This window comes from Oncorhynchus keta, unplaced genomic scaffold, assembly GCF_023373465.1.
Source record: "Oncorhynchus keta strain PuntledgeMale-10-30-2019 unplaced genomic scaffold, Oket_V2 Un_contig_5916_pilon_pilon, whole genome shotgun sequence".
Taxonomy (NCBI): domain Eukaryota; kingdom Metazoa; phylum Chordata; class Actinopteri; order Salmoniformes; family Salmonidae; genus Oncorhynchus; species Oncorhynchus keta.
The window spans coordinates 1,032,960-1,321,317 of record NW_026288583.1 but is presented as its reverse complement, the minus strand read 5'-3'; the positions used below and the strand labels follow the sequence as shown (position 1 = coordinate 1,321,317).

The window sequence follows — 288,358 nt, the reverse complement described above, 5'->3', positions numbered from 1 at the left end:
CAGATACCTTTTCAAAGTCGTATTGTATTCTCTTACCGCCGGAACATTTTGGAAACAGATGCCTTCATCATTGTTCACTTGTGTGGTCTCTCTTAGGTCATCAGTGCCAAATCAACTGCCATTATTAAATTGCTATGGAGCCGTATAGGAACGTCAGTACTCACTATGCAGTATGAGGCCTCTGGAGGGTCTGGTCTGTCTGGGTGGAACAGATACAACAGATGTGCACATTACATCAATTATGGTGTGGCCTGCCCTCTACCACTGTCTGACTGGCAATGCCAAGTTGGGAGAATATTGGCCAAAATGAAAATACTAAAATGGTTGACTCATGTTCTGGGGACGTAAGAAAGGAAGTCAATTGGTAGAACGACAAAAAAAACACAAACGCTCTCAGACATGACATTACATAAATTATGGCGTAGTCTGCCCTCTGCCACTGTCTGACTGACACAAATACGCACAGACACACATTCCCACATAAACGCTGTGAGAAAAGCTTCTGGTGGACTGGACTAAACAAAAAGCCATCTTTTGTTTTTCTCCCACAAAATAAACATGTTCTCAATTAAATGCTTTTCAATCTAGTTTACTTGGACCCACATCTAATCTGGCTGTAATGACGGTTGGCGAAAGGTCACCAACTCTACCTTTTCACCGGTGTGCCAGCGTCATGTTACCAGGTCGGGTTGCTAGGGCCACCAGAAAGGCTCACCTCTACCCTTTCCTGGTAGGAAACTGACACCTTGAACCCAATATCCTTCAGTACCTCAGGGTAGGGTAAGGATGTATCCTTCATTTAACCTCTGGCCTTTACCTCTCATCCCTAAACTATCTTCCTCCCCTCTCTCCTCTCCTTCATTTTTCCCCCCCTCTCTCCCTCTCTCTTCTCTCTCTCAATAACAGGTAGGGTTCAGCTGTGTATATCACCGTGCCCTCATACTGCTCTGAATATGTCAGGATTAGACTGTCATAGCAGGGGTTCGTTGTCTTAGTGAGCTCACACATGCCGACACACACGCTAACACACACACAGCACGTTGACACACTCACTCTCACACACATGCACACACTCTCGCTTTCTCCCTATTTCACAAATATACACACACACACTCTCTCTCTCTGAACAGTAGTGAGTGTATTCTTGCCGTGTATCTTCTTCTACCAGCACAGTGCGGAGCGGAGCTCATGCATTTTTAACAACACACACATTATTACATTTCTGTCCTACATGCACTCTGCAGACAGGAAAGCCACACTGGAGCAACAGGAGAGAGACAGGAGAGGGGGAGACAGGAGGAGAGGAGGGGAGGGGCGAGAAGAGGAGAGGTAGATGATATAGGGTATTCTACAGACCCGTATTTCTACAGGATGATTGCTGATATTATACCAGTTAGAGAAACAGTTGCCCCATATAAACATGTGTAATTGAATTTGAGGTCAGAATAAACAACAACCAACCCAAGTTCAGCACTGTGCTTCACACACACACACACACACACACACACACACACACACACACACACACACACACACACACACACACACACACACACACACACACACACACACACACACACCACTGGAGGCTGCTGAGGGGTGGACGTAATATTGCCTGGAATGGAGTCAATGGAGTGGCATCAACCATCTTTAATGTGTTTGATACCATTCCATTGACTCCATTCCAGCTATTATTGTGAGCCGTCCTCCCCTCAGCAGCCTCCACTGACACGCTAGAGAACGACCAACAATCAGTGTCTTTATAGCACGAGCACACCTTCCTTTTTGTTGTGCTGCAAGCTACAGCCTGCGCTATTCACTCATTGTTAGCTAACATGTCCTGAAGAACCTCTGAGTTGCATCGCTTGGTAGCTCACAACTCGTGCTGTATATCATTTAACACACTTGAAAATGCGACATGGCTATTTTGAAACTATTAATTGCTTCACTGTTCAGCAAAACAATGCCCAGGGTTACACTTTATTAAGAAAAAAAGATGCCGGTTGCTTGCTAGCTAGTTAGCTAACAGAAGTTAGCTTAGAGCTGAAGCTAACTTTGCTAGCTAGCAAGCTTAGAGCTGAAGCTAACATCGGTTCACTACCCTATTCATTTATTTGTAATAATATGCAAACCATTATGCGATATATGCTGAATTCAAAGCTGATTGTGACTTGTCTTTCCCTGCCGTGCTGCATGGCTGCATCATTCAAGGTGTGAATACGCCAAGTAGCACAGTGGTCTTCAGTGCAAAAATGTCATAAAAAGCATCTGGCAGAGGCAAATTCATCCACAAACACAAACATAATTGTATATACAGTATATCTTATATGACTGCGTTCATGAAGCCCATTCAACAGACCAGGGTATGAACACGGAAGTGTAACAGAAGGAGCATATCACTTGCACACGGTATCAGGAGGGGCTGGCTGTTATCTTATTGAAGATACAATGCACGCTTTTATGAAAGAAAATAATAGGCTCCAAATGTTGCTGATCAGTAGGCTAATATAAGTCCCAAATGTAAGGGAAACAGATTTTTTGTCATCTGTAGCCCCATAGACTCGATTGAAATCAGTTGAAACAACCTCAATAACTCAATGCATGGACACTCCTATTGAATATGTATTCAACTGTATTGTGAGGAGGCCTATGCCATCTTGATTTACAGAGTTTATCAAGAGTTACCACCATTCGGATAAAATCATTACCATTATGTTGTTTTGTAGTTAGATTGGTAAAAACAACTACAAAATGCTGTATAAAATGCGGCATAAAATATCAGCCATCGGCCTTCTTGAACACCAGACAATCGGTATTGGCCCTAAAAAAAACATATCGATAATTCTCTAAAACACACACAAACACACATACAGCAGCATGCCAATGATCCTGCCATCGCAATCCGGGATCTGAGTTACCATGATGGCAGCCATGTGCCGCTTGAGAGGAGTATCGACTATGCATAAGAGCAAGCATTCACTCGCTCTCACACACTGAGACGCACACACTGAGACACACACACTGAGACACACACACTGAGACACAGACACACACGTGGCTACATACACACCCACCCACGCACGCACGCACAAACATATCAATACTTTTCAATAGAGCATGATCAGGCTTGGCAATGCCATTTCATGCAAATCTGACTATCTGGCATCTTTGAAGTCTTCCCATTGCCCTTCATAATATTTGATTGTGCACCTCTAGGCATGGAAACTATATTACCCATCATGCACTACCACTGCCCGGGCCCTGTGTGAACATAGAGATGATCAGAGAGATGTTCAAAGGAAATCAATACTTATTAGATGCTGATCTAAGGTCAGTTTTCCTCCCAATGAATAAAGTAAGGACTAGCAGAGAGTAAACTGATCCTAGATCTGTGCCTAGGACAGTGATCAAAAAGATGCTCGGGGGGAACCAATGCTCATTAGAGAGGCTAACTAGGCTCCAGCCATGCATGGCAGAGGTAGACAATGGCTATAGAGATGGAGCTAGCACTGCTGTCACACACACAAACACATATACACTGCTGTCTGATCGCTGACCAGTGTAATGAGGATCCATCAGAGTATTCCCTACTGCCACCTGGCCCTAGCACTGCTCCAGCACAACACACACGCGCCATCACAACAGCCCTCATGCACACACACATTTAGGTATAACATGCACACACTTTTAGGTATAAAGTCAAGGTGGAAATATCTGCACACACACGCACACACACACACACGTGTGCTGTTTACGTGTGTGGATTAGAAGCCATACAGCCCAGAGGGGTTGAGCTGTAGAGAACTTTAAAAAGGCCATCAGAGATGTAAGTGATCTAAGTAAACATCCTCGGGCCAAACTACTCATAATATTCTTCTGTCTCATTAGCATACAAACGTTACCAGACCATCTCCTCATACTGCTAAACAGACCAACACATGCACCTGCGCACTCACACGCATGCCCACACACAAAAAAACATACCAGAATCACACACAAGCTACCTAAAACGAAGCAACAGCTCCCAAGCCCCTACGGAATACAATTCCATTGTTTCTGAATAATGTGCCACTTCCATTTTGTATGGAGTCTGTCAAAAACACACCACCGTCAACGTGACAACAGCAAAACAGCACTTGATGACAGGTGAATTGAATGAAGTGTGTGACCTAAGCAGTGGGTGGACTTCCTGATTCAATCAGTCTCGTTGTGTTACTTTTTCTCTTTGTAGATGTTCTCGGAGATTCGGCCAACATCAGATCAACTTTAAAGCGGCAATCTGCAGTTCCAACAATACAAAAAGCGGTCACATACATGTCTTCAGAAAGTGTTCACACCCCTTGACTTTTTGCACATTTGGTTGTGTTAAAAGATGGGATTAAAATTGATTTACTTATCTTCACAAAATATTCTGTAATGTCAAAGTGGAAGAAAAATTCAAACATTTGCACACAAAAAAAGGAAAAATAAAACACTAACATATCTTGATTACATTAGTATTCACACCCCTGAGTCAATACATGTTAAAATCACCTTTGGCAGTGATTACAGCTGTGAGTCTTTCTGGATAAGTCTGTAAGAGCTTTGCATACCCGGATTGTACAATATTTGCACATTATTCATTTAAAAATTATGTCAAGTAGGTTGTTGGTCTTATCTAGACAGCCATTTTTAAGTGTTGCCATAGATTTTCAAGCAGATTTAAGTCAAAACTGTAACTAGGCCACTCAGGAGCATTCAATGTCATCTTGGTAATCACCTCCAGTGTATATTTGGCCTTGTGTTTTAGGTCACTGTCCTGCTGAAAGGTGGATTTGATAGAACTTCTAGAATTTTGCCTGTTCACAGCTCTATTCCGTTTCTTTTAATATAAAACAAAAACTCCCTTGTCCTTGCCGATACCAATAACATGACGCAACTGCCACCATGCTTGAAAATATGACGATGTGTTGTGTTGGATTTGCCCTCAAACATAACAGTTAGTTAGCAGTACATAAAGTTCCATAACGCTTTGTTATCAGGACATAACGTTTATTTCTTTGCCACAGAATGTATGTAACGCAACAAAATGTGGAGTGTGTCAAGGAATGTGAATACTTTCTGAAGGCACTGTAGCTATAGATACGTGTACTGACCATCCATTATTTAAAAATGATAGTTTTCATCATTTTTAGAGGCTCTTGAGTGTTTGTTTACAATTACATTGTGTACAGTGGAGTAAAACAAGCTTATATTTTTGGTAATGCTGAGCGATCCGTGCTTTTTGAGGTAGGTTCGGTTTCGGTGTGATTTTTTTTAATCAAAATGTTGAATTTCATTTCGATACTTTTTTTGTGGACATTACATGCACTGTATGCATTATGTGGGTTGAATACTGTAACGACACAGACTAAAACAATGAATACAAGTCCCATGAAGGAAGTGACTGCCCATTAGGCCTACTACTAGGCCCAGAATTGATTCACTTTAATAAAATATTTCAGTTGTTGTGTATATTACGTTTGTTTTATTTGATGACGTTCATTTCATTTCAAGTCATCAACTCATCTCTATAGAGCTACTGCCAATGCTGTCTGGCAAAATTACTATTTTAGTAGTTGTTCGAAGTAAATAAGGCATACATTTAGGAGTACTGACGTCCAACTGTCTATCAATCACTTAAAGTATGTATTTTCGGTTAAAAATACCTTGCGAAGCAACTGCACTATGTAAATCGCGCATTTTCTGGTCTCTTAGCAATCGTAAACGAAACACAGACCGCACACGTAGTCGCACAATGGATTATGGTCATTGTAGTTAATTATCACGTTTTCTGCGCTAAACTATGTAGAACACTGGCCTGTTGGAAACTCCCTATTACATCGCACAGTTCGGCATGATCTGATTTATCTATCGAGAAACTGCAGCGCAATCTGCGCATTGAGCTCACAGAAAAAAAACGAACGAAGTGCAATTCAAATAATTGAACCGATCTCAGTCAACTAGTTGTTTCAAAAACGAAAAATAACCGACATTTCGTTTAATCGCTCAGCACAACTTTTTGGTTCTGATGGGATACGACAGTTAAACTAAACTCATGAGGCATCTATAAATTACATTCTACAAGAATCAATGGGTATATGTCAAATGTAAATATACTGTATATATCATTCATTTAAAAATCTAAACATGGATGTAGCAATTGCAGATCATCCCTCTAAGTTAAGATTTCATTTTCTGTGCTTTAGGATATACAGATCAGCAAAATGGTGCAGGAAAATCAACATGAGAGAATACACCCTGGGGGATTTTTTATTGATTCAGTTCATCAATGAAGAAATCAACAAATGTATAAAGTGAGGCCAAGAGATACAGGGTGGCACGCACACACACACACACACACACACACACAAGTCTGAGGCCACCACCCCCCAGGGGGTGTGTTGTCTGCCTGTCGGTTGGCTGACAGAGAGACAGCTACTGAGGGATTATGGGAGCAAATGGAATTACCTACCGTCCAAACGCCAAGATAACCATTTCATTATCAGTGTCTCACACACACCAGCAGAGTGGCATCAAACAACCTCCAGAGGGACAACACACACACACACACACACACACACACACACACACACACACACACACACACACACACACACACACACACACACACACACACACACACACACACACACACACTGCACCAGACGGGGGCAAAGGAACAGCTGACAAACGCTCTGTGGAAAAGATTCAAATATTTGAAGAATCAAAGAGTTAGCAAAGGAGGAAGGTGGGAAAGGAACATGTAATCCCCAAAACTATGTTCTGAGTGACAAGTTAAAGCTTCCTCTCCCTGAATCAAGGAAAGAATCCCATGTAAAGTCCCTGAGAAATAAGTCCAGCTTAATATTAAAGGAGTCAATATGAGATGATTGACCTTTTCCCTTCCCCTGGGTCCAGTCTGTATGTCCAGCTCAAACATAGAGCACTCTTTGACAAATATTCCACTGGCCTATGACACTGTAATACTCACACACCTGTTTTACTAAGACCTGAGAACCCCCCTAACACACACACGCATACACACATACGCACACACACAAACATGCTGACACACACATACTAACCCTTTCACATCACTAACTCTTCTGTTTTTTTCTCCCTTTTAGTGTGTGTGTGTGAGAGAGAGAGAGTGAGAGAGTGGGAGGGAGAGAGAGAGTCCCATTCTCAGTCCCAGCGCTGATCAGCATTTGATTATCAATGTCTCCTCAAGGTTAGCAAGAGTAGACACCTCCTTAATGCAATCAAACCTGATTAGATAATTAGCATACTATTTGCATAATTTTTCTGCAATTCATTATCCAGCTAGTGAGTTCATCTATGTCCCCTGAGATGATCTCTCTCTCTCCTCCCCTCACCCCACAAACTACACACACACAAGACAAATTGGAGCCTTGGAAAGAGAGGAGCGTAAATGGCTGTCCCTGCAATTCTCTGTGTCCCCTCTAAAACCCGCTTATGTTTTCGTGGCTGTTTGTCGGCATATGCCTGCTGCCAACATGAGGCATGGCAACCGAGCTAAGCCTCAGTGTGTGTGTGTGTGTGTGTGTGTGTGTGTGTGTGTGTGTGTGTGTGTGTGTGTGTGTGTGTGTGTGTGTGTGTGTGTGTGTGTGTGTGTGTGTGTGTGTGTGTGTGTGTGTGTGTGTGTGTGTGTGAGAGAGAGAAGTTCAGGGGTGTGCCATTTGAAATCCAAACTGTTCTGGGGTCTCTCTTACTACCCTCACTCTGTGTGTGTCTCTGTCTCTCACTCTCTCTCCAGCTGGTGTCTGCAATCTCTCACCCTCTCATGGCTGCATTAGAGCATCAGTCAGTCAACCATAGAAAAGACAACTGTCTACCATTACTCAATGACACCACTGATATCCTTGAGTTACCACCGTTTTCACAGTGCAGAAATATTGCCTTTACATCACCATAATAACTGTTACAAAGATGTCAATGATAGAGAATGAAACTGTAAATTATACATTGATTTGGTTAAGTAAGTGATAGCAAATGAGAACCTTTGCTACATCATGAATTAAAAGGCTAATTAAGGGGTATCTAAGGCAAGGCACCATCATTTGGAAACCAATGAGATATAATATCACCAGCCAGGTCACCCATGATACAAGTCACTATTCAACGTCCATCCATGTCTGAGGACATCGGGAGATGAAGTGGAAACCGGCCACTAGGGGAAACAGAGAGCGCTGTTTCCTTCAAGTAGGTTTTGGTTTTACTGAAGGTTTAATGAACAGGGTTGGCGGATGGGTGTAAGCAACTGCCTCCGATTCCAAAGGTTGCGAGTTTGAATCCAGTGATAGAAAGTTTGATCCCAAACCTTAACCCTTACCTTAACCATTCAGAGTTAATGCCTAACCTTAAAAAATAGGAGTTAACTTTGAAATCTGACTTTTGAAACAACTTCTAAATTTGACGTTTGAGAAACATGGATGAACGTCTAATTTTGACATGAGACCGTGAGAGCTGGTAGAATATCACATGCACTCACTGGACCCCTTTTCTAAAAAACACTAAAAAACATTAACATGGGCCACAACCTCTGCTGTTTGAGGCTTTACAGGATAAATATGATATTTTTGCTTTGTTTATAAATGTATAAGCTTCATATGATATCAGAAGGAGATGGAGAGGTCTGGGCCAAAACAACAAAACTTCTGATTTGGCCAAATACAGACCATAAGTGCTAGCACAGTCTTTATCATACTATAAACTAAGGTATTATCTATTATTCATTGCAACATTGAGCGCCATTCCTTTTTGCATTGTTGGCCTAAGTGGCAATCGAACCCACGACCCTGTCAATGCTAATGCCATGCTCTTAATAACTGAGGCACACAGGAAAAGTCCCAGTGTACTTATGACATACAGTAGCTATAGCATGCCATCGAGAGGAGGGTAGAAGTGTAACCTCTACGTGAAACCAGCTGAATGTAAGCACCACCTGCCCTCAGCAGTGTTAGAACAGCTAGCCCACAGTGACTTCTAGAGAATTACCATCATGAATTCCACCACATCAAAGCCTGCTAGTGTTGGGAAACACTGTCAGGAGAGGGGAGAGGGAGAGAGAGCTGGAAAGTAGGAGAGAGGAGGGAAAGAGACCGAAAGGAGAATAAAGAAACAATGAGATAGAGAGAGCAAGGCAATATGCGTGACTCGACGGCTACAAACTCTTCTATTACACCCCCCCCCTCCCCATCTTCCTCTGTGAGTCCCTCTGTCTTCTTGTCTACGCAGCTGCGACTGGATGCAAATAAAGCCGTAATGGAGGTCCTGTCTGCTTAACAGGAGCCGACAGGGGGGCTGATGGGAAATAATGTATGCCGTCTCCCGGAGGGATTAAACACAGGAAGCAGGAAGTGAGACAGACAGGAGGAGCAGGGAAGGAGAGAGGGAACAAGTTCAGCACTAGAGGAGGATATTGATACAACACAGGGGTTTACAGTATAGCTCTCTGGGTTACATTTTGAATGGGGAAAGAAGAGGATTGCTCTGTATTTCATTTAAGGTAAGGTAGGAACACACACACACAATATCCCTGTAGTTCGGCCAATCCTTGTCCTACACCTAGAGGGCCTCTGTGTGTGCAGGCTTTGGTTCTGAACCAGCCCTAACACACCTGGCCTACTACCAAACTGACTTTACAGTCTGGTTTTCCTTACTAAAGACGGTGACTTTGCCTTTTAACTGATACTGTGACAGCTGGGCATTTCTCTGCTTTCATGCTAATTGTATCCCTTCTTAATGTCCAGGGAGCTCTGGGTTATTACAGTAAAGTCGGTCAGAGCGGAAGAGGCAGCTAATGCTTCACGTTTCTCTACATCATCAGTCTCTCACTTTAAAGCAGTCATTGTGATAAGCAGAGTCAGCATCAGCGGTGGTTTGAAAACTACAAAACCTTTTTTTCAGGCTACACACATCTTACTGGTGTGTGCTCATATCATTTTTCCAAAAGGCCCATTGGTCAGAGTCAGCCAGCATGTGCCCCAATGGGCTTCTCTTTGTGTGTGTGTGTGTGTGTGTGTCTGTCAACACAGTACAAACCAGTGACAAACTTAAAAACGACCACATCTATCAAAGTCTCGCTCTCTCCTCATTCATCTTTCCCCCACTCCATCTCACACTCTCTCCCCCTCACCTACAGTATTTCTCTCTCTCTCTCCTCATTCATCTTTCCCCCACTCCATCTCACACTCACTCCCCCTCACCTACAGTATTTCTCTCTCTCTCTCTCCTCATTCATCTTTCCCCCACTCCATCTCACACTCTCCCCCCTCACCTACAGTATTTCTCTCTCTCTCCTCATTCATCTTTCCCCCACTCCATCTCACACTCTCTCCCCCTCACATACAGTATTTCTCTCTCTCTCTCCTCATTCATCTTTCCCCTACTCCATCTCACACTCTCTCCCCCTCACCTACAGTATTTCTCTCTCTCTCCTCATTCATCTTTCCCCCACTCCATCTCACACTCTTTCCCCCTCACCTACAGTGTTTCTCTCTCCGCTCCCTTTCCTCTCTATCTCACAAAAGGAGTGCATTTGAAAGATATTGCAGCGTCACGTCATATCTTGTAATTGCATCATTCACCCAAGGACATGTCATCACGGAGACAGTTCAAATGTCAGTCCGACATTACATTGTACTTTCGATATGAAAAGCAGATTATCATGTCCTAATCCATGGACTCCACCGCAGACAATGGAGGGAGAGAGTGGAAAACATCACTCCTGAACATCCTTGCAAATCTCTCCCAGCCTATAGTCATCAAACTGAGAGACTTTCTCCCCAATCTCATTCCGTCGATAATCCAGTACTCAAAACATCTATAGCAGATCATTCCTGAATTCCATTTCCTCTTAGTACACTTACGATATATTCCTAACGACAGCGCCACACACTCCCTCCCTCACTCAGACTCAGTGAGCACTCTGTTTTCCTGCTTCAATTAAGGATAATTTAATTAATTTGCCTAATCCAAGCACCCTTGGTGAGCTGCCATTAGGCAGGAAACGCTAAACAGAGAGAGGTAAACACAATACAGCAACACACAGAGACACACGTCACACCAGGGGAGTGTCTTATGTTGCACTCACGCCCGCTGTTATCACACACATCAAGGAATTAGACAATAGCGTAAATACCCTTGTCTTTGCACACAGAGGAACACATTTGAAAGAGCACACGGTATTTGACATGACACTCACTCAATCGAGCCCAGGGTTTCTTAAAGCGAGGGTAAGAGAAAGACTGATCTGTACCTTTGCTTTTAGCTAGGGAGAGGCGAGGAGGAGAGAGGGCGTAGAAGACAGAAGGTGGTGTGTCCACAGCGGAAGAGGAGGAGAGAAAAACCAACAGTGAATAAGTTTGACACGGGAGAGTGCTTGATGAGTGGAGAACACAAATTAATATGTGTATATTAATATCTGCATGTCATTCATATCAATACACAGTAGCACATTGGCACTGTAGTATTGTCAGACTACACGACGCTTCAAACTCAGTCCTTCACGCACACGCACACACACACACACACACACACACCAGGCAGTACCGTAAGCCTATGTTAGTCAGTGCATGCAAAAACACACATTTCTTAGATTGCAAAAATACTTAATCTACTGTTTTTTATGTACTACTGTAACACTGTTATTAACACCACATATAGAGGAAAAAGTGCATTTGTCATCGGAAGAGAAAATCTTCAAAACATCACAACAAACATGCACACAGCACACAACCACACAGCACACAACCACACGGAAATGATGGCGATTAGAAAGAAGAGAGGCATACCTTGCTCCGCCATCATCATATGTGAAAATCCTTGAGGGAAGGAACGAATGACAGAAAGAAGGGGGAAAAAGAGAAAGAGAGAAAGAGAGAGCACTTCAGAACCTATATTCCAATACTTTGTCAGTACAGTATTGCGATGTCCCATATTTTCCCGTGAAAGAAAGCATGGCATCAGACTCACAGACAAACAAGCTTCCCACAGCTAAGGGAAAGCTTCCATAGTAGGACTAGAGTAGTTGAACTAAAGAAGTAGCAGGGCTGACATCTTTGTAGGAACATTTTGGTTATGAAGACATGACTGACCCAAAAAAACGTAAATACAGTTTCCATCCCAATTTTTTTTTAGTGTGTTTTTATTTCTATCCTGGATAACAAGTGTCCAATGAGCCTAAATGATTTTGCGTTATTTCTAAGGTGATATGGTTTTCCTCAGAACACTTACCTGGAATATTATTGTTGACCTCTGGATTCACCGGGACAGAAAATTAGAAGCAAAATAACAAAAAGGAAAAGAGGGAGGGAACGAGTTCCACAATTAGAAACACTCTTTTTGCATTTGCATGTAACCTATCATGCAAACCTAACACACCTGACACCATACACAGACACTACACTGTGCATGTACAGTGCCTTCGGAAAGTATTCAGACCCCTTGACTTTTTCCACACTTCGTTACGTTACAGCCTTATTCTAAACAGGTGCATCCTGTTTCCATTGATCATCCTTGAGATGTTTCTACAACTTGATTGGAGTCCACCTGTGGTAAATTCAATTGATTGGACATGATTTGGAAAGGCACACACCTGTCTATATAAGGTCCCATAGTTGGCAATGCAAAAACCGAGCCATAAGTTCAAAGGAATTGTCTGTCGACCTCCGAGACACGATTGGGGGAAAGGTACCAAAACATTTCTGCAGCATTGAAGTTTCCCAAGAACACAGTGGCCAACACCATTCTTCAATAGAAGAAGTTTGGAACCACAAAGACTCTTCCTTGAGCTGGCCGCCCGGCCAAACTGAGCAATCGGGGGAGAAGGGCCTTGGTCAGGGAGGTGACCAGGAACCCAATGGTCAGTCTGACAGAGCTCCAGAGTTCCTCTGTGGAAATGGGAGAGCCTTCAAGAAGGACAACCATCTCTGCAGCACTCCACCAATTAGGCCTTTATGGTAGAGTGGCCAGACGGAAAGCACTCCTCAATAAAAGGCACATGACAGCCCGCTTGGAGTTTGCCAAAAGGCACCTAAAGACTCTCAGACAATGAGAAACTAGATTCTCTGGTCTGTTGAAACCAAGATTGAACTCTTTGGTCTGAATGCCAAGCGTCACTTCTAGAGGAAACCTGGCACCATCCTTACGGTGAAGCATGGTAGTGGCAGCATCATGCTGTGGGGATCTTTTTCAGTGGCAGGGACTGGGAGTCTAGTCAGGATCGAGGTAAATATGAACAGAGCAACGTACAGAGGGATCCTTGACAAAAACCTGCTCCAGAGCACTCGGGGACCTCAGACTGGGGTGAAGGTTCACCTTCCAACAGGACAATGACCCTAAGCACACAGCTAAGACAACGCAGGAGTTTCCTTGAGTGGCCCAGCCAGAGTCCGGACTTGAACGCGATCGAACATCTGTGGAGAGACCTGAAAATAGCTGTGGAGCAACACTCCCCATCCAACCTGACAGAGCTTGAGAGGATCTGCAGAGATGAATGGGAGAAACTCCCCAAATACAGATGTACCTAAGCTTGTAGCATCATACCCAAGAAGACGTGAGGCTGTTGTAGCTGCCAAAGGTAGCTGCCATTTCCTTAGATATTAGCAACATGTTCTATAATCCTGTTTTTGCTTTGTCATTATGGGTGCAGAGTGATGAAGAAAAAAACAATTTTATTCATTTTAGAATAAGGCTGTAACGTAACAAAATGTGGACAAGGTCAAGGGGTCTGAATACTTTCCGTAGGCACTGTATATAGTGAGAGTATAGCACAGTCAAATATATTACATTGAAGTGAATATATTGTTGTAAGAGAACATCATTGTCATCATCTCATCTGAACACCACTTGATCCCCAAAAACACATTCTGAAAAACATTGAGGAAGCATGATATATCTTCATTCAGCTTCAGTCACACAAACAGGTAAACACACACACACACACAAACTTAGCTGGGACATAAATCCAAGCTGGTAGAAGCCCCAGTTCCCTGTAAGCAGGTTGTGAATTTATGATGTAAGCGATTAGAGCAGTAGTAGAGGGGAGGCTGTGTCCATACTCTTTGTCCCAGCCCTTTGGTTCTCTCTCACTGCAAACACAAACGTACCAAACAGAGGGTTTCCTATTAGAAGACCTCTTCCTGGGGAAGGCTTATAACGTTCAGAGAGTTCTTTTCTTTTAAACACATCTGTCTGTGCATGTCATGACGAACCTTTGCCAGGCATACGTACGCTACACGATGTTGGCCTCGATTTAGCTGTCCCAGACAGGTTTTTGAGATCAAAAACAAAACAAAACAAACAGAATCCCAAGTCATAGCCTACTCGAGGCGCACGGCCGTCACCGATGCTCGTTTAATATGAGCGGGTCAGTGATGCAATCTGAGGGCTACAAATCCTGTCTTGGAGCCATCCCAGACGTCCGGATATTTTCAAGCATGTTTGATTTTATTGACACACAATCTGCAATGCTTTCGTAGTGTGAGATGTGCGATGACAAGGTTGGAGAATGGTGATCAGCAATAGCCAATGAGAGCTCACCAGAGAAGCCAATGAGATCACCCAGAATGTGTGTAGGCTCTTGAGCAAGCGTCAAATCTACCTCTGAAATTGACAAGAATGTTATTCCATTCTAAATGTATTGGCTACTCTGCATGGCAAGTGTGAATGTCTGACTGAAGAGTGGGAATATCTGACTGTGGCTGTTTTGAGCCGCAGACAGCTCGTTCTAACCTACGTTAGCAATCTAACCACATCATTTTGCGAGACAGCGTCATATTGAGAATCCTCACGACCGATTGAAGAATATTGTAGTGTGTTGCACCACGGCCTGGGCATGACAAAAAATGACGGGAAAGACGTTTGTTTAATGATTCCAAAAGCCATCCAAATGTAGCACACGTCGGTCAAAAAATCGCAAAATCGAAAATTTTTGCAAAATCGCAGTTTTTGCTCATATTGCATTCTACAGTACCTTCGGAAAATACCTCTAATCTTTTGTGACAACTCTGGTGTGTCCTCACATTCAGTGTCGAACTGCATGTAACTGTGTTGATAGTCATAGATTTACAAGTTATTTTGCATGCAGAACAACCCCAGGCAATAATCTGTAGCCTAGTCAAACTGGCATTGTGTTCAGCTTCGCATGGTAACCAACTCGAGGGAGGCAGCCTGTTCCTGATCTTCCACATCAAATACTACAGTGGCTTTTATGATCTTACGCTTTATTAGTTAAGCGAAATCCTATGTAAATTGCTAGGTTATTGTTATCTATATGCTGCTGAACACGGTGTTTTACTGGAATAAAAGTAAGCTACAGGAGACAACTTTCATCTGGCTATATACATATTTTTTATGTTCAGTTTCACCATCAGCAATTGTTTTGATAGTTTTGCTTTAAACAATCAGTGTGTGAGGCCAGACGCTGGGAGACGAGAAGCAAGTATAGGGAGTGAGTATTTAATAAATAACCGGCATGAAACAAAACAAGGACAGCATCTGGACAGGGGAAACAAAACATAATTAATGCTGACATGGGGATGAAACTGAGGAATAGACAGATATAGGGGAGGCAATCAATAACTGATGGAGTCCAGGTGAGACCAATGAAGCGCTGATGCGCGTAACGATGGTGACATGTGTGCGTAATGATGGGCCACCAGGCGCCCTCGAGCACCAGAGAGGTGGAGCGGGAGCAGGCGTGACACAGTGTATATGGTCACGTTGATCATTTCATAACGAGGAAAGCAATCCCTTTTGCAAGGCGCACTGCATGGCCGAAGCGAGAGGAGATCAGTCCGTGAAAACTTCAGAACAGTCAAAACCATTTGATTTGGAAATGAGGGTGAAATCCAAGGTTGTGCTATATATATTAAATGGCTATGCAATAGCTCATTTGTAAACAATAAATGGTGATACATTACTAGCTCAAACAATTAATCAGCAAAAATTACAAGTTAATTAGTGGGTGATGGTCATTTCAGATCCAAAGTGGGGGACAAAAAAAAACCCTGTCTACATTGCCCCTCCCCCTAATCTGATAGTGGTAGTGGGGCAGTAGATGCCTAGTCTCCCTCGTGGCTCAGCTCAGGCTCAGCACATAGTACAAACACCATAGATGTCCCTCATTTACACACACTCATTTACACACACTCATTTACACACACACACACACACACACACACACACACACACACACACACACACACACACACACACACACACACACACACACACACACACACACACACACACACACACACACACACACACACACACACAGGCCCAGCTCAGAGAGGCCCAGCTCAGAGAGGCCCAGCTCAGAGAGGCCCAGCTCAGAGAGGCCCAGCTCAGAGAGGCCCAGCTCAGAGAGGCCCAGCTCAGAGAGGCCCAGCTCAGAGAGGCCCAGCTCAGAGAGGCCCAGCTCATGAGCTCCATCAGCAGCACATTTGAATTTAGAATTGAAAATCAGTGTTTAAGCAACAAAAATGAGTGCATCGAATCGTATCAAACCGAATCGCAATCAATTCAAACTAAAACGCACATGGCCCTTGTTTTAAATGATTTTGACTGTTGTCATATTGTTTTTAAAAATCCCTACTCATGGGCCCAGAGAACCCTCACCCAGGTAGGGTTTTAAAGCTTGGGCATCGGGTTGGGCATGGGTTGGTATCCTGGCACTAAATCCAGACTCAAGCCAGGACCAATAAAACAGAACTGGGGTATGAGCAGAGACAACAGCAGCAGGAACATGGTTTCACTTTAGCATGTCGAGGGCAAAATAGAAACCAAGGGACTGTTCGTGTACTTCTGCCATCGCTGACATATCTTTTTCCATTGTCTCCTAATTGAAACCTTAAAAAATATAATACTTACAAAACTATTAAGATTAAATGGAAGCCTTGGTTCTTTCCCACCAATGTGCCCCAGTGTAAGTCTCCTGATTAGCCCGACCACAGGCAGTGATTAGGGAAGGAAATGAACACCAGTCTAATTGAGTTGGTCGCCATTAAAGGCTTTCAGTGGGCAGCAATCAGAGATCTATTAAACATTAATTTAAACGATTTCACTAGCCAGTTATTAGATATCTATTAGAGATGTAAAAGTTCAATTCAAGCGATTTTACCGGACAGTTATTAGATATGTATTAGGTATTAATTTAGTCACCGAGCAAATTCCATCTGCCTGAACATAAGACAAGCTGTTCAAACGGTGTGTGTGTGTGTGTGTGTGTGTGTGTGTGTGTGTGTGTGTGTGTGTGTGTGTGTGTGTGTGTGTGTGTGTGTGTGTGTGTGTGTGTGTGTGTGTGTGTGTGTGTGTGTGTGTGTGTGTGCGCGCGTGCATTTGTATTTGTGCATGTGTGCATGTTCAATGTAATCTCCTTTAAATCTCCTCTTCAGATGGGGTCCTCCAGTATTGTCTTGTATCAATAGAGTGTTGAAGCCCACAATGTGACCTCCTGGCAGTGGCATTTAAATGGCTCAGTCCCAAGAGAGGACACGGGGGAATTGAGGAATTAGCCAGATTAGTAAGAAGAAGGGTATGTGGACGGTGTGATAATGTGGTCTGTGTGTGTGTGTGTGTGTGTGTGTGTGTGTGTGTCTCCCTCTTCATTTAGCTTTTCTTCATTTAAAAAAAATCTGACCTGCTTTTACGCTGACAGACTATTTACACTGTATTGCTTTGTTTTTTTCCACCAGTGAACACACACACACACTGTATATGCATACAAACACACACACACACATATCTGTCTAGTGAACAGGTCTAGTGTATACTACGAAAATATCTCTTTACTTTTCATTATTTATTGAACTATAACCTGGCAGTTGCTTTAACATAAGCCTCTACATTTAAACAGATGCCTTGTGGGAAAGCCAAACATCTGAAAACAGATTGATGTTCTCACTACTGCAGCTCAGCAGGGCTTTAACAAACGTGTATCTATTTACTTATCACTCTTCAAATTAAGTAAATAGCCTCATCATTTCCCTCAACTGGAAAAGTCAATACCTGAGGTGAAGGGCTATTTTTTATACAGTAGGATTCTTAAAGGAAAGAGATAGAGCTATACTTTACTCTTTAGGCCTACAGTAAAAAAAAAATTAAGGGATGGCTCTCCATACAGTATAGTATTTATTATTTCAGAAAGACGCAAACCTCTGCCACTATCTGATTATTGCCTGAATTCAGTTCAAATTAGGAACAAACTAAGCAGTAAACAGCTGGCAAACACACACACACACAAATACACCATCCCACACAACACCATCCAAATTAGATGACAGATTGAGTGTTGGTGTTGCCAAACTCTTATTATTATTATTATTACTAGGATGGTAATCCCAGATTACTGTACTAGTGTACGCTAGGTACTTCAGCAAACCATGTTACAAGCAGACAGACTACAGTACGGCCGTTGCAGAGCTGAACATACGCTGCGGCCATGGCAATGGTCATTTGAGCCATCTGCCCCGCCTGGGGAAGTGTCAGGTGTCTGTTGCCGTGCCTACGGCAGTCACCAGACTGTGTGTACAGTACATCACACACAGCAGGTCTGTCCACACGTTAGCTCCTTTTTTTTATTTGAGGAAAAAGGCCTACAGTGTACAAAACTTTGGTTTTAGCGACAAGTTTTACTAGCTTACCAGTCGTTTATTAACCATATAACATGTACTTATTATATTGTGAAAGCAGTGCATCTATGTAGGCCTACCGCAAAGCTGTTAAGCGTAAGAAAGTGGGTGAGTGTGTGTGTAGACTGTATTTATGTTTTGTCTGAGTGTAGATTCCGTATTTTGACGATCCAGCGGCTGTATATTTTAAGCGGCAGTACATTGGCGTGCCGTCCACACAAATACAGCTCGACCCCAGTAAACAGCGTTATTTATTGTAGGATTGTTTGAACTCACGGCCCAACACATTACAGGGCTGGTCGACACACACGCACACAAACACAGGTCCAACCCCTGACTCAGCCCCCTATCAGAATGCGTCTATAGAGTCTCTAGCTAGCGATAGCTCTATGGGTCTTTCTGATAGAGACGCAAAACTCAGACATGCTCCTGGGGTTTTTAACATTGTCGATTACATATAGGCCAGCCATTTTCTTTTCTTGCTCCCTTTGGTGAGGATGTGTTCACAGTGAGAGAGAACCAGTCGCCAGGGCTTGACACACACACGCTGTCACACACACGTTGTCACACACGCTTCCTCACCCAGTCGACTGAATAGCTTCAATTCAACTGAAGCAGCTTAATGCTCATCCAAGACAAGATAGAGGAAAAAGAGGCCACTCCCTTTTAAAAACATGTCCTGACATAAAAACAGCGTAATCTTTACATTCCAGATTCACTGCCGTTTTCTCTGTTGGTTAATGTTTGGGCTTGATGCCAAAGCAGATGCAAATTGCCTTTATGCTCTGTAAACCTAACCTACTAAAGTGGCAGGCGAAGAAACAAGAGAATACTAGAAACAGTAGTATCCTTCTATACTTTAGGAAAAGGAGTTCCTATAGCTGCAATATCAGGATTGTTGTAAGAGGACAGATTCAATTCCAATTTAGTTTAAAACAGCTCAAAATGTATATTTTATTTCAGCAGAAAGAAACAGCAAGTGAACTGACATTACCTCAGTATATTATAAGTGCATGACCACATTGCACACAGTATCTAACAATTGAAAGAAAGAAAACCCTCTACCCAAAACCCTCTGCAATAAAGCAGATAACATTCACTCTCCCTTTACAAATAAAAAAGGCCTTTCTTACGCTCCTTCTAAGAAATCGTAAGAATAAAAAAACCTAACCAAAAGGTTTTTTTTTTTATAAAAAATCAATTTGGGGTCTAACCAATACCAGCTGTGGAGGAAGAAGAGAGAGATGGAGGTTGTGATTGAATCAAAGCAGTTCCAGAATGCTCTGCAACACAAAGGGATGTGATTTTAACACCTGTCATCGCATGATTGGTAAAGAAAAGGGCTCAGGAGGCCCCCGTTCTCTCTATAGGCGTCCTTATCAGTCCCTGCAGGGAGGTCCCATTAACCTGCACCTTGGTGGCTAACCGTGTCGCTAACCACGCTTAGATTAGCACACACACAGGGACAACATACACTGAGTCTGAGAGAGACGACTTAGTAAACAACAAAGCAGAAATGCTTCAAATGAGGTCAGTGAAGCCTCTGGAATAACATGAAAATGATCTATGGATTAGGACTGATGAAGGAAAGACAAAAGGGTGAAATTAAATGGGTAAAATCTGTGTGGCTAAAAGTGAACATAAGGCTATGCACAAACGTAGACATTCATGAACAGTAAAGGAAATACAAAATGTATAAGATCTTACCTTCATTGCAGAAGCGGCCCTTGTATTCTGTTTTGGAGCAGTCGCACATGGGTTCCCCATCCACCACGGTGCAGCTCCCACTGTTCTCGCACGGGTTCTCGGTACAGCGCCCCTCCGACTCCAGACGAACCCTCAAGCTGCTGAGGAGAACCGGTTCTGTGTTCCCGTACTTCAGATCTGAGATAGTTCCTCTGAAGGGTGGGGCATCACGTGCCGTGGGCAGCGTGAGCGCTGACGTACGGATGTCCAGCGGCACGCCACCCAGGAACAGATCGCTAACAATTTTCATGTGCTGGCGGCTACCTCCGGTGGGCCGCACCTCGTCCGCCTTGACCTGGCCGTCCAGCCCCAGCACCGTCCGCAGGCCGTAGCGGCTCAGTGTGGCAAAGTGCCAGCTGCTGTCGTTGACCCGCTTGTCGGACACCACGGCAGTCTCGGCGCAGTCGATGCTGAAGCGCAGCTGCAACTTGCCCTCCACGACCATCAGCTGCAGGAAGTCGCAGTAGCCACTGTCGTCGAAGTAGAGCAGCAGTGCCGTGGACACGTCTGTCTTGAACTGGAAGCTGAGGTCGCTACGCGTGCTGGCGTCCCAGCGGAGGTAGCGGGCCCACTGGCCGGGGGCCCCTGTGAACTCCAGGCTCAGACACACACCCAGGAAGGCCGAGAGCAGCAGCTGCAGCCTCGCAGACAAGCCCAGCACATCCATGGTCAACAAGGAGGAGGAAGAGGACGAATGAGTTTATATTCCTGAAAGCTTAGATAGCATTGGATTTGATTTAAAAGTATTAGAGTAAGTATCCAATTCTAGAGGGAGTATCCACAGTTGTATCCAAAAGTGTACTCAGATATGTTTGACACTGCTGAGAGATTTAATACAAAATCAGCAGGGAGTTGGGTGGTAGTTGGGATAACAGTCGTAGGTAGGCTAAGTAACAGTCGTAGGCCATGCACATGAGTAAACTATCCAATCGCTGACAAGCTATGGACAGTAGGTAGAATTGCAGATGCCTTTCCTCCTAGTTAAAGAAAGGAGGAGGGAGAGAGAGGAAAAGGGGAGAAGAGTCTAAACTAGTTTCTCCTTCTGTTGCGAAGGAAAGTTTGACCTTTGTAATCCTTTAAAGTCCAAAGAGATTGCTATGGGTAATCATGGCGTAAGGTCCGATTGGACTTGCTCTTCTGGTTGTCAGGGTGATCGGGACGTCCTTCTTCATGTTGCCTGCTTGAATTTGTAGTTCACATGGGAGCCTCTGGATCTCCTCAGTTCCATCACTGTCAGAAACAGGAAGCATAGGATTTACACACAGCACACACAACATTGATATTCAGACCATCTGAAAAAAAACGGTGGTTTTCAGACACAGATTGATATTTTACAACAGGCCTTTTTTCCCCTCACTACTATTTCAGCAAGAGGACCCATCTTTATTGATTCCACATTTGTCCAAACTGCTAGTGATGGTCATTCCGAGTCTTTTTGGTGAGCAGGATCATGTAGCTATGTTCAAGTAAAAAAAAATGTTTATTTGACTCCCAAACGGTTCTTCATTCAAAATGTTTGAGAATCGACCAAAAAAACATGAAAAAAATTGCAAATCTCTAATGTAAAGCCTAGTGATTAGTGCTTTTTGAGTTCGGTTCGGTTTTGATTATAAACAAGTATCACCGTTTTTTAGACATTAAATGCACTATGCATTACAGATGTCGAATTTTAACTTGAACACTTTTTTTGTAGCAGATCATTTTCCTGATGCATCAGGAAATTCAAATGAGCCTCGGGAATGGCTAAGATTAGCAGTTAATTTTCTCTTCATGTGGGGGGCAATCGAGTCATTGGGATTAGGGCTGCTATCTTCAAATAATATTCTCTCTCGCACGCTCTCTCTCAAACGATATAGGCCTAGGTCCCATTACTACAACATTCAAATGTACAGAAATATCTGAAATGCAGCCATACACATCAACAACCGTCATTTTATATATCTTAATAACACAAGATAGATACTGGTCTCCACTAAGCTACGACATACAAAGGTTGAGTGTATCGTAAGGTTTACGAATGAACTGTCAAAATTGAGTTCAATCATGGCCCGGGGTGGGCTAGCGGTTAGGGTCGCTTCCTTCAGTGTGCACATAGGCCTATGGTGTCCGCGTGGGTTTGATGATTTCGCCCCAAGCCCTTTTGGCACAAATAACACAGTCTCCCAAATGACTTGATGTAGTTACACATTTCAAATATGGACAGTCCAGGATTATTTAAACTCTTGATCTTGATAAGCTTAAAGGATGCATGGCTTCACCCAGGTGGGTGCTACAAGTTTGTTTCAGAGGAAGTTTACCAAGGAGTCTACAACAGAGGAGGGCAAGAGGTGACGTGACCTCGGACCATCTGACCATCATTTACCCCCTGCTCAACCCTTCAGCCGGGCTCAGTCGGACGAGATGTGGACTGCACAGGTGAGGAAGGTACGCATGGAGAGCGGATCGGACACAACGGCGTGACCTGTTGGACTTGCACCTGCTTCTGTGTATGACCGTGGAAGATTTTCCACCCAGAACTGTCAATAGGCTAACAAATGTTTTGTTTTGTTGTTTTAAGGGCGTCTTTGAGATTATTACTATATTGAAAAGTGCTATAAAAATGTAATCTATTCATATTATTATTATATAACATTAATAATAAATGACCATACCAGACACTTTTGGATAACATAAATAGTGAACAAATAAAATATTAACACAGCAACATTAGTTTCCATTCATACAAAGTGTCAGGTAAATTGCCACAGTAGATTTGCAATGGTAAATGAGGGAATTATTTATTTATATTGTACAGAATGCGTGTTAAATAGATACATCGGACTATGTTGTTCCGATGACAATGCCAACCAGAGGGCAAACATATGGGGCGGCAGGTAGCCTGTAGTTAGAGCGATGGACTAGTAACCGAAAGGTTGCAAGATCGAATCCCTGAGCTGACAAGGTAAAAATCTGTCGTTCTGCCCCTGAACAAGGCAGTTAACCCACTGTTCCTAGGGCATCATTGAAAATAAGAATAACTGACTTGACAAGTTAAATAAAGGTTTAAAAAAATCTTGAATGAGTTTGGTTACAAGCAGGACTGAGGGAGAGGTATAGTGATTGGGCTCACTCTTGCCAAAATAAGCTCAATGGGCTTAATATGCGGCAACCTTCCTGCCTGTGGGTCGACTCCCATTGTTAGGGCGGAGACATGAGCATCTTGTCATTATATACAGATCTCTGACTAAGGAAGCACAACATAATCTTTTAGGGAGCAGTATAGGTGACCAGTAATGGTTCCAATGGAGATCAGCTGTGCAGGTGAATTCAGCGCATATTAATGGTTTAACGAGACAACAATTGGCGGTAATCTAGTGCCATCATTGCAATAGGCCCCTTGTTATTTGATTATATTCCAATATTATTAACCAATATTATTAACCTTTCAATAATCACATAATAATAGGTGTGAAAACCAATAATCTACTGTTTGTGTTGCCCTGGCTAAATTGATGAGTTGATTTGATAACCAATCAACTTTCCTCCAGAGTCGATGATCGCCAACGTTTTATAGTTAGGCTATGTATAATTTGCAGAGGTGGGTAGAGTACTGAAAACCTGTATTTAAGTTAAAGTACTGTTACTTATATTGTAATTTACTCAAGTTAAATTAGCCTCAAGTACATAAGTAAGAGGAACAAAGTATCCAGTAAGAAAACTACTCCAGTACTAGTTACACATTTAGTTTGTTTGTTATTTTACAATTTATGGCAAACTGTGACAGCAAACAAAAAGGACAACAACTTAGTGTAATTGATTTGACGTGAATTTAATATTAAAGCCTGCCAGCACTATCTTGCAGATGTCCCCCAGCACAGGTACTCACCAATGAAGACTGACGTCAAACAAGGTACGTGGGCTGTACAATTTCAACTACGTTCATTCAATGTTGACTTAATATCAATGTGAACAATGTCATAAAAAGGTATATGGTACTTGAGATATTGGAATTATTTTACAATTTCAATACTATTAATGAAAACGTATTTCACAATATCATTTCAAGTGCATGTGATGTTGAATGCATATTATACTGAACAAATATAAAAACGCAACATTCAACAATTTCAAAGATTTTACTGAGTTTACTGACTGGATCAGAAAACCAGTCAGTATCTGGTGTGACCACTATTTGACTCATGCAGCGTGAGTTGATCAGGCTGTTGATTGTGGTCTGTGGCATGTTGTCCCGCTCCTCTTAAATGGCTTTGCGAAGTTGCTGGATATTGGCGGGAACTGGAACACGCTGTTTTACACGTCAATCCAGAGCATTCCAAACATGCTCAACTGGTGACATGTCTGGTGAGTATGCATGCCATGGAAGAACTGGGACATTATCAGCTTCCAGGAATTGGGTACAGATCCTTGTGACATGGGGCCATACATTATCATGCTGAAACATGACAGCAGGTGAATGGCACGTCAATGAGCCTCAGGATCTCGTCATGGTATTTATGTGCTTTCAAATGCAATTGCGTTCGTTGATAAATCTAGATAAGATAAATCTATGTAACTGAGGTGATTTGGTCAAATGTAACGGAGTAAAAAATCAGTTACTTCCTTCAGAAATTACTTGAGTAAGAATACAAGTAAAATACTAGTTTCTCCGAAAACTCAAAGGGCAGTAGTAGACCAGATTCAAACCCATGCCTGGTCTTGCACATGTGTGCCGTTCTCAGCGCTTGTACTGGCTGGACCACGAAGGCACTGATATAACCATGAATGTATGTCACCGATTGGTGACCTTGAACATATAATAAAACAATTGATGTAATAAATATGGATTTTCCTTAACAAAAATGACATCTAACCCCTACAAATAGGGTCCATTTAATCCCCATAAGAATTCACACGAGACGAGCTTTAACCTGCAAGTAGCTTACACAGGCTACTTGAACTAACCCCAGTGGACCTGAAGTCTAAGTTATTGTAGCCTACAAACACCGCTTCCATTTGCCCCCTGGCGACAATTCTAATTATTTCTTGCTCACCAAGCAAGGAGTTTTTGTACGGAGTTCAATAAGAGTGTCGATTTTGGTTAACAAAAAAATGTAATGGCTTATTTGATGGAATAGACGTTTTGTAATGGTTAGGTTGTTAGGAGTATACTTGATATAACTAGAACGAGTGACATCCCGGCAACCTTTTGAAAAACGACTTTATATCGAAGTTGTGCCTGGTCGTCACTAGTTGCCATAAAGTCATAAACCTGCATATTTCTACAATTTATCTTCTTAAAATGGGATTTTAAACCTTATCCTAAAGTTAGTTTAGACTTTGTGGCTGTGGAAAGCGTTGTGCCTGTTGTTCACACGCGTATCTGCCCTCTCGTTGGTTAGAATGGTTCAACCTGATCTTGCCTCCTCCTGACTGCCTTCCATTTTTGATGATATGTATTTTCATTGTTATAGGGCCACTAGAGTATCTGGTCAATATAATCAAAGATTATGGATTTACTGACAAGAGACATGTCTCTCCGTACAAACAAAGGGAGTCGTTGTGTCACGCCCTGGCCATAGAGAGGTTTTTATTCTCTATTTTGGTTAGGCTAGGGTGTGACTAGGGTGGGCATTCTATGTTCATTTTCTATGTTTGGGATTTCTGTGTTTGGCCGGGTGTGGTTCTCAATCAGAGTCTATCGTTGTCTCTGATTGAGAACCATACTTAGATAGCCTTTTCCCACCTGTGTGGTGTGGGTAGTTAATTTCTGTTTTGTGTGTTTTGCACCTGACGGAGCTGTTTCGGTTGTTCTTTTGTTGCTTGTTTTAGCTTTACCATTAAAATGACGAACACGGACCACGCTGCGCTTTGGTCCTCACCTTCTTCCACCAACGGCCGTTATACGTTGTCCACACAGCAGCATGGTGGGCTGTCTGGCTGCCACCTATCCTTTATTTGGATTGGTGGATGTATCTCATTATTGTAATCCTTTTTTGAATATTCAATGAGAGTTGTTGACATCAAGCAACTGTATTAAATGGAGGAACCAGTACGAAGAAAGTATGAAAATGTATGCACTCACTACTGTAAGTGGCTCTGGATAAGAGTGGCTGCTAAAGGACTAATGTTTAAAAAAAAAAAAAAAAAAATACTAGCCTCATGCTATGAATATGCATGGCCAAGTGTTTTTTCTCAAAGATGCTGGGATGTCACATGTCCTACTTATATCAGTATACTCCTAACTTTAGCATTATGAAACTTCTATTTGATCCAATTAACCAAATAAACCATTCATTTTTTTTCACCATACAAAATCTCCTTTGGTGGGCGAAACAACCTGCTGAGCTGGGCCTCACTTCCTCTCTCTCTCTCTCTCTCTGATATAATGGATAATCTGTGGTTCTCTGTCTCCGGACAAGTAGGCACGCTAAACTATGTAGAATGTTGGCCTGTTGGAAACTACATCACACAGTTCGGACTTGATTTATGTGATTTATCTCTATAGAAACTGCAGTCAGAAAATGCGCATTGAGCTCCCTGAAAAAAAAATGGAATTCAAATACCTGAACCGACATCCGTCAATTAGGCTATTTGTTTGAAACCCCAAAAATAACAGACATTTCGGTTAATCGCTAAGCAAACGTAGGCTACCATGCATTATGTCCGATTTTTAAGATTGTGATATGCGTGTTCAAATAAGATATATTTTTTTACAAACTGCAAACATTTTCGTGGACCAGAATGAAACGCTCTCCTCACTTTTGTTTCTGTAGTAAGGATCCATCACCTTCAGAGAATGACTGTTACTTCTATGCAGATAATCGTTGTTTGAAGCTAAAAAAAAAAAGCAGTTAAGTAGCACTATGCAAACCAGGGAGCCAAATAAACGGCTCTTTTACCGATGCAATTCTCGTTGTTCACCAAAAAGAGACTTACGTACGTTTGCAAACGAGCCATCACTAAAAACTGCTACGGACATGTGAAGACATGCCAATTTGGAAACACAGACAAATACTGTACTATTGAACCATAACAAATAAAATAGCAGGATCTGTGTGCATAATTCATTGTATCTGATGTTAGAGATACAATTACCAGTCACCAAACCTAATTAAAAGTGGCAGGTTTTTTTCTCTCGGTAAAGGTCTAGGCCCTATCTATCATCTGCTAGGAAAATTAGCACCATTATTCTGCTGGCAGCCCCCGACTATCAATCAGGCCAGCAGAGATGGCCCTTATCTGATGGCCAGGGGAATGAACGGGGCTTTCTGCTGACTGCACCATATAGATGGACAGAGAGAAACCACAAAACAAAGGAAGGAGAGACACTAGAATACTAGAGACCTAAATACGCAGGGCCAGAGACAAGAGAGACCCCAATGCCTAAACAGGTACAACGTCTAGAGAGACCATGTGTTGGACAATTCTCTCCATTTCTCCCCAGTGAACTTATTCTTTGCGTCAAGATTGTTGCTAACATGTTTCCTAACCTAACTATCCGATTGTTAGTCCCATCAAACATTGAGTTTTGTAATATTAAACACAAGATTCAGGGTCTGGTTGATGTAATTTCTTTAGAAATGTTTGTGTTTCATTCTATCTCCAAGCTGTTCTAGGCTAACCTACTGAAAATGCATTTTTACGGGCCAGATTTCTGTATTTTGGGACGATATCAACAATTGACTAATTAAACAAATACCAAAACATAGGGTGGAGTTCTCCTATAAATGAGATGTAACAGTTTATGCCAGGTCCTTTTAGGATTCATTCATGAGAGCTGTCCTCGAGGTAACAAAATACACACTAAGTTGACCCACATTTCCATCTATCTTGAGACACAGATAAGGTTCTCGATAACCATAGGCTTGCACTACTACAAAATGCAGAGATAGAGAAACCAAAAAGACAGAGAAATTGAGATCGATGGGCAAGCGAGTGAGAGAACCACCCAGTTCAACACTGTCTCCACTGCTCCCCAACCCAAATAGAAGCCAGGGTGTACAGTACGCCAGCGCTACTCTCAGACACACAGTCAAATCCCTGCTGACATATCAGCTTGATGTGTGTCATCGCTGGGATATGCTGCTCTGTGACACTGTAGTGATGTAATGACAAGCCAGCGTCTGGCCATCAGCAGCCTGCCCCACGACCAGAGATATCTACAGTAGCCTACACTCACCAGGAACACACACATAGAAAGTTTGGCTTCTACCCAGTATGGTTTAGTATACCTATCCAGGCCAGTTAAACGCAGCTATAGTTCTCCCCCATGTTGAGAGGGACTTCAAGTATTACGATAACAATAAGCAGGGTTAAGTTCCACCGCCCCATACAGAGGGTAACCGAATAGGCATCTAACCTAATAGGCACCCTGTGTCCCTGCCAACAGTCTCAGCCCTCGGCTCGGTACCACAGGACGAAGGCCCCAGCAGTCAGCATGGGCCCACTGGACCGGAACACACTGGGCGGGTTGTGTGTGTGTGTGTGTGTGTGTGTGTGTGTGTGTGTGTGTGTGTGTGTGTGTGTGTGTGTGTGTGTGTGTGTGTGTGTGTGTGTGTGTGTGTTCTTTTGTTGCAGGTGGATGGGCAGGGGTTAAAAGGCTAAACTGCATGGACCATTGTTCCCATTGATAGGAGTCCGCCGCTCCTCACAGGGAAGACACACACAGGGACAAAAGCAGCCGGGGTTTGGCCTCCCATTAGAAAACAATAAGCGGAGGGATGGAAGGCAGGGGAGGGAATCTGAGAGGGCCATGTTAATAAGAGCAGTCTCTTCATTGGCCCTGACTGTCAAACAGACACACCTCACTGATGTGTCTAGTACCACTGCAGGTGCATTGAGTACACACACTGCCGTGGCTTCACACACACTCTGGATGCTGGAACAAAATGTCCTCTGTGGCAGTCAGCTGATATAACGGAAGAGGAGGATGCGTTCTCTCTCTCTCTCTCTCTCTCACACACACACATTTTACTGTGAGATTCTCCAATTTCCCAGTCCTCCACCAAACATCTTGTCCTCCACGCAGACTTTACACACACACACCCTATAAACAGTGAGTCACCTATATCCCTGCTGCCAACCTACACACACAAATATACACACACCTTCGCTTCCCTGCAGTACACACACTTTCTCTCTCTCTCTTTGATATGGAGGGGGTACACAGTCCTGGAACGGTGTGTGGATGACATCACCACCAATACGGCAAGCCAGAACTAAACCAGTCATGTGTGTGGTGTTGGGGGCGGGGGAGGGGGGGTATGAGAGAGCAAGAGAGAGACTAATAGAGGGGAGGATGTATTTTCTGGTGAACAGATACAGTCTAAATCATTATTGTCTAATGACTAATCTAAGAGCATTGGGGGAAAGCAATGCTCCCCCTAAATTGTTCTCACCTATCCAATTTAGTTTCAGTGATGAGCAAAGGAAGGGATGGGGAGAAAGAAAGGAGGAGAGGGAGGATTTGTCTATTCGTACAGACTGGCTGGCACAGACTAAAAAACACACTTTACTCAATTGTGTCCGACATCAGCAATTACAATAAATAAGACCAGATACAGACCAAATAATACACATACTATGTTTTGTTACATCATTACTATTAAGAAAGAATGGGATGAGAAAGTAGCGACGGAAAGATTGGGAAGGGGGAGAGAGGTAGGAAGGAAATGTAGTTGTAACAGTATTTACACAGCCACACAGACAGGTACAGACAAACAGGCACAGCCTAAATAATCATTCATGCTACAGCATTGAGTGGGTGGAGGCAATGTTCCCCACCATGTTGCTTACACCTATCCAATTTCGTCACACTTGTGATCTAACAAAATGGAGGGGGGGATCCATTTGTTAATATATCCCACCAGCTACAGACAGACAGGCAGAGACATAGGTGCAGACTGGTGCACAGCCTGGGTAGAAGAAGGGAAAATTGACAGATTGGTCCATTTTAGAATATGATCAAACGGGCATGATTTCACCAGTTTCACCATAAAAAAAGGGAGTATAGGGAGAAAAATACTCCCCCCCCCCCTCTTAAGTATTCTAGTATTTCAGTGGGTACAAGTGGCCACAGCCAAACGGGCAGAGCCATGAGTCCAGCCCGGTGCCCAGCATGGGTAGAGAGAGTGGGCATTCAGCTCTCTGCAGGAAGAGAGACAGAGACACACCTCCTCTGGGTGACGGGGGACGGAAGGGAGGGGAGAGCCGTTCTGCTGCAGCACCTCTCTCCTGCATTACATCACCCCCACACTGCTACACACACACACACACACACACACACACACACACACACACACACACACACACACACACACACACACACACACACACACACACACACACACACACACACACACACACACAGCTACATTCACACCCACCCACCCACCCACGCACGCACACACAAACACTGGTAGCAATATACTGCTGCCACACACACACACACACACACACACACTGCAACGATGCTACCAACACTAAGCAATCAACCGAGGTCTGCATCCAAGAAAAACCCTGTTTGATTTATCTATCGTTCTAAACGATTAATAACACCCCGTCTCCGGCATTACATCACTCTACTGCAACACTTGCTCAGCCAAACACACACACACACACAGTTAATGCATATGCTGGGCCAGTCCTCACACCACAGAGAAAATCCCTGTTTAAATGTATCTAGTTGATCTTTATCTTCATTTATCTAATTCAAATAATCCTTAACCTGCATTACATCACTCTGCAGCAACACACACACACACACACACACACACACAACCAATGCCATGTCTACATGCATGTATAGACATACTATGAATAATAATGCTGGTGATATTCTTAATCATTTCACTACTCTACTTCTACCATACATCATTCTGTAGCAACATCTGCATAGTAGGGCAAGACTCAGCATGCACCCCAGAGAACATATAGTAAACACCTTTCATTTGACAAAAGTAAAAAAAAATATTTTATATTTGTTATAAATGGTGCAATAGAAATTGTGTTTTCATTATAATTGTTAGTATGTTACTTTACATTTACTATATAATCTCTTGCACCCTCAATTTTGTTTCGGTCATTTGACACCTATGTGTAATTCGTCCTTGTGTGTGTGTGTGTGTGTGTGTGTGTGTGTGTGTGTGTGTGTGTGTGTGTGTGTGTGTGTGTAGTTTTACGCACACATACGCACACGCACACCAACAAGTATATGCACGCGAGCGCGCGCGCGCGCACACACACGCACACAACAAATAGGCCTATACAAAATGAATTAGATGAAATTGCAGGGCCTTTCTCAGAAGCATGAAATTACTGTGAGCTGTTGAACGTCGTTTTATTTAGGAAGACATGACGCAATTTCTACAACTGGAGATTATTTTTCCTCCCTCCGCATCTTTAATCACGCCCGTTAAATATTGTATTATTTGAACTACATTACATTTCGTGTGAAATAGGCCTACGCATTCAGACAAACATAATAGGACATTTTTCATCTGCGTCAAAAATATGTTATAATCATCATACAATTTTTTAAAAAACGTTGAAACACTGTTTTGTATTTATTTATATGGAAAAGGGAGCATCCTCAATGATATTGTGAGGAGTAGCCTATTATGTGAGTAATATTGTGCCCCCTCTCCCGCCCATACGGATTAACGTTACCTTGAGAGCCCTTGGCCGTTTTCGGTTGATTTGTCAAAGCAGTTAATCGCCTGCCAACCAGCGCCCAGAAAGCAGGACAGCCAAATTAAACCACGCACCAACCACCGCCCGGCACCCCGCAGACAGTACAGCCAAATCACACAACCGCACAATAACCACAGGAGCAGGGCAGGGAATGCGCATAGCACGACCGCATAGCCTACACCACTTAAATATTGAATTAATCTTTCTTGTGTCTTTCTGTGTTGGCCTAAATGGGAGAAATGTCGATTAGCCTAGGCCTACTTTCATGAAATTATTTAATAATACAAATATGTATTTTTATAGCGGCTATCGTGTTTTATTTAACGGGCATTTAGGCCTAATAGTTGGGTGTAATAATATCCGTGGCAAACATTCACGTAAAACAAAAAAGTGTATATTTTGTGGGGGACGACGACCACATTTTATCTAGATAAAATATTGTTTACTTATTAAATGGTGAATCGTGTTTTTTTAATGTACAAATAAAATAAAAACATTGATAGAATCTCTATTTCAACTATAATTTTCTAGTAGTGCATTGGACTGCTGCTACCTTTTTAGGCCTTGCTTGCTGTGTGAGAAAAGAGACGCATTTCACAGGGGTCACGCCCATTTCTGAGGCATTTCTGCCCGTTGAAAAAGCCTGATAAGGAGTTTTCCCTGCATTCTGATGTATTCACTAAGCCTATTACATTGTAAATCCCAAACATCGAACGTGTGCCACAATGATAAATTAACTTCAAACGTCACCAATTCTGCTGGCAAATTGCAGTAGATTTTATTACTATTTCATCACGAGTGGCGAAGGTGCTGATCAGACCTTTATTGGAGAAAAATCATGAGGTCAAAACGTGACAATTTTAACCATTTTGTGATCTCTTACATGATTTTCCTACAGTAATTTATCTATTCCTGATTGAAGACAAAAACATGAAACTATAAATGGTGTTGTGTTCAAATGCATGATTTAAAACAAAGATGCAGGGAGTTAATAGTGGCGTTATATTTCTACTGCAAAATTGTTGTCTGTTTTTGTGAGCTGTTAGATATTGATAATCTCAAATCCAACATGCATTCTTCTAAAATGTGAGAGATTGGCTGCATTACATGGTTCATTTCAAAGAAAAAAAAATCCACCAGCGTGTTCATACATGTCAGATTTCATGGAGATCACCAGCACCCTAAAAACATCCCCCCCCCCTCGACGTTCTGCAGAGCTCACGAGCTCATTTGATTCCGTAGGGAACGAATTCTACCCGCCGTCTAAAAAAAACATCACGTTTCCTGCGTTATTTTTACAATCCAAATACAGACTCATCTGATGATAAATATTTGACTCTAACGTGTTATATGTTTCCGGTTGTATGGTAGGTTTTATCTGCTACAAATGAACAACCCATGACTGTGGGAAAAAAAATGTCCATACGAAGACAACAATGCTTTCTTCTCCACGATATTCTAAATGGAGATGGGTCTATTTCGTTAAAATGAGCATACACGAATTCATCTGTAAAATAATATAATTTTAGAGGGAAAGGGGGGCAAATGTCTGGTCTCCATCATGGTGTCTGCAGTGTAGGGGCAATCAATGGGAACATAGAAGGTCATGTCCCCATATCAAATTCAAAGCAGCATTCCCATGTCTGAATTGTCTTTTATCTCACAGTATCAAAACAGACAACATTGTCTGTCTGTCTTTAGACATAACCCATCGGTTGTTTTCCCTGACTATGCAGAACCGGAATTTGAAATGAATTTGTTTACTCTGAACCGTCATTGACATTTAAAAATAGCCCCGTGCACGCTGGCGGTCGTAAGACACTGGACACCCCTGTATCCATTATTCAAAGCTACTTTTCGGGCGAGAACTAAATGCGTGGTTTGGAAGAGAGTCGTAGCCTCAGCAAGCATTTATTTAGCGTCATTTTTGCTTGTTATGATGCCTGTAAATGCTCTGTGTTTTATAAAATATGAATAATTCCGATTATAAATATTGCCTGTGGCCACGAGCTGAGCGATGTGACCGTAATTCTGTCATTCCCGCGGGGCTTGTCCATGCCTGTCACCTTGGCCGGGGAATGGGCAGAGAATCACCCGAGCCGTCATGACCGGAATGCCCCATTTGTAGGCCTACCCGTAAACCACCCTGCAGCAAAAGCGACCTTATTCGTCGATATCATTATGTTTCCAGTCAATTACTAGTATAGTGCAATGCTTAGTCTATGATTAGGTAGTATTGACCACATGTCGACGTTCTCAACGTCCCAACTTGTTCCAGACTGTCGACAGCCGAAACTACAAACATGTTCAAAATGTCTACTTTAACATCCCAATTCCAATCCAAATGTGTTCCGAAGGAACGATTAGAACTATATTTTGGATGTTTTGCTAGTCATGACAAGAGGAGCCATTTGGCAAGTAGAAAATAGAGCACGACTGACCTTAGTTATGGGATAATATCCAATGCATAATAATCCGACATTAAACTCCGGTAATGTTTAAATCCAGGTTCGTAAAAAAAAAAAAAAAAACGAGTAGAATGAATAAACTCGGTGCCGATTAAAGCGAGACTTCTGACACAGTACCAGACGTTAAATCGGGGCTATTGGGCTGTTCTTTCCTCTGTCGCTCTCCAGTCGGTCTCCGCTACAGTGCATCACAAGAGCCGCGCGCTCGATCCGTGCGACTGGCGACCGATCTCGGGATGTTCACACTCACTTCGCACGGGTCCGCCCTCTCCTGGTCTCTCCTCAGCACCACCTCCGCGCGCGCCCCATTTAAAGGCGTAGTCTGGGAGAGACACAGCAGTGAAGGCATGATTTTCACAGAGCATGCCGTGGCGTGTGTGTCTGGAATAGGCTATAGTTTAAAAAATCGGTAGAGACGGTAATATTTGCATAGCTGTGTTGCACAAACCGAGTCATGTGAAAAAGTTGCATAATTACTCATTTCTTCCTTAAATGACAATTATATGGTTTACAAAGTGATGCGCAAACCCAAAACGCACCTCCAGATAGGTCTACATAGCCTATTTGTATTAAAACGTTGAAAAATAAATGTTTTGTATAAAACTGAGACACTTGGATCAGACTGCCAGCGCCTGGCGCTGCGCTTTTTCATATTCCAGACACGTGGGTGAATCTCAATAGACTGTGGAATATTTCTCCCCTGGCCCCTTTTTCCTTCAACTGATCTCATAGAACGGGACAGGTGAGTAAAATAATAATAGGCTACCTACCTCCATAGCCGGCCTCCGCCATATTACTTTCACCTATCCTGCCTTTATTTCAGTGCAGATCAGTGCTCTGACAATGTCTCATAAATGGATGAATGAAGTAATTCAGATTAAAATAATTGAATAGATGTTAATTTCATTGAATTATATTGATGAAGTAGAGCAGAGTGAAAGCCACTTCAGACTACGGAGAGGCACGCTTTTAGCGTGAGGCAGGCCTACAACCTCAGAGCTGAACTCAAAAGAACACCACGTGGAGCAGGACCACGGAAAGCACAGGCCTTGTCACAATCGACAAGATAATAGCTATTCTAAAACGGAGAGTGACACAGACAAACATATTTAAAAAAAGGCCCAGTCACACACATTTCCTAGGTGGCAAAGGTCCGGATGGATAATGTAATTTATCCGTTTGCGACTCCAAACGGTTCACACCCCTCTTGTTGGCGGGGAGAACATTTTGCGGTTTTCAATCGAATTTCCTGCAGTTCTATACGTTCTTCCATGTCGTATGTTTGTTTATATAATACCGGGGGTCGAAGCCTGGGTGAGTAAAAAAAATAATCTGTGGTCCAGTTGAGTATGGAGGTCATAGGCTAATACCAAGCACGAGTTCAGCATCTAGACCTACTCTTAGCCCAACCATAATATCTCGAACAACAGGTGTTAAACATGACATAGACCCATAGCCCAAATGATCCATCACAAACCTGGCGGATTATTTAATTGAACCTCGGCCCCAGCCATGGATCGAACTCTGCTGGCCGGCAGAGCAAAGCCGCTCCAAAGCTCCATGGCCATGATGGATGGATCTGCTGAGCGGCTGCGCCGGTTCACAAACACTCTCACAGTAAGCATGTTAGCTTAGCAGCATCTCCCCTCTTTGGCAAATATTGTGCAGCATGGGGCCCAGGTACTGTATATTTGATTTTGTTGTCAATTAACCATTTCTTTATGGATTTGGATTAGTGTTTGATGTTATTGTCTTGGGGGCAAGAGTCAGCCTCCTGGCAGAGGTAACCAGGCTTTTGGCTAAAATGTTCATAATGATGTTGCCCTTAAAGGTCATGAACATTCCAAATCATGTTTTTAATTCAATTGGATGATATTTGGATGAATCCAGATTTTAAAAAACTACGATGACCAAAGTATGAAAAAATACTGTTGCTTCTATATTGATCAAATTTGATCAGAAAGTTACAGGTCCCCACCCCCCATGTTAAACAATTGGATTCAGGGGGCAGAATTATTAAGGGGATAGGATTGCTTCACCCTAACTCTAATGATAATATACCAATGGTAACATGATATTCTCTTACATAATTTAAATAAGTACTGCCTTGTAACCAACATCAGAGAAGGCATGCTTGCAGAGGGATGTGGTTTATATACTGTAGTTAGATAGCTACTCTACTGGGTCCAAAATTTAACTGTAGGGCGTCAGCACATTTAATTAAAAGTTTACATCTATGGCAAAGACATTTATATGTCTACCCTTTCATCTGTGTCTGCTGTTAGCAAGTTACTGGCAAGCTTGGTCTTCAGACAGCATGGAACAAAAGGGGGGAAAGGGTCACTCAAAACTCTGATACAGTTGTCATGTCAACACATCTATCAGTGCTGCTGTGAACTGCAAGAGTCATGCCAAAACAAGAGATTCATTTTTTTTTAATTCAATGTTGTTTAGGTTGCTTTGCGTGTCACCAAATTTGCGTGACATGATTTTACTGCAACACTGCCTCCAACTTTCTTGACATAGGCGTTTCAATGAGCTGTCAGTCAAGGCGAGCTCATGAATATAAGCTCCCCGTCAACTCAGCCTGTCTTTTCAAACTTCCTAGTATTTAGTCATGAAAGAAAAACATAATTTTTTAAAATGTTGAGCATTTCTATCACCTCAAAAATATTATGGATGATATTTTAATACCCCAAAAGGCTATTTTAAATGGGAATCAGAATGACTGGTCGAGACCACAGGACTTAGTGGAAGCAACAATATTGCTCAGTATTTGCATAATTTATTTATACAGTCTTTTTTTGCTGATCTTTATCAAGGCTGCCAATAATTATGGACCTGCCTCTATATGTTTGGATATGTATTACCATGTATTTGATTTGAAATTTTAGGACCCCTGTAGGTATCAAAAAAATCATAATAATATGATAAAATATTGAATTTGACCTTTACTTCTATCGCCCATAGAAACACATTGAATAACACATTGATAAATGGCAAAACAGAGTCAACAAATAAAACATGAGGTATAAGGTTTTGAAGTGTCTGTCTTAATCTAGGAGATATAAGAAAGCTCAGAAAATATTTCGTTTTTTTGGATTCAAATTTGACACCTTTTTTCTGTTGGCACAAAACTACCTCCATTCTTAAATATTTTTTTTCAACCAGTACCTTGTTACTTTTAGATGCTTATGGGGGTCGTAGAGCAAAACAGAGAACACCATTGTGTTCGTGTGAGAATTATCTTTCCATAGGGTAGATTTTTGTAGGCCAAACCATTCGGTCACAACAGACTTTTTAGTGACTAGACCGATTTTGGGGAATGTCTCATGGTCTGACAAACACTGCTGTAGCTCATACACCTTCCACCACAGATGCAGAAGGCCGCCATTGGCAGATGCGGTAGATTGAGACAGAGCTCATGCCCCATATCTCTACTTTAAATTGATGGATTACGATGGGTATTTTTTTATTATGTTACTTAGATTGCTTGGGTGCATCAATAGACTTATTAAACAACACAATTTGGCCTACGTTTTTAAACCAAACCAATTCAATGTTCAATGATTGATAGTAATATGTTTCTTAAAATCAATTTAAAAACATCCCACGTGTCTGTGCGTGCGTGTGCATGTGTCTGGGTGGGTTAGAAGGTGGGTGGGTGGGTGTGTTCTGGCACAAAGGGACTGACCATGCCCACGCCTCCAGATTGTGTGCCCTTACTGCAGGACCCAGGGGGCAGCATGACACTGCCCTCGACCAGCACAAAAACATCCTGTGGCGGACTGCAATAGCATCGAATAGCCCCCGTGATATGCAACTGTTCAGGGAAGTCAGGAACCAATACACGCAGTCAGTCAGGAAAGCTAAGGCCAGCTTCTTCAGGCAAAAGTTTGCATCCTGTAGCTCCAACTCCAAAAAGTTCTGGGACACTGTGAAGTCCATGGAGAACAAGAGCACCTCCTCCCAGCTGCCCACTGCACTGAGGCTAGGAAACACGGTCTCCACCGATAAATCCATGATTATCGAAAACTTCAATAAGCACTTCTCAACGGCTGGCCATGCCTTCCGCCTGGCTACTCCAACCTCGGCCAACAGCTCCGCCCCCCGTAGTTCCTCACCCAAGCCTCTCCGGGTTCTCCTTTACCCAAATCCAGATAGCAGATGTTCTGAAAGAGCTGCAAAACCTGGACCCGTACAAATCAGCTGGGCTTGACAATCTGGACCCGCTATTTCTGAAACTATCTGCCGCCATTGTCGCAACCCCTATCACCAGCCTGTTCAACCTCTCTTTCATATCGTCTGAGATCCCCAAGGATTGAAAGCTGCCGCAGTCATCCCCCTCTTCAAAGGAGGAGACACCCTGGACCCAAACTGCTATAGACCTATATCCATCCTGCCCTGCCTATCTAAGGTCTTCGAAAGCCAAGTCAACAAACAGGTCACTGACCATCTCGAATCCCACCGTACCTTCTCCGCTGTGCAATCTGGTTTCCGAGCCGGTCACGGGTGCACCTCAGCCACACTCAAGGTACTAAATGATATCATAACCGCCATCGATAAAAGACAGTACTGTGCAGCCGTCTTCATCGACCTCGCCAAGGCTTTCGACTCTGTCAATCACCAAATTCTTATCGGCAGACTCAACAGCCTCGGTTTTTCGGATGACTGCCTTGCCTGGTTCACCAATTACTTTGCAGACAGAGTTCAGTGTGTCAAATCAGAGGGCATGCTGTCCGGTCCTCTGGCAGTCTCTATGGGGGTGCCACAGGGTTCAATTCTCGGGCCGACTCTTTTCTCTGTATATATCAATGATGTTGCTCTTGCTGCGGGCGATTCCCTGATCCACCTCTACGCAGACGACACCATTCTATATACTTTCGGCCCGTCATTGGACACTGTGCTATCAAACCTCCAAACGAGCTTCAATGCCATACAGCACTCCTTCCGTGGCCTCCAACTGCTCTTAAACGCGAGTAAAACCAAATGCATGCTTTTCAACCGATCGCTGCCTGCACCCGCATGCCCGACTAGCATCACCACCCTGGATGGTTCCAACCTTGAATATGTGGACATCTATAAGTACCTAGGTGTCTGGCTAGACTGCAAACTCTCCTTCCAGACTCACATCAAACATCTCCAATCAAAAATCAAATCCAGAGTCGGCTTTCTATTCCGCAACAAAGCCTCCTTCACTCACGCTGCCAAGCTTACCCTAGTAAAACTGACTATCCTACCGATCCTCGACTTCGGCGATGTCATCTACAAAATGGCTTCCAACACTCTACTCAGCAAACTGGATGCAGTCTATCACAGTGCCATCCGTTTTGTCACTAAAGCACCTTATACCACCCACCACTGCGACTTGTATGCTCTAGTCGGCTGGCCCTCACTACATATTCGTCGCCAGACCCACTGGCTCCAGGTCATTTACAAGTCCATGCTAGGTAAAGCTCCGCCTTATCTCAGTTCACTGGTCACGATGGCAACACCCATCCGTAGCACGCGCTCCAGCAGGTGTATCTCACTGATCATCCCTAAAGCCAACACCTCATTTGGCCGCCTTTCGTTCCAGTACTCTGCTGCCTGTGACTGGAACGAATTGCAAAATCGCTGAAGTTGGAGACTTTTATCTCCCTCACCAACTTCAAACATCAGCTATCCGAGCAGCTAACCGATCGCTGCAGCTGTACATAGTCTATAGGTAAATAGCTCACCCTTTTTCACCTGCCTCATTCCCATACTGTTTTTATACTGTTTTTATTTATTTACTTTTCTGCTCTTTTGCACACCAATATCACCAATATCTCTACCTGTACATGCCCATCTGATCATTTATCACTCCAGTGTTAATCTGCAAAATTGTATTATTCGCCTACCTCCTCATGCCTTTTGCACACATTGTATATAGATTGCCCATTTTTTTCTACTGTGTTATTGACTTGCTAATTGTTTACTCCATGTGTAACTCTGTTGTCTGTTCACACTGCTATGCTTTATCTTGGCCAGGTCGCAGTTGCAAATGAGAACTTGTTCTCAACTAGCCTACCTGGTTAAATAAAGGTGAAATAAAAAAAAATAAAAAAATTGCCCTCTACTTTTGCTTAGGGCTGTAATTTAATTTTTTATTTATTTTATTTATTTAACCTTTATTTTATCAGGGAGTGATACTGAGACCAAGGTCCTTTTTACAGATGAGCCCCGAATTACATACATTACAGAATATACACACATCAAAATATAACTACAATATACAATACAAGTTATTATTATTATTATTATTATATATAAATAACAAGGTGCACGAAAGTGAAAAGCTGATTTACCTAACTCAGTAGAGACCAAAGGAATTTCGAAAGTTAGCCATCCCTGAGACCACGTGTGGTAACTTGTATGTCTAAAGTTTGGCAAAGATGTTAGGTACAGTGTGACTATTTGTAAAAGTGCTTTTTAAATGAAAACATAGCAATGTATCAACCTATGTGACATCAAAGAGGGTCCACCAACTTTCTGGTAGAGATGGCAGTTATGAGTACTAAAATTGTCACCCATAATAAAGTGTAGTGTGCTATAATAAACTGCATCTAACAGCTTTAATGAAGTGGCAGCTGCGTTTAAATAGATTATGTCGCCATAGTCTAGGAGCGTTGACTGAATAATCTGCATTCTACTATTTAGCTTAAAAGTATTAAATATTTTTTTCCCCTCATCAATCTACACATAATAGATTGATGTCTGCAAATAAAAAATAATAACGGAATATCACATTTACATAAGTACTCAGACCATTTACACCTTTGGCAGTGATTACAGCATCAAGTATTTTTGGGTATGACGCTACAAGCTTGGCACACCTGTATTTGGGGAGTTTCACCCATTCTTCTCTGCAGATCCTCTCAAGCTCTGTCAGGTTGGATGGGGAGCATCGCCGCATATCTATTTTCAGGTCTCTCCAGAGATGTTCTATCGGGTTCAAGTCCGGGCTCTGGCTGGGCCACTCAAGGACATTCAGAGACTTGTCCCAGGTCGTTGTCCTGTTGGAAGGTTGAACCTTCGCTCCAGTCTGAGGTCCTGAGCAGGTTTTCATCAAGGATCTCTCTGTACTTTGCTCTGTTCATCTTTCCTTCGATCCTGACTAGTCTCCTAGTCCCTGCCGCCGAAAAACATCCCCACAGCATGATGAGGATGATGCCACCACTACCTTCACCATTAGGGATGGTGCCAGGTTTCCTCCAGACGTGACGATTGGCATTCAGGCCTAAGAGTTCAATCTTAGTTTCATCAGACCAGAGAATCTTGTTTCTCATGGTTTGATAGTCCTTTTAGGTGCTTTTTGGCAAACTCCAAGCGGGCTGTCATGTGCCTGTCGTGGCTTCCATATGGCCACTGTACCATAAAGGCCTGATTGGTGGAGAACTGCAGAGATGGTTGTCCTTCTGAAAGGTTCTCTCATCTCCACAGAGGAACTCTAGAGCTCTGTCAGAGTGACCATCATGTTCTTGGTCACCTCCCTGACCAAGGCCCTTCTCCCTGATTGCTCAGTTTGGCAGCTCTAGGAAGAGTCTCGGTGGTTCTAAACTTCTTCCATTTATTAAGAGTGATGGATGCCACTGTGTTCTTGAGGAACTTTAATGCTGCATACATTTTTTGTTACCCTTCCCCAGATCTGTGCCTCGACACAATCCTGTCTCGGAGCCCTACTGTCAATTCCTTTGACCTCGTGGCTTGGTTTTTGCTCTGACATGCACTGTCAACTGTGGAATCTTATATTGACAGGTGTGTGCCTTTCCAAATCATGTCAAATCAATTGAATTTACCACAGGTGGACTCCAATCAAGTTGTAGAAACATCTCAAGGATGATTAATGGAAACAGGATGAACCTGAGCTCAATTTCGAGTCTCATAGCAAAGTATCTGAATACTTATGTAAAAAAGGTAATTTGTTTTTCAATTTTTTTATACATTTGCTAACATTTCTAAAAACCTGGTTTTGCTTTGTATTTATTCGGTATTGTGTGTAGATTGATGAGGAAAATGTGTTATTTAATCCCTTTTAGAATAAGGCTGTAATGTATACAAAATTCAAGGGGTCTGAATTCTTCCCGAATGCACTTTATCATTATTTTAGTTAGTTATTCGTTAGTTATTTTTATGCACTTTAGAGAACAACGTACACTTAGTTTTACCTGCGTTCAATATACATTTAAGATCAACAATGTTGTCACGACTTGTTCGGGCGATGTTCGGCAGTCGACGTTACTGGCTTTCTAGCCACCGCCGATCCACTTTTCATTTTCCATTTGTTCTGCCTTTGTCTTATCACACCTGGCTTCACTCAACCAATTACTTGTTTATTATTTAACCCTCTGTTCCCCATGTTGTGTTCGTGAGTGATTGTTTATTGTAATTCGATCCATGTTTGTGGGCTATCATTTGTTGCCTTGTATATTTGTATTTTTTGAGTAAAGTACTTTGATTACTCATATCTGCTGTCCTACGCCTGACTCCCTACACCAGCTACACATAGGACCACTACAAATGTTTTTCTGTAATATCACAAAGGCAGACTGTAGTTTGAATCGAGGCTGGTCAACTGTGGGGGCAATAGCATACACAACAGTATCATCAGCATACAAGTGCAGGTTACAATTTTTCAATATAGGTAATTGTTACCAATTGTTACTCTAACTTCCATGACGCGCCCTCCTTTGGAAAATCTGATCATGACTCCATTTTGTTGCTCCCAGCTTATAAACAGAAACTAAAACAGGAAACGCCCGTGCTCAGGTCTGTTCAACGCTGGTCCGACCAATCTGATTCCACGCTTCAAGATTGCTTCGATCACATGGACTGGGATATGTTCAGGATAGCGTCGAACAACAACATTGATGTATACGCTGATTCGGTGAGCGAGTTTATTAGCAAGTGCATCAGTGATGTTGTACCAACAGCAACTATTAAAACCTTCCCCAACCAGAAACCGTGGCAGAATTCGTGCAAAACTGAAAGTGCGAAACACTGCTTTTAAATCAGGGCAAGGCGACTGGAAACATGCATGTATAGAGACAAAGTAGAGTCGCAATTCAACGGCTCAGACACGAGAGGAATGTGACAGGGTCTACAGTCAATCCCGGACTGCAAAAAGAAAACCAGCCCCGCCGTGGACCCAGATGTCTTGCTCCCAGACAAACTAAACAACTTCTTTGCTCACTTTGAGGACAATACAGTACCACCGACACGGCCCGTTAACAAAACCTACGGGCTCTCCTTCACTGCAGCTAACGCGAGTAAAACATTTAAACGTGTTAACCCTCGCAAGGCTGCCGGCCCAGACGGCATCCCTAGCCGTGTCTTCAGAGCATGTGCAGACCAGCTGGCTGGTGTGTTTATGAACAAAATCAATCAATCCCTATCCCAGTCCGCTTTTCCCACATGCTTCAAGAGGGCCACCATTGTTCCTGTTCCCAAGAAAGCTAAGGTAACTGAGCTAAACGACTATCGCCTTGGAGCACTCACCTCTGTCATCATGAAGTGCTTAGTGAGACTACCTATTGGAGAGTCTATAGATCACAGTGTTGATCTCCAGGCTTTTACGCCATTTGACGTCATTTCCGGTCACAACTTGCTGGCTTGTTTTCGAGTTGCTGTGCGTTTTGTTGCCAACCTATTTTGCTACCTGACAACTTTACGGTTTTCACTTTTTAATTACCGTTCATATATTTATTTATTTTTTTCCTCAACTTTTTCACTCTGGAAGCTTTATCTGGACACGATTCGTCAGGACATCCAACAGCCGAAGCTAAGTAGTAACATTAACATGATGACTTCTAATTGTAGTCGCTGTACTCGCCTTACGGCGAGGATAGCTGTGCTACAAGCCCAGCTTCAGACGCAATCGTTAGGCAAGGGTAATTTCAGTGTAGGAAAGGATGAAACAGCGTCTTTGCCACCAGTAATTACAGATAGTAGTATAAATCCCCTGGCACAGTCCCCGCAGCCGGACAACTTTCTCACGGTTTCTGGAAGGAAATGCTGTAGGAAATCTCAACCGGTGTCGCTCATTCAGCCGACAGAAACTTTCAACCGGTTTTCCCCATTAAGCAGCGGGTCGGAGTCAGAGGCCGAGTCTTCTCTGGTCTCTTCTCCTCCCGTTACGGGGTCTGAGACGCCGAAGCTTCCCACCATTAGCTCTGACAAATTGAAAACTCTAGTCATTGGCGACTCCATTACCCGCAGTATTAGACTTAAAATGAATCATCCAGCGATCATACACTGTTTACCAGGGGGCAGGGCTACCGACGTTAAGGCTAATCTGAAGATGGTGCTGGCTAAAGCTAAAACTGGCGAGTGTAGAGAGTATAGAGATATTGTTATCCACGTCGGCACCAACGATGTTAGGATGAAACAGTCAGAGATCACCAAGCGCAACATAGCTTCTGCATGCATATCAGCTAGAAAGATGTGTCGGCATCGAGTAATTGTCTCTGGCCCCCTCCCAGTTAGGGGGAGTGATGTAGTGATGTAGTGATGTAGTCATAGCAGATAATAGTCTAATCTTTGGTGACTTTAATATTCACATGGAAAAGTCCACAGACCCACTCCAAAAGGCTTTCGGAGCCATCATCGACTCAGTGGGTTTTGTCCAACATGTCTCTGGACCCACTCACTGTCACAGTCATACGCTGGACCTAGTTTTGTCCCATGGAATAAATGTTGTGGATCTTAATGTTTTTCCTCATAATCCTGGACTATCGGACCACCATTTTATTACGTTTGCAATTGCAACAAATAATCTGCTCAGACCCCAACCAAGGACCATCAAAAGTCGTGCTATAAATTCACAGACAACACAAAGATTCCTTGATGCCCTTCCAGACTCCCTCTGCCTACCCAAGGACGCCAGAGGACAAAAATCAGTTAACCACCTAACTAAGGATCTCGATTTAACCTTGCGCAATACCCTAGATGCAGTTGCATCCCTAAAAACTAAAAACATTTCTCATAAGAAACTAGCTCCCTGGTACACAGAAAATACCCGAGCTCTGAAGCAAGCTTCCAGAAAATTGGAACGGAAATGGCGCCACACCAAACTGGAAGTCTTCCGACTAGCTTGGAAAGACGGTACCGTGCAGTACCGAAGAGCCCTTACTGCTGCTCGATCATCCTATTTTTCTAACTTAATTGAGGAAAATAAGAACAATCCGAAATTCCTTTTTGATACTGTCGCAAAGCTAACTAAAAAGTAGCATTCCCCAAGAGAGGATGACTTTCACTTTAGCAGTGATAAATTCATGAACTTCTTTGAGGAAAAGATTATGATTATTAGAAAGCAAATTACGGACTCCTCTTTAAACCTGCGTATTCCTCCAAACCTCACTTGTCCTGAGTCTGCACAACTCTGCCAGGACCTAGGATCAAGAGAGACGCTCAAGTGTTTTAGTACTATATCTCTTGACACAATGATGAAAATTATCATGGCCTCTAAACCTTCAAGCTGCATACTGGACATTTACATTTACATTTAAGTCATTTAGCAGACGCTCTTATCCAGAGCGACTTACAAATTGGTGCATTCACCTTATGACATCCAGTGGAACAGCCACTTTACAATAGTGCATCTAAATCTTTTAAGGGGGGTGAGAAGGATTACTTTATCCTATCCTAGGTATTCCTTAAAGAGGTGGGGTTTCAGGTGTCTCCGGAAGGTGGTGATTGACTCCGCTGTCCTGGCGTCGTGAGGGAGTTTGTTCCACCATTGGGGGCCAGAGCAGCGAACAGTTTTGACTGGGCTGAGCGGGAACTGTACTTCCTCAGTGGTAGGGAGGCGAGCAGGCCAGAGGTGGATGAACGCAGTGCCCTTGTTTGGGTGTAGGGCCTGATCAGAGCCTGGAGGTACTGAGGTGCCATTCCCCTCACAGCTCCGTAGGCAAGCACCATGGTCTTGTAGCGGATGCGAGCTTCAACTGGAAGCCAGTGGAGAGAGCGGAGGAGCGGGGTGACGTGAGAGAACTTGGGAAGGTTGAACACCAGACGGGCTGCGGCGTTCTGGATGAGTTGTAGGGGTTTAATGGCACAGGCAGGGAGCCCAGCCAACAGCGAGTTGCAGTAATCCAGACGGGAGATGACAAGTGCCTGGATTAGGACCTGCGCCGCTTCCTGTGTGAGGCAGGGTCGTACTCTGCGGATGTTGTAGAGCATGAACCTACAGGAACGGGCCACCGCCTTGATGTTAGTTGAGAACGACAGGGTGTTGTCCAGGATCACGCCAAGGTTCTTAGCGCTCTGGGAGGAGGACACAATGGAGTTGTCAACCGTGATGGCGAGATCATGGAACGGGCAGCCCTTCCCCGGGAGGAAGAGCAGCTCCGTCTTGCCGAGGTTCAGCTTGAGGTGGTGATCCGTCATCCACACTGATATGTCTGCCAGACATGCAGAGATGCGATTCGCCACCTGGTCATCAGAAGGGGGAAAGGAGAAGATGAATTGTGTGTCGTCTGCATAGCAATGATAGGAGAGACCATGTGAGGTTATGACAGAGCCAAGTGACTTGGTGTATAGCGAGAATAGGAGAGGGCCTAGAACAGAGCCCTGGGGACACCAGTGGTGAGAGCGCGTGGTGAGGAGACAGATTCTCGCCACGCCACCTGGTAGGAGCGACCTGTCAGGTAGGACGCAATCCAAGCGTGGGCCGCGCCGGAGATGCCCAACTCGGAGAGGGTGGAGAGGAGGATCTGATGGTTCACAGTATCGAAGGCAGCCGATAGGTCTAGAAGGATGAGAGCAGAGGAGAGAGAGTTAGCTTTAGCAGTGCGGAGCGCCTCCGTGATACAGAGAAGAGCAGTCTCAGTTGAATGACTAGTCTTGAACCTGACTGATTTGGATCAAGAATGTCATTCTGAGAGAGATAGCGGGAGAGCTGGCCAAGGACGGCACGTTCAAGAGTTTTGGAGAGAAAAGAAATAAGGGATACTGGTCTGTAGTTGTTGACATCGGAGGGATCGAGTGTAGGTTTTTTCAGAAGGGGTGCAACTCTCGCTCTCTTGAAGACGGAAGGGACGTAGCCAGCGGTCAGGGATGAGTTGATGAGCGAGGTGAGGTAAGGGAGAAGGTCTCCGGAAATCGTCTGGAGAAGAGGGGAGGGGATAGGGTCAAGCGGGCAGGTTGTTGGGCGGCCGGCCGTCACAAGACGCGAGATTTCATCTGGAGAGAGAGGGGAGAAAGAGGTCAGAGCACAGGGTAGGTCAGTGTGAGCAGAACCAGCGGTGTCGTTTGACTTAGCAAACGAGGATCGGATGTCGTCGACCTTCTTTTCAAAATGGTTGACGAAGTCATCTGCAGAGAGGGAGGAGGGGGGGAGGGGGAGGAGGATTCAGGAGGGAGGAGAAGGTGGCAAAGAGCTTCCTAGGGTTAGAGGCAGATGCTTGGAATTTAGAGTGGTAGAAAGTGGCTTTAGCAGCAGAGACAGAGGAGGAAAATGTAGAGAGGAGGGAGTGAAAGGATGCCAGGTCCGCAGGGAGGCGAGTTTTCCTCCATTTCCGCTCGGCTGCCCGGAGCCCTGTTCTGTGAGCTCGCAATGAGTCGTCGAGCAACAGAGCGGGAGGGGAGAACCGAGCCGGCCTGGAGGATAGGGGACATAGAGAGTCAAAGGATGCAGAAAGGGAGGAGAGGAGGGTTGAGGAGGCAGAATCAGGAGATAGGTTGGAGAAGGTTTGAGCAGAGGGAAGAGATGATAGGATGGAAGAGGAGAGAGTAGCGGGGGAGAGAGAGCGAAGATTGGGACGGCGCGATACCATCCGAGTAGGGGCAGTGTGGGAAGTGTTGGATGAGAGCGAGAGGGAAAAGGATACAAGGTAGTGGTCGGAGACTTGGAGGGGAGTTGCAATGAGGTTAGTGGAAGAACAGCATCTAGTAAAGATGAGGTCGAGCGTATTGCCTGCTTTGTGAGTAGGGGGAAGGTGAGAGGGTGAGGTCAAAAGAGGAGAGGAGTGGAAAGAAGGAGGCAGAGAGGAATGAGTCAAAGGTAGACGTGGGGAGGTTAAAGTCGCCCAGAACTGTGAGAGGTGAGCCGTCCTCAGGAAAGGAGCTTATCAAGGCATCAAGCTCATTGATGAACTCTCCGAGGGGACCTGGAGGGCGATAAATGATAAGGATGTTAAGCTTGAAAGGGCTGGTAACTGTGACAGCATGGAATTCAAAGGAGGCGATAGACAGATGGGTAAGGGGAGAAAGAGAGAATGACCACTTGGGAGAGATGAGGATCCCGGTGCCACCACCCCGCTGACCAGAAGCTCTCGGGGTGTACAAGAACACGTGGGCGGACGAAGAGAGAGCAGTAGGAGTAGCAGTGTTATCTGTGGTGATCCATGTTTCAGTCAGTGCCAAGAAGTCGAAGGGACTGGAGGGAGGCATAGGCTGAGATGAACTCTGACTTGTTGGCCGCAGATCGGCAGTTCCAGAGGCTACCGGAGACCTGGAACTCCACGTGGGTCGTGCGCGCTGGGATCACCAGATTAGGGTGGCCGCGGCCACGCGGTGTGGAGCGTTTGTATGGTCTGTGCAGAGAGGAGAGAACAGGGATAGACAGACACATAGTTGACAGGCTACAGAAGAGGCTACGCTAATGCAAGGAGATTGGAATGACAAGTGGACTACATGTCTCGAATGTTCAGAAAGTTAAGCTTACGTAGCAAGAATCTTATTGACTAAAATGATTAAAATGATACAGTACTGCTGAAGTAGGCTAGCTGGCAGTGGCTGCGTTGTTGACTTTGTAGGCTAGCTGGCAGTGGCTGCGTTGTTGACACTACACTAATCAAGTCGTTCTGTTGAGTGTAATAGTTTCTACAGTGCTGCTATTCGGGGGCTAGCTGGCTAGCTGGCTAGCTAGCAGTGTTGATTACGTTACGTTGCGTTAAAAGAACGACAATAGCTGGCTAGCTAACCTAGAAAATCGCTCTAGACTACACAATTATCTTAGATACAAAGACGGCTATGTAGCTAGCTATGTAGCTAGCTACGATCAAACAAATCAAACCGTTGTTCCAACTAAACTACTGAAAGAGCTGCTTCCTGTGCTTGGCCCTCCTATGTTGAACATAATAAACGGCTCTCTATCCACTGGATGTGTACCAAACTCACTAAAAGTGGCAGTAATAAAGCCTCTCTTGAAAAAGCCAAACCTTGACCCAGAAAATATAAAAAACTATCGGCCTATATCGAATCTTCCATTCCTCTCAACTCACTGCCTTCCTGAAGACAAAACAATGTATACGAAATGCTTCAGTCTGGTTTTAGACCCCATCATAGCACTGATACGGCACTTGTGAAGGTGGTAAATGACATTTTAATGGCATCGGACCGAGGCTCTGCATCTGTCCTCGTGCTCCTAGACCTTAGTGCTGCTTTTGATACCATCGATCACCACATTCTTTTGGAGAGATTGGAAACCCAAATTGGTCTACACGGACATGTTCTGGCCTGGTTTAGATCTTATCTGTCGGAAAGATATCAGTTTGTCTCTGTGAATGGTTTGTCCTCTGACAAATCAACTGTACATTTCGGTGTTCCTCAAGGTTCTGTTTTAGGACCACTATTGTTTTCACTATACATTTTACCTCTTGGGGATGTTATTCGAAAACATAATGTTAACTTTCACTGCTATGCGGATGACACACAGCTGTACATTTCAATGAAACATGGTGAAGCCCCAAAATTGCCCTCGCTAGAAGCATGTGTTTCAGACATAAGGAAGTGGATGACTGCTAACTTTCTACTATTAAACTCGGACAAAACAGGGATGCTTGTTCTAGGTCCCAAGAAACAAAGAGATCTTCTGTTGAATCTGACAATTATTCTTAATGGTTGTACAGTCGTCTCAAATAAAACTGTGAAGGACCTCGGCGTTACTCTGGACCCTGATCTTTCTTTTGAAGAACATATCAAGACCATTTCGAGGACAGCTTTTTTCCATCTACGTAATATTGCAAAAATCAGAAACTTTCTGTCCAAAAATGATGCAGAAAAAAAATTAATCCATGCTTTTGTCACTTCTCGGTTAGACTACTGCAATGCTCTACTTTCCGGCTACCCGGATAAAGCACTAAATAAACTTCAGTTAGTGCTAAATACGGCTGCTAGAATCCTGACTAGAACCAAAAAATTTGATCATATTACTCCAGTGCTAGCCTCTCTACACTGGCTTCCTGTCAAAGCAAGGGCTGATTTCAAGGTTTTACTGCTAACCTACAAAGCATTACATGGGCTTGCTCCTACCTATCTCTCTGATTTGGTCCTGCCGAACATACCTACACGTACGCTACGGTCACAAGACGCAGGCCTCCTAATTGTCCCTAGAATTTCTAAGCAAACAGCTGGAGGCAGGGCTTTCTCCTATAGAGCTCCATTTTTATGGAACGGTCTGCCTACCCATGTCAGAGACGCAAACTCGGTCTCAACCTTTAAGTCTTTACTGAAGACTCATCTCTTCAGTGGGTCATATGATTGAGTGTAGTCTGGCCCAGGAGTGGGAAGGTGAACGGAAAGGCTCTGGAGCAACGAACCGCCCTTGCTGTCTCTGCCTGGCCTGTTCCCCTCTTTCCACTGGGATTCTCTGCCTCTAACCCTATTACAGGGGCTGAGTCACTGGCTTACTGGGGCTCTCTCATGCTGTCCCTGCAGGGGGTGCGTCACCTGAGTGGGTTGATTCACTGTTGTGGTCATCCTGTCTGGGTTGGCGCCCCCCTTGGGTTGTGCAGTGACGGAGATCTTTGTGGGCTATACTCAGCCTTGTCTCAGGATGGTAAGTTGGTGGTTGAAGATATCCCTCTAGTGGTGTGGGGGCTGTGCTTTGGCAAAGTGGGTGGGGTTATATCCTTCCTATTTGGCCCTGTCCGGGGGTGTCCTCGGATGGGGCCACAGTGTCTCCTGACCCCTCCTGTCTCAGCCTCCAGTATTTATGCTGCAGTAGTTTGTGTCGGGGGGCTAGGGTCAGTTTGTTATATCTGGAGTACTTCTCCTGTCCTATTCGGTGTCCTGTGTGAATCTAAGTGTGCGTTCTCTAATTCTCTCCTTCTTTCTTTCTCTCTCTCTCTGAGGACCTGAGCCCTAGGACCATGCCTCAGGACTACCTGACATGATGACTCCTTGCTGTCCCCAGTCCACCTGGCCATGCTGCTGCTCCAGTTTCAAATGACCTGAGCCCTAGGACCACGCCCCAGGACTACCTGACATGATGACTCCTTGCTGTCCCCAGTCCACCTGGCCATGCTGCTGCTCCAGTTTCAACTGTTCTGACTTACTATTATTTCACCATGCTGGTCATTTATGAACATTTGAACATCTTGGCCATGTTCTGTTATAATCTCCACCCAGCACAGCCAGAAGAGGACTGGCCACCCCACATATGCTCTCTCTAATTCTCTCTTTCTTCCTCTCTCTCGGAGGACCTGAGCCCAAGGACCGTGCCCCAGGACGACCTGACATGATGACTCCTTGCTGTCCCCAGTCCACCTGACTGTGCTGCTGCTCCAGTTTCAACTGTTCTGCCTTGTTATTATTCGACCATGCTGGTCATTTATGAACATTTGAACATCTTGGCCATGTTCTGTTATAATCTCCACCCGGCACAGCCAGAAGAGGACTGGCTACCCCACATAGCCTGGTTCCTCTCTAGGTTTCTTCCTAGGTTTTGGCCTTTCTAGGGAGTTTTTCCTAGCCACTGTGCTTCTACACCTGCATTGCTTGCTGTTTGGGGTTTTAGGCTGGGTTTCTGTACAGCACTTTGAGATATCAGCTGATGTACGAAGGGCTATATAAATACAATTTGATTTGATTTGATTTTAGTCAAGGATCATATCACCTCCACCCTACCTGACACCCTAGACCCACTCCAAATTGCTTACCGCCCTATTAGGTCCACAGACGACGCAATCGCAATCACACTGCCCTAACCCATTTGGACAAGAGGAATACCTATGTAAGAATGCTGTTCATTGGTTACAGCTCAGCATTTAACACCATAGTGCCCTCCAAACTTGTCATTAAACTCGAGACCCTGGGTCTCGACCCCGCCCTGTGCAACTGGATCCTGGACTTTCTGACAGGCCACCCCCAGGTGGTGAGGGTAGGTAACAACCTCTTCACCCCGCTGAGCCTCAACACTGGGGCCCCACAAGGGTGCGTTCTGAGCCCTCTCCTGTACTCCCTGTTCACCCATGACTACGTGGCCATGCACGCCTCCAACTCAATCATCAAGTTTGCAGATGACACTACAGTGGAAGGCTTGATTACAATCAACGACGAGAGGGCCTACAGGGAGGAGGTGAGAGCCCTCGGAGTGTGGTGTCAAGAAAACAACCTCACACTCAACATCAACAAAACAAAGGAGATGGTCGTGGACATTAGGAAACAGCAGAGGGAGCACCCCCCTATCCACATCGACGGGACAGTAGTGGAGAAGAGGGAAAGTTTTAAGTTCCTCGGCGTACACATCATGGACAAACTGAAATGGTCCACCCACACAGACAGCGTGGTGAAGAATGCGCAACAGCGCCACTTCAACCTCAGGCGGCTGAAGAAATTTGGCTTGTCACCAAAAACACTCACAAACTTTTACAGATGTTCAATCGAGAGCATCCTGCAGGGCTGTATCACCGCCTGGTACAGAGAGTAGTGAGGTCTGCACAACGCATCACCGGGGGCAAACTACCTGCCCTCCAGGACACCGACAGCACCTGATGTCACAGGAAGGCCAAAAAAGATCATCGACAACAACCACCCGAGCCACTGCCTGTTCACCCCGCTATCATCCAGAAGGCAAGGTCATTACAGGTGCATCAAAGCTGGGACCGAGAGACTGAATAACAGCTTCTATCTCAAGGTCATCAGACTGTTAAACAGCCATCACTAACATTGAGTGGCTGCTGCCAACATACTGAATACAATCTTTAGCCTCTTTAATAATAAAAATATTGGATGTAATAAATGTATCACTAGTCACTTTTAATAATGCCACTTTATGTCATATTTACATACCCTACATTACTCATCTCATATGTATTATACTGTACTCTATACCGTCTACTGCACCCTGCCTAAGCCGTTCGGCCATGGCTCATCCATATATTTACATGTACATATTTTTATTCATTCCTTTACACTTGTGTGCAAGGTAATTGTGAAATTGTTAGATTACTTGTTAGATATTACTGCATGTTCTGAACTAGAAGCACAAGCATTTCGCTACACTCACATTAACATCTGCTAAACATGTGTATGTGACCAATAACATTTGATTTGATTTGAGGATTTGAGGAAACACTGAAAACACTGAAATAGAAGTGAATTATAAACAGTATAGAAAGCCTTTGACAGGCCAATGAAGACCTTTGTTGCCTTGCCTGAAGGCACATTGTTGCCTTTTATCCGTATAGTGACGCACATCATTCATAACTAACATGCTGACTAACACGCAAAATACACTGCTCAAAAAAAAGGAACACTAAAATAATACATCCTAGATCTGAATGAATGAAATATTCTTATTAAATACTTTTTTCTTTACATACTTGAATGTGCTGACAACAAAATCACACAAAAGTTATCAATGGAAATCAAATGTATCAACCGATGGAGGTCTGGATTTGGAGTCACCCTCAAAATTAAAGTGGAAAACCACACTACAGGCTGATCCAACTTTGATGTAATGTCCTTAAAACAAGTCAAAAAGAGGCTCAGTTGTGTGTGTGGCCTCCACGTGCCTGTATGACCTCCCTACAACGCCTGGGCATGCTCCTGATTACGTGGAGGATGGTCTCCTGATGGTCTCCTCCCAGACCTGGACTAAAGCATCCGCCAACTCCTGGACAGTCTGTGTTGGATGGAGCGAGACATGATGTCCCAGATGTGCTCAATTGGATTCAGGTCTGGGGAACGGGCGGGCCAGTCCATAGCATCAATGCCTTCCTCTTGCAGAAACTGCTGACACACTCCAGCCACATGAGGTCTAGCATCGTCTTGCATTAGGAGGAACCCAGGGCCAACCGCACCAGCATATGGTCTCACAAGGGGTCTGAAGATCTCATCTCGGTACCTAATGGCAGTCAGGCTACCTCTGGCGAGCACATGGAGGGCTGTGTGCAACCCCCCCAAAGAAATGCCACCCCACACCATGACTGACCCACCGCCAAACCGGTCATGCTGGAGGATGTTGCAGGCAGCAGAACGTTCTCCACGGCGTCTCCAGACTCTGTCACGTCTGTCACGTGCTCAGTGTGAACCTGCTTTCATCTGTTAAGAGCACAGGGCGCCAGTGGCGAATTTGCCAATCTTGGTGATATCTGGCAAATGGCAAACGTCCTGCACGGTGTTGGGCTGTAAGCACAACCCCCACCTGTGGACATCGGGCCCTCATACCACCCTCATGGAGTCTTTCTGACCGTTTGAGCAGACACATGCACATGCTCTGGCAGTGCTCCTCCTGCTCCTCCTTGCACAAAGGCGGAGGTAGCGGTCCTGCTGCTGGGTTGTTGCCCTCCTACGGCCTCCTCCACATCTCCTGATGTACTGGCCTGTCACCTGGTAGCACCTCCATGCTCTGGACACTACACTGACAGACACAGCAAACCTTCTTGCCACAGCTCGCATTGATGTGCCATCCTGGATGAGCTGCACTACCTGAGCCACTTGTGTGGGTTGTAGACTCATGCTACCACTAGAGTGAAAGCACCACCAGCATTCAAAAGTGACCAAAACATCAGCCAGGAACCATAGGAACTGAGAAGTGGTCTGTGGTTACCACCTGCAGAACCACTCCTTTATTGGGAGTGTCTTGCTAATTGGCTATAATTTCCACCTGTTGTCTATTCCATTTGCACAACAGCATGTGAAATTTATTGTCAATCAGTGTTGCTTCCTAAGTGGACAGTTTGATTTCACAGAAGTGTGATTGACTTGGAGTTACATTGTGTTGTTTAAGTTTTCCCTTTATTTTTTGAGCAGTGTACATTTACACATACATATTATTAAATAATTGCACCCACAGTGCTTGCGTGCGTCTGCGTAGCCAGGCGTTAAAATATAACTTGGTTCCTGCGTCTCCCATCTCCTCATTGGTTTTTAGGAGCATATACCCACGATGGTCCACACTCCTGTCCAGTCAGTTGTGGTAATGCACCTTAAAGTTGGTTGTCAACTGCCATATAAAGTCCAATGAAGAAGAAGCCTGAAGGACGAGAGATTACTAGAAAACAAACTTTTACCCTTTTATCTGTGGATTAATTGTCATAGTAGAGGACCTTGTGCATTTCAGGTTAAATAACAACCCGATGTTTATATCCCAGGACAAATTACCTAGCAGCAGCAAGCTAGCTAGCTAAATTTCCATAAATGTTTAATGCTTTTAGACCTGTCCCCAAATTAATATAGTTGGTTCAGAGTTTGTTTTGATATTTCAAATCGCGTCTGGTGTGGGGGGACAAAATCAACATGTGTGCGATGGCAGACGCACGTGCGGTCTGGTCAGCATGTAAGGATGCAGCATGCAGCAGAGAAAGTGCTATGAGCTGGTATAAAACCTGAATGATTTACATTTAGAATACGTTTCAAAGACAAGAAAGATCATAGCTGAGAACTAATCAAGGATTCTAATATTTTAGTTAGGCAAGAAAGATTAGGGCATTAATTATTTAAGTCAGGAGGGTCATTACCTTTGTGAAAGGGGAGTACATGGGCCACCTTCCAAATCTTGGGGATAGTACCAGATATAATAATCAGGTTACAAATATGGGTTAATGATTCAGCCATCAGGGTGGCAGAGAGCTGCAACAAAAATGGATCAAGCATATCAGCCCCAGTGGATTTTATTTACATTAATCTTAAGCAAGACATCTAGCACATTATAGTAAATTGTTGAAATGAAAACAAAGTTGACGGGTCAACCGTAGAGTCATCTAGAGGTTGGCAGAGGGAAGAGCAGTGTATTGACAGACCAGGGTCAATTAAATCCGTTTCTCTCAAATAAAAATCCTGTCGAGATAAAATGATGATTAAAAGCATCACATCTCATTATTCTTTATTTTTTAACCTTTATTTAACTAGGCAAGTCAGTTAAGAACAAATTCTTATTTACAATGACGGCCTACCCCAGCCAAACCCTAAAGACACTGGGCCAATTGTGTACCGCACTATAGGGACTCCCAATCAAGAACGGTTGTGATGCAGCCTGGAATTGAACAAGGGTCTGTAGTGACACCTCTAGCACTGATATATGCAGTGCCTTAGACCGCTGTGCCACTCAGATGCCAATGACAGGCAGAACTTCCTTAGGCAGGAAGATGCAGAATTTTTAAGCTTCATTGCATTGACTGTTTTCCAAAATGTAGAAGGATCACCAGCAGAGTCAGAGATAGAGCTTAAAAAGTAGCTTGATTTAGCTTTCTTAAATCGAGATGGTGAATCTGTTTCTCCATGTCATGTAAAAACACTTGAGAATAAAACTTTTAAAAATTTCTCTTCTTAATTAAACAAATTTAGTATGTTGCGGTTTCGTATCTCTTCACTCTATACTTTTCATATTTAGCCGTGTGGGGTTTGAGATCAATTGAGTCAGATTAAAATCAATGCATATACTCTTAAATTGATCTGAGGCCAGGGATAGCCAATCCAGATTCAAATACCCTAAAATGACCAACTCAAAGGACAGAAAAGGGATTAAACACTCAGATATAGCACCACTGACGTCCACCATGGCAGGAGGGGGTGGGGGGGGGGGGGGGTAAATCCCAACAACAAATAAATAGGTATTCTGGTTTATGGACACATCTACAACCAGGAGCTAAAAATTCCAATAAATAAATATTTAAATATATTTGACATATATGGCCACTCCTCCCCCTTTCGGTAATCTGCCACAATTTACTTCAAAGTCTTTATCGGAGATAGAACCATTTAACCATGTTTCCAAAGGAATCAGAATGTCAGGACACAAGTCCTGTACCCAAATGTCAATTGTGCCCATTTTTGAAGTCACACTTCGCACATTTAGTTAGGTGCATTATAGACCAAGCCCCTGAAGAGTTTTAAAGTCAGAGGAGGTATTCAGCTCATTCCCATAAGAGCTAACAGGCATAGGGTCATCTGCAGCTATTTGTTGAATGAGCTGAGACTTTGCCAATGTCCCTGGCTAACCACGTGACAGCAGAGCAGACAGAGCATTTGACAGACTTCCTTCAAGTTGCTGAATGCAGGAACTGGGAGAGCAGTGTTGGCAGAGCTCAGTCCACCTGGATGAAGCTCCCGCCAAAGGAGTGGAGCTGCTGCAGAGGACTGGAGTGGCTGCCAATTCTCCATTCTGGGTGTGCACAGGAAACCTTGGTGTGGTCCTGTTGCCGGTTTGTGGCTGCCATGGGGGAAGCAGTGTCCCAGGCCTTATCTGGGGAGGGCAGTAGGGAGGGTAACCAAAATTAGCCTGAGAGGGAGGATGTGGGGGGAATTGAATAGGATGGTGTTGAGGGCAGTGTGGCTGGCGAAACTCCAAACTCTCAGCATATGAGGGCTGATGTGATCTTTGTGGGCTATACTTGGCCTTGTCTCAGGAAGGTAAGTTGGTGGTTGAAGATATCCCTCTAGTGGTGTGGGGGCTGTCCTTTGGCAAAGTGGGTGGGGTTATATCCTTCCTGTTTGGCCCTGTCCGGGGGTATCATCGGATGGGGCCACAGTGTCTCCTGACCCCTCCCGTCTCAGCCTCCAGTATTTATGCTGCAGTAGTTTATGTGTCGGGGGGCTAGGGTCAATTTGTTATATCTGGAGTACTTCTCCTGTCTTATCCGGTGTCCTGTGTAAATTTAAGTATGCTCTCTCTAATTCTCTCTTTCTTTTTCTCTCTCGGAGGACCTGAGCCCTAGGACCATGCCTCAGGACTACCTGACATGATGACTCCTTGCTGTCCCCAGTCCACCTGGCAGTGCTGCTGCTCCAGTTTCAACTGTTCTGCCTGCGGCTATGGAATCCTGACCTGTTCACCGGACGTGCAACCTGTCCCAGACCTATTATTTGACCATGCTGGTCATTTATGAACATTTTAACATCTTGGCCATGTTCTGCTATAATCTCCACCCGGCACAGCCAGAAGAGGACTGGCCACCCCTCATAGCCTGGTTCCTCTCTAGTTTTTTTCCTAGGTTTTGGCCTTTCTAGGGAGTTTTTCCTAGCCAACGTGCTTCAACACCTGCATTGCTTGCTGTTTGGGGTTTTAGGCTGGGTTTCTGTACAGCACTTTGAGATATCAGCTGATGTACGAAGGGCTATATAAATACATTTGATTTGATGTGGGCATTACCCTGAACAGTATTTTGTCAGACCCTATGGTAGTAGTCGGTGCTCTGTAGAGCTCGGATGAGTTGAGGTGGGCCGGGTCTGGTTGAGCTGTGTGGGACAGGTCTGGTGGAGCTGTGCTGTGATTGGCCGGGTCTGGTGGAGTTGTGCTGAGACTGGTTGAACTGTGCTGTGATGGGTCGTGTAGAGCTGTGCTGAGGCGGGCCGGGTCTGGTAGAGCTGTGCTGAGGAGGGCCTGGTAACATGGGAGGGAAGTTGTAGGGGGAATTGAAGAGGGTGATGTGGAGGGCGATTCTCCAAACTCTGCGTGGGGCCTTTTTCACGGCGTACAGCTTGGGAATAGATCTCAGCCTCCAGTAAGTATGCTGCAATAGTTTGTGTGTGAGTTTTTCTCCTGTCTTATCCGGTGTCCTGTGTGAATTTAAGCTCTGTCTCTCTCCCTCTTGCCCTCCCTCCCATTTCAATTTGCTTTATTGGGATGATGTAACAATGTACATATTGCCAAATGCTTACTTTGGATATTTACAATATTAATATTATAACAATCAAAATTGTCAACAGGACGACAATAACCTAGGGTCAAAATAACCAAACATTGAACAATAAGCATACAGTAGAGGACATGTACAGGTTGATTGGTCTGTCAGACACTGTCCCTCATCTTATGGCAGGCAGCAATGTAGTGCGCTGCCAACCCACAGCTCTCTGCGTCCTCCCCTAACAGGACAGGTAGTCTATTCTCATTAGAGGTCTTTGAAACCTTGAATAAGGGTTTCAAATTTGGGGAAATTACACTCTCTAATTGTTTTATATTTTTGACATTTTGTCAGGAAATGGGGCTCTGTCTCAGGTTCTGCTGTGGTGCAGTGGTTGCACAGTGTTTCCTCTACAGGGAGCCAGGTTTTCCACACTCTACCCTTTTCGAGGTCAAGGTTGTGCTCAATGGAGCCTGTACTTTGTCAAAGTTTTTCTAAGGTTTTGATCAGTAACCACAGTCAAATAGTTAGCCACGGTGTACTGTCGATTTAGGACCCGATAGCACGGCATTTCGCTTTGTGCTTGTGTTTCCCAATAAGCAATGTAGTTTTGTTTTGATTGTGTTGTAATTTGTTTTATTCTGATTGATTGGATGTTCTGGTCTTGAGGCTTCAGTGTGTTATTAGAACAGGTTTGTGAACTCAGCCCCAGGACCAGCTGGATGATGGGACTATTTTCTTTGCTCAGCTCTTGGATTTGCAGGGCTTCGTAATGATATAAGTGGGAGTCACTGTATTTTAGATGTTTCCAAAACTTAATTGCTCTTTTTTGAGTTTTTATTATTAGTGGATATTGACCTAATTCTGCCCTGCATGCATTGTTTGTAGTTTTCCTCTGGACATGTAGGAGAATCTTACAGAACTGTGCATGCAGGGTTTCAATGGGGTGTTTGTCCCATTTGATGAAATCTTGTTTTGACCCCACACCTCGCTGCCATGAAGTGCAATTGGTTCAATGACACATTCAATTAGTTTTAACCAAATTTGAATACGTATTTCAACTTGAATTTGTTTTTGAATGGCGTAGAATGCCTTGTGTACTTTCTCTCTCAGTTCATTCACTGCCTCATTAAGGTGTCCAGTTGAGCTTATTTTTAAACCTAAGTAATTGTGTGTGCAGTACTCTATATCTTTTGTACCAATTGAGAACTTTGGTCTAATTCCCTGAGATCTGGATCTTCTCTGGAAAATCATTATTTTAGTATTTTTGAGGTTTCCTGCCGGGCCCAGGTCTGGCAGTACTGCTCTTGCAGGTCCAGGCTCAGGCTCTGCTGTAGGCCATGTGCTGTGGGTGACAGCAGGCATAGGTCATCTGCGAAGAGTAGGCCTTTAACCTCTGAATTGTGGAGAACAACACCAGGGGCTGAGGATTTTTCTAGAATAGTGGCCAATTTATTGACGTAAATATTGAAGAGTGCATGGCTCAGATTGCAACCCTGGCGAAGGCCACGCCTCTGGTTAAAGAATTCTGTTATTTTCTTGCCAATTTTAATGCTGCACGTATTGCCAGTATACATTGATTTAATTATGTCATATGTTTTACCCCCTACGCCACTTTCAATAACTTTGTAGAACAGTCTTGTGTGCCAAATAGAATCAAATGCTTTTTGGAAGTTGATAAAGCAAGCGTATATTTTGGTATTATTTTGGGGGACATGTTTATCTATCAGGGTGTGTAGGGTGTAAATATGATCAGTCGTGCGATGTTTTGGTATAAATCCAATTTGGCTTTTACTCAAGACATTGTGCTTATTAAGGAAGTTTAGAACTCTTACATTTACAAGACTACAGAAAACCTTCCCCAGGTTACTGTTCACACAAATGCCTATGTAATTGTTAGGGTCAAATTTGTCTCCGTTCTTAAAGAGGTTATGAGTCCTTGATTCCAGATGTCAGGGAAATAACCTACACTCAGGATAAAATGAAACAGTTTTAATATAGCCAATTGAAATTTTGCACTAGTGAGTTTGAGCATTTCATTTTGGATGCCATCAGGTCCGCATTTTCTTTTTCAAATTTGAGGGCCTTTGTTATAGAGCTCCTGGTCAGTATTTTGGGAGTCCAATGGATTTTGATGATCCTTTATAGCTTTTTCTCATCCATTCAACTTCTCATGAATTTGGCATTGCTCTTTGTTTGTGTCAATTTGAACGGTGTTGTAGAGTGATTTAAAATGGGTTGTCCATATGTCACCATTTTGTATCGCTTATTCCTCGTTTCGATGTTTAGTTTTTAGCAAAAAGAAAGAATAGCAGTCGAAATACAGTACCTACTAACTATTAAGTTCTTAAGAGTGAGATAAACAGGATAACAGCTAACATTTTTTATGTTATATTTATATATATATATATATATACACACACACAGTGGGGAGAATAAGTATTTGATACAATGCCGATTTTGCAGGTTGTCCTACTTACAAAGCTTGTAGAGGTATTTTTATCATAGGTACACTTCAACTGTGAGAGACGGAATCTAAAACCAAAATCCAGAAAATTGCATTGTATGATTTTTAAGTAATTAATTTGCATTTCATTGCATGACATAAGTATTTGATACATCAGAAAAGCAGAACTTAATATTTGGTACAGAAACCTTTGTTTGCAATTACAGAGATCATACGTTTCCTGTAGTTCTTGACCAGGTTTGCACACACTGCAGCAGGGATTTTGGCCCACTCCTCCATACAGACCTTCTCCAGATCCTTCAGGTTTCGATGCTGTCGCTGGGCAATACGGACTGATAAAGATTTTCTATTGGGTTCAGGCCTGGAGACTGGCTAGGCCACTCCAGGACCTTGAGATGCTTCTTACGGAGCCCCTCCTTAGTTGCCCTGGCTGTGTGTTTCGGGTCTTTGTCATTTCTTGCCTCTCCCTCCCTCCCCCCCCCTCAGGAATACCTGGCTTGATAACTCCTTGCTGTCCCCAGTCCATCTAGTTGTGCTGCTGTTCGAGTTGCAGTTGTTCTGCCTGCCTTATAAATACATGTGGTCGATTTGATTGAACAGATCAATGTATCTGTATGCAGCTCCTGAGAGAGAAGTGGTAGAGGGTGATGTGGGGGCCAGTGTTGCTGGCAGTTTTCCAGTCTTTGTGAGGCGTCACCGGATGCAGGTCTAAAGGAGTGTCTGATTTGTCTCAGTGTTGTTGTCTGCTGCTCCTGTGGGGTGAGGTGGACTGGCCAACCAGAGCAACATCCTTTAACGTCCTGGCGAAGGTGGGGTCTTTTGGCGGTAGATCATTTGTAAGTCGCTCTGGATAAGAGCGTCTGCTAAATGACTTAAATGTAATGTAATATGGCAGATAAATTGTAGATTCCATCAATGTAATTGTCTGCATCATTTCCAATCCCCCATATATTTTTTTGTAAATATATACAGTACCAGTCAAACGTTTGAACACAACTTTGGTTTTCTGAAAGTTGTATTGTGCAAAAAACAATGTTATTTTAATTGTTCAGTTTAATACTACATGTGCTGTTCGAGTAAATAGATTTCCCAATGTCGTAAACTTTACCCTCAATGCCGCTTTGGAGGGTTTTGTAATATAATCCATCATGCTTTATGGAATCAAAAGCATTCTTAAAATCCATAAAACATGCAAATGCTTTCCCTCTGCTTCTCTGATGAACATGATGGTTTATTAGTGTGTGCATGTGTTCTGTTCTGTGTTTGGATAGAAAGCCAATTAATTTCTTTCTGGGAGCATTACAGTTGAAGTCAGAAGTTTACATACACTTAGGTTGGAGTCATTAAAACACATTTTTCAACCACTCCACAAATTTCTTGTTAAAAACTATCGTTTTGGCAAGTCGGTTAGGACATGTAATTTGTGCATGACACAAGTAATTTCTCCAACAATTGTTTACAGACAGATTATTTCACTTATAATTCACTGTATCACAATTCCAGTGGGTCAGAAGTTTACATACACTAAGTTGTCTGTGCCTTGAAACATCTTGGAAAAGTCCAGAAAATTATGTCATGGCTTTAGACACTTCAGATAGGCTAAGAGTCAATTGGAGGTGTACCTGTGGATGTATTTCAAGGCCTACCTTCAAACTCTGTGCCTCTTTGCTTGACATCATGGGAAAATCTAAATAAATCAGCCAAGACCTCAGAAAATAAATTGTATTGTAGTTCAGTCTGGTTCATCCTTAGGAGAAATTATGTGGATATATTGAAGCAACATCTCAAGACATCAGTCAGGAAGTTAAAGCTTGGTAGCAAATGGGTCATCCAAATGGACAATGACCCCAAGCATGCTTCCAAAGTTGTGGCAAAATGACTTAAGGACAACAAAGTCAAGGTATTGGAGTGGCCATCACAAAGCCCTGACCATAATTATATCCTCCTGATTCCTGCTTACAAGCAAAAATGAAAGCAGGAAGTACCAGTGACTAGATCAATAAAAAAAGTGGTCAGATGTAGCAGATGCTAAACTACAGGACTGTTTTGGTAGCACAAACTAGAATATGTTCCAGGATTCCTCCAATGGCATTGAGGAGTACACCATATCTGCTTCAGGGGAGGCAGGTAGCCTAGTCGGTTACTGGCGTTGGACCAGTAACCTAAAGGTTGCTAGATCTAAATCCCCGAGCTGACAAGGTAAAAATGTGTCGTTCTGCCCCTGAACAAGGGAGTTAACCCACTGTTCCTAGGCCGTCATTGAAAATAATAATTTGTTCTTGACTGGCTTGCCTAGTTAAATAAAGGTAAAATAAATAAATATCTCATTTAATTTATTCACAGACACATTTATGTCAGGGAGGTTTTGGCTAAGTGTATTTGAAAGGAAATCATTCATTCAGTTTGTAATTTCTGGGCAGTGCAATGCTGTGTTGAAGTGTGTTGAGCTATCAGGGGCCCATCTGTATGTTTTACTTAGACTAATCAGTGTTCAGGGCTCTGTTTGTGTGGTCTTTGGGATGAGAAGTCTTTTCAACAAGACACTCATCTGGCAGTGGTCAGACAATGGTGTCTGTGGTGTGACATTAATGCACTAATGGAGGAGCCAAGTCTGAGATTGCATAGTTAACAACACTGGTCCTGCCATTAAAAAAAATACAGGCCTAAGGCTTGACAGAGATGCACTAACTCCTTTCCATTTTTGTTCAGGGCTATTTATATTACTAGTGATGGGACTCGGATGTAAAGGAGGGATGTCCAAATATATGTCCATTACCCTCAGGGTTTACACACTCAGGTTCAGAACCTGTTCTAGCATTAAACGTTAACATCTCCATTAAAGCACATTTCCCTCAGCTTGAAACTGGTTGGTGTCTCTTTGGAGATCATCATGAAACTGATCCTCATTGTAAAATGAATCTGAGGGAGAAGCATACACCACACCTAGATATAAATAATTGTCACTAAGGACTGTGCCTTTGTAGAGTTTAAACCAAAATGTGGGTGCTACACTTTTTGATTTGGCTCAGTGAAAGGTCCTGTTTCTACCATATGATAATTCCTCCCGAGTCCCTGTCCTGTTTTATGTTTTAATGATGGAAGTAGAATTTCCCTATTGCCTGAAGGACATTGAGTACCTATATCACCACAAACACCATGTTTCTGGAAGTACTATTATGTCTTGACCTTTGGTGTTAAGAAAATCTGGGTTTGTGGCGTTAAGACCTAAGGTAAAACAACACCCGGGATGTTCCAAAAAAAATGAGTTAGTACATAGGAAATTAATACACAAGCAAATATAGAACAGGAGATTCCAAACATGTGCGTGTGTGTGTTTTCCAGCAGTTGATGTGGATGTGTGTAGTTGAAGCACCCGCACAATGGTTAGACTAAGCGTACCAACTTACTGTATGCCTATTCTATGAGTTTGCACATCAGTTGTAGCAGTTGACGCACCTCTCCGGTGGCTGAAGGGTTTATATGTCTCAGCCTCACTGCTGTCTGTGCGTATGTGGGCTGGCAGTGAGGCTGTGGTAGGTCTGGGCTGGTTTACCCTCCTCTTGGCCACTATTTTCCCTACCCCTAGAGTACATTCCAGTGCTGTGAAGTGTTGGGCTTAGCGGAGCTGTGTCTGGCACCGCTGGGCTGAGCTGGGCTGGTTCTGGCACCGCTGAGCTGGGCTGGGTTGGTTCTGGCACAGCTGGGTTGATCTGGGCTGGGTCTAGTGCCGCTGGGCTCAGACATGTTGCTAGGGGCTGAAGATGTCTGCGTCTGGCTCAGCTGAGATGGGCTTCCTCTCTCCTTGAATAGCGGGAAGGTGGAGGGGCTCTGTTGCTGGGCTGGTATGATTGTGGAACTCCTTCAGGTCTTTGGCAAATATTACATACTCCCTCATGTTCAAGGTGTACATGAGCATACATGTGCTCACAATTCAGGCTCTGGTGATGAGAGTTGCTAACATTTGGTAGTGAGGCACAGTCCATGGAGATTTTTTGGTTGACATTGTGGATCATTTGTCAGAGGAGATCTTTCCTTGGTAGAAAGGCAGATATGATAATGTTTGTCCTTGGTAACAGGTTGAGTGCCTTTCTCTGCCAACTTTCTCACTTCCTCAGCCCCTCATTCTTTTGTGCGCAGTTTATTTGTCCCAGTATGTATGACAAGGTTGTCAGGATTTTCCGGTTTGGCTTGACAGCGGCAAGGTCACCCGTTATACAAGTCAGTATTAGATGTCCATCCATATCTCAGAACGTCGGGAGATGATGTGGAAACCGGTCACTAGGGGCAACTCTTACCTTCAAGTAGGCATCAGTTTTGCTAGGGCATTGTGGATGGGGATGATGGATGGGTGTATACATCTGCCTCTGATTCTAAAGGTTCTAAGTCTGAATCCAGCGATAGAAAGTTGTTGTTTTATATTTTGGTTTTAAGCCTATCCCAAACATTATCCCGTACCTCAACCATTCGGAGTTAATGCCTAAACTTAACCTGAAACACTTAAAAAAATTGACATTTGGAACAACTTCGAAATGTGACTTGAGAAACATGGATGAATGTCTAATTTTGACGTGAGAGAGCTCGTTGCTTGATAGAGCTGTTGTAGGACACTGTCAGTAGTGCGATGCCAAAATGGAGCCGTCTAATGAATAGTCCCCTACCTTCCAGATACTTTCCATTAGAGTCTATCAGAACTGCAGTTGGGAGGCAGAAGGGTTGAAGGCTGCACGGTGTTCAGGGGTATCTGGGCTTCCACCTGGTTGATGGTGCTCCTCTGTTGGTGGTATGGTCAGAAGCTGCTAACCGATGGCATTGATATCCCTCTCGCTCTGCTGCAGCTCCACCTATAACACACACAGCTCCTCTTGTTGGGCATCATTGGAGTGTGTCATTTGTTCAGTGTTCTCCATTAACTTCTGTCTTAATTGTTACTCTGAAGCACTGCTCTCCTCCTGGAAATGCCTCAACTCTTCCATCAGCATCTGGACAGTGTCACATTTTTGTTGTTTGCTCTTTCTGAATTCCATAATCTCCACTTCAAGTAGGCAGAGGCAGTTATGGATTCATTCATTTTTGGTGTGCACACAGCTGCTCCAGCTACAGGTGATGGAGGGAGTGAAGTAAGTACTGTGGGCCTCCTGTTTTGATGCCCAGGTTTTGGGAGGTGCATGGTGCAGTTAATCTCCACCTCATTTCCCTTCAGTCCCTTTCCTTACCCTCTCTTCTCTCCTAGTCTCTTCTTCTCTCCTCACTGGAAATAGAAAATACTACTGTTAGCCTCTCTCTGTCTCATATCGATTCCTGTGGTTAATTCATAAAGGTCTCAGCCAATGTTCTTCAATTATAGGCAGAAACCTTCAGGCCAAGTGAATCAATCCAGAGCCCACAGGTGGCTAGTGTAGTGTAGTGTACTGTCGTGCACGTGCTCAGAGCACATTCAGTTAGACTGACTGACTGAGAGGCTGAATAGTGACTTTCAAACATACACGTATATACACACACACACACACACACACAACCACACACACATAACCTTAAAAATCATAAGATGGCGTCGGAGAAGAGGGCAGACCTTTTACGTGCTCCCAGCCGATTGTGTTTTTTTTTTGTTCACTTATTTGCAACTTATTTTTTAACCTATTTTGTACAAAATGTTGCCGCTACCGTCTCTTATGACCGAAAATAAATTCTAGACATCAGGACTGCGATTATTCACCACGGACTAGCCGAATACTCTTGTTCCTTTCACGACTCTGAAGAGCCCGACGCAAAGGATAAGCTGCTTCCTCGGGAACAGGCTCCGATCTCCGTGAAGAGGTGGGGAAAGAACAGAATTTGCAGGCGATTGAATAAACCCCAACTTCCCTCCACTCTGCGAGCAAATGTGCAATCTTTAGACAATAAAATTGACGAGTTATGCGGAAGATTAAACTACCAACGGAACATTAAAAACTGTAACATCTTATGCTTCACGGAGTCAATGCTGAACGACGACAATATCAACATACAGCTGGCTGGTTAATACAATGTATCGGCAGGATAGAACAACGGCGTCTGGTAAGACAAGGGGTGGCGGTCTATGTATTTTTGTAAACAACAGCTGTTGCATGATATCTAAGGAAGTCTCAAGCTATTGCCTGCCTGAGGTAGAGTTTCTCATGATAAGCTGTAGACCACACTACCTACCGAGAGAGTTTTCATCTGTATTCTTTGTAGATGTTTACATACCACCACAGTCAGAGGCTGGCATTAAGACAGCATTGAATAAGCTGTATTCCGCCACAAGCAAACAAGAAATCGCTCACCCAGAGGCGGCGCTCCTAGTAGCCGGGGACTTTAGTGCAGGGAAACTTAAATCCATTTTACCAAATGTCTATCAGCATGTTAAATGTGCAACTAGAGGAAAAATTACTCAAGTTCTCTCTCGCCCTCCATTTGTCAAATCTGCCCATAATTCTATCCTTCTAATTCCTGTTTATAAGCAAAAATGAAAGCAGGAAGCACCCGTGACAAGATCAATAAAAAAGTGGTCAGATGACGCAAATGCTAAACTACAGGACTGTTTTGCTTGCACAAACTGGAATATGTTACAGGATTCCTCCGATGGCATTGAGGAGTACACCATATCTGCTTCAGGGTTCAGTGGTTAGAGCATTGGGCCAGTAACCGAAAGGTTGCTAGATCGAATCCCCGAGCTGACAAGGTAAAAATTTGTCATTCTGTCCCGGAACAAGGCTGTTAACCCACTGTTCTGTTTTTTATATATATTTTTTATTTAACCTTTATTTAACCAGGTAGGCTAGTTGAGAACAAGTTCTCATTTACAACTGCGACCTGGCCAAGATAAACAAGACAACAACACAGAGTTACTCATGGGATAAACCAACACAGTCAATAATACAGTAGTAAAATACTATATACAGTGTGTGAAAATGAGGTAAGAGAGGTAAGGCAATGAATAGGCCATGGAGGCGAAATAATTACAATATACCAATTAAACACTGGAGTGATAGATGTGCAGAAGATGAATGTGCAAGTAGAGATAATGGGGTGCAAAGGAGCAAGATAAATAAATACAGTATGGGGATGAGGTAGTTGGATGGGCTATTTACAGATGGGCTATGTACAGGTGCTGTGAGCTGATCTGACAGCTGGTGCTTAAAGCTAGTGAGGGAGATATGAGTCTCCAGCTTCAGTGATTTTTGCAGTTCGTTCCAGTCATTGGCAGCAGAGAACTGGAAGGAGAGGCGGCCAAAGGAGGAATTGGCTTTGGGGATGACCAGTGAGATATGCCTGCTGGAGCGTGTGCTACGGGTGGGTGCTGCTATGGTGACCAGTGAGCTGAAATAAGGTGGGGCTTTACCTAGCAAAGACTTGCAGATGACCTGGAGCCAGTGGGTTTGGCGACGAGTATGAAACGAGGGCCAGCCAACGAGAGCATACAGGTAGCATATGGGGCTTTGGTGACAAAATGGATGGCACTGTGATAGACTGCATCCAATTTGCTGAGTAGAGTGTTGGAGGCTATTCTGTAAATGACATTGCCAAAGTCGAGGATCAATAGGATGGTCAGTTTTACGAGGGTATGTTTGGCGGCATGAGTGAAGGATGCTTTGTTGCGAAATAGGTAGCCGATTCTAGATTTAATTTTGGATCGGATATGCTTAGTGTGAGTCTGGAAGGAGAGTTTACAGTCTAGCCAGACACCTAGGTAATGTTTGTAGTTGTCCACATATTCTAAGTCGGAACTGTCCAGAGTAGTGATGATGTATATCATTGATGTATACAGAGAGAGAGTCGGTCCTGAGAATTGAACCCCGTGGCACCCCCATAGAGACTGCCAGAGGTCCGGACAACAGGCCCTCTGATTTGACACACTGAACTCAGAAAAGTAGCTGGTGAACCAGGCGAGGTAGTCATTTGAGGAACCAAGGCTGTTGAGTCTGTTGATAAGAATGTGGTGATTGACAGAGTCGAAAGCCTTGGCCAGGTCGATGAATACGGCTGCACAGTAATGTCTCTTATCGATGGCGGTTATGATGTCGTTTCAGATCTTGAGTGTGGCTGAGCTCTGAAACCAGATTGAATAGCGGAGAAGGTATGGTGGGATTCGAAATGGTCTGTAATCTGTTTGTTAACTTGGCTTTCAAAGGTCTTAGATAGATATAAGTCTGTAGCAGTTTGGGTCTAGAGTGTCTCCCCATTTGAAGAGGGGGATGATCGCGGCAGCTTTCCAATCTTTGGGATTCTCAGACAATACAAAAGAGAGGTTGAACAGGCTAGTAATAGGGGTTGCAACAATTTCGGCAGATAATCTTAGAAATTGAGGGTCCAGATTGTCTAGCCTGGCTGATTTGTAGGGGTCCAGATTTTGCAGCTCTTTCAGAACATCAGCTCTCTGGATTTGGGTGAAGGAGAAATGGGGGAGGCTGGGCGAGTTAATGTGGGGGGTGCAGGGAAGTTGACTGGGGTAGGTGGTAGCCAGGTGGAAAGCATGGCCAGCCGTAGAAAAATGCTTATTGAAATTCTCAATTATAGTGGATTTATCGGTGGTGACAGTGTTTCCTAGCCTCAGAGCAGTGGGCAGCTGGGAGGAGTTTGTGCTACAGGATGCAAATTTCTGTTTGAAAAAGCTAGCCTTAGCTTTCTTAACTGCCTGTGTATATTGGTTCCTAACTTCCTTGAAAAGTATCACGGGGCTATTTGATGCTAATGCAGTACGCCACAGGATGTTTTCGTGCTGGTCAAGAGCAGTCAGGTCTAGAGTGAACCAAGGGTTATATCTGTTCCTGGTTCTACATTTTTTGAATGGGGCATGCTCATTTAAGATGGTGAGGAAGGCACTTTTAAAGAATAACCAGACATCCTCTACTGACGAGATGTTAAGGGCATTTTTATCAATAATGACTAATTATGTATAACATTTCAATCAGGACTGACTAATCAGAATACTATTATGTTACTGTATATGTACTAATCCGAATACTTTTATGTTACTGTATATGAACTAATCAGAATACTATTATGTTACTGTATATGTATGAATTTTCTTTCTTAATCCTAGTACTGAATATAATGTGGGTAAATATAGTCAAGAATTAGAACAATGACTGTCTGTTCCTTGGTAGAAATGAATGAACTATATCTTCAGACTGGCTAGAATACTTATCTACACAAGAAGACCTTGGCTCGGTCATAAATTATATTAAATTGGTAGGGAGACGATGGGGGAAGGCTTGAGATTCTGCCTTTGTACCAGGGTGGGAGAAGAGACGGGACAGTTCGAAAACTAATGACGTCATTTTCAGTTTATAACCTGTGGTAAACTGTATCGTGTTCAGTACTCTCGTGAATAAACTCTGCTGTTTGACTTTAAGACTGGGCTCAGTCCATTATTATAAAATAAGGGTCTTACAAATCCTTATGAATTGACAGAGTGTTTAATTTTAATTGGGTATTAAAACATAGAGCAATTTAATTCCTGCAACACGGGATGAGGTCAATATCATTCCAGGATACCTGGGCCAGGTCGATTAGAAAGGCCTGCTCGCTGAAGTGTTTTAGGGAGCGTTTGACAGTGATGAGGGGTGGTCGTTTGACCGCAGACCCATTACGGATGCAGGCAATGAGGCACTAATCCCTGAGATCTTGGTTGAAAACAGCAGAGGTGTATTTGGAGGGAAAGTTTGTTAGGATGATATCTATGAGGGTGCCCGTGTTTACGGATTTGGGATTGTACCTGGTAGGTTCCTTGATAATTTGTGTGAGATTGAGGGCATCAAACTTAGATTGTAGGATGGCCGGGGTGTTAATTAAGCATGTCCCAGTTTAGGTTACCTAGCAGCACTAGCTCTGAAGATAGTGCTGGATAGCAATCAATTCACATATGGTGTCCAGGGCACAGCTGGGGGCAGAAGGTGGTCTATAGCAAGCGGCAACGGTAAGAGACTTGTTTCTGGAAAGATGGATTTTTAAAAGTTGAAGCTGGAATTGTTTGGGTAATAAGAATTTTTTCTTAACTGACTTGCCTAGTTAAATAAAGGGAAAAATTATATAAAAACATCAGTCATTGTCTTCATCAAGAAGTCCATCGTCCCCACAGTGACTCTATGTTCATACACCAATCAGAAGCCATGGATTATAGGCAGCATCCTCACTGAGCTCAAGGCTGGAGCTGCTGCTTTCAAGGAGAAGGACTTTAACCCGAAAGCTTATAAGAAATCCCGCTATGCCCTCCGAAGAACCATCAAACAGGCAAAGCGTCAATACAGGACTAAAATTGAATCGTACTACACAGGCTCTGACGCTCGTCGGATGTGGCAGGGCTTGCAAACCATTAGAGGACAAGGGGAAGCACAGCCGAGAGCTGCCCAGTGAAACAAGCCTACCAGACGAGCTAAACTATTTCTATGCTCGCTTTGAGGCAAATAACACTGCATGAGAGCAGCTGTTCCGGACGACTGTGTGAGTAAGACCTTTAAACAGGTAAACATTCACAGACAGATTACCAGGACGTGTACTGCGAGCATGCACTGACCACCTGGCGAGTGTCTTCACTGACATTTTCAACCTCTCCCTGCCCGAGTCTGTAATACCAACATGTTTCAAGCAGACCACCATAGATCCTGTGCCCAAGAACACATAAGGTAACCTCCCTAAACGACAACCGACCGTAGCAATCACGTCTGTAGCCATGAGGTGCCTTGAAAGGCTGGTCATGGCTCACATCAACACCATCATCCCAGAAACCCTAGACCCACTCCAATTTGTATACCGCCCCAACAGATCTACAGATGACGCTATCTCAATTGCACTCCACTCTGCCCTTTCCCACCTGGAAAAAATGAACACCTCTGTGAGAATACTGATCATTGACTACAGCTCAGCGTTCAACACCATAGTGCCCTCAAAGCTCATCACTGAGCTAAGGACCCTGGGACTAAACACCTCCCTCTGCAACTGAATCTTGGACTTCCTGACGGGCCACCCCCAGGTGGTAAGGGTAGTACTTCACTGGTGCCAAGCTTCCTGCCATCCAGGATCTCTATACGAGGCGGTGTCAGAAGAAGTTCCTAAAAGTTGTCAGACTCCAGCCACCCTAGTCATAGACTTTTCTCTGCTACCGCACGGCAAGCGGTACCGGAGCGCCAAATTTAGGTCCAAGAGGCTTCTAAACAGCTTCTACCCCCAAGCCATAAGACTCCTGAACATTTAGTCAAATGGCTACCCAGACTATTTGCAGTGCCCCCCACCCACTCTTTACACCGCTGCTACTCTCTGTTGTCAGATGTGCATAGTCACTTTAATAACTCTACCTACATGTACAAATATCTGGTACCCCTGCACATCGACTCTGTATCGGTACCCCCTGTATATAGTCTCGCTATTGTTATTTTACTGCTGATCTTTAATTACTTGTTACTTTTATCTTTATTTTTTGAAACTGCATTGTTGGTTTGGGGCTCGTAAATAAGCATTTCACTGTACGTTTGATTTGATTTGATCCCCACACACACACCTCCCCAAACTATCTCTATGACACATATGGAGTTTGATATTCCTGCCAAATTGCCCTGTGGTCCTTTTATACTGTGGCTGACTGAGTCAAAAAGACACAGAGGCTAAGGTTCTCTATCACTCACACACACACTCAGACTTCTGCACACGCTCACATACACACAAACACTTAAAGCTCACACACTACTTCCTTACAGGGAAAACTTGAGGCAGTTACTAAAAATAGCTACTCGTTTTTCTTCCAGTGAGACAGCGGGAATTCAGTGATGTGGTTTTGGTGCTTTTCAATTATTTGTGTAACGCATTGGCAATAACAGTTGAAAGCAAAGCTCTCTGAATTCAAAGCAATTGTCATCATTCCTGTAGTTGGCATTATTACCATCATAGAGAACAAGTCCTCAGAAGACTGCCTCAGTATGCAGGCCGCTGTGATCAAATCAAATTTATTTATATAGCCCTTCTTACAATCAGCAGATATCTCAAAGTGCTGTACAGAAACCCAGCCTAAAACTCCAAACAGCAAGCAATGCAGGTGTAGAAGCACGGTGGCTTGGAAAAACTCCCTAGAAAGGCCAAAACCTAGGAAGAAACCTAGAGAGTAACCAGGCTATGAGGGGTGGCCAGTCCTCTTCTGGCTGTGCCGGGTGGAGATCATAACAGAACATGGCCAAGATGTTCAAATGTTCATAAATGACCAGCATGGTCAAACAATAATAATCACAGTAGTTGTCGAGGGTGCAGCAAGTCAGCACCTCAGATGTAAATGTCAGTTGGTTTTTCATAGCTGATCATTAAGAGTATCTCTACCACTCCTGCTGTCTCAAGAGAGTTGAAAAAAGCATGTCTGGGACAGGTAGCACGTCCGGTGAACAGGTCAGGATTCCATAGCCTCAGGAAGAACAGTTGAAACTGGAGCAGCAGCACGGCCAGGAGTCATCATGCCAGGTTGTCCTGAGGCATGGTCCTAGGGCTCAGGTCCTCCGAGAGAAAGAGAGAATTAGAAAGAGCATACTGAAATTCACACAGGACACCGGATAAGACAGGAGAAGTACTCCAGATATAACAAACTGAACCTCGCCCCGCGACACAAACTACTGCAGCATAGATACTGGAGGCTGAGACAGGAGGGGTCAGGAGACACTGTGGCCCCATCCGATGGTGGCCCCATCCGATGATACCCCCGGACAGGGCCAAACAGGAAGGATATAACCCCACCCACTTTGCCAAAGCACAGCCCCCACACCACTAGAGGGATATCTTCAACCACCAACTTACCATCCTGATACAAGGCCGAGTATAGCCCACAAAGATCTCCGCCACGGTACAACCCAAGGGGGGGGGCGCCAACCTAGACAGGAAGATCATGTCAGTGACTCAACCCACTCAAGTGACGCACCCCTCCTAGGGAAGGCATGAAAGAGCACCAGTAAGCCAGTGACTCAGCCTCTGTAATAGGGTTATAGGCAGAGAATCCAAGTGGAGAGAGGGGAACCGTCCAGGCAGAGACAGCAAGGGAGGTTCGTTGCTCCAGAGCCTTTCCGTTCACCTTCACACTCCTGGGCCAGACTACACTCAATCATATGACCCACTGAAGAGATGAGTCATCAGTAAAGACTTGAAGGTTGAGACCGAGTTTGCGTCTCTTACATGGGAAGGCAGACCATTCCATAAAAATGGAGCTCTATAGGAGAAAGCCCTGTCTCCAGTTGTTTGTTTTGAAATTCCAGGGACAATTAGAAGGCCTGCGTCTTGTGACCTTAGCGTACGTGTAGGTATGTACGGCAAGACCAAATCAGAGAGATAGGTAGGAGCAAGCCCATGTAATGCTTTGTAGGTTAGCAGTAAAACCTTGAGACCAGCCCTTGCCTTGAAAGGAAGTCAGTGTAGGGAGGCAAACACTGGAGTAATATGATAATTTTTGGGGGATCTAGGCAAGATTCTAGCAGCCGTATTTAGCACTAACTGAAGTTTATTTAGTGTTTTATCTGGGTGGCCGGAAAGTAGAGCATTGCAGTAGTCTAACCTAGAAGTAACAAAAGCATGGATTCATTTTTCTGCATAATTTTTGGACAGAAAGTTTCAGATTTTTGCAATGTTAGGTAGACTAAAAAAGCTGTCCCTTGAAACAGTCTTGATATGTTTGTCAAAAGAGAGATCAGGGTCCAGAGTAACACCGAGGTCCTTCACAGTTTTATTTGAGATGACTGTACAACCATCAATATTAATTGTCAGATTCAACAGAAGATCTCTGTTTCTTGGGACCTAGAACGAGCATCTCTGTTTTGTCCAAGTTTCAAAGTAGAAAGTTTGCAGCCATCCACTTCCTTATATCTGAAACACAGGCTTCTAGCGAGGGCAATTTTGGGGCTTCACAATGTTTCATTGAAATGTACAGCTGTGTGTCATCCTCATAGCAGTGAAAGTTAACGTTATGTTTTCGAATGACATCCCCAAGAGGTAAAATATATAGTGAAAACAATAGTGGTCCTAAAACGGAATCTTGAGGAACACCGAAATTTACAGTTGATTTGTCAGAGGACAAACAATTCAAAGAGACAAACTGATATCTTTCTGACAGATAATATCTAAACCAGGCCAGAACTTGTCCATGTAGCCCAATTTGAGTTTCCAATCTCTCCAAAAGAATGTGGTGATCGATGGTATCAAAAGCAGCACTACGGTCTAGGAGCACAAGGGCAGATGCAGAGCCTCGGTCTGATGCCATTAAAAGGTAATTTACCACCTTGACAAGTGCAGTCTCAGTGCTATGATGGGGTCTAAAACCAGACTGAAGCATTTTGTATACATTGTTCGTCTTCAGGAAGGCAGTGAGTTGCTGCGCAATAGCTTTCTCAATATGTTTTTGAGAGGAATGGAAGATTCGATATAGGCCGATAGTTTTTCATATTTTCTGGGTCAAGGTTTGGCTTTTTCAAGAGAGGCTTTATTTCTGCCACTTTTAGTGAGTTTGGTACACATCCGGTGGATAGAGAGCCGTTTATTATGTTCAACATAGGAAGGCCAAGCACAGGAAGCAGCTCTTTCAGTAGTTTCGTTGGAATAGTGTCCAGTATGCAGCTTGAAGTTTTAGAGGCCATGATTATTTTCATCATTGTGTCAAGAGATATAGTGCTAAAACACTTGAGTGTTGATCCTCGGTCCTGGCAGAATTGTGCAGACTCAGGACAACTGAGCTTTGAAGGAATACACAGATTTAAAGAGGAGTCCGTAATTGGCTTTTTAATGATCATGATCTTTTCCTCAGAGAAGTTCATGAATTTATTACTGCTGAAGTGAAAGCCATCCTGACTTGGGGAATATTGCTTTTTAATTAGCTTTGCGACAGGATCAAAAATAAATGTTGGATTGTTCTTATTTTCCTCAATTAAGTTGGAAAAATAGGATGATCGAGCAGCGAGGGCTCTTCGATACTGCACGGTACTCTCTTTCAAAGCTACTCGGAAGACTTCCAGGTTGGTGTGGCGCCATTTCCGTTCCAATTTTCTGGAAACTTGCTTCAGAGCTCGTTTCTTATGACAAATGTTTTTAGGGGTGCAACTGCATCTAGGGTATTGCGCAAGGTTAAATTGAGTTCCTCGGTTAGGTGGTTAACTGATTTTTGTCCTCTGACGTCCTTGGGTAGGCAGAGGGAGTCTGGAAGGGCATCAAGGAATCTGTGTTGTCTGGGAATTTATAGCACAACTTTTGATGCTCCCTGGTTGGAGGTCTGAGCAGATTATTTGTTGCAATTGCAAACGTGATAGTCCAGGATTATGAGGAAAAACATTAAGATCCACAACATTTATTATATGGGACAAAACTAGGTCCAGAGTATGACTGTGACAGTGAGTAGGTCCAGAGACATGTTGGACAAAACCCACTGAGTCGATGATGGCTCCAAAGGCTTTTTGGAGTGGGTCTGTGGACTTTTCCATGTGAATATTAAAGTCACCAAAAATGTGAATATTATCTGCTATGACTACAAGGTCCGATAGGAATTCAGGGAACTAAGAAGTGTGCATGCGTACATACGTATGTATGTTGAATTAAATTATTTGTGTGTGTGTGTGTGTGGTGAACAAGAAGATATGCACAGGAAGATATGAAGAAGATATGACATGTTCATTTAGAAGGGTTAAGGAGAACGAGAAGACAATGAATTTTCCTTCTAGAGGAGTGTGTGACAAACCAGGAGGTAGATTGGGAAAGATAAGGCAGACAGAAAGGAAGGAAGGCTTTTCCACAACAAGATTATAAGTAACAGTAGCTCTCGCTCTCTCTCACTCTCTGGCCTCCCTGTCAACCCCTCTTCAAAGATAATTATTATAATTACGTGAACGCCATCTTCATAAACTCTGTGTTGCTTTATTCCTCAAAGCGGCCATTGCCTCTCTACCCAAGTGGAACCTCTTAACACTCCAGCCCGGTGCTCTCGGCTTTAAATAGCATCTGTAGCAGGACACGGAAATGACAGCAATGTACCAGGTAAAGCCATTTCTGAGGAGAACATTGAAGTGCATTGGGTTTCTAGTTGGATTTGTATGTACAATACTAACTCCCCCCCGCGGCTTTCAATTCTCAAGAGACACAAGCCTCCTGGGTCCAGGTTTAAAACCCGTAAAGTTGTCATACACATTAAATCGCAAAATAATGTCTAACTTCCACTTTAGATGTCAAAGTCATAGTTTGTTGATAGTTTGAGAACTTACAGATGATCTGTATGGGAGATTATCTCCAAAAAGTGGGACAGAATATTTGGCCCATATTGTACACACAACTACAATTCAAAACACAACTGGCAGCTAGTTTCTGCTTTGATATACGTTACTTTGACTTTGATAGACATCACTTCTGCCTTGACCATTTTAAAGTAATTTGATGTGCATGTTCTCCAGTATCCTTTCTCATACAGTTACTGTGGTCAAGTTCCCAGCTTTCTGAAATACGAGCCACAGAAATATAAACTGAGAGAGAAACACCAAATGAGATAATTGTTTTTCATATAAACTTCTGCCCAGTCAGTAGCCATGCGCAAGTGAGCTCAGAGTTCGTGTCACGTGACGAAATGCCCCGTTGGCCAGAGTGCTTAAAAGGACTCGTTAAGAATGAACATATCGAGCAAACAGACGGCACAAATGGTTAAAACTACAAGACCAAAAAGACGTGAGGCCGCGGTCCACACTTTGAAATGGTTAGAAACTTTGTACTGAGACCAGACGGCATGGAGCGGTGAAAATGGTTTAAACTCCACAGACCAGTCAACGTACAGCGTGAGCCGAACGTTACAAAATGGTGAGACGCTCTGAAACGCTCAAAGACTAGACCAGAAGATTCACAGTCTGCAGCTGTGCATGTAAAATTGGTCCTAGAACTTTGACTAAAGACACGATGGGGGAAGTAAGACAATCCCCTCTGATACAACTGTTGGTATGTCTGAAGTGTCTATTCAAACGAACACTCCACGACCAGAGAAGCGCTACAACTAAGAAGGACATTGTGACCTCTGAGGGACAACCAGAGCCTTATTTCGAGCCACTACCCATAGACGGATCGATTGGTTTCAACATGAGAGATGAGAGTGACGTCTACGCGCAAATATATATTGCATTTCTAATCCGAATGAGAGGTGGTTAGGGTGCTGGGAACTGTGAGCTTAGTTTCCAAATGTATGTACGATAAGTTGACTCTCTTTGTCTCTCCCTGTCTATCTTTCCCCACCCCTTTTCCATTGTGTCACAAGCCATCATATTGTATCAGTCCACTAGGGACTTTCATCTCATGCAAGTGTGTATGGTTATTCTGTGTTTATTTAATTTATTTAATATATATTTCCTATATATATTCAAAAGGTTCTTGCGGATCCAAGGATTATGCAATGTTCAGAATGAGACTGATAATTAATAATTGACGGAAGAGATATCTTTAGAGTTTAAGTCGGGAGATAGAAACTCGTTAAACAACTTTTCACGTAGTGCACCAACTTCCCAATTAGTTAATTGTTACATGATTAATTGAATCGTGTGACAATGAAACATAATTCGGTTGATTCGACAGAACAACAGTCATCAGATTACTATGTTTCCACATAATTTCAATGGAATAGACGTTGAACTGACTTTTGTGCCCAGTGGTAGAGACTGTCAATTCCACCTTATATTTATATTATCAGCATGCTTATTATATTGTATTATTTGTTATATTATATTGTTTATTCCATGTGTAACTGTTGATGTTTGTGTCGCACTGCTTTGCTTTATCTTGGCCAGGTCGCAGTTGTAAATGAGAACTTGTTCTCAACTAGCCTACCTGGTTAAATAAAGGGGAAATAATAAATAAAATAAATAAAAAAATATTACTCATTAGCATGTCTTCTTTTGCTATCATCCCCTATTTATGATTGACTTTCACTCATGTGTGCTGTGTTATTTACAACAATTCGATTTCACTTAACTTCTCACGTGTGAAATTTAATTTAGTTGCATGAACTATGTGTATGGTGTGCTGTGATTCTACAGATTGGCATGGACATAATTGACTATGAGATAGCTGTTGCCAATCCCCATCACCTATTTCCTCCCCAAACAAATTGCTAAACACGCCCCGAAACGAAACACAAAAGGAAATGGGCATTTACCTTCAGGACGCTGTTCAATTGGGAACCTCTCCCCGATGGACATCTGACTCCTCTCCGCTGATCGCCTGTGCTACGAAGACTCCGTTACACATCTCTCATATAGCACTACTAAAGGAAATTGCTTATTTCTAACGTGTGAGTGGGACTCCAATTGTTGATCAGTATACACTAACCATTTTGTGTTGTTGTCCCCGTGTTTACAGCCTCAAGGGACCCGCCCTTGCAGTTGTAGTCGCAGAGCGGAGAAGCTGCACCAAGATCTACTGCAAGGAGATATCAACATTACAACACAGCATCTACTCTGTGAGTGAAGTAATTGCTGCTGTTAGTTTTGCCCCAGGGCTCATAGTGATACTTGTAGTACTAACATCTAGCCTCCCTATACGTTTCTAACTGGGTAATTAGGCTAAATGTCACTCCACTCTAACGCACATTTAGACGGTAACAGAGAACATATCAACAAAAGTTTTTTAAGCAATTGTCACTTTTGTAAACTTCTAATAAATTACTTTTGATTTTACATAGCCTCTGTGGTTGTCGTTGCCGTGGGATCTTGGAGCTCTGCTTTTGACAATTGCATACAAGGGCCTGGCCGTAAAAGCATTTAATGGGTGTGAAAGGGAAAGAGGCAAAAAGGAGTGCGGGAGTGAAGCCCCATTTAACTACAGTACACAGCGGCAAGCCACCGACTTTCATACTCTGCACACTCGTGTGTAGTCTTTTCACACACACACACACACACACACACACACACACACACACACACACACACACACACACACACACACACACACACACACACACACACACACACACACACACACACACACACACACACACACACTCTCTTTCCTCCTCATAATGTCCTCGCAAATGTCAGGATTCTACAGTACACCTGGTGACACGTCAATGTCAGGATGACACGTCTCCTTGCAAAGTAGCTCTCCCTTTCTAATATCTGACAATGCTCTGTCCCTACAGCACATAGAACAGGAGGATAAATTATCTAGTACAGAACACACCATGGAGGAGATTATGTAGGGTAAGCTGATCACATAATACAGCTGGTAGATACCACTGGTCCTTAAATGTGGCTTTTCACTTGTTTCTATGCAAATTTGCCATGTATTCAAGTTTTCTGAGTGTGTGTGAGAGGGAAGGAGAGATTGTGAGAGTACAGTGTGTTGGTGAGGAAGAGCAAGAGAGCGCGCCAGTGCGTTGGTGTGCAAGAAAGGGTGTGTAATACAGGGTGAGGGGGAGGGGGAGGGAGAGGAGAACCGAACCAGAATCTCTCATGTGCTTGACTTGTAAAATTATGACAATTTTGAAAAGGTCAGACCAAAGTAATTCAGCTCACCATGTTCCAAAACGGTGCTCACAGCATGTCTTCACTTCACAGCAATAACAACTCCACGATCTTCAGCAAAAAAACAAACATCTCTGTACAAAAACAGAATAAGTTCAAACTGGGGGATCTTCCAAGAAATTTGATACCTACTAATTATGAAAATGGTTACTACAGGTTCTTGTCTTGATCCTCGTTTGGAGTCTGCCTCGTTTTCTTTGCAGACCGGTTTCATGTCTTTCTGAGAGAAAATATTGATTTTCCTCATCAGAAGCAACAGTAGGTAAGATGAAAGGAACTGACCCATTGTTTCCTGATGCAGAGAGAGGTCAATGTGTTATTATCCAAAGTGAGCCGGCCTTACTTTGAAGAGGATAAACACAGTAGCGGTGTATGGGTAACATCTCTGGGGAAGCCAAGCCGGGGAAAAAGGCCATCATATTACAACCTACAGTATATGTGTTGTGATAATTGCGTTGTTTTCTCTTTAACCTGTTAGTTCATGCCCTGCCACCGTGATATACTGTAAGAAGTAAGACAGTAAGAAGACAATGGCAGAATAAATTAAACCACAGCTTTGTTTCATCATAAAACTGGAGAGCAACATCTGTCCGGTGGAGTCTACAAAGCATATTGCATGTAACAAACAGTTACATGACCTACAGCTTGGTCAATCAAGTTAATGTTTTCAACATTTTCGGCGACCGAACTATTGATTTAGATCACCGGAGAGTTACTGCAAGTTGCAAAGAAAACAGGACTATTTCAACATGATCAAATCACCTATGCCAAGTCTAGTACAGTGACAAAAGAACATTTTATTCCAATCAAAATAAGTTAAATATCATGTGGCTGTCCATGGTACTGATTTCAGTGTGTGCATAAGTAGAACAAATATGTTGACTCACACTACATGTAAAGAAATGCCGATGCCGTCCTCCTCTCTTTCATGTTGCCGAAACGGTTTCACTCTGTCATACTTTGAGTATTTGTTGTCCTAGCATACTTGGCTAAAATACTTGCTTGCTAGCCTAACTTCCTTTCATGGGCAACAATTAGCCAGCTGGTTAACATTAACTAGGCAAGTCAGTTAAAAACAAATTAAATTAAATGACAGCCTATGCCGGCCAAACCCTAACCTGGGCGACGCTGGGCTAATTGTGCGCCACCCTATGGGACCATTCAGGATCTTAAAGACGAGACTTGCATCTACATACTGCTTAAAGCTAACCAGACTGAATAAATTACGTTTGTGAATGATGTGACAACGGTGGTAACAGTTTGGTTTGTTATCAAAAATATTAAGTGTTTGTTCGTAAAGTGATTCACTTGGTTTCAGAATAGTAGCTCCTGCTTGTGACCAGCAAGTGAGGCGAAATCTCAGATGTGAGAAGATCATAGCCTGCATATATAGTTTGGCGGTCTCCAGGGGAAGGTCTTATAAACCTAAAGTTGGATAATCCAAAGTTGACCGTGTTAACCACCTTGCAAAATAAATTCCCCACCTTTTCTGGCCATGATGAGTTTATATTCCTAAAGTAGCCATGGCAACAAATGACCATGCGCATCTCTGACATTATAATTTAAGTTTCTACTCTATGCATCTGAAAAGGAGTGCAGTTCATAGCCTAACATACAGTAGAATTAAGAGAACAGACAGTTGATATTTTGCATTGATGTGTGTTGGCCACGACTGTAAGTAGGCCTACTGTAGTAAAAAAAAAATATTAAAAAAACAAGAGTAGACAATGTTTCAGAATTCGCACACAAAGCAGAGCATGTTCAGATTCGGGGAAAAAGTACAATGCAAAACATTATTGAATTCAAACAATCTGTTTGCAGTTCAACAACAACTGAAATGGTCAGATACAGCAAATGTCACTGCAAAAGGAAACCTTCAGCCAACACCCCCAAAGAAGTTAGTCATGGCTATTTCCTTTAGATATTGTCTTGGCCTAATTCAAAATTCTACAGCAAAAAAAGGGTGTTATTTTCACCATAAAAAGGTGAATGATGAGCATTTTTCAGGTGGAGTTATAATGCTTGTTCCCGCGTGCACATTTTTATGACAGGACTGATTTACATGCGTATGTATGGTGTGCAGCAAGCTTATAAAGCTCAATATTATTTGTAGATATTTGGTGTGAAATTTACGCAATGGTTATAAATGAGGCCCCAGATGGTTTGAAGTGGCCCACAATTTCCACTTCCATCATATGCAGTCTAATTTCATAATTTGTATGTCAAATCAAATCAAATGTATTTGTCACATACACATGGTTAGCAGATGTTAATGCGAGTGTAGCGAAATGTTTGTGCTTCTAGTTCCGACAATGCAGTAATAACCAATTTCAAGTAATCTAACTAACAATTCCTAAACTACTGTCTTATACACAGTGTAAGGGGATAAAGAATATGTACATAAGGATATATGAATGAGTGATGGTACAGAGCAGCATAGGCAAGATACAGTAGATGGTATCAAGTACAGTATATACATATAAGATGAGTATGTAAACAAAGTGTCATAGTTAGTGGCTAGTGATACATGTATTACATAAGGATGCAGTCGATGATACAGAGTACAGTATATACGTATGCATATGAGATGAATAATGTAGGGTAAGTAACATTATATAAGGTAGCATTGTTTAAAGTGGCTAGTGATATATTTACATCATTCCCATCAATTCCCATTATTAAAGTGGCTGGAGTTGAGTCAGTGTCAGTGTGTTGGCGGCAGCCACTCAATGTTAGTGGTGGCTGTTTAACAGTCTGATGGCCTTGAGATAGAAGCTGTTTTTCAGTCTCTCGGTCCCAGCTTTGATGCACCTGTACTGACCTCGCCTTCTGGATGATAGCGGGGTGAACAGGCAGTGGCTCGGGTGGTTGATGTCCTTGATGATCTTTATGGCCTTCCTGTAACATCGGGTGGTGTAGGTGTCCTGGAGGGCAGGTAGTTTGCCCCCGGTGATGCGTTGTGCAGACCTCACTACCCTCTGGAGAGCCTTACGGTTGAGGGCGGAGCAGTTGCCGTTCCAGGCGGTGATACAGCCCGCCAGGATGCTCTCGATTGTGCATCTGTAGAAGTTTGTGAGTGCTTTTGGTGACAAGCCGAATTTCTTCAGCCTCCTGAGGTTGAAGAGGCGCTGCTGCACCTTCTTCACGATGCTGTCTGTGTGAGTGGACCAATTCAGTTTGTCTGTGATGTGTATGCCGAGGAACTTAAAACTTGCTACCCTCTCCACTACTGTTCCATCGATGTGTATTGTAAGTGTTATGTAGGTTAATGTAAAAGTTGCAATAACTATATGTAGCCAGCTGGTAAAAGCACATAGCTGTGTTCATTTATATCCACTAGATGGCACTGTCCCTTTAAGAGAACCATAAATAATGTGTGCAAGCAGTTATGGGATTGGGCAGTGAGGCCTCCCTGGGGTTGCTGTGGCACTTCAGTGACCAGACTGCCGGGATCCAGAGAGAGTTGTGAACCATTGTAGATCATCGCAGAGGACCATCTGCCATCATCTCCATCCAGCCAGCAACTTTCAGAGACTGTTTCTACTCTACAGTTTATCCTTGAACTGACTGAGAACAAACATTCCACGATGTCAGAGCCAGCATGTGATGAGGATAACCCTGTAGTTGACTTACAGTCACAGATTGCAAAACTAAATAGGAAACATGACGAAGCAATGGCAACTATTGCGCTTTGGTAATGGGTCAACAAGGTCATATGTGTACTGTATGTACCTAGGGAGTGACAGATCCAGCATTTTAGTGGTGATGTCTCTAAAGATGGTTGGTCAGTTGATGAGTTCATTGAGGAGGTTGAAAGTGTAATTAGAGCACTGTTGAAAATGTCGATTTCATACGGTCTCTGTTGAGGGGGTCAGCCTTAGAGGAAGTGTGGTTACGCAAGGGTGGAGAGTCAAAGCAGCCCAGTGACCCGTTCTCGTATCTAAAGGGGGCTTATACAGAGAAGTGCAGTGAGCTGTTACACACCATCAGGGAGAGGATTTTCGTGATTACTCACCTGCCCTCTCGCAGATACTTCGATCAGTACGGAAACAAGAACAAGACGTAATTCCCGAGGATAACGTTTTAAAACGGTCACAAACCCGTTCATTGAGGGCGTCATAGATCCTGCTCTCAAGAGAGACCTGCGGAAGTTAGTCAGGAAGAGGCCTCAGTCTACTCTGTTTAATGTGAGGAAGACATCAACTGATCATCAACTGTAACAAGGTTGTCAAGAGAAGGAAAGTGTTGTGTGACAAGACAGGGAGGGATTCTGTCATTGATGTACAGGAGAAATCAGCTGTCTCTTTGGAAGATGTTCTTATAGTGGTGGCCAAGCACATTAAAGCCATGGAGAGCTTACAAACGCAATCTGGGGTCTTGCTCTGAACAAGAAGACTGGCAATGACACAGGTTGGAAACCTAGAGCCAAACCAAAGTTTACTGATAACGGTCAGCCCATTTGCTTCAAGTGTAAAGGGGTGGGACACATTTTTAAGCAGTGCAAAGAAGAATATGTCAGTAAATGAGTCCACTACCACACAAGCTACTGGTGTGCAGGAAAACTAGCATCCGTGGTTGCAAAGAACTGGGCAATACAGGAAAAATCTGTAGGCTTACCCGACAGTACTTGTTGTCGTGACAAGTTTCTTGAGCACGCAGTGGGCAAATGTACAGTTGTAGTTCTCAAGATTTGGGGTGGGTTGCTGGTTACCAGGATCCAAGTCAGCACTATCCATGAGTCATTCTTCAGAGAACTCTTATTACGGGAACTTGAAGACATGCTTTCGGCAGCAGGATGGCTTCAGATAACTGCAGCTAATGGACATCCCTTTCCTAGGTTCCCTTGAGTTAGATGTAGAGACCAATTGGGACAACTTTACCCGGGTGTGGGTTCCTGTTGGTCAAAGAACATCAGCAGATGCAAACAACTAGTCCATGCCGAGTTTGAAACAACTCTATACAGAGAGTAAAGAGTCTTCAGGTCCCCGTGTGGCTGGTAAGGATACTTACTATACATGTACCTGTGTCGTCTGTAGCCACAGTCTACGCAAGGGGACTTAAAACTCTCTCACATGAAATACAATTTTATTGTTCACATACACATATTTAGCAGATGTTAAAGTGGGTGTAGCAAAATGCTTGGGAGATGGCACTAGGATGCTGATGGAGCGAGCTAACGCACCATTGCCAGGTGGTCTCGTGGTCGTTCCCACACTTGTGGGGTCAAAGAGTTACTTGTTTCCAGTTCAAGTTGTAGATTTCTGTCAGGAGGATGTGTGGTTGAACCCTAGGGGCTGACTTGGCATTCAGACTCAGATTGAGTGTGTTGACAGTGATCCATGTGAGGTGCAGTTCGAGCCTATCACCGCCGACACAGAAGTGACTGTTGACAGAAAAGGTCAAACATCTGACAGTGACTTTCAGTTGATATTGGACAGCCTACACATCGGTGGGACACAGGAAGAACAAGTAGCGCTATCTGACCAGTTACTCAGACGTGTTTGCTTTCCAGGATAAGGACCTGATAAAGTCAAACGTTAGATTAATTTGGTCAATGACACACCAGTAACACAGCCCTGCTGCCACATTCCTCCTACACAGTACAAAGCGGTTGGGGAGCACATCATCAAGCTTTTGAAGTAGGGTGTCATCCAGGCAAGCTCGAGCTCATATGCTTCCCCTGTGGTCCTACTCTGTAAGAGTGATGGGACTCTTCGTCTATGTGTTGACTATAGGCGACTGAACACAAAAACTAGACATGATGCTTTTCCTTTGCCACGCATCGACAAAAGTTTAGACAAGCTAAGCAACACACTCTTCATGGTGCAAAGTTATTTTCGACTAATGATCTTGCCAATGGTTACCATCAGGTTGCAGTTCAAGAAAGTGACAGAAACAAGACAGCATTCACAACTCCTGGATTATGGGAGTGTCTTAGGATGTTGTTTGGGGTTTGTAAATGGGCCTGTTACGTTTCATCGACTCATTCAAGTTAGTGACCTAGTCTTTCAGATACTGTTAGCATACTTGGATGTCATACTCATGTTCTCTCAGACGCTCCAGGACCACTCGGAGAGACTTGAGACAGTACTGAAGAGACAGGGTTGAAAGGGAAGCTTGAGGAGTACCATTTCCTTTAACAAGAAGTACGTTTCTTTGGGGATCAGATTTCAGCAGACGGTATTGGCATAGACCAAAAGAAGATCACCTCCATAAAACAGTGGCAAGTCCCCAGTATACTCAAAGATCTGAGGTCATTTCTTGGCTTCTGTAACTACTACAGGAGGCTCATTGATGGTTTTTACAAACTGGCTGGCCCTCTCCATGACCTAGTCAATACGTGTCTCAGAGAAGATATCTCTGCAAAAGCGAAAAGGTTTGTTTGAAGGTTCATGGACATCTGAGTGTTAGGTTACATTGATTTTACTTTACTTGTACATTTATTGCAAGTGGCCTAGGATTAGGTGCTGTTCTCTACCAGCAGCAAGGATATAGGAAGATAGTAATAGCATATGCCAGCAGGTGGCTCCGTAATGCTGAAAAGATTGACAGCACCAATTAAACCCTTCCTAGCTTCACAACCCATTAAAGGTGTTGCAGTGGATTTCACCATTCTTGAACCTGCGTCTGATGGTTGTGAGAAAGTGTCAGTGGTACCAGATGTTTTCACTAAGTTCACTCAAGCGTTTCCTACTTGTGACCAGAAAGCAGATACTACAGCCAAGGTCCTTCTCAATGAGTGGTTCATGAAGTATGGGGTGTCTAAGACAGAGAGAAATTTAGAGAATTCGCTGAGTTGTGCAAGCTTTATGGAGTCAACAAAACCTGCACATCCCCCATCAGCCTTAATAGAATATTCCATGATCTCCTGTGCACACTGCCTCCAGAAAAGAAGCGCTGTTGGCCTTAGCAATTACCAGAGGTGGTGTATGCCTACACTGTGATGCCCCATTCCACTGCTGGGTTCTCGGCGTACTACCTCTTACCTTCCTGTTGATGCTTTGTTAGGTTCTCCACAATAAACATGACTGGTTGATTGTTCACAAGGAGCATTTGAATGAGGCACATGCAAGAGAGTACACGGAACAAAAAGCAGCAGAGAGAGTTGAACTTCAAAGACAAAGTGTACTGTCCACTCATTGTGATGTGAGGCCAGCTGGTTTACTTACGCCACAGACCTTAGGGTAGAAACAAGATTCAGGATGCTTGGGGTCCCACCGTGTAGAGTTCATAGGGTTCATCTAAGGCTGTGTGTGAGAGTCCATCCTGTCCCTGCTCCTAGGAGCCTTCTGCTCCTGAGTTTGTAGTTTTAGAGGAAGTCTCTTATTGAAAGGAATACACACAGCCTGTGGGTAACGTTGATAGGGAGCAATTTTTCCGGTAGAAAGGAACATGAAGATGTTACTGAGGAACAAGATGTTTCTGAGCCAGTTCATGCAGATGATTCTGTGAATGAACCAGAGGTTGAAGTGCCCGTTCCTGCTCCACGCAGATTACCAGAGCAAACGCAAGGGGTAAATCAGCTTGTAATAATGCAGTTCCATTCAGTCCCAAAGTGTTGTACCAAGTTATAACCTGTCTGGGAACTGTGTTCTACAGAGAAACTAAGTGAAGTTAGAAACTTGTGCTAAGTCACAGAGGACGGTGACTTTGTAGCAGGGGAGAATGCGGCCAGGTGGTAAAAGCATGTAGCTGTTGTCACGACTTGGCCCTTTTTGGATGTACATCGTGGCTACCCCCTCTCTCACTCTCTCTCCCACATCAGGTTTTACAATGATCATAAATACCTGGTAGAAACTGCCATGCAGTATTGAGGGAGAGTCTACGGAGAACAAAGAGCTTCTCTTGCCATTACTCCTAATCCCCAAAATGGGAGAATTAAACAATATTAATATTTTTGAGAATGTGGGAATGGTCAGTGGGTATTTGAAGAACAATCCTGTCAAAGTTGTTTAATTTGATGACCTCATGAAAGACAGGAGACACACATTACTGTATCTCTGTTTGTGTACACTTTTCAATGATTAGATTTACATCTAGATGTTGGATAAAATAAGTAAATATGAAAATAAATTAGATACTTATTAAGATGTAAAGTTTTAACTAGTCAGTGGCCACGCCCACGTGAGCATAGACTTGGTCGGCATCATGGAACGCCCCCTTCTTCCACAGAATATAAAACCCACTTCCTACAAAATGTACACCAGACTAGAAAACATACAGCTGACGATACAGGTGAAATGGTTAAGAACTACAGCTCTATAGGCCACGGAGACCATACAGCGTGTAGCATTGGCTACACGGCTGGTAATGGTTAAACAATGACATACGGGCGTAAATATATACATTGCAATTATTTTCGAATGAGCGGTTGTTCATGTGCAAAGGATTAGCATTTCAATGAACATAATTATCAACTGTGTGCAGTGAAACCATTTTGTCTTTCCCGCTTTTTGTCTGTCCCCACCCCTTTCCATTGTCTACCAAGACATCAAACCGGTTTAGTAACCAATAACTATATTGTTTGTTTATGTATTTCTATGATTTTAGTTAGTTAGTAAATAAATAATTAAGCAAAGTTGTATAGCTCTGATTCATTATGGAAACTAGGGTTCGTGCAGATATCCAAGGGTTTGCGACATTCAGTAATGAGAACTGATGAGGTAATAATGATACATTAATAGAAGACTAATCAATAAGATATGAAAATATCTGAAGAGTCGATTCAGGAAATAGACGAAACATATTCCCGTGGTGCCCCGACTTCATAGTTAAAGTTTACATTATTAGTTTAATCACGTAATAATAATTACACAGAGAATTGATTTGACAAAATAACAGTATTCACATTTAATGATAGTCAGACACGACACTGAATTCATTTATATACACTAGAAGGCACGGTTCCTTTAAGAGATCCATAAATAATGTGTGCAAGCGGTTATGGGATAGCGCTTATGCAGTGTGTTAGAGTGTGAGCAAGCAATTACACTGGAGAGCTGTTGAAATCCATTATGGGTCCAATGTTACTTTAGATGGATTGACATGAAGATGTTAGCTTCTTGCTAGCTGAATACCAGTGCTCTCCGAACTATGTGGAGTTGATGCTAACATTATTTGAAGCTGCTGTATGGGTGAGATGAGGATCTACTTTTCCATGTGTAGTTAGGGTATCACGTGGACAGTGTGTTTAAAGCAGAGCCACTACCGTTCATGCATTTTACTTATTGTACTCATTGTTTTTATGCACTTTACTAACATATTTATTTAACTTGATTGTTATTTAGACTGAACTTCACTTCATGGTGACTTCATCTTGCAGTGATTTCCCTCCTACATTATCCTATTTTATATTTAAGCTTCGACAGAATAAACAGCCCCAAACTAGTTTGTGTCCAGTGCTTGGTTTACTTCGCCCGGCTACATTAAGCTTTGGTAAAATATACAGGATCTTTGCTGGTGTGAGGGAGATAGACAGGGTAGACAGGATCCACTGTAGACAAACGGCTCACTTAGTCCAAACTGCTCCTTTACAAAAAACCTTATAAACACTCTTATGACTATGTAGCTGAGTGCTGTGAAGTGAAAAAGCTCTCACAAAAACACACGCAGACTCGCTCTCCAAATGCATGCAACAATTTCAACAATTCTCCACTCGCCTCTCTCTTTAGACAATAGTCATGTGTGGATAGATATCATAAAGTGGGAGCTGTATTGATCCAGATGGAATTTCTGACACCATAGGCCTGCAGATCCCAGTAGGGCTGGTCAAAGCTATGATATGTCTGGGTGTCTGAGCCCGTGTATTTAACAGAAAGGAATACCCCACATTAATAATGGATGGAGAACGATGTGAGACAAGAATACTTAATTGAGGGCTGGATGGTGAGATGCCTGAGCTGGAGAAGGAGGGAGGAAGGAGAGTGCTCAAGTATCCTCTTTCGGTTAGTTTCGCCCTGCAGACAGAGAGCGGGAGAGAGAGACAGAATATGGCAGACAAACAGAAAGAGAGAGAGAGAGAGAGGAGAGAGTGAGAGACACAGACAGACAGGTCCATTAGGATTTGTATTGCCCTCCACTGGCGTGTCCTCTGGGTGCAGAAACTGAGTGTGTTTGGCCACCAAAGTGCTATTGATCAGATCACAGTGTTATCTCTCCCGCTTGTGTGTATAAGTCATGGCTTCCTTGAGGGACCTATGGTATGTATGTCTGTCTGAAAAGCTGAGAGGTGCTGTGACCACCCACACACACACACACACACACACACACACACACACACACACACACACACACAGCAAAGTCAGTTTGACAAGCCAATGACCTGCTGTGTCAAGCCATTGAGCCTCTCTTATAATACAGAGTGCTTACTCAGCATGTTAGTTCACTCCTGTTCAAATCAATGTGTAAATACTACCAGTGTCATCCAGGACATTCAGGGAGAGTTTTCACTCAGTAGTGGAAAACGTACTAAATCGTCATACTTGAGTAAAAGTAAAGGATATCTTAATAGAAAATGACTCCAGTAAAAGTGAAAGTCACCCAGTAAAATACTACTTGAGTAAAAGTCTAAAATTATTTGATTTGAAATATACTACGGTTTCAAAAGAAAATAGAATTGCTCAAATATACTTTAGTATCAAAAGTATAAAACAATTAGAATTCCTTATATTAGGAAAACCAGACGGCACAATTATTACTTTGTTTTTATGACAGATAGCCAGGGGCACACACCAACACCCAGACAAAATTTACAAACGAAGCATTTGTGTTTAGCGAGTCTGCCAGGCAGTAGGGATGACCAGGTTGGTTTTCTTGCTTAGTGCGTAAATTGGACCATTTTCCTGTCAAAATGTAAAGAGCACTATTGGGTGTCAGGGAAAATGTATGGAGTAAAGTACATTATTCTCTTTAGGAATGTAGTGAAGTAAAAGTTGGCAAAAATATAATTAGTAAATTAAAGTACAGATACAGCAAAAAACTACTTAAGTAGTACTTTAAATATTTTTTACTTCACACCACTGCTTTCACTGTCCATCAGATTCAGGACTCTTCAGACATTCACATTTTTTCAAGGGGAAATACAAACAAAACAACACACTGTACATTACACACATACTGTATGTACAAAAAGGCTGTTGAAGAAAACATGTTGTTTAAATCTGAGCCTAGCAGAGAAGAGAGTTGTGAAAATGGGTGTTTATTACCAATACCTCTCTGCAAGTCAGAGTCAGCCTTAAATCGATTCTGCTGTGAGTTTTGAATGTACAGTATGGCATGTTTAAACTGTTCATCGGTCTGTCAGATCTGAAGTGGAGTGAAGGGAAAGAGAGCTGGAAGGATCAATGAGGGATCATTTTCTCGTCTTCTCCATCAGTCACTCCCTCTGTAAGCTTTGTCTAGGCCTATTGATTGGGTATCGTGTGTCATGATCACTGCTATCCTTAATTTCCTACCAAGATAAACTGAAGGAGAGAGAGGGCGAGAGAGAGTTTGTGTATGTACAGTATGCGTGTGTGCACGTGCACGTGTCAAACTTCTGCGAGACTGGTGATTATATTTAGCCGTCAAATTGTTCAATAATGTGCCTAGCAGAGACAAAGACAGAATGCAACACATTACAAAGAATTTATCCTATTTTCCCACATATTTTATTTATTTTTCTACTCAAAGTCAAACGCAGCACGACGGCGTGGGGAAATGTGTCCATGTCCCCAGCTAATTGCATCGTTGTCCATCCTATTAAGCAATGTGAAAGGTGAATGCAATTTGCCAGTCAGTGGATCTCACAACGTTTTATGTAAGCCACTTGGGCTGTTGTTGATGCCAGTCCCACTCAAGCCAGCAGAAATACACTTACATAACCAAACGTGCCAGCACCAAGTTGTCACGCGCTAATAACTAGGCCTGTCCCACTCGCTCCACATGTTTACAGAGAGGGCCCGGTTCTCTGTTATGACCTTGTTAAAAAAATATTCTAATCCTTCCTTCCTTTATCTGCAAAGTGAACAGGTGAAAGCAAATCCCCTGTAAAAGCATCAATCATACCACGTTAACCTATCCTGTATGTAGGCGAGGAGAGGAGGCCTCTGTAGACTATTGAGGCACACCCCAGCAGTTTCCCCAGCAAGTCTCTCAGTGGCTTCCAGCACCAATGAAGGAGAGGAGACGACAAGTAGGGGAGGCACGCATAGACTACTGGAGACACCTCAGCTGTTTCCCCTCACTAGCCTCTCTGTGGTTTCTAGCACCGGTGAAGGAGATGAGACGACGCGTAGAGGTCTCTGTAGACTAATGAGACAGAGCCCAGCAGTTCCCCAGCTAGCCTTTCTGTGGCTTCCAGCTCCGGTATAGGAGACAAGGAGAGGATGTATCTGTAGACTATTGAGAGACACCCCAGCTGTACTGTTTCCATTAACTAGTGTTATGGCAGGTGGCAGCATCAACCGGGTCAAGGGCTGTGCTCTGCCAGGAAGCCTGGATAAGTCGACAGGTGTGAGCAATCAGGATGATTGGCATTCTGTGACCAGAGGCCTCTCGACCTTCCAGTGTTTGTGGTTTTGTGTTAGCTAACCTCTTTAGTTTAGGCAGTTTTATTTTTGTATATATTTATTTTGGGTTCCACTTTAACAAATACTAATCTGCTTGGACTGCCCGACCATGCGAATCATGACTGAGCTGGCCTTTAACCTTACCTGAAGGTAAGGGTGCTGTCAACACCTGGTCGAACAAGCTTACTTCTCAACTTTATGCACACATCAAACCAGGTCACAGACCATGTAGCTAGGCCTAAGACTACTAGACATAACAAGTGCAGCAAAATCACTAGGCTAGTAAATGGTTTCGTAACACAAGCCTCTCTGTGGATTCCAGCACCAATGAAGAAGACAAGGAGGGGATATACAGTGCAGTCGGAAAGCATTCAGAACCTAGAGTTTTTCCAGATTGTTTCGTTACAGCCTTATTCTAAAACGGATTAAATAAAACATTTCCCTTATCAATCCACAAACAAATACCACATAACGACTAAGCGAAAACAGGTTTTTAGATTATTTTGCAAATCTATTACAATTAAAAAAACAGAAATACCTATTTACATAAGTATTGAGACCTTTTGCTATGAGCATCGAAATTGAGCTCAGGTGCATCCTGCTTCCATTGATCGTCCTTGGACAAGATTTGGATAAACAACAACCTGTCTACATAAGGTCCCACAGTGCATGTCAGGGCAAAAACCAAGCCATGAGGTCGTAGGAATTGTCCGTAGAGCTCCGAGACAGGATTGTGTTGAGGCACAGATCTGGGGAAGGCTACCAAACCATTTCTGCAGCATTGAAGATCCCCAAGAACACAGTAGCCTACACCATTCTTAAATGGAAGAAGTTTGGAACCACCAAGACTCTTCCTAGAGCTGGCCGCCCGGCCAAACTGAGCAATCGGTTTGCAGCACTCCACCAATCAGGCCTTTATGGTAGAGTGGCAAGACGGAAGCCACTCCTCAGTAAAAGGCACATCACAGCCTGCTTGGAGTTTGCCTAAAGGACTCAAGATTGGTGGGGTTATAGATGATCTGGTCTGATGAAACCAAGATTGAACTCTTTGGCCTGAATGCCAGGAAGCATTGTGGTGGCACATCACGCTGTGGGGATGTTTTTCAGCTGTAGCGAGACTAGTCAGGATCGACCCTAAGAACACAGCCAAGACAATGCAGCAGTGGTTTCGGGACAAATCTCTCAATGTCCTTGAGTGGCCCAGCCAGAGCCCGGACTTGAACCCAATCGAACCTCTGGAGAGACCTGAAAATAAGTGTGTAGCGAGGCTCTCAATCCAACGTGACAGAGCTTGAGAGGATCTGCACAGAATTATGGGAGAAACTCCCCAAATATAGGTACACACCCAAGAAGATTTGAGGGTGTAATCACTGCCAAAGGTGCTTCATCAAAGTACTGAGTAAATGTGATGTTTTAATTTTTTTTTTTTATACATTTACAAAAATTTCTAAAACCTGTTTTTGCTTTTTAATCAATTTTAGAATACGGCTATTATGTAACAACATTTTAGTCAAGGGGTCTGAATACTTTCCGAATGCACTGTAGACTGAAACACCCCCCAGCTATTTTCCTGTAGATTCCAGTTTAGATTAAGTAGAGGAGAGAGTGAGAGGATGTATCTGTAGACTATTGAGAAACACCCCTGTTTCCCCTCGCTGGCTCCCCTGTAGCCTCCGGATCCAATGAAGGAGACAAGGAAATTATGTATCTTTAGACTATTGAGACACACCCCAGCTGTTTTCCTGTAGATTCCAGTGTAGATTAAGGAGAGGAGAGAGTGAGAGGATGTATCTGTAGACTATTGAGACACACCCCAGCTGTTTTCCCTAGCTCGCCTCTCTGTGGCTTCCAGCACCGGTAAGGAGAGACTGTATCTGTAATCTATTGAGACACAACCCTGTTTCCTCTAGCTAGCCTCTCTGTGGCTTCCAGCTCGGGGGATGCTAATTACATTAAACACAGATAACGAGCCACTTTGATGATCGATTAGAGAGGAAGTAGGAGATATGGAGCAGCGGCGTGTAAAGTGAATCCTGACACCACCCACGAGAGAGAGCGAAAGCACTACTGCTGTTGCTCTGGATGTGAACTTGAGAAGAGAACATAAATATATCATTTTGATTCTATTTGATGGTGTGCACTACACAGCGGGAGTACAATAATGAGATTCTATGTGCTCTGTGGACATTCTGTGGTTATGTGAATAACCCATACCACTAACTAATAGATACATGTTTACTTATTTATTTCATTATTCCATCTGGAGGGAAAGATTGCAGAATCATGCAGATGCACAACATCTATCTGGATAATACGAAGCTGGGAATGATATTGTAATGGAGAAGTTGGAGAGGAACACATTGAAGCTAATAATAGTGAGCAGATCACCAATTCAAAAGTGTTACATTCTCGTGTTAGTGCTGGACATTATGTCCATAGGGTCCTTTAGAGCCCTGGGGGAGAACAATATAGGTACCAGATACCTGTGTTTAATGTTTTAGACACACACACCTCATCGCATTCTGTTTCTAAGGCTACAGGAAAAACTATTTATTTTGTGATCCAGATGAAATCGTTTGACAGATATGGTTTAGCACTCTCATCCTCAATCCATCTCACTGTACAATGATGGGAATAGAAGAGTAGCCACCAGATGTCCACACTAGAGGAAAACATTTGCTTTATCAACAGAATTGATGAGCAAGTACATGAGCTACTTATTTCATAATTTAGGATCCGTTTTCAAGTTAGGAGTGAGGTCGGGGTCAGGAGTAGGGATTTAGGAAAATAAAAATGTTTTTCCTGGATATGAAGCCTCATACTTCAGTCTTTTATATCACAGTCAGATATTGACAACCCAGAAGTGCTTGTAGGAAGTAAATGCTGTTCTGCTGCTGGCTCAAAGCAGCCATGTTGTTAATACTAATGTCATTTCATGCTATCAAATGAACTCGCTTCCAACTGATGCAGAAACACAGTACAAAAGCACCCTGATTTGTATTGCATTTCTGCCAGCTAGTAGCTGCTTTGATTTCGGTCTGGTGGTTTTGGTTTGTAAAATCTCTGTCAAATGGCTTAACTATCACAGAGCCACCTAGTACATACAGTATACAGCAGAGCGATGTACGGTTTGTCAGAGTATTTATCTAATACATGTGTGTAGTCATTTCTGGGCAGGATAAATGGAATGATTAATTTGAGTCATTGTTTGGTCAGACCTGTGGTGACGCTACTGGGAAACACGTACACACACACACGCACAGACTTCCTCATACACACCCACTCTATCTGACCCAATGAAAAACAGACTGTCAGCTGTGAAATTGCTTAAACCAACCTCCACTTCCACGCATGCTTAGACAGGAAAGTCACTGAGGCACATTGACAGGCAGGCAGCAGTCCCCCCATCCCCCTCACACAGAGAGGTAGGGAAGGAAGGAAAACCCACTCTCTTCCTGATTGTGTTTCTCGCTCTAATCTGTGATAAGTCAATTCTGTTTGAAATTATATTTCTTGACAAGCTGCTTATAATACCACAGAATGAGATTAGATGAGGGATTGAGGCCTCGGGCCTCCAATCAGCTTGATTGCACTTTTATAATGCTTTGATATTCAGTGTAATATTATTAATTAGATCATGATTAGGGACAAGATACCCACTGGGCACAAACTGGTTGAATCAACGTTGTTTCAACGTAATCTGTCAACGTATTGTGATGTGAAATCTAGGTGGCAAATTCTTTTGGATTTGCAAAAAGTCATCAACGTGACAGTAAACTTGTTTTGAGGGTGAAATTTCAACCATAGAATTATGTCATCATGGTAAGCACTTTTCATCATAGACAAACCTTGTGAATTTGGACCTTTGAAACAACGTCAGATCTTCAATGTTATGTCCACTCTCAGAAAAAAACTAATTGGTTGGAAAGCACCTCCTACTGGAGAGTTGATCTAAATCAAATCAAATTGATTTATTATAGCCCTTCGTACATCAGCTGATATCTCAAAGTGCTGTACAGAAACCTAGCCTAAAACCCCAAACAGCAAGCAATGCAGGTGTAGAAGCACGGTGGCTAGGAAAAACTCCCTAGAAAGGCCAAAACCTAGGAAGAAACCTAGAGAGGAACCAGGCTATGAGGGATGGCCAGTCCTCTTCTGGCTGTGCCGGGTGGAGATTATAACAGAACATGGCCAAGATGTTAAAATTTTCATAAATCACCAGCATGGTCAAATAATAATAATCACAGTAGTTGTCGAGGGTGCAGCAAGTCAGCACGTCAGGAGTAAATGTCAGTTGGCTTTTCATAGCCGATCATTAAGAGTATCTCTACCACTCCTGCTGTCTCTAGAGTTGAAAACAGCATGTCTGGGACATGTAGCGCGTCTGGTGAACAGGTCAGGATTCCATAGCCACAGGCAGAACAGTTGAAACTGGAGCAGCAGCACGACCAGGTGGACTGGGGACAGCAAGGAGTCCTCATGCCAGGTTGTGCTGAGGCATGGTCCTAGGGCTCAGGTTCTCCGAGAGAGAGAAAGAAAGAGAGAATTAGAGGGCATACTTAAATTCACACAGGACACCGGATAAGACAGGAGAAGTACTCCAGATATAACAAACACATAAAATACTGCTGCATAAATACTGGAGGCTGAGACAGGAGGGGTCAGGAGACACTGTGGCCCCATCCGATGATACCCCCAGACAGGAAGGATATAACCCCACCCATTTTGCCAAAGGACAGCCCCCACACCACTAGAGGGTTATCTTCAACCACCAACTTACCATCCTGAGACAAGGCCGAGTATAGCCCACAAAGATCTCCGCCACGGCACAACCAAAGGGGGCGCCAAGCCAGACAGTAAGATCACATCAGTGACTCAACCCACTCAAGTGACGCACCCCTCCTAGGGACGGCATGAAAGAGCACCAGTAAGCCAGTGACTTAGCCCCCGTAATAGGGTTATCTATCTACAGCTATTCATTTTGTTTCCCATCCAGGGTTTTAACCAAGCCCAGCTTAACTTTGATATTTGTCACTGACTACTACCAATGTGCTATTGTGAGAATAACTATTAAGAGATCTCTTAAGAACTAAACAGATTCACTGTTGCTATTGAAGTCATTCCAAAAGGGTAGTTTTAACAGAGCAAATGAAATGTAACCATACTATAAGTCATACATGATCAATGGTACTGTATAGCAATTGCAAAGATATCAACAGCTATTATTTCAATTAAACCCAGGATTGAACAAAAAATACAGTATAGGTCAGCCTAAATCAGTGCCACAAAATATACACTGAGTGAACAAAACATTAAAAATATTGTGTTGCGCTTGCACCCCCCCCCCCCTTACCCTTAGAGACAGCCTCAATTCGTTGGGGTGTGGACTCAACAAAGTGTCAAAAGCATTCCATAGGAATGCTGGCCCCTGTTGACTCCAATGCTTCCCACAGTTGTGTCAAATTGGCTGGATGTCCTTTGGGTGGTGGACCATTCTTGATACACACGGGAAACAGCTGAGCGTGACAATCCCAGCAGTGTTGCAGTTCTTGACACAAACCGGTGCACCTGGCACCTACTTCATACCCCGTTCAAAGGAACTTACTTCCACCCTCCAGCAGCAGGGCCTGCGTGAGTATGGGGAAGTCTGTGTGTTTGTTTCTGCGTTTGTGTGCAAGTGTGTGTGGTCTCTAATGTTTCTCAGTACAGAAGGAATGAAATTGAAGCGTAAACCTAATGTGCTTTTCCATTAGCAGATTACAGGACGTCTTTCATGGTTGCCTTTTCACTTAAATCTGGGTCCGGGGCTTAAACCACTGTTACTGGTTGGATAGCCTCAAAATGTCAAAGGGTCACATAATGGCTTTCCTATAGAAACAGAGCATATAGGCCTATAGATCTAGAACGTAGAACACATTCTTGATCTAGAACATAGGAAATACGACCTGTTCTATATTGGACAATTGGTTCAACGCGCTTCATTACACCCCAGATATAAATAAAACGTCATTGATGACTTCAGTGACTCAGAGGTCTGCATTCTCTGCAATAGGTTCTTCAATTCCCTCCACTTTATCAGAGATAATCCCAGCTACTCATTGTGTGCATCCCAAATGGCACCCTATTCCATACATAGTGCACTACTTTTGACCAGACATATGAGCCCTGGTCCAAAGTAGTGCACTTTATAAGGCATAGGGTGCTTTTGAGATGAAACCAGTAGCTCTACGTGATTACAATGGACCACTTCCTGATACAAATCACATGCATTTGCCATCTGAATCCCCGGTAGAAAACTAGGTAACTATCAGAAATCAGCGACGTGAGGCCATCAGTCAATCAGGAGCAGAGGTCGACATCTGACACACTGACATGTAAACAGATTTCAATGATAGCTAGGGAGCAGAGTGGGCAACAACATTGAAAGGGAGAGAGAATGCGAGAGAGGGGGTAGTGGAGTAGTAGAAGAGAGGGGGATGGAGGGGGAGAAAGAAGAGAAATAAAAACATTTTTTACAGTGGTGCTCTGAGAGGGCGAGAGAATTGTACAGTGGAACTCAGAGAGAAAGGCACCATTACTGGGTAGATTAGTGTTGGCAGCACTGGGCGGGTCACAGTGACAGAGATGGATGGTTCTCGCCTGGCATCCAGACACCACCCCCCCCTTCATGGGCCAGCATCATTAGGACAAGGGGAGAGAGATGAGGGTGTTGTCTGCCGGCTCCTACCCAGTGAGAGAGCATCCAGGCTGGGAGAGACATACAAACTGGGTGGGAAGGCTAATCAAATCAAGGCTAAGGGTGACAGACAGGTCAATACTGTGAGAGGTGTGAATTTCAGTCAAAACATACACTGCATGATGAAAAGTATGTGGACACCTGCTCGTTGAATATCTCATTCCAAAATCATGGCCATTAATATGGAGTTGGTTCCCCCCTTTTCTTCTATAACAGCCTCCACTCTTCTGGTAAGACTTTCCACTAGATGTTGGAACATTGCTGCGGGGACTTGCTTCCATTCAGCCACAAGAGCATTAGTGAGGTTGGGAACTGATGTTGGGCGATTAGGCTTGGCAAGCAGTCTGCGTTCCAAATCATCCCAAAGGTGTTTGATTGGGTTGACGTCAGGGCTCTGTGCAGGCCAGTCAAGTTCTTCTACACCGATCTTGACAAACTAGTTATTTATAGACCTCGCTTTGTGTGTGAAGGCATTGTCATGCTGAAATAGGAAAGGGCCAACCCAAACTGTTGCCACAAAGTTCGAAGCACAGAATTGTCAAGAATGTCATTGTATATTGTAGAGTTAAGATTTCCCTTCACTGGAACTAAGGGGCTGAGCCCGAACCTTGAAAAACAGCCCCAGACCATTATTCCTCCTCCACCAAACTTTACAGTTGGCACTATGCATTTGGGCAGGTAGCGTTCTCCTGGCATCCGCCAAACCCAGATTAATCCGTGGGACAGCCAGATGGTGAAGTGTGATTCATCATTCTAGAGAACGCGTTTACACTGCTCCAGTTCCAATGGTGGCGAGCTTTAAACCACTCCAGCTGACGCTTGGAATTGAACAGTTGTTGTGCTGATGCGCTTCTGTGAGCTTGTGTGGCCTACCACTTCGCGGCTGAGCTGTTGTTGCTCCTAGACGCTTCCACTTCACAATAACAGCACTTACAGTTGACCGGGGCAGCTCTAGCAGGGCAGACATTTGACAGACAGGTGTTACGTTTAAAGTCACTGAGCTCTTCAGTAAGGCCATTCTTCTGCCAATGTTTGTCTATGGAGATTGCATGGTTGTGTGCTCGATTTTATACACCTGTCAGCAAGGGTGTGGCAGAAATAGCTGAATCCACTCATTTGAAGGGGTGTCCACATACTTTTGTGTATATATATAGTGTATGTTAAACATATTTCACATAACTACAGTATGCACTGTCTGCAGCAGATACTGTATTTACTAGAAATTACATTCAGTGGTTGATAGTCAGCTAGGTCACCTGTGATACAAATCAGTATTTGTCGTCTATCCATGTCTGAGGACGTCAAGAGCTGATGTGGAAAATGGCAACTAGCTTCAAGTAGGTTTCGGTTTTGCTAGAGCATTGTGGAAGAGGATGGGTGTAAGCATCTGTCTCCAAAGATTGCAAGTTCGAATAGAGCGATAGTTGTTTTTGAGATTTTGTTTTAAACCTATCCCAAACCTTAACTCCGAATGGTTTAGGTAAGGGTCAATGCCTAAACTTAACCCTAGCATCAGAAATTCAAAGTTAATGCCTAAATTTAGCTGTAAACACTTTGATATTTGAAGTTTGAGAAACATTGGTGAACGTCTAATTCTGACATGATACTAATTGTGATAGTACCTAAATTAAATAAAAACTATATCTCAAGTATGAATACAGTAAAGTACAAACAATAAAATAAATAAAATAAAACATGTTTTTTAGACAACTGCAAACTTTAGGTGGGCTGATGAGTCGTCATCGGCTTCCACCCTTGCTTGCGGGAACAATGGACGAGCATTAGAGGAAAGTTTGACGATACTTTTTCCATATTACAGTCATCAACGTTTTCACTAACCCCTCAAGTGGCTGTAGGGTATAAATCCTGCACGATGTATACAAACATAACCACGACGAATTCCAACTCACCTGACTTGGCATTGAAAATCACCAGACATAGAATCTCATTAACTCCATCATAACCCTGCATTCGAAGAACAGGAAAATATTATCAATTTCTGCAAGTGCTAAATTTGTCAATTATGCAATTTGTGTGGATGTAACCCATACAGCAAAGTTTATAAGCACCCATGACTCTTGCTGGGAGTGTGTGTGTTAGCAGAGATTGGTAGGCACAGGACTTGATGCTGTAAATGAGTGTGACATGGGAATCAGCAGTTCCATTTCAGCCATGGTGGCCATAGTCACAGTGACTACACACACACGGAAGTCCTGTGCACAGAGCCCACCTTTTGGGAGTGATAAGTGAGTCTGGCAGGAAAGGACAGCAGGGACACAAAGGATTCGGACTGTGTGTTCGCAGGCCAAAGCTAAAGGAAGTTACATTGGCTATAGCATAGTATAAGTGGCAAATATATAGGGCAGAGAATGGGACAGGGAAGTGACAGCAGCGAAGTCCTGTACGGCAATACTTTAATTTAAATGAGGTGGTGGTGAAATGCAAACTTGACGAGGCATTACAGTTGCAATGCTTAACCATCTGAAAGGGCGGCACCGTGAGACCTAAACCGTTGCTGACAGCAGTGCAGGCCCCCAACAGACAGACAGGCTCTTCACATGAAAGAAGTGTGAAAAGGGACAGAGTGAGAAAAATCACAGCGCTGATTACAGAAATAGAGGGTCGGCTTCAATACCCTGATGGCATATCTAGAACCAGGCTACAAGATGCCATGTCAAAAAACCGACTGCCTTGGATGGAGAAATTGTACAATGATTGCTCTGCAGGTACAAAGCGCCAACTCTCAAACACCATACATGGCGCAACAGATTGATGGACGTCTATGACAATGCTGTCATACATCACTGCAACACACCATCACATGTATTTATTTCTATTTAACCGGGCAAGTCAGTTAAGAACAAATTATTATTTACAATGACGGCCGAGGAACTGCCTTGTTCAGGGGCAGAACAACAGATTCTTACCATGTCAGCTCAGGGATTCGATCGAGCAACCTTTCGGTTACTGGCCCAACACTCTAACCACTAGGCTACCTGCCGCCCCAATTGATGAGAAGTGGGACATGAAGTCCCATGAACTGACCACTGAACATGGAGGAGAGGCTCACGGCAGAGAACCTAAAACTGGCATTAATTACCATCGTTGCTGAGTGGGTGGGGATCAACAGTAAGGTGTATGGAACCGCAATACCATTATCTGCATTGTGAACTAACATGATTTAATTAAATCGTTTAAACAAATCAGAAAATTACAGTTGAAATGTTAAGACAATTTTGCATTGGTCATATCTCTAAAAAATGTATTTGGGGTTTCTTGGAGCCTTTGTTCAGGTTTCTTCTGTGCCCCTGCAATTGCAGAACGAGCATGAGGAAGTGTATTGCTGGTGGGTTAAGTTTCTCAAAACCAAGTGAAATCACAAAAAAAAGTATTTGGTGACTAATAACATGCCATTTACAGTGCATTCAGAATGTATTCACACCCCATTATTTTTTTCACATTTTGTTGAGTTACATCCTGAATTTAAAATTGATAAAGTTTTGTGCCACTGTCCTGCACACAATACTCCATAATTTCAAGTTTTTAGATATTTTTTAATTTTTTTTTCTACATTTTGACCCCATTGCTGTCTCAGGCTCTTTTACCAGGTCTAATGTGTTATATTCTCCTACATTAATTTCAAACCCAGATTCAACCACAAAGACCAGGGAGTTTTTCCAATGCCTTGCAAAGAAGTGCACCTATTGGTAGATGGGTAACAATTTTAAAAGCAGACATTGAATATCCCTTTGAGCATGGTAAAGTTATTAATAACACTTTGGATAGTGTAGCAATACACTTAGTCACTACAAAGATACAGGTGTCCTTCCTAATTCAGTTGCCGGAGAGGAAATCGCTCAGGGATTTCACCATGAGGACAACAGTGACTTTAAAAAGGTTAGACTGTCATTAGCAAGAATTAGGGAGGTTTTTAGGATAAAAAGAAACGGAATAAAGCTAAGCACAGGCAAAATCCTAGTTCAGTCTCCTTTCCAACGGATAGAGACACATTCACCTTTCAGCAGGAAAAGAACCTAAAACACAAGGCCAAATATACACTGGAGTTGCTTACCAAGATGACATTGAATGTTCCTGAGTTGCCTGGTTACAGTTTTGACGTAAATCGGCTTGAAAATCTATGGAGACTTGAAAATGGCTTTTTAACAATGATCAACAATCAATTTGACAGAACTTTAAGAATTGTTTCAAGCTTAATGAGCCAATATTGTACAATCAGGTGTACAACGCTCTTAGAGACGTATTCAGAAAGACTCAGAGATGTAAGGTGATTATAACATGTATTAACTCAGTTGCTGTACAAAATACAGATTTTGTAAATATACATAACTCTGCCCCCCCCCCACAGCATTGTCCAAATTGTTTAGTTGGTGTTTTTAATGACAAGAATCCCCCCCAAAATACAATGCATTGCAGAACAAACAATGAAGCTAAAACAGAGAGAGAGCAGTGTGTGTGTTCAATTGGGATTATTTCCATTTATTTCCATTCCCCATGCAAACTCATTATGAGTGAACAATAACTCCTCTCTCCTCCACACCTCCAACAACAGCAACAAATAGGATAAATAAAAGAATTCACAGAATAATCAACAAAATAAAACATTCGAAGATGACAAAAAATGTAAATCCGTATAATAAAATGATAGCAATACCAATGCTAAACATACAGTCTTGGAACTGTAAATGTAATAAATGTAATAATTTGCTAGAGAAACCAGTGGTTACAAAAAGCTGGACAGTAACAGTAATGTTCTGAGGAGATAAGAGAGAGATAGAAGAGGGAGAGAGGGGTAGAAGAGAGAGTGAGGTGAAGAAAGAGGGAGAGTGGAATTGTTGCAGAATCAAGGGGGAAGAGGAGATAAACAGAGAAAAGCAGAGGAAAGTAAATGTGGAAAACAGTTCATCCATTTCTGAACAAAAATATGACACTTCATTCTGCATCACTGCACATTTACAGTACATACAGTAGTGAGGTAACATGAATAAATACAAACTGTTGTTGCCATTTATGTACAGTGAGTGGCTTTGACCATATTTCACTGGGCACAGATGTCAGTTCAACATCAAATTTTGATCTTCAATTGATTGAGTTGTCACCTAATGTGAACTAAATGTGCCAATAATTAACGCCCTTTTGTGGGGGAAAACTCATTCTGATTAGCAAGGCCTGGCTCACCCATTTCTGCGCCCCTGCCCAGTTATGTGAAATCCATAGACGAGGGTCTAATGAATTCATTTCAATTGACCGATTTCCTTATATGAACTGTAACTCAGTAAAATCTTTGAAATTGTTGCATGTTGCGTTTATATTTTTGCATTTTACCTCTGTCTATCCATCGGTTTATACAGTGGTTAAACTGTCTCTCGTGCATTTGGAGCGGATTGCCTGACTGTGCGTGTGTGTGTGTTTGTGTGTATGCATTTGTGTCAAGTTTTGTTGGTGTGTCTTCATGACTCTGCATCCCAAAGGCCCTATTTGTGTACGCCGTAGTGTGATATGTGTGTACACTAAGTGTGTGCATGCGTATGCCCATAAGTGTGTATGTGTCCGTCTGTCTGCCTGTGTGTGTGTGTCTTTATGCGTGTCTGTGTCGTTCCCTCTTTTCTCTGATCAGTGTGTGTAGTGTAGACAGCTGAGCAGTGAACCGACCCAGCCTCCTAGCGTTGAGCCCTTGACCCACAGGAACAGTTCGTACAGGCTGATTTGCCAAAGGGTCAGAGACTCCGACATGGTGATCTGGAGACGCCGTGCCCTCGACTGCGCCTTGCTCCGCTTGTGCCTGACAGGAAACAAGGTGTGATGTAAACTTAGGAACCAGCAACTTATGGGGGAGATGAAGGGGGAGATGAAGAAAGGGGGAGTGAGAGCGAGGGAGAGCGCGAAAGAGAGAGAATTAGAAAGAGAGGGAGGGATGGGACAGAAAGAAAGAGGACAAAATCGAATATGGATGGTGGTGAGATCGCTGGGAGGGGTTGAATGGAGCTGAAGGTTGGGACTACTAGCAACAAATAATAGCAAGATAACTAGTGTAAAACATACTGTGTCCGTAAAACGTATATGGGTTAAGAACATTTGTGAAAGACCACAGTTTTAAAGATATGGCAAATCAAACTAGATGGATGGGAGAGGTTGAAGGGAGAGGAAGGACAGGAGTAAAATCAAACAAAATAGAACTATAGTAAAATAGACTGTCCATAAAATGAAAATAGTATGTATGAACTACAAATAGAGGCCTACGCATTGTTGTCCATTAAAATAACATCAAATTGATCAGAAATACAGTGTAGATATTGTTAATGTACAACGCCGTGTACTACTCCCTTCACAGAACAGCGCAATCTGTCCCTAACCAAAATAGGAGTGGGAGGCCCCGGTGCACAACTGAGCAAGATGCTGGCAAAAGAACACAGACACCGGACAGAGGAACTCTGCCTAGAAGGCCAGCATCCCGGAGTCGCATCTTCACTGTTAATGTTGAGACTGGTGTTTTGTGGGTACTATTTAATGCAGCTGCCAGTCGAGAACTTGAGGCGACTGTTTCTCAAACTAGACACTAATGGACTTGTCCTCTTGCTCAGTTGTGCACCTGGGCCTCACACTCCTCTATCTATTCTGGTTCGAGCCAGTTTGCACTGTTCTGTGAAGGGAGTAGTACACAGCGTTGTACGAGATCTTCAGTTTCTTGGCAATTTCTCGCATGGAATAGCCTTCATTTCTCAGAACAAGAATAGATTGACGAATTTCAGAAGAAAGCACTTTGTTTCTAGCCATTTTGAGCCTGTAATCACACAGTTGAAGTCGGAGGTTTACATACACTTAGGTTGGAGTCATTAAAACACGTTTTTCAACCACTCCACAAATTTCTTGTTAACAAACTAGTTTTAGCAAGTAGGTTAGGACATCTACTTTGTGCATGATACAAGTAATTTTTCCAACAATTTTTAACAGACAGATTACTTCACTGTATCACAATTCCAGTGGGTCAGAAGTTTAAATGCACAAAGTTTACTGTGTCTTTAAACAGCTTGGAGAATTCCAGAAACTAAAAAAATGGCGTTAGAAGTTTCTGATACGCTAATTGACATCATTTGAGTCAATTGGAGGTGTACCTGTGGATGTATTTCAAGGCCTACCTTCAAACTCAGTGCCTCTTTGCTTGACATGGGAAAATCAAAATAAATCAAGCCAAGACCTCCACAAGTCTGGTACATCCTGAAGGTACCACGTTCATCTGTACAAACAATAGTACGCAAGTATAAACACCATGGGACCACGCAGCCGTCATACCGCTCAGGAAGGAGACGCGTTCTGTCTCCTAGAGATGAAAGTACTTTGATGCGTAAAGTGCAAATCAATCCCAGAACAACAGCAAAGGACCTTGTGAAGATGCTGGAGGAAACAGGTACAAAAGTATCCATATCCACAGTAAAATTAGTCTCATATTGACATAACCTGAAAGGAAGGAAGAAGCCACTGCTCCAAAGACTTACGGTTTGCAACTGCACATGGGGACAAAGGTCGTACTTTTTTGGAGAAGTGTCCTCTGGTCTGATGAAACAAAAATAGAACTGTTTGGCCATAATGACCATCATTATGTTTGGAGGAACACCATCCCAACCGTGAAGTACAGGATTGGCAGTATCATGTTGTGGGGGTGCTTTGCTGCAGGATGGACTGGTGCACTTCACAAAATAGATGGCATCATGAGGATCGAAAATGATGTGGATATATTGAAACAACTTCTCAAGACATCAGTCAGAAACTTAAAGCTTGGTCGCAAATGGACAATGACCCCAAGCATACTTCCAAAGTTATGGCTTAAGGACAACCAAATCAAGGTATACGAGTGGCCATCACAAAGCCCTGACCTCAATCCTATAGTAAAAGCGTTCGCGAGCAAGGATGCCTACAAACCTGACTCGGTTACACCAGCTCTGTCAGGAGGAATGGGCCAAAATGCCCCAAACTTATTGTGGGAAGCTTGTGGAAGGCTACCTGAAATGTTTGACCCAAGTGAAACAATTGAAAGGCAATGCTACCAAATACTAATTGAATGTATGTAAAATTATGACCCACTGGGAATGTGATGAAAGAAATAAAAGCTTAAATAAATCTTTCTCTACTAGTATTCTGCCATTTCACATTTTTAAAATAAAGTGGTGATCCTAACTGACCTAAGACAGGGAATTTTACTAGGATTAAATGTCAGGAATTGTGAAAAACTGAGTTTAAATGTAGTTGGCTGAGGTATATGTAAACTTCCGACTTCAATTGTGTATTTGAAAAATATATATATATGGGGGATTGGAAGTGATGCAGACAATTACAATGATGGAATCTACAATGTATCTGCAATATTAAAGCTGATCTACCCCCTAAAAAAGAAAAGAAGAAATATGATGAGACAGCGCAGTAACAGTGGAATACTGGGACTCACCAGGAATCCCAGTGTTGCGTTAGTCACTGCATAACACCATGGTGAGATTGTAACATGACTGACTACTGAATGTTTTAGAAGGATCATCCTCCACCACACTGTAGTGTTGTCACAGCACAGACTGGGGAGACATCGACTTTGCTGTACCAGACAGCTCTCTCTGGTGTGTGCGGCCTGCCCTGTGGTAGGACAATGTGTTCTCCTTGAGGAAAGATTTGAAGGGACATCGTGTCTAAGCCATCATTCCTCCTCTCCCAACAAATTACACAGCACAGGAAAAGCCATCGCAAAGTCTCTCTCTTGGTAGATTCGTTTTCTTTCAAATACTTTGAGCGTCCGATTGAATCTGCCTGGAGGGCCAGAGCAAATGGGCAGTTTGCACTTTCGCCACTATTTTTGAGCCAGGCAAGCTCAATTAAGCCCAATATTCTCCACCTAATTCCCTGTAGATCTGCATTTTGTGTTCTACTACTGCTTAGATTTAATAGAGAGCTGCTGGAGCAAAACACTGAATTTCACATCTCACTGCCTCCCCCTCTTCTCCATTGCACCTCTCTTTTCCTCATCTATCCTCCCTTCTCTCCTCCTTTTTTCCACTCTCCTTGCTCCTCCTTTCCACCCTTCTCATACTTCATCTCCTCCACCCCTCTCATCCCCTTTTTTTCCCCCCGGAGGCATCCAGCACCCTCCCCTCCTCTGTCCTAATGATTTTTCTCAGAGACAATCATGGAGTTGTTCATTACAATGGTAAGACTGAATCAATATGGCCACTGCTGACTGCCACTGAAAGTACAATATAATCACAGCATTCAGCCAGCCAATTACACACACAGACATTCAGAGAGGAGCTGTGAGGGAGGAAGGAAGAGAGTGAAGAGGGGGAAGGACCGCAAGTAAGAAATGTTTACATTTTCCTAAAGCTTAAATAATGATTACTGAAACTGATGTGATACAAATGTGTGTGTCAAAGCATGTGTCTGTGTTGCTTGTCTAAGGGGATGCACATAGATTAGTGGTGCGTGTGGTGGACAGAGCAGCAGGACTGTCACAGAGTGACTGGAACCCTCTGGTCTGCAGGATTAGGGCTAGGGGTTAGAGGTCAGGGTATCCCTGGCTACATCCCTGGTGCAGCATCGGGACATGGAGGAGAAGCAGGCTCTGGTCTGCAGGAATAGGGTTAGGGGTTAGAGGTCAGGGTCTACCTGGCTAGAGCCCTGGTACAGCATCGGGACATGTTGATGAAGGAGGAGGAGGCGGCTCTGGTCTGCAGAGTGGTCTCAATGCCTCTGAGAAGATCGTTGGTCTTCAGTAGCAGCAGCATCTGACGGGGCACGCGGTTCAGCAGGTCACTGATCTGGGGGAGGTAGAGAGCTGCGTTCGACCTGATCTCCACGTCCTGAGAGAGAGACGCAAAGACGCACACAGACATGAGAAATAACAGAAAATCAAATTAACAATATTCAAGGCACATAAATTCTTGTTAAAAACAACAGATTGATAATTTGTCAGACATTGATCAGGAGATGCAATTGAAGAGGTAGAACAACCCAGACAAGAAGACCACGTTAGTGACAACTCACTTGAGTGGGTTGAGTCACTGACGTGATCTTCCTGTCTGGGTTGGTGCCCCCCCTTGGGTTGTCTCGTGACGGAGATCTTTGTGGGCTATACTCGGCCTTGTCTCAGGATGGTAAATTGGTGGTTGAAGATATTCCTCTAGTGGTGTGGGGGCTGTCCTTTGGCAAAGTGGGTGGGGTTATATCCTTCCTGTCTGGCCCTGTCCGGGGGTATCATCGTATTGGGGCCACAGTTTCTCCTGACCCCTCCTCTCTCAGCCTCCAGTATTTATGCTGCAGTAGTTTGTGTCAGGGGGCTAGGGTTAGTCTGTTATATCTGGAGTATTTCTCCTGTCCTATCCGGTGTCGTGTGAATTTAAGTATGCCCTCTCTAATTCTCTCTCTCTCTCTCTCTCTCAGAGGACCTAGGACCATGCCTCAAGACTACCAGGCTTGATGACTCCTTGCTGTCCCCAGTCCACCTGGCCGTTCTGCTGCTCCAGTTTCAACTGTTCTGCCTGTGATTATTATTATTTGTTCTGTTATAATCTCCACCCGGCACAGATGGAAGAGGACTGGACACCCCTCATAGCCTGGTTCCTCAAAAGGTTTCTTCCTAGGTTTTGGCCTTTCTAGGGAGTTTTGCCTAGCCACCGTGCTTCTACACCTGCATTGCTTGCTGTTTGGGGTTTTAGGCTGGGTTTCTGTACAGGACTTTGAGATATCTGCTGATGTAAGAAGGGCTATATAAAAACATTTGATTTGATTTGAACAAGATGTCTCTCTCTCTAAAGTGTGAAGTCAGCTATGATTCCTTGGTCCAGCCTCTCTGTCTCTCAGAGTCAGTCAGTATGAGCAGTCAGTCAGCGTGCATCCCAGAGGATGTGTGTTTGTTGACAGAGCTTAGAGAGATAACAGACGGACCGGCTGGTTGGAGTCTTTCTGCTGACTCATTTAATACAGTCTTCCCGTCTCTGTAACAGCAACACAGATACACCGTTCACACCGCTAGAAATGCTATTGACTTACTTCTAAAAACCTTTTTACCCAAAGTTTGCTAAGAGTCGGTAGCAAGCTGATTAGTTGGCTGTTAAAACCAGTAAAGGGTGCTCTCTTTGGCTTCCCTCCAGGTCGAAGGAGAGGGATGGAGGGAGAGGGATAGTGTTAAAGGAAAGGAAGGGTAGACAGAGTGTCTGATCTGTAGACTGTTTCATTCCAGGATCAAAGCAGCCAGTCTGGTCATCAGTAGTTCAGTATGCCAGACAGAAGTAGAGAACATTTAGTCTGAACCAGCTACACTTATCTCACCTTTTAAGGGGGAAAAAAGAACTGAATATACCTGACAAAATATTTAGACTGTAGTGTTTGTGCATACAATGCGATTTCTCGGCAAACAAATGAACCCTTTCACATGTACCATCACACGGGTGTGATCGTTCTACAGTGGTCCCTGAAGCCTAGGATCACACCAGTGTGTTTAGAACACTCATTTGGAATGCTCATTTAGAACGGCAGTTTCGAATGACGCAACAATCAGCGTTTGAGCTGGCCACACTTTTTTCAGAAACTATTTACACAAACACAGTCCTTACAAAGTTATGTCTAGAATGTCAGCAGTTTATTTTTGGATGCATTATTCAGATATTCACAGAAGTAAATATAGCATAGCACAATCATCCTAACCAGAAAAATGTAGGCTACATTTTTTCCTAGCGCTGAGGAAAGATTGAACCAACACAAGCAGTCATATTTTCTAACTCTCGGCTGACATAAACTACAATATGAATTAGCTAATAGCAATTACTATATATAATTAATCACATCACGGGTGAGCTCACCATTGATCGAAATGACTAGGTAAAACACTTTATAGAAATCAAAAGTAATCCGACGATTAGTTTCAGCGCGCAGCCATGCATTTTTTCCTCACAGAAACCGAAGATAATAAGAGAAGATGAGATGAGTTTGGTCTGTTTGTAGTATGCATGTTGAAGGGGTGTGCCATCTACCATCGTTCACATCCCACCATTAATTTCCGGAAGTCCTCAAAAAATTTGTGAACTCTTACTCACCTCATTTTGTTATAACATCTTTGGTCAAACAGACGTGAATCGCAGAATGCATTGTATGGCAACAAACATGGCTACACAGCTGGAATTAGCTTAGCTCATCATAATCAGTACAACCTTCAAAAAAGTATTTTACACACATAATATGTGCCCATTACAATCTGTGCAAGAATCGGAATGCATGAGTTGTCACCTAGAATTGAAACCGTGAATAAAATCGTAAATACACAAATAATTACCACACAAAACATTTTCTGATAGTGATTTATTGATACAAGTGGCGCGTGGCGGCAGTCAACCACGTAACCTCCCACTCTGCGCCATTCAGTTTTTAAATTTTTTAAAATTATTTTTTATTTCACCTTTATTTAACCAGGTAGGCTAGTTGAGAACAAGTTCTCATTTGCAACTGCGACCTGGCCAAGATAAAGCATAGCAGTGTGAACAGACAACACAGAGTTACACATGGAGTAAACAATTAACAAGTCAATAACACAGTAGAAAAAAGGGGAGTCTATATACAATGTGTGCAAAAGGCATGAGGAGGTAGGCGAATAATTACAATTTTGCAGATTAACACTGGAGTGATAAATGATCAGATGGTCATGTACAGGTAGAGAGAGATATTGGTGTGCAAAAGAGCAGAAAAGTAAATAAATAAAAACAGTGTGGGGATGAGGTAGGTGAAAATGGGTGGGCTATTTACCAATAGACTATGTACAGCTGCAGCGATCGGTTAGCTGCTCAGATAGCTGATGTTTGAAGTTGGTGAGGGACATAAGTCTCCAACTTCAGCGATTTTTGCAATCCGTTCCAGTCACAGGCAGCAGAGTACTGGAACGAAAGGCGGCCAAATTAGGTGTTGGCTTTAGGGATGATCAGTGAGATACACCTGCTGGAGCGCGTGCTACGGATGGGTGTTGCCATCGTGACCAGTGAACTGAGATAAGGCGGAGCTTTACCTAGCATGGACTTGTAGATGACCTGGAGCCAGTGGGTCTGGCGACGAATATGTAGCGATGGCCAGCCGACTAGAGCATACAAGTCGCAGTGGTGGGTGGTATAAGGTGCTTTAGTGACAAAACGGATGGCACTGTGATAAACTGCATCCAGTTTGCTGAGTAGTGTTGGAAGCAATTTTGTAGATGACATCGCCAAAGTCAAGGATCGGTAGGATAGTCAGTTTTACTAGGGTAAGCTTGGCGGCGTGAGTGAAGGAGGCTTTGTTGCGGAATAGAAAGCCGACTCTTGATTTGATTTTCGATTGGAGATGTTTGATATGAGTCTGGAAGGAGAGTTTGCAGTCTAGCCAGACACCTAGGTACTTATAGATGTCCACATATTCAAGGTCGGAACCAACCAGGGTGGTGATGCTAGTCGGGCATGCGGGTGCAGGCAGCGATCGGTTGAAAAGCATGCATTTGGTTTTACTAGCGTTTAAGAGCAGTTGGAGGCCACAGAAGGAGTGTTGTATGGCATTGAAGCTCGTTTGGAGGTTAGATAGCACAGTGTCCAATGACAGGCCGAAACTATATAGAATGGTGTCGTCTGCGTAGAGGTGGATCAGGGAATCGCCCGCAGCAAGAGCAACATCATTGATATATACAGAGAAAAGAGTCGGCCCGAGAATTGAACCCTGTGGCACCCCCATAGAGACTGCCAGAGGACCGGACAGCATGCCCTCCGATTTGACACACACAGTGTTGTTGTTTATGTATGTAGCTAGTGAGCTAAGCTGTAGCATTAACAATGTCTTTCAAAAAAAATTCTGACAATGAGTCTGAGTATGAAAGTCAGGAATCAGATTCTGACAGTGATAGTGAGGAGCTGCCCCTCAACCTTGTAGCCATTGAGAACCCTGAATCTGAATTTCCCTTGCCAACTGAGGAAGTACCAGGTCCCTTTGAAGATGCTGGTGGTGATGGAGGCAGACCGACAGTGGATGAAGTACAGGAGTTCTGTGGTAGCTGGAAGGCCACCAGTCATTTCACCCCACCTGGCCCTGCTGTCTGCTTTGACGAGTCCCAGTCTGGAGTGCAACGCCCCTTGCCATTTCCAACTGAGGCAGAGTGCTTCAAGTTGTTTCTGACAGAGGAGCTGGTGGGAGAGATAGTTGAGGAGACCAATCGCTATGCCTTAGAGCTACAGGGGAAGAGAGAGCCAGGAGTGAGGGGGAAACTCGCTAAACCACAATTAGTGAAATGTATACCTTCCTGGTGACAGTCCTTCTCATGGGAATAGTAAAGAAGAACTCCCTAAGAGAATACTGGAGCACAGATCCTATGTTTGCAACTCCCTTCTTTGCCTCCCTCTTTTCCCAAGATCGCTTCCTAGTTCTGCTGCGATGCCTGCATTTGGTCAACAATGCTATTGCCATCCTAAGTGACCCGTTATACAAAATAAGAAATGTTCTTATCAGCCTGACATCAGCATTTGGTCGGGTCTTTGTGCCATACAAGGACCTATGCATTGATGAGTCCCTGATGTTATGGAAAGGTAGGCTGGCGTTCTGTCAATATATTCCCTCCAAAAGGCACAGGTTTGGAGTCAAGTTCTTTGTCATGTGCGACGTGAAGACAGGATTTGTCCAGGATATTATAGTTTCCACAGGGTCCACCACTGACATCAAACATTATGAGGGGCTTGGGGTGTCAGGGTCTGTGGTGATGACCATGCTGGCTCCTCATCTCGGCAAGGGACACACTTTGTACGTGGACAATTGGTACAGCAGTCTCACACTCTTCCAGCATCTGCTCTCCAACAGCACAGGGGCCTGTGGCACAGTCAGGTCGAACCGGAAGGGGATGCCGGCATTCGGATGCGGGAAGATGCAGAGAGGGGAGGTGGAATTCCAGGAGAACGGTCAACAGCTGGCAGTAAAGTGGCATGACAAGCGAGACGTCCATGTCCTCTCCACTGTCCATACAGCAACCATGTCGGCCACAGGGAAGGTGGACCACCTGACCGGAGAGAGAAAAATCAAACAAGATTGTGTGCTTGATTATAACCTAAAAATGGGGGCCGTGGATAAGGCAGACATGATAAACAGCTTTGTGGAATGCACACGGAAAACGAACAGGTGGTATAAGAAGATTTTTCCATCTGATCGACACTGCTGTCCTCAACGGCAGCATAGTTCACCGCCAACTAACAGGTGAGATGATTACTGAACAAGGTATTTTTGTAATTGGATGTACAGTTCACATACAAATCCATTATGCAATTATAGTGACAATATCTCACCCACCTACCCACTGCCTCATCATCCTCTAACTTTCCTCATCCTCCCCACTCCCTCATAGGTAAAGTAATTACCTACCAAAAATACAGAGAGAACCTCATGAGAGAGCTGCTGGAGGAGCACCACACCCCTCGGCGCCCATCCACTGGGGGTCGTCGTCCTGCTGTAGACAATCCCCTACGCCTCACTGCACGACATTTTCCCTGCAAAGTCCCTCAAAATGCTTCTCAAGGTAGTCGCACACGGAGGCATTGCAAAGTCTGCCTGTCTGGCGCCAGGAGAAGTAAAGCAGAGGAAGATGACAAAATACGTGTCTAGCTTGTGATACACCTCTATGTATTTCACCATGCTTTGAGGAGTATCACATGCTCAAGCATTATTGAGCACATCTGCAGCAATAGGTGACTGACTGACCTGACATGTGACTTGACCGGTGACCAGCCATGATACTATGCCTTAGAGATGGGGGTGGAAATGCAGTTGTTGTTCAGTCACTGCATGGATATTAAATATGGGTTATGCATATTCAGTTTTTTGTCCTCTAGTAAAACAAGTTGTTGAACCAACTACCAGTACTGCAATAAAATAGATGAATATTACATATTGGCATATGTGTTTTCTTGCTGTGTTTTCATCCAGTACAACTGTTAAGGAGTGTACGTTAGCATACAAAAGCTGTCCTCATTCTTCAGCTCCAAAGATGTCCAGCTCCAGTTATGATATTGGCAAATAATGTTTCTGAAAGTACAGAATAAAGAGGAATTATTCATTAGAATACAATATAAGGATATAGCAATAAAACAATACTACAAAGAAGTAACATAATAAACACTGGTATAAAAAAATAGTTTATTGCATTGACAAAATCACAGATTTGAGTTATAACAGTAAGAAACTAACTTTTGAGCTCCACAAGGGGGCAAGGCAGGACAGAACAGAGCTATGCTGAATAGACCAAATAAACAAACCATGGTCATATTTTTTATTTATTTAACTAGGCAAGTAATTTAAGAACAAATTATTATTTACAATAATGGCCTACACCGGCCAAACTCGGACAACGCTGGGCCAATTGTGCGCTGCACACAGCCAGTTGTGATACAGCCTGGATTTGAACCAGAGTGTCTGTAGTGCCATAGACCGCTGCGCCACTTGGGAGTCATAAGGCCAGGGTAGCTTCAAAATACAACACAAGCTAATAGTTTTCTGACGCAACTAACATTGTTTTACAGAGCTAATAGAATAATGTAGCTAGGTAAGCATGATTGACAATAACACCATAAAGGTTATAAAATGTGTAACGTTACCTCACGTGTCCGCAGTTATAAAGAATATATTATGATCTACAGCTACAGCAGAAACGGCATACGGAAACTATTATTATAACTATTATAACGTAATAAGGCACTTACTTTGATGGAAACGCAGCCTGGATTTGAACCAGGGAGTCTGTAGTGACGCCTCTAGTACGGATGTGCTGTGCCTTTGACCGCTGCACCACTTGAGAGTCATATGGCCATGGTAGCTTCAAAATGCAACACAAGATAATACTTCTCTGATGCATTTAGCATTGTTTTACAGAGCTAATAGAAGAATGTGGCTACATAAGCACGATTGACTATAACACCATAAAGGTTATAAAATGAGTAACGTTACCTCACGTGTCCGCTGTGATAAAGAATATACACAAATATATTATGCTCCATACATACAGTATGCTACAATAGAAATGTGGAATAGAAAATGTGAACACGTGTGCAGATCCTGTTCTGACGGGAGATGAGCAAATGTCTGCAGACGTGAACTGCACAAACAATTGGGAAGTGCTTGGGGAATTTTGTCCGTGTCAGAAATGTCACAAAAATGTAATTATCCGCAAAAGTAAAAATGACTATTTTTATGTGAATGAGGCGGGACACACCTAAATTCAAACTGTTTTTAGAAAATAAAAACTTGTTTGAAAATCATTTGAAATTGAAGTTAAAACAACCTATAAACATAAACAGGCTGTGTGCTTTAGTTTGAGGGCAGCGCGGATAAAATGTACTGTTACGTATCAATCACATTCTGGAATGGAGAGAACAATTCTAACATCACGTGCATAAAAAAACTCACGCTGGGGCGACCGTTAGAGATATTTGGAACTCACGCATGAAAGGGTTAACAGACTTTCAGAATGCTTATAGAGAGGGGCACTCAACATGTACTGCACTTACACATAGGACTGATGATTGGTTTAAAGAAATTGAAACAAAGATGATTGTGGGAACTGTCCTGTTAGATTTCAGTGCAGCCTTAGATTCTATTGATCATAACACACGTTTTTTTTCAACAACAGGTTATGGCTTTTCAACCTCTGCCATATTGTGGACTCATAGCTATCTATCTAATATAACAGAGGGGGTTTTCTTTAATGGAGGCTTCTCTAATGTCAAACGTGGTGTACCGCAGGGTAGCTCTACTGGTCCTCTACTCTTTTCTGTTTTTACCAATGACCTGCCACTGGCAATCAACAAAGCATGTGTGTCTATGTATGCTGATGATTCTAGCCAATATGCATCAGCAACCACAGCTAGTGAAATAACTGCAACCCTAAACAGAGAGTTGTAGTCATTTTTATAATAGGTGGTTAGTAATTAACTAGTTCTGAACATCTCCAAAACTAAGAGCATTGTATTTGGTACAAGTTGTAGACCTCAGCTAAATTTGATAATGTATAATGTGGCTGTTGAGCAAGTTGAGGGCACTAAATTACTTGGTGTTACCTTGGATTGAAAACTGTCATAGTTAAAACATATTGATTCAATGGTTGTAAAGAGTATCTGTAAAAAAAAGAGATGCTCTGCTTTTTTGACACAACACTCAACAAAGTAAGTCCTGCAGGTTCTAGTTTTATATTATCTTAATTATTGCCTAGTCATATGGGCAGGTGCTGCAAATATGGACCTAGAAAAACTATAGCTGGCCCAGAACAGAGGCATGTCTCGTTCTTCACTGTAATCGGAGGGCTAATATTCAGTCTCTGGACAATAAAGTAGACAAGCTCAGGGCGAGGATCTCCTTCAAGAAAGACATCAGGGACTGTAACATACTCTGTTTCATGGAATCATGGCTCTCTCGGGATATACCGTCCCGTCCATCCAAGAGATCCACAGACTATGAAATCGGCATCGTACTGCACACTACCCTATCCCATCTGGACAAGAGGAATATCTACAGTGCCTTCGGAAAGTATTCAAACCCCTTTTCCCACAGTTAAATTACAGCCTTATTCTAAAATGGATTTAAATGTTTTTCCCCCTCATCAATCTACACACAATAACCCATGACAAAGCAAAAACAAGTTTATAGATATTTTTAATACATTTGCAAAGATTAAGAAATTAAATAGCACATTTACATAAGTATTCAGACACTTTACTCAGTACTTTGATGAAGCAACTTTGGCAGCGATTACAGCCTCGAGTCTTCTTGGGTATGATGCTACAAGCTTGGCACATCCGTATTTGGGGAGTTTATCCCATTCTTCTCTGCAGATCTGGCCATCTAGGCTTATCGCCTAAAACACTCAAACTTTTACAGATGCACAATCGAGAGCATCCTGTCAGGCGAGAGTATCACCGCCTGGTATTGCAACTGCTCCACCCACAACTGCAAGGCTCTCCAGAGGGTGGTGAGGTCTGCAAACTACCTGCCTTCCAGGACGCCTACAGCACCCGATATCACAGGAAGGCCAAAAAGATCATAAAGGACAACAACCATCTGCCTGTTCACTCCACTATCATCCAAAAGGCGAGGTCAGTACAGGTGCATCAAAGCTGGGACCGAGAGGTTGAAAAACAGCTTCTACCACAAGGCCATCAAACTGTTAAACAGCCATCACTAACAGAGTGGTTGCGTCAACATACTGACTCAACTCTCTGGCCACTAATACATTTAATAAATGTATCACTCGTCAATTTAAATAACGGCACTTTAATAACGTTTACATATCCTACATTACTCATTGCATATGTATTTACTGTTTTTTATACCTACTGCATCTTGCCTATGCCACACGGCCATCGCCCATCCATATATTTATATGTACACATTTTTATTCATCCCTTTACATTTGTGTGTATAAGGTAGTTGTTGTGAATTTGTTGGATTACTTTTGAGATATTACTGCACGGTCAGACCTAGAAGCAAAAGCATTTTGCTACACTCGCATTAACATCTGCTAACCATGCGTATGTGACCAATAACATTTGATTTGAGATCTTCTCAAGCTCTGTCAGGTTGGATGGGGTGCGAGGCTGCACGGCTATATACGGCTCTCCAGAGATGTTCGATTGTGTTCAAGTCCGGGCTTTGGCTGGACCACTTAAAGACATTCAGAGACTTGTCCCAAAGCCACTCCAGCGTCGTCTTGGCTGTGTGTTTAGGGTTGTCATCCTGTTGGAAGGTGAATCTTCAACCCCAGTCCAGAGACTCCAGAGAGCAGGATTTCAAAGATCTCTGTACTTTGCTCTGTTCATCTTTCCCTCCAGACATGACGCTTGGCATTCAGGCCAAAGAGTTTAATCTTGGTTTCATCAGAACAGATAATCTTGTTTCTCATGATCTGAGAGTCCTTTAGGTGCCTTTTGACAAACTCCAAGCAGGCTGTTATGTGCCTTTTACAGAGGAGTGGCTTCCGTCTGGCCACTCTGCCATAAAGGCCTAGTTGGTGGAGTGCTGCATAGATGGTGGTCCTTCTGGAAGGTTCTCCCATCTTCACAGAGGAATTCTGGAGCTGTCAGTAACCATTGGGTTCTTGGTCACCTCCCTGACCAAGGCCCTTCTCCCCCCGATTACTCAGTTTGGCCAGGTGGCCAGCTCTAGGAAGAGTCTTGGTGGTTCAAAACGTTTTCCATTTAAGAATGATGACCAGTGTACTTGGGGACCTTCAATGCTGCAGAAGGTTTTTGGTCCCTTTCCCAGAGCTGTGCCTTGACACAATCCTTTCTCGGAGCTCTGCAGACAATTCCTTTGACCTGATGGCTAGGTTTTGTGTGTATGTACTGACATGTAGGCCATGTGACATTTTAAATTGATGTAGTTCTGTCCTTGAGCTGTTGTTGTTTATTAATGTTCAGAATTATTTAATGGTTCATGTTTTGTGTGGACCCCAGGAAAAGTATCTGCTTCTATCACAACAGCTATTAGCGATGCTAATAAAATACCAAATACCTCTACCCTTTCATCCTTTTCCCTATGCCTTCATCCTTTTCCCTATGCCTTCATCCTTTTCCCTTCATCCTTTTCCCTATCCCTTCATCCTTTTCCCTATGCCTTCATCCTTTTCCCTATGCCTTCATCCTTTTCCCTATCCCTTCATCCTTTTCCCTATCCCTTCCTCCTTATCCCTTCATCCTTATCCCCATCCCTTCATCCTTATCCCTATCCCTTCATCCTTATCCCTATCCCTTCCATCCTTATCCCTATGCCTATCCCCCCTGTTAGAAGAGCAACTCTGATCCTGCTACTGTAAGACATACCTGCGACAGTAAATCAGTCATCTTTAAGTGATACAGTATTTTGATATTTCAAAAAAGAGAAACAAAGAGGAAGAAATGGGCAGAGAGAGCTGAGACAGAGAGAGCATACTGTACCTACAAACCAAACAAACAACTGTTTTTCTCCTCAACATGGGCTACACACAAGACATACAGTGAGAATTCAAAACATGAAGAACACCTTCTCTTTCCATGACAAACACTGACCAGGTAAATCCAGGTGAAAGCTCTGATCCCTTATTGATGTCACTTGTTAAATCCACTTCAAATCAGTGTAAATGAAGGTGAGGAGACAGGTGTTAGAAGGATTTTTAAGCCTTGAGACAATTGTGTATGTGTGCCATTCAGCAGGTGAATAGGCAAGCCCAGAAATGTAAGTGCCTTTGAATGGGGTCTGGCCAGGCGAACCAGTTTGTGTGAAGAACTGCAACACTGCTGGGTTTTTCACGCTCAATAGTACCCGTGTGTATCTTTTCACTCTGGCATTTAGGTTAGTACTGTGGAGTAACTACAATGTTGTTGATCCTTCCTCTGTTCTCCTATCACAGCCATTAAACAATGTAACTGTTTTAAAGTCACCATTGGCCTCAAGGGGAAATGGGCGGGTTCCTTCCTCTCCAGCAACTGAGTTAGGAAGGACGCCTGTATCTTTGTAGTGACTGGTTGTATTGATACACCATCCATAACATGTAATTAATAACTTTAATAACAAAGGGGTTGAATACTTAGAGTTATTTCAGCTTTAACATTTTTGGAAAAATGTCAAAAAACATAATTCCACTATGAAATGGGGTATTGTGTGCAGCACAGTTACAAAAAAAAATCCAAATTTAATCAATTTTAAATTCAGCCTATAACAAATAAATGTGGAAAAATTCATGGGGTGTGAAAACTTTCTGAAGGCACTGTAAATGGCATGTTACAGTCACCAGACACATTTTTTTTGCAATTACACTTGGTTTTGAAAATCTAACCACACCAGCAATAGACTTCCTCATGCTCTTTCTGAAGTTGCAGGGGCAAAAGAAAAACCTGAACAATAGTTCCAAGAACACCCAAATACATCATTTTTAGAGATGTGACAACAGAGTCCATGCAACGTATGTGACTTGTTAAAGCAAATTTGCACTCCTGAAATGATTTCGCTGTGCCATAACAAAGGGGTTGAATACTTATTGACTGAAGACATTTCAGCTTTTCATATATATATATTTTTTTTTACAGAATTAATTTGAATAATAATAAAATAAAAAACAATTGAAAACATAAGTGACAAAATCTCAAAGAAAATGTGGGCTGTAACAACAAAATGTGGAAAAAGTCGAGGGGTGCGAATACTTTCTGAAGGCACTGTGCATTTGTCAGGAAATTGCAGCACTGTAAAACAAGTATTTATTGTTTTCCTTTCAGACACTGTACCATCCTCCTTTTTCATCTTTCATTCCCCCACTTAGGGTTCTGGTCAAAAGTGTACTACGAGGGAATATATAGGGTGGCATTGAGGCCATTTTCCCTCCTCTTCAACAACCTGCCATGCTAATAGCCATCCATCAACTATATGACTTAGAGAGGGAGAGCCTGGGAAACATGTCAAACCGGCGTTTATTTGACTTTGTTTATCCCCATAAGCCCCTTAAAAGGAGGAGGAAATGAGGAGGGGTGGAAGGCTTAAGGGCCTAAATTAAGTGGCTTCAATTCCTACTGCTACTGTGCTGGTGTGTGCGGGACTCACATAGGTTCCAGAAACAACTGCAGAATAGTCCAGATTATATAAATGCACACACATTTTAATGGAAGGAAAGTGGGCAATCAGAAATGAAAGACTGAACCCCATCACCCCCTCATCCTTCTTCTACCCCCTAGCTAACCCACAACCTTCACACCTGACACTAAACTGCTTTGATCCTGGCGAGAGGCGTGTCAACAACAAAGAGAGCCAAGTGATGGAAGATGCTTAAGTAGACTAAACGAGAACTTACTGGGATCCAAATAAACAGATCTATCAACCCCTGCCCATGTGCCCCTTGGCCTAGAGTTCATCCAGTGTGTGGTTGTGTATGTGTGTATGCATATACGTAACATAATCCTGTCAAGCGGAATCACGTAACAGCCTTGTAACAGTTAACGGAAATGAAAATAAACAACATTTGGTGCCATCAATAGTCTGGGCCGATGTCTTATCTGTCCTGGATGCGTAGTTTGGTGATACTCCCCATCCCTCAAACCTGTGATACGAGTCTGGCCCGACACACTAAACCACGCTCGGACTAAACACTTACTGACTCACGCATTACAACTACGCATTGGTAGATTTATATGCACACAGTCTCCTTACTGGACGATTTATATGCACGCCATCTACTTATTGGTAGATTTACAACACGCATTACAACGTCAGTCTCACAAATACAGAGCGCCTTGTTTGTGTGTGTGTGTGTGTGTGTGTGTGTGGGCATAGATCTGTTTGGTAGGGTGAAATACTGCCTGCACCTAGCCCATTACTCCTCCAGTGTGTGTGTGTGTTTATGAGCGAGAGCGCTGTTCAGTCAGTCCCTCAGATTTATTCTTCTGTATTCCCCATTACTATTGTTGTGTTAGTGAGTATGCAGTGTATGTGTGTGTGTGTGTGTGTGTGTGTGTGTGTGTGTGTGTGTGTGTGTGTGTGTGTGTGTGTGTAGGAGTAATAGCTATAGGGTGATTCTCAATTCTTCCCCCGATTCCTTGTGTTCTCTGTCCTCAAAACATCAGAGGGAAATGAAAAGAGCATTTACTGGGACGATCTAACGTGTGTAGCGCATTTTGGAATTCAGTACATGGATTAAAGCTGCAGGGTCTGGTCTTTCACTTAGCTCTGTCTGGTCTAGGAGTCACAGCTACTTTCCTATTTCACAATAAACTCAATTTCAGATAACAGACGCTGGGCAAACACCTACTGCTGATGCCACTGTGTGTGTGTGAGAGTTAGGCATTGGGAGGATGAGGTGTGTTTCCTCAGCTAAGCACACTCCCGGCATCCCCCTCAGAAGTCAAGAGAGTGTGTCTGCGTGTGTCTGCCTGCCTGTCTGCCTGCCTGCCTGCCTGCCTGCGCGTCTGCCTGCCTGCCTGCCTGCCTGCCAGCCTGCCTGCCTGCCTGCGCGTCTGCCAGCCTGCCTGCCTGCGCGTCTGCCAGCCTGCCTGCCTGCGCGTCTGCCAGCCTGCCTGCCTGCGCGTCTGCCAGCCTGCCTGCCTGCGCGTCTGCCAGCCTGCCTGCCTGCGCGTCTGCCAGCCTGCGCGTCTGCCAGCCTGCCTGCCTGCGCGTCTGTCTGCCAGCCTGCGCGTGTGTCTCTGTCTGTCTGCCTGCCTGCGCGTGTGTCTCTGTCTGTCTGCCTGCCTGCGCGTGTGTCTCTGTCTGTCTGCCTGCCTGCGCGTGTGTCTCTGTCTGCCTGCGCGTGTGTCTCTGTCTGCCTGCGCGTGTGTCTCTGTCTGCCTGCGCGTGTGTCTCTGTCTGCCTGCGCGTGTGTCTCTGTCTGCCTGCGCGTGTGTCTCTGTCTGCCTGCGCGTGTGTCTCTGTCTGCCTGCGCGTGTGTCTCTGTCTGCCTGCGCGTGTGTCTCTGTCTGCCTGCCTGCCTGCCTGCGCGTGTGTCTCTGTCTGCCTGCGCGTGTGTCTCTGTCTGCCTGCGCGTGTGTCTCTGTCTGCCTGCCTGCCTGCGCGTGTGTCTCTGTCTGCCTGCCTGCCTGCCTGCGCGTGTGTCTCTGTCTGCCTGCCTGCGCGTGTGTCTCTGTCTGCCTGCCTGCGCGTGACGGACGCAGCGAGACTGACGGACGGACGCAGCGAGACGGACGGACGGACGCAGCGAGACGGACGGACGCAGAGGGACGGACGGACGCAGAGAGACAGACGGACGGACGCAGAGAGACGGACGGACGGACGCAGCGAGACGGACGGACGGACGCAGCGAGACGGACGGACGGACGCAGCGAGACGGACGGACGGACGCAGCGAGACGGACGGACGGACGCAGCGAGACGGACGGACGGACGCAGCGAGACGGACGGACGGACGCAGCGAGACGGACGGACGGACGCAGCGAGACGGACGGACGGACGCAGACAGACGGACGGACGCAGCGAGACAGACGGACGGACGCGAGACAGACGGACGGACGGACAGACGGACGGAGAGACGACGGACGGACAGACGGACGGACGGAGAGACAGACGGACGGACGGAGCGAGACAGACGACGGAGGGAGCGGACGGGACGGACGCAGAGACGGACGGACAGACGGACGGACGCAGAGACAGACGGACGGACGGCGACAGACGGACGGACGAGACAGACGGACGGACGGACGCAGCGAGACGGACGGACGGACGGGACGGACGGACGCAGACAGACGGACGGACGGACGGGACGGACGGACGCAGCGAGACAGACGGACAGACGGACGGACGCAGCGAGACAGACGGACGGACGGAGACGACGAGACGGACGGACGACAGACGGACGGACGGACGGACGCGAGACAGACGGACGGACGGACGAGCGAGACAGACGGACGGACGGACAGCGGACGAGCGAGACAGACGGACGGACGGACGCAGCGTGACAGACGGAGACGGAGCGCGTGACAGACGGACGACGGACGGACGGACGACGGAGCGAGACAGACGGACGGAGGGAGCGAGACAGACGGACGGACGGAGGACAGACGGACGACAGACAGACGGACGGAGGGACGGACGAGACAGACGGACGGACGGAGACAGACGGACGGAGCGCGTGACAGACGGACGGACGGACGCAGCGTGACAGACGGACGGACGGACGCAGCGTGACAGACGGACGGACGGACGCAGCGTGACAGACGGACGGACGCAGCGAGACAGACGGACGGACGGACGCAGCGACAGACGGACGGACGGACGGACAGACGGACGGACGCAGCGAGACAGACGGACGGACGGACGCAGCGACAGACGGACGGACGGACGCAGCGAGACAGACGGACGGACGCAGCGAGACAGACGGACGGACGCAGCGAGACAGACGGACGGACGGACGCAGCGTGACAGACGGACGGACGGACGCAGCGAGACAGACGGACGGACGGACGCAGAGACAGACGGACGGACGGACGCAGACGGACGGACGCAGACGGACGGACGGACGCAGCGAGACAGACGGACGGACGGACGGACGGACGGACGCAGCGAGACGGACGGACGGACGGACGGACGGAGCGAGACAGACGACGGACGACGGACGCAGCGAGACAGACGGACGGACGGACGACAGCGGACAGCAGACGGACGGACGGACGCAGCGAGACAGGACGGACGGACGACGACGGACGGAGCAGAGACAGACGGACGGACGGACAGACGGACGGACGCAGACAGACGGACGGACGGACGCAGCGACAGACGGACGAGCGGACGGACGGACGCGAGACGGACGGACGCAGCGAGACGGACGGACGGACGCAGCGAGACAGACGGACGGACGGACGCAGCGAGACAGACGGACGGACGCAGCGAGACAGACGGACGGACGGGACGGATGCGGAGAGAGACGGACGGACGCAGCGAGACGGACCCTCTGACGTCCGTCCGCCCTCTGCGTCATGCGTCCGTCCGTCCCGCGTCTCCGTCTGCGTCCGTCTCTGCATCCGTCCCTCTCCGTCCTCTGCGTCCGTCCGTCCGTCCGTCCGTCTGCGTCCGTCCGTCCGTCCCTCTGCGTCCGTCCGTCTGCGTCCCGTCCCTCTGCGTCCGTCCGTCCGTCCCTCTGCGTCAGTCGTCCGTCCGTCCCCGTCCGTCCTCTCTGTCCGTCCGTCCGTCCCTCTCCGTCCGTCCGTCCCTCTGCGTCAGTCCGTCCGTCCGTCCCTCTGCGTCTCCGTCCGTCCAGTCCGTCCGTCCGTCCCTCTGCGTCAGTCCGTCCGTCCGTCCCTCTCCTCTGCGTCAGTCCCGTCCGTCCGTCCCTCTGCGTCCGTCCGTCCGTCCGTCCCTCTGCGTCAGTCCGTCCGTCCGTCCCTCTGCGTCAGTCCGTCCGTCCGTCCCTCTGCGTCAGTCCGTCCGTCCGTCCCTCTCCGTCCGTCTCTCCGTCAGTCCGTCCGTCCGTCCCTCTCCGCGTCCAGTCCGTCAGTGCGTCAGTCCGTCCGTCTGTCCGTCCGTCCGTCCCTCTGCCAGTCCCTCTGCGTCAGTCCGCGTCCCGTCCGTCCGTCCGTCCGTCCGTGCGTCCAGTCCGTCCGTCCGTCCCGTCTGTCCGTCCGTCCGTCCGTCCGTCCCTCTGTCGTCAGTCCGTCCGTCCGTCCCTCTGTCCCTCTGTCCTCTGCCCGTCTCCGTCCGTCCGTCCGTCCGTCCGTCTCTCTTCCGTCGTCTCCTTCCGTCCGTCCGTCTCTCTCCTTCCGTCCGTCCGTCCGTCTGTCTGCCTCTGCCTGCCTGCGTCCGTCTGTCTGTCTGGCTGCCTGCCTCTGCCTGCCTGTGGCTGCCTGCGTCTGTCTGTCTGTCTGGCTGCCTGCCTCTGCCTGCCTGCCTGTGGCTGCTCTCTGTCTGTCTGCCTGTCCGTCCGTCCGTCTGCTCCGTGTCTGCCCGCCCGCCCTGCCTGCCTGCCCTGCCTGCGCCCTGGCCCTGCCCTGTCTGTCTGTCTGTCTGGCTGCCTGCCTCTGCCTGCCTGCCTGTGGCTGCCTGCGTCTGTCTGGCTGCCTGCGTCTGTCTGTCTGTCTGTCTGGCTGCCTGCCTCTGCCTGCCTGCCTGCCTGCCTGTCTGTCTGTCTGTCTGCCTGCCTGCCTGTCTGTCTGTCTGTCTCTGTCTGTCTGCCTGCCTGCCTGTCTGTCTGTCTGTCTGCCTGCCTGCCTGCCTGCCTGCCTCTGTCTGTCTGTCTGTCTGCCTGCCTGCCTGCCTGCCTCTGTCTGTCTGCCTGCCTGCGTCTGTCTGTCTGCCTGCCTGCATCTGTCTGAGGCAGGGGAACAGACAGGTACGGGAGGGTTACACACAAAGAACAGAACATTATAAACACAGGATGACTTCGAAATGTAATCAAGTCAAGCAAGGTCTATATAATTATGGGATATTCCAAATCAAAATCCTATTGTCATGGGAACCTAAGTGGCACTCAGTAGAACGCAATCATCTCAGAACTTTTGGTGGCAACATGGATGATAATTATCATAACGCTGTATACATCTCTGGCTTTGGAACGAACGAGCACACACACACACGTTCCATGGTAAGCCCGGTAGAAGATAGAAGGGACATGCTTTGTGGACTAGACAAGCAACACAGTGACATTTGAAAGGATTTGACTGACAGACCGATTTCATGTGTTCCCAACAATTACCTAACAGAATGAACGTGCTTTTCTCTTTCTTCAATCTCTGTCTGTTCTCCCTTCATCTCTCCTTTATCCCTCTTTTACTCTCTTTGTATTGCTGCTGTCGAGAGTCTTTCTTTCGCTTCTCTCCATTCTCTCCCTTTCATTGCTTTACTCTTACACCCCCTACTCTTTCTCTTAGTCTCTCCCTTCTGTCAGTCTCCCCATCTCTTACACCCCCCCCTCTCTCTCTCTCTCTCCGCTGGCAGCGGTGATTGCTGCTTCCTATTCAGACTCAAAGCTAGCATTTTTTTCATGCCACAATAAATGTAAATTGCGTTCATTCCAATTCCCTGCTAACGTTCCCACTTTTGTTCTGTTTGGGAGCCTAACAAACCAACTGGAAGGAGCACTACATTGCCTCAGAGACACGTGTGTGTGTGTGTGTGTCATCAGCTTTCACCAAGTATTTCTGTCACTTTACACAAGGATTTCTATAGAGTTCTTAGTGATTGGAAAAGAGCAAGCCATACAAGGAATGATAAGGAAACGTGTAACTTTAGGAATTGCATAATGATCTTAACCAGGAGGGGATTGAATGTCTCATCTAGGCACCAGTCTTTCAAGCTAACACTCCATGTCATTGCCAAAGAGACTGGCCTTTCGGGAATCGCAACGTTCAATATGCAGCTGGATTTACAGCGCAGTTGTTCATTGGTTGTTGGAGAAACACTAATATTTTCCATGTGGCGCCTCTAAAATAGAATTAGAATTATAACAAAGTCAAAAAATTGTTTAGCTGTGAGCTCGGCAAGTTATTGTATTTTGAGGCTTTAATATCAAAGCAGAGAGGTTTTGTGGTTGGAATTGCAGTATGCACTTAGTTTAAGAATTTAGACTTGAGCAATAAACTTTTGACAGACTGGCTTTGTCAGGACAAACAAGGATACCAACGTGTTCTGTGACGGAAAAAAACATTTGGATAATTGTTGTGATTGGAGGATAGCTGTGAGGGTTATCGAATCAGGATCAACTCCCCTGTTCTCCATGAGGTCATTAATAATTGAATGTTCATATTTGAAGGTGGCAGAAAGGCCAGTCTCTATTGCAATGACAAGGAGTGGCAAGAAGTAGAATTTTAGCTAAAGAGACTGGCACTCAGGCTAGAATGTCTCTGCTGTCACCAAGAAGCTTGATTTTGACATCTAGCCTCTTAGCTTGCAAGTTTGCAAAGCTGGAGCCCTGCGTGGATATAATTTATTTGACACATCTTACATTTCTTATAATTAGCACACACCCCCAACCAGAAAAAAGTACAATGTATATATACTCATATATATATATACACAAACATATACAGTTGAAGTCAGAAGTTTACATACACTTAGGTTGGAGTCATTAAAACACATTTTTCAACCACTCCACAAATTTCTTGTTAAAAACTATCGTTTTGGCAAGTCGGTCAGGACATCTACTTTGTGCATGACACAAGTCAATTTTCCAACAATTGTTTACAGACAGATTATGTAACTTCTAATTCACTGTATCACAATTCCAGGGGGTCAGAAGTTTACAAACAAAGTTGACTGTGCCTTTGAACAACTTGGAAAATTCCAGAAAATGTCATGGCTTTAGAAGCTTCTGATACACTAATTGACATCATTTGAATCAATTGGAGGTGTACATGTGGATGTATTTCAAGGCGTACCTTCAAACTCAAAGCCTTTGTTTGACATCATGGGACAAAACCTGAAAGGCCGCTCAGCAAGGAAGAAGCCACTGCTCCAAAACCGCCATAAAAAAAGCCAGACTACAGTTTGCAACTGCACATGGAGCAAAGATCGTACTTTTATACACTGCTCAAAAAAATCAAGTTAACACTAAAATAACACATCCTGCATCTGAATGAATGAAATATTCTTATTAAATACTGTTTTCTTTACATACTTGAATGTGCTGACAACAAATCACACAAAAATGATCAATGGAAATCAAATTTATCAACCCATGGAAGTCTCAAAATTAAAGTGGAAAACCACACTACAGGCTGATCCAACTTTGATGTAATGTCCTTAAAACAAGTCCAAATGAGGCTCAGTAGTGTGTGTGGCCTCCACGTGCCTGTATGACCTCCCTACAACGCCTGGGCATGCTCCTGATGAGGTGGCGGATGGTTTCCTGAGGGATCTCCTCCCAGACCTGGACTAAAGCATCCGCCAACTCCTGGACAGTCTGTGGTGCAACGTGGCGTTGGTGGATGGAGCGAGACATGATGTCCCAGATGTGCTCAATTGGATTCAGGTCTGGGGAACGGGTGGGCCAGTCCATAGCATCAATGCCTTCCTCTTGCAGGAACGGCTGACATAATCCAGCCACATGAGGTCTAGCATTGTCTTGCATTAGGAGGAACCCAGGGCCAACCGCACCAGCATATGGTCTCACAAGGGGTCTGAGGATCTCATCTCGATACCTAATGGCAGTCAGGCTACCTCTAGCGAGCACATGGAGGGCTGTGCGGCCCCCCAAAGAAATGCCGCAGAATGTTCTCCACTGCGTTTCCAGACGCTGTCACGTCTGTCACATGTGCTCAGTGTGAACCTGCTTTCATCTGTGAAGAGCACAGGGCGCAAGTGGTGAATTTGCCAATCTTGGTGTTCTCTGGCAAATGCCAAACGTTCTGCACAGTGTTGGGCTGTAAGCACAACCGCCACCTGTGGACGTCGGGCCCTCATACCACCCTCATGGAGCGGCAGGGTAGCCTAGTGGTTAGAGCATTGGACTAGTAACCGAAAGGTTGCAAGTTCAAATCCCCGAGCTGACAAGGTACAAAATCTGTCGTTCTGCCCTTGAACAGGCACTTAACCCACTGTTCCTAGACCGTCGTTGAAATTAAGAATTTGTTCTTAACTGACTTGCCTAGTAAAATAAAGGTAAAAAATAAATAAAAAATAAATAGTTTCTGACCGTTTGAGCAGACACATGCACATTTGTGGCCTGCTGGAGGTCATTTTGCAGGGCTCTGGCAGCGGTCCTGCTGCTGGGTTGTTGCCCTTCTACGGCCTCCTCCACGTCTCCTGATATACTGGCCTGTCTCCTGGTAGCGCCTCAATGCTCTGGACACTACGCTGACAGACACAGCAAACCTTAACACAGCTCGCATTGATGTTCCATCCTGGATGAGCTGCACTAGAGTGAAAGCACTAGAGTGAAAGCAGTGCCAGCATTCAAAAGTGACCAAAACATCAGCCAGGAAGCATAGGAACTAAAAAATGGTCTGTTGCTTCCTAAGTGGACAGCTGGATTTCACAGAAGTGTGATTGACTTGGAGTTACATTGTGTTGTTTAAGTGTTGTTGTGTTGTTTAAGCGTTCACACACACACACACGCACACACGCGCACGCACGCACGCACACGCACGCACACGGCCAGATGTATTGCTTCTTTAATCAGTACAACAACCGTGCTAACATAATTGCAAAAGCGTTTTCTAATGATCAATTAGCCTTTTAAAATTATAAACTTGGAATAGCTAACACAGCGTGCCATTGGTTGCTGATAATGGGCCTCTGTACGGCTATGTAGATATTCAATTTCCAGCTACAATGGTCATTTACAGCATTAACAATGTTTACACAGTATTTCTGATCAATTTGATGTTATTGGGGTGGGGGGCGCTAGAGAGCGTGATTTGCTTGAGCTCCACTCAATTCTGAAACAAATTCATATTTATCTGAACATCTCACAACCTATAACTTCAAATGTTGTCTGGCAATATGACAAATGTAAAAGGCACCAAAAAAAGGGGGAGCTAAACAAGATCATTTGAATGAGATACACAAGGAACCAATTTCAACATGGCCGGCCCATGAGAAGTTAGCTGAAGATGCTAACGTTAGCTCCCAAGAGTTCCCAAGAGTTCCCCACCGAACCTACTCAAAGTGACCTACTGGTTGCTATCATGCTATCAACTCACTAAGCAAGAAGGTGGACACAAGGTTGGCTGATATCTCAAAGAGTATAGTAGGGCAGGGTGCATGAGGTTGAGCAGACGACAGTTGATCACGTGGTCAGGCTACAGGACAAAGAGAAACAGTGCACAACATAAAAAAATGACAACAAAACCCTGAAAGCCCATTGGCTTAACCTGCTCGAGTTGCATTCAAGACGCCAGAACATCCAAATATGTGGGATCCAGGAGGACACTGAGAAAGGGAAACCCACTGAATTAGTTTCGGAGCTGATACGGGCATTGCTGGGGAGTAAACACTTCAAAACGGCCATCCTGATCGACCGGACACACAGATCAGGCAACGAAGCCGGCCAAGGTCGCGCTACCAAGACCATTCATCGCACGGCTGCACTATCCCCAGACCAGGGATCTCATCCTCAAGCTGGCTAGTCATAAGTTCCCCTTTAACTACAACAGAGCCAGGGTGAATTTCCAATTGAGCTTTAAGCACCAGCTGTCAGAGCAGCTCACAGATCATTGCACCTGTACATAGCTCATCTGTAAATAGCCCATCCAATCTACCTCATCCCCATTCTGTAGTTATTTATTTATCTTGCTCCTTTGCACCCCGGTATCTCTACTTGCACATTCATCTTCTGCACATTCTACCATTCCAGTGTTTAATTGTTATATTGTGATTACTCCACCACAATGGCCTATTTATTGCCTTACCTCTCTTATGGATCTCTTCACACGCCAATCCCTTTAGCGGGATTGATTTGACAACATCCAGTGAAATGGCAGCGCGCCAAATTCAAACTACAGGAATATCAATATTCAACATTCACAAAAATATATGTGTAATACATCAAAATAAAGCTCAACTTCTTGTTAATCCAGCCACTGTGTCAGATTTCAAAAAGGCAAAAAGACAGTGCCCCGCATACAAACAAATGAAAATAATTTTTCAACAAGGCAGGTGCGACACAAAAGTCAGAAATAGCCATATAATAAATGCCTTACCTTATCTTCTTTTTGCAATCTGAAATGTCTCATTGACACAATGAATGGTCGTTTTGTTCGATAAATTCCTTCTTTATATCCCCAAAAGTTATTTGGCGCGTTTGATTCAGAAATACACCGGTTCCAACTCGCCTAACATGACTACAAAGTATCTAATAAGTTAACTGTAAACTTGGTCCAAACATTTCAAACAACGTTCCTAATCCAACCTCAGGTATCCTAAAATGTAAATAATCAAATTTAAGACTGAATAAACTGTTCTCAATACCAGAAAAACAAAGTGAATCGCGTTCCAGTTCACACGCACTAAAACAGTAGAGTCCACCTGGAGTGACACTTACAAAGAACAGCCCTACTTCTTAATTTCTCAAAAGAAAAACGAACACTCCAAAGACTGTTGACATCTAGTGGAAGCCATAGAAACTGCAACCAGGTTCCTCATAAATAGGGCTTCCCATAGAAACCATTGGAAAACACAATGACCTCAAAAATGTTTTTCCCTGGATGGATTGTGCTCGGGGTTTCGCCTGCCAAATCAGTTCTATTATAATCACAGACATTATTCGGTTTTAGAAACTTCAGAGTGTTTTCTATCCAAATCTACTAATTATATGCATATCCTAGCTTCTGGGCCTGAGTAGCAGGCAGTTTACGTTGGGCAGGCTTTTCATCCGGACGTGAAAATACTGCCCCCTATCCCAGAGAGGTTATCCTACCTCATTTGCACATGCTGTATATAGATTTTTCTACTGTATTATTGATTGTATGATTGTTTATTCCATGTGTAACTCTGTTGTATGTATCAAACTACTTTGCTTCATCTTCGCCAGGTCGCAGTTGCAAATGAGAACTTGTTCTCAACTAGCCTACCTGGTTAAATACAGGTGAAATAAATAAATACAAATTCTAGCCAGATCTTACTTTGGAGGTGAGGAAACAACAGAACGAGTATGATGAGTTACGCAAGAAACACAGGGCGGTCAACATCTGATTTTGATTCCTCTTCCCAGCCCGGTTTAAGGTGACAGTCGAGGGATCAACACGTACGCTTGACAACCTAAAAGAGGCCAATCTGTTCTTGTCAAGCAAGCTCCCTGGCTGAGGATAAATACAGGCCAGGAATGTGTTTGAATTTCCTGCCTATGTCTTTTCGATTAGAAGATCAGACATTGGGACATATATGGATGGGTGAGATGTTATGGCATATATAGCATTGTTTAGCCTATCATGTTTTAGCGCCACTCCCCCCCTAACGTGAGAGTTAAGTGTTATTTAATATTTGTTTATATGCGGAGCATCTATAGATGAGTTAGGGTGTCTAGATATACAGCTTCAACTTAGGTTTCGTTTGCGGAGGTCAACGAGCACTTCGTTTGGGGAAGTCACTAAGTAATGGGATGGGAGGGGGGATGGGGTCTGTGTTTTATGTTTAATACAGGTGGCATGACAAGCTCCTGCATGGCGGGATGTTTTCTTTTGGGTTTTGTATGCCAGAAACAACTTGCTCTTAAGTAAGAAATGCCACATAGTGACCGAGCACAGAGTAGACCTGGTGGAATAAAGATAGTCATCTGGAACTGTAATGGCTTAGGGCATGTCGTGAAAGGTTCTTTCTCATCTAAATCACTAGGCGCTGACATAGTGCTTCTTCAAGAAATTCATATTAAACGCTTGGCTCGGGCCAAGGATCGGTCAGATATACCAGTCTAATTTTGATGCAAAAGCGAGAGGGGTAGCAATCCTGATAAGGAAAACCATTCCTTTTGTTTAATCATCTTTGATTTCCGATCCTATTGGTCGGTATATTATTGTGGTCAATTTATAGGGACCCAACTTCCGATGAACCATTATTTTTTCAAAGGGTATTTAAGGCCATACCAAATATCTCGGATACAAGTGTTATTGTCGGACGTGACTTTAACTGTACGTTAGATCCTCTTTTAGATAAACAGCTATCAAGGTCACTTCAACAATCAAATGCCAGTGTCTGTCTAAATACATTGATGACAAATCTTAACATTGTCGATATTTGGAGACGGACGCACCCAACAGATTGGGATTATTCTTTATTTTCGTCAGTTCATAAATCATATTCCAGAAGACTCCAAACTAATTTCAGCAACTGCATCAGTTACCCATCACCCTATTCTAATTAAGGACCACTCTCCTCTGTCCATTGTGTTGAAACTCAACAATAAGTCTACAGGTCGGCGACCGTGGCGCTTAGACGCATGCTTGTTGAAAGATGAGACTTTTTGTCAGTATTTGAAGGAGCAGATTGCCTTTTTCCTCGGCGCTAACAACACAGCGGATGTTGATGACTCCACCCTTTGGGAATCTCTAAAGGCTGTGATTCGAGGTTACATTTATTATACATCAGAGAGGATGAAACGCGCCAATACAAGGCTGAGAGAAATGAAAGAGAGATAGGGGAACAGAAGAACGTTTTTAAGACAAATTCCTCGAATGCGGTCCTTGAGAAGATCACCAAGTTGAAATATGAATACAATACCATCCTTTCGAAACGGTTGGGCTCTTAACAAAGTTACTTTGAACTGGGTGACAAACCACAAATTATTAGCAAGACAGCTAAGGCATGTACAGGCATCTAGAGCTATTCACAAAATAAAAGACAAGGGTAAAATAGTAACAGATCCGCAGGAAATTAATAAATGCTTTGCATGGTTTTACTCAGAGCTATACCAATCAAAATGCGATGCTACTGATCCACAAACTATGGAACACTTTCTCACTGAATGTGAACTTACTTCCTAAACTAGACAGGGAGGCAGCTGCTGCACTCAATAACTTTAGAGGAAATTAACACAGAGACAGCACAATTTCCAAACAGCAAGGCCCCTGGGCCTGATGGATATGTAATAGAATTCTATAAGAAGTACTGCGCCAGTCTAACTCCACTTATGTTGCGAATGTTTAAACATTCCAAAGAAAATGCCAAACTATCGCAAACACTGTATGAGGCTACAATAGCACTGATCTTGAAAAGATCCTGACCAGACAGGTTTTATCCCGGGCCGACATATATACTACAATTTGAGGCACCTTTTCAACGTAATGTATCATGATCATAAAGTTGAGGCAGTGGAAATAGCTCTTGACGCAGAGAAGGCATTTGATCAGATTGAGTGAAAGTTTTTGATATCTGTTCTGGTCATTTTGGTATGGGAAGTCATTCAGGCTGTTCAAGGGCTGCCGACAGGGGTGCCCTATTTCGCCTGCACTCTTCGCTATAGCCATGGAACCCCTTGCTACTCTCATTCGTGCATGTGCCAATATAGCTCCGGTTAAAATCAAAGACATGCAGCACAAAATGTCCCTATTTGCAGACTGTTCTTTTGTTTTTATCCAAGCTTAAAACTTCTATTCCCCCGCTTCTTGGATATAGGGGGCGCTCTTTTAATTTATGGATAAAAAAACGTTCCCGCTTTAAACAAGACATTTTGTCACAAAAAGATGCTCGACTATGCATATAATTGACAGCTTTGGAAAGAAAACACTGACGTTTCCAAAACTGCAAAGATATTGTCTGCGAGTGCCACAGAACTAATGCTACAGGCGAAACCAAGATGAAATTTCATACAGGAAGTGTCCCAGATTTTGAATGTGCCGTCTTCCAATGTCTCCTTATATGGCTGTGTATGGGTCACGAATGAGCTTAGACTTTGTCGTTTCCCCAAGGTGTCGACAGCATTGTGACGTATTTGTAGGCAAATCATTGAAAGATTGACCTTAAGAGACTACATCTACCAGGTGGCCGCTTGGTGTCCTCCGTGGCAATTATTGCGTAATCTCCAGCTGCGTGTATTTTTCGTTTGCTTCGAGGAGAAACACAGCTGCCACGAATGATTTATCAAATCAAATTTTATTTGTCACATACACATGGTTAGCAGATGTTAATGCGAGTGTAGCGAAATGCTTGTGCTTCTAGTTCCGACAATGCAGTAATAACCAACAAGTAATCTAACTAACAATTCCAAAACTACTGTCTTATAACAGTGTAAGGGGATAAAGAATATGTACATAAGGATATATGAATGAGTGATGGTACAGAGCAGCATAGGCAAGATACAGCAGATGGTGTCGAGTAGAGTATATACATATGAGATGGGTATGTAAACAAAGTGGCATAGTTAAAGTGGATAGTGATACATGTATTACATAAGGATGCAGTCGATGATATAGAGTACAGTATATACGTATGCATATGAGATGAATAATGTAGGGTAAGTAACATTATATAAGGTAGCATTGTTTAAAGTGGCTAGTGATATATTTACATCATTTCCCATCAATTCCCATTATTAAAGTGGCTGGAGTTGAGTCAGTGTGTTGGCAGCAGCCACTCAATGTTAGTGGTGGCTGTTTAACAGTCTGATGGCCTTGAGATAGAAGCTGTTTTTCAGTCTCTCGGTCCCCCCAGCTTTGAAGCACCTGTACTGACCTCGCCTTCTGGATGATAGCGGGGTGAACAGGCAGTGGCTCGGGTGGTTGTTGTCCTTGATGATCTTTATGGCCTTCCTGTAACATCGGGTGGTGTAGGTGTCCTGGAGGGCAGGTAGTTTGCCCCCGGTGATGCGTTGTGCAGACCTCACTACCCTCTGGAGAGCCTTACGGTTGAGGGCGGAGCAGTTGCCGTACCAGGCGGTGATACAGCCCGACAGGATGCTCTCGATTGTGCATCTGTAGAAGTTTGTGAGTGCTTTTGGTGACAAGCCAAATTTCTTCAGCCTCCTGAGGTTGAAGAGGCGCTGCTGCGCCTTCTTCACGATGCTGTCTGTGTGAGTGGACCAATTCAGTCTGTCTGTGATGTGTATGCCGATGAACTTAAAACTTGCTACCCTCTCCATTACTGTTCCATCGATGTGGATAGGGAGGTGTTCCCCCGGCTGTTTCCTGAAGTCCACAATCATCTCCTTAGTTTTGTTGACGTTGAATGTGAGGTTATTTTCCTGACACCACACTCCGAGGGCCCTCACCTCCTCCCTGTAGGCCGCCTCGTCGTTGTTGGTAATCAAGCCTACCACTGTTGTGTCGTCCGCAAACTTGATGATTGAGTTGGAGGCGTGCGTGGCCACGCAGTCGTGGGTGAACAGGGAGTACAGGAGAGGGCTCAGAACGCACCCTTGTGGGGCCCCCGTGTTGAGGATCAGCGGGGAGGAGATGTTGTTGCCTACCCTCACCACCTGGGGGCGGCCCGTCAGGAAGTCCAGTACCCAGTTGCACAGGGCGGGGTCGAGACCCAGGGTCTCGAGCTTGATGACGAGCTTGGAGGGTACTACGGTGTTGAGGCCCAGACGGCTGGGGATGCCGTCTGGGCCTGCAGCCTTGCGAGGGTTAACACGTTTAAATGTCTTACTCACCTCGGCAGCAGTGAAGGCCACTTATGACTCTAATCCAGTAATTTGTCATATGCTTAGGATCTGGAAACAGATGAGGTATTTTCTTAACATACCCACTGTTTACATAGACAGCCCAATTTGCCTGAATCATTCTTTCCCCCCTGCATTGAATGATATGGTGTTTTCACAGTGGAGGGAGAATGGGCTCACAGCAATTGGTAACTTATACATTGATGGTCAGTTAGCTTCATTTCAAATATTACAGGGTAAGTTTAACATGCCAACAACACATTTTTTCAGATACCTCCAAATCAGGAATTTCTTAAGGACACATTTCCCACAGTATGGCATTAAGCCAAATAATCCTACATAATTAGATAGCCTGATCCTTGTCAAACCCCATTCAAAAGGGTCGGTCTCTAGACTGTATGATGTGCTAGGCCCACATAGAGGTATCCACAGACACTATTAAAAGGGTTTGGGAACAAGAACTTGGTTCATAAAGCTCAGATGAGGACTGGGTAGAGGCTTTCAGAAATATAAACCATAGTTCAGGGAATGCCAGACACAACCCTGTACAGTTTAAGGTGATACACAGGTTACATTACTCAAATGTGAAACTGCATAAAATATTTCCGGACACCTTACCACTGTGTGAGAGGTGCAATCAGGAAGAGGGGACGTTGACCCACTTATTCTGGACATGTCCTAAGTTACATGTTCTATTACTTATCTAAAGCCTTCAATAGAGTTATAGCCCCAGATCCATTGATCGATCTGTTTGGTAGGTACATAGAGCCAGGGCCATAGGGAGAGATCAAACCGAGAGAGTCTGTCCTTATGACTGCTGGGCCTGTCCAGTCTCACAATCTCGTCACCCTGCTCTAGCCCATTTCTTCCTCTCTTTTTTCTCCCCCTTTCATTTATCCACCCTCAATCTCCACTCCTCTCCTACCTCTCCTATTATCGATCCTCCCTTTCTCTCTGCCCCTTTCTCTCTCTCCCTCCCTTCGTCTGATGAAAGCTCTCTCTCCATCAGTCTCTCCCTGCCTCTGTAATTATGCGCCCCACTCAGCCCTGGTAGAAAAGCCACAGCACTGAAACCAGGCTTATTACTGACACACACACACATTTTGTGGCTATAACAGAGCTCTTATCTGTTCTCTCTCAGATAGGAAGGCTCAATTGAAGTAGTGAATAACTACTATGTCCTAACGTTCATCAGATGGGATCTGATGTTAAATGCACAACTATACACTCCAGCTAGGTAAGCGGACCTCTTCCCTCATCCTTCCCTTCCTCTTCTTCTCTCCTCATCATTGCTCTCCTTGGGGCTGCAGGTAGCCTAGTGGTTAGAGCGTTGGGCCCCTGAACAAGGCAGTTAACCTACTGTTCCTAGGCTGTCATTGTAAATCAGAATTTGTTCTTAACTGACTTGCCAAGTTAATAAATAAAGGTGAAATATATATTTTTTAATTCTCTCCTCTCTCCAGAGTGTACAGTGCGCTACACCAGGGGTTCTCAAAGTAGGTCACAGGAAGGTACTGCAGGGTATCTGCAGCCAGATCAAAATATTATATATATGCAAAGCTGTCATCAAGTTCAAGGGTGGCTAAATATATTTTGATTTGTTTAACACTTTTTTGGTTACTACATGATTCCATGTGTTATTTCATAGTTTTGATGTCTACACTGTTATTCTAAAATGTAGAAAATAGTAAAAAATAGAAAGAAAAAAAAACTTGAATGAGTAGGTGTCCAAACTTTTGATTGGTACTGTAATATTACATTTCACATGTTTATGAGTATTACTAACATATTAACCACATGTTGGCCAAGGAATCTGTGGAATAAGTTTAGAGGGTGTAATTTGTTCAACCTCTCTTTCATATAGTCTGAGATCCCCAAGGATTGGAAAGCTGCCGCAGTCATCCCCCTCTTCAAAGGAGGAGACACCCTGGACCCAAACTGTTACAGACCTATATCCATCCTGCCCTGCCTATCTAAGGTCTTCGAAAGCCAAGTCAACAAACAGGTCACTGACCATCTCGAATCCCACCGTACCTTCTCCGCTGTGCAATCTGGTTTCCAAGCCGGTCACGGGTGCACCTCAGCCACACTCAAGGTACTAAACGATATCATAACCGCCATCGATAAAAGACAGTACTGTGCAGCCGTCTTCATCGACCTTGCCAAGGCTTTCGACTCTGTCAATCACCATATTCTTATCGGCAGACTCAGTAGCCTCGGTTTTTCTAATGACTGCCTTGCCTGGTTCACCAACTACTTTGCAGACAGAGTTCAGTGTGTCAAATCGGAGGGCATGCTGTCCGGTCCTCTGGCAGTCTTTATGGGGGTGCCACAGGGTTCAATTCTCGGGCTGACTCTTTTCTCTGTATATATCAATGATGTTGTTCTTGCTGCGGGCGATTCCCTGATCCACCTCTAAGCAGATGACACCATTCTGTATACTTCCGGCCCGTCTTTGGACACTGTGCTATCTAACCTCCAACTGCTCTTAAACGCTAGTAAAACCAAATGCATGCTTTTCAACCGTTCGCTGCCTGCACCCGCACGCCCGACTAGCATGACCACCCTGGATGGTTCCGACCTAGAATATGTGGACATCTATAAGTACCTAGGTGTCTGGCTAGACTGTAAACTCTCCTTCCAGACTCATATCAAACATCTCCAATCTAAAATCAAATCTAGAGTCGGTTGCACAAAGTTTCTATTCCGCAACAAAGCCGCCTTCACTCACGCCGCCAAATTTACCCTAGTAAAACTGACTATCCTACCGATCCTCGACTTCGGCAATGTCATCTACAAAATATCTTCCAATACTGCACTCAGCAAACTGGATGCAGTTTATCACAGTGCCATCCGTTTTGTTACTAAAGCACCTTATACCACCCACCACTGCGACCTGTATGCTCTAGTCGGCTGGCCCTCGCTAGATATTCGTCGCCAGACCCACTGGCTCCAGGTCATCTACAAGGCCATGCTAGGTAAAGCTCCGCCTTATCTCAGTTCACTGGTCACGATGGCAACACCCACCCGTAGCACGCGCTCCAGTAGGTGTATCTCATTGATCATCCCTAAAGCCAACACCTCATTTGGCCGCCTTTCGTTCCAGTTCTCTGCTGCCTGTAACTGGAACGAATTGCACAAATCGCTGAAGTTGGAGACTTTTATCTCCCTCACCAACTTCAAACATCTGCAATCTGAGCAGCTAACCGATCGCTGCAGCTGTACATAGTCTATCGGTAAATATCCCACCCAATTTTACCTACCTCATCCCCATTCTGTTTATATTTATTTACTTTTCTGCTCTTTTGCACACCAATTTCTCTACCTGTACATGACCATCTGATCATTTATCACTCCAGTCTTAATCTGCAAAATTGTAATTATTCGCCTACCTCCTCATGCCTTTTGCACACATTGTATATAGACTTTTTTTTTCCTACTGTGTTATTGACTTGTTAATTGTTTACTCCATGTGTAACTCTGTTGTCTGTTCACACTGCTATGCTTTATCTTGGCCAGGTCACAGTTGCAAATGAGAACTTCTTCTCAACTAGCCTACCTGGTTAAATAAAGGTGAAAAAATAAAGATAATAATAATACAATGTGATATTATTCATCTAGAATGTATGTTCTTAAACCTGGGCAACATGGATCTGGGAAGCTCACATGGATATTGGTATCCACAGTAACTTTTCTCCAACAGTCATCCATTTTACAACTCAATACTTCTTATGCACTGTAATGTAAGCTTTAAAACTGTAAAGTTCTCTGCCTCGTGGCAAAACATGTAGAATTGCAGGATATTAGCTTTAAAGCTGCAAGAAACCCGACAAGAAGTTGCCCCAATCCCTCCTGTTAATTAGGCAACTTTTGCACATTTGTTGATGTCTTGAGTGAGGGAAGTGCTGTAAATTAAGAGGACTCGATGTATTTTGAAAGATGAGTTGCTCCGGGTTATAATAAATACAGCTTTGATGTCATACAAGCCAAACTCCTGTGAGTCCAAACGTGTCACATTTCCATATCGTAAAACGCGTGTCAACGTTTAGGATCACCATGTTTGATGTGGAGTTACAAGATGACATGGCGTCATACCCCGGGTTGCTCTGTACAGAATGAGCCAACGGTTGTCTATTGCACGCATGACTCTTTTCTATGCACACCAACATTATGATCGGTTTCCCCGAACTGCCCAATGAAAGACTAACACTAAGATTGTATTTTATAAGTTCGCTCGTCATGTCAACCATCTTTAAAAAGATGCCAACATATACCAACTTTCCCCATGCCTCTGTCAACATACAAGGATTAGCAGATTAATTTGCTAATGTAAAAAGGCTTTTCAGTAAAATAATAGAACATTGTTGGCTAAATATTTTGCTGATACGGTATCGAAAAGCTAAACAAAGTTGATGCTAAAACCAACTGTGACCCAAAGCTAACAGACACCCTCTTAAATGTATTAATTTAAAGACAACAGGCACATTGATGGGCAGATTGATGTGAACAGCATGAATTCATCAGTATGGTAATGAGAGCACCAGACAGACAGGACAGAGAGACAGACAGGATAGAGAGATGTGAGAGATAGAGTGACCTCTAACTGTATTTGAAACAACACTCTAGTCAACTGCCACTCAAACTCCTCCGACCCACACAAATCATCACTGATCTTTAACACGGACAACACAGACAGTGGTAGTGTTCCGGACCCATTTAGAATGTAGACAACTTAACCAGAGGCGGTTTGGCCATCTGACAATTCTGGCAAATGCCAGACGGGCTGGACAATTGTTTTGTTGGGTGGGCTTGTCGCAATTTGCAAAATGTTATTTTTTTTACATAAATATAAAACATTGAAAAAGGTGACGTGGCCAGAGGCACATGGGCCTGTTAAGTAAAAAAAATAAAATGTTTTTGCACAATGTCTTTGTTATACTAATCTTTAATGAGCCTTTGGCTGATCAGAGGACAACGGCAGGCCCTCCCAACCAAGATGGGCCGGCCCGGTATTCTGAGCTCACACAAAAACGTGGCATTAGCAGACACCTGCTCCAATGCTGTCATCAGTTAGACAGCCAAGGTCATGGATCGTAAAAAACGGAAAGGCCTATAAAGGTAGAGCACATTCTACATTGTCACCTCACTCAAAACGTCCTATTTTTTGGGCGGCTAAAACCATGATTTAGTCTAACAGTAAAGTGCATTATCCTCATGATTCCTGTAATGAAAGTGTCTGCCCTGCCCTGCCCTGTGCCCTTGCTGGGGCCTGCTGCTGTGATGAGCGAGCCACTCTCTCTCCAGCCACTCTTCCCCCCCCCCATCCAATCGAGAGAAGAATTGTCTGATCGTATAACATTTCAAAATGCAATTGAGGGAAAAACAAAGCTTTGGAAACGTCGCACCTTCATTCCTGTCGAAGTATACGTTTTCTCAACACTCAATATTCAGCTCAAGAGCAACTATTTTACAACCAACATATTTCATATAGCTTTGAGATATGTAGGTCTATAGGTCTCATGGGTAGTAGCTTACAACTCCAACTTTTTTTTTAGGTCTTTACATTTACTGTTGGATGAATACATGGACACCAGAAGTGAGTATTATAGTCAGAGTTAGCGATCTAGTTAATGTGCTTTGAGTTTTCACTTCCTCAGCTGTTGAACCCCAAATTAATTAGCCTATGATACTAGTTAGTGCACATAAAGATGTACGCGTATTTTCAAAATAAAAAAGCTGGAGTCCTATTTTGACAGTAAAATATAGCAACTATATCGTCTAATTGACAACCCAAAACTCATGACAATCACTGGATTAGGTTGCACATCAACATATCTTGAATTGTGTATTCCTGCTTGGACGTGTTAGATAAAACAACTTAATTCTTGAATACCTCAGTAGTGTGTTTATTATACTTATGAATTACTTAATAAGATTACTATTTGGTGTCGCCATATGTAAAAGTAAGTGGCACCAGTGACAACAGGGGAACATGTTAGTCTGTAGCCCTGTAATAGTAATTAACACAAGATGTTGATTCAAGGGAAATATCTGAGTTGAGTTGGCGGCACAAGCAGTAATGTGGGCTTGTTTTGAAACTGTAAAAAGTAATGCCGTTTTCAGACAGTAGGCCCTGTAATGTGCATACTGAAAAACCACCATCAAATGGTCTCTTCCTCCCCTCTCCCCATCTCCCTCCTTTCTCTCCCACTCCCACTCCATAACTCCATCTCTCCCTCCCTTTCACAGGGCCTATTATCGTGTGGCTCCAAAGCAATGTCCTTATCGCCTCTTTCTTATGCTAATGAGCCGGCGGCTCCCTTTCTGCCCGTGTCAGAGCTGTATGTTGCCAACCTGACTTTATAATTACACTTAATTACACCAGAGCAGACTACTGACAAACATCCCCTTGTAGTCTGACTGGAAGAGGGGATGGAGGGTGTGTGTGAGAGAGCAAGCGAGCGAGTCAAAACAGAACACAATGTGGTGTCATAAATGTGCTCTCCTTGGAGGTTGCGATTGTACATGCTGGGTATCTGCCGGCCTAAGAGCTTCTAATTTGTTGTGTTCTGATAAACAGTATTATAGCAAATAGCTTTGCTATCAGAATTATTATGCATGTACTATTCTGGCAGTACATACTAGTGTGTTACCCGTCCCTGTGTTGCATAACACAGTCCCCATCACTCCACAGATGGCACTCTACCACCCATAGACACACTCCTACTTGGTCCCGGTCCCACACATATGCATGCATGAACGCACACAGAAACACATACACAAAAAAATGCGTATGCGTTTACCTCTGTGTGACGAGTGTGTATGCCAGCATGTGCGTGTGTACAGAGCTTCGGACTGTGTGTGTCTACACCGCCTCGTGTGTGTCTGTGTGTGAGCGCGAGTGAGAATGGGTACCTCAGAGTGTGTGACGGGGGTGTTGCCGATGCCAGCATTGACAGAGGTCCAGGAGCGTGCAGTGAGGACACAGGCGAAGAGGGGATAGAGGTCCCCCGCACCCAGGCGTCGGCTGTACCTCTCGATCCCATTCAGGTCCCCCTTAATCAGGGACTGCCACAGACGACAATAGCTTAGCCGGAAGTCTGGCAGCAGGATCTGGAGGGAAAAGAAAGTACAGGGGCTTAAAAATGCACCAGTAGTCCAGTTCTCACTGAGTCTAGCTAAAACAGTGAGACTTAAAATTCAACTCTAAAAACAGTACCTGTGAAATGAAAAGTATTCATGACTGGGTGTGTGTGTCTGTGTGCGCGCGAGCGAGCAAGAGAGTGAAAGATAATGCATCAGAATAATTGTGTCTTAAGGTGGCTATTACTCTATTCGTGAGTATATATATATATATATATATATATATATGATAATGTGTGAGTATGTGTGTGTATGTGCATGTGTGTACAAATGCACGACAAGAGCGTCCTGATGCATTAACCAAGCTCTCCTCCTCGCTGTATTTACAGAGTAAAAAGCTCAGCCAATCCCCATCAAAGTAACACTTGCTCATTAGCATACCAATGAAGCACAGCAGCACTTTGAGACTACCACATGATTAACACACAAAACACACACACACACACACCATTAACATGAAGGCAGCGTGTAACATGGAAAAATTGCCCCCAATAGAAATAACACACAAGCGGAGAATTAACATTCTGTCCAAAGCCAGGCTCAGATCTCAACTCATTACTGCTAAATTGGTTCCATTATGGTCAAAGGAAGGAAGAGAGGAGGAGAGTGGGTTCTCTTTCTATTTCACTCTCACGCTCTCTTTCTTGTTCATCCTTTCATAAGCCAGCATCAGAGGAGCATATTCATCACAAATGATCTTCATGATTGCACTTACAACCACTACATCTACCATCCTGGGCTGACAGAGGCCCAGGGATTTGTATGCATGGCGCACCTGTGTGTGTGTGTGTGTGTGTGTGTGTGTGTGTGTGTGTGTGTGTGTGTGTGTGACTGTCAAACATGCTGCTGGATTTGTCTGATGGTGAAGCACATCTTTCCAGTTTATTGAAAAGCTTTCAGTCTGCTCTAGCGTGAATGTATGTCAGTGCCGGTTGGTGCCGTTTAAGATGAGGGAGGATGTTTTTTTTTTTTTTGTGTGCACGGCCTTATTTCTATTACAACATATAGGATGACTGTCATTCATATTCCATTCATCCAGCTCAATGTCGAAAGGTTTAGGCTACTTACTACATGATACTCAAATTTTCCCCATAACCATCATGAAGTTGCTACAACCTAGCGTACGAATAAAAATGTACAACATAGATGCACAAATGTGCGTAATCAAGGTGCGAGACAGTGACACATTCAATGCCGCCTTGCACACTCTTGCCAGCACCTAGTGTGTAATCTTTAGAACAACAGTTGCAAACGAGAGTTTCTATTGGACAAATTCAGGTACATTCATCCCCGTTTGCTTCCATTTCAGAAACGTTTTTCAACAGAATCAACGGAATGAATACATCCCTATCCCAAAAACACAATTAACTCATGGCAGCCACATAAAAATGATCACTATGTTCATTACATAATTCCTTCTCGCATCTAAGCGCTCTCATCCTCTCACCTTTTCCCTTCGTACTACATTGCACAAGATAACAGCTGTCTGACCAGGTCGAAAAAACCTTGCATAAACGCTAACTGCTACACACAGCCTACATCATTGTTACCATATTAGCTAACGTTATTGTCAGCATAGCTACTGGGGCCCTGGTGGCAATAAATTAATCAAACCAAAAGCTTACCTAGACTTGGAAGACTTCCAATGTTAGCCAACGTGCAATCATTGGAAAATAAAACCGAGGACCTATGATCAAGATTATCCTACCAATGGGACATTACAGACTGGAATATGCTCCGGGATTTTATTTATTTCACCTTTATTTAACCAGGTAGGCCAGTTGAGAACAAGTTCTCATTCACAACTGTGACCTTGCCAAAATAAAGCAAAGCAGTGCGACAAAACACAGTATTACACATGGCATAAACAAATGTACAGTCAATAACACAATAGAACAATCTGTATACAGTATGTGCAAATGAAGCAAGGAGGTAAGGCATTGAGGAGAATACCACCTCAGTCATCGGCTTCATCAATAAGTGTATTGACGACTTCGTCCCCAGTGACCGTACGTACATATCCCAACCAGAAGCCATGGATTACAGGCAAATTCCGAAATCGAGCTAAAGGCTAGAGCTGCCGCTTTCAAGGAGTGGGACACTAATCCGGAAGCTGAAAAGAAATCCCGCTATGCCCTCAGACGAACCATCAAACATGCAAAGCGTCAATACAGGATTAAGATTAAATCCTACTACACTGGCTCTGACGCTCATCGGCTGTGGCAGGGCTTGAAAACTATTACGGACTAGAAAGGGAAACCCAGATGCGAGCTGCCAACCGACGCACGCCTAACAGATGAGCTTAATGCCTTTTATGCTCGCTTCAAGGCAAGCAACACTGAAGCATGCATGAGAGCACCAGCTGTTCTGGACGACTGTGTGATGACGCTCTTGGTAACTGATGTGAGCAAGACCTTTAAAATAGGTCAACATTCCCAAAGCAGACGGATAACCAGCACGTGTACTCAACAAAACCTTTAGACAGGTCAATATTTACAAAACCACGGGGCCAGATGGATTACCAGGACGTGTACTCAAAGCATGCGTGGATCAACTGGCAAGTGTCTTCACTGACATTTTCAACCTCTCCCTGACGGAGTTTGTAATACCAACATGTTGCAAGCAGACCACCATAGTCCCGGTGCCCAAGGAAGCTAAGGTAACCTGCACTGTTGGTTAAGGGCTTGTAAGTATGCATTTCACGGTAAGGTCTACACATGTTGTATTTGGCACATGTGACATAGTCTGATTTGTTAGCCATAGCCAGCTAGCTAACATAATATCCCTGTTTAAGTAGGCTAAACTAGCTAGCTCCATTTGCTTTCCTCCATTTTTGAAGAGTTTCATTTGTTCACAACTGTAACTACTCACCACATTTTATGCACTGCAATGCTAGATAGTTGTAGCTTATGCTCTCAGTGCTGGATTAATTCTCTGATCCTTTGATTGGGTGGACAACATGTCAGTTCATCCTGCAAGAGCTCTGACTGGTTGGAGGACATCCTCCAGAAGTTGTCATAATTACTGTGCAAGTCTATGGAAGGGGGTGAGATCAATGAGCCTCCTAGGTTTTACATTGACTTCAATGTACCCAGAGGAGAATGGAAAATATCTGTCCTCTGGTCACCATGGTGATCACCATGGTGATATCCCAGAGAGTATTGTTGAGACTACTGTACACCTTCATTGTAAAACAGTGTGTTTTGATGAATGATTTGGTGACGTGAAAATAAATTAGTATAGTTTTATCTAAGGATAACTTTTGTTTCACTACTTCACTTTTATGAAATTCACTGAGGATGGTCCTCCCCTTCCTCCTCTGAGGAGCCTCCACTGGTCAGTGTGTGTGAGCACGTTCATGACTGCGCTACTCTCCACTTGCGTGTGTATGTCTATACTGATGACCCAGGGTGTCGGGTAAAAATGAAGTGTAATGTGTGATTAATGCTGTTTTTCCAGGTTCCTCCATCGGCCTGGCTAGAACCTCAAATGCCTCATCTGATAGAGGGCCTGATCCTGTTACAAAATATACACCCGAACACACGCACTCACCCCCCCATCTTACCTGATACAGGCCGTGGTCCAGTAAGACAATCTCAGTCTTCCTGGTGTTGGGACACCTCCTCACCAACACGTTGCCCGGGTGGGGGTCACAGTGGACGAAGCCATGCACAAATATCATCTCACTGTACATCTTCCCCAAGTTCTGAGAAATCTGGAGAGAGGGAGGGAGAGATAAGTGTGGTGCAAGAGATGGTGTGCTTGTGTGTGTGCTTCCATTCTACAATACAGTATAGCTAACCTAAAATCATCAGCATGATCTAAAACACACAGACTATCTGTATATGTATGCTGGGCTGGTATAAATTGGGCATTTCACTTTATTTGTACTCAGCATCTTAACAGTTCTATAGTATACAAGGAGAGAACAGAATATACAAAGCCAGACAGGTTTATAAATCCTACACAATCATTCCATTCGTTTTCGGTTCAGTTGTGATATGGATCTACACACAGCAATGCAATCTTGAAAAAGCAGGGAGGACACAGCAGACTGCAGCAATGTCACTTTTACAATGAAGCTGCACAGTTTGTCCTACAACCAAATACATAGCCAAATATGCACCCACACACAGGTGTCAGTTTGAGACAATCAGTCCAGGGGGCCGCGTGTGTGTGCGCGTGTTTGATGCGGAGATGAATCACAGCATGTTGAGTCACTGCGTCGTGATGTGTGTGTGACAGTCTCACAGAGGAGAAGCAGGGCACAGTGTGTGTCAATCGAAAATCACCAGACAAAACATTCAACAAGAAAAGAAACAATCACTTCCATTTGACTCAGTGTGTCAAAAGCTTTATTATTGTTAGAGAAGGCGGATGAGAATATGTTTGTGTGTGTATGTTAAACATAAAAAAGTACACAATTTCAAAAGCCTTCAACCACTTTACCCAGCCATAGGAACCCCATGAAGTGGTCCTCGTCTTTGGGCTGGGCTAAGTCGACTAATGTCAGAACCCCCACAAGGCCTCACGCAGCCTGGGCATTTCCTGACCAGTTTTCGTTTGTTTGTATTGTGAATAATGACACATCTTCAGGATGCAGCTCATACGGAGTGCATTATACCATCACCCTCACGCAGACATCTGTGTTCTCTCTCTCCCTATCCTAGCCACTGTGCTTCTACATCTGCATTGCTTGCTCTTCAACGTTTCAGGCTGGGTATCTGTATAGCACTTTGTAACAACTGCTGTTGTAAAATGGGCTTTAGAAAATAAATGGGCTTGATTGATTTGATGGGAACAACGGCAGACATTGGCATTTGACACCTGCAACCCTCCTGTTGCCAGCTCACTTCGACAGATTTCTCCCATCAGACCTGGGATCCTAACTGCTAGGCTATCTGCTGCACCTACCAGAATTTTGACTTCAATACCAAGTTAAATATCACGATACTTTGTGTTGTTTTTCTATTACAAAAGTGTGATTTGAGAGTGAAAACCTGACAAAAAAAAACACCATCTGAAATTAAGCCCACAACAATGCTTATACACTGAGTGTATGGAACATCTGCTCGTTCCATGACAGAGACTGATCAGATGAATCCAGGTGAAAGCTATGATCCCTTATTGATGTCACTTGTTAAATCCACTTCAAGTCAGTGTAGATGAAGGAGGAGACAGGTTAGAGAAGGATTTTTAAGCCTTGAAACAATTGAGATATGGATTTTGTATGTGCGCCATTCAGAGGGTGAATGGACAAGACAAAAGATTTAGTGCCTTTGAACTGGCCATGGTGGTAGGTGCCAGGCACACAGGTTTGTGTCAAGAACTGAAAAGCTGCTGGGTTTTTCATACTCAATAGTTTCACCGTGTGTATCAAGAATTGTTCACCACCCAAAGGACATCCAGTCTACTTGACAACTGTGGGAAGCATTGGAGTCAACATTGGCCAGCGTCCATGTGGAACACTTTTGACACCTTGTCGAGTCCATGCCCAATTCCTGGTACTCCCTCTACATATGGTGGCAGACGGCAGGGAGAGGTGAGGGGACTGGTTATTGAGGGGACTGGTTATTGAGGGGAGTGCTTATTGAGGGGAGTGGTTATTGAGGGGAGTGGTTATTGAGGGGAGATAACTTGCAGCACGCTGGCTCCACCCCCGAGCCTTATATGGACTTCCTGCCCCAACAAGGCAAGCCTGTGGATCATTAAGCCAGGGAACAGTGGAGGATAAGAGGAAGCGGCCTGCAAAAAGGGTCAGAGAATGGAGAGAAACTTGATTTATGAAGAGTGGTAGAAGAGAGAACAATATCTGTGAGATTATCCTTTGTGACCTGGATTGTCAGATTGGCTGTTTTAGGATTACCCCTGGAGAACGGAACGGACAACGAGAACGGCTTGTGGACTGAAGTAATTGGTGTACAAAAATCCCTAATAAACTTCTCATTTGCATCATATTTGTGCTACTAGTGCATGTTTTGTTATTGAACTTGGTGACATGGAAACCCCACACCCTTAAGCCTGCTACAATACGTTATTGTTATTCACTGTGTATTTATTCCTTGTGTCACTTTCTTTAACTCTGCATGGTTGAAAAAGGAGTAGGCATTTCGCTGTCAGTCGACACCTGTTTACAAAGCATGTGACAAATAACATTTGATACCCCTTTCAAGGTCTGGCAAAAATCTAAACGAATGCCCACTGGTTTTTGGGAACGCCTTTCCATTAGTGGATTTCCAAAATGTGTGACACATTTGATAGAAGAACTGAACAAATTGTAATAACGGACCGTTTGTCATGTTATCGTATCAAAAAAGCACCAACGTTTTGGTACACATGCCCCTACTCATTAAAGAAAGAGGGGGAGGGAGAGAGGAGAGGCAGCAGCATCTACAAATATTTGTAATTGATTAAAGGGCATGTCCATGGAGCACAAAATGAGTTTACAGAGCAGTGCCAAGAGTCCCCTCTGTTCACCTTACTTGCCCTCTCTCCCTCTCTGTAAAACACTTATTTTCCCATCATGCCAGAGTGGGAGAGAGAGAATATGAGGTGTCTGAGCTGACAAGTATCATGTCATTGGGCAGAATACGAAAGAGAGATAAGGGCATCCCTGTCAGCACAGTGTTATCCCTGCTCCTCTCAGCTTCAGGGACTGTGTGTGTTTGTGGACTTAAGGTTAGGGAAAGGGGGAATACCTAGTCAGCTGTACAACTGAATGCCTTCAACTGAAATGTGTCTTCCGCATTTAAACCAACCCTTCTGAATCAGAGAGGTGCGGGGGGGGCTGCCTTAAATCGACATCCATGTCTTCGACGCCCGGGGAACAGTGAGTTAAGGATTAGGTTCAAAATCAGATTTTAAGAATCAAAATTGTAGAAACAGGCAGGGTTTATGACTGTGGCTGTGGTAACTAACGTCAGTGACGACCCTACTTTGTCAACTGATAGTGGCATTTAGAATTGGTTAGCCTAGGTTATTACCCCTCTAAACATAGACTGGTTCCACACTGAAAATATGCAAAAATATTTGTTTGATCAGAATCATTAAGCTTAGGGCTGCTCACCAAACAGATGTCCTGGCCATACAGTGCATTTGGGAAGTATTCAGACACCTTTACTTTTTCCTAATTTATTTACATTACAGCCTGATTCTAAAATTGATTCAGGAGCATAAAAAAAAAAAAAAAAAAAAAAGATTTACACACAATACCCCACAATGACAAAGCAAAAACAGTGCTAGAAACGTTTGCAAAAAAACCCCATCATATCACATTTTGAAAAGTATTCAGACCATTATTTAGAAATTTGTTGAAGAACCTTGGACAGCGGTCTCTGCAGATGTCTGACAGACAAAATGAGAAGAAAAAAAATCCAGAAAATCACATTGTAGGATTTTTAATGAATTTATTTGCAAATGGTGGAAAATAAGTATTTGGTCAATGACCTCTGTCATTGCCAACAAAGGTTATATAACAAAGTATTGAGATAAACTTTTGTTATTAACCAAATACTTATTTTCCACCATCATTTGCAAATAAAGTCATTAAAAATGTGATTTTCTGGATTTTTTCCCCTCATTTTGTCTGTCATAGTTGAAGTGTACCTATGATGAAAATTACAGGCCTCTCATCTTTTTAAGTGGGAGAACTTGCACAATTGGTGGCTGACTAAATACTTTTTTGCCCCACTGCATCTATTGCAATATATGAGGCAATTGAGCAATTTGGATTTGTTATCTGTAATGGTTATGATAAATTAGGCCTTGTTGCTCACTGTTGGCATGTAGATAAATGTGCACATTTTTTCAGTGTTCTAAAAATAGCATCCGATTTACAGATTGTAGGCCTGCCTAAGACGAGTGCAAAGCAACTGGCAAAGTACTGCTCCATTTCAGCTATTATGGGCAGCGTAGCAGAGAAGGTGCTGCTTGTATCCAAGACCTTTGAATTGTTGAACCCATCTTAATGTTATGTAATTTGCGGATTCAAATAAAGTATTTCAAATGTGTGTGTCAAACGCTTACACCATATTGACTAAGCAGCACGACACAACCCCAGGTATCTCCGTTCTTTCTCAGAGGGGGATGAAAGAAAAAAAAAAAAGAAAAAAAAGGGGGGATTCTTTCTCAGGGATCCCCCAGGACAGCTCTTTTTATCATCAGTCTAAAAATAGTAACATCACAGGAGAGAAAGACTGGGGGAAGGATGTCAGTGGCAGCCAGTGAGTCTCTCAATCGTTCTCACAGATACAGACTGTGGGTCATATCACAGCAGACCCAAGAAACAGACACACACACAGCTGTCGTCCTGTAGAGAGCTGAAACACTACAGACACAGGACAGGTTCAGACACGCACTCAAACACAGAGTTAAACAGTGGCCCCTGTGTGTACGTCTGTGCTGTACAAGACACCATGCTGCTAGGGTCCCTCTGATACACCATTCAACCTGTCTGGAAAGCCTTGCATATAATTAATCACACACACACACACACACACACACACACACACACACACTTAATAAGAACACAGACAGCAAACAAAAGAGCTGATAAGGAATAGGCATCTACTAATGGCCATTAATTAGAACTCCATTTTTCATTGGGGAGAGAGAGGGAAGTCTCACACGCACAAAGATAATCCAAATCTCATATCACAGTAGACCCAAGAAATAGACATACACGTAATGTTTTTCTATCTTCGTGGGGACCTAAATGTAACCCTATTCCTAAAACTAACCTCTACGCTTAAAATAGCCCTTGTCATCATGGGGACGTAGGACATTTTCCCATCGTGGACCATTTTCCTTGTTTTTACTATCCTTGTGGGGAATTTGGGGGATTTTAGGTCTCCACAAGGATAGAACCAACCCACCTTTTCTCGCCCCTGCCCCCCACAGTAACTCAAGTGGCTGATAATATGCTAAGAGGCTAACTAAGTCAGTAGGAGGGAACCCAGAGGGAGAATTAGCAGTGTAAAATCGCAATCATGTCCTTCTTTAAGGCTGACACACTGTAGCATGCTGGGGGAAATCCCATAGCAAATGTTAACACAGTCTATTAGATGATAGTCATCAAGGCATTTAGCATGTTTCTGGCAATACCAATGGCAAATCAATAATTGGCATGCTTGACTCAATATTTGGGTGCAGGAGTCAATAAAAACTGGTAAAGGAAAACCTGCACCCAGTAAAACTACTTACACTTTACATGTTCTTTGGCAGCAAACTGCCGTGTTTCTGATGGTGCAACGTGGATCAGAAGACTCTTTAAGCTAATGAAAGGCTAAATCAAATGGTCTTGTCCTGTTTCTAAAAACAAAATTGGAAAGCGTGTCACTTAAAGTCAGCATGCATAATACGTTACTACTTGTTGTAAGCATAATACTATTTTGGGGGGGGGATTTCCTGCAATCAGCCCATACAAAAGCATTGAATAACAGATTCAATACATGGAACAACAGATAGTCCCCCCCAAAAACATCAAGGAAGTGAAGTTTGTTCTGAAGTGTCGGTGTCTTATTTTTCATTTTACCTTTATTATACCTTTATTATTACCTTATATCTGAGATACTGAGAAAGACCTCTAGCTCTGTCGCCATAGCTGCGGAAGCAGGACATCGGTGTATGCAGTGATTTGAGACACACAGAAAAATAATAATTCATTGACAGATTTTTAGGGTGATTTTTTTATTATGCTAATTAGATTTCCACAGGGCACAGACATCGACTCTAGGGGGTTATGGTAGACTTAGCGATATGACGTAGATATAGAAAGTAAATAGCATAGTGGGTCTGTTTCCGCAACAATAAGCCAGCAGCGTGAAGCCAACCCTGAGTGAACCCATGCAGATGTGTAGATACTGTGTGACCATGCGAGAGCGCAGATACTGTGTGTGTGTGACCATGTGAGAGCGCAGGTACTGTGTGTGTGACCGTGTGAGAGCGCAGGTACTGTGTGTGTGACCGTGTGAGAGACTCTGCTTGTTGTTCTATCCTTGTATGTAGAAATGTCACAGATATATATTTATTTTTAATTACAAAGCCTTTTCACTAAGATCTATTTTTGTGTTCATTTTCAAATGAATACTCTCGCATGTAATCAAATAATAACGTCCGTTGGAATATTCAAATAACCGTGCCCATCTCTAGTTGTAAGAGAGCTTTCAGCGTGTCCACTCGAAGGCTTGTGTGTACCTGTGTGTTTGTGCGCAGGTTTGTGCGTCAGTATGTCTGCATGCATGAGTTCCCCTATACCAAAGCTGAAGAACATACGCACATCAAGGTACTTTTTTGGAGGTGCTGGTATTAGAGGTGAACTCATGAAAAATAAAAAGGAAAACGCCACACACATTAATATACCAGGTGGGGGTGGAAGGTCCTCTATATAGGGGCAGTAATCAGTGACATCCCCATCCTGTTTCAGGTTACAGGAAGTGATAACACTGAGCACTCCTCCTATATATAGGACCTTCCACCCACTCCTGGGATATGAATGCCTGATGAAGCAGCCAGGTCACCCGTGATACAAGTCAGTATTGGACGTCCATCCATGTATGAGGACGTCAGGAGATGACATGAAAACCGGCCTCTAGGGGCAACAATGTGTGCTGTTACCTTCAAGTAGGTTTTGATTTTGCTAAAGCGTTACGGACGGAGATGGCGGATGGGTGTAAGCATCTGCCTCTGATTCCAAAGGTTACAAGTTCGAATAGGTCAGTTAGGATCACCACTTTATTTTAAGAATGTGAAATGTCAGAATAATAGTAGAGATTGATTTATTTCTGCTTTTGTTTCTTTCATCACATTTCCAGTGGGTCAGAAGTTTACATACACTGAATTAGTATTTGGTAGCATTGCCTTTCAATTGTTTCACTTGGGTCAAACATTTCAGGTAGCCTTCCACAAGCTTCCCACAATAAGTTTGGGGCATTTCTCCTGAGCTGGTGTAACTGAGTCAGGTTTGTAGGCCTCCTTGCTCACACATGCTTTTTCAGTTTTGCCCACAAATCTTCTATGGGATTGAGGTCAGGGCTGTGTGATGGCCACTCCAGTACCTTGACTTTATTGTCCTTAAGCCATTTTGCCACAACTTTGGAAGTATGCTTGGGGTCATTGTTCATTTGCGACCAAGCTTTAACTTCCAGACTGATGTCTTAAAATGCTGCTTCAATATATACACATACTTTCCCTTCCTCATGATGCCATCTATTTGTGAATAGCACCAGTCCCTCCGGCAGCAAAGCAATCCCGCAACATGATGCTGCCACCCCCGTGCTTCATGGTTGGGATGGTATTCTAACCCTAACCCTCCTTTTTCCTCCAAACATAACGATGGTCATTATGGCCCAACAGTTCCATTATTGTTTCATCAGAACAGAGGACATTGCAAACCGTAGTCTGGATTTTTTATGGCAGTTTTGGAGCCGTGGCTTTCTTGCCGAGCAGCCTTTCAGGTTATGTCGATATAGGTCTTGTTTTACTGTGGATATACAGTGCCTTGCGAAAGTATTCGGCCCCCTTGAACTTTGTGACCTTTTGCCACATTTCAGGCTTCAAACATAAAGATATAAAACTGTATTTTTTTGTGAAGAATCAACAACAAGTGGGACACAATCATGAAGTGGAACGACATTTATTGGATATTTCAAACTTTTTTAACAAATCAAAAACTGAAAAATTGGGTGTGCAAAATAATTCAGCCCCCTTAAATTAATACTTTGTAGTGCCACCTTTTGCTGCGATTACAGCTGTAAGTCGCTTGGGGTATGTCTATCAGTTTTGCACATCGAGAGACACATTTTTTCCCATTCCTCCTTGCAAAACAGCTCGAGCTCAGTGAGGTTGGATGGAGAGCATTTGTGAACAGCAGTTTTCAGTTCTTTCCACAGATTCAGGTCTGGACTTTGACTTGGCCATTCTAACACCTGGATATGTTTATTTTTGAACCATTCCATTGTAGATTTTGCTTTATGTTTTGGATCATTGTCTTGTTGGAAGACACATCTCCGTCCCAGTCTCAGGTCTTTTGCAGACTCCATCAGGTTTTCTTCCAGAATGGTCCTGTATTTGGCTCCATCCATCTTCCCATCAATTTTAACCATCTTCCCTGTCCCTGCTGAAGAAAAGCAGGCCCAAACCATGATGCTGCCACCACCATGTTTGACAGTGGGGATGGTGTGTTCAGGGTGATGAGCTGTGTTGCTTTTACGCCAAACATAACGTTTTGCATTGTTGCCAAAACTTTTGGTTTCATCTGACCTGAGCACTTTCTTCCACATGTTTGGTGTGTCTCCCAGGTGGCTTGTGGCAAACTTTAAACAACACTTTTTATGGATATCTTTAAGAAATGGCTTTCTTCTTGCCACTCTTCCATAAAGGCCAGATTTATGCTATATACAACTGATTGTTGTCCTATGGACAGAGTCTCCCACCTCAGCTGTAGATCTCTGCAGTTCATCCAGAGTGATCATGGGCCTCTTGGCTGCATCTCTGATCAGTCTTCTCCTTGTATGAGCTGAAAGTTTAGAGGGACGGCCAGGTCTTTTTAGATTTGCAGTGGTCTGATACTCCTTCCATTTCAATATTATCGCTTGCACAGTGCTCCTTGGGATGTTTAAAGCTTGGGAAATCGTTTTGTATCCAAATCCGGCTTTAAACTTCTTCACAACAGTATCTCGGACCTGCCTGGTGTGTTCCTTGTTCTTCATGATGCTCTCTGCGCTTTTAACGGACCTCTGAGACTATCACAGTGCAGGTGCATTTATACGGAGACTTGATTACACAGGTGGATTGTATTTATCATCATTAGTCATTTAGGTCAACATTTGATCATTCAGAGATCCTCACTGAACTTCTGGAGAGAGTTTGCTGCACTGAAAGTAAAGGGGCTGAATAATTATGCACACCCAATTTTTCAGTTTTTGATTTGTTAAAAAAAGTTTGAAATATCCAATAAATATCGTTCCACTTCATGATTGTGTCCCACTTGTTGTTGATTCTTCACAAAAAAATACAGTTTTATATCTTTATGTTTGAAGCCTGAAATGTGGCAAAAGGTCGCAAAGTTCAAGGGGGCCGAATACTTTCGCAAGGCACTGTCGATACTTTTGTACCTGTTTCCGCCAGCATCTTCACAAGGTCTTTTGCTGTTGTTCTGGGATTGATATGCACTTTTCGCACCAACGTACGTTCATCTCTAGGAGAGAGAACACGTCTCTTTCCTGAGCAGTATGATGGCTGTGTGGTGTTTATACTTGCGTACTATTTTTTGTACAGATGAGCGTGGTACCGTCAGGCGTTTGGAAATTGCTCCCAAGGATGAACCAGACTTGTGGAAGTCTACAATTTTTTTTCTGAGGTCTTGGCTGATTTCTTTTGATTTCCCCATGATGTCAAGCAAAGAGGCACTGAGTTTGAAGGTAGGCCTTGAAATACATCCACGGGTACACCTCCAATTGACTCAAATTATGTCAATTATCCTATCAGAAGCTTCTAAAGCGATGACATCATTTTCTGGAATTTTCCAAGCTGTCAAACTTAGTGTATGTAAACTTCTGACCCACTGGAATTGTGATACAGTGAATCATAAGTGAAATAATCGGTCTGTAAACAATTGTTGGAAAAATTACTTGTGTCATGCACAAAGTATATGTCCTTACCGACTTGCCAAAACTATAGTTTGTTAAGGAATTTGGGCAGTGGTTGAAAAACGATTTTTAATGACTCCAACCTAAGTGTATGTAAACTTCCGACTTCAACTGTACATGCTCTCTGTCATCTCTCCCAGTGAGGGGAAACCAGCAGCTGATAAGTGAGGTGCCTGATTGAATAGCCAGCCAAACCCTTAACGAGCCTATTGAATTCAGCTGTGCATGTTCAAGCCAGTGGGCACGTTCCCGGCTGATTACATGGCTTGTGGTGTAGGTGAGGGCGTGGACATTAAGTGGATGACCCTCACTGCGCCACACTCCCTTCTTCTCATGAGGGAAGCCGTCAGGTGACAGGCTGACTATTATTCAATAATTATTCATAATTATTCATAGTTATTCAATAATTGCGCGTGCGCCAAAGAGCGTCTGCGTTGCCAAGGCCTGAAATAGAAGTCAGTTCTATTTCTAACGCAGACCGCGCTGCAAGTCCTGCTTCTCTCATCTCCTCATTGCTTTATAGAAGCAGGTACCCACGTGCCATCTCCTCATTGGTTATACCCACGTGGGTGACTGAAAGACGAACGAGGTCAGTGGGGGTAATGCACCTAATTTATGGTTGTTGCCAAATCGCAATATAAAGTCAAGAGAATAAAAAGCCTGGAAGAAGGAGAGATGACTAGAAATAATTTGGTTGACCGTTTTATGTGTGGATTAATTGGTGGAGTAGAGGACCTTGTGCATTTCAGGTAAAATAACAACTCAATGTTTATATCCCAGGACAAATTAGCTAGCAACAGAAAGCTAGCTCAATAGGACAAATTAGCCAGCAAGTGCAAGCGAGGTAGCTAAATTGCCATAAATGTTTATTGCTTTTCGCACTGTCCTCAAATTAATATAATTGGTTCAGAGTTGGTTTGATTTTTTAACCTGCATGTCGTGATCGCGTTTGGTGTGGGGGTACAAAATACATTTATGCACGATGGCGCACGCGCGCAGCCGGTTTGGGTTTCGTGTAAGGCTTCCAGGACGTTAAATATGAATAATGTTTGAATAGCTAAGACCCAGTATACATCCACAGGCAAACCACACGCAGAGCTCAGCTTTCACATATGAATCATATGTAATTGTACCTTTTGAATGGTGGTCAAGTTGACATGGGGCATTGTGATGTCATGACTGGTACTCATGCGCGCATGGCATGCAGACACATTGACACACAAACCCCTGAGACTCATCGAGACTGCGAGTCGACAAGCTGAAAGAAATTAAGTGCCTCCATTGCAACTCATTGAATTACTATGGTTGCATCCCAAATGGCAGCGTATCCCCTATATAGTGGACTACTTTTGACCACAGCCATTTGGGGCAGAGCCTATTGCTATAGGTACAGTGCTGTGACGTGGGTCATTTAGGTTTAATGGCGCTCTCAGAATTCAGTAGCATACCTTTACGCCCTCTTCTCTAGGCTGGTTATCTAACACAGCCATGGCCTGACACGGTTTCCTCAAAGACAGTGTAGTGTGTCTGATGAAACAATATAGCAGATGCAAGTTGTCGTGCCTCCAGACACTCCTAATCTGTGTTGTCTGTAATCTCTACTCCTCTCATGGGATTACAAGTCTGGATTGTCATATTCTCTCTCCAAATCCCAGTTTATAAACACACAATCCCCAGTTTATTCCGTCTTAACATCTGCACTGTGCTTGTCATTTAGAAAGAGGAGACCATTGTTTCTATCAAATCATTACAAAGACTGCACGGCACTTGGTTGAAAATTGGAAAACTGCAGATGGCTACTGCCTCGCAAGCAACCCACATAAAGACAGTTTACTTTAAATCCGGATAGATAGAGAATTATCTGACGTCATAAAAAGAGTGTATATCTTTGTCTCCATGCATGCAAAGACACACTGTACGGGGCCACAGTAGCGGCGGGCCCGGCCATTAGCTGATAGTGAGCGTTATTAGACATAATAAATGAGTCTGTCCGGCCAGGTGAGAATGGATAGAATTATTAACTGGCCCTGGCATCTCTGTGTGTGTGTGTGTGTGTGTGTGTGTGTGTGTGTGTGTAGGCATGTGTGCGCGAGTCGCCGCCGTGTGTGTAATCAAAAGATTAATGATGGACCAAATAGACTTTTCTCTGGACTCGACCCCGACGTGCACGGCATGGATAAACAGATTTACCTTTTCATTTTTCCAACCACAGAGATGATTTGGGAGACAAAAGTTTGGCGAATATATCCAAGACATATTACGCTGTTAAGAATGCTGATGATGCAGAGTTTTGCATAATCTGTGTGTACTATGTGTATTTGTGCACACACTTCTGTTTATTGTAAAATGATCTATGCAGAGGAAAGTGAACAGATGAGCAGTTCTCTCTCCTCCTCTTGTGTAGGTTTTAATACCACTAACAGTTGGGGAAACAGCATTTTACAGAGTTAAGTGTCCTCCTCTCCATCTCACTCACTCAGCCAGGCTCTCGGAGTTGCTAGCATAATGTAGCGTAGCCTGGCTAGCCACTGCCTGATGAACCCTCTCGACAGGGTGCCCTCTCTCATCGTCACAACTCTCTCATTTTCCATCTATCGCCATCTCCTTCTCGGTGTTTCGCAATTTAATTGTCTAAACTTTCTCTCTCACAACGTTTCTCCCATCTAGTTCTCCTTTCTCATCATCTTGCTGTCCTCTTTTGCAAGCTCTCATGGGTTCTCGCCCCAACCCTTTACCAATGGGTTCTAGATCCAAACACGACATCGGCACCCAGCCTCTTGCCCAGTCCCTACTCCAGACCCTCCTATTCTTCTTCATATCATTGGAGAGTGTGGCTGACAGCAATAGTGTTTATGTCATAGTAATAATGAGTGTGTCATCAGGCATAGAGTCACCATACACACTCATCACTCACTGTCTACACACTACGAGAGAGAGAGAATTAAATGATACAGACCTCGAGACATTAATCATACTGATCTTTCACACTGACGGTATCCCTGGGCCTCCTACACACACTCTGGGGCACATTAGAACACAACATCACTGGTGTGTGTGTGTGATCAGTATGATTCATGCCTGGGAGTCCATCTTCTTTGTATGTGTGTGTTGATGATCAGTCGAATAATATTTGTGTAATCTATGCTCTCAATCACTCTCTCCTTCCCTATCTGGCTTTTATTGATCAAACTATAAAGAGCTGGAGGAAGATACAGTCTGATAAGTGTGAGTCAATGAGCACCACTTCAGAGTTACGGGTATCTCTCCAGATGCATGCATATATGTGCGCGCGCACACACACACACACACACACACACACACACACACACACACACACGATCGCTGACAGCTGTGTGACTAACAGTATTCATAAGTGCATCAATAACAACAGTAACGTGTCTGAGTGTCTACCAGATGGAGCACAGCATCACAGCAGGCTTGCAGGCAGGCAGAATCACTCCTCACCCCTCAGGAGGGCGGGGTTCTTCTATCCATGTGGGGACCTAAAATCCCCTATAGTCCCCACAAGGATAGTAAAACAAGGAAAATTCTCCCTCATTTAGGGTTAGGGTAAGTGTTAGGGTAAATAAGATTTTGAATAGAAATACATTTTTACATGAACATACATGATGTTAGAATAACAAAATGTGTGTGTCTGCATACGTGTGTGTGTGCGCTTTGCCTGGACTTAGAAGAGGCCTATGGCACGTCAAGGGATCTGCGGCCTACTGTTCCTGATGGGTTAAATGGAAACGGAAATCTGGACACTGACAGAAGGTCTATAACCTCACACACAGCCTCAATATTAACTCCTGAAGAATTAAGCATTTCTTGCATCTTGAGAAAACGAGAATGCACAGGAAGATTACCGTCTTGTCAAGGTGCCACCTTCATCAGCATCCTAAAAGTTGATAGTATTTCAAACCACATAAAATTGTGACTCGTTTCAGGAAACTAGGCGCATGTCGCATGTACCTACGTCACAGGAGAGCCGTTTGAACGTTAAATTATAAATTCATTTTGCTAGCCATGTATACAAACGGGTAAGGTACCCGAGACCTGAAAATAGCTGTGCAATACACGTGTGCCAATCTTGTAGCGTCATACCCAAGAAGACTCGAGGCTGTAATCGGTGCCAAAGGTGCTGAGTAAAGGGTCTGAATACTTATGTAAATGTGATATTTAAAAACGTGATTTGTCATTATGAGAAATTGTGTGTTGATTGATGAGATAAATAAAGAGTGTAATCCATTTTAGAATAAGGCTGTAACATAACAAAATGTGGAAAAAGTGAAGGTGTCACCATCTCTGCTCCCTCTCTCTCTCTCTCTCTGTTCTTTCGCTCTACTGTTGTCTCTCCTCCTTGCAATTTCTTACCCTGTTTTCACTTGTCTCTCCCTCTTTCTTTTCTCCCCCTTTCCCCCTCCCCCTCGCTCCCATCCTCTCTGTTGCTGTAAAGCAAGGCATGAAATGAACTGTTATGAAGAGTAATGGCTTATTTTGAGGCTGTAGGTGCAGCACTGAAATATACATCTGAAATAATGTGTGCATATGGGTGTGTGAGTGCAAGTGTTTGTGTGTGTCCATGTGTACATGTTGAGGGCACACTGAGGCGTTATTGATTGGATACATAAAGAGTAAGCAAAACGTTTCATTTTAATAGAGATGTATGAAACTAATCAGCAGATCATCAGCCAAATAATCAGCATGTGTGAACTGGAATGGAGCTTTAACCCTGTCCACACACACCCGGAAACACACACACACACACACTGAAACACACACACCCACACACACTGAAACACACACACACACTGAAACACACACACACACTGAAACACACACACACACTGAAACATACACTGAAACACACACACCCATACACACTGAAACACACACACCGAAACACACACACCCATACACACACACCCATACACACTGAAACACACACACCCATACACACTGAAACACACACACCCACACACACACTGAAACACACACACTGAAACACACCCACCCACACACACACACACACACACACACAAACACACCCACCCACACACTGAAACACACACACACTGAAACACACCCACCCACACACACTGAAACACACCCACCCACACACACTGAAACACACCCACCCACACACTGAAACACACCCACCCACACACTGAAACACACCCACCCACACACTGAAACACACCCACCCACACACTGAAACACACCCACCCACACACTGAAACACACCCACCCACACACTGAAACACACACACACTGAAACACACCCACCCACACACTGAAACACACTGAAACATACCCACCCACACCCACCCCCCGAAACACACCCACCCCCCGAAAACACACCCACCCCCGAAAACACACCCACCCCCCGAAAACACACCCACCCCCCGGAAACACACACACACCCCCCGGAAACACACACACCACCCCCCCCCCGAAACACACACACACCCCCCGGAAACACACACACACCCCCCGGAAACACACACACACCCCGGAAACACACACACACCCCCCGGAAACACACACACACCCCGGAAACACACACACCCCCGGAAACACACACACCCCCCCGGAAACACACACACCCCCGGAAACACACACACACCCCCCCCGGAAACACACACCCCCCCGGAAACACACACACCCCAGGAAACACACACACAGCGGAACATGCTGTTGCAATGTAATATACTGGCAGGGCTCTATGCTGACTTTTTTTCTACAAGGAGCACGTGTGCGCCAAATAAATTTAGGTGCACAATATTTTAGGTGATAAAGCTTGAATCCTTACATTTTTCTAGGCACACTGGTGCTCTCAAGTTCCAGGTCGCACACCAAAATATTTACGCGCATATGCGATTAAAATGGTTGCACTCTCGAGCCCTGACTGGCAGCCGTGGCTTGGGTGAGCAGAGGGCAGCAGTCATGTACACGTCTCCTCTTTTTCCTGTCTCTTTCTTCCTCTGTCTATCATTCTTTCCCAGACATTTAAAAAAGACAAAGAGTGGGGAGAGGAAGAGAACGACCTAAAGAGAGACGGAAAGAAAGAGATGGAAGAAAGAGAGAGAGCAAGAGTGAGATGGAAATAAAGATAATTATTGTTTCCTATCAGGAAGACATCACACAGTAACAGAAAAACAATAAGAGCAGAGCGGCAATCTCCCAGCCAAATACCTCAGTGATAACGCACACTTTATTATCAATCAATAAACCATTAGTGTCTCTCTGCTGATTTTGTCAAAAGCCCACACAAGCCACATCCCTGGCACACACACACACACGCACACACAGGTATAAGCATGCATAACGATCAACACAAACAGACAGAGGGGTCAACACACGTTAACAGATGACAAAAGTGCACGCACAAACCCTCCCAAGTGCATCCCTCCCCCAGACACGCACACACACACACGTCTGACTGTACGGTATTTATCAAACCAGTCTCCTATGATTCCAACCACGCCTCCCCAGTATTAGCCAGCTCTCCACAGACTCCCATGGCTTTTGTGTTCCACCATTGTGCCTAGGTGTAATGATCGGTATCGCACCCCTGCCAATATGTGCTGCCCAGGCCTGAATGTAGCCGGCAGCAGAGTTAAACAGTACTCCATCAGACACGGAGCTCCTGCCACGACAATGGGCGGCAAACGAGAATAAATGTAATCCATCTGCAGAGAACAGTCTTTTATATGAAAAAGAGATTTCTTTAATTCCCTCTTCATCTGGTCATGGGGGGGTAGAGGGTGGGAGGGAGGAAGAAAAGGATGGCGGTATAAGACGTCAGCCTAGGAAGCTTCATTTGTTCTCTCTCCCTCTCTCTGCACTGTTTCTTTCTCTGAAGTAGTTTGACAACGTTATGCATTGACGATAGTAAATAGTCAAGTCTGGCCTTTTACTGTGGGCCTCACTAACGTTCCCAAAATGAGGACGAAAATGCAGGGAAATGCACAGAAGTGATGATTAGCTCACGATATGGCTCATATTCGATATGCACCAAACAGAAGAAAACAGACAAACAGGGAGGGACTACATGGATTTGCCCAATAACAAACGCTCATTTTCGCTGTTCGTCCCCTAAAACAATGCTGCTCCGGTGTGACTTAATGAATGCGGCCATGGTGTCGTACCTCATTGACGTCGATGCTGTGTCTCCTCATATAGTCTCTGTCGTTGACCTGGCCTCCCTCGGCAAAGTCCATGGTCAGGATCCGCCTGGTAGACAGGTCCCAGTGGATCTTAGGTACCTGAGAGAGGGAGAGGGATGGAGGAAGGGAGGATGTTTCACAATTGCATGACAACATGATCGCAACCGTTAGAGGAGTTGCTATTGTTTTCCTCCACACCTCCCCAAAACACAAACATCATATCTCTCTGCGAACATTCACTATTACACTGATCGATAGTAGCTCCTCTTAATCAATCATGCTCTCTGGACAGTTACACCAAGCCACATTCAACCGAAGGTAAAAGAAGAATAGGGATATAGACAGTAGACGACAAATAGACGACATATAGGAAACATATAGTAACAACGTGTGTGTGTGTACCTTGAGCCAGGGGAAGTGTGCGAGCATGACCGCCACCTTCTCAGCGTTGCGTCCCTCGTTGAGAAAGTCTAGCTCTACAGGCATGTTCTTCTTAGCCTCCTCCACCAGCCACATGAATGCAAAGTCTGGGAACAGCCAGTGGACCATGTTCAGCAGGACCTAGAGGGGGAACACGCATGTATGTACGCACGATACATATATATGCACATAGACATGCACACACAAATACACACGAGAGACAGTATGAGAGAGACAGAGAGAGAGAGACAAAGAGACAGAGACAAATAGTCATATCTAGGAAAACCAAAGTTCCAACGCCAGAGAGAAAACAGAAAGAGAGATAGGGAGACCGAGAGAAAGACATTATGGAGAGACCATTGATGAGGTAATATGTCAGAAGATACGTCAACGGTTATTGAACACAGAGAGACAGGCTTTACCTCCATGACCACGATGTCCTTGGAGCTCTGTGTCTGGACCTTGGGGTGTTGGACCTTCACAGCCACCGTCCTACCATCATGCAACACTGCCTTGTGGACCTGGGCCAGCGACGCCGCGCCCTGGGGTTTCACGTCGAAGGAGATGAACAGATCAGAGAGCTGAGGGAGGGAGAGAGAGAGATAGTTAGAGAGGAGCAGCACCCCTGGGATGTGTGTTTTTGTGTGCATGCATCCATCTGTGTTTGTGTATGCGTGTCTGTGTGCACGTATGTATGTGTGTGTGTTGTGTATAGTTGAGCCCCTTATCAATCAGTGAGTCAGGGCTTTTCTGCATGACTGGCTTTTTCTAATGGAGCCGCAGGAACAACAGCCACCAGGCTGTGTTACAGGCTGTATCCCTCTCCCCCCACTTCTTATGAGCAAGAAATACAATGACATCTCTCTACAATTCTGTTCCATTACGTCCTCCCATCCGCCTCTCTCACACAAGGCTGGCCTACTGGCTTCATGACTATCCCGCTCTTTTTTTCTCTCTCTCTCCATCTGTCAATTCAACTTAAGTCAAAGGGTTTTATTGGAATGGGAAACATATGTTTAAACAGTAAATAGAAGTAAAACAAACAAACAATCCGAAATGAACAGTGAATCCTGCTCGCTCTAAAATGGTGGCCCCACTGAAAGTCAAGGAGGAGCCAAGGTGAGCCTCTGCCAAACTCTCTGGCCTCTCTAGGTATGTATGGAACAGGACCGTAGACAGACAGACAGAACAAACATGGGCACAGTTTCACCAAGCTGCACTGTCAATGACACCTAGCCCACATCACACCCGGCTATTCACTCATCGAGCCCTTCACATCAAAGACAGCACACTGGGCACTGCAGCAATAAAACACAGCCCAATGACCCCAAACTACAGACGCATACATACAATACACATATTCATGCAAGCAGACACAAACACACACCACACAAACACACACACGAACATACAAACAGCACCAATACCTTGTGACATCCAGTGAGAGTTGGATGATATATTACAAGTCTAGAGGTGTGTTGGTGTTGGGCTGGCTATCTGGGATTCTGCCCTGTGTGCCAGTCATCACAGGTGTGTGTATGTGTGTGTCAGTCAGGATGGCGACAGGAGTGGACACAGCCAGCCAAACAGGCGGTGAGCGGGCATAAAACAGGCAGCGGAGCGGGCAGAGACAGACACGGGCGAGAGGCCAGGGTCTGTTTCTGCCCTGCGGTGCCAGGTGAGCTGTGCCACCTGTGCCAGGTGACAGGTGGCAATGCCAGGGGAAAAAAAGTGGGCACGCCTGAGTCCGACGAGTCACCTTCTCCCATACAGATGGGGGGAAACCCATCCATATACACGACCGTTCAAATGTCTGGAGTCACTTAGAAATCTGCTCGTTTTTGAAAGAAAAGCAGTCCATTAACATAACCTAAAAGTGATCAGAAACAGAAACCTCACGTCCTCAACTGGTAGCTTCATTAAATACAGTGAGGGGAAAAAAGTATTTGATCCCCTGCTGATTTTCACCACTGACAAAGAAATGAATAGTCTATAATTTTAATAGGTTTATTTGAACAGTGAGAGACAGAAAACCAGCAACAAATATCCTGAAAAACGCATGTCAAAAATGTTATACATTGATTTGCATTTTAATGAGAGAAATAAGTATTTTACCCCCTCTCAATCAGAAAGATGTCTGGCTCCCACATGTCTTTCATACAGGTAACGAGCTGAGATTAGGAACACACTCTTAAAGGGAGTGCTCCTAATCTCATCTTGTTACCTGTATAAAAGACACCTGTCCACAGAAGCAATCAATCAATCAGATTCCAAACACTCCACCATGGCCAAGACCAAAGAGCTCTCCAAGGATGTCAGGGACAAGATTGTAGACCTACACAAGGCTGGAATGGGCTACAAGACCATCACCAAGCAGCTTGTTGAGAAGGTGACAACAGTTGGTGCGATTGTTCGCAAATGGAAGAAACACAAAATAACTGTCAATCAAATCAAATCGAATTTTATTTGTCACACACATGGTTAGCAGATGTTAGTGCGAGTGTAGCGAAACGCTTGTGCTTCTAGTTCTGACAATGCAGTAATAACCAACAAGTAATCTAGCGAACAATTCCAAAACCTTATAGACACAAGTGTAAGGGGATAAAGAATATGTACATAAAGATATATGAATGAGTGATGGTACAGAGCGGCATAGGCAAGATACAGTAGATGGTATTGAGTGCAGTATATACATATGAGATGAGTATGTAAACAAAGTGGCATAGTTAAAGTGGCTAGTGATACATGTATTACATAAGGATGCAGTAGATGATATAGAGTACAGTATATACGTTTACATATGAGATTTGATGCACCTGTACTGACCTCGCCTTCTGGATGATAGCGGGGTGAACAGGCAGTGGCTCGGGTGGTTGTTGTTCTTCATGATCTTTATGGCCTTCCTGTGACATCGGGTGGTGTAGGTGTCCTGGAGGGCAGGTAGTTTGCCCCCGGTGATGCGTTGTACAGACCTCACTACCCTCTGGAGAGCCTTATGGTTGTGGGCAGAGCAGTTGCCGTACCAGGCGGTGATACAGCACGACAGGATGCTCTCGATTGTGCATCTGTAGAAGTTTGTGAGTGCTTTTGGTGATAAGCCGAATTTCTTCAGCCTCCTGAGGTTGAAGAGGCGCTGCTGCGCCTTCACGATGCTCTCTGTGTGGGTGGACCAATTCAGTTTGTCTGTGATGTGTACGCCGAGGAACTTAAAACTTACTACCCTCTCCACTACTGTTCCATCGATGTGGATAGGGGGGTGTTCCCTCTGCTGTTTCCTGAAGTCCACAATCATCTCCTTAGTTTTGTTGACGTTGAGTGTGAGGTTATTTTCCTGACACCACACTCCGAGGGCCCTCACCTCCTCCCTGTAGGCCGTCTCGTCGTTGTTGGTAATCAAGCCTACCACTGTTGTGTCGTCCCCAAACTTGATGATTGAGTTGGAGGCGTGCGTGGCCACGCAGTCGTGGGTGAACAGGGAGTACAGGAGAGGGCTCAGAACGCACCCTTGTGGGGCCCCAGTGTTGAGGATCAGCGGGGTGGAGATGTTGTTGCCTACCCTCACCACCTGGGGGCGGCCCGTCAGGAAGTCCAGTACCCAGTTGCACAGGGCGGGGTCGAGACCCAGGGTCTCGAGCTTGGAGGGCACTATGGTGTTAAATGCCGAGCTGTAGTCGATGAACAGCATTCTCACATAGGTATTCCTCTTGTCCAGATGGGTTAGGGCAGTGTGCAGTGTGGTTGAGATTGCATCGTCTGTGGACCTATTTGGGCGGTAAGCGAATTGGAGTGGGTCTAGGGTGTCAGGTAGGGTGGAGGTGATATGGTCCTTGACTAGTCTCTCAAAGCACTTCATGATGACGGAAGTGAGTGCTACGGGGCGGTAGTCATTTAGCTCAGTTACCTTAGCTTTCTTGGGAACAGGAACAACAGACTGGGATAGGGATTGATTGAATATGTCCGTAAACACACCAGCCAGCTGGTCTGCGCATGCTCTGAGGGCGCGGCTGGGGATGCAGTCTTGCGAGGGTTGACATGTTTAAATGTTTTCCTCACGTCGGCTGCAGTGAAGGAGAGTCCGCATGTTTTAGTTGCAGGCAGTGTCAGTGGCACTGTATTGTCCTCAAAGCGGGCAAAAAAGTTATTTAGTCTGCTTGGGAGCAAGACATCCTGGTCCGTGACCGTGCTGGATCTCTTTTTGTAATCCGTGATTGACTGTAGACCCTGTCACATACCTCTTGTGTCTGAGCTGTTGAATTGAGATTCTACTTTGTCTCTATACTGACGCTTAGCTTGTTTGATTGCCTTGCGGAGGGAATAGTTACACTGTTTGTATTCGGTCATGTTTCCAGTCACCTTGCCCTGATTAAAAGCAGTGGTTCGCGCTTTCAGTTTCACGCGAATGCTGCCATCAATCCACGGTTTCTGGTTTGGGAATGTTTTAATCGTTGCTATGGGAACGACATCTTCAACGCACGTTCTAATGAACTCGCACACCTAATCAGCGTATTTGTCAATGTTGTCGTCTGACGCAATACGGAGCATATCCCAGTCCACGTGATGGAAGCAGTCTTGGAGTGTGGAATCGGACCAGCGTTGAACAGACGCGGGAGCTTCTTGTTTTAGTTTCTGTCTGTAGGCAGGGATCAACAAAATGGAGTCGTGTTCAGCTTTTCCAAAAGGAGGGCGGGGCAGGGCCTTATATGCGTAGCGGAAGTTGGAATAGCAATGATCCAAGGTTTTTCCCGCCCTGGTTGCGCAATCGATATGCTGATAAAATTTAGGGAGTCTTGTTTTCAGATTAGCCTTGTTAAAATCCCCAGCTACAATGAATGCAGGCTCCGGATATATGGATTCCGGTTTGCAAAGAGTCAAATAAAGTTTGTTCAGAGCCATCGATGTGTCTGCTTGGGGGGGAATATATACGGCTGTGATTATAATCGAAGAGAATTCCCTTGGTAGATAATGCGGTCTACATTTGATTGTGAGGAATTCTAAATCAGGTGAACAGAAGGACTTGAGTTCCTGTATGTTGTTTTGGCCACACCACGTCACGTTAACCATAAAGCATACGACCCCGCCCCTCTTCTTACCAGAAAGATGTTTGTTGCTGTCGGCACGATGCGTGGAGAAACCAGCTGGCTGCACAGTCTCCGATAGAGTCTCTCCAGTGAGCCATGTTTCCGTGAAGCAAAGAACTTTAGTCTCGGATGTGCCTCTGGAATGCTACCCTTGCTCGGATTTCATCAACCTTGTTGTCAAGAGACTGGACATTGGCAAGAAGAATGCTAGGGAGTGGTGCACGATGTGCCCGTCTCCGGAGTCTGACCAGAAGACCGCTTCGTTTTCCCCTTTTTCAAAGTCGTTTTTTTGGGGTCACCGGCTGGGATCCATTCCGTTGTCCTGGGTGAAAGGCAGAACACAGGGTCCGCTTCGCAAAAGTCATATTCTTGGTTGTACTGATGGTGAGTTGACGCTGCTCTTATGTTCAGTAGTTCTTCTCGACTGTATGTAATGAAACCTAAGTTGACCTGGGGTACCAATGTAAGAAATAACACAAAAAAAAAAAAAACTGCATAGTTTCCTAGGAACGAAAGCGAGGCGGCCATCTCTGTCGGCCATCTCCGTCTCCCTCGGCCTGGGGCTCCATGCAATATGGAGTTGCAATGATCATGAGAACGGTGAGGAATCAGCCCAGAACTACACGGGAGGATCTCGTCAATGATCTCAAGGCAGCTGGGACCACAGTCACCAGGAAAACCATTGGTAACACACTTCGCCGTGAAGGACTGAAATCCTGCAGCGCCCGCAAGGTCCCCCTGCTCAAGAAAGCACATATACATGCCCGTCTGAAGTTTGCCAATGAACATCTGAATGATTCAGAGGACAACTGGATGAAAGTGTTGTGGTCAGATGAGACCAAAATGGAGCTATTTGGCATCAACTCAACGTGTTTGGAGGAGGAGGAATGCTGCCTATGACCCCAAGAACACCATCCCCAACGTCAAACATGGAGGTGGAAACATTATGCTTTGGGGGTCTTTTCTGCTAAGAGGACAGGACAAATTCACCGCATCAAAGGGACGAAGGACGGGGCCATGTACCGTCAAATCTTGGGTGAGAACCTCCTTCCCTCAGCCAGGGCATCGGAAATGGGTCGTGGATGGGTATTCCAGCATGACAATGACCCAAAACACACGGCCAAGGCAACAAAGGAGTGGCTCAAGAAGAAGCACATTAAGGTCCTGGAGTGGCCTCGCCAGTCTCCAGACCTTAATCCCATAGAAAATCTGTGGAGGGAGCTGAAGTTTCAAGTTGCCAAACGCCAGCCTCGAAACCTTAATGACTTGGAGAAGATCTGCAAAGAGGAGTGGGACAAAATCGCTCCTGAGATGTGTGCAAACCTAGTGGCCAACTACAAGAAACATCTGACCTTTGTGATTGCCAACAAGGGTTTTGCCACCAAGTACTAAGTCATGTTTTGCAGAGGAGTCAAATTCTTATTTCCTTCATTAAAATGCAAATCAATTTATAACATTTTTGAGATGCGTTTTTCTGGATTTTTTTGTTATTCTGTCTCTCACTGTTCAAATAAACCTACCATTAAAATTATAGACTGATCATTTCTTCGTCAATGGGCAAACATACAAAATCACCAGGGGATCAAATACTTTTCCCCCCTCACTGTAGTAGCCGCAAAACACCAGTATCAACGTCAACGGTGAAGAGGTGACTCCGGGATGTTGGCCTTCTAGGCAGAGTTGCAAAGAAAAAGCCATATCTCAGATTGGCCAGTAAAAAGTAAAAAGATTAAGGTGGGCAAAATAACCCAGACACTCGACAGATTTGAAAAAATAAAGTGTTATAGACAGACAAATCTAAGTTGAGGTGTTTGGATCACAAAGAAGAACATTCTTGAGACGCAGAAAAAATGAAAAGATGCTGGAGGAGTGCTTGACACCACCTGTTAAGCATGGTGGAGGCAATGTGATGGTCTGGGGGTGCTTTGGTGCTGGTTAAGTGGGAGATTTGTACAGGGTAAAAGGGACCTTGAAGTTGGAAGATTTATCACTCCATTTTGCAATGCCGTGCCATACCCTGTGGGCGGCGCTTAATTGGAGCCAATTTCCTCCTACAACAGGACAATGACCCAAAGCACAGCTCCAAACTATGCAAGAACTATTTAGGGAAGAAGCAGTCAGCTGGTATTCTGTCTATAATGGAGTGGCCAGCATGGTAACCGGATCTCAACCCTATTGAGCTATTGTGGGAGCAGCTTGACCGTATGGTACGTTAGAAGTGCCCATCAAGCCAATCAAACTTGTGAGAGGTGCTTCAGGAAGTATGGGCATCAGATTACCTCAACATATTGACAACAGAATGCTGAAGGTCTGCAAGGCTGTAACTGCTGCAAATGGAGGATTCTTTGACGAAAGGACAATTATACACAATAATAATTATTATTTATAACCTTGTCAACATTTCCTACTCATGCATGTTTTCATGGAAGACAAGGACATTTCTACAATTTTTGGCCGATTTCTTTTGATTTTCCCATGATGTCAAGCAAAGAGGCACTGAGTTTGAAGGTAGGCATTGAAGTACATCCACAGGTACACCTCCAGTTGACGCAAATGATGTCAATTAGCCTATCAGAAGCTTATAAAGCCATGACATTTTCTGGAATTTTCCAAGCTGATTAAAGGCACAGTCAACTTAGTGTATGTATACTTCTGACCCACTGGAACTGTGATACAGTGAATTAGAAGTGAAATTATCTGTCTGTAAACAATTGTTGGAATAAATGTATTGTGCCATGCACAAAGTAGATGTCCTGACCGACTTGCCAAAACTATAGTTTGTTGACAAGAAATTTGTGGAGTGGTTGAGTTTAAATTACTTCAAATGTACCTTCTGACCTGCTTAACTGCAGTTAGGGAAAACCCATGACTAAACACAACCAATAGAAAGTGCGCGCGCACACACACACTCCACAGGAATTTGGCACACACGTGGAAACGCATAGCTAGAACAAAGGACGAGCGCACACAGTACTGCTCCAGTACATGGATAAGAGCTAGGCTATATACCACGACTATTTATCAGGCATCTGGTAGCCTAACATTCCTCCCCTCGGGTAGCCGAGCCCATATTTATATTATAAATCTCTTCCAATAACAGTACTGATCTTTCCTCAAGTCTAGTAATGGGTATTCCCTCCATTAATATCACTGATCACCAAACTGGGGGTTACCTGTTCTCCTCCTCCTCCCTCCCTTCCCTCAGCTGCAGTAGCAGTTGGATCAGTAATTAGCGAAGGGGTTGCGAAGGTTAAGCAGCGACAGTCCTCTGGGACCGGACTCATTACAGTATGCATACAGCCTGCCTGCCTGCGTGTCACATTAAATACACTCCCCACTGAGGCACTCTATTGTGCTGTAATAGCCTGTGTGATAGCCTGTTAACATAACAAGGTGTCACAGGCAATATGCTCCCCCACCGCAACACAGCTATAGGCCTAATGATGGTGGGTGGGATAGTGTGGTAATATAACAAGGTGTCACAGGCAATATGCTTCCCCACACAAAACAATTTATGGTTGGCTATGTATGGTGGTGTATTCACATGTAATATGCTCCCCCCAGGAACAACACTGTATTGTAATAGTTTATAGTATCATACTACTCATAAGGTGGCATATGCAATATGGTCCCGACATATACAGGTGTACCATCTTAAATCACTCTGTTGTCGCAAAGAATTTCCCTGCAACTGCAAACTTGTCATGTATTCAAGGTTTTAAAAAGGCTTCTAAAGTTTGCAAGTGCCACTTTATGATTTCAGACTTGACCAAACGAAAACGGCATCAACCTCTACAAAAAATGTAAAATGTATTATAATCCACGAAATAATTAACATGTCCCGTTGCAGCAGGATGATTCTCCTGATTTGAGAAACTGGTCAAATTAGGAGAAAACATCTGTATGCTGCGTGCATCACAATGACTGGGACAGTTGACACATAGGAATATGTCACGTGTCGCAATCAAATGATAAGATCCCTACAAAAATATGTAATCTATCTATAAAGACCACAGCAATGTCAACACAACACCACTTATCTTCATTTTTTTCCTCTCCTCTCTCTCTCTCCATTCTTTTCTCCTTTTTCCGCAGCGTCTCCCACGCCTGTCTGCATAGCTGACCCCGGCCTGTCCTTTTATGAAATTATCGGATAATCTGCGTGTTTTTCGCGGCTGCCCTGCGGCGGGCGGCAAACAGCAGAGCAGTTTATCTAAAACCTCGGATGACTCGGAAGGCAGATCTGCGGGGCGGCTGCGATTGGCCAGATAACGCCCGCCTGACCCCTGACCCTAACCCTCAGACCCGATGGCCAATGGGAAGGCCGCCGGCGGCCATGACTGTTAGCGACGCGATATCATCTCAATCAGACTGAGAAATTAAACAATAGAGAAAGGGGAGGAGAAGGCAGATGGGAGGGAGGGTAAGAGAGAGGTAGAGAGCAGGCCTAGAGATGCATCTCTAGAGAAAGAGGCTTTGGGTCAAGACCCATAACACATACCCGAAGACCAATACAATCATTCAGCAACACAAAACACAGTAGGCCAGTCACCCACACATGCCAACCACACAACCATCATGTCTTTGAAAGCACTTCACTGACTTCACACTCTGCAGTAAATGAAATGTCCATTATCTGTAGAAGCTGCTGTCCTGCTGGGTTATAAATATGGATGCCTGAAGGTGAAGAGCTGTATCTGTTTAAGGTGTCTATACGTCTGAGTGTTCCCTCTTACACCACAGGCTCTCCCCTCTCCTTTCAACAGCTTCCTCGCTCGCTCTTCTCTCTCTCTCTGTATATAGTATCTTTGTCTCCCTCTCCCCTCTATAAGCGGCTGAATTACCCTCTGTAGGAGGGTTGAACATTAACATTTTTATAGTAAAGTGTAGTTTCAATTATTATTTAAAAAAATTCTCCCCCCTATTGGCAAAACTGTCTTTTTCCCCTTCCAGGGCCACATTACTGTGGACCTCTTTTTGAAATTGGTGATGTTATCTTAATCATTGAAATAGAACAATTCTAGTGTTCTACATGAAGCAGGCTGCTGTTGCTCTCTTCCACTGGAAATAGTTTTTGGTTTTCCGAGGCTATGCATTTAAATGGACACATGGCCAAATCTAATAATTCCATATTGGGGGCAAAAATAAAATAAATAAAATCACTTTATTCATTCTCAAGGCTAGAGCAAGGAAAAAAATATGGAATTAGATTTTTTCAAATAAATAATAGTGTGCACTGGTGTTGCTTATTAAGAAGTCGGCCTAGCTGATAATGTGTGTCCGTTTAATTAAATTGCAGTTAGTACGGTAAACATTGTTAGTCTAGTTTCAACCAATCCAATTATTCTAATAACTAGCTGTGAATGACATCATCATTCAGAGACTGAAAGTCTCTGGCTATACCGACACGACTGGTGCCCAAATTGATGACGTGATTCGCGCAGCTGAGGGTCGGGTGGAGACGAATGGATGAGTCCTTCCCAACTAGTTAGCTGGCAACAGCATGGCACTAGTTAAAAGGTATATAAAAAAGCCATGTTTATTTCAATGGGAGAGGGAGAAATAACTTGAAGTGTTGGTCACCATCTGGATATCACCGTGACATGCCAATTAGTTAGGGAAGGGATCTTTTTATATACCTTTTAACTAGCTGGGAAGGACTCATCCATCACAGGTTTAAGGGAAACAACAAAATGTCGGTACATAGGTGTCTTATATCGGATGAAATCTTAAATTCTTGTTAGTATAACTGCACTGTCCAATTAACAGTAGCTATTACTGCAAAAAAAGCCATGCTATTGTTTGAGGAAAGCTCCTAACAACAAAACACTTTTTTCACAGTGATAGGTTTGATAAATTCACCTCTGAAGGTGAAATGTGTTCTTACATTCTGAAATCTTGCTCTGATTTATCATCAAAATGGTTCCAGAGATAACATGAAGTGTCATTTTGTTAGGTAAAATCCTTTTTCATATCCTAAAAAATCCTAAAAAAGGTCCATATAGCATGCACTGATTTTTGTATTTCCACTTGCTCAATTTGCAAAGAAAGGAATCTGAAAATCTCACCCTAAACGTTGTTGTTTCAACCAGTCAAATCGCGTTCGTATGTATTCATCAGAGATCTTAGAACGTAACGAGACTTCACTATATCATTAGGGGTGTAGTATATCCTATAGAACACCATATTTGGTCAGAGAGCGACGCATTCATGGCACGCCGATGACACAGCGTTCTTCACTTGAACGGCTAACTGTCAAATCGGGGTCAAAAAAATCTAGCTAGATAGCCAATGAGCTGGGCTTTATGAGAGTATCTGGAAACCATGTATCTGTCGTAAAATGTAGCTACTAACCTTGTACGACAGCATGCCTTTTCATTTTGGACAAAAATTATAAGAATATTCAGTTATGAAAACTGGTTGTTTTGCAAATGTTGAACTTATAATATGGCTACTAATACTGAAGCTAAATTAAAGTCCAAGTATACAGATTTGACAATTTTTTTGCAGACAAATGTAATATGAATGCAAATGTCTCCTTCATGATTTGCCCAAATGTACCCGAGTGACTTCAAGCTAAATGTCATATATCAAGTTATCCGTCTGAAAATTTGTACACACACTGCTGCCATCTTGTGGACACCATCGGAATTACAACCAGAGTGATGGCTGGAACAGGACCTTTCTGCTGCATTTCAAGGATGGCGTAAGAGAAAAAAAAAAGTTTTTTTTCTTTGTATTTACTTATACCAGATCTATTGTGTTATATTCTCCCACATTCAATTCACATTTCCGCAAACTTCAAAGTGTTTCCTTTCAAATGGTACCAAGAATATGCATATCCTTGCTTCAGGTCCTGAGCTACAGTCAGTTCGATTTGGGTATATAATTTAGGTGAAAATTGAAAAAAGGGTGTTGTCCCTATAAACGTTACGACAAGCCAGTGTATTGTATTGTATTGAGATGCTTGCCGACATGATTTGCTTCCCACCGGGCAACAGTTGCTGTATCAAGTCGCCGGTGGTAGTTAATGAGTCCAATTTGTTCCATCCCACTTCATTTGATTTGGAGTAGGATAGCAGCCTACATGAGAAATAGCTTGTAATAGTGGTAGTAACCATCTGGATGTCACTGTGATACAGCAGAATGTTACACTACACAATTGGGAGAGTTTGCACTGCAAGCTGGCAACATAGCACAGTGACCCTCGCTCTCTCTTGCCAAGCAGTAAGGATAAGTAGCTAGATAGTGTATCCAATATCAGGCCAGGGTGACTGCTAAAGTACAAATATTGTAAAAATGTACAATTACTCAAAAACGGCATGATTCAGAAAACTCTTCCAAGTCCCAACTTCGGCACACAAGAATAAACTAGCTAGATGGGAATGGCTCATCAGGACGACTGATTGGCTGAACCAAATCCGTTCGTCTCCACTCGACTCTCAGCTGCGCGACACGTGCGGCCTATAGGGAGTTAACCCAATAACGTCACCTTGAAAAGCAGAACCATTTTACTGACTGGGTTTGAAAATGAAAGTGTTTGAAAACGAGGTCAGGTCAACCTCAAATTGCACATCTCTCTGTCACCGTAACCTTCCCTTTCGGTTTTTCTATTTTTTTTCCCTCCCTCCTTCCTCTCTGCAGGTGGCCAGTGTAACCACAGGCCTGGGAGAAAGAATGACAGACTGTTCTGCAGCTCCAGCCTTTTTATCCGGGACCTTTCGGCTCAGAGGATAAAATGGGGACAAAAGCACTTAGCTGCCGGCCTCGCTATCTCCTGTACTGACATTATACAGTACAGGGGTCTCTCTCTCTTCCATCCACATCCTTCTCTTTCTCCCTCTCCCTCTCTCCTTCCCCCACTATCTTCATTTCCTCTCTTCTCCCTCGCTCTCATGCTGCGCCTTATCTGAAGGAAATCTTTGAACCATGGACCCTGCAGAGCACAAATCCCAGAGGGGGGTTGCGTTGACCCCTAGGCACCTGCTGAGATCAAGCCTCAGGGTTACAGCCTACCATGACACCACACACACACACACACACACACACACCCACACACAAGTATACATACACAATGCAGAAACACATTCATTAATTCATAAGCACAGGTACACACACTGAAGGATACACAGTGCCTTCAGAGAGTATTCACACAGATTTTGTTGTGTTACAAAGTGGGATTTAGAATGGATCATTTTTTTTTAAATCGACGATCTACACAACATACTCATATCAAATTTTTGAGTCAATACAATCAATACAATCACCTTTGGCAGGTGTGATTACAGCTGTGAATCTTGGTAAGTCTCTAAGGGCTTTGCACACCTGGATTGGAAAATATTTGCCCATTATAATTTTTTTAATTCAAGCTCTCAAGTTGGTTGTTGATCATTGCTAGACAGCCAATTTCAAATATTGCCGTAGATGTAAGTCAAAGCTCAGCCAGTCATTCAATTTCATCTTGGTAAGTAACTCGAGTATATATATTTGGACTTGCATTTTAGGTTATTGTCTTGCTGAAAGGTGGATTTTTCTTCCAGTGTCTGTTGGAAGGCAAATTGAAACAGGTTTTCCTCTTTGCCTGTGCTTAGCTGTATTGCTTTTCTTTCTATCCTGAAAAACTTGCAAAAGACAAGCATACCCAGAACATGATTCAGCCACCAGTATGCTTGAAAATATAAAGAGTAGTACTGAGAGATGTGGTGTGTTGGATTTGCTTCAAACATAATGCTTTGTATTCAGGATTATTCTTTGACACATTTTTTGCAATATTATACTGAATCAAAATATAAATTCAAAATCTTCAAAGATTTTACTGAGTTACCATTCATAAGTGAATCAGTGAATTTAAATAAAATGAATTAGGCCCTGATCTATGGATTTCACATGACTGGGCACTGGTGCAGCCATGGCCTGGAAGGCCCACCCATGAGTTGCTGAGGGTGGACACCCACTTGGCAGCCAGGCCCAGCCCATCAGAATTCGTTTTTCCACAAAAAAAGGGCTTTATTACCTACAGAAATACCTCCTCAGCAACTCCTTCAGACGATTCCACAGGTGAAGGTCAAAAACACATACGAATACATTAGCACCACGTTATGACCTAATGTACAGTCCGAATACAGAAAATGGTAACACATAGTTTGTGTATGTGTGAGTGTGACCATACTAGCCTGTTTACTAGACTTGGGCAGTATACTGTATATACCATATACCGGGGCACTTGGAAATAGCCACGGAATGTAGCTACTTTTTTTTGTTACACTTAAGTAAATACCTGCAGTCAACTTGTATAACACTTTAGGAGATAAAGCAGTACACACACACAGAAGGATATACGCATGCATGGATAAACACAGGTACACAACAACGTTAAACACCTGTCACCTGCAACATTTTCTTCCTCTCTGAACACAACGACTCGATCTGATCCTGTTTTCTACTCTCTAGTAGGTCAACCCTGTCAAATTACATCCCTAAATCATCATAATGTATAGGAGAACAGTTTTTTTTTTTTTGCTTTGGTAGAGGAGAGGGATTAGAATGACTCCGAATTTGATCCAGAAACTCTTGGATGGGATTTCTGGAGGCAGCAACATGGCACCCAGCTCTAAGGAAGGAAGGTAGGTCTCTCTCCATCTTATGCGGGCAGGGAGAGACTACAGAGTGTACGAGTGGCCAGAGCTATGATGACTGGTCAAAGACGAGTCCTATCCTACCAGCCTGCTGCTCCACTAGCCCCAGGCCGCGCACATATATACACACACACACGCACACACGCACACACGCACCAGCTGTGATCCAAAGTGACATTTGAACAGGAAAATTCTTCAGGAGCAAGCGTTTCATCTGGGCATGTTTAAACAGGCAAATTAACTTCGATCCTTGCCCTCCAGGCTATGGACCCATTACATGTTTTCTCTGGCTCTCCCTCCATCCTGGACATAAGTTTTTTTTTATAAGTACACATTTTTCCCAGGATTGCTGTTAGAATTTTCGTTTGTAGAGGAGGTTCCATATTAAAACAGATTGTGTTCATATCGCACACGTTACACTAATTGAATATACATATATAAAACTTAACGCTGCAGTCCTAGGGACCATATCAAATAAACCCGGATATGTAGACTACTCAATATGAGTCATTTTGGGAGTGCAGGTCTGGCTACTATATGTGGGTGAAGGACAGGTTTGGGCGAGGCTGGGTCAGCGTCCCAAATGGCACCCTATTCCCCATGGGCCCTGGTAAAAAAAAAAGAAGTGCACTAAAATAGGGAACAGCCTGCCATTTGGGACTCATCCCGAAATGATTGTTCCAGCTTTAACAGGGTCCTGTGAGTAGCTCTTTAGTGGGTCTGCTGATAGTACATCTATCAGACAGAGAGCTCTCAGGGAAACGTATTACTAAAGCTATACGCCTACCTGCCGGGGGGACAAAAGGAGCAGAAAATGATGTTTCCATTCTATGCCCTGGGATTGGACACGTTTGGAATATCACACACGCACAACAATTTTGGCACTTGGCACACATAAAGGAATACATTAGCACGGTGTTGTGACATGATGTACAGTCCGAATACAGGAAATGCCAACACAGCTTGTGTATGTGTGCATGTGACGTTACTAGTCTGTGTACCACATATACAGGGGGACTTGGAAATAGCCAACAGAATGGTTTTCCAATACCATCTAACTGTTTTTTCTTCTTCTATAAATTACAATATTTGTAGCTACTTTTATAAGTAAATATCTGCAGTCAACATGTGCAATACGTTAGGAGATAACGTATTTCACTGGTCACCTTTTTCATTGTGAAGCTTAGCGATAGTCCTCAGTCACGTTGTTTAGTTTACAAGCACACAACGACGAGAGACCGGAGCCTTGTGAGTCACTCACTCACTGTTGTGCAGCATGCACCAGGTGATCTCGTAACCGTATGGAATTAACAACTAAATGTTTGCCAGCTAGACCTCTTATAACTATCATGTTAACTGTCTGAAATGTGCCAAATGCTCTGCAGTTGTTCATTTGGTTTGCTAGCTCAGTAGCTAGCTAGCTAAGTGGTAGGCTTCTCTCAAAATCAAGCTTCCCTTGTAACAGCAGAAAATCCCCTACTGGATTAAGAGACATGCTGTATAAAATCCTTTGAGGCTCACTTGGTAGAGCAAGTGAGCCAGGTTTGAGGGTCCATTTGCTATGGGATTTTTCATATACTTGTTATCATTGCTAACATTTGTGACTTATTTCAGGAAACTAGGCATATATCGCACGTCACTACTTCACAGGAGAGTCATTTGAACAAAAGCTTTAACAAAAAAAAATCTAAATTAGGTTTTTGGGGGGGCAGAAATGCCTTCTGGAACATGTGAAATTTCATGTGCCTTAATAAAAGTTGTATGCCATCTGTAAAGATTAATACAATTGTTAAAATTTACGACCCTAGTTGGTTTAGCCACAAACAAAGTCAGCAACCTTCACACTTGGCTGACACAATGAGTGGGCTGGACATGCTGAGAGAGGAGTTCAGATTGGTCTGCTATGCAAGCTTCGGTCTGTTGGAGCTGGTCATGTGTAGGTAATCCTGACTAATACCGTGTGTGTGAATATATATATATAAGATAGTAATAGAACTTCATAAGTGTTGCTCTCCACTTTCTGGAGGACAGAGTTTTGAAATCAGTGGAATTAGAGTGTGATAGCTAAGAATATGGAGAAAACACCTGTCTACGGATTACATCTTCAAACTACGTGCAACCATGGCATCCGTGACAGAGTGAGAAGCGTCTGTCCATGTATACGGGTAAGATAGTGTAGCTAGCTACACTTTCATATATTACACATTTCTAATATCGTCAGAAAGTAGTTTCCATTTCAAGTTAAAAAGTACTGTTAGCTAGCTAGCTAACATTGGCTGGCTCGCTATCTAATGTTACGTGTATGATCTGTGTAGTAAAATTATTTGTATCACAGAGCCATGAGTTGGGATTATGGTTCATTGTTTAGCTACATGTCTAAACAAAAAACTCCACTATGCAAGTAACCATTTCAATAGAATGTTAACCAGCTCTGCTCGAGAGTATTTATGCTGCAATAGTTTGTGTTGGGGGCCTAGGGTCAGTCTATTAGGAGTATTTCTCCTGTCTTACCCAGTGTCCTGTGTGAATTTAAGTATGCTCCCTCTCATTACCCCCCCCCCCCTCTCTGAGGACCTGAGCCCTGACTTCTTGCTGTCCTCAGTCCACCTGGTCGTGCTGCTGCTCCAATTTCAACTGTTCTGCCTGTAGCTATAGAACCCTGATCTGTTCACCGGACGTGCTACCTTGTCCCAGACCTGCTGTTTTCTGCTCTCTTTCTCTACCAAACCTGCAGCCATGGTCTCGAACTCTGAATGAACTCAATGCTCAGCTATAAAGCCAAATGACATTTAATCCTGAGGTGCTGACCTGTTGCATCCTCTACAACCACTGTGATTATTACTATTTCACCCTGCTGGTCATCTCTGAACATTTGAACATCTTGGCCATGTTCTGCTATAATCTCCCCCGGCACAGCCAGAAGAGGACTGGCTACCCCTCAGAGCCTGGTTCCTCTCTAGGTTTCTTCCTAGGTTCCTGCCTTTCTAGGGAGTTTTTCCTAGCCAATGTGCTTCTAAATCTGCATTGCTTGCTGTTTGGGCTTTTAGGCTGGGTTTCTGTATAGCACGTTGTGACATCGGCTGATGTAAAAAAGGGCTTCATAAATACATTTGATTTATTGATGTCACTGCAAAAAACAGTCTCTCTTTTGAACACTACCGTTCAAAAGTTTGGGGTCACTGAAATGTCCTTGTTTTTGAAAGAAAATCAATTTTTTTGTACATTAAAATAACATCAAATTTATTAGAAATACAGTGTAGATATTGTTAATGTTGTAAATGGCTATCGTAGCTCGAAACAGCAGATTTTATTATGGAATATCTACATAGGCGTACAGAGGCCCATTGTCAGCAACCATCACTCCTGTGTTCCAATGGTTTATCTAACACAACGTGCCAAGTTTATCATAATTTCAAAAGGCTAATTGATCATTAGAAACCCCTTTTGCAATTATGTTAGCACAGCTGAAAACTGTTGTTCTGATTAAAGAAGCAATAAAAACTGGCCTTCAGACGAGCTGAGTATCTGGAGCATCAGCATTTGTGGGTTCGATTACAGGCTCAAAATTGCCAGAAACAAATAACTTCCTTCTGAAACTCATCCATCTATTCTTGTTCTGAGAAGTGAAGGCTATTCCATGCGAGACATTGCCAAGAAACTGAAGATCTCGTACAATGCTGTGTACTACTCCCATCACAGAACAGCACAAACTGGCCCGAACCAGAATAGAAAGAGTGGGAGGCCACGGTGCACACCTGAGCAAGAGGACAATTACATTAGTGTCTAGTTTGAGAAACAGACACCCCAAGATGGCGTAGCAGTAAGTCGTCCTGTCGTGTCCCTTGTATATATCGTTTCTTTTTCGTTTTTACATATTTATCTTTGCATATCTCTTTAAAAACATTTTGCTAAACCTAAGCTTCCAAATACTCTCCTGCAACCCACCTAACCCAATGTAGCTATTTTTCCTAAAGTATTTATATTTACTTCGGAACCGGAACCCCTCAACTGAAGCTAGCCAGCTGACCACCAGCTATGCTAGCGGTCTTCAGCTAACCGGTCATCAGCTAACCTTTAGCTCGGAAAGCTCTCGCCAGTTCGAACAATGTGACTCTAACCAGAGCATAACGGACCTATTTATTTTTCATCCCCGGATTCCCACCGCAAACGGAACATTTTTCAGCTGGATCTTCACAACTAGCTATCTAGCTAAACCGCAACCCCGGATGATTACTCCTGGCAAGCGTTTCCACCCACTTAGCTTGAAGCTAGCCCGGCCAGAGCACCTGTGCTACCACCATAGCATACTCCTGGGCTACAATACCCGGGCCCACGACCGGTCTATCGATGTCACCGCATGAAGAGGAATAAACAGACTCACCCCATCGCGACGTCCCCCAAAGTCTAACTCTCTCGCCCTTGCTATCTCCTTGCTTGCTAATTCGGCCTGCTAACTGCTAGCTTGTTTAGCTCCGGTCCGCTAACTGCTGAGAAACAGACACCCCAAGATGGCGTAGCAGTGTTTGTCGCCCTTGTATAACCTTGTTTAGCCTACGAACTGTTAGCTTGTTAGCACAGGCCTGCTAACCGTCTGAATCGCCGCGGCCCAAACACTCACTGGACCCATATTTACTTTCTATCTCTTTTCGATTTTTAATTTGTTTATACCTTCCGGAAACCTGCCTCACCCAATGTGATACGGAATCGCTATTATTTTTTATTTTTAGAACACACTCAAGAACCTCCAGAAGCTAACCAGCTAACTAGCTACAAGCTATTTAGTTATTGTTAGTTTTTTTTAACCTGGATGACACTCGCCAGTCCAGCTTCCCTGCCCCATCCACCGCTGCCCCCTGGACACTGATCTCTTGGCTACATAGCTGATGCACGCTGGACTGTCCATTAATCACGGTACTCCATTCTGCTTGTTTGTTTTATCTGTCGGCCCCGTTGCCTAGTCAACGCACTTTTACCTACTGTTGTTGTGCTAGCTTTCCCAATTCAACACCTGTGATTACTGTATGCCTCGCTGTATGTCTCTCTCAAATGTCAATATGCCTTGTATACTGTTGTTCAGGTTAGTTATCAATGTTTTAGTTCACAATGGAGCCCCTAGTTCCACTCTTCATACCCCTGATACCTCCTTTGTCCCACCTCCCACACATGCGGTGACCTCACCCATTACAACCAGCATGTCCAGAGATACAACCTCTCTCATCATCACCCAGTGCCTGGGCTTACCTCCGCTGTACCCGCACCCCACCATACCCCTGTCTGCGCATTATGCCCTGAATATATTCTACCATGCCCAGAAACCTGCTCCTCTTATTCTCTGTCCTCAACGCTCCAGGCGACCAGTTTTGATAGCCTTCAGCCGCACCCTCAAACTACTCCTTCTTTGTTCCGCGGCTGATGTGGAGGTAAACCCAGGCCCTGCATGTCCCCAGGCACCCTCATTTGTTGACTTCTGTGATCAAAAAAGCCTTGGTTTCATGCATGTCAACATCAGAAGCCTCCTCCCTAAGTTTGTTTTACTCACTGCTTTAGCACACTCTGCTAACCCTGATGTCCTAGCAGTGTCTGAATCCTGGCTCAGGAAGGCCACCAAAAATTCAGAGATTTCCATACCCAACTATAACATCTTCCGTCAAGATAGAACTGCTAAAGGAGGAGTTGCAGTCTACTGCAGAGATAGCCTGCAAAGTAATGTCATACTCTCCAGGTCCATACCCAAACAGTTCGAACTACTAATTTTGAAAATGACTCTCTCCAGAAATAAGTCTCTCACTGTTGCTGCCTGCTACCGACCCCCCTCAGCTCCCAGAGTTTGTTCTGTTAGGTGACCTAAACTGGGATATGCTTAACACCCCGGCAGTCCTACAATCTAAGCTAGATGCCCTCAATCTCACACAAATCATCAAGGAACCAACCAGGTACAACACTAACTCTGTAAACAAGGGCACCCTCATAGACGTCATCCTGACCAGCTGGCCCTCCAAATACACCTCCGCTGTCTTCAACCAGGATCTCAGTGATCACTGCCTCATTGCCTGTATCCGCTACGGAGCCGCAGTCAAACGACCACCCCTCATCACTGTCAAACGCTCCCTAAAACACTTCTGTGAGCAGGCCTTTCTAATCGACCTGGCCCGGGTATCCTGGAAGGACATTGACCTCATCCCGTCAGTTGAGGATGCCTGGTCATTCTTTAAAAGTAACTTCCTCACCATTTTAGATAAGCATGCTCCGTTCAAAAAATTCAGAACTAAGAACAGATAAAGCCCTTGGTTCACTCCAGACCTGACTGCCCTCAACCAGCACAAAAACATCCTGTGGCGGACTGCAATAGCATCGAATAGTCGACGCGATATGCAACTGTTCAGGGAAGTCAGGAACCAATACACGCAGTCAGTCAGGAAAGCTAAGGCCAGCTTCTTCAGGCAGAAGTTTGCATCCTGTAGCTCCAACTCCAAAAAGTTCTGGGACACTAAAGTCCATGGAGAACAAGAGCACCTACTCCCAGCTGCCCACTGCACTGAGGCTAAATAACACGGTCACCACCGATAAATCCATGATTATCGAAAACTTCAATAAGCATTTCTCAACGGCTGGCCATGCCTTCCGCCTGGCTACTCCAACCTCGGCCAACAGCCCCCCCCCCGCAGCTCCTCGCCTAAGCCTCTCCAGGTTCTCCTTTACCCAAATCCAGATAGCAGATGTTCTGAAAGAGCTGCAAAACCTGGACCCGTACAAATCAGCTGGGCTTGACAATCTGGACCCTCTATTTCTGAAATTATCCGCCGCCATTGTCGCAACCTCTATTACCAGCCTGTTCAACCTCTTTCATATCGTCTGAGATCCCCAAGGATTGGAAAGCTGCCGCAGTCATCCCCCTCTTCAAAGGGGGAGACACCCTGGACCCAAACTGTTACAGACCTATATCCATCCTAGCCTGCCTATCTAAGGTCTTCGAAAGCCAAGTCAACAAACAGGTCACTGACCATCTCGAATCCCACCGTACCTTCTCCGCTGTGCAATCTGGTTTCCGAGCCGGTCACGGGTGCACCTCAGCCACACTCAAGGTACTAAACGATATCATAACCGCCATCGATAAAAGACAGTACTGTGCAGCAGTCTTCATCGACCTTGCCAAGGCTTTCGACTCTGTCAATCACCATATTCTTATCAGCAGACTCAGTAGCCTCGGTTTTTCTAATGACTGCCTTGCTCACCAACTACTTTGCAGACAGAGTTCAGTGTGTCAAATTGAAGGGCATGCTGTCCGGTCCTCTGGCAGTCTCTATGGGGGTGCCACAGGGTTCAATTCTCGGGCCGACTCTTTTCTCTGTATATATCAATGATGTTGCTCTTGCTGCGAGCGATTCCCTGATCCACCTCTAAGCAGATGACACCATTCTATATACTTCCGGCCCGTCATTGGACACTGTGCTATCTAACCTCCAAACGAGCTTCAATGCCATACAACACTCCTTCCGTGGCCTCCAACTGCTCTTAAAACGCTAGTAAAACCAAATGCATGCTTTTCAACCGATCGCTGCCTGCACCCGCATGCCCGACTAGCATCATCACCCTGCATGGTTCCGACCTTGAATATGTGGACATCTATAAGTACCTAGGTGTCTGGCTGAGCTGCAAACTCTCCTTCCAGACTCATATCAAACATCTCCAATCGAAAATCAAATCAAGAGTCGGCTTTCTATTCCGCAACAAAGCCTCCTTCACTCACGCCGCCAAGCTTACCCTAGTAAAACTGACTATCCTACCGATCCTCGACTTCGGCGATGTCATCTACAAAATGGCTTCCAACACTCTACTCAGCAAACTGGATGCAGTTCATCACAGTGCCATCCGTTTTGTCACTAAAGCACCTTATACCACCCACCACTGCGACTTGTATGCTCTAGTCGGCTGGCCCTCGCTACATATTCGTCGCCAGACCCACCGGCTCCAGGTCATCTACAAGTCCATGCTAGGTAAAGCTCCGCATTATCTCAGTTCACTGGTCACGATGGCAACACCCATCCGTAGCACGCGCTCCAGCAGGTGTATCTCACTGATCATCCCTAAAGCCAACACCTCATTTGGCCGCTTTTCGTTCCAGTACTCTGCTGCCTGTGACTGGAACGAATTGCAAAAATCGCTGAAGTTGGAGACTTTTATCTCCCTCACCAACTTCAAACATCAGCTATCTGAGTAGCTAACCGATCGCTGCAGCTGTACGTAGTCCATTGGTAAATAGCCCACCCATTTTCACCTACCTCATCCCCATACTGTTTTTATTTATTTACTTTTCTGCTCTTTTGCACACCAATATCTCTACCTGTACATGACCATCTGATCATTTATCACTCCAGTGTTAATCTGCAAAATTGTAATTATTCGCCTACCTCCTCATGCCTTTTGCACACATTGTATATAGACTCCCCTTTTTTTCTACTGTGTTATTGACTTGTTAATAGTTTACTCCATGTGTAACTCTGTTGTCTGTTCACACTGCTATGCTTTATCTTGGCCAGGTCGCAGTTGCAAATGAGAACTTGTTCTCAACTAGCCTACCTGGTTAAATAAAGGTGAAAAAAATAAATAAAAAATAAGTCCTCAAATGGCACCTTCATTAAATAGTATCTGCAAAACACCAGTCTCAACGACAACAGTGAAGAGGCGACTCCGGGATGCTGGCCTTCTAGGCAAAATTAATCTGTCCAGTGTGTGTGTTCTTTTGCCTATCTTAATATTTTCTTCTTATTGGCCAGTCTGAGATTTTATTTTTCCTTTATTTAACTTGGCAAGTCAGTTAAGAACAAATTCTTATTTTCAATGACGGCCTAGGAACAGTGGGTTAACTGCCTGTTCAAGGGCAGAACGACAGATTTGTACCTTTGTCAGCTGCGGTCATGAGGTATGCGGTCAGCTGTAGGGCTGGCTCAGGGAAGAGGACGCCCCTGCCTTGCATAGTCCCGTGGGACATCTTAATTGGGCATGGGACACAAGCTAAGGCTTTATCACCCTTTAGCTGGCCACCTTTGATGAGGGTGTTTAGTGATTAAAGGCCGAAACACCCACTGATTCGAAGGCACACTACTGAGGATGTGTCCCAAAATTGACATCTTAGCCCAGTCTAAGAAATAAACCTCCCATGCCACTCTGTCAACATCACAGCAAATCTCATGTGAGTGCATTCCATCTATTGGCACAATGGACAGTTTTTAACATCTTGTCCCGTGTTTTATGATTCTTTGCAACTCTGCCTAGAAGGCCAGCATCCCGGAGTCACCTCTTCACTGTTGACATTGAGACTGGCGTTTTGTGGGTACTATTTAATGAAGCTGCCTGTTGTGCTCTCCAGTGGTAGTACCAACATTTTCAAAGGCCATCTACTTTTATCCAATGTAAAAATGTAAAAAATAATAATTTCAGATTTAGCTACATAAGACCGACTTGGGCCATTCGGTCACATTTGGATAACAGAGGCTCAGTGGGGTTTGAAAATAGCTCCCCTTGTGTTCGGTGACGGTATTACTGGATATCCCAGGATGGCGTAAGGTCAGTATGAATGTATGACAATCTGGATACTTCCCAAGCCTACTGTGTACTGTATTGTACCAACACACTCAGTCACCAATTCACATCACACAAACATTATATACCAAAGCAATCTGTTTTCCCTACGGCATCGCCAGTTGCAATCATTGGAAGTTAAATAAGGCCTAGCAGTGTCGACACATCCAAGCAGTGGAATATTTCTCTTATAGTGGCCTGACTGCTGTAGCCTGGTGGCTTTGTCACTTTAACATGGCCGATAGAGGTAATGACTAGTTTTAGCAACAAAACACACAGACAAAACAGCACAACCAAACAGCAGAGTGTGTTTTGCAGCCACTGATGCAATGTCCTGTTCGCTGCTGCTGACACTAATAGTGGTGAACATTGTTGCTTCTTTCACAAGGTGTAATTTAAAAAATGCTGTAATCTTATTTCTCTCTTCCCTTCTTTCTCATTCTCGTCGGCATTTACAGATGAGCGGAGTACCAGCCCACTTTGGGACCGGATGCTACATGAGCTGGAGTCTCTCTCGATCTATCAGCACGTGTTTTAAAGGGGATACAAAATCCGATTCTAAGGGGTAATGAAAGGGTGTATGTTGTAATTTAGAAACTTCCGGATGAAATTGCAGTGCTGTACAGAACACAACAGGCAGACAATCAGTTTTTTTTCCACTCTGAGAGGCAGAGATCCATGCCGGGTGCATGTTATGCAGATAGCCATCTGAGAACAATGTCTTTGATTGGTAAACAATGTCTTTGATTGGTAGAATTTGAACACACATTCCTGTTAAATATACTGTCATGTTGAATGACACTGAATAAAGCACTGTGAGGTCTCTAGCCTATAGTAAGAACCCTACATTCATTCATAAATTATTCAACCAACTATAAAATAATGAATAACAGTCAACGTACAACATACAATTGTGTGTTGCATACGCCATAAGTCGATTGATAAATTTAGCATTTTTATCACTTTAAAACGTTGAAGGGTGAGTGTAGTCTTCAGAGTCACCTTTAACCTCCATATTCCCATTCAGGCCGTTTAACACAAGAACCTCTGGGCCTCGATGGAACACCCTTCAAGCTAAAGAGCAGTCATTCTGACCGCAACATTCTAACAGTAATTGATACATTTCATATACGCTAATTTAGTTTTGTTTATGAATGCCTTGGGTAACAGAAAACGATTTTGTATTTCATTCCCAATAAACTAATGAAAATGCTATTGCGTTATGATACAGTAGGCGATATGTAAAAACAAAACACGCCAAAAATGCAAGTGTTCAATAAATGTTATTTGTGGAGTGTCTTTGTTACAACTATGAAACAGCAAGCATATGCGTCGGAACACAGTAACGGATTATTTTTATAACGACAAAAAAAATGTTTAAAAAAATAATCCAACCACCAAGCCAGTGAGAAGACACGCAGTCAAATGATGAAAACATCAGTAGCCTAAACATCATAAGTGCCAAGTGGCCTTGATAAACAGGGAAACTCGGTGCAAAAGCAATAAAAGCCTTAAAATGAATGCAAGTCATCAGTTGGATATAATTGAACTGTTATCCTTGTCCTAACATTTGACACAATTTGATATACAGCATTGTGTCTATGGTGACATTGCTCCCCATGCCAATGTAAGGTTCCACAAGCCTCATCACCACATTCTTGCGCCTACTGCCCGATGTGGATATTTTCCCAGATACTAAAAGCCGTTATGTACAATTACCCACGCTCTCCCTGTGTAGTCGACTCCAAGTATACCAGAGTAAGACAGACAAGAACGCTTAGATTCGGTGAACTGATATAGGGTACCTACCATTTTAAGATTAGAACTATGATTAGAATGGATCAATAGAATGGCCCGCCCTGTTCTTCATTCACAGTTGGTGATTACATAATTATGCATAGTTTGCTTCCCCTTGCTCATGAACTCACCCCTTCTCCCCATCATACTTTCCTTCATTTATTTTATCTGTTATGTGTGTGAAATTAGTTTCGGTGTAGTTTAGGTTCAGTTGTCGGGGTGATTATGAGCTGGGCACTGCACTTTCAACTGTCTGAAGTAGAGGTCGACCGATTATGATTTTTTAACTCCGATACCAATGATTGGAGGACCAAAAAAAGCCGATACCGGTTAAATCGGCCAATTTTTTCAAATGTATTTGTAATAATGACAAATACAACAATACTGAATGAACACTTATTTTAACTTAATATAATACATCAATAAAAATCAATTTAGCCTCAAATAAATAATGAAACATGTTCAATTTGGTTTAAATAATGCAAAAACAAAGTGTTGGAGAAGAAAATTAAAGTGCAATATGTGCCATGTAAAAAGCTAACGTTTAAGTTCCTTGCTCAGAACATGAGAACATATGAAAGCTGGTGGTTCCTTTTAACACGAGACTTCAATATTCCAAGGTAAGAGGTTTTAGGTTGTAGTTATTATAGGAATTATGGGACTATTTCCCTCTATACCATTTGTATTTCATTAACCTTTGACTATTCGATGTTCTCATAGGCACTTTAGTATTGCCAGTGTAACAGTATAGCTTTCTTCCCTCTCCTCGCTCCTCCCTGGGCTCGAACCAGCAACACAACGACAACAGCCACCATCGAAGCAGCGGTACCCATGCAGAGCAAGGGGAACAACTACTAGAAGGCTCAGAGCGAGTGATGTTTGAAACGCTATTAGCGCGCGCTAACTAGCTAGCCATTTCACTTCGGTTACACCAGCCTCATCTCGGGAGTTGATAGGCTTGAAGTCATAAACAACAATGCTTGAAGCAGAGCGAAGAGCTGCTTTAAAAAAAAAAAAAAGAAAAAAAAGAAAAATCGTCCAAATCGGTGTCCAAAAATATTAATTTCCGATTGTTATGAAAATCGGCCCTAATTAAATCGGCCATTTCGATTAAACGGTCAACCTCTAGTCTGAAGAATGAGCGGAGCAGGCCCTACTGTTGGGAGGGGCAACGAGGAAAACCATTCAAGAAAATGACATGACTTCCTAAAACTGATTATAACCCTAGTTCTGTTTGGCAGTATTATATAGCCTTAAAAAAATGACAAAAATGTCGGAGTAATAAAAAAATTGAAATTATGAGCAGTCAAAATGGCCGGTTTTCGTGTTAAGCCGGAAGGCAGAGACAGTGGCAGAGAGGGATGGCAGACGGAGAGAGGAGTCCGAGTCCCAGGCCCCACCATACATCATGATCACAGACCTGTCAAAACTTACTGGGACCTGTAATGATCGCTACTAGCGCCACTCCACTCTGACCTAAAACTCCATTCACAACTTCTATTGTCTGACCTGCTTAGGAAGTTAAGACAAGAGAGACGGTCCATCAGAACAATAATGGTGGATGGTTGCTCTAGGAGGCATTTGGGTTCAAATAAATCAATAACTAACAATATTGGTTCATTCAAAACAGTGACCTACTGTCAAGATATCATGCTGAACATTTAAACATTGTGAACAACGAACATGTAAAAGCAAAAAGTTCTTCACCCTCCTAGACCAGGGGTGAGCAAACATTTGGCTCGAGGGCCACATCAGAATTTCGAAATTCAACAAAGGGCCACATATGTTTGTTTTTTTACCGAATTGTTTGTCAAAATTAATTTCTACATACTACAATTTCTCCAGCCCACCGGACGTAGCTTGCCCAGCCCTGCCGTGAACTATACAGTGCATTCGGAAAGTAATCAGACCCCTTGACTTTTCCACATTTTGTTACGTTAGAGCCTTATTCTAAAACGTAAACTGTTTTTCCCCTTATCAATCTACACACAATACTCAATGACAAAGCGAAAACAGGTTTAGACATTTTAGCAAACGTATTAAAAAAATGTAAAACAGAAATACCTTGTTTACGTAGGTATTCAAGACCCTTTGCCATGAGACACGAAATTGAGCTCAGGTGCATCCTTTTTCCATGGATCATCCTTGAGATGTTTCTACAACTTGATTAGAGTCCACCTGTGGTAAATTCAATTGATTGGATATGATGTGGAAAGGCACACACTTGTCTATACAAGGTCCTACAGTTGACAGTGCATGTCAGAGCAAAAACCAAGCCATGAAGTCAACAGAATTGTCTGTAGAGCTCCGAGACAGGATTGTTTCGAGGCACAGATCTAAGGAAGGGTACAAAAACATTTCTGTAGCATTGAAGGTCCCTAAGAACACAGTGGCCTGAATAATTCTTAAATGGAAGAAGTTTGGAACCACCAAGACTCTTCCTAGAGCTAGCCGTCTGTCCAAACTGAGCAATCGGGGGAGAAGGGGCCTTGGTCAGGGAGGTGACCAAGAACCAGATGGTCACTCTGACAGAGGTACAGAGTTCTTCAGTGTAGATGGGAGAACCTTTGCAGAAGGACAACCATCTCTACAGCACTCCACCAATCATTTATGGTAGAGTGGCCAGACTGAAGCCAAAGATGAACACAGCAAAGAGAGATACCCTTGATGAAAACCTGCTCAAGCGCACTCGGGATCTCAGACTGGGGTGAAGGTTCACTATCCAATAGACCAACGATCCTAAACTCACAGCCAATACAACACAGGAGTGGCTTCGGGACAAGTCTATGAATTTTCTTGAGTGGCACAGCCAGAGCCCTGACTCGAACCCGATCTAACCTTTTTGGAGAGACCTGAAAATAGCTGTGCAGCGACGCTTCCCATCCAACCTGACAGAGCTTGAGGGGATCTGCAGAGAAGAATGGGAGAAACTCCCTAAATACAGGTGTGCCAAGCATGTAGCGTCATACCAAAGAAGACTCAAGAATGTAGTCGCTGCCAGTACAGAGTAAAGGGCCTGATTACTTGTGTAAATGTAATATCAGTTTAAATTTGTAATGCATTTGCAGAAATTTCCAAAAACCTTGCCGTGTCATTATGGGGTATTGTGTGTAGATTGATGAGGGAAAACATTTTTTAAAACCCTTTTATAATATGGCTGTAACGTAACAAAATGTGGAAAAAGTCAAGGGGTCTGAATACTTTCCGAATGAAATGTACATCATATAGCTCGATAGAATCAAAAGCTTCACTACATATTCACATACTTGCTACTGTTCCCTATACATTCATTCCTGTCATTTACAGTCCATTAGTTCCTGGCTACAGTCCTCCAGACTTAATGATGTTCCTATTCTGTAGTGGGGGAACCCAGTGAGCCTGAGTAGAACAGCATGGTAATGTGAATGTGAGTCTCATAAGCGTGAGCACTGTGCAGATGGAGAGATACAAGTCTGCCGCAGGGAATAGAGGAATGATGATGATGATGATGGAGGGGAGAGCGAGAGAGCGAGAGACAGAAAGAGAGAGAGAGAGAGAGAGAGAGATAATAGTTATGGGGAGGAGAAGAGAAAGAGCAAAAGAGAGAAAGTGACATTGTCTTTATGGTACTACTATGTTAATCTCTTAATATGGAGAGAACAGAGCCAAGAGGCACCCCCTCTGCTTTTCAATCCCCTCTCTACATGTGCCTCAGCGGTATCGTTCTGAAAGCAGTTCGAAAAAAACATTCCAGAGCTATTATCGGAACAATCTAACGCAGTCACGTTCTCAAACGGTTACCTGAACATTCTCAAGCTGCTAAATTCCTATCCAGTCATATTCTAAAAATCTGTTACCGATATATTCTAAAGCAGTCACGTTCTAAAAGCTGTTACAATCTCAAACAGCTGGATTCTTGACAACCCCATAGTGCTTGCTGATAGGCGGAGGAGTGTCTGAGCCATACCAGCGCCACCATAAAAATCATCTCTGCCTTGTACCTCAGGCATAGAGTACCATATGCACAATATCATGGCCTCAGAAGCTGTATTGCTTTATCGACACAGAGGGAGATTGTAAAGCACTTATTCCACAGTAGTAACGGGTACATTGGAAAGCAGCTACATTCTCAAGCTCTCCCTGTGCATTGGAGAGGCCTGTTCAACGTGACAGAGGCTACACCCAACAGCAGACAGGAACTCTGCACGTTCAACGGTCTCTCTACGATCAACTCTAAAATAGTTCCAACACAATGGCGCTGAGATCACTCCGGAGATTAATTTGCTCCGATATGAATGTATTTTTTTGTATAACATTAACAAGTCTTGTAGCGCTATTGTCCCGCCAACCCCTCTTTTACGCTACTGCTACTCTCTGTTCATCATATATGCATAGTCACTTTAACCATATCTACATGTACATACTACCTCAATCAGACCGACTAACCGGTCGGTGCCTGTATGTAGCCGCGCTACTGTATATAGCCTGTCTTTTTACTATTGTTTTATTTCTTTACTTAACCGTTGTTCACCTAACACCTTTTTTTGCACTATTGGTTAGGGGCTGTAAGTAAGCATTTCACTGTAAGGTATTCGGCGCACGTGACAAATAAACTTTAATTTGATGTCCTTTGTCAGGCCAAACATGTTTATCACTAAAAAGCTAGCATCGGTTCCCAAGCTTCCTATAAATTTGTTCAGAGTGATGAACGAGACTGGAGAGTATTATAACGCAACGTGAGACAAGCAGGCTGCCTTTAAACATAGGGTGAATAATGACAATAAAGTATTGACTTTTCGGGTGCTCATATTGCTTTGAAATCAGACATGAATGCTGTCGGTGCCTTGGAGTGTTCTATTCCTGTACTGCCTCAGAAAAAGATGTGTGAAGGGCTAACGTTCATGTTTGAGTGTTAGGTCAGGAGTGAGACTATCAGGTTCAAACTCATCATTAAATCATGCGATTATGAATTATATAACTACAGTATGTGGGACTGATACTGTTCTCATGTGTAGTCCCCATAATCATTGTATCGATGGAAACGACTTAATTATGCAAATATGCCAAACTGTGATAAAGTCCTGGTAAAACCACATGTATTGCCAGAGTGGAACATCTAGGAATCCTTAATCAGTTGTAGATCTTACCCTCAACAGCCTAGGGAGCATTCTGCCCACGTGCTTGGGGCACCACACCTTGGCCATAGAATAAGGCTCACCATTTATGTTAATTTCACTGATTATCAAATATGCAAATGTGTTTTAATTTGGCGAAACAGCATATAGCAGAGCCATGCGTTTAGTTTGGCGAAACGGCATATAGCAGAGCCATGCTTTTAGTATGGTGAAACGGCATATAGCAGAGCCATGCTTTTAGTTTGGTGAAACGGCATAGCAGAGCCATGCTTTTTTAGTCTTTTCACTAGAGAGGAGAGCTGACAGCTTGTGGAGCCAACAGTAAGCACCAGTCCAGATACACACAGTGGGACTGCATATGTCACCACAAATGGTACTAGGGGGGGAAATAAACAAAATGGAAACAGTGCAAAAACGGAAGGAAAAAAAAGAACGCACTCCTCTCAAAGAGCCAACTGGTTTACTGTATTCATCAACACTGCTTCTTCTCAAGCTGTTCCATGACACACACTGTGACAGACTGTTGAGTGTGCAGAGAGAATATTCATTTCTAAACTCTAACGAAGGACTGTTTGTTCGATTATACATTTTTTAGCATAAAACTTCAATCAAGTGCAGTGTATTTGGAAAGCATTCAGACTGTCCCTTTTGCCACATTACAGGTTTATTCTAAAATGGATTACACACTTTTCCCCCGTCAATCTACACAAAATACCCCATAATAACATAGCAAAAAACAGTTTTTTAGAAATGTATGCTAATTTCTTAAAAATAAAAACAGAAATACGTTATTTACATAAGTATTCAGACACTTTGCTATTAGACTCGAAATTGAGCTAAGATGCATCCTGCTTCCATTGATCATCCTTGAGATGTTTCTACAACTTGGAGTCCACCTGTGGTAAATTCAATTGATTGGATATGATTTGTAAAAGGCACACACCTGTCTATATAAGGTCCACAGTGCATGTCAGAGCAAAAACCAAGCCCTAAGGTCAAAGGAATTATCCGTAGAGCTCAGAGGTACAGGGAAGGGTACTTAAAAATGCCTGCCGCATTAAAGGTCCCCAAGAACACAGTGGCCCAAATAATTTTTAAATGGAAGCAGTTTGGAACCACCAAGACTCTTCCTAGAGCTGGCCGCCCAGCCAAACTGAACAATCGGGGGAGAAGTACCTTGGTCAGGGAGGGGACCAAGAACCCAATGGTCACTCTGTGGAGATGGGAGAACCTTCCAGAATGACAACCATCTCTGCAGCACTCCACTAATCAAGCATTCATGGTAAAGCCAGACGGAAGGCACTCCCCAGTAAAAGGCACATGACAGCTCACTTGGAGTTTGATAATAAAGGAACCTAAAGGACTCAGACCATGAGAAACAAGATTCTCTGGTCTAAGATTGAATGCCAAGCCTCAATGCCAGGAGAAAAACTGGCACCATCCCTACAGTGAAGCATGGTGGTGGCAGAATCATGCTGTGGATATGTTTTTCAGTGGCAGGGACTGGGAGACTAGTCAGGATTGAGGGTAAGATTAGCGGAGCAAAGAACAGATACATATTTGATGAAAATCTGCTCCAGAGCACTCAGGACCTCAAGACTGGGGCAAAGGCTCACCTTCCAACAAGACAACGACCCGAAGCACACAGCCAAGACAACGCAGGAGTGGCTTCGGGACAAGTCTCTGTATGTCCTTGAGTGGCCCAGCCAGAGCCTGGAATTGAACCCAATTGAACCTCTCTGGAGAGACCTGAAAATAGCTGTGCAGCGACGCTACCCATCCAACCTGACAGAGCTTGAGAGGATCTGCAGAGAATAATGGGAGAAACTCCTTAAATACAGGTGTGCCAAGCATGTAGCGTTATACCCAAGAAGACTCGAGAATGTAGTCACTGCCAAAGATTGCTTCAACAAAGTAAAGGATCTGAATAGTTATGTAAAACGGGATTTCAGTTTATTTGTAATAAATTTGAAAATTCTAATAACCTGTTTTTTTTGTCATTATGGAGTATTGCGTTTAGATTCATGAGGAAAAACGCTATTTAATCAACTTTAGAATAAGGCTGTAACATAAAAATTTCAGCCACACCCGTTGCTGACACGTGTATAAAATCGAGCACACAGCCATGGAATCTCCATAGACAGATATTGGCAGTAGAATGGCCTTACTGAAGAGCTCAGTGACTTTCAACGTGGCACCGTCATAGGATGCCACCTTTCCAACAAGTCAGTTCATCAAATTTCTGCCCTGCTTGAACTGCCCCGGTCAACTGTTCGTCGGGAGCTCCATAAAATGGGTTTCCATAGCCGAGCATCCGCACACAAGCCTAAGATCACCATATGCAATGCCAAGCATCGGCTGGAGTGATGTAAAGTCTGCTGCCTTTGGACTCTGGAGCAGTGGATACGTGTTCTCTGGAGTGATGAAGCAAGCTTCATCATCTGGCAGTCTGATGGACGAATCTGGATTTGGCAGATGCTAGGAGAACGCTACCTGCCAAAACGCATAGTGAAAAATGTCAAGTTTGGTGGAGGAGGAATAATGGTCTGGGGCTGTTTTTCATGGTTCGGGCTAGGCACCTTAGTTATAGTGAAGGAGAATATGAACGCTACAGCATACAATGACACTGTAGACGATTCTGTGCTTCTGACTTTGTTGCAACAGTTTTAGGGAAGGCCCTGTCCTATTTCAGCATAACAATGCCCCCGTGCACAAAGCGAGGTCCACACAGAAATTGCTTGTTGAGATCGGTGTGGAGGAACTTGACTGGCCTGTACAGAGCCCTGACCTCAACCCCATCGAACACCTTCGGAATGAATTGGAACGCCGACTGAGAGCCAGGCCTAATTGCCCAACATCAGTGCCTCCAATCACTAATGCTCGTGGCTGAACAGAAGCAAGTCCCCGCAGCAATGTTCCAACATCTAGTGGAAAGCCTTGTCAGAAGAGTAGAGGCTGTTATAGTAGCAAAGAGGGGGACCAACTCCATATTAATGCCCATGATTTTGGAATGAGATGCTACATGAGGTGTCTACATACTTTTGGTCATCTAGTGTATATGTTTTGTCTTTCAATAAGTGTTGTTGTTTAAAGTCTGGATAGGGACATTTTAGTTAAGTGCTGCCCTTCTACTCAATAGCCTACTTAATCATTGCTTTGAACTGCTGAATGCTCAGTACATGTGACTGAAGTATTGGAGCATGGACTTGGACTGTAATACTTGGTGGCAGTGTCTGTTGGGAGGGGGGTATTTTTCTTCACCTCTTCCAGGCAATCAGCAATTAGTGTTAGCACTTCAATCAAGCGCCGGTGTTGCCGCCCGAAACAAAGACGGTCTGCTGAGTTATTTGAGGAAGGCTTCACACGACTCTCTTCTCATTTTGCTCTTTTGTACTCCTCCCACTCCTCTCCCAGTGGCTGAAACCCTTCTCATCTAGTCTACCCTGCACGCACAACCCTTGTGGAATTGGAACTGCCGATAGGCGGTCAACAAGGCTGACTTCCTCGGTCTTTGTCACCCTAAAGTCCCTTGACTTTCTGGCCCCTGTCGAAGACATGGATTACCCCAGAGAACACTACACTGCTACTCCAGCTGCTCTCTCATCATGTCATCTCATAGTCCAAGAGCATATGGTTGTCGTAGTGGTGGCACAGGGCTACTCATTTCTCCTTTTCCCCCACTCTCTCACCTGTCCATCTCCTCATTTGAATTCCATGCTGTCACTGTCACTTGTCCACTCAAGCTTAACATTGGTTGTCAAATATCACCCACCAGGTGCCCTTGGGGAGTTCTTCAATGAGCTTGACACCTTGATAAGCTTATTTCCCGACGATGGCAACAGCTCATCTTACGGGCGACGTCAACTTCCTTATGCCTGACTTAAACTAATTTCTTTGCCTCTTTTGACCACACCCTTTTCCCAGTCCCCTCCCACTTACAAGGCAGGCAATACACTTGACCTCATCTACACTAGAGGCTGTTTGCTTACTAATCTCACCGCAACCCCCCCAGGTCTCTGATCACAAATGTGTTTATTTTTCTCTCACTCTCTCCTCCAACCCTACCCACTAAGCCCCCACCCAGATGGTCATGTGACGTTGCAATCTAAACTCTTCTATCCTATCAGCTCTCCCTTCTGCTAAATCCTTCTCCCTCCTGTGTCCTGACTCTGCCTCTTTGACCCTACTCTCCTCCCTTTCCGCCTACTTTGACTTCCACTGTCCCCTTTCCTTCTACACGGCTCAAACTTCCCCTCCCGCTCCGTGGCTGAATGACTCACTGCGTGCACATAGAAAATGAAAGATAACTTCCGTTGGACATATCAACCTTCCACTCTCTATCCACATTCTCTTCTTCTGTATCTGCTGCTAAAGCCACCTCCTATCACTCTAAATTCCAAGCCTCTGCCCTAACACTTACATATGATAATATGTTTTGTGAACAAGTGTTACATTTTGTCATTATAATAAGGTTGGTAGCAACATGTGAAACTATAAAACCCACAATGCAACGCTCTCTCTTTGGGCTTGCTGGCTCGCTAATATCAGAACGTGAAATAGTAGTTAGTGCAGTTTGTTTAGGTGATTTTACAGCTATCAATTTAGGATCCTACGATCTCACCCTGTTCAACCTGCAGAGTTTGACATTCGCTGCGGCACCATGCAATGGTGCATTGCATGGTGCCGCAGCGAATGGGCTAAAGAGGCAGACAAATAGGAAACATGTGTTAGAAGAGTGCCTTTATCCCAGTGCTACGTCATACCAGCCAAATTTATGTCTGCTTGAACAGCAATAGCTCAGATACACATGAAAACATGATATGACCCAGAGAATCGATAGAACATTGCTCAGAGATGCACAAAAACAGCATAACTTTCAAAATGGGTGAATCTTTACTTTAAATAAGACAGTCTTATCAGTATTTTTTTTACGCGCATTTGTCTTTTCTTACTACTACTGACTTGAGGAAAATATTTATTACTAAGACTGCGATAGCACGTGTAGACTAAATCGATCTCTGGAAAATAGTTACTAAAATGTAAATGTAAAATATGTAGGAAGGGGTTGTATAGGATAGTGTGTGGTGTAGGATGGGGTTGTTCTAGGCTATGGCAGGTCACTTGCTAACGCCCAGCGTTTGGCAGTGAGAAAGAGGATGATGAGTCACAAGAGGAAGAGCCCAAAGAGCCCATATGGAGACAGGAAGGACAGGGTGAGCATGCCCTCTTTGTGGCCGTGGGTAGATGGAGGCGGTGTGTGTTGGGTGGAACAGAAGCCATCTTGTCACACTCATATAGCCCGACACAACAAGACAACACGCTGCTGCCAAGCACACTGACATGTGTTGGTGATATTTTGGAATCCAATCCTTATAAAGCATGTTCTTCTCTTTTATCCAAGGCTGGCACCGTTCAGGCAGTGTTAAATGATGTGACCGGACACAGATGGACACAGATAGGGAGGGGGGCGGGGGGGGGGTCCTATCTTATTAGATAGCATTGTGTGTTTATAATGGACTTCACAGTTGATGCATCACCTCTGGATGTCCAGTCCACATAAAATCATTAAAGTGACGATAGAGGTTTTAAATATACTTCTGAAAGTAGCACTCACAAGCCAAAAAGGGTCCAGGAAAATGTTGCAATTGTCTACAACGTCATCTGTTTTGTATGATATGTAACGTCCTGAAGATTGTATATATGTTTCCAATTCGTACAATATGTTACGAGTTTGTAAGTGCTTAAGATCCCGTTCAATCTCTTGAAGACTAAAACAGCAAGACACACGCCATTAGGGAGACGATGCTCAGCTGGCTGCAAGTTTCAAGTTCTGTTACATGTATGGGGAGAGTGGGGTTAGTTGAGCCACCGCTTTTTTCAAAGAAACCAGACACAAAATGAATCACATGAGCAAATATTTAGGAAGACTCCGTTCATTTCATGGAGTCTGTGAAGGAAGAAACCACATGGGAAAAGTGGTAACCAAGTTAGGTCCAAAAAAGGATTTTCACAAATTCAATTTAATTTGTGTAATAGGTTTCATGATGCTTGCATCCAAACCAAAGATTGTTTTATACATCAGTTTGGGTCTCTATAAGCTAAAATATGAAGTCGGAAACCAAGCATGAAAGTTCATCCTTAACTGTCTTAGTGTAATATAGTCAAAATGTTTGCCATGTGGTAAGTTGAGCCAATGGTCACCATAGCACATAGAAATTATTATTAGTAGTTAGTCTTGTCGAAGGCCGAGAGCCGTGCGTCCTCCGAAACATAACCCAACAAAGCCACACTGCTTCTTGACAAAATGCCCACTTAACCCAGCCGTATCAATGTGTCGGAGGAAATACAGTACACCTGGCGACCGTGTCAGTGTGCACTGCACCTGGCCCGCCACAGGAGTCGCTAGTGCACGATGGGACAAGGACATCCCTGCCGGCCAAAGCTTCCCCTAAACCGGACGACGCTGGGCCAATTGTGCGCCACCCCATGGGTCTTCCGGTCGCGGCCAGCTGTGACAGAGCCTGGACTTGAACCCAGAATCTCGAGTGGCACAGCTATCACTGCGATGCAGCACCTTAGACCGCTGCACCACTCGGGAGGCCCTTTGGTATTCAGTAGAGGTCGACCGATTATGATTTTTCAACGCCGATACCGATTATTGGAGGACCAAAAAAAAGTGGCCGATTTTGTTTATTTATTTGTAATAAAGACAATTACAACAATACTGAATGAACACTTACTTTAACTTAATATAATACAACAATAAAATCAAATTTAGCTTCAAATAATGAAACATGTTCAATTTGGTTTAAATTATGCAAAAACAAAAGTGTTGGTGAAGAAAGTAAAAGTGCAATATGTGCTATGTAAGAAAGCTATATGAAAGCTGGTGGCTCCTTTTAACATGAGTCTTCAATATTCCCAGGTAAGAAGTTTTAGGTTGAAGTTATTATAGGAATTACGGGACTATTGACTATTCGATGTTCTTATAGGAACGTTAGTATTGCCAGTGTAGCTTTCTTCCCTCTCCTCGCTCCTCCCTGGGCTCGAACCAGCAACACAACGACAACAGCCACCATTGAAGCAGCATTACCCATGCAGAGCAAGGGGAACAACTACTCGAAGGCTCAGAGCGAGTGACGTTTGAAACGCTATTAGCGCACGCTAACTAGCTAGCCATTTCACTTCGGTTACACCAGCCTCATCTCGGGAGTTGATAGGCTTGAAGTCATAAACAGCGCAATGCTTGACGCACAACGTAGAGCTGCTGGCAAAATGCACGAAAGTGCTGTCTGAATGCATGTAGATACTTAGATACTTGTATGCTCAGTCATATTATATGCAATGCAGGACACGCTAGATAATATCTAGTAATAACTACACATGGTTGATGATAACTAGTGATTATGTGATAGACTAGTGATAGATTGTTTTTTATAAGATAAGTTTAATGCTAGCTAAACAACTTACTTTGGCTTACTGCATTTGCGTAACAGGCAGTCTCCTTGTGGAGTGCAACGAGAGGGAGGCAGGTCGTTATTGCGTTGGACTTGTTAACTGTAATGTTGCAAGATTGGATCCTCAGAGCTGAAAAGGTGAAAATCTGTCGTTCTGCCCCTGAACAAGGCAGTTAACCCACCGTTCCTAGGGAGCAATTGAAAATAAGAATGTGTTCTTAACTGACTTGCCTAGTTAAAAAAGGTATAAAAAAAATATATATATATAAAAACATATTTAAAAAAAATAAATAAATCGGCGCCCAAAAATACCGATTTCCAATTGTTATGAAAACTAGAAAATCGGCCCTAATTAATCGGCCATTCCGATTAATCGGTCGACCTCTAGTATTCAGACTTACCTTAGTAAGGCGCTCTGCAGGTGTGGCTACCTTGCGCACTCAGAATATATTTCATTCAACCGATGAAATCCCTCCCACTTGGAGTTTTCATTCAAAGGGGGTTTCACTACATTTATTTTAAGCCAGCTCTTTAAATATGGTGAACTTTGGTTATAATTTTGTCAACAGAAAAGGTTCATAATATAGAGATCAATGAAATAAAGCCATCTATGCACATTTGTCTCCGTTTCAGCACCAACTGGTAGATAAAAAAAAAAACTCTGATCTTGTAGATTACTTAGGCACATTTTAGGATTAGGAAAGTATGAATCATTTAAAAAAAGTTGAGAGCTTTACTCATGACATACTGTATATTGAAGAATAATAAATAGTGGGTTGATTCATCCTGAAAGTTGACATATTCAAGTTCAATCCATGAAATATTGGAAGATGAAAAAAAAAAAGTGTACAATAGGGATTCAACACATTCCTATAAATCTACCCTAATTCTCACTAATCATGGAACTGTTGACAACGGTAACATGACAACGGTAAAACAGCAACTCGGCAGGGTCAGCCCTACAGACGCCTACAGCTTGGGTCTCCAAATTTCATCCAGGCAAATTATAAAAAGGGCCCACAATTACAATTCTGAATAACATGACAGCTATTTCTAGCCTATTTCACTACGCAATACATCACGTTGATATTATTTTCAGTTTGCTTCCATATGGCTGGTTTCACATACAGGCATCATAAGGAAAAATGACCTTAAAATAATAGCTGTGCGTATTTACAATCCCCTTCTCTCTTATCAATAGATATTATCGAGTTGTAAATTACAGTGCACGGACAATGGTGTTATTTCTAATCAGAAAAAAATTAAGTAAATGCTTTTTCCACCTTGAAACGGGTGGGATTTGCTAGACCTTATTCATCGTTTCCTCGCACGTAAAGGTGGTGGCATTATTGGGGGGAATTAAGTCAAGGTCAGAATACGGCGTATCTGTATACACACCTCCCAAACACACCATTTATTTGAGCACCCATGAATAGTGGGTGAATAGCATGCTATTCTCAAGCTTAAGTTCAAGGTCAGAATACGAAGAGAGAGAAAAGCTCATAAAGGAAATAATGTTCCATTTACGCACGCTCAACTCTAAACTGGACCTGGGCCAATATGCAAAGTATTTTTGTAATGTGTCATGCAATATGAACTCAAGATGGAGCATTTTTATTGTTACAGAGCAGACATCATCATGCCCCGTATATACAAACACAAAACAGGAAGGGGTCTATCCCCTCTTGAGGTTCTTGAGAGAGCAGCCAAGGACTTGAGAGAAGGGAAGAAGTCCATTCAAGCAGCAATCAAGAGATGAAAATAAAATGGACTGAATGACACAGAAGGGGTGACAATAAAAAATTAAACATCTGCCTGTACAAAAGAGAGGCCATGATAGCAGGGCACACACGGGGTCTGAGCTTCCTAAACCTATCAAGAATCTCAGAGACCAGTTTCATGGGCTTTAGTAGCCTCAAATGATGAGAACTTGTCTATGAATTGGCACATTGAAACAACATCCCTGTCCCAGACAACTGGTCAAGGAATGGAAGAATAAGAGATATTGAACAGAGATGTACACTGAGGGTACAAAACATTAGGAACACCTGCTCTGTCAATGGCATAGACAGAACAGATTAATCCAAGTGAGCGCTGTGATCCATTATTGATGAATCTTGTTAAATCCACTTCAATAGGTGTAGATGAAGGGGAGGAGACGGGGTTAAAGAAGGATGCTTAAACCTTGAGACGTGGGTTGTGCATGCGTGCTATTCAAAGGGTGAATGGGCAAGACAAAATTCTTCAGTGAATTTGAACGCGGTATGGTAATAGGTGCCAGGCACACCGGTTTCAGTGTGTCGAGAACTGCAACGTTGCTGGGTTTTTCACACTCAACAGTTTCCCGCGAATATCAAGAATGGGCCATCACCCAATGGACATCCAGACAACTTGACACAACCGTGGAAAGCATTGGAGTCAACATGGGCCAGCAACCCTGTAGAACATTTGACACCTTGTAGAATCCATGCCCCTACGAAATGAGGCTGTTCTGAGGGGAGAGGGGGGTGCAACTCAATATAAGGAAGGTATTCCTAATGTTTTCTACACTCAGTGTAAATCTGAAGGGATGCATACATTTACGATATACAATATACCACACCCCCATTCCATGAATCAACCAGCACCATCACCCACTGTCCCAAAGGCAGCTCAACTTACCCTGTCCCTATTCTCCACCTACCCCATACCCGGGAAAGTTGTGCCAAACTATGTTTTCAAAACTGTCATGTTTACATGAATTCTGATTATTTCCAGGGATACACAACATCCTGAAATATACTGAATGTGCAAGACATTAAAAACCATCTTCCTAATATCGAGTTGTGCGATTGAAGTGGATTTAACAAGTGACATAAATAAGGGGTAGATCTTATCAAGCATTCAACTGTTCAGTCGATGTCATGGAAAGAGCAGGTGTTCTTAATGTTTCGTACACAGTGCATATGTAGACATCTTTGTTGTTGGAAAGAATAGTAGATTTCCCTTGACGCAGTGATGCTGAATGTAAAATGCACAATAAAAGGTAATAATATAGATCAGAAATGAAACAAGTGAAATGCGAGAGAAGAGAAAGAAGAAAAGAAACACGAAAACGCCATGTCTTATATACAGATCAGTGCAGTACCATTATTCCAATGTAGAGGGTGCTGGAGGGATTGAGGAAGGAATGTACATGTAAACGGGGTAAAAGTGGCAGAATAAATACCAAATGGTCATAATAATCGTATTAAACAATATAGCAGCAACAAATGGTAATATTAAATCACTATAATCAAACTATGGCAGCAGCATACCTTCAGAAAGTATTCATACCCCTTCACATATTACACATTTTGTTGTGTTACAGCCTGAATTCAAAATTGATTCAATTGATTTGGTTTTCCCACCCATCTTATCACATTACCCCATAATGACAAAGTGAAAACATGTTTAGACATTTTTGCAAATGGATTGAAAATGAAATAAAGTAATCTAATTTACATAAGTATTCACACCTGTGAGTAATACATTGTAGCAGCACCTTTGGCAGAGATTACAGCTGAGAGACTTTTTAGGTAGGTCTCATAAGAGCTTGCCACACCTGGATTGCCTAACATTAAACCATTATTCTTTTCAAAATTATTCAAAGCTCTGTCAAATTGGTTGCTGATCATTGCTAGAGAACCATTTTCAGGTCTTGCCATAAGATTTTCAACTAGATGCAAGTCAAAACTGTAGCTCAGCCACTCAGGAACATTCATTGTCTTCTTGGTAAGCAACTCCAGTGTAGATTTGGCCTTGTGTTTTAGGTTATTGTCCTGTTGAAAGGTGAATTAATCTCCCAGTGTCTGGTGGAAAGCAGACTGAACCAGGTTTTCCTCAAGGATTCTACCTGTGCTTAGCTCCATTCCGTTTCTTTTTTATCCTGAAAAACTCCACGGTCCTAAACGATTAAACATACCCATAATATGATGCAGTAACCACTATGCTTGCAAATATGGAGAGTGGTACTCCATAATGTGTCATATTGGATTTACCCCCAAAAATGTGCCTTGTTGCAAACAGGATGAATGGTTTGGAATTTTTTTATTCTGTACCAGCGTCTTTTTTTCACTCTGTCAAATAGGTTAATGTTTGGGGGACAGAGATAAGGTAGTCATTAAAAAAAATACTGTTATTGTCCATGCAAATTGTGACCTCCTGAACTTATTTAGGATGTCATAACAAAGGGGTTGAATACTTATTGACTAAAGACATTACAGCTTTTAATTAATTTGTAAAAATAAAAATAAAAATCCACTTTGACATTATGGGGTATTGTGTGTAGGACAATGACAAAAGAAATCTAAAATGTAATCAATTTTAGATTTTTGACAACAAAATACGGAAAAAGTCAAGGAGTGTGAATACGTTCCGAAGTCACTACGTGGTGCTCCTCCCTCTATCATACTTCACCCCTCCTTCTCCATAAGTCCCATGATGTGTGTGTGCGTGTATGTGTGAGACACTGATTAATGTGGTTCACTCAGTCAGTAAAGAGGTTGTGCATGAGGGAGCAGCGGCAAAACACAAACACACACTAAACAAACTAATCGAAAAACAAACACTCCTGCCAGCCACTGAACGCTCCCTTCCTGCCACAGCAGCAATAGCCTATTTTGAGCCAACTTGAAGCCTGAACAATTCCTAATTCAAGCACACATCTTTAGTATTAATCTAAAATTCATAAAAACAAGGACTTTTACGGCCCAAATAATAAAAGTATAATTTCTCCAAGAGGCACACCTTCTTCAAGGATGCTACAGGGTGCAGGTCTTAACAGTCTGCTAGAGCGAGACGTGCTCTGGCTTTTAACAGAAAAGGAGGGTCAAATGTTGTATTTCGGTGGTGCATTTGGTAAATCTGGAGGATTAAAAAGAAACACACAGAGACGGAGAGAGAAGGAGTTAAAAATTCTGCCCCAAGTCTGCTCTCAGGAAGTGATGTCTTAAGCAGTAAACCTGCATGAAACACATTGTAGGCCCTCTGAACATAATAACTTTGGCCTTGTCCATGGCCATGTGACAGAGTTCAGGCCTTAGCACATCAATGGTATAGTAGAATTACAAAATGTCGCTGGTATGTTTTAGTACCACTCACCCAGGGTAAAAAAATGTAGCTATCTAAAGTACCAGTCCCTTAGTGTCGTTGTGATACCTGACACTCATATTGTGTGTGGCGCAAATACACACACAGTCTATCAGAGGCAACACATTGATAATTCCCTACCCTGTATTTAGAGAGAAGGTATTTACACATATTCAGGAGCAGGAAATGTGTGTGGATGTCACGCATTGCTGCTCGTACAACCTTAATCTCTTCCGAGGCACTGAATGATGATGATGTACCGGGAAAAATCTAGAATAGGCCTGCCAATGAATGCCTTCTCACACAAATAGCCTACCCTGATTTGACTTCATAAGCCGGCTGGAAACAAAGACAAAGTAATATCTGCCGCAGCAGACCTGCAACACACACACACACGAGAGTAATCTGTAAAAAGAGTTCTGAAACTTTTCTAACCATATGAGGAACAACAGACGACTGACAAAGAAATGTCGAGGTAGTTTTCTAATTACCAATAATAAAATAATTTATAATAAAGTAGACAGCTGTTGAAACTTTAAATTCACAATGAACATGTCTTGCATTTATTGACAACTGAACAAAGTTAAATCAATCAAATGTATTTATAAAGCCCTTCTTACATCAGCTGATGTCAAAGTCCTGTACAGAAACCCAGCCTAAAACCCCAAAAAGCAAGCAATGCAGGTTTAGAAGCACGGTGGCTAGGAAAAACTACCTAGAAAGGCCAAAACCTAGGAAGAAACCTAGAGAGGAACCAGGCAATGAGGGGTGGCCAGTCCTCTTCTTGCTGTTCCGGGTGGAGATTATAACAGAACATGGCCAAGATGTTCAAATGTTCATAGATAATAAAAATCACAGTGGTTGTCGAGGGTGCAACAGGTCAGCACCTCAGGAGTAAGGAAGCAGAAATCTGTCAGACATGATAAACTTAAATTCCTCCTCTGACTCACATACTGTAGCTAACACGTGTTTAATGAAAATCTCAGGACAAATGAAGTTAAGCCTGGTACCTTTAATGTTAAGCAGAAGTCTGCTTAAGTGTTTAGTACAGTGCCCCTGGCTGGATGATTTCATCACAGGATCAATGTTAGAGCGTTGGACTAGTAACCGAAAGGTTGCAAGATCGAATCCCTGAGCTGACAAGGTACAAATATGTCGTTCTGCCCCTAAACAAGGCAGTTAACTCACTGTTCCTAGGCCATCATTGAAAATAAGAATAAGATCAGGTCCAGGATCAGTGTTTTGCTGTAAGAGAGAAACAACCTGTCTGTCTGCCTCCAAGCTACACCTCTCTGTGCTATCAATAATTCCTGATCTAAATAGAGCCAGGGGACGTGGGAAACAGCTTTGGCTTTTCAACTGAACAACTCTGTCATAAACAGAGGTGCGTGCATGGAGACAGAGAGATGGAGGAGTAGAAAAGAGGAGAGACTGAGGGATAATTTGGCTGCTGCAGTGAACCCAACTAACCATGACAGGACCATCTAACATGCGCACACACCGAGATCAGAAAGTGACAGAGGGACCAAGGAAAGTCGTGCCCAAATAACAGAACAATTACCTCGTCTCAGATACAGTCTAAAAGACTGTCATAACAAAACAGACACAAGACCCATCTACAGTATAACCAAAATGCTTCTGGAACCAACAGTCCTTATTTAGAACCAAAGTGCTTTCAGAACCAAGGGCCTGATTTACCAAGCTTTTCACCAGACAATCTTCCCACTTGTTTAATTCACAGTGGGATTAAATGCTCAAAAAAGCTGAAAAACTCCACTGTCCCCATATTCACAATCAATAAACATACAAACACATCTACTCCAGGATCTACCACCCACCCCCCCCAGGCCTACCTCCTTCCCCAGTTCTTCTCTGATGACCTGCTGAATCTCCTCCATAGAACTCTGTGGTGCTCTGCTGTGCAGGACTTTGAGGGTGGAGGTGTACTCCTCAGGTAGGAGGTAGTCAAGGGCTCCCAGGTGTTGACCCACCTTGATGAAGGTGCCTCTGTTGGCGCAGCACAGGTTACACAGTCTCTCAGCTGACCGACGGTGCACCTGCAGGGGGGGAGGGAGAACACGTCATTGGAATAATGGTTGACTACTCATCATCGTCCTCCATTTCATTGTCATCGTTGTAATCATCAACATCATGGCCATGAGTCAAGGTCATCATAGTCAACGTCGTCATTGTTAGCGGCAGTGTCATGAACGCCATCATCGTTATAAAAACAGACTCAGTTTTGTACCAACAGGGCATGAAAATAGATGGCAAATACAAAAACACACACACGTTCAGCATTATCTCTCAAGCACATTGTTGCATCTGAAGGGCCGTTAAGTGTAATGTGATTTCCATGCCGTGTGTGAACCAGCTGGTGGAGTTGATAATGTCGCTCTCCTGGGACCTGTGCAAATAAAGGGGCGTGAAATGAGCTCCCTTTAGCCCTTTACCCCTGCCAAAAACACACAGGCTCTTCCTGCAACCCCCTGTACCCTTCTGTAACCCCCTTAACCGTCAGGGGACCACTCCACATCAGCACCGTCTGGGAACAGAGGCTCACTTCATTATATGACTTCTCCTTTAGCCAGTCAGATGTGGCTATATGGATGCCAGCTAGCATTAGATATCAACCACTGTAGCACTAGCCATCAGCTAGCATCAGCTACCATTGGCAATCATCTACTAGTCATCAATTAGCATCAGCCTTTCCATCTGCTAACATCAGCCATCCTATTGTAACGGAGTTAAGAACATACAGTAAGCTCACTCAAGTTTCCAGTTTTAATAGTCATATGCACAGGATGCACATGGTATACGAAATGATCACTTGCCGGTTCCCTCTCGACAATGCAACAACGATAAGAAATTTTAAACAAAAAAACTCCAAAGCTAGCTTGCAATGTCAGATGGAGCCATCCAAGAAGTACCTTTTGGGTAGCTCAACCCGTTGAAACGCTGTTAAGGCGTATGGTCTGGCGCCGACAGAGATGGCCGCCTCGCTTCGCGTTCCTAGGAAACTGCCGTATTTTGTTTTTTTTAATGTTATTTCTTACATGGTTTCCCCAGGAAATCTTAGGTTTTATTACATAGTCGGGAGGAACTATAAGAGCAATGGCAACTCACCAACATTACGACCAGGAATAGGACCTTCCCGAAGTGGATCCAATGTTTGGTCCACCACCCAGGACAAAGGATCGGATGCCAGCCGGCAACCCAAAACAACGGCGCCGCAGAAGGGGCAGACGGAGCGGTCTTTCTTGTCAGGCCCCGTAGGCAGGCACATTGTGCACCGCTCCCGAGCATACTAATCGCCAATGTCCAGTCACTTGACAACAAGGTAGACAACATCAAAGCAAGGGTTGCCTTCTAGAGAGACAGAGACTAACATTCTTTGTTTCACGGAAACATGGCTCACTTGAGAGACGCTATCGGAGTTGGTACAGCCACCTGGTTTCTTCACGCATCGAGCCGCCAGAATCAAGCATCTCTCTGGTAAGAAGAAGGGCGAGGGGGGGTGTGCCTTATGATTAATGAGACGCGGTGTGATCACAACAACAAACCGGAACTCAAGTCCTTTTGTTCACCTGACATAGAATTCCTTACAATCAAATGTACTGCATTATCTGCCAAGAGAATTCTCTTTGTTTATAATCACAGTTGTGTATATTCCCCCCCAAGCAGACACCGACGGCCCTGAAAGAACTTCATTTGACTATGTAAAATGGAAACCACATATCCTGAGACTGCATTTATTGTAGCTGGGGATTTGAACAAGGCTAATCTGAAAATAAGGCTCCCTAAATTTTACCAGCATATCGATTGCACGACCCGGGCTGGCAAAACCCTGGATCATTGTTATTCTAACTTCCGCGGTGCATATAAAGCCTTCCACCGCCCTCCTTTCGGAAAAGCTGACCACGACTTCATTTTGTTGCTGCCAGCCTATAGACATACTAAAACAGGAAGCACCCGTGATCAGGTCTGTGCAACGCTGGTCCAACCAATCGGATTCCACGCGTCAAGATTGCTTCTATCACGTAGACTGGGATATGTTCCGCATAGCGTCGAAACAACAACATTGATGAACACGCTGATTCGGGGAGTGAGTTCATTAGCAAGTGCATCGGTGATGTTGTACCCACAGCGTCTATTAAAACATTCTCCAACCAGAAACCGTGGATTGGTGCCAGCATTCATTCAGGGCAAGGTGACCAGAAATATGACCGAATACAAACAGTGTAGCTATTCCCTCCAAGGCAATCAAACAAGCTAAGCGTCAGTATAGAGACAAAGTAGAGTTGCAATTCAACGGCTCAGACATGAGAGGTAGGTGGCAGGGACTACAGTCAATCACAGACCTACAAAAGAAAAACCAACCGCGTCGCGGACCACGTCTTGCTCCCAGACAAACTAAACAATTTCTTTGCTCGCTTTGAGGAAAACACAGTGCAACTGACACAGCCCGCTACCAAAACTTCACTGCAGCAAACGTGAGTAAAAGATTTAAATGTGTTAACCCTCGCAAGGCTGCAGGCCCAGACGGCATCCCCGGCCGCGTCCTCAGAGCATGTGCAGACCAGCTGGCTGGTTATAGAATCAATCCTTATCCCAGTCTGCTGTTCCCACATGCTTCAAGAGGGCCACCATTGTTCCTGTTCCCAAGAAAGTGAAGGTAACTGAGCTAAATGACTATCTCCCCGCAGCACTCCCTTCCGTCATCATGAAGTATTTTGAGAGACTAGTCAAGGACCATATCACCTCCACCCTACCTGACACCCTAGACCCACTCCAATTGGCTTACCGCCCCAATGGGTCAAGACGACACAATCACAATGATACTGCCCTAACCCATCTGGACAAGAGGAATACCCATGTAAGAATGCTGTTCATCGACTACAGCTCAGCATTTAACACCATAGCACCCTCCAAACTTGTCATTAAGCTCGAGACCCTGGGTCTCGACTTCCTGACGGGCCGCCCCCAGGTGATGAGGGTAGGTGACAACATCTCCAACCTGCTGATCCTCAACACTGGGGCCCCACAAGGGTGCGTTCTCAGCCCTCTCCTGTACTCCCTGTTCACCCATGACTGCGTGGCCATGCCTGCTTCCAACTCAATCATTAAGTTTGCAGACGACACTGCGGTGGTAGGCTTGATTTCCAACAACAACGAGACGTCCTACAGGGAGGAGGTGAGGGCCCTCGGAGTGTGGTGTCAGGAAAATAACCTCACACTGAATGTCAACAAAACAAACGAGATGATAATGGACTTCAGGAAACAGCAGAGTGAGCAGCCCCCTATCCACATCGACAGGACAGTAGTGGAGAAGGTGGAAAGTTTTAAGTTCCTCAGCATACACATCACAGACAAACTGAAATGGTCCACCCACACAGAGAGTGGAGAAGGCACAGTAGCACCTCTTCAACCTCAGGAGGCTGATGAAATTTGTCTTGTCACCAAAAACACTTAGTAACTTTTACAGATGCACAATCGAGAGCATCCTGTTGGGCTGTATCACCGCCTGGTACCGCAACGGCTCCGCCCACAACCGTAAGGCTCTCCAGAGGGTAGTGAGGTCTGCACAACGCATCACCGGGGCCAAACTACCTGCCCTCCAGGACACCTACACCACCCGATGTCACAGGTAGACCAAAAAGATCAAGGACAACAACCACCCGAGCCACTGCCTGTTCACCCCGCTATCATCCAGAAGGTGAGGTCAGTACAAGTGCATCAAAGCTGGGACCGGGAGACTGAATAACAGCTTCTATCTCAAGGCTATCAGACTGTTAAACAGCCATTACTAACATTGAGTGGCTGCAGCCCACATACTGACTCAACTCCAGCCACTTTAATAATGAAAAATGTATGTAATAAATGTATCACGAGCCACTTTAAACAATGCCACTTTATATAATGTTTACATACCCTACATTACTCATATGTATATTCTGTACTCTATACCATTTACTGCATCTTGCCTATGCCGGTCGGGCATCGCTCATTCATATATTTCTAAGTACATATTCTTATTAATTCATTTACACTTGTGTGTGTGTATAAGGTAGTTGTGAAATTGTTAGGTTAGATTACTTATTAGATATTACTGCATGGTCGGAACTAGAAGCACAAGCATTTCGCTACACTCGCATTAACATCTGCTAACCATGTGTATGTGACAAATACAATTTGATTTGAGAAGATCACTGGTTTGTAGCCCAGTATGGGGCAGTCGAGCAGTGGAGGAAGTTAAACTGTTAGCAGCACATTAACGTCAGTGACACTAGAACTGGCTAAAGTGGACATGTATGCAGTGTGCTCCATTTCTACATGCAGTCGAGCTTCCCTGGTTTCCAGTGTTTCAGTCGTTTGTTGAGGAATGAACATGCTCAAGGCACATGGACAAAAACACAACCACACACTTTAACCCTGCATCATTTAAGCATAATCCTCTCACAATAGGGTGGGTGGGAGATTGGATGGTTGTCCGGTGGGCATTTTAGTGAGTGAGTGAGTGAGTGAGTGAGTGAGTGAGTGAGTGAGTCGGGCCAGATCCACTATAGGCAGCAGCCTCTCCTCTCTCCAACTCTCAGATAATAATAGTTTTATTTTTTAGGGGGTAGATCCGTTTTAATATTGCAGATAGATTGTGGCTTCCATCAATGTAAGGGACACCTGTTAATTGAATTGCATTCCAGGTGACTACCCTGTGAAGCTGGTTGAGAGAATGCCAAGAGTGTGCAAAGCTGTCATCAAGGCAAAGGGTGGCTACTTTGAAGAATCTCAAATATGAAATATACATTTTGATTTATGAAAAAATAAAAAATAAAGTTACTACATGATTCCATGTGTCAAAATAAAGAAAAATCCTTGAATGAATAAGTGTGGACAGTTTGCAGCTAAATCTGCAGAGCTGGGATGGTTGTATCCCCCATATATATATAACATTATACTGGTTGCAAGAACTTTGGAAAATAATTTCAAAGTTTTTAATCTGCCGCTGTTTTGTGTATCAGTTCAAAAACCATGTGCCATGGAATCGGAACAATTAAAAATCTCTTCCACAAGAATTGTGCAATCTTTATGGCACAGCTTTCAATTTTCCGGCCCTTAAATTAAACTGGTACTTTTGATTTATCATCATTTCCTTTAAAGCATGCCCGACAAACAAGTTCCTTACTTTCTCCCCCTTCCACTTACATCTCCATTTTTGCAGTAATGCTGCAATTAGTTGTTGTAATTTTGAGTAGAGCAGACATTTCCATATATTTTTGTTAGCTATGTGTGTGACAACTCAACAGCCCTATTTAGGATATCATTTACAAATATTATACCTTTTTCAATAAATAAATATTTTAGTTTAACCATAATATTTGTTGTAATATTTGTTCTGTCTTTTCCAGGGGATTAAATTGAATTTGCAACCAACTTTATATGGCTTGTTTTAAAAATAGCAATATTTGAGAGATTATTTCATTTTAAAATACCTGAATGTGCGCTTGTAATCTGAATAAAAGGCCATTTTTGAACATCTTACTAAAGCCTTTAGTGAGAGGTCTAACGCTTTAACATTTAAACAATTTCTGCCCTATTCATTATATAAATAGGCCCATTAAATTGTGTCTGGCTTGCCAGGTGTAGGCAAGGCCATAATGTTGATCAGGGTGATTTCTCCACAAATAGACAGGTATTTTCCTTTCCATGGTAGCAAGATCTTATCTTTGTTTGCTAACCTTCTATTAAAATGTGTTGGAATGAGATCATTTCTTTCTTTCAGAATATAAGTAGATAAGTATGTTCACTTCACCGTTAGACCATTTTATTGGTCAACTCCACGGTAATGTAAAAGTTGTATATTTTTGTGATCCAATACGTAATATAGTACCATAATTTGGTTGTAATCGAGAAAGGATCTTGATCATCCATGAGGCTGTGGAGTGATTCTAATTGTGGATTTAAATGAAAAGATGAATAACGACATGTTTTTAAGCCCAGGATTTCTATGCCCTTGATACTATTGTTGGATCTGATTTTAATAGCGAATATTTCAATGGCCATAATAAATAGATATGCTGATAGTGGACAACCTTGTTTTACGCCTCTTGGCAGTTTATTACTCTCTGAGAAGTAGTCATTATTTACCAGTTTATACCTAGGGTTACTATACATAACTTTAACCCATTGTATAAGTGATTCTCCAAAATTGAAATATTCCAGGCATTTATATATAAATTCCAGTCGTACATTAAACCTTTTCAAAGTCAGCTATGAATACAAGGCCTGGTTTCCCTGATTTGTTTGTTTTCAGTAATAATGAAATCAGACCTTGTTCAGTATTGGATAATCTACCATTTTTAGAGGAGTGGTTTTAAAAAATGCCTCTGAGTACATCAAAAAAGGTTTGGTATGCCACCCAGCCCTGGAGTTTTCCTGGGACTTAAAGGCTTTCATTGCATCAACAAGTTCCTCTGCTGTAATTTGGTCTTCGTATGAGTCTTTCTGTATAGTTCCCAGATAATTACACAGTCAGGCCATGAGGAGACCGTTCACTTCACCGTGGAGCCAAACCAAACATGGGCTGTTTCACCCCACACACACTCTGAGTGAGCTACTGAGGAAACAGGGGAAGGAGAGAAGAGAGGAGGACTTTTTTAAAAAAGTGTGTGAAAGGGGATGATTTGAAAAGAGGAGTTGGTGATAGTATGGAACAGGGCCTGAAGGAGAAAGGAGGGAAGGAAACAGTGTCAATAAAAAGAAGGGGTACATGAGGAGAGAGATAGGAGGAGAGGAAGGAGGTTGAATTTTCATCTCCACTGGTTTATCCTCTAGGGAAAAACCGTGCCACCTGTCACCCCTCCAGCCTTACCCTGGCACCACACACACAAACCCCCTCTCAGTCTCTCTCTCGCCTTCTCCATCTCCCCTCTCCTATTTCAGTCACTGCAGTTAATTATCTTCCCCATTGGTGGCAGTGTAAGAGAATGCCATCATCATGGCGTTGTAGATTTGTATGGGGCGTGAAGACAGCGCCGCTCAGGGAGCCAAGGCTATGGCCCACTCTCAAAACAGGGGGTGTCCAATGTTAGCACATCCTCAACATGCTATGCAGACACACATACCCACACAGAAAGTGTCCCCATGCTCCTGCTTACAAGCTATACCGATCGCCAGCCCCCTCACTCCATTTATCTATCTCTTTACCCCTCTACCTCCATTTCTCTCTCCCCCCCAGCTTCTCACTTTAAGCTATGCCCAGCCCCTTCACTTCCTCTCTTCTTCCCTCCATTTTTTTCTCTAGCCCACTCCATCCATTTCAGTCTCCCTCTTTCCCTCAACTAACCCCAGCCCCCTCTTTATCCCTACATTTCCCTCCCCCCCCCCGCAGCTATTCTCGCAGCTCAGCTCACCCCCTCGCAGCTCTCTCTCCCCTCGCAGCTCTCTCTCCCCTCGCAGCTCTCTCTCCCCTCGCAGCTCTCTCCCCCCTCGCAGCTCTCTCCCCCTCCAGCTCTCTCCTCCCTCGCAGCTCTCTCCTCCCTCGCAGCTCTCCCTCCCTCGCAGCTATTCTCGCAGCTCTCTCCCCCTCGCAGCTATTCTCGCAGCTCTCCCCCTTGCAGCTCTCTCCCCCCTCGCAGCTATGCTCGCAGCTCTCTCCCCCCCTCGCAGCTCTCCCCCACCTCGCAGCTATTCTTGCAGCTCTCTCCCGCCTCGCAGCTATGCTCGCAGCTCTCTCCCCCCTCACAGCTCTCTATCCCCTCGCAGCTATTCTCAGCTCTCTCCCTCTCCCAATAGCAGAGCTGTGTGTGCGACAGGGATGATAACTGCAGACATTAATGACATTAGCACACACACACCATTAGAGGAGCAGTGCAAAAACACTGTCAGGATTCTACAGGGTCATTATCAATGTTCATCACAGCCAGAGCACTAACATGAGCCACAAGGGGTTACCACAGACCCAACACACACAACGTAGACAGCCAGAGATGTACACACATGTGCACTGTGTCTACTACTAAGGCTGGATCATGTTGTTGTATTGTTCAATGTTTCAATTAAGTAAATGTTCTGATTGTTGCTGCCTTCTTGGCCAGGTCTCCCCTTGAAAGAGACTGGGTCTCAACAGGCTTTTCTTGGATGAATGAAGGTTAAATAAATGTTAAACTGAAGAGACCCTAAACCGGGACCTGGAGTCATCTATATAGCAGTTTAAAACCCTGCTCTGTCATGTTACATTGAAGACCTCCGAGCTCTCCCTAGTCCCGCTCTGTCGTTAGCCCACCACAACACTCATCTAAAGTGATGTTTAAATCTGTCTCGCGCTGCCTGTGGCCCCCGAGGCAAGATGGCTAATCAATGATGTCTAATGCAGTCTTTCTATGTCAAACAGACCAGGAGCCAAGCCGGTGTGGATTAATGCTCCAGAGCTTCAATATAATATGTGTGTCACACAATGGGAGAATGGTGTGTGTGTAATTTGTTTAATAATTTAACCAAAACACACAAGTGCTTTTGACTCTTCTTTTATTGATCAAACACCCAAAGCCAGCAGTGTGTGAGTGAAGGAATGAGCGAGAGGGAGTGAAGGCTCGGCTACCTGTCGTGTGTGGCGACAGGTAGCCTAGCAGTTAAGCGTGTTGGGCCAGTAACCGAAAGGTTGCTGGTTCCAATCCCGAGCTGACTAGGTGAAAAATATGTTGGTGTGCCCTTGAGCAAGGCACTTAACCATAATTGCTACTGTAAATCGCTCTGGATAAGAGCGTCTGCTAAATGACTCAAATGTAATGTAAATGTCTGAAGTTTAGCTGTGTTGGCTAGATGTAAGGTGTGGTCAGATAAAGAGGATAAGAGGTCAGAGGAGCCAGCACTAACAACTTGACTGGAGTTCATAGACTATAACAGAGAGGAGACACACAGTCACAGACAAACACACATCTATTCATCATATCACACACAAACACAGTCAAAGACTCAGGATTTTCCCTTCGTTTGTATTGGCTTTGAAGATCAATGACCTACAATTGAAAGAGAGCGCTGAGACACAGGCCCCTCTCAGTGTTGCCATTAATTACGCAACAGGCTCAATAGCCGACAAGCCGTTCCTTTCAGTTAGGGCTTTAAGGGTTTAGGTGGAGGCTGCTCCTCTATGTCTGTGTCTTGGATCCTCAAGAAATAACCAGTGGGACCAAGTGGGAACTTCAGTATCGATGACTGATGGTTTAAACAAGACAAGGAATGTGTTCTCTTGTCTTCTCATTTGGGTTTTAAAAATCACCCCTCCTCTTACATCGTAAAGTGCTTTGAGGACCGATACATTACTATCATGAGGACTTGTAACCAGGAGGCATTGCATTGACGGCGATGCGTCGGGTGACATTTAAACGACACATCCTATTAAAGAGACAGCGGATGAAGGATGGATGACAATACAGGATGTAGTGTATCAGTAGTGCTGCTGTCTGATGACAATGTAAGAGCGTCTTCACATCCTCCTAATGAGGAGAGACTAATGGACTTTCTCGTCGAGTGTCTATAGGGTCTGACAGAGACGGAGACAAAGAGTGAGAGCGAGACAGGCCAGAACGAGAGAGGCAGAGACAGAGACCAAGACAGAGAAGCATTGAAAGAGAGGCATAGAAAGAGAGAGGCAGAGAGAAACAGTGAGAGGAAGAGAGAGACAGAAACAGGCATAGAAAGAGTCAGAGAGAGAGCTCAGGAAGAACTGAGAAGGTTATACCGCTCATCTGCGCTCTCTCCCTTTCTCATCCACCCATCTCCCTCTACGCACTACAACCTTCGCTCTTCCTCAGTCTCGCAAAGTTGTTCTCCCTTTCTTTCCCACCATATGTTGCTCTACCTTATCATAGCTTCTTTAGGTCTAGTGAACCTGGCAGGCATTAGGACCACTCGGCCTGTACCAGGGAGGTAGACATACTTGTAGACTGTCAGCCGTGTGCAGGTGCAGAGCCTGAATACCTGTCCTCGCTCATTTAAACAGCAGGATGTCTCTGGGTCCACCTGCTATAGACGTTCTCTCTCTTTGTCTGCTGCAAGCTTAGGTAAGACTGTGTGTGTGTAAGACTGTGTGTGTGTGTGTGTGTGTGTGTGTGTGTGTGTGTTCGTTCCCATGTGCATACATCCCTAAGTTCGTATAGGTGTAGATGGCCCTGTGGGGGCCTGTAATTAAAGGGTTGACTCTGGGGCCTGGTTCAATCTGCCTTGGGTCCAACAACCAGCCTTCAGATACCATTAGGCACTGATGGTAAATAGTTTACTAGGAATCCTGCTTCTTTGTGCTGCAGACTACTAGGGTCCGGCAGGGTAACATGGGCAGATAGTAGATTAATAATGGCACAATGCCAGACCTCAACTGTATGGAGATACAGTGTAGGATAAACATGTGAATATTTAGGCTATATGTGTCTGTGCATGCACATATAGCCTAAATATTCACAAGGACAAAAACCTTATTTAAACATGAAACAATATGCTTAGGGCCTAGCATAGAAATGAAAAAAATCATTCTAATTCTATGGGGAGTCCTACATAGGAGCTTGGAGGGTTGGTCTCACCCCTCCGTTCAGACAAGAGCATCTCTGGGCTTGTGTGGGTTGGGGCTAGAGCAGTAATTGATTTTTTGCTGCCACACACACACACACGTTACATGACTGTGATTAGTATGAACAGGGCTTATTTATTATTGGACGCTGTGTGTGGTCTGTGTGTGTGTGTGTGTGTGTGTGGTGTGGTCTGTGGTGAGAGAGATTAGTGGAGAATGAACAAGGTCTATTCATTATTAGGATGCTGATGATTTGCTCGTTACTCAGCTCACAGCAGACCATCTAGTAAAATTGCCGGCCAAACTGACAAAGAAAAAAAATCCCTTTGCAAAATAATGTTTTTTTATTAATTGATGGAAATACCAGTCGATGAAAATAAATATTTGACCGTCATGTTTATCGGTCTATAGGAACATTTGCATAATTTAAAATGAAATTGGCCTGGTTGTATTTTTGTTAGTCGTCATGCATCTTATTTATCCAACAACTACACGTGCACAGCATACAGACTGGGATTTCACCTGCTGCTCCTCAGCTGGGTGCAGCTGGAGTAAAACATGTGCTTTATGAAGACCATTCATTCACTGAGCAACAATTTGAAATGCAATCGCGTGTTACAAACTGTTTTGGTGAATGACTAATAAAAAAGGAGCTATTTTTATTTCTCAACTGGTAATTGAAGTGTTCCTCCCCATTCAAGTGCAGGCAACAGGCTGTCAGCGCGTCACCCTCCACTTTACAACGTGAGCTGCAGGCAGTATGCATTTTGAAAATATACTTAATTGTTTGAAACCTGTATGTTTTGCCTCATATCATGAGGCATGTCTCACCTTGGTTTAAAAAATGTCTATAGCCAAAATCTGACCATGGAAACGTGGAGGAAATGATTTTATAAAGATTTCATAGGTGGCGCACACAATTTATCATCTTACCGTTTCTACTGTTCTGGGTGCCAGTTCTGATTTTCATTTGCTCGTTTTTGTGGAACAGAACAAATGATTGTCACGTGGTTGATCACAAAAAAATCTTTACTTAAAAAAATATCACACGGTGGCTGTTTTGTCTTGTATTTACAGTTGAAGCTGGAAGCTAAAATTAAAACATGTTTTTCAACCACTCCACAAATTTCTTGTTAACAAACTATACTTTTGGCAAGTCGGTCAGGACATCTACTTTGTGCATGACACAAGTAATTTTTCCGACAATTGTTTACAAACAAATGATTTCACTAATAATTTACTGGATCACAATTCCAGTGGGTCAGAAGTGTATATACACTAAGTTGACTGTGCCTTTAAACATAGTGGAAAAATCCAGAAAATGATCTCATGGCTTGTACCTGTGGATGTATTTCAAGGCCTACCTTCAAACTCAGCTTGACATCATGGGAAAATCACGAGAAATCAGCCAAGACCTCAGATAATAATAAAAATAAATTGTAGACAAGTCTGGTTCATCCTTGGGAGAAATTTCCAAACCCCTGAAGGTACCACGCTCATCTGTAAAAACAATAGTACGCAAGTACAAACATGGCACCAGGCCACTCAGGAAAAAGAGATGTTCTGTCTCCTAGAGATGAACGTACTTTGGTGTGAAAAGTGCAAATCAATCCCAGAACAGCAGCAAAATACCTTGTGAAGATGCTGGAGGAAACCAGTACAAAAGTATCTATATCCACAGTAAAACGAGTCGTATATCGACATAACCTGAAAGGCCGCTCAGCAAGGAAGAAGCCACTGCTCCAAAACCGCCATAAAAAAGCCAGACTACGGTTTGCATGTGCACATGGGGACAAAGACCGTACGTTTTGGAGAAATGTCCTCTGGTCTGATGAAACAAAAATAGAACCGTTTGGCCATAATGACCATCATTATGTCTGGAGGAAAAGGGGAGGTTTGCAAGCCGAAGCACAAGGGTGGCAGCATCATGTTGTGGGGGTGCTTGCTGCAGGAAGGACTGGTGCACTTCACAAAATAGATGGCATCATGAGGAAGTAAAACTGGATATATTGAAGCAACATCAAGACATCAGTCAGGAAGTTAAAGCTTGGTCGCAAATGGGTCTTCCAAATGGACAATGGCCCCAAGCATACTTCCAAAGTTGTGGCAAAATGGCTTAAGGACAACAAAGTCAAGGTATTGGAGTGGCCATCACAAAGCCCTGACCTCAGTCCTATAGAAAATGTGTGAACAGAACTGAAAAGGTGTCTGCGAGCAAGGAGGCCTACAAACCTGACTCAGTGGGAAGCTTGTGCAGGGTTACCCAAAACATTTGACCCAAGTTAAACAATTTAACAGGTAATGCTACCAAATACTAATTGAGTGTATGTAAACTTCTGACCCACTTGCAATGTGATGAACAAAATAAAATCTTAAATAATTCGCTCTATTATTATTCTGATATTTCACATTCTTAAAATAGTGGTGATCCTAACTGACCTAAGACAGGGAATTTTTATTAGGATTAAATGTCAGGAATTGTGAAAAACTGAGTTTAAATGTATTTGACTAAGGTGTATGTAAACTTCCTATTTTAACTAACTGTTGACAGCCAGTCGCGGCACCATGTTTGAGAAGGCGACACATTTTAGTTGATCATGTTGTGAGATGGAAGTTATTTTCTGTCGGTTGTGAGCAAACTTGTCAAACAAAAATATAGGATATATACACTGAACAAAAATGCCACATCCAACAATTTCAAGGATTTTACTAAATTTACACTTCATATAAGGAAATCAGTCTATTTAAATAAATAAATAAATTAGGGCCTAATCTACGGATTTCACATGACTGGGCAGGAGTGCAGCCATGGGTGGGCTTATGCCCACCCACTTGGGAGCCAGGTCGACCCACTGGGGAGCCAGGCCCAGCCTATCAGAATGAGTTTTCCCCACAAAAAGGGAATTATTACAGACAGAAATAGCCCGGATGTGGAGGTCCTGTGTCGGCGTAGACGTACTGACAAATTCTCGAAAGCGACATTGGGTTATGGTAGAGAAATTAACATTAAATTCTCTGGCAACAGCTCTGGTGGACATTCCTGCAGTCAGCATTCCAATTGCACGCTCCATAAAAACATTTGTGGCATTGTGTTGTGTAACAATACTACACATTTTAGAGTGGCCTTTTATTGTCCCCAGCACAAGGTCCACCTGCATAATGATCATGCTGTTTAATCATCTTCTTGATATGCCACAGGTGGATGGATTATCTTGGCAAAGGAGACATGTTCACTAACAGGGATGTAAACAAATTTGTGACAGACCGGCTCCATCTTACATAGCTAAATTGGAAATTGAGTTTTTTACATTGGATAAAAGTAAAGACTCAGCACTACAAAATTATATATCATACACTAGTTGAGGAACAATGGGAAAGCAATTCTGCTTTGAAAGTTGATAAACTTGTAACCTCACTTTTGTGAAAATGGCCTTTGAATGTTTTGGTACTACTACTGGAGAGCTCTTCTTTATCTACACCCATTCAGTATCGTTCACACTCTTAAGCCTTAGCCCCACATGTGAGGCCATGTGCTTACCAGAGTGAGTACAGTAGTGTCCTCAAAGATTAAGACTAAAGGCTGGTTTATACGACGTCTGTCGACATGTCTGTATACAGTTGTCGCAGTGACATCATGAACATTCTATTGTCGTCCGACATCAAACTTGGCAGACTAATTAATTTACTATATGTCAATATAGCAAACCAGGCAATTAAAAGTAATGTTGTAAACCATCAATCAAATTAATTTATAAAACCGTTTTTACATCAGCAGATGTCAACGTGCAATACAGAAATCCAGCCCAAAACCCCAAACAGCAAGCAATGCAGATGTAGAAGCACGGTGGCTAGGAAAAACTCCCTAGAAAAAGGCAGGAACTTAGGAAGAAACCTAGAGAGGAACCAGGCTCTGAGGGGTGGCCAATCCTGGCTGTACCTGGTGGAGATAAGAGTAGACTCAGATTGTTCTTCAAGATGTTCAAACGTTCATAGATGACCTGCAGAGTCAAATAATAAATCACAGTGGTTGTAGAGCAGGGGTGTCAAAGTCAAATGGACGGAGGGCCAAATAAAAAATTTAGCTACAAGCCGAGGGCCGGACTGTTCGAATGTTCATTGAAAATTTTTTAAATGACGCATATAGTCTAGTGAACCTAATTGAACCTACTGAAAACCTAACAAATATATTCCAATATGATCAGATAAATAAAGCAATATTTTCTTATGGCTCTGTCAGTAATCTTTAATTTTCAACAGACACAAAAGACAAATTTCCTTTATATAAAAATCCCCATAACATGAACATTAAATGAAACCGGTATTCAAGGCACCATCAGTAGCCTATATTTTCTATTTTAGCAAAAGTGGGCTAAATTTACCAAAGAAAAAAACAATAATAGCAATTTTCTATCATCCACTCAACTGAAATATTTTTAAAATATAATTGGATTGAAATACAATAAAATAAAGTGCAAAAATCTATTAATCAAAAACAACACTTTGTTTAAGGAGAAGTAACATGCAGTGAAAACAAATATTAAACTTTAACTTTTAAACTTGAACTGAGTAAAAACTCTAAATATGTGATTGCACAGTAATGTTCACTTGTTTGAGGTTGAGGGTGATAGTTGGTGGTGTCCCATCTTTTCCACAAGTTCATCAATGTTCAACGGTAAGCTGAGGAAATCCTCAGAATTGAGTGGAGGTGTTCAGCAGTAAGTCGAAAATGTTTTGTTCAAGTTCATCAAAGAAAACAGTTGTTCACACAGGTATGTGCTGCCAAACATAGACAACGTTTGAGCAGCCTGGATGCGCAGCTGGGGCATTGTGTCGGGAGGAAACGGGCGAACTCCGCAGCACCCACTGCCGCATATTTTGCCCTCAGTGCATCATTGCATTGGAGGTCAATCAACTCCATTTGGAGGTTTGGTGGTGAGCTTTCCACGTCAACAGCAAATGGGTTACCGAGCAGTTCCAACCTGCTTTTTTGTGCTTCAAAGTCAGCAAATCGGCGTCGAAAGTCAGCGGCAAGCATACCTATTTTATCAGCCAACTGTGCGCTCGGGAACGCACTGGTAGAGAGCTTCTCTTTCATGGTCTGGCAGCTGGGAAAGTGGCTCAAATTTTCTTTCCGCATCTGCGTCTCCCACAGAGTCAGTTTGGTTTTAAATGCCTTCACTGTACTGTACATATCAGAGATGACACGATCCCGACCCTGCAGCTGCAAGTTCATTGCATTCAGATGACTCGTAATGTCACACAGGAAAGCCATTTCACACAGAAACATTTCGTCTCGGAGTTGTGTTGTGTCTTTCCCTTTGCTGTCCAAGAACAGACAAATCTCCTCACGAAGCTCGAAACATCTTTGAAGCACCTTTCCCTGGCTTAGCCATCGCACTTCTGTGTGATAAGGCAAATCACCATGCTCCGTTTCTAACTCCGTCAGAAATGCCTTGAACTGGCGGTGATTCAAACCTTTGGCTCTGATAAAGTTAACTGTGCGCGTGATGATGCTCATTACATGCTCCATTTTCAAGGCTTTACCGCACAACGCTTCCTGGTGTATGATACAATGATAAGCTGTCAGCTCACCTGTCGCGTTTTCCTCTTGCATCTTTTCCCGTATCTTCGCCACCAGTCCGCTCCTGTGTCCACACATCGCAGGTGCTCCGTCGGTTGTCAAACCCACGAGTTTTTCCCAAGGCAGCTCCATCTCATTTACACATCTTGACACCTCTTCATACAAATCATGCCCCGTAGTTGTGCCATGCATAGGACGTAAAGCCAAAAACTCCTCTGTCACGCTTAGGCTGGAGTCCACTCCGCGGATGAAAATTGACAACTGGGCAATGTCAGAAATGTCGGTGCTCTCATCCACAGCCAAGGAATATGCAATGAAATCTTTTCCCTTTTTCACAAGCTGCTCTTTTAGATTGATGGACAACTGGTCTACTCTCTCGGCAATGGTGTTTCTGCTCAGACTCACATTTAAAAAGAGTTGCCTTTTTCTGGGCAAACTTCGTCACAAACTTTAATCATGCAGTTTTTGATGAAATCCCCTCCGTAAATGGCCGGGCTGATTTAGCGATCTCTTCTGCCAAAATAAAACTGGCCTTGACAGCAGCCTGGCCTTGTGATTTGGCTTTTTGAACAGAGCCTGTCGAGATTTGAGGCCTCGTTTTAATTCCTCTGCCTTTTGTAGCCTTTGTTCCATGTCCATATTCTTGTTTTTGTCCGCGTGTTTCGTTTCATAATGTCGTCTCAGATTATACTCTTTCAGTACCGCCACACTTTCTCCACACAGAAGACACACAGGTTTTCCAGCTACCTCCGTGAACAAATACTCCGACTCCCACCTTGTTTGAAACCCCCGGTTCTCAGTGTCCACCTTCCGTTTTGCCATTTTTGATGGGTATCTGAAAGTTAATTTTACTGTGATGCTGACAACTGCTGTGCCAATAAATATTGAAATGAAGCAGCCTACTGCTCGGTGCGTCACCGTTGCATTGTGGGAAATGTAGTATTGGTGCGTGTAAAAGATCTGCGGGCTGCCGGCTTGCTGCGGTCTGCGGGCCGGTTCTAATAATAAATCAAGATCATCCCAGGGGCCGTAAAAAACCTTCTCGCGGGCCGGATGTGGCCCGCGGGCCTTGACTCTGACATATGTGTTGTAGAGGGTGCAACAGGTCAGCACCTCAGGAGTAAAGTGTCAGTTGGCTTTTCGTAACCGAGCAGTCAGAGGTCGAGACAGCAGGTGCGGTAGAGAGAAAGAGAAAAGTTATGGTTCGTTTTTAGCTTGCTATAAAATAAAATGTTTATGTTCAAATGCCTCTCCTGTGAAGTAGTGGCCCGCGACATACACCTAGTTTCCTGAAACGAGTCACATTTGTGCACAACATTTTAGAGAAATATTTTTTTTGCGCATATGAAAGAATTCTGGGATCTTTTATTTCAACTCATGAAATATGAGAACCAACACTTTACATATTTTTGTTCAGTATATTTGTTGTCTTAATTGGGAAGGTGTTACAAGCTTTGGTTTTTCCATATTATACTTCAAGGTTGTACGTTGGCACGTAGGGCTCACCTTTTGGTGTCACCTTGTTAGTCAGTCTGTATTACACTTGTGGTGGTCGGTCATCTCGTTAGATGGTGCTATTTAAGAATGGCTGGACCAGAGCTCCAGTTGTCTTGAGAGATGTAGAGGATCAATACCTTTAGTTGGCTCTCCCTATTTGAGTTCCAGACAAACAATTTATTATCTTTCCCCGTTTTGCTCCACTTTTTTTGTTTGATTCCGGTCTAATTTTGTGGGCCTTCATGGTGGGTGACTTATGGCCAAGTTGTTGTTGCTAGTCAACTTTCAGTGGACACACCCATGAGTCACTCCGAACCCCTCCTAAAACCCCACCTGTTGAGGCTTTGGTTGTTGTTAGTTCTATTTGAGCAACAATTTTTGGTTTTGTTGCTGGGAACTTAATCACATTTTCAACTCTACCGATCATTGTCCCAAACTGTTGCATTAAATAGCCAAATGTGCCTACACCCATCTTGGCATCTGTGTTCTAGACAATAGCTGGCAGATACAGTGCAGGTAGGCTGTGCCGGACAGGCTAGTCTACATGACGAGTAGAGAATATTTTTTATTTGTCAAACGGCAGCCAAGCATCGATCACCATGTCACCAAAATAAGACCCTTGATTTATTGGAAAGGAGCATCAAGCTCATCAATGTGCACTATCACCACCCTGTGAAGTGCGTCATCATTTATTTCATCGGTAGCCTAATAAACGGCATGGTTTTCCTGAGTCGTAGCGGGAGAACCACACATCATATCATCGCGTGACTTCAAGTTTGCCTCGATATGGTTATTATGTCAATACTTGCGCCTAAAGAAGTTTCCACTGTCCTTTCTCGCATTATTAATATTACCAACCTAGAAAAGGCTCCCACCATGTCGATCGAAACAAATTTTCTGTTGGCCTTTACACAATTGTAACGAAACTTCCTGTTTCCTTCACAGCTGTCAGGGATTTCTTTTTATACATCGACTTTACTCGTCATATGAAATGCAATGGCTTTTTTCTTACTGTGATGGGTAGAAAAATAATACAAATAGCTATGAATACATTACTGAATGTCAGATGTTAAAAACAAAGGGAGGAGGGAGAGAGAGAAGAAAGGAACAGTAGTGATTTTGCTGGGAGCGTCAGCTAATTTCATGCTCTGCATTTTATTGTCACGCATCAGTAATTCCAGCGTTGCTTCCAGACGCACACACTTGAACGGGTCTACCATAAACCATTGGGTGGCGCGCGCGCACACCACACACACACACACACAATGAAACAGGCCTACCATGAGCAATCGTATAGGGTCACACACACAGAGAGAGAGAAGCCTCTAGTGTTTCAACATCCTCACTCTATCCATCACGTGTGTCTGTGTAGCCTCTGCTAGGCCTATGGCTTGATACATGCTAAAGATAGCAGAAAGAGATGGAAAGATGAGATAACTGCGAGAGAGGTAAATTGCAGAAAGCTGTTGAGAGCAGTAGATTGCAGAAAGGGAGAGGGGGATACCTAGTCAGTTGTTCAACTGAATGCATTCAACTGAAATGCGTCGTCCACATTTAACCCAACCCCTCTGAATCAGAGAGGTGCGGGGTGCTGCCATAATTGAAAGAGAGAGGAAAGGTCTTCTTGTCTTTCTTTCCCCCTCAGTGACAAAGAGTCACAGGGGCCTCCTCAGTACTCTCCAAGGTCCCCTAGTGCTTAGCCTGTCACTGATGCGCAATGACAATCATATGGATATAGAATATAATCGTCACCATAAGGGCCATTTCACCAAGTCTAACAGCTAGTTGAAATACATCCATCTTCACTTTCTCCTCCTCTCCAATTTCTCCGACTCTCTTCTCCTCAACAAAAGTCAAACAAGGTAAAATATTGTAATATAGACCTATCGATGTCATGAGTCAGAGAAATGTTGTCTCCTGTGCAAGCTCATTTAACCTACCTAGTCATGTTAGTCCAGAGGTGGTTGGCTTTAATATTTGCATTAGGTAAGGATTTCAACCTTTCCCCAGAAAGTATATTTATATTATTAGTATAAACTATCATATTTAAAAGGAGTTGGATATATAGACTCCAAACAGTAAGAAATAACAACACTGCCTTCTTGGAGTCTTTCAAAAAATGCAACAGAGCACATTAGTGTATAACCTAATACATTTAAGATACGAAAACACACAACCCATCAAAGTCATTAAATTTGAACAATTTTACTTCAGTTCTTTACGACGTGTATTAAACTGCTGTAAGAGTGCTGATGATATAAACGCCATTTTGCAATATGTAAATGTAAACAGAGCTGAGGTATTGTTAAGGGCTACCCCTTGGTCCTGGATAACTCTCTCCTATCGTAAAGATGCTTCGTCCATCATTAAATAGTGTTTACCACGAGCTACATCAATTACACCATCTATCAACAGGAAAATCTCCAGAAGGGCTGCTCACAAACACTAAATTATTGCGGGGAAATCACCTCCATTTTCCACAAGTGCACCAACAAAGGAAGTTGTCAGAACTAATTCAGCGAGCTAATGAATGCACTCTGTTAATGCAACCTGAAAAGCTCCTGCAAAGTCCTACACACCTGCAATACACTTTCCTCGAAACATCCCCCATGGGACAATAAAAACATGCCATGTCATTTAGGCCTATTCATTGATGATGCCCTTACAATATCTGCCCCGAGTCTTTGCTGAAACTATCAGTAGACCATATCAGTAGACCATATCATAGACCAAGAACACACCACACTATTGTGTGTGTGTGTGTGTGTGTGTGTGTGTGTGTGTGTGTGTGTGTGTCAGTTGGACTAGAAGTCCATATATCAGAGGAAGCTTTTCCTGTTCCTAGATATACGGCCGCCAACGTTCGTAGAGTAAACCGCAAAAAAATATATATATATGCAAATGAACTCACCCTGCGAGCAGAGAGAGTCCCTGCCGAATCCCTTCATTGCTGCAGGCTTCAGGCACACACACACACACTCACAAACACATACCCCCACACAGAACCCCTAGTCCCCACTGACAGATTAACACCACAATGGTTCCGGGAACGTTCTAAAGGAAAGTGTCAGAGCTCCGATGCTCCATTGTCTGAGGCAGTAATTAAAGCGTCCCGATTCTGACAGTTATCAAGCAGATGTCACCGTCCTCCCCATTCTCATCCCCAGCCCAGGCAGGAAGAGAGAGAGAGAGATGAGGTAAGTCACCGTCCTCCCCATTCCCATCCCCAGCCCAGGGCCAGGCAGGGAGAGAGAGATACGTCACCGTCCTCCCCATTCCCATCCCCAGCCCAGGCAGGGAGAGAGAGATGAGGTAAGTCACCGTCCTCCCCATTCCCATCCCCAACCCAGGCAGGGAGAGAGAGAGATGAGGTAAGTCACCGTCCTCCCCATTCCCATCCCCAGCCCAGGCAGGGAGAGAGAGAGATGAGGTAAGTCACCGTCCTCCCCATTCCCATCCCCAGCCCAGGGCCAGGCAGGGAGAGAGAGAGAGAGATATGAGGTAAGAATGACACAGTCATGATGCGTCCCAAATGGCACCCATAGGGCTCTGGTCAAAAGTAGTGCATTTTATTAAGGGTGCCATTTCAGACACCAAGTCTGGTTCCAGGAAAATATCCTCTACTCGCCATGCTAAGATCTGGACAAAAAAAGCAGTCTGATGGAAAGCACATTTAAAATTCCTAGTTACTTAAAAAGCGTTTACAAATGTAAATTGTGTGCGCGATTCTGCAACCTTCTAAAATGCCCTACAGCTTGTTTGTTCACACATGGTTTGAATGTAATTGTATGGCAGCCTTTCATTTCTGTACCAAAACATGCCAGAGAAGACGACAGATTCTAACTCTCGCTCTCCATTTCTCCAACAGAGACATGGGGTAGTATACTGTAGCTAGTGACAGAAGAGTTGGTTGTTAATTCTTGTTCTTTCTAATAGACTACAATGGCTGAATTGCGCTTTTAAGACTTAAAACATCTAAAAATGTGAAAAGAAATGGGCAAACTAACAATAGACACACACAACACTCTTATGCCATTATAATAATAACAATAATAATAATAATAAACATCCTGGGAAGGAGAACATCCCAACACCATAACTCCCGGGCAGCTCACACAGTGCTAATGTTTCCGCTTCATCTCCCTCTAATGTATGGACCGATTAGCCACTATAGCCAGAGGGAGAACTGGCCTGGTTACTACAGAGCAGTGAAACACTGGGAATATATAATATTCATCATATATATTCATATAGAGGAAATGTTCATCCCTCTCCAATGTTGACCGACTGCGGCAGTCTTTACGTTCTATAGTGTCTGATATAGCATCGGGTAGCAGTCACATTTCCCCTTTGGGGAGCAATAAAATAGAATTGTGCTAGTGTAATGGAAAAGTCATTGTCTGAACCAGGTATGTAAGCTGGATGGTTATAAAATGGCTACTCTACTACCATCTACAAGTCTCTTGTTCTCTTGTCAACACATAATGTGTACACGTGGAGAGAAGAAAAACCGCCTTCTATTCCATGGCATCATTTCTATCTTCTCTCAGTTTCTCACTCAAATCCAATGCTCCTCAGGGACAGAGGCCCAGGTCAGGGTCCCCTCCAGATGGACATGGGGCTGAGAGAGGCTCCCTGTCCCCAGAGACATGACTCCTGAGTGGGCCTCTTCAACTCTGTGTGTATTCATTTTGAGACCATCTTTATCCTGTGGAAAGAATTACATCAGAATGATGTTAGACAGAAAATCTCCCTCTATACAGACTCTCTAGTCTGGCTCCAAATGTACAGTGCTTAATTCACCACTAACGCCAATCAAACTCCTTTTATTGGCCTGTTTACGTTAATGGATCGACTCAGGGCTCTGCCATAAGTGCTGGCAAATGTAAGCGTCAGTCTTGTAATGGTTATGGTGGAAGTGGTGGCCTGGACTACATGTGCTAAAAGCATTTTAATTAGCCTTCCACTAGCCTATTAATCAACGGCGCTAGAGTTATAAAATCAATTAGATATTGATAATGAAATGAACAATGTCACTCAAAAACTAGGCCTAAGACAGACACACAGACAGACTGCTTCTGTTCAGGATGCCACTGCCCGTGGTAGTGGTGGAGGGAGAAAAATAATAAAATAAAAACTAAAATGACAACATTTGTGTGTTGTTGGAACTGGGCTCGTCAGCGCTGCTCTGAACGGCGCCGGGATGCCAATGATAACGCTCCAATTGCCTCCCCCCTCCCGTCCGAGGATCCCTCAACCTTGTTGGGGGAAACAGCATGGCTAAGAGGACTTGAAGGTTGTGAGTTATGTATTCCCAAATTTATATCCGTCCCTCACAACAACAGTTTAGAGCTGCCTTGCCTGCTGCACAATGACAGCACAGGCTTATCAAAGCAGATGCTGAGAGCAGTCTCGCTCCTCTCTCTCAGACTGAAGGACTGTGGTCAGTGCTGCTCTCTAGTGGTGAAGGGTGCAAACAGCATGATTAATGTTGCTATACTCTAGTCTACTGCATGAGTACTCGAGTACTATTTGAGAAGGTGTAGTCACACCAATTTCGTAGCTGGCAAAGGTCCAGATGGCTATTGTCGTTTGTCGGTGTAGTAACAAACCACCACATCGCCACCCATTCGACCCAAAACTGTTCACAGAGAGAAACCTTTGCTGTATCAAAGCTCATTTTCAGCAGTTCTACACATTTTGCCATGGGGCAGAGAGAACATTTTGCACTTTTAAAACTAATTTCCTGTATTTCTACCAGATAAGTGTTATTATGCTGTTTCAACTACTAAAATAACCAATTTACAAATAGTGTCTTGTGTCGTTATCCTGATTCTAGAGCGTGATAATGGACATTGCTTAGTGACTTTTGGGCACCTCCTTTCCACTACATCTCCCTAATGAACTGAACCGTACTGAAGCCACTTCTTCCGTCCCCAATCTCTCCAGCCTGAAGGAGGCACACACACACACACACACACATTTTGGAGAGCAGGGCCAATGCACAGTAAATGACAATTACACTTACCCTCGGAGTCTGCCAGCCTGCTCTCCCATCTAATGTTTCTCATTAATATCTGTAGCGGAAAAGCCAATAGGGCAAATAACACACTCTCCAATACTCAGAGGGCTAAGCCAATCAATTAGACTAAAGCCACTTCTTCACCCAAATGGCCTAATGAATGAACAACGTAATGCAAAGTCAATGGGATCATAGCTTTTATTTAACTAAAGGAGAAAACACCTTTCACTCAGAATAAGGTAATTGATGGTTACTTCTAGAAGGGCAGTCAACTGAACAACCTACCAGCTCAATTATTCATAAAATATTGAAATTGATGTCTGATAACCTTGAGTTTTTGTGAATCTCAGTCAATGAATTGCAGGTGCTGTCACATCAAGGATTACGGCCTTGACTGTATTGATTCAATTGTATTTAGAATGGACTAGGGCTCATACTGTTTAATGCAAGGTTTTTCATCTTTGATATCTCTTGGCGAAAAAAGAAGAGTTGCAAAATCAGCACTACCTTAAATGGGCCAATCCAACTCACACACCTTCAAAATCAGACAGCACCTCTCCACCAATACACTGATGAACACACTGCTACAGTACCTGCCTTGCATCTCTGTATAACCCACTCAATCAGGTATGACTTCCTTTGATGCTTGGAAACTCTGTCCCTTAGAGAAGTCAATGAGCTGTTTAATATGAACCCAATTGGCAACACACTACTATAGCCAAACACCTGCTTCTCTCATGTAGAAAAACCCACCCAATCAGCGGTGACTTCCTTTGATTCCAGCCTCTGTCTGAGAGCACTGTGCTGAGCAAACATCCCACTGTGTGCTCATATGACTGGAGCATTTCACAGATACTCACCAACTGTGTCATTACCTTCTCAATAGAGAAAAGGAACGGTTTACCATCGAACCATCTAAACTTGCTTTTTCCATTTCAGAACCTCACTCGAGATGGCTTTCCTTTCAGAGGCCGTGTTTGTTGTAATGGGGAGGGGGGGGTAGAGAGTTACAGTTTTCAGCAGAGGAGGAACTGAGTGTCTGTTTGCCCTGAGGAGAGGGTGTTGTGTGTTGAATTAGCTTGAAACCCGCTGCAGATGTGTGGAGTGAACCGGGGCTTTTTGAGAAAGCCACCTTCAAAATGGCCGCCCTCAAAATAGAAAATCAGTCTTGTTTATGTGGCTGCCTTTTCGCTGCGCAGCTGAGAAAAACACAGGAATCAGCTCCGTTTGTCCCCTCTCTGTGACATCGCTTTCTGTTTTTTCTCTCCTCCCTCTCTCATTCGCCGGTACGGCCCCTTTTTTAAACAGCGCTGATTTTGTAAAGACGAGCGTAACAATGAAACATCTGTGTGACTTCTGGCACGCTCGCTAGCCGCCATTTCCTGGTACCCAGGGTGCATTTCTCATCTCTCGGCATGCTAATCAAGCACTGCTTCTCTCTGCCGCTCTCCCGTCGTCTCCCATCAACATCACTCTGTCTGATAGCGTTAAAGCTACACGCACTGAGAGTCATTTTTACATCTGCCTAGAATGGAATGCAATAGAACAATAGACCCAAACCTCGCTATGCATATTAACCCTGGAAGACCCACAGTTGTAAAAAGACGATGTGTCCTAAAATTGCATCATGTTCCGGTCCTAAACAAAAAAAAATAATCAAACATTAGTGCAGCTCCTTAGACCCAGATTTCTCTTACAGATATTTGTTGTGTGTCGTATGGTTATTGTGGCATCAAAAGCATCTGAAACATTAAAGACCTGTCCACTTGTCCGAGACCACGCTCCCCCCCCCAACCTAAAAAAAAAACATATTTTGTAAGCCATCCATGCAAGTACTTGACAGTATATTGTTCTTTTGATGCTTTTGACTAATTCCAATATAATTTTTGAATGCCCTTTTTCCATTTCAGTGTTACCCTTCATCTATTGCACCTTCAACGTCCGGGTGTGCGACAGATCCTTTCAAAATTCAAACCATATATGCAACGTTGCCTGAAAATTGTCCTACAAACTTGAAATCCAAAAAACAGACCATTTTCATCAAATCAGAGGACTAAGCATCTCAGAAAGGTAATAGAAAGAAAATTCCTAATTTCGATTTATGCTTGGGTCTCACTCAAGGAACAGGGCTGCTAAGTCAGACGTGGTTATTTATTTCAAAAGGGTTTAGCTTGTGGGCCTCCCGGGTGGCACAGTGGTCTAGGGAACTGCATCGCGCCCAGGCTCTGTTCGAGCCGGCCGCGACCGGGAGGTCCGTGGGGTGACGCACAATTGGCCGAGCGTCGTCCGGGTTAGGGAGAGTTTGGCCGGTAGGGATATCCTTGTCTCAACACCCACCCGTAGCATGCGCTGCAGCAGGTGTATCTCACTGATCATTCCTAAAGCAAACACCTTATTTGGCCACCTTTCGTTCCAGGTCTCTGCTGCCTGTGACTGGAACGAATTGCAAAAAAAAATAATAATAAAAAAGCTGAAGTTGGAGACTTTTATCTCCCTCACCAACTTCAAACATCTGCTATCACTGCAGCTGTACATAGTCTATTGGTAAATAGCCCACCCAATTTTACCTACCTCATCCCCATACTGTTTATATTCATTTACTTTTCTGCTCTTTTGCACACCAATTTCTCTACCTGTACATGACCATCTGATCATTTATCACTCCAGTGTCCAGTGTTAATCTGCAAAATTGTAATTATTCATCTACCTCATGCCTTTTGCACACAATGTATATATACTTTTTCCCCCTACTGTGTTATTGACTTGTTGCGATGGGAAAAGATAGTAACTACTAACAATTGGATACCACGAAATTGGAGAGAAAAGGTATATAAAAAAAGTATAGCTTAAAAGATCTGGAGCCAAAGTAACAGTTCCACATTGTACGGCCTACCACGTTGTTCTGAACAAGTCTGTATCTCTGCTATGAGCACTGTGACTGAGGTGGATGGTTCTTTCCCTGATGCACACCAAACTCTTCCCTAACAGACGGCACTATTAACCCCCTTTATCCGAACACAGCTCCAACCCCCCCACATATATATATATATCCCTTCGCTACAGTAGCCAGTATCCCTATGCATTATTCATGAGGGCTAAGTAAGCTACATTTAATTTGCCAATCAGCTGCTGGCGTTGCGGGTAATGAGATGCTAATAGCTCAGGAGCCTGTATTCCCTGAGCCAAAGGCCCTCCAAGTGCCTGGGAGAGACAGAGAGACGAAGAGTGAAAGTGTTGAGGATTGCATAATCTCATACACTGATAACACTATCTGCATCAGCCAGCTCGCAGCTTTGTTGTTGCCTTGTCCTCTCCTCAGAGTTCTGTTGGTGTGTGAACTATTCTTCTTCTACTTGGTCTTCTAATCAGCAGAGTCAGCGAGGGACCGGGACGTGGTCTGTGGTGGGCCGTGATGAGTCAATGTTTGAATGTGGAGACTGCAAAGTGGTGTGTTTTATTGTTGTTGTTTGTTGAGAGTTGGCTATGCCGGAGACGCGTCGAGTGAAACTCCATTCGTCCAAGGCTCGTGTGAAAGACAGCTGAACAAATGTCTTTGGCTGGTAAATTTAAATTGTATCAATGTCTATGGCTGGTAAATATAAATTGTATAAACGCAGAGATGGAAGGACTTTCAGTGGATTGTTTCTCGAAAGGCTGCACCTAAGGTCAACTGACTCATTAAGAATTTGGCAGCAGATTTATGTTACATTCTACAACACACACACACACGGCCTAGTTCATCTCTAACCTGATTACATTATGGAGAAAAAGGCTTTCCCCAGACACACCTCATTATCACCTTGACAATAGGCAGCCAGCAGAGTGAGTGTGTAAGTGCTATGAGGCCCTCATATCCACCATTGCCATCATGCCCTCTCAACAGAACCAGTGAGAGATGCTGTTTCAGCAGCCCAGCAATAATGACTTCCTACATCTCAGCACTTTACATTCACAAACTGATTAATTACCCCCCATTAGCCATATTGGGGTAGATGCTTGTTTACACACACACACACACACACACACAGATATGGAAACACACACACACACACTTGAATATAGGCATGCATACACACACACACACCTCTCCCCCACACAGCCTGTGTGTAATTGGCTATTTCCCCTGTGGGAGGCAGCAGGTAAAGAGAGAGAAGGTCAGCCTGTGGGTAGTGTCGTATTCATACACTCCCTCTTTGATTGATATTCACTATTGATTTCCACTTACGGGCTCTTAGAGGCCCCTGACTGCCCATGGTAGGCCTTGCTGTGTGATTTATAAAATGTACAGACACGCTACATCACAGGCTAAACTACTCTCTACAGGGGCTTTGTTGTCTCAGGTTGACCCACTCACACACAACTAAAAGAAGCCGACACACACAAGCAGTAGACACAGTGCCCGCACACACACACACAGCATGAGAGAGGGTATCTAGTACAATAGTGTCCAGTGTCTGTGCAACTTGCTGAAAATATAGAGAAATGGGTCCATTTGGTCCTGGTTAATATAAAGCCTGAAGGTTAAAAAAAAAAAAACAGATTGTACCCAAACTGTCTTACTGAATATCACTCCGGGCAATCTGGTCCAAAAGACAAGCAACAGGTTCTCTCTCAAATTTGTAAAGAAAAAGAAAAATAAAAAAAAATAGTATTGCAACTTTGAGGGTTTAAAAGGGAAATTAATTAATTTGTCCTGCATGCTCTGTTTTAAAGGGGTGGGAATTGGAGGGAGAGAGATGGGGGTAGAAGTCGAATGTAGGCCGTTTCCTCCTTTTCACCTTTTCATTATTGATTGGGGAAAAACGCGATAGTTACATATCACAATTTTTCAACAATATTATATCGATAAAAAAAAGTGTTGTTAGATAGCCTTAGCTATTGCTATTTGGCTGTACATGTGCCAAAAATCTGGTATTTTTCCTCCTATGTCTTGTTCTCCTTAATCTTTTTAAACAGTGAGTCAAGTTTGTTTTCAGCACTTTTACTTCCACAACTTTTTCCTTAAGCTCCCTCGTCTCTCTGCAGTAGACATACAGTGCCCTCAGACAGTATCAAACCCCCTTGTCTTATTACCCATTTTGTTTTGTTACAGTGTGAATTCAAAAGGACGCCTGTAACTGTACTGACTGGGTGTATTGATACGCCATCCAAAGCCTAATTAATAACTTTACCATTGTCAAAGGGATATTCAGCGTCTTTTTTTAATTTTTACATATCTACCAAATCGGTGCCCTTCTGAGCGAGGCATTGAAAAACCTCCCTCATCTTTGTGGTTGAATCTGTGCTTGAAATTCACAACTGAGGGATCTTACAGATCATTTATATGTGTGGGCCACAGAGTTGGGGTAGACATGAAAAAATAAATGTTTAACAACATGGAATGAGTCCTTGTAACTTAAGCTATTTGAAAGATATTTTAACTCCTGAACTTATTCAGGCTTGCCATAACAAACGGGTTGAATACTTTTTAACTAAAGACATTTCAGCTTTAATTTAATATTTTTCTCCAAAGATTCTCTCAAAAAAAATCCACTTTCATATTATGGGGTATTGTGTGTAGATCAGTGACACAAAATAATAATTTAATACATTTTTAATTCAGGCAGTAGAAACAAATGTCTAAAAGGGGGTGTGAATACTTTCTGAAAGCAATATGTTTGTAACGTCAATTTGTTTGTAACGTCAATTTACACATTATCGAATCGCAATACATATCGTATCAGCACCTAAGTACTGTGATAATATCGTATCGTGAGGTCCCTTGCAATTCCCAGCCCTACCTTTCATCCACCATTTTTCTCCAGACTGTCCCAAAACCGCACCATTCCATACAAAGCGCACTACTTTAGGGAATAGGGTGTCATTTGAGACGGAACGACTGAAAGACTGACACAATGAAGCTCTGACCCTAACTCTCATTTTATTTCCACCTCCACCAAATCCACCTCCATTCCACCTCACCTAAAATGTGAATAAAAGTTATTGAAAGCCTAAGTGATAGATGAGAGCTTTCAGAATGGGTCCGTGCTAATGGTAATCAGGATGGGAGAGCTACAGTACTGTAGAGTCTGACCTTGGCCTCGTCTCTCTCTACCAGCCTGTTATACAGTCATTAATCACATCACAACTTCGGCGGCCATCTTATGAACTCTCCCCAGACTAATAGACAAGATTATCACTTACATCACTTCATACAGCACAAAAGTTTGATTGTGTGTGCAGAGCAGGAGTGTGTGTGGGAAGAGTAGGAAGTGTGTGTGTACATGCGTGTGTAGTAGGACTTGTGAAGAGTGTGTGTGTATATATAAGTGTGTGTAAGGAAGTGTGACTCGCTCTCTCTCTTTCCCCATCTCTTACTCAGAGTTGATCAGATTGGAAGCTGGGAAAGTCTCACACTTGGACCAGCCCACTCATTCACACACTGCTTGAAAACACTACTTTAGACAGGCGCTGCTTGCAAGTTAAGGAGAATGCTTGAAGGAAGAGAGCAACAGAGCTGGATGAGTATAAGGAGGATCCAGTCATGCAGATTGATAGCGGGATCTACTGGGGTTGTAGACTAGAGTCTATCTGCGCTCATTGAACTGGAGGACTGAAGCATTATTAAAAAGTGCATCAACCCAGTTATACCAGGAGACTATAATCATCTACATCAACCCAGTTATACCAGGAGACTATAATAATATACATCACCCCAGTTATACAAGGAGACGATAATAATGTACATCAACCCAGTTGTACCAGGAGACTATAAAAATCTACATTATACCAGGAGACTATAATTATCTGTATCAACCCAGGTGTACCAGGAGACTATAATAATGTACATCAACCCAGGTGTACCAGGAGACTATAATAATGTACATCAACCCAGGTGTACCAGGAGACTATAATAATCTACATAAACCCAGTAGTACCAGGAGACTATAATTATGTACATCAACCCAGTTATACCAGGAGACTATAATAATCTACATCACCCCAGGTGTACCAGGAGACTATAATAATGTACATCAACCCAGTTGTACCAGGAGACTATAATAATCTACATCAACCCAGTAGTACCAGGAGACTATAATAATCTACATCAACCCAGTAGTACCAGGAGACTATAATTATGTACATCAACCCAGTTATACCAGGAGACTATAATAATCTACATCACCCCAGGTGTACCAGGAGACTATAATAATCTACATCAACCCAGGTGTACCAGGAGACTATAATAATGTACATCAACCCAGTTGTACCAGGAGACTATAATAATGTACATCAACCCAGGTGTACCAGGAGACTATAATAATCTACATCAACCCAGTAGTACCAGGAGACTATAATTATGTACATCAACCCAGTTATACCAGGAGACTATAATTATGTACATCAACCCAGTTATACCAGGAGACTATAATAATCTACATTATGCCAGGAGACTATAATAATCTGGTCTAAACCCCAATGTTAAGATTTAGCTAATGCACCCTTTCTTTCCTTATGTCATTCTTCGAAATGAATCACCATGACCTTTTAATTTCAGCACCATGGACAGCGGTGACTGACATTTCTGAATTATCATTCTTTCTCAATAACTCATAAACAATCCCAAAACTGCACTCTTACTCTCAGTCACACAGCCGCCGCTTCTGTTTAGTACCTCTTCTGTAGCTCTCCTCCCATAGAACAGCAGCTGGTTACCCACTCATCCCTGAACTACAGCAGGTCACACACACAGCATGGGCCCTGAGACGCACACACAGCAGGCAAGTTAGACGGCTGGGCACTGTGCTGAGGGTAGGGTGTTGCTGCTCTCCTCTCTCACTCAGACACCCTGTTCTTCCCTTCAGAGAAACAGGGAGTGACTGCCACAACTTACAGAGAGACAGAGACCATTGTAGCAAGCAGCCAGGTACAGTAGGTGTGAGATGATGCAGGGGGGAGGCTGTTACAGCAGGGTTTGAGGAAGTGTCATTTTCCCCCTACAGCGAAAGGTGTACCCCTTACCCTCCTGCAGCGAAAGATGTACCCCTTACAGCTAGAGGTGTCCCCCCCATCCTCCTACAGCTAGAGGTGTCCCCCCCATCCTCCTACAGCTAGAGGTGTCCCCCCTACAGCTAGAGGTGTCCCCCCCCTACAGCTAGAGGTGTCCCCCCCCTACAGCTAGAGAGGTGTCCCCCCCTACAGCTAGAGGTGTCCCCCCAGCTAGAGGTGTCAGCTAGAGGTGTCCCCCCCTACAGCTAGAGGTGTCCCCCCCTACAGCTAGAGGTGTCCCCCCTACAGCTAGAGGTGTCCCCCCCTACAGCTAGAGGTGTCCCCCCTACAGCTAGAGGTGTCCCCCCCCTACAGCTAGAGGTGTCCCCCCCTACAGCTAGAGGTGTCCCCCTACAGCTAGAGGTGTCCCCCCCTACAGCTAGAGGTGTCCCCCCCCCTACAGCTAGAGGTGTCCCCCCCCCCTACAGCTAGAGGTGTCCCCCCTACAGCTAGAGGTGTCCCCCCACCCTACAGCTAGAGGTGTCCCCCACCCTACAGCTAGAGGTGTCCCCCACCCTACAGCTAGAGGTGTCCCCCACCCTACAGCTAGAGGTGTCCCCCCACCCTACAGCTAGAGGTGTCCCCCCCCTACAGCTAGAGGTGTCCCCCACCCTACAGCTAGAGGTGTCCCCCCACCCTACAGCTAGAGGTGTCCCCCACCCTACAGCTAGAGGTGTCCCCCCACCCTACAGCTAGAGGTGTCCCCCACCCTACAGCTAGAGGTGTCCCCCCACCCTACAGCTAGAGGTGTCCCCCCACCCTACAGCTAGAGGTGTCCCCCCACCCTACAGCTAGAGGTGTCCCCCCACCCTACAGCTAGAGGTGTCCCCCCACCCTACAGCTAGAGGTGTCCCCCCCCTACAGCTAGAGGTGTCCCCCCACAGCTAGAGGTGTCCCCCCCTACAGCTAGAGGTGTCCCCCCACCCTACAGCTAGAGGTGTCCCCCACCCTACAGCTAGAGGTGTCCCCCCCCTACAGCTAGAGGTGTCCCCCACCCTACAGCTAGAGGTGTCCCCCACCCTACAGCTAGAGGTGTCCCCCCACCCTACAGCTAGAGGTGTCCCCCACCCTACAGCTAGAGGTGTCCCCCCACCCTACAGCTAGAGGTGTCCCCCCCCTACAGCTAGAGGTGTCCCCCCCCTACAGCTAGAGGTGTCCCCCCACCCTACAGCTAGAGGTGTCCCCCCCCTACAGCTAGAGGTGTCCCCCCCCCTACAGCTAGAGGTGTCCCCCCCCCTACAGCTAGAGGTGTCCCCCCCTACAGCTAGAGGTGTCCCCCCACCCTACAGCTAGAGGTGTCCCCCCCTACAGCTAGAGGTGTCCCCCACCCTACAGCTAGAGGTGTCCCCCCCCTACAGCTAGAGGTGTCCCCCACCCTACAGCTAGAGGTGTCCCCCCCCACCCTACAGCTAGAGGTGTCCCCCCCCTACAGCTAGAGGTGTCCCCCCCCCTACAGCTAGAGGTGTCCCCCCCTACAGCTAGAGGTGTCCCCCCTACAGCTAGAGGTGTCCCCCCCTACAGCTAGAGGTGTCCCCCCCTACAGCTAGAGGTGTCCCCCCCCAGCTAGAGTGTCCCCCCTACAGCTAGAGGTGTCCCCCCCTACAGCTAGAGGTGTCCCCCCTACAGCTAGAGGTGTCCCCCCCTACAGCTAGAGGTGTCCCCCCCCTACAGCTAGAGGTGTCCCCCCCTACAGCTAGAGGTGTCCCCCCCTACAGCTAGAGGTGTCCCCCCCTACAGCTGTGTCCCCCCCTACAGCTAGAGGTGTCCCCCCTACAGCTAGAGGTGTCCCCCCTACAGCTAGAGGTGTCCCCCCCTACAGCTAGAGGTGTCCCCCCCTACAGCTAGAGGTGTCCCCCCCTACAGCTAGAGGTGTCCCCCCCTACAGCTAGAGGTGTCCCCCCTACAGCTAGAGGTGTCCCCCCTACAGCTAGAGGTGTCCCCCTACAGCTAGAGGTGTCCCCCCTACAGCTAGAGGTGTCCCCCCTACAGCTAGAGGTGTCCCCCCCTACAGCTAGAGGTGTCCCCCTACAGCTAGAGGTGTCCCCCCCCTACAGCTAGAGGTGTCCCCCCTACAGCTAGAGGTGTCCCCCCTAGCTAGAGGTGTCCCCCCCTACAGCTAGAGGTGTCCCCCTACAGCTAGAGGTGTCCCCCCTACAGCTAGAGGTGTCCCCCCCTACAGCCAGAGGTGTCCCCCTACAGCTAGAGGTGTCCCCCCTATCCTGTCCCCCTACAGCTAGATATGTCCCCCTACAGCTAGATATGTCCCCCCCCTATAGCTAGAGGTGTCCCCCCCTACAGCTATGTCCCCCTACAGCTAGATATGTCCCCCCTACAGCTAGAGGTGTCCCCTACAGCTAGATATGTCCCCCCTATATCCCTACAGCTAGATATGTCCCCCCTACAGCCAGGTGTCCCCCTACAGCTAGAGGTGTCCCCCCCTACAGCTAGAGGTGTCCCCCTACAGCTAGAGGTGTCCCCCCCTACAGCTAGAGGTGTCCCCCCTACAGCTAGAGGTGTTCCCCCCTACAGCTAGAGGTGTCCCCCCTACAGCTAGAGGTGTCCCCCCTACAGCTAGAGGTGTCCCCCTACAGCCAGAGGTGTACCCCCTACAGCCAGAGGTGTACCCCCTACAGCCAGAGGTGTACCCCCTACAGCCAGAGGTGTACCCCCTACAGCCAGATATGTACCCCCTATCCTCCTACAGCTAGATATGTACCCCCTATCCTCCTACAGCTAGATATGTACCCCCTATAGCTAGATATGTACCCCCTATCCTACTACAGCTAGATATGTACCCCCTATATACCACTACAGCTAGATATGTACCCCCTATATCCCTACAGCTAGATATGTACCCCCATCCTCCTACAGCTAGATATGTACCCCCCCCATCCTCATACAGCTAGATATGTACCCCCCATCCTCCTACAGCTAGATATGTACCCCCTATCCTCCTACAGCTAGATATGTACCCCCCTATAGCTAGATATGTACCCCCTATTCTCCTACAGCTATACATGTACCCCTCATCCTCCAACAGCAAGATATGTACCCCCCATCCTCCTACAGCTAGATATGTACCCCCCCATACAGCTAGATGCACCCCCCTCATCCAGCTTGATATGTACCCCCCTCATACAGCTTGATATGTACCCCCATCCTCCTACAGCTAGATATGTACCCCCATCCTCCTACAGCTAGATATGTACCCCCCATCCTCCTACAGCTAGAGATGTACCCCCCCCATCCTCCTACAGCTAGAGATGTACACCCCCCCCCCATCTTCCTACAGCTAGAGATGTACCCCCTACAGCTAGATATGTACCCCCCATCCGCATACAGCTAGAGATGTACCCCCATCCTCATACAGCTAGAGATGTACCCCCCATCCTCATACAGCTAGAGATGTAACTCCTACAGCTAGAGATGTACCCCCCCATTGATTATTATAATTTACATCAACCCAGTTATACCAGGAGACTATAATAATCTGGTCTAAACCCCAATGTTAAGAAGATATAGCTAATGCACCCTTTCTTTCCTTATGTCATTCTTCGAAATGAATCACCATTACCTTTTAATTTCGGCACCATGGACAGCGGTGACTGACATTTCTGAATTATCGTTCTTTCTCACTAACTCATAAACAATCCCTAAACTGCACTCTTACTCTCAGTCACACAGCCGCCAGTGTGTAGCAGCAGTGTGTAAAAGGGAGCAGGGGCCTTTGGGTCTGTTTAGTACCTCTTGTGTAGCTCTCCTCCCAGAGAACAGCAGCTGGTTACCCACTCATCCCTGAACTACAGCAGGTCACACACACAGCATGGGCCCTGAGATGCGCACACAGCAGGCAAGTTAGGCGGCTGGGCACTGTGCTGAGGGTAGGGGGTTGCTGCTCTCCTCTCTCACTCCGACACCCTGTTCTTCCCTTCAGAGAAACAGAGAGTGACTGCCACAACTTACAGAGAGACAGAGAGAGACCATTGTAGCAAGCAGCCAGGTACAGTAGGTGTGAGATGATGCAGGGGGGAGGCTGTTACAGCAGGGGTTGAGGAAGTGTCATTTTCCCCCTACAGCGAAATATGTACCCCCATCCTCCTACAGCTAGATATGTACCCCCCCATCCTCCTACAGCTAGATATGTACCCCCATCCTCCTACAGCTAGAGATGTACCCCCCAGCCTCCTACAGCTAGATATGTACCCCCCATCCTCCTACAGCTAGATATGTACCCCCCCCCATCCTCCTACAGCTAGATATGTACCCCCCATCCTCCTACAGCTAGATATGTACCCCCCCATCCTCCTACAGCTAGATATGTACCCCCCCATCCTCCTACAGCTAGATATGTACCCCCCATCCTCCTACAGCTAGATATGTACCCCCCATCCTCCTACAGCTAGATATGTACCCCCCATCCTCCTACAGCTAGATATGTACCCCCCATCCTCCTACAGCTAGATATGTACCCCCCATCCTCCTACAGCTAGATATGTACCCCCCCATCCTCCTACAGCTAGATATGTACCCCCCATCCTCATACAGCTAGATATGTACCCCCCATCCTCCTACAGCTAGATATGTACCCCCCATCCTCCTACAGCTAGATATGTACCCCCCATCCTCATACAGCTAGAGATGTACCCCATCCTCCTACAGCTAGAGATGTACCCCCATCCTCCTACAGCTAGAGATGTACCCCCATCCTCCTACAGCTAGAGATGTACCCCCATCCTCCTACAGCTAGAGATGTACCCCCATCCTCCTACAGCTAGAGATGTACCCCCATCCTCCTACAGCTAGAGATGTACCCCATCCTCCTACAGCTAGAGATGTACCCCCATCCTCCTACAGCTAGAGATGTACCCCACCCTCCTACAGCTAGAGATGTACCCCCATCCTCCTACAGCTAGAGATGTACCCCCATCCTCCTACAGCTAGAGATGTACCCCCATCCTCCTACAGCTAGAGATGTACCCCCATCCTCCTACAGCTAGAGATGTACCCCCATCCTCCTACAGCTCCCCCATCCTCCTACAGCTAGAGATGTACCCCCATCCTCCTACAGCTAGAGATGTACCCCCATCCTCCTACAGCTAGAGATGTACCCCCATCCTCCTACAGCTAGAGATGTACCCCCATCCTCCTACAGCTAGAGATGTACCCCCATCCTCCTACAGCTAGAGATGTACCCCCATCCTCCTACAGCTAGAGATGTACCCCCATCCTCCTACAGCTAGAGATGTACCCCCATCCTCCTACAGCTAGAGATGTACCCCCATCTTCCTACAGCTAGAGATGTACCCCCATCCTCCTACAGCTAGAGATGTACCCCCCCATAGCTAGAGATGTACCCCCCCATAGCTAGATAATATCCCCCCATCCTCCTACACAGAGACGGAGAGAGACAGAGAGACAGAGAGACAGAGAAGCACAGCAGCACCCCTGGAGGTGATGAATAACGAAGTAAGGCTGTAGTGCTACGCTGTTCTCAGAGTTGTTACTGTTGTTGTCGTCACGGTAACACCAGGTATCCCGCATCGTAATCACAACTGCCCAGATTGCCGATATCCTACTGCTCTGACCTGGTTGTGTGTGTGTGTGTGTGTGTGTGTGTGTGTATATATAACACTGCTCCCCACAGCCTCTGATCTATAAAAGGGGCTAAAGTGAAATTGGGAGGGAGAGTACAGATGGTCAGACACTCTCCAGACACATTGGGAAAAGATATCAGTATAGAGGCGATACTTAGCCTCGCCAATAAAGACTTTGGTTTATGCCTGAAAGCAGTAGCGGTTTAAAAATCTGTGTCTCTGACAGACACGACACTCAACGGATTGATAGCATTTCCCAGGCGGCCATTTTTAGATAAGCGGAAGATAACAGCAGTCACTTCACGTCTCATCTCTAGCGACTCCACTAATTGAAAATTCTGTAATTTGTTGTTTATACATTATTTGTGTATTTGTATTTGAGAGACATTCTACTGCACTGTTGGAACTAGCAACATAAGCATTTCGCTGCACCTGCTACAACACCAGCAAATCTGTGTACGCAAACAATACACCTTGAATGAATGTTTTGATTTACTGTTACCAATTCAATTCCTTGTTCCCAAACTGCTGACTAAGGCTGCTGTGGAAGAAATTCATTATTGATTTAAAAATGTTGCCTTCTCTCCCTGTCTGTCTCTCCTCTTTCGTCCCATCCCTCCCTCCACCTCCTCTGTTTTCGGTCTCAGTTTTTCCTCTACTGCAAGTGACAAATATAGCCATTTCTCTAGTTCACACCGCTGACTATTGACTTGTGAGCAGTGAAAAGGCCCCAGCTGAGGGAGTCGAGGGAGGGAATAGAAATCCAACAGCAGGTTTCACTACTCTGTCTGCTCAGCCTCCTCTCGTCATACCCGATGGTGCGCAAGCACACACGCACGTCAAAAGTTTGGACACACCTACTTATTCCAGAGTTCAGAATAATTTGATGAAGACATCAAAACTATGACAGCTTAGCACACTATTGGCATTCTCTCAACCAGCTTAATGGAGGTAGACACATGGAATGCATTTCAATTAACAGTTGTGCCTTGTTAAAAGTTAATTTGTGGAATTTCTTTCCTTCTTAATGCGTTTGAGTATACTGAAGCTAGCCGTATTTGGTAAAAGACCAAGTCCATATGGCAAGAACAACTCAAATAAGGAAAGAGAAACGACAGTCCATAATTAGTTGAAGAAAAATTTCCACACCAATAAGAAGAAGAGACTTGCTTGGCCAGGAAACACGAGCAATGGATATGAGTCCGGTGGAAATCTGTAATTTGGTCTGATGAGTCCAAATTGAGATTTTGGGTTCCAACAGTTGTGTCTTTGAGACGCAGAGTAGGTGAACGGTGAATGATATGCGCACGTGTGGTTCCCACCGTGAAGCATGGAGGTGGTGGTGTGATGGTGCTTTGCTGGTGACACTGTCGGTAATTTATTTAGAATTCAAAGCACACTTAACCAGCATGGCTTCCACAGCATTCTGCAGAGATACGCCATCCCATCTGCTTAGTGGGACTATCATTTATTTTTCAACAGGACAATGACCCAACACACCAACAGGCTGTGTAAGGGCTATTTGACCAAGGAGAGTGATGAGTGCTGCATCAGATGACTTGGCCTCAACAACCACCCGACCGCAAACCAAACATCAAAGGCTACCTTTGAACATAGATGAATCTGTGGCTTCCTTATTAAACCCTGACTGCTGTAACCTCATTTAGGACTTTTCTTACCAAATGTCTTTTCTTTCACCTTGCAGGTCTGTTTACCAGTCCATGAGAATAATTTAAAATGGCCTTTGTGGCATGTTTGTCTCTGTGTGATGCGTATGTACAGCACCAGTCAAAAGTTCGGGCATACCTACTCATTCAAGGGTTTTTCTTCATTTGTACTATTTTCTACATTGTACAATAATAGTGGAGACTTCAATGGTTTGGGATGAGTTGGACCGCAAGAGTGAAGGAAAAGCAGCCAACAAGTGCTCAGCATGTGTGGGAACTCCTTCAAGACTGTTGGAAAAGCATTCCATGTGAAGCTGGTTGAGAGAATGCCAAGAGTGTGCAAAGCTGTCATCAACGCAAAAGGGTGGCTACTTTGAAGAATCTCAAATATATTTTGATTTGTTTAACACCTTTGTGGTTTTTACATGATTCCATATGTGTCATTTCATAATGTTGATATCTTCACTATTATTCTACAATGTATAAATAGTCCAAATAAAGAAAAACCCTTGAATGAGTAGGTGTGTCCAGACTGGTACTGTACGTACGCTTCTCACACACACACACACGCCACAAAGGCCATTTAAATTATTCTCATCAACTGAAAAACAGACCTGCGAACTACGAAGTAAGGTGAAAGAAAATATACTTTTTTTGGTAAGGAAATGTCCCATGCCAAGGTGGAGTCCTAAATGAGTTTACAGCAGTCGGGGAAACCAGAGATCTATGTTCAAAGACAGCCTTTGATGTTTGTTGGCCTAATAACTACCTATAGTTTGTATCAAACCAGTGCATCCACCCCCTTGACACTGACTAACAATCCCTGCCTTGCCCATCCCCACTCAACTGTAACAATCCATACATGCATGTGGAATAAATACTCCCCTTAGAGCCCCAAGCATTTCCTCTTCAAGCCACATAGTTAGGAGGAAAAACTCCTGGCCCTTATGAGACATCAAACAAGCGCACACCCTACCCCTCACCCCCACTAGACACACACACACACACACACACACCCCAATGAACACTAATAATCCCTAGCTAGTGCATCCATGAGGCCCCAAACATTCCCTTGGCTGTCTGTATAAGGTCTTAATTGTCAATGAATGGCCCTCAGTGCTCCAGACAACCTTTGATGAGGCCTGCCAGAGAGAGTCAGAGTGGCTGGCTCGGTAAGTGGCTGTTGACGAAACCTCTTCAACAAGAGCACTGAGCAGCTGGCCCCTGCGCCACAGATAGGCAGGGGGAGAGAGGGATAGAGAAAAGAGAGAGAGCGAGTGAGCTAACTGTGTGGAACAAAGCTCATTACCAGAGCATTCACATGGACCGGTTAGTACCGAACGTACAGCACCTGGGAATCACAACATCTGAGTCAATGACACACTAGAGCTAACAACACCTGGACAACACCCCACTACAGCTAAGGCAACACACAATAGCAACACAATGTCTGGAACAGTACACACGACAATCTACAAGTTACAAAATCTTCTAATGACACAAGCTCAATACCTGAGCCACTACATCTGCATATGGTTTAGCTGAGGCCTAGGCTACACAATTTAATGTCCAATCTATTTGTATGTGACTGTCCATGAAATCCACAGGATAAAGACAAACACAAGGCAATCAGTCTTTAATCTATATATAGAGTACACACGTCAGCATTAACATTGTAAAATTGTAAACCGATAGATTATTACTAACGCCTACACCGTCTTGTTACTATGGCTTTCTGGCATATGACAATTGAGTTTCCGGCAAGTAAAAGAGGCTGCGACCGTCACAGACAAACTTTTTTTGTGTCCCTGCGACAAGGAAAATGACCATTGCGACGAAAGTCGACAAACATTCGACAGGAGTATAAATTAAATGTAGTTTTCACCAAAGACTAAATTGCATTCTATTTGCCTACAGACATGTCATTAGACAAAGTATAAACCTTCCTTAAAACAGAGGAACGAACAGCATAATGAAGGTAAAAAGGCACAAGGCCACACACACACACACACACACTTCCTCACCACCATGGCTTCATCATAATCAGGCAGCAGACCACCTCTCTGGATTAAATCACAGCCCTGCATTAATTCTAATCAGAGTGTGTAGCCAGCCTTGACCAGAGGGCCCAGAGGGTGCATGTGTGTGTCCCTATCCCTCTGTATACACACACACCCTGGCCGAGGCAGTCATGTTGAACCACGCTCTTCAGGGTTCGTCGCACTCCTCAAGTGGCACACAAACACACACAGCAGCACAGGTGAGATACTTTGACCTTTCCGAGTGTGGGTCGGCTGAGTGTTGCCGTCTGAGCCGGGCTTTGGCGTTTTTAAAGGGGAACTGGAAATGGCACAAATCATGGTTATCCGGTATTTACACTTAACTTCAAACTTGTTTGTTCTCCCTAATGGTTTATTTGAAGGTGTGCTTGGTAAAAGAGAATAAATTACATATGACAGCATGATGAGGGTATCTGTGTGTGTGAGCACCTGTGAGCCCCTGCAGTGAGAATAAGAGGCACAGCCTGTGCAGGATAAAATACCTATTTGCTACTGAATTATAAAAGGTCAGAACATCTTTGAAGGTTTAAAAACTGCATTCTGATGCCTGCATAGGGAGAGAGAAAAGAGAGAGTGATGAGAAATTGAGGGAGAGGAGAAGGGGTGGAGAGAGAGACACATTATGGGATACATGGGATGACTGACAATAGGAGAAACAGAGTGTGAAAAGAAGTGTGCAGTTGTGTGAGAGAGAGAGAGTAGAAGAACAGAGGTCTTGTATGGGTCAAGTTTCTGGAGAGGCAGAGCTAAAGTGTTTACACTGTGGCTGTCACGTTAGCCCTTTAAGCACTAGCTTTTATCCCCCTCCGCTTCTACACACTCACACTGAATTCACAAGCCTCCGCAACCATCCTCCCTTTCAAAATAAACCCCCTTTCATACTCTAGCCCGGGTAATTTCACCATTTACAAAAAAAGGAAGAATCTGTTGAAAGGAATTATAAGAATCTGAGCGGCGTCGAGTTCAGCTTCAGAAGAGCCTTTATGAGGTGGATCAATGCGGCAGAAACGAGGTGGAAGTCAGCTCTGCGTTGTCTTTACTCAGAAAAAAAAGAAAATATTATTCTCTCAAAGAAACCGAATTCATACAAAGTATCGAAGGTCAACTCTCCACGACCCATCAGCATCACCTGCTCCTGTGTCTCACTCTCAAACAAAGCACAGATCACAGCAGAGGGGTGGGCTACAGTGGCGGAATTAGTGTAGTATATCAAGAGGTTTCTGGTAGCAGGGAATAAAAGCTGCATCATGAACTCTTCCAAGGCCCACGTCAGTTCACAACAATACTCTCACAACGTACAGAGAGCTCCAAAAGTATTGGTACAGTGACAAAATGTTGTTTTGGCTCTGTACTCCAGTACTTCATACAACTATGGAGGTTAATGTGCTGACAGTCAGCTTTAATTTGAGGGTCATAAATATCGAGTGAAACGTTTGGAAATTACAGCATGTTTTGTACATAGTCTGCCCCCCTTTTTAGGGGACCAAAAGTATAGGAACAAATTCTATTGCGTATTAAAGTAGTAAAAAGTGTTGTATTTGGTCCCATATTCCTCATAAGCAATGATTACATCAAGCTTGTGACTACAAACTTGTTGGATGCATTTGCTGTTTGTTTCTTTTGTGTTTCAGATTATTTTGTGCCCAATAGAAATTACTGTTAAACAATGTATTGTGTCATTCTGGAGTCACTTTTATTGTAAATAAGAATATAATGTTTAACACTTCTACATTAAATGTGGATGCTACCATGATTACGGATAGTCCGGATTGAATCATAGACACACCCCCCCCCAAAAAAAAAAATGCTAACCTCCCCCGTTTAGGTTAGCATGTCTTGAGAGTATGATATGTGCGTCTAACTTTCTCACTCATCATTATTCACGATTCATTCAGGAATATCCGTAATCATGTAAGCATCCACATTAATGTAGAAGTGGATGAAAATATGCTGAAATTAAAGCTGACAGTCTGCTCTTTAACCTCAGTCATTGTATAATTCCAATGTATCGTCAGACGCATGTAATTTAAATTATGGTTGACTCAGTTTGCTGATTAAGTTGTCTTTCTCTCTCTCCCCCGGCTGCTTGCCGATTCCCACACCAAGCCATGCCCCGTCACTCAAGGAGAGAGCAGTTGCTCGACCCGAGTTACAAGCACTTCCTTGCCTGTTCATTCTGCATGGTCAGATAAATGCAAAAGATGATGACATGCTGCTTTCCACAAGCATTCCATAATTAAACTATTAGTTTGTGTATCTTACCGTCTGCTAGTTTGTCTTTTCTTTGCAAGTTGTGGCTCAAATAAATCTTGTTAGCTGCTAATGTTTATCGCTAGTAAACTGGCTATTACAATTGAATGACGCTGGAGGGGATGACTGCTGTTTTACAGGCTCCTAACTAGAGGTCGACCGATTATGATTTTTCAATGCCGATACAGATTATTGGAGGACCAAAAAAAGCCGATACCGATAAAAAAAAAATGTAAGGCAAATTTTTATATATAGATTTGTAATAATGACAATAACAACAATACTGAATGAACACTTATTTTAACTTAATATAGATTTTATTTATGTATTTAGTCTCAAATGAATGAAACATGTTCAATTTGGTTTAAATAATGCAAAAACAAAGTGTTGGAGAAGTAAAATTGCAATGTGTGCCATGTTAAAGAGCTAATTTTTCAGTTCCTTGCTCAGAACATGAGAACATATGAAAGCTGGTGGTTCCTTTTAACATGAGTCTTCAATATTCCCTGTTAAGAAGTTATAGGTTGTAGTTATTATAGGAATTATATATTTCTCTCTATACCATTTGTATTTCATATACCTTTGACTATTGGATGTTCTTATAGGCACTATAGTATTGCCAGCCTAGTCTCGGGAGTTGATATGCTTGAAGTCATAAACTATGCTGTGCTTCAAGCATTGCAAAGAGCTGCTGGCAAACGCAGGAAAGTGCTGTTTGAATGAATGCTTACAAGCCTGTTGCTGCCTACCACCACTCAGTCAGACTGCTCTTTCAAATCATAGACCTAATTATAATATAATAAACACACAGATATGAGCCTTACGTCATTAATATTGTCAAAACCAGAAAGTATCAATTCAAAACCAAAATGTTTATTCTTTCAGTGAAATACGGAACCTTCAAAATATTGCTGTTACATTGCACAACCTTCAATGTTATGTCATAATTATGTAAAATTCTGACAAATTAATTACGGTCTTCGTTAGGAAGACCCAAACTGTTGCATATACCCTGACTGCTTGCATAGAACGCAAGAGAAGTGACACAATTTCCCTAGTTAATATTGCCTGCTAACATTAATTTATTTTAACTAAATATGCAGGTTTAAAAAATATATATACTTGTGTATTGATTTTAAAGAAAGGTATTGATGTTTATGGTTAGGTACATTTGTGCAAAGATTGTGGTTTTTTTTCACGAATGCGCTTTTGTTAAATCATCACCTGCTTGGCTGTGATTCAATGATAAATTAACATTGAATATATGCAACGCAAAACAAGCTAGTAATATCATCAACCATGTGCAGTTAACTAGTGATTATGTTAAGATAGTTTTTTTATAAGATAAGTTTAATGCTAGCTAGAAACTTACCTTGGCTCCTTGCTGCACTCGCGTAACAGGTGGTCAGCCTGCCACGCAGTCTCCTCGTGGACTGCAAAGTAAATCGGCATCCAAAAATGCTGATTACAGATTGTTATGAAAACTCGAAAATCGGCCCTAATTAAAATAGGCCATACCGATTAATCGGTCGACCTCTCCTCCTAACCAACTGTGCCATTTTTTTTGCGTTATTTTTTTACTTATTTTGTACATAATGTTGCTGCTACAGTAGTCTCAAAAATAACTTCTGGACATCAGAACAGCAATTACTCACCAAGATTTTTTCTTTAACGTGTCCGATGCAAAAGACATACTACTTTCAAGACCAGGCCCAAATCCCTGTCATTTGTTTGAAGTAAAGATGCAGAAAGAGGTTGGACTGCCTTCTGCAAATTCTACCATCCGTACGATTGGCCAACGTGCAATCATTGGAAAATAAAATGGATACTCTATGATTAAAACTATCCTACCAACGGGACATTAAATACTCTAAAATCTTATGTTTCACCGAAACGTGGCTGAACGACGATACGGATAATACAGAGCTGGCTGGGTTTTCTATGCATCGGCAGGACAGAACAGCTACGTCTGGTAAGACGAGGGGCAGGGGTGGGTGTCTATTTGTCAATAACAGCTGGTGCGCGATGTCTAATATTAAAGAAGTCTCGAGGTATTGCTCGCCTGAGGTAGAGTACCTCATGACAAGCTGTAGACCACACTATCTACCAAGAGAGTTCTCATCTATATTATTCGCAGCCGTCTATTTACCATCACAAACTGATGCTGGCAGTAAGACTGCACTCAAACAACTGTATAAAGCCATAAGCAAACAAGAAAAAGCTCATCCAAAAGTGGCGCTCCTAGTGGCCGGGGACTTGCAGGCAAACTTAAGTATGTTTTGCCTACTTAAACCAGAATATCACATGTGTACCCAGAGAAAAAATAAATTACATTTAAAATTAAATGTTTTTAAAAAATGTAAAAATAACTCTAGAACACCTTTACTCCACACACCGAGCTTTCCCTAGCCATCCATTTTTTGAAAATCTGACCATAATTCCATCTTCCGTATTCCTGCTTACAAGGAAAAACTAAAGCAGGCAGTACCAGTGACTCGCTCAATACGGAAGTGGTCAGATGAGGGATGCTATGGTCATGACTCTCCTGTGAGGATCCAAAGATCAGTTTAAAATAGATTAATGTCTACTGGGCCCTCTCACCCACAGAAGGGAGGAGGAATTGGTGTGGGGGTTTTATGACCTCACACCAATAGTAAATTGCATGCAGCAGACGACTCCTTTGGTCTCTAGTATTGGTGATTAGAATCTGTTACAGAAGATTTTGACAGCCAAACACTTAACTTAAACTTAAACACTGGGACAATATTTTCAACATCCAAATGTGGGGAATGATGAGATATGACTATTTTGTGATGTCATTAAGTTACAATATTTTTTTTATACCACTTTTTAAAAAAGAGCTTTCACACCATGTAAAGTTTACATCCTTTATGTTGTATATGAAATAAAGGATGAAGAGAATATTTTTGTTAAGATAACTAAATTCATATTCCTTTAACAAGAAATTGTTTTTATGATACTTTGCAAGTAACTAGCCATGCCCGAGGGAGCTCAGAGAGCGTGCCAGGATGACAGAAACACCCTTTTTTACCCAAGTGTGTAAAAGATTGAGTTAAACTCTTGCGACGAACAAACTGGGACACTGATCCGGACGCTTATAAGAAATCCCGCAAAGCCCTCAGATGAACCATCACAGACAAAGCATCAATACAGGACTAAAATTGAGGCTTGTCAGATGTGGCAGAGCTTGCGAACTATTACGGACAACAAAAGGGAAACCCAGCCACGAGCTGCACAGTGACGTGACCCTACCAGATGAGCTAAATGCCCATTATGCTCACTTCGGGGCAAGCAACACAAGCAGCACCAGCTTTTCCGTACAACTGTGATCACGCTCTCGGTAGCAGATGAAAACAAAACCTTTAGACAGGTCAATATTTACAAAGCCATGGGGCCAGATGGATTACCAGGACGTGTATTCAAAGCATGCGTGGATCAACTGGCAAGTGTCTTCACTGACATTTTCAACCTCTCCCTGACTGAGTCTTTAACACCTACATGTTGTTTCAAGCAAACCACCATAGTCCCTGTGCCCAAGGGGGCGAAGGTAACCTGCCCTTAATGATCACTGCCCTGTAGCGCTCCCATCGGTAGCCATGAAGTGCTTTGAAAGGCTGGTCATCCATCATCCAGGAAACCCTAGACCCACACCAATTCGCTTGCCTCCCCAACAGATCCATAGATGACGGAATCTCAAGTGCACTCCACACGGTTCCCTTTCCCACCTGGACAAAAGGAACACATATGTGAGTATGCTTATTTATTGACTACAGCTCAGCATTCAACCCCAGTGCCCACAAAGCACATCACTAAGCTAAGGACCCTGGGACTAAACACCTCCATCTGCATCTGGATCCTGAACTTCCTGACGGGCCACCTCCAGGTGGTAAGGGTAGGCAATAACTTGTCTGCCACGCTGATCCTCAACACTGGGGCCCCTCAGGGGTGGGTGCTTAACCCCCTCCTGTACTCCCTGTTCACTCACGACTGGGAGTCCAAACACAACTCCAACTCCAGCATTAAGTTTGCTGACGACGCAACAGTGGTAGGCCTGATAAATGACAATGATGTGACAGCCTATAGGGAGCAGGTCAGAGACCTGGCAGTGTGGTGCTAGGAAAACAACCTCTCCCTCAATGGGAGCAAGACAAAGGAGCTAATCGTAGACTACAGGAAAACATTGACGGGGCTGTCGTGGAGCGGGTCAAGAGTTTTAAACTCCTTGGTGTCCACATCACGAACGTACGATCTAGGTCCAAACAAACTAAGAAAGTCATGAAGGCGGCACGACAGCACCTTCTCCCCCTCAGGAGACTGAAAGGATTTGGCATGGGTCCCCAGAACCTTAAAATGTTCTACAGATGCACCACCGAGAGCATCCTGACCATTGAATCACCGCCTGGTATGGCAACTGCTCGGCCTCCGACCGCAAGGCGCTACAGAGGGTAGTGCGTAGGGCCAAGTACATCACCGGGGCCAAGCTTCCTGCCATCCAGGACCTATATTATGCTTCTACCCCCAAGAAGGAGTTCTGAACAATTAAACAAATGGCCAGCCGGACTATTTACATTTGACGACCCCCCTTTGTTTTTACACTGCTGCTACTCGCTGTTTATTTTGTATGCATAGTCACTTTACCTGCTGTACAAATGACCTCAACTTGCCTGTACCCCTGCACATTGACTGGGTACCAGTCCCCCTGTACATAGCCTCGTTATTTAATTGTTACTTTAAATTGATTTACTTTAGTTTATTTAGTAAATATTTTCTTAACTCTATTTCTTGAACTGCATTGTTGGTAAAGAGCTTGTAAGGAAGTAAGAATTTCATAGTAAGGTCTACTACACCTGTTGTATTCGGCGCATGTGACAAATAATTTTTTTTGATTTGAATTTAGCTAGCTTGCTAAATGTACTTAAGAGTCAGAGCAAACATAGGTATCTAATACAGCACGGTACCAGTGCTGGTATATGCATGTTGTTTGTGTAATGGTATCTTATAAAGAGAGGAATAGGCAATGCATTAATATTTTAGCTAGCTAGAGTGTACTCAGACCGCTTCACATTTTCCACATTGTTACACTACAGCCTTATTCTAAAATGGATTTGGCATTCAGGCCAAAGAATTCAAACTTGGTTTCATCAGACCAGAGAGTTGTCTGTAATGTCCAGAGAGTCCTTTAGGTGCCTATTGGCAAACTCAAAGTGGGCTGTCATGTGCCTTTTACTGGAGGAGTGGCTTCTGTCTGGCCACTCCACCATGAAGGCCTGATTGGTGGAGTGCTGCAGAGATGGTTGTCCTTCTGGAAGTTCACCTCCCTGACCAAGGCCATTCTCTGCCAAATGGGCAGTTTGGCAGGGTGGCCAGCTCTAGGAGGAGACTTGGTGGTTCCAAACTTCCATTTAAGAATGATGGAGGCCATTGTGTTCTTGTGGCCCTTCAATGCTGCATACATGTTTTGGTACCCTTCCCCAGATCCGTGCATCGACACAATCCTGTCTTGGAGGTCTAAGGTCAATTCCTTCGACCTCATGGGTTGGTTTTGGCTCTGACATGCACGATCTGTGCTGTGGGACCTTATATAGACAGGTGTGTGCATTTCCAGATCATGTTCAAATCAATTTTATTTACCACAAAGGGACTCCAAATCAAGTTGTAGAAACATCTCAAGGATGATCAATGGAAGCAGGATGCACTTGAGCTCAAGTCTCATAGCAAAGGGTCTGAATACAGACCATACATTCCATTTCCATGACTCCAACAATTCACCAATTTACTAGGCCTTGGTGTTTTGCCCATACCATGCAGCTCTGCATGGCAGTGTGGAAGAGGAAACAAACGTACAGGAAATTCAGAAAATTACAAAAATGCTGGACTGAACAGTATAAAACAAATCAGAATGGAGAAAACCACATTGAAATCACTTAAAACGTATGTGTTTCAACCCACTAATTATTTTATTTTTTTTTAACATAAAATACCATCAAAAATATGAAACATTTCACACAATGATATTTTGGCCATATAGCAAAGCCCGAGCCTTACCTGGGATTTGAGCGCCCAGTATTCTTCTGATCCATACTCCACATGTTTCAGAGATGTCATGTAGTCATAGCTGATCACGGCAGTCTACAGGGAAAACAGTCAAAAATACATATTTGTTCATTAATGTGCTTGCATGGTTGTGTACCAACAGTGGATTCAGCCCAAAATCTGGGTGGTTGTGGTTATTGATCTTAGCTGCAGCCTGTCCAAAAGGAGATCAGAGACTGATGTGTTTGTGTCACGATGTAAGTCAATAAGTCATTTTAATACAAGTTTAGTTGAACCAAACTGCAGGCTTCGTGCAAATTCTTGCCTACGGCGTATCTTTTCCTATAAAATGACATGTGTATTTTATTTCAAATCAAAATCAAATCAAATTAATTTATATAGCCCTTCGTACATCAGCTGATATCTCAAAGTGCTGTACAGAAACCCAGCCTAAAACCCCAAACAGCAAGCAATGCAGGTGTAGAAGCACGGTGGCTAGGAAAAACTCCCTAGAAAGGCCAAAACCCAGGAAGAAACCTAGAGAGGAACCAGGCTATGTGGGGTGGCCAGTCCTCTTCTGGCTGTGCCGGGTGGAGATTATAACAGAACATGGCCAAGATGTTCAAATGTTCATAAATGACCAGCATGGTCGAATAATAATAAGGCAGAACAGTTGAAACTGGAGCTATTTGTTGTTGTTGCGGTTTTGTTGAGCTGGGTTTAATTTAAAATAGTACCACCCACCAGCATGGCATTGTTAATTAAAATCAGAAACACCTGCAAAGTTCGCAAGTCGCGACTGACCGGCGCAATAGCTAAGATGGTGGATAAATGTTCACTCAAGTCGTTTACCATTGAAAAAAAATGGTAATTTCCTGTCTACTTACTGGAGTGGGTCTCCCATAAACACCAATGCAATAGCAGCTGGGTAGGGCTGTCCAAGACACATTTTTATGTTGCCGTACCAGGCGGTGATACAGCCCGCCAGGATGCTCTCGATTGTGCATCTGTAGAAGTTTGTGAGTGCTTTTGGTGACAAGCCGAATTTCTTCAGCCTCCTGAGGTTGAAGAGGCGCTGCTGCGCCTTCTTCACGACGCTGTCAGTGTGAGTGGACCAATTCAGTTTGTCTGTGATGTGTATGCCGAGGAACTTAAAACTTGCTACCCTCTCCACTACTGTTCCATCGATGTGGATAGGGGGGTGTTCCCTCTGCTGTTTCCTGAAGTCCACAATCATCTCCTTAGTTTTGCTGACGTTGAGTGTGAGGTTATTTTCCTGACACCACACTCCGAGGGCCCTCACCTCCTCCCTGTAGGCCGTCTCGTCGTTGTTGGTAAACAAGCCTACCACTGTTGTGTCGTCCGCAAACTTGATGATTGAGTTGGAGGCGTGCGTGGCCACGCAGTCGTGGGTGAACAGGGAGTACAGGAGAGGGCTCAGAACGCACCCTAGTGGGGCCCCCGTGTTGAGGATCAGCGGGGAGGAGATGTTGTTGCCTACCCTCACCACCTGGGGGCGGCCCGTCAGGAAGTCCAGTACCCAGTTGCACAGGGCGGGGTCGTAACCCAGGGTCTCGAGCTTGATGATGAGCTTGGAGGGTACTATGGTGTTGAATGCCGAGCTGTAGTCGATGAACAGCATTCTCACATAGGTATTCCTCTTGTCCAGGTGGGTTAGGGCAGTGTGCAGTGTGGTTGAGATTGCATCGTCTGTGGACCTATTTGGGCGGTAAGCAAATTGGAGTGGGTCTAGGGTGTCAGGTAGGGTGGAGGTGATATGGTCCTTGACTAGTCTCTCAAAGCACTTCATGATGACGGAAGTGAGTGCTACGGGGCGGTAGTCGTTTAGCTCAGTTACCTTAGCTTTCTTGGGAACAGGAACAATGCTGGCCCTCTTGAAGCATGTGGGAACAGCAGACTGGTATAGGGATTGATTGAATATGTCCGTAAACACACCGGCCAGCTGGTCTGCGCATGCTCTGAGGGCGCGGCTGGGGATGCCGTCTGGGCCTGCAGCCTTGCGAGGGTTAACACGTTTAAATGTCTTACTCACCTCGGCTGCAGTGAAGGAGAGACTGCATGTTTTCGTTGCAGGCCGTGTCAGTGGCACTGTATTGTCCTTAAAGCGGGCAAAAAAGTTATTTAGTCTGCCTGGGAGCAAGACATCCTGGTCCGTGACTGGGCTGGGTTTCTTCTTGTAGTCCGTGATTGACTGTAGACCCTGCCACATGCCTCTTGTGTCTGAGCCATTGAATTGAGATTCCACTTTGTCTCTGTACTGACACTTAGCTTGTTTAATAGCTGCATTGTTTATATTCGGACATGTTACCAGACACCTTGCCCTGATTAAAAGCAGTGGTTCGCGCTTTCAGTTTCACGCGAATGCTGCCATCAATCCACGGTTTCTGGTTAGGGAATGTTTTTATCGTTGCTATGGGAACGACATCTTCGACGCACGTTCTAATGAACTCTCACACCGAATCAGCGTATTCGTCAATATTTTTATCTGACGCAATACGAAACATGTCCCAGTCCACGTGATGGAAGCAGTCTTGGGGTGTGGAGTCAGCTTGGTCTGACCAGCGTTGGACAGACCTCAGCGTGGGAGCCTCTTGTTTTAGTTTCTGCCTGTAGGCAGGGATCAGCAAAATGGAGTCGTGGTCAGCTTTTCCGAAAGGGGGGCGGGGCAGGGCCTTATATGCGTCGCGGAAGTTAGAGTAACAATGATCCAAGGTTTTACCACCCCTGGTTGCGCAATCGATATGCTGATAAAATTTAGGGAGTCTTGTTTTCAGATTAGCTTTGTTAAAATCCCCAGCTACAATGAATGCAGCCTCCGGATAAATGGTTTCCAGTATGCTGATAAAATTTAGGGAGTCTTGTTTTCAGATTAGCTTTGTTAAAATCCCCAGCTACAATGAATGCAGCCTCCGGATAAATGGTTTCCAGTTTGCAAAGAATTAAATAAAGTTCGTTCAGAGCCATCGATGTGTCTGCTTGGGGGGGGGATATATACGGCTGTGATTATAATCGAAGAGAATTCTCTTGGAAGATAATGCGGTCTACATTTGATTGTGAGGAATTCTAAATCAGGTGAACAGAAGGATTTGAGTTCCTGTATGTTTCCTTCATCACACCATGTCTCGTTAGTCATGAGGCATACGCCCCCGCCACTCTTCTTACCAGAAAGATGTTTGTTTCTGTCGGCGTGATGCGTGGAGAAACCCGTTGGCTGCACCGCATCGGATAGAGTCTTCCCAGTGAGCCATGTTTCGGTGAAGCATAGGACGTTACAGTCTCTGATGTCCCTCTGGAATGCCACCCTTGCTTGGATTTCGTCAACCTTGTTGTCAAGAGACTGGACATTGGCAAGAAGAATGCTAGGGAGTGGTGCGCGATGTGCCCTTTTTCGGAGTCTGACCAGAAGACCGCCTCGTTTCCCTCTTTTTCGGAGTCGTTTTCTTGGGTCGCTGCATGCGATCCATTCCGTTGTCCTGTTTGTAAGGCAGAACACAGGATCCGCGTCGCGGAAAACATATTCTTGGTCGTACTGATGGTGAGTTGACGCTGATCTTATATTCAGTAGTTCTTCTCGACTGTATGTAATGAAACCTAAGATGACCTGGGGTACTAATGTAAGAAATAACACGTAAAAAAAACAAAAAACTGCATAGTTTCCTAGGAATGTTAAGCGAGGCGCCGGAAGTACTTCTCCTGTCTTATCCGGTGTCCTGTGTGAATTTAAGTATGCCCTCTCTAATTCTCTTTCTTTCTCTCTCTGAGAACCTGAGCCCGAGGACCATGCCTCAGCACAACCTGGCATTTTATTTTACCTTTATTTAACCAGGCAAGTCAGTTAAGAACATATTCTTATTTTCAATGACAGCCTGGGAACAGTGGGTTAACTGCCTGTTCAGGGGCAGAACGACAGATTTGTACCTTGTCAGCTCGGGGGGTTTGAACTCGCAAGCTTCCGGTTACTAGTCCAACGCTCTAACCACTAGGCTACGCTGACTCCTTGCTGTCCCCAGTCCACTTGGTTGTGCTGCTGCTCCAGTTTCAACTGTTCTGCCTGTGGCTATGGAATCCTGACCTGTTCACCGGACGCGCTATATGTCCCAGACATGCTGTTTTCAACTCTAGAGACAGCAGGAGTGGTAGAGATACTCTTAATGATCGGCTATGAAAAGCCAACTGACATTTACTCCTGACGTGCTGACTTGCTGCACCCTTGACAACTACTGTGATTATTATTATTTGACCATGCTGGTGATTTATGAACATTTGAACATCTTGGCCATGTTCTGTTATAATCTCCATCCGGCACAGCCAGAAGAGGACTGGCCACCCCTCTAGGGAGTTTTTCCTAGCCACCGTGCTTCTACACCTGCATTGCTTGCTGTTTGGAGTTTTAGGCTGGGTTTCTGTACAGCACTTTGAGATATCTGCTGATGTACGAAGGGCTTTATAAATACATTTGGAAATCACCCCAAAAGTTCCTATCCCAATTTGTGAATATGCATTAGCAGCCCGCGTCATTCTTTGGAGGTGGAACCTAAAGGACAATTTCTCATATAGGATTGGAATTTAGTTGAATTAGGGGCGACATTGCCCTCTGGTGGGGGCATTTAAGTAGCTCTCTGTAAGCCCTGGAGGTCCATCCATCAGCACAACACATGGTGCGGTGCATTGGCCAATTCATTGGGTGGGTTGTACAACTTCGGCTTTAGCTTGCTTATATAGAGCGGGTACTACCAGTTTGCTGAAATGGGCAAAGATCGTAACATGGTTTGAAAACTTTCATGAGGTGCAGAAACCCTCTACACTTCTCAACCATGGAGAAAGGGAGCATATCCGGTTTATCAACACAACCCGATGCTGGCACGAAGACTGCACTCAATGAGCTATATAGGGCAATAAGCAAACAAGAAAATGCTCATCCAGAGGCAGCGCTCCTAGTGGCTGGAGATTTTAATGCAGGAAAAAAATTTAACTTTAAAAAAACTTACCTCATTTCTACCAGCATGCCACCTGTGCAGCGAGAGGTGAAAACCTCTGGATGGCCTTTACTCTATACACAGAAAACACAAAGCTCTCCCTTGCCCTCCAATTGGCAAATCTAAACATAACTCTATCCTCCTGATTCCTGCATTCAAGCAAAAACAGGAAGTGAATGCTAAGCTCCAGGACTGTTTCGTTAGCACAGACTGAAATATGTTCTGGGATTCATTTGATGGCATTGAGGAGTTCATAACATTTTTTATTTTACCCTTATTTACCTACGTACGTTCACTGAGAACACATTCTCATTTCCAGCAATGGCCTGGGGAATAGTTACGGGGGATGAATGAGCCAATTGGAAGCTGGGGATGATTAGGTGACCGTGATGGTATAAGGGCTACATTGGGAATTTAGCCAGGACACTGGGGTTAACACTCCTACCCTTACAATAAGTGATCTTTAGTGACCACAGTCAGGTCACCCGTTTAACTTTCCATCAGAAACATGGCACCCAACAAAGGGCATTGGGAAAAGAGTGCCTCCTACTGACCCTCAACACCTCTTCCAGCAGTATCTGGTCTCCCATCCAGGGACTAACACTGTTCACCAGCAGAGGCTAATATAATGTTACATACCCTACATTATTCATTTCATATGCATACGTATATACTGTACTCTATATCCTCTACTGCATCCTTATGTAATACATGTATCACTAGCCACTTTAACTATGCCACTTTGTTTACATACTCATCTCATATGTATATACTGTACTCGATACCATCTACTGTATCTTGCCTATGCCGCTCTGTACCATCACTCATTCATATATCTTTATGTACATATTCTTTATCCCCTTACACTGTTTATAAGACAGCAGTTTTGGAATTGTTAGTTAGATTACTTGTTGGTTATTACTGCATTGTCGGAACTAGAAGCACAAGCATTTCGCTACACTCGCATTAACATCTGCTAACCATGTGTATGTGACAAATAAAATTTGATTAGACAGGTGTGTGCCTGACAAATCATGTCCAATCAATTGAATTTACCAGTTGGACTCCAATCAAGTCAAAGAAACATCTCAAGGGCGATCAATGGCAACAGGATGCACCAGAGTTCAATTGAGTCTCAAAACAAAGGGTCTGAACTTCTGTAAATAAAATGAATTTCTGCATTTCATTTTTTTTTTCAATTTCGTGGTATCCAAGTGGTAGTTACGGTCTTGTCCCGTCGCTGCAACTCCCGTACAGACTCAGGAGAGGTGAAGGTCGTTTGTCTCCCGGTCGCGGCCGGCTGTGACAGAGCCTGGACTCGAACCAGGATCTCTAGTGGCACAGCTACCTTAGACCCCTGTGCCACTCGAGAGGCCGCCTGTTTTTCTATTTTTTATACATTTGCAAACATTTAGGAAAAACCTGTTTTCGCTTTGTCATTATGGGGTATTGTGTGTAGATTGATGAGGAAAATTGTGCATTTAATCAATTTTAGAAAAAGGCTGCAATGTAACAAAATGTGGGGAAAAAAGGCAAACCGTCTGAATATTTTCCAAATGCACTGTATTATTTTTGAGCAGTGGCGAAATGGTCTCTGTCCATCCCCATTGTCATATACTTGGAAGCCAAATTGTTCCCAAACTGGAGATTTAAACAATGGAGAATGCCATTGGCTTATCGACCCCACCACTCACCATTGTACAGAACTAGTTCCCGGCTGCTCTTCACAAAAGGAGCATTTGAAATGAGCCAATTAAGATTGGAATTTAATTGCAACGTGCGCATAGGTTCTATTTGGTTTTAACTGAATTGACCTTAATGTTTTTTCAGCTCAGATTCGCTCAAGAGGCATACACTGCCGCGGAGACATAATCTATAGGTCTATTTTTTTTCTATGTATAAACAGAGGTCCCCATACAGAACGGTCCGGTACGAATACATATACCGTTACAACCCTGGTTTGTGTGGTTGGTATACTATACTGACCAGACGGATGTGTTTGTGTACTCATGGTTATGTGCTGTGGCTCTACAGTAGGGTCTGTGTGGTTGTGGTTATGTACTGACCGTAGCTGCGGCCCGCCCGAAGCGGACCAGGCTGATGTCATTGAGGTCCAGTTGTTTGTTGTAGAGGTAGAAGCCTGACGACGCCACCACTGCCGTTGCAACAGACGTCACTTTCAGCAGCCGGCCAGCCATTGGAGGCACTGGGGGAGCGAGGAAAATATGGTCCAACAATATTACACTCTGGTATACTCAACTAATAAAGAAATACAGTTGATGAAGTACACACTGAACAAAAGTATAAATGCAACATGTAAAGTGTTGGTCCCATGAGCTGAAATAAAAAGAACCCAGAAATGTTCCTAACATACAAAAAGCTAATTTGTTTTACATCCCTGTTCGTGAGCATTTATCCTTTGCCAAGATAATCCAGCCACCTGACAGTTGTTGCATATCAAGAAGCTGATTAAACAGCATGATCAATACATAGAGAGGCCTTTCATTGTCCCAAGCACAAGGGGCACCTAAAATGTGTGTTGTCACACAACGCAACAGAAGTCTCAACTTGAGGGAGCGTGCAATTGGCATGCTGACTGCAGGAATGTTCACCAAAGCGGTTGCCAAAGAACTGAACGTTAATTTCTTTACCATAAGCTGCCTCCAACATCATTTCGGAAAATTTGGCAGTTTGTCCAACCGGCCTCACAGCCGCAGACCACGTGTAATTGCATCGTGTGGGCTAGCGGTTTGCGGATTATCAGCGTTATGGGCAGGCAAAAGCTACAGACAACGAACACAATTGCAGTTTATCAATGGAAATTTGAACACACAGAAATACCGTGATGAGATTCTGAGGCCCATTTTATGCGTCTGTTTTCCCAGTCATGTCAAATCCATAGATTAATGAATTTTTCAATTGACTGATTTTCTCATATGAACTGTAACTCAATATAATATTTGAAATTGTTGCATTTATATTTTTGTTCAGTATTTACTGTATATAAACCATATCCAAACGCTTTGCACTTTCAATCGTTCAACTAATAAACAAATAGCGTGTAGAAAAGTTTCAAACACTAAAGGGTACTTTCATGTAAAGTAGCTTTTAAAAAGACTCGGTGGGGAGAGATGAAAACAGGATGCAAAGTGGTGTTTCTAAATATATAATACTGAAGTATTTAACTACTGTTGCTTGAAGAGGACAGTCTTCAATACAGTCACTGAATGTAGCAGCTACTGCATTTAAATCAGATTTCTTTAACAACTCCAGTGCAATAGTCACCACTGTCATACTTCGAATAAGCACACGCAGGCTGGCATTGAGTGACATATGGAAGACACACAAGCATGACGACAGGCTTATGTTGTGCACGCACATTTTAAATACTTTATTTGAATCCATTACTCAAATATATATATTTTTTAAAAGGATCCAAAACATTCCAAATGTCCCTGTATGCATAGCAGTCAAGGGTACAAAAAGCACCACCTTCTCCAAACAGCTAAGGGTGCCCACAAAAGATGAAACAGTTTTTGGTAGCCCCGCAATCTGGAGGCCACACACTGTAAGCCGATGTACGTGTCCAAATATCGGTGCAACCAGCTTGCACCTACACCCGAGGCTGTCCAAGCGTGCCACAAGGGGCTGGTATTTAAGAAACTTGTCGACAAAGACCTGCTCCATGCAGCCATCAAATGAGCAGCCACTTCCAAAATGAACACCTCACACCTTGGCACACAGGAAAACACATCATCAGCAACATCAAACCATCCTCTTAACCACAAGAATATTTATAAATGTGTGCTGTTGGTGTGACTACCCGTCTCACCTCGCTGTCTATCAGGTCGACAAGGCAGTCATGTCTAACAATGTACAAAACACTGTATGAACAGTAACCATTCACAACAAGGGAAACAAACTCCATTGCATTTGACTCATGAAGAACACAAAATGGGTCATGGTTTGCAGGGTACAAGAGTGCTAGGTTATATTTTGTTGGTTGAAATTGCAGTCTCAGCTTAACAGTAGAGGTGAGAATGTCCTCGCCAATGGCAGCATTCTGGTACAGTACATGGAATGGGAGACAGAAGTGTCAGCAGTCTGGAGCAGCAAGTTTCCCCTGCATACTTAGGCCAGTGTTGCCATAGCTGCATCCGTCTGATACCGAGGAGTGTTTTCCTTGATGTAGGAGATGTTTCGTCATGGGTGACAGAAGCCTCCACAACACAGGGGTCTGCCACAACTGCATCAGAGGCATCAGTTTGCGTATCAGTCCATGACCATCTGAGCTCCGGTTGCACGGGTCCGGCCAGTCTGACCAGACTCCAAAGGCAGCAGCACAAGTGTCCAATCTGTGTTCCTCCTGAAGCCCAGGAAGTTGTCCTCATTGTCAGTGGCACATTCCACTTCTGTTGGTCCAGGAGGAGGGAGGCTCTGGCTAAGTCTCAAACTGGCGCATCGTTTCTGTTGAGCATGTTCAACAGGTGAGTCAGTCTGGTAGCAGTGTAACGTCATGTGTGGTGTGTGTGTTTAAGCATAGCCACTTTCTCACCACTTGAATGATTTTGTTATTAAATTTCACTCAGAACCTACTTGGTATAAGCACGTTGGCAAGCAGATGTTGAATCTTTGCTAGGCCACCTCTCGCACAGCGTCTAGCTTCATGACCACAGGCAGAGGGGAAATGTCAATCATTTCAAGTCTGGTTGAATACTCATGGACAAACCTCCCCCCCCGCTAGCAACATTTAACTTACATTCATGATAGCTGTATGTTTCATGCAGAGAGAACACTAGTGTTGGGGGCTTATCAGTTCATGCTTTGAGACAGCAATTCCAGTTTTTATGCAGAAAACATGCTCATTCATGCCGTCTGTCTGTCTGTCTGTATATGCCTGTATCTAACAGCCATGGTAGTATGTGGGCGAGCAAGCATTTCATGAACACTTTACAGACAAAGGGAAAGAGGGAATTGTCTATACATGTATACAGAACAAAAATATAAATGCAACATGTTTCGTGTTGGTCCCATTTAAAAAAAAGCTTATTTCTTTTCTTGTGCACATTTCTCCTTTGCCAAGATAATCCATCCACCGGACATGTATGGCATAACAAGAATCTGATAAAACAGCATGATCGTTACAGGTGCACCTTGTGCTGGGGACAATAAAAGGCCAGTTGTGTCACACAACCAAATGCCACAGATATCTCAAGTTGAGGGAGAGTGCAATTGGCATGCGGACTGCAGGAATGTCCAACAGAGCTGTTGCCAGAGAATGTAATGTTCATTTCTCTACCATAACCCAACTCCAATGTCACTTTAGAGAAATTGGCAGTACGTCCAACTGGCCCCGTAACCGCAGGCCACGTTGTAACAACGCCAGCCCAGGAACTCCACACTCAGCTTCTTCCCCTGCGGGATCACACTTCCCTTCTATGAACTGTAATTCAGTCAAATCTTTGAAATCGTTGCATTTATATTATTGTTCAGTATAGATGGATCATCTGGAACATTGAATGTTTTTTAGTATTCCGTGGATAAGAGCACCCAGACATGAGTCGGGTACCTTTCCATTAATCAGACAGGCATTGAAGATATGCATGAGGGCATGGGAGGACTGGGGCCGTGTGGCCTTTAAAAAAACTCATAAGTGACACCATCAGATTCACTTGCCTTGTTTGGTAGGGAAATCAACACATTATCTACCGCCTCAAGGGTGAAATTGCATGTCTCTGGGAAATAGGCTGGTTTTACCATTTCAATTGCTTCAAACCAAGGGGGTGTGGTCAGCAGAACTCTTGGCGTTTGTCATTATATTAGTTCTGTACAGTTTTAAAAGTGAAACATCCATGCAGCATCTGCATACCAATCATTGATCTGAAATCAGTTTCATGCCGATATTCATTTTAATCTTAGGTTTTAAGTATCCTACACTGTTGTTTCATGTTGATGTAAAGTGAGCGAGTTTTAGAGCAGATGGTTGTCAAACAGTAACATTACACGATGCTGTAATATTTTGGCTTCTGTAGAATACAGAATGTGATCTTGCAAATATAGACTCTGCTTTGATCTAACTTCATTAAAACGATCACCATTAGCCTGAGTAGCCTGTTCTCCACGCATATAAAGTATAGAATATACACATGCGCAGAAGCTACATTTCAATTGATTTTTCTGATCCGCAGCCACTCTAATAACAAAACATTGCATGCTTCTATGAAATTGCATTTGCGAAGTGACAGCCTACAGTTGGGCAGAGCTGTTTTTAGAATTTCACCAAATAGGGGAAAATGTTAGCCATTTAAAATGGCATGAAATGCATTTTATGTTATTTTACGCGACAGAAGACATTAGCAGAATCTATTTTCATACCACACAAATGACAAGCTACTTCTTGAATGAAAATAATAGCCCAGGCCAATGAGACACATATATATATATATATATATATTAGTTCAATCTACAGTGGGGAGAACAAGTATTTGATAACCTGCGAAATCAGCAGTGTTTCCTACTTACAAAGCATGTAGAGGTCTGTAATTTTTATCATAGGTACACTTCAACTGTGAGAGGCGGAATCTTTTTAAAAAATCCAGAAAATCAAAATTGTATGATTTTTAAGTAATTCATTTGCATTTTATTGCATGACATAAGTATTTGATACATCAGAAGAGCAGAACTTAATATTTGGTACAGAAACCTGTTTGCAATTACAGAGTTCTTGACCAGGTTTGCACACACTGCAGCAGGGATTTTGGCCCACTCCTCCATACAGACCTTCTCCAGATCCTTCAGGTTTCGGGGCTGTCGCTGGGCAATACGGACTGATAAAGATGTTCTATTGGGTTCGGGTCTGGAGACTGGCTTGGCCACTCCAGGACCTTGAGATTCTTCTTACGGAGCCACTCCTTAGTTGCCCTGGCTGTGTGTTTCGGGTCTTTGTCATGCTGGAAGACCAAGCCACGACCCATCTTCAATGCTCTTACTGAGGGAAGGAGGTTGTTGGCCAAGATCTAGCGATACATGGCCCCATCCATCCTCCCCTCAATACGTTGCAGTCGTCCTGTCCCCTTTGCAGTAAAGCATCCCCAAAGAATGACCTCCATGCTTCACGGTTGGGATGGTGTTCTTGGGGTTGTACTCATCCTTCTTCTTCCTCCAAACACGGCGAGTGGAGTTTAGACCAAAAAGCTCAATTTTTCTCTCATCAGACCACATGACCTTCTCCCATTCCTCCTCTGGATCATCCAGATGATCGTTGGCAAACTTCAGACGGGCTTGGACATGCGCTGGCTTGAGCAGGGGGACCTTGCGTGCGCTGCAGGATTTTAATCCATGACGGCATAGAGTGTTACTAATGGTTTTCTTTGAGACTGTGGTCCCAGCTCTCTTCAGGTCATTGACCAGGTCCTGCCGTGTAGTTCTGGGCTGATCACTCACCTTCCTCATGATCATTGATGCCCCACGAGGTGAGATCTTGAATGGAGCCCAAGACCGAGGGCGATTGACCGTCATCTTGAACTTCTTCCATTTTCTAATGACTGCGCCAACAGTTGTTACCTTCTCACCAAGCTGCTTGCCCATTGTCCTGTAGCCCATCCCAGCCTTGTGCAGGTCTACAATTTTAGCCCTGATGTCCTTACACAGCTCTCGTCTTGGACATTGTGGAGAGGTTGGAGTCTGTTTGATTGAGTGTGTGGACAGGTGTATTTTATAGAGGTAACCAGTTCAAACAGGTGCAGTTCTTAATACAGGTAATGAGTGGAGAACAGGAGGGCTTCTTAAAGAAAAACTAACAGGTCTGTGAGAGCCGGAATCCTTCTTGGTTGGTAGGTGATCAAAATACTTGCAAATGAATTACTTAAAAATCATACTGGAATTTTTGTTTTAGATTCCGTCTCTCACAGTTGAAGTGTACCTATGATAAATTACAGACCTCTACGTGCTTTTTAAGTAGGGAAACCTAAAAAAATATATTTTTTTTAAATAAAAAAATAACAAATCGGCAGTGTATCAAATAGTTCTTCACCCCACTGTATCTATATACATACAGTGGGGCAAAAAAGTATTTAGTCAGCCACCAATTGTGCAAGTTCTCCCACTTAAAAAGATGAGGCCTGTAATGTTCATCATAGGTACACTTCAACTATGACAGACAAAATGAGAAAAACAAAATCCAGAAAATCACATTTTAGGATTTAATGAATTCATTTGCAAATTATGGTGGAAAATAAGTATTGTCAATATCAAAAGTTTCTCAATACTTTATTATTTTCCCTTTGTTGGCAATGACAGAGGTCAAACGTTTTCTGTCTTCACGAGGTTTTCACACACTGTTGCTGGTATTTTGGCCCAGTCCTCCATGCAGATCTCCTCTAGAGCAGTGATGTTTTGGGGCTGTTGCTGGGCAACACGGACTTTCAACTCCCTCCAAAGATTTTCTATGGGGTTGAGATCTGGAGACTGGCTAGGCCACTCTAGGACCTTGAAATGCTTCTTACGAAGCCACTCCTTCGTTACCCGGGCGGTGTGTTTGGGATCATTGTCATGCTGAAAGACCCAGCCACGTGTCATCTTCAATGCGCCCCCCACTTGGGCTGTGCCGTGGCGGAGATATTTGTGGGCTATACTCAGCCTTGTCTCAGGATGGTAAGTTGGTGGTTGAAGATATCCCTCTAGTGGTGTGGGGGCTGTGCTTTGGCAAAGTGGGTGGAGTTATATCCTTCCTGTTTGGCCCTGTCCGGGGGTGTCCTCGGATGGGGCCACAGTGTCTCCTGTCCCCTCCTGTCTCAGCCTCCAGTACTTATGCTGCAGTAGTTTGTGTCGGTGGGCTAGGGTCAGTTTGTTATATCTGGAGTGCTTCTCCTGTCCTATTCGGTGTCATGTGTGAATATAAGTGTGCGTTCTCTAATTCTCTCCTTTCTCGGAGGACCTGAGCCCTAGGACCATGCCCCAGGACTACCTGACATGATGACTCCTTGCTGTCCCCAGTCCACCTGGCCATGCTGCTGCTCCAGTTTCAACTGTTCTGCCTTACTATTATTCGACCATGCTGGTAATTTATGAACATTTGAACATCTTGGCCATGTTCTGTAATAATCTCCACCCGGCACAGCCAGAAGAGGACTGGCCACCCCACATAACCTGGTTCCTCTCTAGGTTTCTTCCTAGGTTTCTTCCTAGGTTTTGGCCTTTCTAGGGAGTTTTTCCTAGCCACCGTGCTTCTACACCTGCATTGCTTGCTGTTTGGGGTTTTAGGCTGGGTTTCTGTACAGCACTTTGAGATATCAGCTGATGTACGAAGGGCTATATAAATCTATTTGATTTGATTTGAATGCCCTTGCTGATGGAAAGAGGTTTTCACTCAAAATCTCACGATGCATGGCCCCATTCATTCTTTCCTTTACACGGATCAGTCATCCTGGTTCCTTTGCAGAAAAACAGCCCCAAAGCATGATGTTTCCACCCCCATGCTTCACAGTAGGTATGGTGTCCTTTGGATGCAACTCAGCATTCTTTGTCCTCCAAACACATAGAGTTGAGTTTTTACCAAAAAAAAGTTATATTTTGGTTTCATCTGACCATATGACATTCTCACAAATCTTCTTCTGGATCATCCAAATGCTCTCTAGCAAACTTCAGACGGGCCTGGACATGTACTGGCTTAAGCAGGGGGACACGTCTGGCACTGCAGGATTTGAGTCCCTGGCGGCGTAGTGTGTTACTGATGGTAGGTTGTGTTACTTTGGTCCCAGATCTCTGCAGGTCATTCACGAGGTCCCCCCGTGTAGTTCTGGGATTTTTGCTTGCCGTTCTTGTGATCATTTTGACCCCACGGAGTGAGATCTTGCGTGGAGCCCCAGATCGAGGGAGACTATCAGTGGTCTTGTATGTCTTCCATTTCCTAATAATTGCTCCCACAGTTGATTTCTTCAAACCAAGCTGCGTACCTATTGCAGATTCAGTCTTCCCAGTCTGGTGCAGGTCTACAATTTTGTGTCTGGTGTCCTTTGACAGCTCTTTGGTCTTGTCTTTTATACTGATAACAAGTACAAACAGGTGCCATTAATACAGGTAACGAGTGGAGGACAGAGGAGCCTCTTAAAGAAGAAGTTACAAGTCTGTGAGAGCCAGACATCTTGCATGTTGGTAGGTGACCAAATACTTGTTTTCCACCATAATTTGCAATTAAATTCATTAAAAATCCTACTATGTGATTTTCTGGATTTTTTTTATTTATTTTGTGTGTCATAGTTGAAGTGTACCTATGATGAGAATTACAGGCCTCATCTTTTTAAGTGGGAGAACTTGCACAATTGGTGGCTGACTAAACTTTTTTGCCCCACTGTAACACAGTTGAAGTCAGAAGTTTACATACACTTAGGTTGGAGTCATCAAAACTCATTTTTCAACCACTCCACAAATTCCTTGTTAACAAACTATAGTTTTGGCAAGTCGGTTAGGACATCTACTTTGGGCATGACACAAGTCATTTTTCTATAACAATTGTTTACAGACAGATTATGTCACTGTATCACAATTCCAGTGGGTCAGAAGTTTACATACAAAGTTGACTGTGCCTTTAAACAACTTGGAAAATTCCAGAAAATGATGTAATGGCTTTAGAAGCTTCTGATTGACTGAAATTATGTCAATTATCCTATTTGAGGTGTACCTGTGGATGTATTTCAAGGCCTACCTTCAAACTCAGTGCCTCTTTGCTTGACATCATGGGAAAATCAAAAGAAATCAGCCACGACCAAAGAAAACAAATTGTAGACCTCTCCAAGTCTAGTTCATCCACGGGAGCAATTCCCAAACGCCTGAATGTACCACCTTCATCTGTACAAACAATAGTACACAAGTATAAACACCATGGGACCACGCGCCATCATACCGCTTAGGAAGGAGAGGCGTTCTGTATCCTAGAGATGAACGTAATTTGGTGCGAAAAGTGTATATCAATCCCAGAACATCAGCAAAGAACCTTGTGAAGATGCAGGAGGAAACAGGTAAAAAAGTATCTTTACCCACATTACCTAAAAGGCCGCTCAGCAAGGAAGAAGCCACTACTCCAAAATCGCCATATAAAAAGCCAGACTACGGTTTGCAACTGCACATGGGGACAAAGGTCGTACTTTTTTGGAGAAATGTCCTCTGGTCTGATGAAACTAAATTTGAAATGCTTGGCCATAATGACAATCATTATGTTTGGAGGAGGCTTGCAAGCCAAAGAACACCATCCCAACCGTGAAGCATGGGGGTGGCGGCATCATGTTGTGGGGGTGCTTTTCTGCAGGAGGGACTGGTGCACTTCACAAAATAGATGGCATCATGAGGAGGAAAATTGTTTGGATATATTGAAGCAACATCTCAAGACATCAGTCAGGAAGTTACAGATAGCTTGGTCGCAAATGGGTCTTCCAAATGAACAATTACCCCAAGCATACTTCTAAAGCTGTGATAAAATGGCTTAAGGACAAAGTCAAGGTATTGGAGTGGCCAACACAAAGCCCTGACCTCAAACCTATAGAAAATGTGTGGGCAGAACTGAAAGGGGAAAAAAAGTGTGTGCGAGCAAGTAGGCCTACAAACCTGTCTCAGTTACACCAGCTCTGAAGGCGGAATGGGCCAACATTTACCCAACTTATTGTGGGGATCTTTTTGAGGGCTACCTGAAAAATTGTACCCAAGTTAAACAATTTAAAGGCAATGCTACCAAGTACTAATTGAGTGCATGTAAACTTCTGACCCACGTGGAATGTGATGAAAGAAATACAAGCTGAAATAAATGTCTACAATTATTCTGACATTTCACATTCTTAAAATAAAGTGGGGATCCTACCTGACCTAAGACCTGGAATTTTTAATTGGATTAAAATGTCAGGAATTGTGAAAAACTGAGTTTAAATGTATTTGGCTAAGGTGTATGTAAACTTCTTACTTCAACTGTATGCATGTACACATAGATGTTTGGGGTCACTCTGAAATGTCCTTGTTTTTGAAAAGCACATTTTGTCCATTAAAATAACATCAAAATGATCAGAAATACAGTTCAGACATTGTTAATGTTGTTTACTTAACTATTGTAGCTGGAAACGGCTACAATATCTTCACAGGCGTACAGAGGCCCATCATCAGCAACCATCACTCCTGTGTTCCAATGGAACGTTGTGTTAGCTTATCCAAGTTTATAATCTTAAAAAGGCTAATTGTTCATTAGAAAACCCTTTTGCAATTATGTTAGCACAGCTGAAAACTTGTTTCTGATTAAAGAAGCAATAAAACTGGCCTTCTTTAGACAAGTTCAGTATCTGGAGCATCAGCATTTGTGGGTTCGATTACAGGCTCAAAATGGCCAGAAACATAGTACTTACTTTTTAAACTCGTCAGTCTATTCTTGTTCTTAGAATAGAAGGCTATTCCATGCGAGAAATTGCCAAGACCCTGAAGATCTCGTACAGCGCTGTATACTACTCCCTTCACAGAACAGCGCAAACTGGCTGTAACCAGAATAGAAAGAGTGAGAGGCCCCGGTGCACAACTGAGCAAGAGGATAAGTACATTAGTGTCTCGTTTGAGAAACAGACACCTCACAAGTCCTCAACTGGCACTGTCATTAAATAGTACCTGTCTCAATGTCAAAACACCAGTCTCAATGTCAACAGTGACGAGGCGACTCCGGGATTTATTTTTATTTTACCTTTATTTAACTAGGCAAGTCAGCTAAGAACAAATTCTTATTTTATTTTCAATGAAGGCCTAGGAGCAGTGGGTTAACTGCATGTTCAGGGGCAGAACGACAGATTTGTACTTTGTCAGCTCGGGGATTTGAACTTGCAACCTTCTGGTAACAAGTCCAACGCCATAACCACTAGGCTAGACTGGACAATAAAAAGAAAAGATGGGCAAAAGGACACTGGACAGAGGAACTATATCTTGTGGCATGGGGGTAGAAGCTGTAAAGAAGCCTTTCAGACATAGATTTCACAATCCAGTACCGCTTGCCATGTGTAAGCAGACAGAACAGTCTATGACCAGAGTGGCTGGAGTCTGACAATTTTTAGGGCCTTCCTCTGACACCGCCTGGTATAAAGGTCCTGGATGGCAGGAAGCTTGGCTTCAGTGATGTACATGGCCGTACGCACCAACCTCTGTAGTGCTTTGCGGTCAAAGGCCGACCAGTTTCCATACTAGGCAGTGACGCAACCAGTCAGGATGATCTCGATGGTGCAGCTGAGCTGTAGTCAATTAATAGCATTCTCACATAGGTGTTCCTTTGTCCAGGTGGGAAAGGCAGTGTGGAATGCAATAGAGATTGCATCATCTGTGGATCTGTTGGGGAGGTTTGCAAAGTGGGTCTCGGTTTTCTGGGATAATGGTTTTGATGTGAGCCATGACCAGCCTTTCAAAGCACTTCATGGCTACAGATGCCACGGGTCGTAGTCGTGCTACAGGTCAGTAGTCATTTTGGCAAGTTAACTTAGTGTTCTTGGGCACAGGGACTATGGTGGTCTGCTTGAAACATGTTGGTAATATAGATTCAATCAGGGACAGCTTGAAAATGTCCGTGCTCAGAGTACACGTCCTGGTAATCCATCTGGCCCTGTGGCCTTGTGAATGTTGACCTGTTTTAAAAGGTCTTACTCGCATCGGCTGCGGAGAGCGTGATCACAGTCGTCCGGAACATGCATGTTTCAGTGTTACTTGCCTTGAAAGCGAGCATAGAAGTTATTTAGCTTGCCTGTTATTTAACTCGTCTGGTAGGCTAACATTAGCCACCTAGCTAGAATTCGTAACATACCATACATTTTGCAAATTTGTAACATACAGTATTATGTTTATCAAATTCGTAACATAATACAAATTGCAATTCGTAACATACAAAATGGGTGACGGACATCCACAAATTAATACATACCATACGAAACGTAGCATATCATACTAAATGGAGTGGCTCAGATTTACATACAGAATAATACAAAATGCTCTGAGACCAGGCTGGTGAGGCAGAGGCAGGCTGTAATGCAGTAAGCAAAGCAAGAGCGAAAACAAGCAGACAGAGAGGCTATCCGGGCATTTGATTTGGACAGTAAAGCAACACATACACAGCAACAACTAAAAATATCCGTGCAATCAAACATTAATTTAAAAAAGTGATGTCTTGGTTTATATCGGTAGTTCGTTTTTATCTCGAGTTGATAGTTTACCAACCTTTTTTTACCACTAGCTGGTCACAGTCACGCAGAAAATGACTGCAGCACCAACCTGAGCCACAGCTATATAGTATATCGACTACATCAATGAACATTTCAATACTTCCAGTATCGGTTTCTGTGTAATATAATGGAACAGTGGCTGTGGTGAGACGCAGAGTATGGCATTCACTTATGCAAGACGTTTTGTAACATGCGTTAGGGAACAAGACAGCTAGCACTGTTCTAACAAACATATACGTGAGGTGAAATAATATAATTCATAACTAGCTATCGGATAACTGAAAACCAGTACTTTGTATGTCGGTAAGATGTTTTACCTTAATCACAGCCAAACGTACAGCCGCGCTGTCATTCAACCGGTTTCTCGCATCGACCTCTCAACCCGTCACTTGTTTATAGTTTCGAATAAACTAAAGCCCATATGCATTATGGGGGTTGAAGTCTTGAGTTCTGTACAACAGCTAGATTTATAGGAAATTAACTATGTTTATTGTTGTAATTATGTGAAATACATTTTGGGGGGTTTAATGCACTAGTATTTGCAAATCACTTCTGTTATTTTTCACAAAAGCTCATAGATATTTTTTCAGATAAATCGGTCAGGACTCAAAAGAAGGACATCGTGCGAATACGTCAAAAGCAAGCGACGTGTTCATTTCTCATTTCCTAGACAAATTCAAAGCACTTACTGTATACGTCATAATAAAATGATGATCTATACTGCATATAATTTAAAAAACAAGCTCAACGTTTATATAAAACTGTTTATCATAATAACTTCACTGATAATGAATATTCAACACAGTAGTTAGATTGATGAACTTGGTGCAACTCAATAAAAGACGATTATGTCAACTAATAATATGTATTGTTCATCAGGCATTATCAAGGAAAAGTTCCACACATTTCCCCAACATTTTGGTAAGCTTTACTGAGCTGTTATGCGGATGTGGAAATGTGAACTTTAGGTGTGATTAGGCCTAACTTGAAGCTGTATCCAAATATGCTGTTTTGGTATAGAGGCTTCCTGAATGGTACATTGGCAGGTGATTATAGCCTACATACATTTATCAATACCATTTTGTTTAGGGCTGCTGTTAAGGTGTGTGTGCAGCGTGGACAAAATAGAAACCAACACACCTTCGTGCAAGTGCACATACACACATCCACACACACATCCAGTACACACAGATTTTAGATATTCCCCTCTCTCATTCTCACATACACACCTCTCTCTCTCTCTCTCTCTCTCTCTCTCTCTCTCTCTCTCTCTCTCTCTCACACACACACACAGACACACACACACACACACACAAGTGGGAGAGAGAGCGAGAGAGAGAGAGATAGATGAAGAGAGAGAGAGAGCACAGTTAAGAACAATAACTAACACACATTTTTCCTGTATGCCCTACTTTTCATGCTGAGTAATAGCAATGTCTTGAAAGTCCCTCTTTTCATCTCCCATGTGCATAAATACTAAACATGCCTTCTTCACTATTACCCTGCCTTCAAGTTCCAATCTCTTTGTAGGATTTTTCAAAACCTTTTCATGCTTTTTATCCTATTGACTGTACAATTAGGCCGTAAGCACACAAGTTCCCTTTTTTTACCCCGCTGTTAAATGAAACTGAAGATGAAGTAACAAAATCATTACAGAATTTATCTTAATTGCTTGGGGTATTGTGTGAGGACGTGGGTGAGTGTTTTGTTGAGTGTGGCTTCTTTTCTTGCACCCAGTCGCTGCTCAGCAGGAGGTGGCCTGTAGCTCAGGCGTACTGCAGAGGATTACACACATAGATATTCACTGGGGATTTACACAACCTTTACTATGCAGTTGGTTTCCTAACAATCTGTATCAGGCCCTCTTCAACTCAACTGAGACCATTTTTTTAAAAAACATCTTTAACACAAAACAACCAACGCATTACACAAAACAAAAACACAAATACATGGGGACATTTTCTTCCTGGTAAATTATATGCTATTTCATGGCAATGTTATTATTTTATGTGCCATTAAGGAAACACAAGAATCATTCCGATATCTTTTGGGAGTTTTTGTTATTTGTCCCCAGCCCTTTTCTAACATGATTTAATCCACTGTTGTTTTTATCAACATATTCATCCACTCTGTGAACATTGGGCTCATGAGAGCTTTTCCAATGTTTCAGGACCAGCCTTTAAACTGATACAATACCTAAAACATCATATTTTAAATTGTTTCAGACTTGTTACTCAACAGACAGCCATGGTGACCAAGGTACAATCCAATGCCATCTCCCATGCACTGTAATTTCTTGTCCCATCGGGGGTGCACATCTGGGCATTCCCACAGTGCATGAAGGAGAGTTCCTTTTGCCCCTTCATATCGCCAACACACATCATCCTGCGATAAACCCATCCTATGTAACCTTTGAATTGAAAAACTTTAAATTGTATACTTTTTCCCTTGGGTTGTCTGACATCTTGCCAAATATTTGAAATAATATACATCCATGTCATCTTACAGTATGTAGCTCACATTGTAAATCCCTTTGCCACACAATTCTCAAGTTTTCATAGGAATATTTTTTTTTTAACTTTAACAGCATTTTGCAAAATAAAGAATCTGATTGTATAGAGCGTGGTAGAGAAAATAAATATAGCATATAATTTATTGCCTTTTTCATAATGGCACCACCTAGTGTTGACACACAGCTTTTCATTTGCATTATTCTCCATAGGTCAATATCACAAAGGTTATATTTATTCCCCATTTCTTCTTCAACGTCTCCCAAAGTATGAACCTTTCTCTTACCCATTTTTTCCCCACATTATTGACAGTTTCCCCACACAAATAGCAGGATTATATCATACAGAAGCATATTGTATCTTTGTCTATGTGGAGACACTTTGATCCTTTTATGTATTGACAACCACACTGCCCTAGAATGGCATAGAATTGATGCCCTGAAGATCTGTACTATTGGCTCATTGTTGGGATAGAATATGTAATGGTCCAAAGGAGCTGTCAAACCACTGTCCAATCTCTCCCCAGCCCCCTCTCTCCTCAGTGCTTAGCCATTCTGGACAGCTCAAAAGCCACATTGTACAGTTTCACATCTGGGAGGCCCTTGTCTTTCTTTAGGGGTATGGATTTTCTACCATATAATATCTTAACAATACCATTACACTGCTTGAAAATGTATGATGGAATGCATGTCGGTAGCATCATTGAATTATAGTTCAATTTAGGAACAACCATCTGTTTTAATTGAAAACATTTTCCCCCATAAACTAAGATTTCACAACTTCCCCTTGTCCATTTATTTTTTGCAGAACTGGAAGCATATTGATGCCCCACTATTTTATTCAACTCTGATGTCAATATAATCCCCAGATACTTCATACCAGATTGCATCCACTTTTTTTTTTACTTTTACCCTTTTTTCTGAGAAATTGCTAATTGCTCTGAGCTTGTAACACAATGCACATTGGAATAAATATCAGCATGTTTGATGTTTATATCAGAGTATGTGAGCGGAGCTGGAGTGGAGGGAGGAGCAGAGCGAGATTCCCAAAGGATGGAGCATCTGCCTTCTCGGCCTCTCCAATTTCGAGCTTTGATCATCACGAGCACAATCTATTAAATGATTGGCGCTTCTTACTTTCAGCTTTTCATGTTTATAAAAAATATTTTCATTCAAATCATATGGTTTGGTTTCAATCATTCAAAACCGAATGGTTGGTCCAAATAGTCACAAAAATCGATGGGTGTTGGTTAAATTGTGATTTTAATGAATAGAGCGAATTTGGACCGTAGTTTTTATTTCCTGTGAGCAACAAGCAAATTTGGCAGAGCACAGGAGCAGTGCTGTGCTGTGAGCAAGACTTCCGACTGCCCAACTTTGCTCACATACTCTGGTTTACATAGACTTGTTTTCTCATTGCAGTCATCAAAACATCATGGTACAATGGATAGGTGTGAGCATTGGTACACTACATTTAGTTAGAAGGTTGGGTTCACATCCTACTTATCCTTTTTGCTGCCAGGCTAACAATTCATTTTAAACTGTGCATCCGTGGTATTATTTGGGATGCTGAAGACACTAAATCCTTAAGACACTAAATTAAACACATTTTCGGGGACTATGGCAAGATAATGTGGTTACACTGATAGAAAAAAATAAACCATAGCCAGGATTCAATCTTGTGCCTATGTTGGTGTCTGATCCCAAAACCCTGTCCCCACCTGCTGAGCTACTGTTCAGGTGATTCAAACTAAATGGGTAATTAAGGTACCCAGTAGAGGTTGGTGTTTAAAGGGAACTTCACGCTGATTTGGCCTCGTTTTTTTGCTTGCTCCTCAAGAAATGCTGGACCCATGACAGAAGCCAAATGTGAGTTAGCTTGGACGTGTGGTTTGATGTGGGTATGTCCTTCTCACCACCAAGACACACCCATCTGTCAGAACCTTGTACGCAGCTGTTTCCCTCCACTCAATCACAACAAACAAACCTCCTGCAGGTTGAGTTCAATAATTACTGACAAATGTATTTATATAGCCCTTCTTAGATCAGCTGATATCTCAAATTGCTGTACAGAAAACCCAGCCTAAAACCCCAAACAGCAATCAATGCAGATGTAGAAGCACGATGGCTTGGAAAAACGCCCTAGAAAGGCCAAAACCTAGGAAGAAACCTAGAGAGGAACCAGGCTATGAGGGGTGGCCAGTCCTCTTCTGGCTTTGCCGGATGGAGATTATAACAGAACATGGCCAAGATGTTCAAATGTTCATAAATGACCAGTATGGTCAAATAATAATAATCACAGTAGTTGTCGAGGGTGCAACAGGTCAGCACCTCAGGAGTAAATGTCAGTTGGCTTTTCATAGCCGATCACTGGGGACAGCAAGGAGTCATCATGTCAGGTAGTCCTGAGGCATGGTCCTAAAGCTCAAGTCCTCCGAGAGAGAGAAAGAAAGAGAGAAAGAGAGAATTAGAGACAGCATACTTAAATTCACACAGGACACCGGATAAGACAGGAGAAATACTCCAGATATAACAGACTGACCCTAGCCCCCCGACACATAAACTACTGCAGCATAAATACTGGAGGCTGAGACAGGAGATTAATGGAGAGATGTTGGAATAAGTTCATAAGTAATATGAGAATGCAATTGCTGAATTTATGACGATATTCAAAACTTGTTTTTGATAACTTTCAAAAGTAGCAGTGATCTTCTATTTTAACAATGTGCACAGTTCATCTTTCATTGTCATTCCCAGCTGATACAGATACTGTGTCTATCGGCATTTTGTCTGATGGTAATGGGGCCACCTTGGAAAACATGTCAGAGTGGTCTTACCCTCCTGGTGTCCCATATACAACAGGACTTCCCTGATCCTGGTGAAGAACCCACAGGGGTTCTCCCTCCCTATATATAGACTGATACCATTCAATTCAATAATGAAAAAAGACAAGACAAGTCAAGGTGGTGTCTCGTAAAAATGTTGTGCCGATTGCCAGGTCTCTCTCCAATCAGAGACATCAATATCAAGCCCTTCTGTCAGTCGACTTCATCACATAATTTTGCAAGTCTCCATACATGCTTCTGTGAACACATACACACATAGTCACTGTTGTATCAACAATGATAGTTAGGATAGGTAACATCTGACACACAAACAGGTACTATGTTGGAGTTTGACAGGTCAGACGAAACCTACCTAATTCTGTTCTCCCCATCGACGACCGTTGGTGAGCTGGCAAGAGGTGAGGCTGGAGGTGAAGTCTTTGCCAGAAACCCATTGATGGGGATAGCAGCGTTGATCAGCTCCTGGACCCTCATCAAAGATGCAGGTCGATCTCTCTCTCTCTCTCTCTCTCTCTCTCTCTCTCTCTCTCTCTCTCTCTCTCTCTCTCTCTCTCTCTCTCTCTCTCTCTCTCTCTCTCTCTCTCTCTCTCTCTCTCTCTCTCTCTCTCTCTCTCTCTCTCTCTCAATTCAATTCAATTCAATTCAAGGGCTTTATTGGCATGGGAAACATGTGTTAACATTGCCAAAGCAAGTGAGGTAGACAACATACAAAGTGAATATATAAGGTGAAAAACAAAAAAAATGAACAGTAAATGATGCAGTGCCTTAAACAGCTGTGCCACTCGGGAGGCCCCTTACCTGTCTTTGTCGATGAAGCTGTCTGTGTCATAAGGTAAGTAACTCGCGTCACTATACCTCGTTTGTGACTAAGTTGGCTGAGTCTTTGACCATTTTTAGGACCTGCATCTGACACCACCTGGTATAGTGGTCCTGGATGGCAGAAAGCTTGGCCCAGTGATGTACTGGGCCTACGCACTACCCTCTGTAGCACCTTGCGGTCGAAAGCCGAGCAGTTGTCATACCAGTCAGGATGCGCTCGATAGTGCAGCTGTAGGACTTCTTAAGGATTTGAGGACCCATGCCAAATCTTTTCAGTCTCCTGAGGGGGAATATGTGTTATCCTTCCCTCTTCACGACTGTCTTGGTGTGTTTAGACTATGATAGTTC

At 43.8% G+C, this 288,358-nt stretch overlaps 2 protein-coding genes across 3 annotated transcripts in view; both read right to left on the bottom strand.

Moving 5' to 3' along the window:
• Positions 1 to 34,808, bottom strand: part of LOC118362807 (neurexin-3a) — a gene marked incomplete at its 3' end in the record, with an annotated part of 338,958 nt that extends 304,150 nt beyond the window's left edge. The window contains exons 1-4 of the mRNA XM_052510632.1: positions 34,538 to 34,808; positions 20,388 to 21,656; positions 12,280 to 12,300; positions 11,838 to 11,867 (exon numbers count right to left, since the gene is read on the bottom strand). Coding sequence (XP_052366592.1) covers positions 11,838 to 11,867; positions 12,280 to 12,300; positions 20,388 to 21,093 — 757 coding nt within the window. The remainder of the gene's footprint in view (positions 1 to 11,837; positions 11,868 to 12,279; positions 12,301 to 20,387; positions 21,657 to 34,537) is intronic.
• Positions 34,809 to 105,108: 70,300 nt separating this feature from the next.
• Positions 105,109 to 282,289, bottom strand: adck1 (aarF domain containing kinase 1). 2 transcript variants are annotated; one of them, XM_035743432.2, is made up of 11 exons: positions 282,154 to 282,289; positions 269,681 to 269,820; positions 262,630 to 262,713; positions 213,159 to 213,362; positions 167,959 to 168,117; positions 167,519 to 167,677; positions 167,099 to 167,215; positions 149,864 to 150,013; positions 146,071 to 146,268; positions 110,299 to 110,492; positions 105,109 to 106,438 (listed from the first exon to the last, which is right to left on the bottom strand). In XM_035743432.2, exons 2-11 carry the CDS (start codon positions 269,810 to 269,812, stop codon positions 106,270 to 106,272), a joined length of 1,566 nt encoding a protein of 521 aa, XP_035599325.1. In that variant the 5' UTR covers positions 269,813 to 269,820; positions 282,154 to 282,289; the 3' UTR covers positions 105,109 to 106,269. The 2 variants fall into 2 exon arrangements, with proteins under 2 accessions (XP_035599325.1, XP_052366593.1); XM_052510633.1 differs by lacking the exons at positions 213,159 to 213,362; positions 262,630 to 262,713; positions 269,681 to 269,820; positions 282,154 to 282,289 and adding an exon at positions 175,788 to 175,922.
• Between the last annotated feature and the right edge of the window lie 6,069 nt (positions 282,290 to 288,358).

Bases quoted from the DNA above. Each gene is read 5' to 3' on its own strand.
- adck1 (XM_035743432.2), bottom strand. From the start codon at position 269,812: ATGGCTGGCCGGCTGCTGAAAGTGACGTCTGTTGCAACGGCAGTGGTG. The intron at 167,678-167,958 runs GTAAAGCCTGTC...TTCCCCCTCTAG, and splicing joins AGGACATCGTGGTCATGGAG to GTCCTGCTGAACATGGTCCA. The intron at 167,216-167,518 runs GTACACACACAC...TCCCTCTCTCAG, and splicing joins CACACTTCCCCTGGCTCAAG to GTACCTAAGATCCACTGGGA.